The sequence below is a fragment of the Sesamum indicum genome, linkage group LG1 (assembly GCF_026168435.1).
Source record: "Sesamum indicum cultivar Baizhima isolate 11 linkage group LG1, ASM2616843v1, whole genome shotgun sequence".
NCBI classification, from domain to species: Eukaryota; Viridiplantae; Streptophyta; class Magnoliopsida; order Lamiales; family Pedaliaceae; genus Sesamum; species Sesamum indicum.
This window is the reverse complement of record NC_142657.1, coordinates 12205002-12465109: the sequence shown is the minus strand read 5'-3', so window position 1 is coordinate 12465109 and position 260108 is coordinate 12205002. Positions and strand designations below refer to the sequence as shown.

The window sequence follows — 260108 nt, the reverse complement described above, 5'->3', positions numbered from 1 at the left end:
GGTCAAATATTAAAATTTCAACCACTGAAGGTCTAAATTTTATCAATTTTAAAACTTAATAATTTTATAAAGAATGGGCTCATTATCGGATGAAAATTAATATTGAGCATATTTAACGGACTAAAAATTAATTTTTTCTATATAAAATTTTAATATAAATAATTTTTATGCATTCGAAAAATGCACAGGTCCAATGAATTTAGATAATCGTTCAAGACTTGGCCAAAGTGAATGGAAATCTTGAAGGTGGGGCCTGCAAAAAGACATTAGTACTCCAACGTCCAAGTAATATTGGATTTAAGATTGAATAAAGTGAAAAACTAAGTGAACTTAATTAAAAGTCGAGATATTATGAATAAAGTGGATAAAAAGTATAAGAATGCGTGATAATATGCTTAGAGAGAGCATAAAAGATAGCTTAAAGAGCGAGAGGGGAGTTTAAAGAGTAATAGGAGCGTGAGAAAGGTGTTCCCTGCCTAGAAGGACCAAAGCTGTATTTATAGGGGAGTGCCCCCATCAGTTGGGGATGTATCCCACTCCCAAGAATCATGCTTGAAGTTCGTTGAGATGGTTAGGATAAGGGGGCGTCCTTTATCCGCAGTTAGGGGTGCTTTAGTAGGAGTCCTTTTAGTCTAGGAATACCCCTTATCTGCAAGGAGTCCTAGCCATCAGGAGGTTCCTCCTTGTTAGGGTTAATGTGGTCCAAGCGGCTATAGACGTGTCACGTGGGAGAGTGGGTTGTCGGGCCTTTAGGATCGATTTAATGGACTTTGATTATGGTCCGCGTCGGGGGATGTCTTGGGCTATTCGTTTCTTTCCTCTTCTTTTTTTGGCTGCTTGGGTCTTTCTGGGCCAATCTATTTTTATGCATATCAATTTATAGGTATATTTAATATATATATTTTTCTAAATAATTTTTTTATATATTATAGGTATATTTTAATAGGCCTGAATTGGCTAGGTTGATTAGGAGGGGTATTTTACCCATTGTCTCTAAAAAATAAATTTAAATCGACTAGGGGCAGTGTGAGTCATTGTTAATAACATAGGGGTGATTTTTTATATTTAAATTTTTATACGGAACTTTTTAGTATTTTTCTATATCACAGGGGTCAAAAAGAATTTTATTATATTAAAAACTATACCAAACATTATCCTTTATTTCCAAATAGAACTATATATGATGAGTTGATATTACAACCCGATGCAGGCAAACATTTTTTCACATTTGTCAAAAATGAATGAGTTTGAATAACTTATACCCAATGCCTCCTCTCTTTTGCGTGGTACTTTTTTAAAATAAAATTATAAAATTTATCTAAAATAAAAATAAATAATACCTTACATAACAGGACACCCTCAATCACAACCCGCCTTACAATTACAAAATCTTTCACAAAGATTTGGTAATGGGAGAATTGTGGGTGTAGAGGAACGAATTTACTAAATTAGGGGAAGAGGACATTCTGAAAAAGGCCTGCAATGTGCATGATTCTGGATTCTGTGCGTACCAAACAAGAATGTCGTTAAAGACAACATCATTGCTTCCTTTTTCTGGACCCCCATATCATACTTTATTAATCATTTAAATTTATATATATTTCCCAAGAATCATATTTTCCACTTTTAAAATTTATATCATATCCATCTAATTAGTTCAACTATATTTGCAGTATTTTATAAAATTATATATGCAAAATGGTTCTTGAAAATTTATTGAGGTATATATATATATGTTTGGATTTATATTTAGATAAATTTAAAAATATTTTATTGGAGTTATTGGTGTTACATTAGGTTTTTAATACGATAATTAATACATAAATGTGTTAATGATATTCTTTTTAGTACAAAAAAAATATGATTTTTGGTCACGACTAATTATTATGACTAAAAGTAAAATTATGATAAATAATAATTAACTATAATTTCACAATATCTTCTACCCTTTATATCAGCAAGTGAAGTTAAAATATTAATCATATTTAAAACTCAATATATAATTTATCAATAATTAGGAATCATGTCAAATGCATTGACCCTAGCCAAGATGTACAACAAATGCTGACAACTAGTCGTGTTCAAAATTTAAATTTTATATTAATTTATTTAGTCATGATTGATAATATAAAGGATTAATTAAATTAGGTCTCTACTGAAAATAAAAAATTACACTTTTTTATAAAAAAAAAAAGGAAAATTAAAATTATATTTGTAATCCTTCGAAAATTCTTCATCTACATTTATACACTTTCCTATAGATTGCAACCAAAAAATGTTGATCTTAAAAAATTATATATAAATTTTTATTTTTACTCCTTATTCAACATTTCATATAAATATTGACAATATAATTAATTTTTCATTTATCAATACACTTTTTAGTCAATAACAATAATTTAAAAATAATATTTTATACAGTCAATACATCCTTCTGACTATATATATATATATATATATTACATTTACCTCCCTATAAGTATAAAAGTATTACCAAGGCATCTTCGTTAATAAGTATACAAAATATTAAATGAAGGGTAAAAATAGAAATATATATAATTTTTTTTTGTTAACTTCAGTATTTTCAGTCCAAACACTAATTGGACGGGGTACAATTATAAATAGAGAATTTTAGAAGGGAGTGTAAGTGTAATTTTGAAGTGTTTTGCGATAAAATATAATTTATATTTTTAGAGGAAGTTTGAGTGTAACCAACTCAAATATTATTTTTTTCATAAATATTTATGAATGAAGATTAGATTAAAAGAAAATTGTCCCACACTAATAATATATCATATAATTGATGCATGTAAGCAGCCAAATATGAAGGAGGACATAAATGTTAATGTGACATCATAATTATATGTTGTTAATGATGTGGTGTAAAAGAAGGGGCAAAGGTCATTATTAATAATTGCAAATATATATGTTGTCCTAAAATGAAACATTATGTTATATGAAAATAATAAAAGCAGTACTAATCAAGTCCTGTAATAATTTTGGCCCTAATTTTTTTTGTTCCTTTGATTTTGACAATATTAAATTTAGTTCTTTATCTTGTAATTTTACGTAAATTCAATTATTTATAACATTTTTATCCTTTTGATGATAAAGCTTAATAATCTATCCTAATGTTCTTAAAAGATCCAACATAAATTCATACCTTGTTTCAACCGTCTTCCTCCCAGATATTTCAAGTCCTCAGTTTTCAGTTCTAAAATGCAAAATGAATGGAGATGAACTAAATTTGCTCTCTTAAAAGTTGTGTAGGGGTAAAATTGTCTAGAATTGGATCAGAAGACTAAAATAATATATTTTTGAAAGTTACATAACTAAAACTAAAACGCGTAAATTTAAAGAACTAAAATTAAGAATAGATAAATTTAAAGGACTAAACAAATAATTTTCTGTTTTAGTGCATATGGGATTGGAGTGTATTAGGCCTAAACCTCCTGTTGAGTGCACTCGATAATTATATACTGATGAAAATGAGGTAGATGGGCATTTTAGTAATTTTGTAGGTAAACGTCTCGACCTTTTTTCTTTTTTTTTTTTCTTTGACATCTCCCTACTCTCGCACCATCTCAGCCTTTGAAGCCAATATCCACTTATCATTAGGGTTTTTTTTTTTTATTTAAATAAAGAAGGATCAAAATTGGTTCCCAACTTCTCCTTAGAATTTGAACAACTAACATATCTTTCACAGGAATAAGATGTCACTATTGAAAATCTCGATGTTCTTACTTCTTACTATCAAAAGTTAAGGAAGTGGTCCCTCTATTGAGGTTTTGTGTAATTATACGTAGACTTTCGATGGTTTGAAAAATTACATTTAATACGATTGTTTCTATCCATTAAATTGATAAATCCCTAAATTTATCAAAATTCACCAAATTTATTGATATTAAAAAAAATAAAATAAAAATCTGTTGTATTTACTCCTCATTAACTTATTACAAGTCAAATTTATAATCTTTTTATAATCAAATTATCATTACCGATCAAAACCTGAAAACTTAATTTCACATTTTTGTATGTACTCCCCAAGTTTCTTCGAACCAGCCCATGTGTTCATTTAGTCAGCATGATAATTTTATACTGGGTTGGTAACACTGTAATTTGAGAGTCGATTCTTCTTAATTAGACTTTATTAACATGTCAATTTATGATACAAATAAAAATATATATATTTCAATTATAAATACATGCGCACACGACACACAAAAAGACCCAAATTTCTATTTTGTTTTTTCACATAATTCATCGCGCCAACTTTTCCATGTGTCTACAATATAACGAAAAGTCATATTTCGTATAATTTACGAGAGTCGACGTCTGTTGGGTCAATTGATAGAACAATTTAGTTCTATATACTAACCCGTGATGACGATTAACGTTCAAACCATCTAAATTTCATTACAAGAGAAAAATAAATGTACTGTTCGAGATACGATTATATCTTAATTATAGCATAAAATATCGATTAATTCACAATAGTACTTAAGAAAAAAAAAATTCATTTACTCATAAATTTAACAGATTCACATTGACAGAGAAGCCGAAAACAAAACTGAAACTCAAAAAAAAAAGAAAGAAAAAAAAAACACTCGATGATGGATATAACATAGGATAGGCCGATTGAGGTGGTAATATTTCAAAACTGCGGAGAAATCAGCGAATGTTTGCTACAGTGTCTTTTCAAAGTACTCAAAGGGCAACGAGAGGATCCGACCCGAATATGTCACCAAAGTCCTGAAAGAAATCATCCGCCTGCCACTTGGATGGTCCTGACCTGATTCCCAGATCGGTGGTATTTGGCCCGATGAGCACGTCTTCGCAGCTGTCGAGGTCCAGTCCGAATATGTTGTTGTCCGACAAACCCGCTTCATCAAACAAATCGGGTACGGGTACCGGGTTTTCGAAGTCGATGAACAAATCATCACCCCGCGGGAATATGGAAACATCCGAGAAATAGTCATCGTCGTTCTCTTTTATCAAGACGCCGTCGTTGGATGGGGAGAAGATAGAACACGACTCGGCTTCGGCTTGGGAGTCGGTCGCTGAGACGAACCGGAGGACTGATTTGGGCGATGTCACATTGCTGTGCGACTCCTCGCCCGAGTTGTACCCTGAGCTTGTTTTGTTGTGCTTGACTGGTGGAGTGGAGAAGTTGGTGAGCGCGTCTGGCCCACGCAGCTGAATAGCCGCGTGGTCGTACACCATAGCAGCCTCCTCCGCCGTATCGTAGGTGCCTAGCCACAGCCGTACACGTCGCAAGGGGTCTCGAATCTCCGCCGCCCATTTGCCCCACGGCCTCTGCCGTACACCGCGGAACTTCCCCAGCTTCGCCGCATTCTTCGTTTTACCGCCACTACACTTCTTCCGCTTCAGCATGCTAACCGACGCACGGCTACCACTCTTCGCGACGCCGTTACCGTTTCCGTTATCGCTGCAGCAGGGCTGGATTCTGACCTCGTTAATAAATTTCCTGACTCTCTGTCGGCTCCCAGAAGAGCCGCCCTCTTCATCACTGGACGAGTCAGTGGCGTCAGCGTCCGTAACGGAAATCCGTACTATTCTAGTGGTCATCTCGACCGGAAAAGGAGTTTCCCCGCCGGAGATGGAATATTCCGGCCTGCCCACAACTACGGTATGGTATACTTGCTCAGTGTATTTAACTCTTTTACCAGGCAACATGGTTTCTTCGTTCTTCTTCTCGTGGGACTAGAGCGAGAGAGTGTGTGTGTGAGTGTTGTTTATGATGAGATTCGCATTGAAAGGGAGAGCGTGAAGAGGTGGAGAAAAAAGCGAGAGATTCTGTGAGAATAAAGAGAAAGAAGAGCAACGTTAAAGAGAAGTCTTCATACCAAGAAAAAAGGCAATAAAATCAGGAATTACAAGGAGGAAAGTTTGAGGAAAGTAAGACTACTAAAAAGAAGAGATATATGTCTATCTCTCTCTCGGAGTTAAAGAGAAAGAGAGCTGGAAAAAGCTTTTCGGCGGATAGTCTAATTAAGAAGAGAGGTGGTGGCAGACAACAGGCGGAGAACAGAGATAAACACCACACCACGTACATACGTACTGCCTAAAAATCACAACTCTGTGCGACCGAGAGAGAAAGCAAAAGTGGGGGAGTGGGGGAAATCAAGAAAAAGTTGAAGATGGGAAGAAAAAGGGACGGAATATGTGTACGTTGAGTCTGAGGAGAATCAAACCCATGCTCACTCAAACGTCTTCTGCAATTCCACTAAATGGGTATGAATATTTTGAATAAAACCCAGATGGAAACTGCCCGGATTCCTCTGCTTTTCTTCTTCAAGCCGAAATGAGAGTTTTGGAATGTGTGTATGTGTGTGTTTTGTATAGAGAGAGAGAGAGAGAGAGAGAGAGAGAGAGAGAGAGAGAGAAAAGGGTATAGATACTGAGTAGTGTGGCAGCGGTGGAGACGGAAATACTTGAGCTGAGGCTGGAATGGCCACTCCGCACTGGGCAGTGGGCACCGTTCAGTTTTTGAATTTCCTTTTTGGTTTTGGATATACAAATATGTATTGTATTCAATGTTTTTGTTGCTCATTTGTATTTAATTTTATATTTTGTTTCAAATTTTAAATTTCAATTTATATCTATATTTAATAAAAGATTTTACACATATAACATGCTAATTTTAATTAAATGAATTACCATGTACAATACAAATTTACATATATATACCATATACATAAAGATTACATCATAAATTTTATTTAAGTAGTTTCTTTTATACATAATGTGGAGGTATATATGAACCTAAATAGAATATGGAATAGGAATTGGAACAAAATAATTAAGAAGTGAAGTAATCCATCACGTATTATATTGAATACTTTCAAATAGTAATATTGAGACTACGTAATTTTTTGAAATAAAAATGATGAATTATTATTAATCGAAATAAATCGATTACAATCATTTCTGTCGAATATCAAAATATAACAAAGACCATTACACTAAGCATCCAACACCTATTATGCAGTAGAAACAACATCTCAAATATATGACAAATATTTCAACTTTGCCAACTAAATCAGGCCTCATTGAGACTACGTAGATAAGCTTTATTAAGTTAAACAATTAAAATAACATTTAACCACTCAACAGTGGGCTATACACTAACTTGCCTAATACAATTAATTATCATAATAACTTCTCAAATAGGAGATATGCGACATAGGATTTTTAGTGCCGACTTATCTTCTTCTGCTAGCTCACGTGAATTTTATCGTTTATGACGAATCCCTTAGTCTGTCGAGAGGGATGCTTAGCATTACAACATATTGTATTGTATTTCTGTACTCCTTCTACTTAATGAAATTTATATTTATATAAAAAAAATTAATAAACTCAAATAAAAATAAAACAATACCCATATATTTGATGGGATTTTTTTTCATAATAATAAGTTCGAATCGACGTATGGGCATTTTATTTATTTTAAAAATAATTATTTAAATATATTTTAATAGTAATTGTGTTTAGGTGAGAAAAGTAATTTCACTTTTTGGAAATGAGTTTGTCTTAATGATGTTTAATTATGACTAATACGTCGCTCAATTATCACGCGGGTAATTTTTATCGAGCCGCCGCAACTGATGGGGCCTACGATGGCGACACGTTCCAGAGATTGGGGCCCACGTCACGAGGGGTAGATTCGAGAATTGGTTTAAGCTTTAAGGTGGTTGGTTTTCCCATTAAATTTCGTCTCTCGGGTTCTGAGTCACGTGACTACCGGAGGGCGACGGTTCCGTTAATTCAGTCAGTCAAAATGACACGTCACTCTGTCTCTCTGACGCTCAGGATTTTTAACCGCACCACTTTAACGGCATGGTTAATAACCGTATCTATCTTAGCTATTCCTCACCTCTTTGGAGACAAGCCAAATAAAGAATAATTTTGTCGCCCAACAGTCCAACGGTTCTGATTTTAAGATCTCCAATTTGGGTACGTGTGTAATTGGAATTGAAAAGTTAATCATATTACTAGATATTCGATGTGGGATAATCTATAAAAATTTATTTGAGCTCGATTCGTTAATTTCACAAATTAAAATTAGATTTAATTCTTCGATTGATGAATTTTCAAAACTCAGCTCAAGCTCGATTCAATTGTTAAAATATTTAAAAATAAGATAAAATATACTCTGCCCCTAAACTATTTTTAATGTAATATTGACCCTTAAATTGACAATTGTAATACTTAATTTTTCAGTTGGATAGAAATGCCCTTCATGTCTATACAATTGTATTATTTTCAATATATTTTAGTATTTTGCATATTAATTATTATCAAATATTTTTTCAATTAATTTTTTTAATAAATAGTTAATAACTTACTATTGCAACCAAAATTAATAAAAAAAATTTATAACTTTTTTTGTGTTGTTATTGTACTCATTAATTCATTACTTAACTTTGAATTTGTAAAATATAACAAAAGTCGAACTATTTAATTCATTGATTATATTTGATATTAGAAAAAAATATTTATTTAGTTTTTGTCAACTGTTAATTATAGTCCTTTAAATTTACCCATTTTAGTTTTAGTTCGATAACTTTAAAAAAATTACTTAATTTTAGTTTTTGATCCAATCTCGGATAATTTTATCGCTACACAGCTTTTCAAGAGCAATTTTAGTCCATATATATCCATTCATTTTGTATGTTGTAGTTAATACTCATCTAGATTAGTATAAGAGTCTATATTTATTAAAAAAAATATTTGTAATTATACTTAGAGCACTAAGATGGACTATTAGCCTTTATCATCAAAAGAAAAAAAAAAAGATCATAAATTAGGTAAAAGACAAAAATCTACCCAAAATTGATAGATAAATGACTAAATCTAATACTGCCGAAAATCAGGACCAAAATGAATCCAGACCAAGGTTATTGGGCGAAATTTTTCTTTTTTTCCTTGACTTTATTATAATTAAAATATACTTTTTCCAATTAAGAAAATTTTAATTAAACTTAAAATAAAAAATTTAAAAAAAAAAAAAAGAAATTCTTTGAACTAATTATACATATATAAAATATAAGGGCAGTATTGTCCAAAAATTTATTTATAGGGGGGTAAGTATTACATTTGTTAGTTTAAGGAGGTAAATATTACATCAAGAATAGTTTGGGGGGCAAAGTGTATTTTACCCTTAAAAATATGAAATATTGGAGCTCGACTGACGCCCAATTTATTAAAGCTCATTCGAGTACTATTTAATTATTAATCAAGATTAAATAGTATTTTTCAAACTCGACAGTAATTCCAACAAATTTGAATAATAGTGTGTTCAACTTCAATCGACTCATTTGCAACCTTATGTATAAAAAAAAAAAAAAAGCTAAAAAATAATTTCTTAACAAGTGGTGGATTTTGGAATAGGGTGTAAGGTCTAAATAGGGTTATTTCTTGATAGATTTTCTGAAAAATAATTTTAAGAATATGTTAAAGCTGTCTTCACTGTAAGAAAGCACACTTGTATAGGGTAATACAATACTATTTGTAGGTTTTGACCCAATCATACAAATCCATTATATATGGCCCAATGATTGAGTGTTGACATTTCGAGTAGTCGAGTCGACTCGACCCAATAAAAAATGCACGAAGCTAGATTCTTCATGGGTTATGTTTCTTGGCTTTCGTTTGGGTAATTTGACTATTTTTATCATATCATGGTTTTACACGTACTAATCATTACATATTAATTTATATTTCATAAAAGCAGGACCTTAATTTATGACTTCTAGGGGAAGAGGAAGAACAATGAATAATTGATGAGACCTAAATGAACTGATTAAGAAAAAAGATAAAAAAAATAATAGTGATGTACATATAAATGGATTAGCTCAAAAAAGCCCAAACTATCCTAAAAAAACAAAAGAGATCGTAACAGCCTAAAGGAGTAATGGCCCAAAATGCTCCAAAGAAGCCCAGTCTGTATAGATCCCCTAAGGAGTCGGGAGGTGTCCCAAAAAAATAAATTGGTCGAAAGAAGCCTAACGACCCGCATCCTAGGAGGTCCAAATCCAAGAAGGCCTCACAGGCCTACAAGATAGCTTAGAGACTTAAAATTTCCCAATTAACTTATGATTGCCTATGAATAGAGAGCTCCTCGAGTAGGAGAAGATATTTTGTAGTTTGCACCTCGTATACTACAAACTTGAACTTAATATTATATATTTTTTACCTCCATACTACCACTTTCACTTTAATACTACAAAATTAGTTGATAGGAACTCTTTAGTTTTGTACTCAGAGTTTTACTTCAATATCAATCTCTGTATTGTACACAAAAAATAAGAAATAATATTCTCATTTTTACTCATATATACTCTTTTATTTTCCAACACTTTATTTCATTACTTTCTACTCTAAGTGGACACGAACGTTATTTTTTTTGCTCGTATCAAATAGCACTCATAATTCTGAATAATTCATTATTATATGTTACTTAATTGTTAAATATTGACATCTGTAATCATTCTCACATTCACCACCTAAACTAAACCTCGTTGACCCAAATTGTATTTTCTCGAAGTTCATTAAAATCTTATTGGCGCATGTTGGGATGGGGAGTGAAAGATTGAACCTAAATATAATCTCTAATTAGGTTTTAGGGTAAAAAATATTTTACCCCATGAAATATGATCATTTTTACAATTTGTCATGTATTACTTTTTCTTTTTTCTTCTTTGATGCTCCTTGTCGTATAAAGTGCATGATTTTTGCATCTTACCGTCTCATACCATTTTATAGGAAAGAAATTATACGCACATCATATGGTATTTTTAAGGGCAAAATTGTCACTTCCTGACGTGTGCCTCAAGTGTGTTTTGAGTGGGAAATTAAAGTCAAGAAAATGATAATTTTGCCCTTAAAAATATCATATATTGTACATGTGACTAATTTTCGGTAAAATTTTCAGCAAAAAGTGATTTGAGATTATATGATGTAAAAAATGTGTAATTAGCATGACAAAGTGCAACAATTTTATGAGTGAATGGAGAGATGCTGAAATGAAAAATTAAAATAAAAAATAAGAATTTTATGTGTAAAATATGGCAAAAGCACGAGTTAAGAGTTGTAGCGAAATAGTATGACAATTTTCAGCTTCTTGAAGGATTGTCTGTTGGGGGATGTTGTTTGTATTTATAGAGAAGGAACCTCTCGTCGCAAGAACTTTGTGGTGACCTGCATTTTCAAGAAAGAAGGCAAAAATTTGGGAATACGATCTTATCTCCTCCTTAACTTGATCAGCACGTCTTTGGTTGGAGGAGGACTCCCTCTATATGAGGCTCTACAAGGAGTCCTTCTAGGTCAAGGAGTCCAGCTTCTTGAAAACGCCTCCCTTCTTCTAGGCTGGGCTTGGAAGGTAGGTTTGAGATCCGGCAGACCTTGTACTAGGCTTCTTTCTTAAGCCGATCTTGGTGTATTGCGTTGGCATAGTGTACTGGGCTTCCCTCTTGGGCTGAGCTTCATTTACTGGGCTTTAAATCTTTTCATGGGCCAAATGAGAGGGCGAGGATGCCTTCAACCTCCTCCTTTTGCCAATATATTTTTCGAGGGGTACTCGCCAAGGCGAACCTTAAGTGTTCTTGAGCCTCTCATGACTTGGGCCTCCTAAGATGTTACGGGCTTCTCGTTTCTTTTTGGATCGTTTAGGCCGTTTTGGGTCAACCTATTTTTATGCACATCACATGTGGTTTGAAAAATTACATCTAATACTCCTGATGTTTGCTTCTATTTAACAAATAAGTCCTTTTATTAGTAAAAATTCATGAAATTTGATGATATTAACAAAAAACAGAATAAATCTTATATTTAACTCGATTGACCTATTACTGATTCATTACAAATAAAATAAATCTATTTACCCAATTGACTAATAAATATATCTATTTACTAAAAAAACAAATTTTAAAAATATTAAATGTAATTTTTTAAATAAAAAATTTATATATAATTACGTCAAATTTTGTAACTAATATTTATTTATTTGTTAGTTGGTGTGGTGCCGATTTTACCTTTACCTGCTTTTCAGTGCAGCAGAAACGTGGCAGGCAACCTTGGATTTGATGCAATTATTAATGTAGGCAGAGAGTGTTTCCTATGGTGGGCAAGTATGAAAGTCAGGATTCTGAGCCCCCCCCCCCTTCGGTCTTCCTAATTCTTCCACGAATCAATCTATGCAATACGTGTGTCGTTTCAGCATCTCTCTTTACCTTCTTCAATTACATTTTACCACGTTCACATCTCACTCCCACTTTTTTTTTGGTCCAACAAATTAAAAATAAATTTTATTTTTTATATTAAGATACTATTATTATTTAGAGTAAATTACAACGATTTTTTCTAAAATTTAATATAATTACGAATACTTCTTATTAGTCGAAAAATTACAAATACCCCATAATGTTCGATGAAATTATATAATCCTTAGATAGATATATGTAATTATCAACTTTGCTCTTATTGTATTTTTTTAAAAAAATTTAAAACTCATAAAAAAAATCGAATGGTGTAGATGAATTTTTTTAAAAAATTATCTACTTAGTCTATTAAAAAAATAAAAAAAAAATTAAAAATAAATAGAATTATATTTTTTAATTCATAAGGGCATTTTGATCATTTCATCATAAAAAAATGAATAAAAACCTAAAGATTAAGCTAATCGTTAGACGGCCGCTAAAATTAAGGAGATATTAATAATTTTTTAAATAACGAAGAGGTATTCATAATTATTCCAAACTTCATAAGAGGTCACTGTAATTTATCCTATTACTTATGAGAATTGGACAGCATATAGCTCAACTAGCCTTAGTATCAAAGGGGAAATTGAAAAATCAACTTGGATCCTTTTTTTAGGAAAACTATAAGCAAAAAAAAAAAAAAAAAAAAAAGGGCTTTAAAAGACAGGAATTGTTAGTGTACTAATAAATTTAATATTAGTTATTTTATTTTTAAATAAAAAGGAAAAAAATTAACAATATTAGTATTAATGCAAAAAAAAAATTCAATTTTTCAACTTGATTTGAGATTTCCTTTTAATTTTAAAGTATATTTATAAATACCGAGAAGTTTTTATGTGATCGTAGTTGAAGGCTGGTCATGACTTACCATATAAAAATTAATATAATTTTTTTTATTTCTATTTTGTCATTACAACTATATAAATAAATAATACGATACGTTCCGTATACATATTGAAACTTTGAAATATTTTTAAAAAATTGCAACAACTTGCCTAAATTACCCCTACCGTCCTTTTTTGAGCTGGAATGAATACTTGATTTTGAAAACAAGACCTCTTCTTTATTTATATTTATAATTAATATAAAAAGAAAAGACACTACACACTTACAAACGACAGTTATAGCACTAATTTTTTGTGAAGTAAAAAACATCATTCAACTCATCACAAGATCACTAAATTATTCAATTTTTTAAATTTTACATTAACTAATGAGTTAGTTTTATTTTATTTTATTTTTCTTTCTTTTTTTTATGAAATGTATTAGTTTATATATTTGTTCTTATTAATAATATATTTTAGTCCCCTACGTGCATATATATAATAAATATTTTTTCATATTTTACAATATATTATAAAAAATAAAATATTATTATTCGTTTTTAAAACTATATAATCAATTTTCACTTTTCTCTATCTCTTCTCAACTTACACATCTATTTTTTATCGACTTTTTCAAGTTTTATAATTATTGAATTAAGATTAAAGAAAAAATGATTTTTTATTTTTAAATTATTATTCACACACACAAATTTATAATTAATTTGGAATCTTGAATTATAAATAGTGAGCATGGAAAGGGGGCAGCAGTATTAAAAGTTGTCTGTCAGCAGATTACTATAATTAGAAGCGTCACAGTTCTGATCCACTGTTTCAGGATTCAGCATATTATTTATTTACACGCGTGATGCCTTATTTACCTAAATAATAATATTTAATAAATAATATGGTAAATTACGACACGTCTTCATAAAATTTATCATAATTACAATTATTTTTTCATTATTTAAAAATTTACAAATTAATGGTAGTCTATCAAATACTTTAAGTAATAGCCTGTTACGAGGGGTATTTATTAGACGATCGTTAACTTTAGGAGGATAATTTGTAATTTTTTTAAATAATAAAGTGGTATTTATAATTATAATAAATTTTAAAAACCCATTCAGATTTACCCTTAAAAATATTGTATTAATTTTACTAAATTATTATGGGGTTTGACTTTAATTTGGTAGTTGGATTTAGGTTTGGGAAGGGTTTAATTGTGTCTTTTATTATTAATTTGTTTTGTATATAATAAATAGTCATTTTTGAATATGTAAATATAATATTAATAACAATTATTATATTACAAATTTAAAATTCACTATAAAGAAATATGATATTAATGATAAAATATAAGTGATAAATAAAGTTGTGAGTAAAAAGTATATTAAATGATAATAATTTTGATCTTGTCGTTATATAATTATTAGTGCGAAAAATAGTGTATAAAGTTATTACTATAGATTATTAGTGACGCGTCTATTTTAACAATTGAATAATAATAAAATATAATAACATAAATTATTTATTATTGTTCGGTCGTCATTATATATGTGTCTAATTATTTATAATAACAATTTTATGCACTATTTTTTATTACTAATTTTGACTAATAACAAACTAAGTCTGAAAAACAATACACTATTAAAATTATAAAATTCCATTATTGAGATATAAATTAAATTTACCGTCACTCAATATATAATCAGTGACGATATAAAAATTGTCACTCACTTTTTTATGACATCAAATTTCTCTCTCTTTTTTTTTTATCACGATAATTTTTGACGAATTTAATATTTTATTTAATAAATAACTAATTAAATTATTATAAATAAATAATTATTAAATTATTTATTAAGTTTTACAATGATATGTGTATAAATAATTATTATTATATAAAAGGAAAAAAGTTTTTGTTTCTCTCATCCTATCATAAGGACTGACTTATATATACGGTGTATTTTACATATATACAGTAGAAAATAGGGTAAAATTACATTCGCATCCGATGAGTTTAGGCCAAAATATATTATTATATCATATTTTTTTTTTATAAAATTATGATAATACCTTTGAGGGTGTAATATTTTTTAAGGGTATTTGTGTAAATTTTATCTCTAAAGATTAAGTATAATTGTAATTGCTATTATAATCTTAAAAGGTATAATCGTAATTTTACAACACATCAAATTAAAAGCTTATTAACACATCAATATATATCTCATTTACTGTACATAACTGCAACAGGAAATAAAAACTATTCAATAATTAACTGTCGAAACTCTCAAATTCTCATAAAAGAAAAATATATAAAAACTTAACATCATTTCATGTGACTGTCGCTTATGTATAATTTAATATTTTTTTTCGACGATGGTAAATTTCATTATGTAAAGGAAAAGTGCAGAGTGTACAAATTAAATGGCAATTTAAGTAGGCTATGATATCCACCATACTCTATACAAGGCGATAGTACTAATGCTATGAGATAGTTCAACACTAAATATACGGAGTCTAAACTCATCAAGAATAATTCGAGTAAGGGACATTGTATCGTAAACCAGCTGTTGATACCTCCGTCGATTCCGTTCTTGCTAAATGTGATACACAAGGGATGCCTAAAGATTATGATAGGCAACATTGATAACATGTTTCAATACATCAATGGTCCATTCTCTAGGAGTCCAAGAGAAGCAGACCTCACGCCGCAACAGTTGAAGACACTGTCTAGCATAAGGACAACAAAAAGAACAAATGCTGGTGAGTCTCAATGGTGCCACGGGAACATAATACACACTCACCATGGAGATACCGAAGTATAATTTTATTTTTTATTCTATTTTATATATACACGTTATAAGTCATGCTTTCAAATTCAGTTACATGCGTGGAATGTTGTTATACAACATAGCAGGTGTTGTTTAGATTTCGTTTGTATAATATTGTGAGTTTATTGCCTCATTTAATGTGAATTTATTAATAAAATCGATATATTTATTAATTTATTGATATTAATTGAATATTATCAAGGGAATCTCAAAATTCATCGAGTTTCTGTTTGAGTTTGGTTTGATTACTAACTGAGTTAAGGATGAACAAACTTCTCACGACTGCGACACAATTTGTGTGGCATTGCTTTTTATAGAGTTTCAAGATTTGGAAAAGTCTTAGTAGAGAAAGGGGGACTCGAGCTTAGAAATTTCAAACTCCTCGTTTACAATTAATGCGGTACGCGTACCTACATCAAAGTTTTGATTATATCAGCAAGATTCGAGCTCGAATAATTTAATATTTTAGAATGTACTTTATTTATTTATTTTAATCGAATCGAACTCGGATGTTGTGGTTTATATCGAATTAAAAATTATATTAAAGGTTAATTTATTATGTTAAATGAATTGAGTTTTAATAAATTTTTTATCAACGAATCTGGATCCAACATTAAATAGTTTGATTTACTTTTTTTTTTTTTTTTTATCTTATATATTAGGAAATAGACACTTTATGATAAGGTTTCACGTAGAGAAAAGTGGAGCCTAAAAGGCCGTGTGTACACAGAATTGAGAACAAAGTGAATTGGACCGCTTGATGGGCCTTTGGGGCCCATTGATCCATTTGAATATTCCTTCGAGAGCAGTGCACCCTCCTTCAGCTTCATGACTTCAACGGCCTCTCATCTGCCACGTGTCCATCGGGCCTGTCAACGTGGCTCCTATATGGGAGGGAGGCTTGGAACTGGAATTACCACTTATCCTCAATTTTCACTTGTCGAACCGTTTGATCTTGTTTTTATTTTTATTTTTTATTTTTATGTATTTTTAATGGGGTGAAAATGCTATTGATTTTTAGAATTAATTACATTGATTCCCTCTAAAATTATAAAATTATATTTTTTTAAAAATAAATTTAAAAACACTTACACCCCATCGAAAAGTTATTATTTTACAGTAGACCATCTTTTGTTAGAATTTGGATGAAAAATGCTGATGTTAGCAAAAAAATTGCATAAATTTTTATTTTACCCCTTATTTAATATTTTTATATAATAATTTTGTACTTATGATCGAAAAAATATAATTATAGTAATCTCACTCCACAGACACACACACACACATACACATATATATATATATTACATTTATCCCTTTATACGTACAAACTATACATAAAAATATTAAACAAGGAGCAACAAATTTATATATTTTTCTTTGTTTGCGTTTGCATTTTCTATCCAAAACCTATTGGAAAGAGGTAAAGTGAAAATCGAGAACTTTTAGAGGTGTAAGTGTAATATCAAAAAATATTTAGGGAAAAGCATAATTTAACATTTTTAGATGGGATTTAAGTGTAATTAACCTTAACATTTATGCGAGGAATGAAAAGTATATTTAAATTATATGTTTCCAAATACATGTTTATAGGTGAAATGAGAATTTGGTTTGATTTGATTTGTTATATAAGTATTTTTTTAATATTGTATTTTAAATTTATAGTATAATATTACTTTTATTTTTGAAAAGGCCAAGATGACATGATAACATATCTCGTAATATCCCCTCATATCTAAAGAAAAGAAATTATGAAATCTCAAGAGTATATGAGAAAGTGGGGGGGAATTATTTTAAAATGCAGAAAAAAAAAAAGAAAATTAAAAATTTGAGATGTTTTGAAACTTTTTGGAAAAGTAGGTGACACCGTGGTGTCACAATTTATATTTTTTAAAAAAAAATTATGTCACTGCGGTAACAATGTTTTAAAAAAAAAAATTAATCAACCACCACGGTTCGAAATCGTGGTGACAAAATTTTTATTAAAAAAAAAATTATTTTGTTCCACGACAAATCACTGCCAACTTCTCGTTAAAATTTCGACACCATCACGGTGAGTTGTGAACCATCAAATATACCGTTCGACTTTCCTTGATGAGACGAACATTTCCCCTCAAACAATTTCAAGTTTTATCCATCGTAAATAATGAATTTTTAACACGACCATCGCACCTTTCCACCATCGATTCGCCGCCACCGGAGCTACCCACGATCACGGACCACCACCACTGGACTCGCCTCGACCTAAGAGTTCTAACAAGATCAACCTAGTTCAATTTTATTAACTATTTGTTGGTGATATGAAAAATTGAAGATTTTTCCGCCGAAAATTCGCGCTGAATCTGTTTGCTGCCATTTCTTCACCGTCAAGATGAATCACTGATTGAGATTATAGCCTTTCGAATCCTGTAGTCCAGACGATTCCAACAAGACCAGTCTTGCTCAATTTTATCAAGTATTTGTTGAGAATTAAAAATTAGAGATTTTTCTACCGAAAATTCGCTGAAACTGTTTGCCAAATTCATTTTCTTTTTTTTTGTTTGTTCAATTAAAATACATATGTTTTAAAATAGTTATAATTTTATTAAATTCTTTTTAATTATTATAAATATTCATTTTTTTTGTAAGATAATAATAGTGAGCAATTTGTTGTTAGGAAAATTTTTTACCCAAAACAAGTACGATCGAACAAAACCAATCACAGAGCAAGTGTGATTCGTCACTTTATCTTAATTATAAAACAATCAAACTACAAGTATATTGCATTTGACATATATTGATTCAAGTTTGACCAGACCTGCCTCATATTCGAATTGATAGTTTTGTCACAACCATATCTTGCTCAAGGAATCTTGAACTTAAATTATTTTTGCCTCACAAATGAGGACATCAGATCAACATAAAATTGGTGGCATGGACAAGAACAGGAACATTCAGATGAAGACATCATCAGTAACTAGAGAAAAAACATATGGTAGATGTAAGAAACATACTCTCACACTAATCTCTTTGCTCAATGCTCCACGTACATATATGTTCAACTAAAATGTAGCTATTTGATCATCAATATACCAACCAACTCTTCCTTAAACATGGGATCACCAAGGTGGTGAACATATAATTCGGCAGCGATTTCAGCACTCGGATCGAGAGGAAAAGCTGCCTCACGCACCGGGTGATGGAGGCATTGGTGTCGAGTTTTCAGACTTAGCGTCTGAATATGCCGGATTCTTGGAAAGTGACGGTCGGACATTTTCGACCATTTTAACTACTTCCGACATCTTAGGTCTCTGGTCTGGCATTCTTACCACACACGACATACCTATTTGTAACATTTCTACCAGCTCTTCCTCTATATTGGGATACCTTAGCAGCTCAACGTCAAAGACTTCTGCGGTCCACTCTTCTCGGACTACCGAATGGACCCACCGGACCAAGTGGATGACCTCATCTCCGTTAGTCATGTGGATGGGGGACTTACCGGTGAGTAGTTCTAGTAGTATCACTCCAAAGCTATAGACATCGGATGGCTGCGTTGATTTTCTTGTGTCTGTCACCTCTGGAGCCCGATAGCCAGCAGCACGAGCGATTGGCAGAGCCAATGCACTCATTACTGCCGACAGGCCAGGATCTGATACACAACCGAATTGGTGAGGATTCAGAAACACGTTCGATGATTTGACGTTTCCGTGGACTAGCTTCCCATTGTTTTCTGCGTGGACACGAGCAATGCCTCTGGCAGCGCCAATGGCTATCTTGAGTCGGGTTTCCCAGTCTAGAGGAATCGTATTTTCTCCCTGTTTACCTGCAAATTCGGACAAAAGTTGCAAGAGTGAACATATTTAGTAGTCTGCATGCAAAGTACAGAACAGCAATTTTTCACAATTTATATGCTTATTCAACCAGACAACACAAGAACAGCATTTCATCATTTGACCATAATCTTTGCAGACATTAATAATCAGAATGTGTCTTCACAACATAGAGCCCTGGTGCTAGTGATATGGATTATAGAAGTTAATGAACAAGTTGAAAACTGAACAAAGGATCGTAATGTACCATGTAACATCAACGCCAAACTGCCCTGACTGTAATAATCATAAACCATGAGCTTCTCATCCTTTGAGTAATAGTAAGCCCTCAGCTCAGTCACATTCTCATGCTTGATCCTCCCAATTACATCCATTTGTTGCTTGAAATCTCTCTTCCCAGCGGTCACATCCTTCAACCTCTTCACCACCACCATCGTCCCATCTTCCAGGATCGCCTTATACGCCGTCCCAAACGTACCTTTCCCCAACACTTCAGCAGAAGCCCTCAACAAATCCTCCAAATCAAAAGCATAGTTACATCCCTCAAAGAAAACCAACTTATTACTCGCACCTTGGCTCCGTGAGATCACCTTCCCCGGTGACATATCCCCTTTCTCAAATTCCCCACCAAGCCCGTCGACCGTCTTTCTCCTAACTAAGCAAACAAGCAACATAAAACCAAAACCAAGAATCCCAAGAACAGAACCAGCTACTACAATTCCAAGCAATGCCCTTTCACTCAGTCCCCCTACATTCTTGGTTTTCAGATTTTGTTCATGAGGGGCCAAAACAAGAGGAGAGCTAGTCACAGTGTAATCCAATAAAGAGTCACTATTACCCACAAACACTGACTTTGGGAACCTCTGAAGTGATCTAGGCACACTACCAACAAGATTATTGCCTGACAGGTTAAGCAACTGCAAGTTTGGCAAATTCAAATCAGGAATCTCACCGGAGAGTGAGTTTTCAGCAAGATTCAAAGCAGTAAGCTGATTCAAACTAGAAAATGAACTAGGAATGTGGCCATTAAACCCATTGTTTGACAGGTTAACAACACTCAAGTTCCTCCAAACAGAGAAATCCAAAGGCAATGGACCAGAGAAATTGTTGTACTGAAGATAAAGTGAGGTTAAATTCTTGAGGTTACCAAAGTCCAGTGGGAAAGTCCCATTAATGCCATTGGATCTGAGGCTCAAGATCTGCAATGCTGATAGCCTGCTCAATGTGTTCTCTGGAATGGGTCCTTGGAATCCCACCCCTGGTAGCCTTACAGATACCACTCTACTCCCATCCTCACTGCAAGAAATCCCAGTCCAGTTTCTGCACACTGGAAGCTCCTCACTCCAGTTCAAAGACCTCAAATGAGGAAGCTTGTTCACAAAATCAAGCAATGCATTCTTGTCACTTTCAAGAAGAGTTTCAGCAACACTGCCTTCTACTTGAAACATCAAGAACATGATTCCCACCAAGGTATACAAACCAAGAGATTGCAACTTCTCCATTTCAAGAATGAAAATTGCTTCTCTGTGCTCCAAGATTTTAACTTGTATTCAAAATAAAGCATGCATCTTTTTGTTTTTGAATTGGCAGAAGAGGCTGAAACAAAAAGCTGGGAGACAAAATATATAGTGTGTGTGAAGGGGAAAAAGGAGAAAGAACTGACGTAGAGAAGCAAAGCCCAAGAATGGTGTCTGGAAAAAGTAGAGTGGGATTCTGGAAAAGGGCTTAGGGAGTTTCAATAAGAGTCAGAAGCAGAAGAAGAAAGCTCTTTTTGTTCTTTAGCTTTTGGGTTCAGTGCCAATAACAATTATTATACACCCAAGAATTCAAGAACTTGATGCTGCAAAACTCTTTAAAAATCCATTTATCCCCAAAACTCTGTTCTCATTAGTAATTTTCTTTATTTGTAAAACTTTATAGTTTTCCCTTAAGATTTCTTTATTTCATTTTTCATGCTGACAGTTTATATCATCTCATATGAAATAAAAAAAGAGATTTGATTAACATATGAAGCGTTAGGTATGGATTATACACCAGATAAAGTACAGATATTGGAGAGCAGCTAGTGGAGTTCAATATCCTCGCGGTATGGAAAAGTGTAATTTTACAAATATAGTTATATACACACATTGATATAACGTTATTTCTCAAACATGAGTCTCTACTTCTTTCTTCTTGAAGAAATCCTATAAGATTCACATTGGGATGGACAAAAGCACGCTGTATAAAAACATAAACAAATCGATCTTACAATATTAGCAAGTCCTTTGAGGTTGTTAACTTCATTAATACAGACAGATTGTAATGATAAAAAGAGTAAAACTGTTGGATCAAAAGAAACACAATGGATGATAAGAAAATAGCTGTGAATTGGTTCATAACTATGGTTTCTTTTTATGTGTGATGATGATGGTTAGATGCTTACAACTGACAACACTGAAAGGAGTAGTAAATTTTTAATTTACTCTTACAGATGGAGAGGGTGATGGGCCCTTCTCCCCCAACTGGGAAAATGTGACACTTCTCAGTTCTCACTCTCATTCATTTATAACATGGATGTATCATTACTACAACCACCGGTGATACCTTGGTTTTCTCACTCTTGTATCACAGGTTCTTTTTCCCCCTTGTATGTGTATTTAATATTAACATTTCATGAGCATGGCAGCCCAGTTTTTTATTGGGATAATTACAATGTCTAATTTAGTATAATAACACATAGATTTTATATGATTTAAAAAATCATATTTAGTAGTTTTAATATTTATTTATATATAATAAATAGATTGTTTTATTAGTTAAAATTAACTTAATTTATTTATACTAGCAAAAAATTGAATGAAAATTTGTATTTATCTCGATTAACATATTAATCCTATATTTTAGGTCAAACAGATCTTCTCATACCAGAATAACCTTACAAGAGGAAAGATATACATCATTACATACATTATCATTAAAATGTATAAGGATAGTTTGATCATAAAAGTTTTTTTTTATAGATCAGTAATAAATTAATTGGGATAAATAGATTTTTAATCAACCTTTTTTTGCCTAATATTAGCAAATCGGTGATTTTTTACTAACAGGGCGGTCTATTTGTTACACAAAAATAAACATCAAGAGTACTAAATGTAATTTTTCGAACCACAAAAATTTATGTACAATTATACCATATCTCATAAAGAATAATGTATTATCCCTTTTTTTTTATTTTATCAAGAAAAGAAATGCATCATTATAAAGGCCCATGCATGTTAAAAGCATGAGAAATTATGTGTGTAAAGTTTATTTTGTTTATATATTTTTAAAAAATATTTTTATAAATAAATCGACAATATTAAATAAAGTATCTGATGTGTGTAAAAATACACATATGAAGTAAATGATGTAAGTAAAAATGCGGTGCTTGGCCCATTTGGAATTGGAAGTGGTGAAATAAATGCTAAAAGTAAAAACGGTTAAATGAGTGAAGAAGAGAGTATTATTGCTTGATTTTGCTTACAATAGAGAGATTGATATGGAATCAAAACTCTAAGTATGAAATTACAATACTCTTTTAAGCTAACATGATGGAAAAAAAGTAAAAATTATAGTGGGTAAACTCAAAGTATAAAACATATGAATGTGTGTGAATATGTCCTTCTGATCATGTGAATATGTGAATCTATGAATGTCCTTCTCCCGCTAGGGGAACTATATATTTATAGGCAACCGCAAGGTTGTTGAAGAAGGACATGAATTTGGGGAAGCATGTTGAATCCTCTCAGATTTGGTGTAGAATCCTCAGCAATTTGTTGATCCCCTTCGGATTTGAGAGGTAGCTGGAAGATCTCCCTCATATTCGAGTGACTATTGGAAGGTTGTGTATCTGTTGGGGGATAAGGATATTGTTTTCTTGGATTTTCAAGGAGGTGGTTGAGGTGATCTCTCTCAATTGGAGTCCAATCTTTTTATGTGTCCCTAAGGGGGCTGATAGTCCTTATCTGATTCTGTGTAGGGACTTCCAAAGGTCCTGTGTGGCCGTCACCTGGGTCCCTATGGGTGCCATGTGGAGGACCTTAGAGTTTACGGAATTTCAAGTCCCTAAGCATCCTTGTGGGCTTGTGAAACCTCTTGGATCAGGCTCTCTCGAACTTGGGCCAGCTGGATTTCTATTTTGTAGAGGGATTCTGTCCACATTCGTCTTCTCCCGAACTGGGCCCTCAAGGGGCACCATGGGCTTTGTAACATTTTCTTCTTTTTGGACTGTTTGAGCCTCTTTGGGTTAGCCTATTATTATGCACATTATTACCCCTCAACTCTAATAAGTGGAAATCTCTACACTTATTAGAGTAGACATCTTTAGAGGCGAGGCCCAAAGATTGAGACATTTCTTTTTCAATTTTCTGCAAAAAAATGTTAATATCATAAGCATGCTTAAAAAAAAAGAAAAAAAAAAGAGCTTACTTCGTGTTTATACGGAGCAGGGCTTTTATGTAAGTGCCTCCACATAGAAGGGCTTGTGTGCCTCCACAGAGGAGGGTTTATCAAGTGTCCCTACTTGGAGCAGGACTTCACCAGAGGAAGAATAAAATATTCGCTCGAAGAAGGGTTTAGATGCCTCTGTGGAGGAGGGCTTAGATGCTTGCATGAAACAGAGCTTACAAGTCCCCGAATAAGGACCTAAGTACTTACCAAAAGGAGGTTTGAGGTGTCTCCACGGAGGAGGGCTTATGTGCCTGTGTGGAAGATTGGGCTTTTTATGAGAGGGTATCTGTCTAGGGTCAGAGCTTTATTCTGAGAAATCTGAGAAGGAACCTGCCTGGGTGCAAGATTATATTTTGAGAAGAATGCCTACCTAGGAGTAGGACTTATTCTCTGAGGAGGATGTTTGCCCGGGGGGAGGGGGGGGGGGGGAGGGGTTAAGAAGATGTATGTCCGACGGCAGGGCTTTTGGCTAGAGGCTTGGAGAAATATCCATCGTGAAATTGCTACAAGAAGACACATGTTAATACATCGAAGGTGGTAAAAACTATGTCTCCAAGGCTACTAAATTAAAATACTAAAGATATTCCTTGAGGGAAGCTTGTATGTGAAGATTTGTTTGTTGAAGGGGGGGTGTCCTCCTGCCTGCCTAGGGGCATTCTAAGGACTCACCTCTACAGATTTAAGAAGTCGTGCTAAAGCTTATCAATGTGCGCCACCAGTCCTTGAGGGCACCTTCTCGCAGGGGAGGGTGCTATCGTTTTCTCCCCAAGGTGATGTCCCTACACATTAAAAATTCGCAGTAGGGACATCAGTATTAAGTAATAATAATGATGAGACCTTGAACAGAGGTAGTAATCATTCGTTGGAGGTCCTCCAACATGAGGGGGACCATCCTCCCGGGAGAGTCATCCGAGGAGATCTTAGCTCCAGCGTTAGTAGCTTCCATTGATTTCACGCTTTAGTTTTGTGTTTCCACAGGCGGCGCAAATTGGTGCGTGCAAAAAATGAATGTTTGGTATAAATGATGTGAGGAAAAAATGTGGTGCTTCGCCCACTTGGAGATGAAGTGGTGAATAAGTGCTAGAAGATAAAAATGGTTAAATGAGTGAAGAAGAGAATATTATTGCTTAATTTTGCATAAGATAGAGAGATCGATACGGAATCAAAGGTCTAAGTACGAAATTTGCAATTCTCCTTTAAGCTAACATGATAGCAAAAAAAAGTAAAATTTGTAGTAACATGTGTGAATGTGTCCTTCTGATTGTGTGAAGTATGGATATGTGAATCTATGAATGTCGTTATCCCGCTGAGGAAGCTCTATTTATAGATAACCATAAGGTTGTTAGAGAATGTCACGAATTTGAAGGAGCATGTTGAATCCTCCTCAGATTTGATGTAGAGTCCTCAATAGTTAGTTGATCCCCCTTGGATTTGAGAAGTAGTTGGAAGATCCCCCCAAGATTCGGGGCCTGTTGGAGTATGTTGTTTATTTGATGGGGGATAAGGATGTTGCATCCTCAGATTTCCAAGGAGGTGATGAGGAGATCTTTTCCAGTTGGAGTCCAATCTTTTTAGGGTTTATAGTACTTCTCTTTGGGGGCACCACGTGCCCATGATGGGGCTGATGGTCCTTATCCCATTCTATAAGGGGGACCTCCAAAGGTCTTGCGTGGCCACCACCTAAGTCCCCTATGAGTGCCATGTGAAGGATCTTTGAGTTTGGTTGGAAGAGTTCAAGTCCCTAAACCTCCTGGTAGACCTGTGAGGTCTCTTAGATCAGGGTTTTTCCTGACATGGGCCAACTTGACTTCTATTTTATTGGGGACGTCAGCCTGTCTCCCTAAGCCTTCTCCTAAATTGGGCTCCCTGAGAGGCACTATGGGCCTTGTATTGTATTTTATTTATTTTTTTGAGTTACTTAGGTCTCTTTGGACTAATTTATTTTTATGCATATCAGTATCGTATATTATATTATTTTATAATAAAAAAAATTCAATTTGCCTCTAAACTATTTGGAGGTTGTAACAACAGTCCATATCGATATAGTTGCCAGAATTGGATAAATATTTAATTAAATTATATACTTTTAAATAAAAATATAATCACATAAAGCTGTCAACTATGTTTTTTTTCTTTTTTTGGCAGATTTGGAGAGTTGTTGTTCTTGATCAGGAGGGATTGAGGTGAAGCACATATAAATGGATATAAAGTGTAAAGCATGTGTTAGTGTCTGGTAGATGTTAATGGGCTCAAATGATTCTATCTTGTCAATTTTGGTTCTTCTATTTTTATATTTTTGATAACTACAAAATTGGACTCTTCACTTGGACATGTATATATATATATATATATATATATATATATAGCCAATGAAATATTTTCATTTGCCAAATTACAATGTTTTTCGTTCTTCTTATTTAAGTTTGTAACATTTTTTTTAATCAAATCAATTTAAAAACCTCTAGCTAATGATGTGTTGGTATATACAACTAAAAAAAAAAGATTTAAATTGTATTATTTTTATCAGTTATATCTTTTGGCACAAAAAATAAACGTTCGATTCAATAATTGATTGTATAATTAAACATAAGTATAATATTCCCCTAATAAGTAATTAGTAAAGAGTGAAATGAAGTTATGTGAAATATATAGATACATAGGGTTCATAAAACATAATAATTGTTAATAATTAAAAAGAAAGGCTAAAGTTACTCATATAAAATTTGCTTTTCACAGTATCCAATGTCTTTGAATATAACTCAAGAAGGGGGGAAAATTTTGCTTGATTCGATTCCAATTAATCTACACAAAGGAATAGCAACAAAATCAGAGTGGCGCAGCGGAAGCGTGGTGGGCCCATAACCCACAGGTCCCAGGATCGAAACCTGGCTCTGATAAGAGAGTGGCTTCCCAAACTGATATTTCACTTTTTCTGTTTTTAACACTCAGCTACTAAGAACAAGCTGTGTTAAATTGCTGTATTTTGCGTTCTTCATTATCTGCCTGCTTCATCAATATTTGGACATAATATCTCACATACACCAACCATTTTTTTCTTAGATTTTAAGATTCTACAGACTAATTCGATGATGTTAAGGTCCCACTGGAAGCTGTATATTAATCTCTGCTTTCCGGACTGATCTGGACTCGAACAAGAATTTCAGATCGAAAAACAAAAAAGGATGTGATGATATTGCAATTATGTACTCTGCAATACATATCAATAGTATAAAACTGTTGGATTACAAATCCGTTTGGTACAGCCGACGCTACATCTCTAGAGCAGTAAACATGTGTTTTCAGTTGCGTATGCTTCTATGACATTCTTGTGGAGCGTCTCTTGAATCATGTCTACAATGTTTACTGAGTCAGCCAAAACATACCTAGCTAATATGCTGGGCACTGTAGGTCAGGTGCCTGCATTTTTCCACTGCCAGAGTTGAATCACACGGACGCACAAATGGCTCCTGTAAACACAAAATTGAAGTATAAGGTATTGAATATTCAGATGCTATATTGTAGGCAAAAGCTTCCCTACTAACTAAAAGAAAAGAAATGGATTAATGTCAGTATTAGTAAAAGCACTCATCAATGTGGAGTTGCAACTAACAAATTTCATCTCTCATCTTGCTGCTCAAACAGATTAGATTGACAGGGGATATGCTATTGTTTCCAGATGACAAGGGATAGCATAGAGAAACCATGCAAATTTCTGATGGTTGTGAATGCTATAAGATTATGCTTCTAGTCATGCCATGTCCTAATTGTGGCAAGAGGAGCACAGATGATATGGAAGCATCAATTTTTCCTGATCGTGCGGAAAAAAAGTTGAGTACCCATCTCACACAGATATTAGGAAGTCCTAGGAGACAAGATTAACACAAAATCCAGATGATGGTAAAAACACTGCTTTTCTTTTGAGTATGAAAATGAGAAAACATATATAGCTGGAATGGGGAATGGGACATCCAGCTGCATGAGTTCTATAAACTTATTTCACAGGGAAATTAGATAGTGACAAGAATATAGCGGCAACCTGACGACCAGGACGAGCAGCAAAACTTCCCTTCATCAACATGCTTCACATCAAGCCCAATGAACCATGATCCAACACTGACATCGTCATGAGCATAAGTGCGGAGGACCAATCTGCAAAATCACGAAGAGCAACAATCAAATACAAACATTTCATTGCATTATGGAAAATGAAGAGAAGAATTGATTAAAAAGACATGACGATGGTGAACATACCTGTTGATTGAAATAAACTGAGCCAATGCTTGTGAAATTGCAAATACTTCACTAGAAGCATGTTGGAAGTATCTACATAGAAAGACGGTTACTTTTGCAGTCAAGTGAGGCAGTACATTTCAACTCAATAAATAAAAGAAGAAAAGGGGAAGGTAAAGCGTGCTCCAGAGAGATTGGAATCCAGACTATGAAAGAGAACCTAGAAATTAGCATGATATCAACCTTCCACTAGAAGCTGGCAAGGCAGCTCAGCAGTTAAGCTAAGAATACCCAGGCAAATGACAGAGGACATAAAGAGGGAACTTTTAAAGACAAAATAGAAGCATATCCAATCAGGGACATATTATATGGTGCATAGTTTCTTCATCACATGATATCTTTCTCTTGCAGGTAGCAAGATGCGGCAGCCCAAAATATCTTTAACTCCAAGATGCCAAAAAAGTCGGAATCATATTTAAGACATTGGGTATCTAATCAATAATTACTCATAATAATTTAATGCTCCCCCTTGCATTGCTAGGTTTCATCATTAGGAACAACTGAAATTTTTTCTTCATTTCCCGAGTTCTATTTTCTTTAAATTCATATCTTGCCCATACAAGAAACAACTTCAAACTGGAAGTTAATCATATTTTACCCTTGTTTCTCTGACTTCAACATTAAAGTAAAGGCAAATAGGTAACACATAGGCTAATATCAATGACATGACAGCATGAATAAAATTTCTCAAGTCTCAAGCAAAAAGTAAGATGGAGTAAATAAAATAAGGAAACAAATCTATTACTTACGACTTCCCATCACCAAATTTCCACCAGTCAGGTTCATACCATTTCTGTTTCCTGCAAACCAGAAAAGATATGCATTACCATTAAAACGTTAAAGGTTCTTCTCAATCTTCCATCCCAAAGAAATGATTCAGATAAAGGTTTCAAATTAACTCACGGCTGAGAGAAAACTTCTCCCGACTTCATACATCCAATGTAAGCACGAGGCTTATCCAAATGACTTGCAAGCACAGCTCCAAGTGCATCTGCACAACAAGGAATGATCATATAAGAGAAGCAATGCCAAAACATAGCAATGCTTCAAACTCCTATTAGTTCTTGCAGCATAAAGCAAGTTGTAAAGGGGCATGATTACTGCAAGCCTGTCTCTGAGGCTTATTTGAAATTTCTACTGGCTATCATGTAACCTTAAGGTCTTTACTAAACCTCAAGAATGCTAGAACAGAAAGCTTGACATTACACATTTAGCCAAAATGAGTATATGAGCTATTGGAGAGGGAGTTGAAGTGAATTGAGGAACTTTCGAATCCACAAAAAAAGCTGCTTTGATTACAAAAGCATTTAAATACTATTTACTAGCAAAACTATTTGACTGAAAGGTTCTCTCAGGTGCCCTGTGCCAATTATTGAAATACTTGTTTCAGATTGCAAGACGCTCTAGGTGAGACCAACAACCAACTTTTACCAACAGAACATCAAAGTCATATCAAATCACAAACTCAACATATTATTTAACCCAACTTCACAACCCCATGGGTAGCCAATCAACTAACATGTTTAGCAACTGGAAACACTCGGATTTTGGGAAGACCCAATAAGGTCAGTGGTTATGAACTCATTTCCAACACCAGAACAGCCTTCCTAGACAATGTCCTGTCATGTAGAAGTCTCAAAGAGGTAATCAAGAACAAGTTATGTAGAAAATTTTCAACTTTACAATCATTGACAAAACTGTCTGACACCTAAATCATGCAATATGAATTTAATATAAAAAAGTGCCTGTATTGAAGTTACAGAAAAGCCCGCCGTAGCATAGCTACCATGTTAGAGCAAGCAATAAACAAAGATCTTCAACATTTTATATATCCAGCAAAACATACCAATATTGACATAAACATCATCATTAATCTTAACATAGAACTCAGCATCCCAGTGCTGCACGGCATGAATGAGGAACAATTTTGTCTTCTGTGGTCGCTCTTCAGGAGTCTCCATGTGATTTTCCTAACAAGGAAATGATTAAAAACTCATCAATTTTTCTATAACTTAAAGCATACAAGTACAAGCTGCATAACATGATCTTATAGACCAATAGAGCATATAACACAGTTACATGTGTGACTAATGTCTACTCTTGGATTCTCCAGGATGGTAGTATGTGTGGACGTAGATTGAGAAAGTAGACAAAAACAGCATGAAGGCGCAGACAGAGCCAGATTTATGCCCTTTGTATCTGAATGTTTAGAAACACCCAGAAAAATAAATTTTGCTAGTAAGTTGAAGTGATGTAGTCAAATGGTAAGATTAGCCTGTATGAAGAAAGCGGGGGAATGGAAATGGAAATCAAGAAAAGCATGGTAGATAAATGGCTAAAGACCTTGCTCTTCTCACAATTAAGGGGCTTTCTCTCAAGAAAAGAAATGCTTGTGTATAATGGAAGGATCTTCACCTCAAACTGTTCTCACAATGGAGAAGGGGATTGCTAGTTATAGTTAAAAACAAACGGTTAGATAAATGGAGAAGTCTGTTCACTAATTGTTTACTATCAGGGAAAGTACTTTGCCAAAGGTAGAGGGCCCAAGTGTCACCAGTCTTTCTTCATGTGATGTAAGGGATTAAAACCCGATTAAAATTAGCTATGTGAAACTCAACATACAAGAATTGTGAAGTCATTAGCCTGCCTATTTTCACTGTCAATCTCCCTGTCTGAACTGTCCCCATGATTAGCACTGCATTGATGTGTAAAATTAGTCAAACATAGAGCTCTAAGGAATTCTTCTGTCAATTTTGAGTCACCAGTATATTGACCTTCTCCCTATTACAAATCGTATTACAATGCCTTTTTCCTCCTCCAGTTTCTTGAGAGCATCACCTACATTCAGTGAATTCTGCATTAGCAATACTTGAGAAGCAACTATGCAAAGGCAAAAATAAGCATATGGAAAGCATGAGGAAGGGTGGTTTAGAGAGCCAAAAACTTGAAACTTGAAAGTTGGTATTTGTGGGTAGTGAATAGGATCAAGGCCCTTGGTACTTTTAATGTGCTCCATTTCCTTATGAGGGATTCCAGCACTCATTTTGTTATTCAGAAATCAGAAGAAAACATAATATTGGCATGGAAATGATGTTGCTTTTTGTATACCCACTTTTCATGACAGGAAATGGACAAAACTCACGGCATGTAAGAATTGCGTACCAGTAGGCATCCAGGCCTTACGAATTGCATCTCTATTGTTCTTGCGCCCAAACATTGTAATTATCCCGATGACCGCTAAAAGTTTTTTCTTTGTAGTTCCACCATTTAACGAGAGATGTTTAGACACAAAACCTTCCTGCCTAGCTTGTTCCAGATCAACATGAAGAGCAGCTAATTTCTTCTGCTGTTCTCTGACAAAAAAAGGGATTATCACTATAAGGCTAATTGATTCAACGAAATGCATATCTTCCACGTGCATGCGTGGACGCACTAATGCAGTAGATATCCAGACAAAATTTACCTGCAAGTGATGATTTTTAACGTGTCATCAACAGAAATGGAAGACTTCCCCTGATACAGAAAGAGACGAATATGAAATAAATTTGTGGGTTAAGTGTCGAATAATTAACAAAAAATAGCAACACAATTTGCGGCAGAATTCAAATTGAGGGTGGCAGTTCCCAAGTTGGCAATGAGCAGCATGTGTCAGATTGCCTAATGGCATTTTCTCTAATGTATAATATAACCACATAAAGCAGAATGGATTCATGAGCACTATTGCGGCATCCAGTAGTATGTTTGCAATACTATCAAACGTGGTTAAATTACTGTTTGGTCCTTCAATTTTGCTCTACTGATGGAAAGTGACTATCTTTCAGCACCCACAAACATATAAATGTCCATTATCGAAACCAATCTAATGTCAACCCTACAGAGTGATGTTACTAGACTTCTTTTAAGCTCTTAGCTCTCCGGATAAATTAAATAATCATAAACAAGATGAAGCTAAATGATCTTCGAACTGCACTGAGTTTGAAACTAATACGGATCAGCACATCAAACGGTAATTATCGAAATATTAAGATGCTCGACCTCAAACTGACACCAGGTTTAAGTAAAACAGTTGTTAAAATTAAAACCCACATTTTTTCCTTTCTTCCTCGCAATCATCTTTTGCCTATTTATACAGCAATGCTAAACTCTAAATCAGTTAAAAATTTTAAAAATAAAAAGAGAAGGAAATTTTATGAATCAATAGCAAATAATTTTAACCTGGCCAGTTCTCTTATCAAGCTCGTCAATCAAATAAACCCTGTTCTCCGCGTCCTGCCACAATCTACAACCAATCCGTTTATCAAAATTATATACAATGTACATATACATATGTGCTTTTCCTCCAAAAAACACAAGTTACTGCGTGAAGCAGATGAAATACACACCGGCCAGCAACATAAAGGGACGCCATGGTAGCAAACATGGACAGCATCAAGAAGGAAATCCGATTCTGGAAACTGGAAGCCGAAAACAGCCGGTGATTCGATCCCCGGCCACCCATCCGCCTTTGTACGACGTCGTACCCGCGCAGAATAGGTAAAAACGACAAAAAGATTCCCTCCGTTAGGTGAATGGAAGTGGGGATTGAGTTTGAGAGAGACTCTACAGCGAACAAAAAGCAGTATCGGAAATGATGATCCAGAATTTAATGGATAATCCACTGCTAATACTGATTAAGCTGCCATTAATTGATAATCTACTGCTTAAGCTGCCATTAATGGATTGGCTAATTCTCTTTTGGGAATAAACAGCTAAGGCGCCTTTTTTTACCGTTTGTTTCTCTTGTTGCTTTACCCTGAAATTACCAAAATCTCCTCTCTCACTCAATTCTAATTCCCCTCTCTTAGTTTCATATTTTAATTCAAATATTTATCTAATAAATTTATAAATTTTTTGGATAAAGACAAATAATCTTATATTTATCTACAGCTAAACAAAAATAAAATATTTTCTTACATGCCCAAATAAAAAATCAAATGAACCATCCAGGTATGCGCACTTATTTTGATAGCCTTTATGTTTCTGTTTTAATATACTGACTGTCACAATACGTTGTTTTATAATTTATTTTCACCATAAGTATAGAAGTTATTGCAAATATCCGAGCAAAGGAAGTGGTCCAAGTATGTCGTTGTAAGGAAACGGAAATTCCACCAAATAATCCATCCATGGAAATGAAGAACGGAGTAATTTTACGACAATATCAACTAATTTGATTTAAGATAGTAAACACACGTGAGAAATAATCATATATATGATGAAAATAAATTTCCAACCACTAAACAACTTAGAAATTAGTGCTTCGCTATTTAATCCACGTGACAATCACAAATTTAAGGTATTTATCCCCACCAATATTTAGGGGTGTGTATTTCTGCGAGTCGAAACGAATTTTTGATTAATTGAAAAGTTGATTTGGCGGTAAAACTGAAAAATTATGTTTTTAATAATATATATAACTGAAAAATTATTTTTTTAATAATATATATATATAAATAATTTTGATACTTTTTCAATTTTAAAGACATGTACCAAAATATCAAAGTTTAAAAAATAAAATGTATTGTGAAATGCAATTCAAGATTTCAAATCAAAAGAAAAGAACACAATAGCAATCCATTTATTTAATTTAAATTCAAATTTAATAGTACAAATCACAAATATACAACTACAATATTCAATATCTAAATATATAATATATTTATATTACTATATAAATATAATATAATATAAACAATAAGAAAATTCGATTTTCGATTACGACAAAAAAAACCAAAATAATAAATAAATAGAAACCAAATCGAATTTTTTGATTTTGTTCGGTTCGATCGAATTTAATCCAACTTTGAACACCTCTAACAATATCTACAACTCTTTTTTTTTTTATTTTATTTAAATTTTGGGCATAATAATTTATTTCTTTCTATTGAAATTTATGAATGATGAGTTTTGACTTTACAATAAATATTATACGCTCATTTATTTTCTAGTAGTACAAAACGCCACGTGCGAAGGCACGTGTGAATTATTATAATTATTATTATGAATGGAAGCCTACAAGTGAAGTGAAGTGAAGGAAGTTGATTACTGATTGATGAAGCCATTGCCGACAACATGACACTTGTGTCTCAATTCACCCCCAACTTTTTTGCTAGAGCAATTTTTATGTACGTATAATAAATATTATTTTATATTTTAAATATATTATGAATAAAGAATTAATACATTATATTTCTAAAAAAGAAAAAAATCAATTGTGGAATATTATTGATATAACGATAAAATCGGTGTTGCAGTGTCATAACTGTCATTTATAAAAAAAAAAGGGACTTTTTCTTTTTACATAGTATAAATTAATAATCGTTAATTAAATATTTTATTGTGATAATCTATTATAGATAATATTTGTTAGATGATCGTATATTTCAAAAGGATATTATATTTTTTAAATAACGAAAAAATTATAATTATGTTAAATTTTAATAAACTTCCTCGTGATTTTTTTATTCATTTTTGTTCTAAATAAATATATAATTATCATACATTCTAGGAATAATCTCTTTTTTTGGGTTTGGTGGGGGAGGGGGGCACTACATGACTACTTTAATTTAAAAAAATAATATCATATATGTTTAAAGTTTATAAAATATTTAAAAAAATTCAAAATATTCTGATAAAATATAATTATGCAACTACTAACCATAATTTTGTAATTAATAATTATTAAAACTTTAAAAATAATTTTTAATTTTTTGGTTTTGTATAAGCTCCTAACTTGTTAATTTCGATATTTTAGAAAGTTTTTTAAAAATGTTATAAGATGTTTTGAGAAAAATTATAAGCATATGCCCTCAAAGTTTATTTAATAAACATTTTTAACTTAGATATTTTCTAAATTTATAAATTTTATTTTTAAACCAAAAGTTCTTGAAAAGTTTTTTATTACAATAAAATAATAAAACTTGTAAAAGTGTTAGCAATGATTATAATTAAACATTAAAGAATTTATTGAAATTTTAAATAAATTAAGAATTTCTTACTTTTTTTTTCTTTCCAAAAAACTTAAAAGCACGCAATATTTTATTTTAAATTTTAAAACATTTTTTGATATTTGTGGGGGGTTTATTTTGTACTTTTTTTATTTTAGATTTGCTCTTTTTGAGCCCACAATCGCTTGTCCTGATGGCAGCGATATTGCCCTTTTCCACCAACCAATCAACCAAACACGGCGCAAAGCCCCACCCCCATCAGCAAATACGACGACGTTTCCAGCTACATAGAGATCATCGCACGCAATCATCATATAAGACAACCCCTCGGTGGTAGCTCAAGTCGCCACCCTTTCACCCCCTCGACGAGTCCGCCCATCACGAAATTACCTCTATACCCCCTCCACTTCCATCCATTCAATCAAACTTTCTATATATATGTATTATAAATTTCAAGCTTAATTTTTCTAAAAAATATTATCTTATTAAATAACCATATAAAGAAAGATTTCTAATGTTTACTTTTATAATTGTGTAAAATGAAAATTGTTTGAATTTTTTGTATTTGTTTTTAGTTTTTAATGTATTTTAAATCAAAATACATATAAATAAATATATATTTCAAAATTGGTATGGAGGATAATTTGGTCATTTTAGGAATGCCGCATGATGTTCCAGTTCGTCTTATATCTCCGGCTCCATTCTCTCTCCCTCTCAAACACTCTCTCTCTCTCAATCTTTCATTTGCGTACTTCAAGATCGTAGTTTGAGCTCTAGCAGCAATGGAGTCAGCTACGCTATCCCAGATCGGTCTAGCGGGTCTGGCGGTCATGGGCCAAAACCTAGCCCTGAACATCGCCGAGAAAGGTTTTCCGATCTCCGTCTACAACCGGACCACCTCCAAAGTCGACGAGACTCTAGATCGCGCCCACCGAGAAGGGCAGCTTCCTCTTTCCGGGCACTACACGCCTAAAGATTTCGTCCTCTCAATCAAGAAGCCCCGCTCCATCATCATCTTGGTCAAAGCCGGCGCCCCCGTCGACCAAACCATCGCCGCCCTCTCCGCCTATATGGAGCCTGGAGACACTATAATTGATGGAGGCAATGAGTGGTATGAGAACACGGAGCGCCGCATGGTCGACGCCTCAGCTAGTGGTTTGCTCTACTTGGGAATGGGGGTTTCTGGGGGGGAAGATGGGGCGAGAAATGGGCCATCTTTGATGCCTGGTGGGTCACATAGGGCTTACTTGAACATCCATAATATACTTGAGAAGGTCGCCGCTCAGGTGGATGATGGGCCTTGTGTGACTTATATTGGTGAAGGGGGTTCCGGGAATTTTGTTAAGATGGTGCATAATGGGATTGAGTATGGAGATATGCAGCTGATTTCTGAGGCGTATGATGTGCTGAAGAATGTCGGAGGATTGGGCAACGAAGAGTTAGCGGAGATTTTTGGGGAGTGGAATCGCGGGGAGCTGGAGAGCTTCTTGATTGAGATTACATCTGATATCTTTAAGGTGGAGGATGAGGAGACTGGTAATGGACATTTGGTAGATAAGATTTTGGACAAAACTGGGATGAAGGGCACTGGGAAGTGGACTGTGCAGCAGGCGGCTGAGCTGTCCATTGCTGCTCCTACAATTGCAGCTTCATTGGATTGTAGGTATATGAGTGGGTTGAAGGAAGAGAGGGAAGCGGCAGCAGAGATTTTCAAGGAGGAGGGATTGAAGGAGGACATTAATAATGTGGGGGCAGTGGATAAGAAGAGGTTGATTGATGATGTTAGGCAGGCCCTTTATGCGTCCAAAATTTGTAGTTATGCTCAAGGGATGAATCTGTTGAGGGCCAAGAGCATGGAGAAGGTATGGGGATTGAATTTGGGGGAGTTGGCCAGAATTTGGAAAGGTGGGTGCATTATTAGAGCTGTATTCTTGGACAGAATCAAGCAAGCGTACCAGAGGAATCCGGGCTTGGCCAACTTGTTGGTGGACCCAGAATTTGCTAAGGAGATGGTGCAGAGACAAGCGGCCTGGAGGAGGGTTGTGGGCTTGGCGATTCAGAAGGGTATTAGTGTTCCTGGAATGTCGGCAAGTTTGCAGTATTTTGATACCTATAGGCGAGGGAGGCTTCCAGCCAACCTTGTGCAGGCTCAGAGAGATTACTTTGGGGCACATACCTACGAGAGGATTGATCGCCCAGGATCATACCACACCGAGTGGTCCAAGCTTGCTCGGAAAGCCCGAGTATAGTTCAAATCGTTAGCCTGAGGTTTGATCTGTGTACCTCGGTTATTGATATTGTTTTTTCATGGGTTCTTGAGGCAATGAGCTCTTGAACTTGAGTTGTATCCACTAATGAGGATTTTCTTGCTCTGAAAAATATTTGTAGCCTCTGCATTGTTGTGTATGCAGCTAATAAGTGAACACATATTTCTTTTCCAATAATTTCCTTTATTTGCTGAGATGTTTAGCTACCTGATGATCTGTTTGGCAATCATGATGCTTAATTTGCTTTTTACTGCTATGTTGTGCTTTAGTTTTTGTATAGAAACAAGTTGAGGATCATATTGGCGTGATTTGACGCCTGCGGTTATTTCTGGTCTCTGTCTCTAAGGTATTTATCTATATAAGTCTAACAGTACCAATAAGAACTTTGACATGCTCCATTTTGTTTCATGAAACACACAACAGTAGTAAACATTTGGAAAACCATTAAGCTGCTGTTTCAGCTTATATTGACAATGACTGAAGGCAGGGCATGTAATAGTGTTCATCAGTGCATGCTATGTAAATCTTGATATCCTTTGGTAACTGGATGTCAGGACAAGCAAACATTGTAAGATCAGCAACACTGCAATTCTGCTGATGGGAGAAAAAGAAAATTGTACGTGAACTACTTCAAACAGTAGGTGGAATCTCATTAACAAAATATAAATGTTTTCTTGACGTTGTGATACATGTCCCTCTTATTCTACTAACTCAATTTATGCAGGCATTACTGCCGTCTTGAACTTTCGAAGACGTCACTAATTTTTGTGAAGTAAGTATTCTTCTTCTTTTTTTGGAATGGTGACTTACAATTTGGCCAGAATGACACATTAAAATGTGTCATCTCATAAATCCCTGGAAGGGCCGATTTATATGTTTAGCTCTGCCTTGGCAGTTTTCCTCTTCTCCTTGTAAGATGAAGTCACGGCTTCTTGGAGAAATTGTGTTCAGCTTCAATTAAAACACACCTGGATGCATATATACGAGCCAAAAACTTTCTAAACGTCCCAACTTCCCTCTGTGTGTGTGTATCTTGTGCACTGAAATTCTTGTTGAGTTTACATGTGGGCCACAGGTACTTCCAACATTTAAGGTTTTATGCATGTTGAAGAGTTGTTATCTGAAGAACAGACTGAGTTTTGTTAGTCACTTAAGCCCGTGGCATTTTGCTGCAATAGACGTAATATGTTTGCATACAACTATACTTCATCTGTATCCATTTCCATTTCTTGAATTTCTCTCATCCCACAAAGGTCAGCCCCAAGAATCCGACCAGAAATCTTCTTGAATGGAGAAATCTACAGTCCAGGAACGACCTTGGCTTCTGCTGTAATGCAACCTCATTCCACTTAGGAAGATTGTTGTATTAGTATTTTGTAATATAGTATTTGTATACGACGATGTCCAATATAAAAGACTATAAATTTCGAATAAATATCCAAATTGACTTAAACAACTTTATCACTAAATCAAGGGCAGATGTGTGAATAATTATAAGTAATAAATTACTTCTTCAACCACTCCAAACAAGTGCTGATTTCTTTCAAATTTGTCTACAAAATTGTTTTTAGTGTAAATTTTGCCGCTTCTAAATTTGTCCGTGTACATGATTTGAAACCCTCCATTATGCATCCCACATTTATAGAGACAGGAGCAGAAATTTATCAATAATAGGCGGTTCTTTTCTTCTCTTTTTATAAAGTGTCTCATGCTGGGTTTTGAAAGAGAGAATTCAAAGCAAAATGTACCAGTATTCCATTTAAGATGGACCGGACTGAGATTCCTTCCCTCAGAAACATCTCTAACGGAAGTAACTTTAGCCTCTTACGCTCCACCAAACTGCCGACATACAGGTTTCTGCCAGCAGATGAATATGTACACTGAAGTCCCTATAAAAGTTGTAATAACCATCCAAAAAACACTTGCCTCGACTAAATTAAACATTGGTCTAGGACTTCATAAGGAAGCTATAGACACTAGGTATTGGAGATACTCATTTCTTGATTGTTAGCTCAGCCCTCAGATGGAGAATACCATTGATGAAGTAAGGGCTATCATCAGCTATAAATGCGGTCCACGGCACGCCAAAGAGATTGCGGTAGCCGACGGCCTTCCCTCCAGTGAAAGTGTAGTTTCCTTTATACTTGCTCACAAAATCTTCCGACGGTTTTGTTCTCGATGCAAACTCATAGTCAACTGTAAAGGCTACCGAACCCTTCTCTTGCATACCCAGAAACAGCCCAAAGCAATGAAAAGAACTCTGTTGGTCCATGTTGCAATGGCCTGACAAGAAAAATCCTTGCCCACCCAAGTGAAAAGCCTGCGAGTAGACACGACCAGCAGGGAAGAGCTGTGCACACTCCTCACGCCTGAGATCAAGGTAAACTATACACTGCTGACGAGGAGATTCAAATTCAACCACCTTCACGGGTCGGTATTTGTATGCTCGCTCCACAAATCGACGGAATGAAGCGTTGGCCTCCTCTGCAACAAGAGAACGCTGTCGATATGGAGCTTCAGCCTTGAAAAATAGAGCATCAAGAACAACTTTGGAGGCTAGTTCAGGTTCAATGTCACTGCAAGTTAGGACTTTTTTCAGCTTTCTGCAGGTCATGCATGGGAAACGAACAAAACGAAGTAGGCGCGTGCTTAATATCTCTCGTCTCTCCTCCAACTTTGGGTAATGCATTCGGGCCCACTTTAGAACGAAATCATAAACAGCATCCTCTGAAGCCACCTGCAAATCATCGCTGAAAAGAACTGCCTCAATACCAGCTAAGGGCAGGTTCAACACCTCTTCCTGAAACCTGACAAATAAATGTAATAGCATTATTTAAGCAGCAAAAACTTGCAATATAACTCTAAAAAAACATTGGTCAATGTTCAGCACAAAAAGATTATCTATGAAGTCCCCCTACCACAGATGCCCCTATAACATATAAATTAAATAGCATGGGCTAGTAATCATGAAATGAATCGAAGGAACATTTCTTTATTCAGTCCTATACAATAGCAAATCAAATGTGAGTTAATTGATTCAGAAACTACATAAACAGAAAGACAACAATCTATGAAAGCACCATCCATCACAGCATCATTCTTGCAATGACACTGATAAGATTGAAGCACAAGTATTTCTTTAGAATGTTAGATGGGTGCTTACTTGCTTATATCCTTGAAGCGTGCAGCAAGGAACTGCTTTGCAGCATCTGTCAGCGGCTGAACTGTATCAGCCATTAAAATAGTTGAAGGAAGATCCAAATATAGCAAGGCCGATTCACAAGTCATCTTTAACTTGCACAGTAATCGACTGCAGTATCTCATGCATGACGCAACCTCAAATTTGTCAGCAGCCATCAACACATCCAATAAAGCTGTAGGTGTAGTTCTTGGCAAAGTATTGCTATACATAAAGTTCAGCAAATCCATCAGGGCGGCTTCCTCTGCATCAAAAGTGGGAGAACCAAACTACGCTTAGTTGAATGCATTCATTTAAACGTGCAACCATATATTGAAAGCTAAGTACCTTAAAAACAAATTTCCTCTGTCAAAAATCAAACTCGGAAATATCTTATTATTTTCCATGTTTAAGAAAGATTTAATTTATCCAAAAAACAGGGCAAGCAGAACTGTCTTACAAATGCAATGTTCTAAAAAGATCATAGTCTGAGCACCCTTGTAGAATAAATCAAATTAGGAATTTCAAAGCTCATAGGAACAAAAGAATCTCAACACTGAGCGGATTGAAATTTTAACAAAACGCTTCAGCAACAAGGATGTGTAACTAAGTTACCTGAGGCTTGGATACGTAGAGTCACGTGTCGCTGCTCTGACTCTCTCATTCCATTTGAGAACAACTAGAAGCCACATTAAACACAAATTTACGAATTTAGTACAGAGTGGGGTAAAGAAGCAAAAAATATCACATTGAACCTGACTTACCTTATAGAAAAATGGACTCTTTGCTGCCAAAATTGGAGAGCTGATGTGTATAGTCTTGACTTGGACTTCTGAGTAGTCCATGCTAGAGGATGCTTCACTGCCCTGAGCGGCTTCTTGACCTATAAGACTACCAAATTAACCTTTTCTACTACTCAAATAATTCAAATCTAATGCCATACATAAAACTCAGAAGAGGAATTGGGATAGGATATGCATTGATGCTATTCTTGTGCTATACTAAGACTCTAGATGAAGAATTATTTCATTAATGTTCTCACTTTATTTAAGGTAGGAGGATTTTAAGGAGTAAAATAAGGTTAGACCCTCAATAAGCAACTCAAAGGATTTATAAATCATACCGGACTGATTGATTGTTGTTTCTGCACCAGCAGGTGACTCCTCAACCATAGCAACAGCTTCCTCCTCTTGATTTTCATAAGTAACACCATCTTCTAAATCCGGCATATTGCAATTTAAAATCTGCTCTTCGCGTTGTTCTGCCCGTTCTGAAAAATTAAAAAACATAAACAAATTGACCACCCGCATAATTCACAAGGAAAAAATCTCCAAGCATGTGGCACGTCACACAAGGGATGGCCAAATTATCAGTTGAAGCATGGAAAAGTAAGCTTGTTTGCATAAAACAAGCACAAAATGATCCACTTTTTTTTGCATTAAATAACCTAAAAAAAGTAAGTCGGGTCACTGCCAGCCATAGAACAAAAAGACAGATAGATATTTCATGATTCAGATACCACTGATCAGTGATTCAGTTACATACTGTAAGTGGAATTATGGAACAATTAAAATAATTTTGACAAAGAATGCCGCATCAGTTTTGGTCCTTATTACTTTCAAATATAAGATGTCTGTTACTCTTCCATGAAACGGACAATAGTCGGATCAATTTGTAGAACACAAACTTCAGAGTAAATGTACCCTAGCGGGTCGAACCGAATTTGGAGGAGATCCAGGGAAAGAGTAGAAGATAGATTCTTAACGAAGACCACATAGTAGTACAAAAAACGAAAAGGAGAAGTACCAAATAATTCCATGACCCACCCAAAAAGAAAGGTGGTAGAATGTATGTCAAAATTTCCCGTAAAAATGGTAAAAGGATGTAGAAAATTGAAATTGTTTAGTTTTAATGTACATCAGACCAGAGTGCCAAATGCCTCTTAATTAAGTAATTTTTAGAAAAATGTGAGTGTCTCAGCTTATAACTAATGCATGAAAAACATGGAAATTTGGAAACTTCCCTTGACACAAGGGAATACCAACAAAATTTGTATGTCAGGAGATTTTCATCAAACACGGAATTCTGTCTATTTGAAATAATAAAAACTATTTACATGCTTGTTTGTCCTTTTGAAAGTTCAACTAAGAAAACTTCTAGAGTTCCAATTTCTCACCAGTCAGAATCCTCAGAGTATCATCCATATTTTACACAGAAAGTATGAAGGATCTCAGATCTGAACCAAATTCAAATTGTCACCTGGAGAATATCGGTGGCAGTAACACAAAATTATCTTGGCCTCCTAAGACGGTCGTCGGCGGAATACAATACAAGTTTAAGAAGTTTCATGTCAATGCTGAGAAGAGTGAGAAGAACCAAAAACAAAAAGATACACACAAGCAGCCAAGCAAAACTCATTGCAGTAGCAAAACCATACCCATTAAATGACCTAAATTCTCTTTCACCAATTATTGCAAGACGGACTCCAGCTATCGAAACACAGATATAATATAACTATTCTCAAATACAACTATTCTATCAATAGGCCGGAAAACCAAACGAGATAACTAACATTCTGACCATCAACTGACCTCCGAAATCCCAATCCCAATGCATTTAAATTCCAAAATCACCCAACAATCACATCAAATTCAACAAAGTTCACTGCGGGGAAAAAAACTCCGCAAAAACCCATACACCAGTTTCCCTTTTGTCCTCCAAATAACATACTCGTTAAGATTTCCAAATGCCTTTTAACAAAAAAATTGAAACATAAAGACTCGCAAAATTTCCAAAGAAAAGTCCAGTCGAATAGAAAATCCAAAGAACCTCCGAACCCTAGGGTCGCCCCCAAAACTCACCCATTTCACAGAATTTAAATAAAAAAAAAAAAAGAAAAACCCACCATAAACACCGAAATACCCAAAACCATCAGAATACACAAGACACCAAAGGGCATTTCAACGCAGAAAGATCACGAATTAACGCACAAGAAAAAGTATTACCATCAGCATTACTGAGCTGGTCATCGCGGCGACGCTTCCGGTTACGCGCCCAATCAGCGAGGCTGTCATCCGGGTCGGGTTTGGATCCGGTCGTGTCGGGTAAGATCTCGATCCGGAGAACCCTGTCGGAGAAATTAACGTCGTTGAAGGCGAACGCAAAGTCCGATGAGGATTCCGGCGACCCGGTGTCCGGCAAGGCGCCCGACTCCATTGACATCGTTCCAAGATCAAACAAAATCCAATTTCCTACGCCACACCAATCTTCCTATCCAAAAACCTGTCCCTTGACCTATACAAATGTATTAGAGAGATTCCGCGAGGGAGAAGACGAAAACATAGAGACGCAGACGTAAAGGAAAGGAGTTCTTGTGAAGCGAATGAATTTTGGATTGAGTTCGTGGGGGAGGGGGTTTTATCTTTTATTTATTGGGTTTTTCAAATTATTTGCGATATAGGATTTTAATTGGCGGAGGAGTAAAAATTCGCATAAATGCACTCGCTTGCTTGGGCCGTGGGTTTGCTCTTACCCCTTTTCTAATTTCTAGGGTTTCATCATTTAGATGATTTTAAAAAAAGGGTTTGGCTTTTTTTGTGAAAGAAAAGTAGGTCGACTTAAATTCGTTGCGACAGTTTCAATTAAACGAAACGTATTTTTATTTTTACTTTTTTTTGTTACAGTTAGGAATGTATGATTGATTTTGTAAGAGAAATTCAGTCTCATGTAATGAATGCGGGAAGCTGTCAAACTAAATTGAAACTACGTTAAGTTTGAGGTATTTAGAATGTGTTTGCTTGTCCGATTATTTCCATCTTCTCTTATCTGAGTAGGTTAAATATTTTTTTGTTTTCGGAAAAATATTGAGCGATAATTATATTATACTTCCTAATTTATGATTTATCTATATAAATTAGGGGGTCTAAATATAATTATTTTGAGTTTATTATCTCAAGAAAAAAAATATATCTCAAACGCATCTTCACTGCGTAACGTCTTTTACACCTCACATCAACTATCATCATTACCATTTTATCTCGCAACCAATTGTATACTTAAAAAAATTCTCATCTTACAGACAGACTTTCAATCGAATTTTCAACTGCTAGCTCCTTGTCTCCTTAGGATGTCAGCTTTAAGCTTGTTCTTCGACCAAGCTCTCGCCTCTTCTTTCAGAGTCATTTAATTACCATATTATCTAATAAAACCTGATTTTCCTAGTATGAACTCCTAGCTTCTAAGTAGCCGCCCCTTTTTCTAAATAGTGGTTGCACTTTACCATTTAGGATTTTAGAATCCCTTCGAACCTTATATGCTTCTTCCTTTGCGAAAGAAAGGAAAGCTAAGTGAACTCCGTTCGCTCAGTATGCTATCCTTCCATTTCAATTCAATTTAGCTTCTTTCGAATTGGGAAGGAATCCCCCCTCCACCTTGTACCAAGGGGATGGGTACCGCCTCCAACGTCCACAAGCCCGGTCCAAGGGGTAGGCTTGCTGTGCATTTTAGGTCGCCCTCATTAGATGCATTTTGAGGCTCCCCAACTCAGCTGCAAAATGGACTTTTTTGAGTCCATTCCATGCTCGCTATCGCTTGAGGTTCCTGTCTTTCTGAATTGGGAGAGCAAGTCTTTCTTTTTTGTTTGGTGCAGCAGAGCAATCACAAACTACAAAATTAAGTTGTGGCGCCGCCTATGTATAATATAAAGAGTCTGATGAAGAAAAAGAGCTCAATTGACTAAATGAAGGCGACAGTACTTAAATAGGAAATGTGGGGTGGGGTGGGGTGGGGTGGGGGGGGGGGCGAACGAAGAGAATACTTATGAACCAAAAGAGCGAAGTATGCTATTTCAGAATGGAAAGATGGTGTAGCTTCTTCCCAAACGACAAGCGACACGGAATGGACAGCGTACAAACAATCACAATTAGTTGTTGAGTCCATGGGCTAGAAAACTTGAAGTGCATGTTAATAAAAGAATTTACCTTTCTATCTAGTAAACTGTTTTATTTTAAAAAATACACTGAGTAAATTATTGTATTTTAAAAAATACAAAGAGGTAAATTATTTTTTTTTTGATTTGCAATATCATATGGGAGTTTGCATTTTTTTTTATTATTGAAATTGCCACTGAACCTAAATATGATGAGTTTCTATATAATAAAAAAAAATAAAATCAATGAATTACGGGTGACCTGACGCGACTTGAATAGATGGAACAAAATTTACACATCTTCAGATTTATTTATATCATCGACTTAGATGAATTGAACATCTAAAGACTGAAAAGTCATTCCATATTTTGATTGAATTTTCTATTTTCAATTGAAATTGCCAAATGTATAATACTATAATAGGAAAAAAGAATCGGTGAAGAGACTCTTGAATGTCTAATTTAAATGCTTGAATGTTAATTATATTTAAAATCGATGAATTACGGGTCTACGATGATAATTATATGTAAGTACTACTAAAAATTGAATGTTAATCATCCACTTTTAAGTGAAAAATTAATAACTATAATTTGATACTAATAATACAATCACATTTATGAAAGTAATCATCTTTGGTTTACGAAATGTATATTAATTGAAATACCCTAAATCATATTTATTCTTAAGCGGAATGATCATTTGTTTATATTTTTCTATCAGACACGTCTAAAATTAATAAAAATTATATAAAAAGTATCAATGTTATATATATATATATATATATATAAAGAATAGAACTGAGAACTTTGTTTTTATGGAAGTAGAAAATAGGAGTGTTCAAAGTTTGATTAAACTGATTGAACCGAATTTTCTGTTCAAACAAAAAACCAAACCGATTTTTTTTTTAAATTCGATTTTTGGTCCGCTTTTTTTGGCCACCATTCGGTGATTGAACCGAACCGAAAATCAAAATATTTTTTTATTAATTATATTATATTAAAATATATTATTATATATTATATTATATTTATATAATAATATTATAATATAAAATAAAGACTAAAAGGAGAAAGAAAAGAATGAAAACTGAAAATGCAGACGCAAACAGCAGGCTAGAGTAGTAGCCCAGTTTGGAATTCTCTCCCTTCTCTTTCTCCACTCTCTCCACTCTTCAGCGGCAGCCACACCCACCAGTGGCCTTCTTTCCCGCGAGGCCGCGACTTCGTTCTTCTTCTTCTTCGTTCTCAGGTAATTTTTCTTTTTCTTTGTAAGTATAAGAAATTCAAGAAATTTGACTTATAAGTTTTGCTTTGAAGGTATTTGATGAAATACATGATAGAAAATTTTTGTTTTGATTTGAAATTTTGAATTGTATTCATAAATATTTTATTCATATATATTTTATTTTTTAGATTTTGATGTTTTGGTATGTGTATTTTGGATAAAATCGAAAAATTACCAAAATTATTTATATATATTTAAAAAAATATTTTTTTTTGGTTTTTTAATTGAAAAAACCAAACCGATTTTGGTTTAAACCAAACTGAATCGAAATATTCGGTTTGGTTTTTGTTTTTAAAACTTATGAACCGAAAATTCGATTCTATTCAATTCAGTTAACCGAACTGAACACTCCTAGGAGAAAAGTTCATAAAAAAATATCTGCGCCAATTATGACGTCAAAAAGTTAGGGTTAGTTCCACATATACCTTTTTTGAAATAAAAAATTATATTTTTTTTCAAAAAAATTTTAAAACTACTTACACCTTCTCCAAGAATTCGCTATAATTGACCCCCTGTTATTAGGGCTTGAAAGAAAAATACTAACGTATACTAGAAGAAAATAGGGTATCAGAGACAAAAACTTAGAGACGGATTTTATTCTGTCTGCAGTAGAGACAAATTTTAGAGACGAAATTAATTTTTCCTTAAATTATTAACAAAGTTTAAATCAGAGACGGATTTATCCGTGAATATATTCTTCCACTCATATAATATTAGGGGAAAAATTTCCGTTGTCGGTATTACTAAATTTTAGTATCGAGACGGAAATATAGACGGATTGACATATTTTTTATTATTATTATTTTCGTTTGTGATTCTTTTCTTAATTTTGGAGATGAAAATTTTCGTCTCTAAAATTGAAATTCAGATAATTTAAAATTAAAATTGTTTTTCACTTGCTTGCCATTCTTATTTTTATATTTATCCTTAGAAAATAGGACATAAATTTAAAAATTAGTTAGTTCACAAAAATCAATAAAAAAGTTATATTTTTGAAAAAAATAACTATTATAAATAATTAATCATCCATACCCAAAAAATAATAATATATTAAAAATATGAAACTTTTAAAATTTAATATACAAAAAGATTTGTTAAAATAAATACCAATTGACCCCTTAATACGAAAAGAACCTGCGCCATCGCCATCGCCATCTTGTGCTGCTGTTACCACTTCTTCGCCCCCCATCTTATGAGAAGTCCTTTTTCCCTTGCCCCTTGTTTTCGCCTGAACCCTACCCCTTTTCAATCCGATAATTGCTTGTATTGCTCTTGTATCTTTCATATCAGTGAGGAAGTTTGTTAATTTAGATGATCACTTAGTATTAGCTTGCGCTGAGCTGAAGGCAGAAATCGTTTGCATATTCTAATTTTCTAAAAAGAAGAATAATAAATAACTGATCTCTGCATACAAAAGTACCTAGGTCCTATTCATGTTATTTATTACTAAGAGAACCTCTTCCTTGTTCATGTGATTTGGACAACAAGAGCAACAATATTTTAGGGAAAATCATTAATTTTTTTTTAGCTGTTGGTTGTTTATGACTTAGGAAGTGTTTGCGCGACCTTCACGAAAGTACTTTTCAGCTTTTGGCTCCAAAAAAGTAATTTTGAGGTATTTGGGATGCTAAATTCTACTTTTGAAACTGCTAAGAAAAGCGCTTTTAGATCAAAAGTTAGACGCACTTTGAGGGTATTTTTAGCTAATTTGGTTCTTTTATAAATAAATTCAACTTCAATTTTTACTAATTTATCCTCGTTATAATAACTCAACTTTTTAAAATTTTAATATTTAAAGTTGATATTGAAATTTTTAAATGATTTGAATAAATTAACAATAATCAAATTTGCAGTTCTATATATTAAATATTTTATAATTTTTATATTTTATTTACTATATTGTCCAATTATATTATTCATTTATCATAGAAAAGTATAAATTATGGCTATGATTAATTAATAAACTAACTTTTTTTTCATTCATGCAAGTATAATTATTGTCAATGAATGAATAATTATATTACTCAGTGAAAGCATTATTAAATTAATAATTTATTTTTCTATTAATATTCCATAAAAATTAAATATGATATACAATAAGCAAAATAAAATTATTATTTTTTATAAAAAAATAATTATTATTGACAAACAACAAATGTAAATATAATAAAAAATAATATCTTTTTAAGATATGGAGACAAAATGGTGTTTAATCAATTAAGTTTGTTTTAGAAGTGATTTGTTTTCAAACATTATCCAATTTAACTTTTGTCTGTATTTTACTTTTTTACAAATACTATCCAATTTTGATTCTGTTATAACTTTCAACTTTCTCTACAAAAATCACTTTTCTAAAAGCCAAAGTTTTCGCAAACACTCCCTTAGTCTGTGTTGTTTTTGTTGTGGCTTATTTGTGTTATTGTTGGTTGTTGGTTTGGGAGTTCAAACGTTGATATGATTTGGTTGTGCATGGATGGTATAGTGACTTAATGTTGGTCGTAGTTAGTTTGGGGAGTTCAGATATTGATATTATTTGGTTGGGTTTGGATGATACAATGACATCGATTATGTTGTTGTTGGCTGTATTATGAATATCTTTTTGGTTATTGTTTATTGTTATTGGTTTAAAAAATTCAGATTTTGTTATTGATTGAGTGTATTTGTAGGGCATAATGAGCAGGATGTAAGAGCAGGATGTTAATCTGGGTACAAAAATTCAAAAATATGTCAAACCAAAAAAATATTTCGAGATGGAAAAATTTTGGAGTTTAGAGACGGAAGCAGAGATGAAAATTAGTAAGTATTTGTAGACGAGATTAGAGATGGAAGTAACAAATAAAATTAGTTCCTTAGAGACAAAAAGTATTTCTCTTTATCAACGGAATCACAGATGGATTATCCACGAAAATGAGACGCATTGTTTTTGACCACAGAATCAGAGATGAAAATTTTCCGTGTCAAAATTAGCGACGGATTATTTCTGTCTCCAATATTTAGTCACGAGCTTTTAGCCACAAAGTGCAGCGATAGATTTTTCGTCGTTATTTATTTTCAGCAATAGATTCTTAGTTTCAGAGACAGAATTTTCCGTTTCTGATACCCTGTTTTCTTGTAGTGGACTTTAGCAAAAAATTTACGTTAATTTTTAATGATGGATTAAATCCATTATTTAATTGTTATGTAATAATTTTATACTTATAGGAGAAAAAATATAATGATGTTAATCTCACCCCATATATGTATATATAATATTTATCCTTTTATAATTACAAAAATATACATGAAATGTTAAATGAGGGGCAAAATTAAAAATTTATATAAATCTTTTTGTTAGCGTTGGCATTTTTTGTTCAAACCCTAACAAAAGGGTCTTATGTGTAAAGAAAGAACTTTCAGAAGGGGTGTAAATATAATTTCAAAACTTTTTTAAAAAAAAAGTGTAATTTCATATTTTTTAAAGAAAATTTAATTGTGATTAACCTAAAAAATTATGATCAAATGGATAATTATATTCCTGTGCCCTAGGAAAAATAAGGCAAGGCAGCTTTAATATCATTATAGTTTATGTAGCACTTTTACACTCTGTATAAAATCCATATCAACGAATTTGAGATTATATTTTATTTAACTACCATTACGGCACATCGTTCTTGCGTACATATAATAAATAATTATTTATATTTTAAAAATATATTATAAATAAAAACAAAATATATAATTAATTTAGAGATATTATTGACATAAAAAAAAGAATATGTGTGAAATTTCATATTAGTATAGACAGAAGAATTTGAGTAGGGGGTCATTGAAAATACATAAGGACATTTTTAGTAATTTAAAGACTTGATATCGCGATGTAAATAATCGCTATTTGTGAGTGACAATGAAGTTTTCTTTTAGATATACTAGCCGTTATAGCACGCCGTCCCTGCATGCATATAATAGATAATTGTTTATATTTTAAAATATATTATAAATAAGATTAAGATATATAAACCAATACATCACTTTTAAAAAATAAACAAATAAATAAAATATAACTAATTTAGGGATATTGTCGACACAAAAAAATCTTGGTATGGGGGAAAATTTCGTATTATAATACGTAGATAGTATAGATCATATAGATGAGAAGAAGAATTTGAGTAGGGATGGTTGAAAATACATAAGGATATTTTCTGTAACTTAAAAAATTGGTGTCGTGAAGTAAGTAACCCTATTTAATGAGTGAAAATGGAGTTTTCTTTTACTAGCTATTGTAGCACGCCGTTCCTGCGTGCATATATTAAATAATTTTTTATATTTTAAAATATATTAATAAATAAGAGCAAAATATGCAAATCAATACATTACATTAAAAAAAAAAGAAAAGAAAACTACTTTATTAGTTAACGTATAATTTGGAAAGTGGAATGCGTTAGTTATCTTATTAATTGAATGACATTTTTACGCTACAAAAAATTAGTGCGGCAGCGTCATTAACTGCCATTTGTGAGTATAAAGTCCCTTTTCTTTTTATATTAGTATAGATTATATTAGTATAGATTATAAATAAAAATATATATAAATGAATACATTATACTAAAAATAAAAGAAAAAGAAAGAAAAAAAACAATAAATGTAAAATTTGAAAAGTTAAATAATTTAGTTATTCTATTGGTTGAAGGGCATTTTTGACTTTATAACGGTGTCATTAACCGCAATTTGAGTGTGGGAGGCTTTTTCTTTTTTATATAGTATAGATATATAGTCTTGATAATAATTATTGTTGCACGCGGTGTTGATCAGTATATTAAAAAGATTTGTGGTATGAGGTAAAGAGGATATCTTCTTCTTTTTTTTTTTAAATAAATAATTATAATTATGGGTTTATTAAAAATATGAAAGTTTGTAAGGAAAAAAATAGGTAGAAGTAAGATGAGAGAGAGAGAAACGTGGACTAGTTGACAAGAGAAAAAGAAATTATAATTGTGAGATTATTAAAAAATATTAAAAGTAATATTTTGACCAATTCGTTTTAAGGAAATAAATGAATTAAAGAGTAAATTTGGGTATTCAAAAATTTATTTCATAAAAAGTTTTCTTTTATATAGATGAATAAAAACAAGGGATAATTGCATTTGTATCCCTGACCTATAGTCTATTTACACAAATTATTCTTGCTTTTTGAAAGATTATATCAAATTCGTCATTATTATTTACAAAACCATGCTTGCCTTGTGAAAGATTACATACACACACCTAAAAACGTCAAAATCATTACACAAACTACCTTATTTTATAGAAATTACACACATACCCTCCATAATCTTCAATATGATTACACAAACTAGTTTCGATTCTTAAAAAAAATCCACAAACAACCTTGCAAATTCGACATCATTACACAAACTATTATTGCTTTTTAAAAAATTCCAGATACACCCTTATAAATGACAATATTATTATACAAACTATCCCTGATTTTTTAATGTATGGGGTACTTTTTGTAATTACATAAAATACAAGAGTAATTTATTTAAATAAACCATAAATTAGGAGTGTAAATATTATTATCCCTAATCAATGGCCTTTTGTTTTAAATAAATTTTAAATAAATATGCTCAACATACAGCAAATTAGTAGACTAAAATAATTATAATTATTGGTCTTAAAAACAAATATGGAAAACATATTTCAAAATAGGGATAATTACACTCCTCTCTCCTGAGATTTTGTATAATTACACGTAGATATTCTGTGGTTTGAAAAATTAAATTTGGTACTCTTAAAGTTTGCTTTCGTCTAGCAAATAAGTTCATTCATTAGTCAAAATTTAGCTAATTTATTAATATTAACAAAAACATAGGATAAATAAATTCATATTTACCTTCGATTGATTTATTACTAATTTATCGCATCTCAAATAAATATTTTTATCTCCAAATTACCCCTGATACATTTTCACACGTTGATGCATGTTAAGAGGTATATCTTTTCTGTTATAAGGATAATTTAGTTAGAAAAAATTTATTTGACCTGCAATAAGTCAGTAATAAGTCAATAGAGGGTAATATAAGTTCTCATTCAAACTTATTTTTTTTTTTGTTTTTTGTTAATATCAACAAATTCAATGAATTTTGACTAATAGAGGAATCTATTTGATGGAGAGGTGCAAAACTCAGGGATAAAAAATGTAACTTTTCAAAGCCTTAAAAAATGTTTTCTTCTTCATTCTTTCACAAAAATAGTGAAGGAATAAACATAAATCAGAAAAATTCTAATAATATGATTGATTTTTTTTATTACAAATCATATTGCATAATTTATTATATTTAAAGATTAATTACAATTACACATCCTCAAGTATAATCAAATTATTCAAACATTCATAATTTTTATATAATTATAAAAATCATTCATATTAAATAAAAAACAGTAAAAAAGACAAAAAAAATAAAAATATTATTTTACCCTTATGATGACACCAAAGAATAGAGACACTCCATGTGTATAAAATAAAATAAAAAAATGTAATTCTTTTTTTTAAAAAAATATTATGCATATGGCATAAGTATATTAAATATAATCAATAATAGAATATATTATATTTTGTAATTTGAATTATGATTGTTTTTATACTTTATCATCTATTTCTTTTTCAACTTACTGAACTATATAATAATAATAATAATAATAATAATAATAATAATAATAATGAGTTCCAATTGGGAGCGCGTGAAGTACTAACGACTTGAGTTCATGCGAAATGTGTGCTTCTCATTGTATTCGGTTTGAGCCACACGCGCGTCAACTCAAGTCAATTCAAGTCCACATCTTTTGGTCACATGTGACCCCCAATAATAATTACTTCAGTCTATCATAATTATAAATATTTTTTATTATTTAAAAAAATTATAAATATTTTTAAATTAATAATTATTGAACAAATATCATCCGATAATGGACTATCACGATAGAGTATTTGTTAGATAATTATTAATATTAGTGGGTACTTACAATTTCTAAAACAAAGAGGGAGTAATTATATTTATGACAAATCTCAGTAGAACTCGTTGTAATTTACCCCAACCATAAGCATAAAAATTTGAAATGAGACAAAATCCACATGTTACCATATTTGCTGATGTTAGTAAAAAAGTAGAATGAAAATTCATATTTACCCCTAATTGACTTATTACGCACTGATTGCAATTCGAACAATTTTTTTCTAATAAAAATAACTTTATAAAAGTTTAGATATACCTTATCACATTCATTAGTGTGTGAAGATGAATAAGACTAATTTGATCAGAAAAAATTATTCGACTTATAACAGGCCAGTAATAAGTCAATCAATGTAAATATAAATTTTAATTTAACTTTTTTGCAAATGTTATCAAATTCGACGAGTTTTAACTGACAGACGGGTCTATTTGTTAAATCAAAATAAATAACTAAGTATTAGTTTTAATTTTTTAAATTATAAAAAAATTATATATAATTATACCAAATTTAAGACGAGAACAGTGTAATTATTCTCCACATGAGTTGTAGTGGGCCGTCGCTCAGCTTGGGTCATAGTAGACTAATGATATGCATGGTTTAAGGTTTAAAATTTCCTTACGTTTTCATTGAAATTATGGAAAAAAAAAATATATTATTTTTTATTTTATAAAAAAAAAAAAAATGATGGTTTCAAAATTATAAAATCACTCTATTTTTTTTGTTATGTTTATGAAAAAATCTTTGAATTTTCTAAGAATTTTTTAAATTTTTTTCTAATTTTCTAGCGGAATTTAATTATCTCATATTTTTAGCTACAAATATGTAAATTATTGATTTCATACATAAATATTTTATTTAATGAGAACCGATCTAATACTCGCATCTGCTTGGACTGCAGGAAAGCTTGAACCTCGCCTATAAGAGTTGGAAGAAGTCGTAACTAAGTAAGTACGCACGCGTACACTAATTTCATATTGTTATATGCATATGAATCAATGTAATCAATATAGTTTATAATATATAGTTAAAAAATTAAATACTATATATATAGTTTCAATAGAAACTACATTAAATAATAACTCCAAAAATATATGTGTATTGCATGAAACTAAATTATTTTAGTTGGTATAAATGATACAAAATTAAAAATAAATACGTTTGAACTAAAAAGAAAAAGATAATATTCTTAATTTTTTTTTATAATTTTATATATTTCTTTAATATTACAAGCTTTTTTTTTTCCGTAACATTTTTAATATTTATTAATTCGAAAAATGTGTTAGTGACGAAACTTCTTTTTTGGGTAAATGTAAGTTTCATTAATAAAATAAGATCGTACAGTATAACAGTGTTCAACTGGTGATTTCTCCCTCGACAGGTCAAGGGATACGCCATAATCTATATAATGCACATGAACTAACAGAACGAGATAAATTAACACTGATAATCCTCTGTCTAATATCTTCCACAATAATGGTAGCTATTATATTCGGTGGTCGCTCCGTATGCTCAAAGCGTCTCAAATTTCGTTCCCTCCAAATGTGGTAAATGCTAGTGACAAAACTTTATGACACGTATGCTAACAGACTTGATTTCTACGCGAGGCTGATGGGCCTCGTGTCTCATTAAATACACCCACAAAGTGCATTATTTGAATATATTACGCATATTTGAATGTACTTATTAAATGAAATTTTGACATTAATAAAAATAATATTTGATAAAGGTACATATGAAGAAGTGTTTTAGAAGTAAAATAGGAAAAATGTCAACTTTCATGAGAATCAATTTTTCTTTTTCTTTTTTAGAAAATGAAACCTATAATTTTACACAAACATCTTGTGGTTGTGCTAAAATTATAATTATTGAGAATAATTTAATTCAGATCATTTTGAATATCCAACAACTATATCTGTATTAAGTTCTATTATAACTGCAATTATTGTTGTATATGATTGTGGTTGCGAGGTCGAGGTTATGGGTGTTTTGACCTTCTTCTTGTAATTTGAGATTAAAAAATAACCTGAAAATATAAGATTAGAGAAGTCGGGGTTATCCGAGGGAGATTTTTCAACGCTCAAATTAACTAAGGGATCTAATCAAGCGATCTAACATAACAATAAGAGGTCAAGTTTTTTAAAAATTGGAGTGTCTCCACCAGAACTACCTCGACTTTCTTGATCTTGTGTTTTAAGTTATTCTGGAACATCGAAATGCAGAAGGAAGGTTAGACCTATAACCTCAACCACACGACCATGATCAATACATATCGAGGATTTCATAGTACTATTTTTGTTTTTTTATTTTTTATTTTTATAGAGGACAAGAGTTCACTTAGAAAAAGAAAGTTTTATTGCGGACTTTGATAAGGCAGACCGTTTCTCTTGTTGATGTTTTTGTTTTTTTTTCCCTTTTCTTTTGGATAATATAAAGTTTCGTAGTTTTGACTTCAATCACCATTATAAATCAGAATAGGCCTTAGCGATCATAAGTCGCCTTTTGTGATACTTGTGAACTAACCATCAACATAAGTAACGCATCACTAATAGAATTTAAGCAAAATTATACATTTATACCCAGTCCATGAGATAGGGGTTCAACACTTTTAGACGTTACGGGATTTTAAATGATCCTAAAATTAAAATAACTTAACAAATTTAGTCATCTACTTTGCATAATTTTTAAAATAGTCTCAAAATTAAGAAAACTCAAACACATTTAACCCGTATCCAAGTTTTCATTAAAATATAGACGGCAAAAACACGTGCAATGTGCATATTCGTTAGTTTGGTTGCTCGGACAATTGATGAAAACACACATTTCATGAGTTCTTGCTGTCTATTTCTTTTTTTAATAGAAACTTGAATATGGGACTAAATGTACTACATATTTTTAATTTTGGGACAATTTTGTAAATTTCTATAGAGTAGAGGACTAAAAATATTGAATCCCTATCCTATTGAAATAAAAGTGTAATTTTACCGATACTTTAAATAACATTGTCTTTTGACAAAAATGGTCTATTCTTACCAAGTGAGTCATGTATGTTGGCATAAGACAAACCCATCCTACTATGTTGCATAGGTTAAATGCAATTTACCTCTCCGTGTTAATAAAAAAGTGCGGAAAAAGCCTGTGAAAAAATAAAGTGCAAACCCCCTAGTCCCTACCTTTTTAAAAATAATGCAATTTACCCCCTCCTGATGCATTACATGCGCCCTTTTTATTTTTATTTTATAAAATTACATTTTACACTTATATAAAATTATTTGATCTAATATCATATAGATGAATGGTTCAGATCGCATCTATTATTTAAAATTTGTAAATACATCTTAAAACTTTAGTATATTTATATATCTTTAATTGTATATATTTATTTATATAGATATACATAATATATATCTTTAATGTCATAGCTACGTGTGGTGGAGGAAGACGAAATCCAAATCATTCGCTGGCATCTAATCGTGGCCATCCAAGTAAGGGTTCCCGATTGAGCGCTAACGACACCGTTTAGGCAGAACATAATAGAGGGATGCAGCCGCTGGGGGCGCCGCGGTGGCTGGGTTCGGATTTTGGCGGTGGTTGCAAGTTATATATAAAATTAATATCATATTTAATAAATAATAATGTATATTTATTATGCATAAAATCCAGGCCATTGATTATATTACACATCTTAGTCGTTCATTTAGGTTAGTTCATATTGGCTGTTAGATGGATAGTAAATTAAAGGGATAATACCACTCCATTTTTCTGAGATTTGAAAAATTATATCTAACTAACCTAAGGTTTGTCTCCATCTAACAAATAGGTTCATCTGTTAAAATTCATTAAATTTGTTGATATTAATAAAAAATCTGAATGAAAATTGATATCTATGCTAGGTTGACTTATTACAGATTTAATATATGTCAAACAAATTTTTCTAACTAAACTATCCTTATAATGGTGATGATATGCCTTCTCACTCATTAACATATGAAGATGTATAAAGGTAATTTGATCATAAAATACTTATTAGTTATTCAATAAATTAGTAATAAATCAATTGAAGGTAAATATGGATTTTTATCTGATTTTTTTTATTTTATCAGCAAATTTATTCAATTTTTAGTAACATGGGACTTATTTATTAGATTGAAGTAAACATCAAAGGTACTCAAGTTTAATTCTCCTAACCACATAATGTTTATATGTAATTACACTAAATCTGATGGGAGGAAGTGTAATTATCCCAAAATTAAATCTAACCGTTTAAAATTTAAGATACAAAAAAAAATATTTTAATGTTCAAAATGATAAAAATTTGCAGGAGAAGCGCGTGTAATACACCGCTACCTCCAGGGGGTATTGCATCATTTTTAAAATGACAAGGGAGGATTTTGTATTTTATTTTTTAACAGGAGCTTTTTTGCAATTTTTCTCATTAAGACGAGGAGGTAAATTACATTTAACCCATATTGTGTATAAAACTTCAAGAAGAATTAAAGGCTGATTTGAACCATTATATGACAAATATACTTCATATATAATTTTAAAAAAACGATCAATTATAATATATTTATTATATAATAAATTCGATTCGACCAAATTGAATAGAGATAAAATTGGGGTCCTTGAAAACAAGCATGTTCCTAGAAACTTACTCATCCTAAAAGGGGCAAATGTGAAAGAACAAAACTACCTTTTTCCTCCTCTTGTGGGATAAACAAGAATTTTCTTGAGAATGAAGTTCTAATCACATCACTTAATAAAGTGAAATTGTCCTTGGAATAATCACCTAATCTAATTATTAATTAATAATTATTGAACTAAACCTTTATTCGTAATTAGCAACTCAAGCTATGGTGAGGAGGAAAAGAAAGGAGAATATGAAGCTCCTCGAAAAGACTTTGTCTCCACGTTTCTCAAAATTAAGTACAAGTTGAATGCATTAAGAAATCCTTAAATATTACCAACTCTAGGCAAAATATGGGATCTTTCTCCTTTATTAACCTTGCTTTATTCACCATATAAACTCAATATATCTATTGATGTGGTTAAAATTAGTGGAATGTTTAAAATGTGAAAAGGAGTGTTGAAACTCGTGTGCCGCAAGTAGAAAATAAAGAGAATTCGTGTCGACTTACTGAATGAGCTTGGTTATTTTATTGACTTACTTGGAGTACCCCTATTGTACGAGCAGGTGATGAGAGATTTAAGGAGCAGTTACAGGAGATTGAGATTGACCCAAAATTCTTGGGATCCTTCTGTTTGTCACGTCATTTGAATCCGCATGCTAGCAAAACTAAATCCTTTTAGATTAGCCTAAAATCATGGATAGTTACTTATAATCTTTGTCCAGCCACATCCAGCTAACATGGATGTCTGTTGGCGTACTTCGAGGATGAGGTGTTATTTAACATGTCAGTTGAGGTGGATGAGCCATAAGCTTCATAATATTAAGGTTAGACTGAGTGATGTTTCATCATCAAAGCCACAAAGATTGAGTTGGTGGTCCTTTAGCCTGTTGATAATTAACGTGCCAGCATAGTTTGTGCTTGCCGGTATTAAACAATTTGAATCTGACTCCTCAACATAATTTGAATTGTATTTTGTCTTTAAACTGAAAAAGAAATAAATACCTCAAAAATTGCACATATTCAATGAGAATGATAAATAAAATCATAGAATAATTGCACTTACCATATAAATATATACCCTATCATTTTCATAATACAACTGTAATTATTTACTCTGTGATTATATAGGTCCTATTAAACCAAATTTGATCGTTTGTTTTTTTTTTCAATTTTCATTGTATTTCTATTCCATTAAAATATATATTCTACATATATAAAATTGCCCATTAACAAAAAATAAAAAATACAAATTTTATACATATGATATGTATATATTAAATAAAAATTAAAAATACAATAAAATTTGGAACAGAAAACTCAAATCCAAAATCCAACCAGAACGTTTGAGAATTATTGTTGGGAATACTTGGATATGTTAACTTATATTTACTTAGATGGATTGAATCCAATGTGAGCCGATCTTGAAATGAAAGTGAATATTGAACAGTCCACTACTCATATTATTTATATATATATAAATCTAAATTTTCATTATTTTATTATTGATTCTTAAACAGTCAAAAGTTAAGTGGTGTCCCGTCATATGCTTTGGAATTAATGATGATGAGAAAGTACGAAAAAGATGATCTTTATTTTGGGTGAAAAAATATTTACATATTAATTATTGGTAAATTTCCGACATGAGGAATTTAATGATGCATTATATATAGTATGATACCTACAACTTTAGATTGCATGGGAATAAGGCTGAGGTATATCTTAAATTGTACTTAATTCTTTTTTAATAAATTCCGCACTACCCCTTTTTTCTATTACTATAAAACCATGCAAATGGAAGCCCCAAAAGTATTTGGAGAATTTCTTTCTATTATTTTTATTTTTTGGAATATTTTGGATTCTTCTATATGTTTTTTGCTTTTGCAAACGTTAATTTAGTGATATAAAAATGTCATAAAATGATTACGTGTTTACGTTGGAGATGGCTAAGAACAATGATGGAAAAGTAACCAATGAGGCCTATTTTGATTCGCGAATCTGAGGTTTTATGATTTTAGAGATTATGGGTTCGAACTTTGTAATATTCGTAGAATGTTGTTTCTACTGCATGGTAAGTGTCATCTACTGCATTAGTAGGTGTCGGTCAGATTTATTTATTTGATATTATTAATCAGGGTATGACTGTTGTAATGGCCTTTGTTAGATATTGATCTACAGAAATGACTATAATCGATTTATTTTCATTAATAATAGTTTATCGTTCTTACTTCATAAAAGAATTAAAAGAATGTTGCAATAACTTTTGTTTTTCTTGTGAAAATAAATAGGGAAAAAAATTGTAAGCTAAACAGCAGTACAAATTGGGAGTATTACCATAAGTTTACTAAAATGAGTTAAACTGGAATAATTTTAGACAATCGAAATTGATGTATTGAGCATTCGTCATATATTAGTAACAAAATATTAAGTAATATTTATAAAACTGTCACTAAATATATATACATATACATATTAATGATGATAATTTTGATTCTATCAAAATATATTTCTCAACGACTTATTATTAGATAGAATTTTTATTTTCTATAAGTTGTCATTATATATATATATATGTACAAATGATCAATTAATGCTTATATATATTTGAATTTCCCACTCCCCTAAAAAAAATTTATTTTTATATACATATTTATTTCATTATCATTTTTTATTTCAGATTTTCGTAAAAATATATTTATATTAAATATAAAATACCAAAAAAAAATTAAAAATTACATTAAAAAGAATGACATAGTAAATTTTATTTTTCAAATTTAGATATGTACATGAATATAAATCTTAAGCAATTATAATAGTTATAATTTATAAATTAATTTAAATTGTTATTTATTTTAAATATTTTATTAATTATATTAAAACAAAAAGAAATCTAATAGTATATATGTATATCAGATAAAATAATTAATTAACTAGCTAATCATCATTAAAATAATTAATTAATTAAAAAATAATTTTTTTTACAAGAAAAAATCGGGTCGCCCTCTTTTTTCTCTCTAGGCGACGGCGACGTTGCTTGATTTGGAGGCGACGACGCTCTTTCTTCTTTTTTGACCGTTGCCCTCTTTCCTCTCTTTTTTTGGGCGACGCCGCCATCGCTAGATTGGGGGCGAGGGGTGGGGGGTGGGGATGGGGATAGGCAGTGGGGGGTGGAGTGGTGGGGGTCGGGGAGAAGGTTTTCTTTTTTCCTTTTTTAACATATATATATAATAATAATTTTTAATATAAGTTTAATTATTTATATATAATATAAATCAGTCCATGTAAGGATATAACGTTCAAACCATGAAAAAATTTGACCTCAGTTAAAAAAAGGGAGATTGAATTAAATTTTTAAAATAGAGAGGGGTGTTTTGTTTATTTCCAAATCAGAAGGGATTTTATGCAATTTTACTTTTTGAATATATGCATGACACATAATTTTACTATTTAATTTTTCTTTTGCGAAAATTGAATTGTGAAACTAAATGTTGTAAAAGAATCGAATTATGAGATTATTGTAAATCGTAAAGTGAAGGACGAAAAATTTAAACTCAATCATGTGGGACAAAAATATAATTATGTTAAGGATTAAGTTGAATAGACAATTTTAGGTTACGACAAGACATTCTCAATTTTGTAAATTAGGAGGGATGGAGAATCTGATGTGATGTTCCTCCACACACAACACAAATTCCTCTACAATTATTTAAATCAATTATTTTTCATATTATCTTATATATATATATATATATAATTTTCATATGACATAATACTTTACAAGCACTTATATGTGGAAATGGAATCGCTTCCTCATTAAGTAAATGTTTTTTGTTATTGAATTATATTATTATGACAATATGATGTCAATTCATTTCTCTTTCTTTGATATATTTATTATATGATTGGTGAAATAAAATTAATGAATAAGTGTATTATCATAGTTGGGGTTGAGTTCAGCAAAATTCAAAATTAATCACATGATGGGAAAATAGAACAAGAAAATAAAAAACAATTTTTTAAGTGGCAAAATAGAATACTATATATTAAGTATCATTTGCATTAAAATGAAATTTAAATTGTATTACTAATTAATTTTGTATAAAAATGTAAATACATTTTATGTGCTGTATTTAGGGGGAAATATTTTAAGGACTATAGTTCACGAATTACCATTTAGTTAAATCCAATTTATCCCCCGTTATATAAAATATATTAAAAAAAAACTTCTGAAAAAAAATATTAATTTTTTATCAATTTTTCACCTTTTCAATTACAAGATGATATTTATACGCCTTTTAAGAATCGTTAGATCCTGATGAATATAAAATTGATGGCTGTGATTTCATCAATAACATCTACAGTCCAAATTTGATCGTTTAAGTCTATGGTCCAAATGTTATCAATTCAATTAAAGACCAAAAGTTCATCTTATATATATTTATTGAAACATAATGATTAATATAAATTAAAAAAATATAAAAAAGGGTTGTCTATAGTTAACCTTTATAAGTTTATCGAATCCAAAATCCCCCTCAGACGCGTGTACACACACGGAAGAAATGTTCCATCATTATTTCCGAAAAAATATAAAGTGCAACAAAATAAAAAGATTATGTGGGAAGGTGTAAAAGAGAAAAGGTTGGGTGCAAAGTGCAAATAACTTTTTTTCTTTTACACTTTCCCACATAATCAACTTGATACCAAGAATTACATCGACCTCATCCATATCCTTCATTTCAAACTTATTCTTCAGAAATGACTTAATTTCTGTTATTATATCTAAATATGATCCTATTAGCAGAATGTCATCTACATATAGGCATAAAATAATAGTTTTATATCCTTTAACCTTACAATAGACACATTTATCACTTTGATTATTTATAGTGAAACCAAACGCAAGAATAGTTTTATTAAACTTTTCATCCTACTGTTTGGGTGCTTATTTAAGTCCGTATAGAGACTTAACAAGTTTACAAACTTTGTGCTCTTTATCTTGAGCTACAAATCCCTCAAGCTGATCTATGTATATTTCTTCCTCGAGTTCACCATACAAGAAGGTTGTTTTCACATCCATATGGTGAATCAGGAGACTAAACACCGAAGCAAGTGCTATGAGCACCCAGATTGCAGTTAATCGAGCTACCGAAAAATATGTATCAAAATAGTTTATTCCCTTATTTTGTTTAAAACCCTTAGCCACCAATCTGGCTTTAAATTTATCGATGGTCCCATCAATTTTTAATTTCTTCTTAAAAAGATCCACTTACACCCAATTGTAGTACACCACAGAGAAAAATCAACTAGCACCCATGTTCTATTAAAAACAATGGAGTCTATCTCACTTTTGACAGTTTCTTTCCACTGCTTAGCTTTTGAAGAAGCCATAACATCTTTGAAAGTTATCGGATCGTCCTCGATATCATAAGTGACAAAATCACTTTCGAAATTCTTGACCACACTAACTTTCTTACTTCGTTTAGGTTCATCTGACTCCTCATGATTCAGATTAATACTACTAGGATTAACCCTGCACTTGTCATCTTTTTCACATGTTCAAAAATAGAAGTGGAGGCAAGTGAATCATCAAGAGAAGCACTTGAAGGTATTCCTATTTTCATAGAAAATACATCTTCTAGAGAAATAGCATCATGAAATTCCAGTATTTAGTTGACCTTAATGCTTGGTATTTCTGATTTAATAACAAAAAATCTCAATGCATAACTTATCTCTACATAGCGCAAGAACACAAAATCAATAGTCTTAGAGCCCAATTTCTATCTTTTGTGTTTTGGGACCAATATTTTAGTTAGGCACCCCACTCAAAAGTATTTAAGGCTTGGTTTCCAACCTTTCCACAACTCGAAAGGAGTACTCGTATTGTGTTTCAAAGGGACATCGTTCAGAGTATGGCAAGTCGTATTCAAAGCATCTTCCCATAAATACTTAGGTAACCCGAAGGTTAACAGAAGACTATTAATTATATATTTAAAGGTTCTACTCTTTCGTTCAACTACTCCATTAGATGAAGGGGAATATGGAGGAGTCTTTTCGTTAATAATGCCAAAATGTTGACAAGATTTATTGAACTTACTCAACTTATATCCTCCTTCTCTATCGGACCTGAATTGTTAGTACTTGAATCGTTAGTTTTTTACTAGTTTGGATTTTTGCTTTATTTTTAAACAAAATAAATTTATCTAAAGCTTCATCTTTATTTCTAAGGAGAAAAACATAACAATAACTACTACAATCATCAATAAATGTGATAAAATAACGTTTGTCCCTAGTCAAAATTCCATTGAACTCTCAAATATCGCTGTGAACTAAATCAAGTATTTTTAAATCACTTTCTACTGATTGATAGGGTTTTCTAACTTGTTTAGCTTCTACACAAACTTGGCATTTGTGACTTTGTTCAATATTATGACTAGAAATTAAACCAAAATTCATCATTCATTTGATTGAACCTAAATTTAGATTACCTAATCTACTAAGCCACAAAGTAGAAGATTTAACATTCAAAATAACAGAATAAAAAACATCAACTTTATTGCTTTCAACTCGAACTTTAAACAAACCATCAGGCAAATAACCTTTGCCAACAAAAACAAAAAATGTTGAATTATAATTTTATTAAATTTAAATGATAATTCATAATCCTTACTAACTATTACACAACCTGCTAATTATATTTCTCCTAACAGTAAGTACATGATGAACTCTTTTCAAAGATAAAATACGCCCTAAAGGAAATTTCAAGTCCACGCTTCCGATCCCAAGTACTTCAACTATACTAGAGTTTCCCATACTTACTATCCTTCCATTGATAGCCTGACAAGTCACAAATAGAGATTTATTAGCACAAATGTGCACATTTGCTCCATTGTCAATCAACCAATCAAAAGATTCATAAATGGTCAGGAGTTCGAATTGTAGAGAAACATAACCTTCAGTTAATCCTGAGGTGCTAGCATCGCTAGACCCTCCCACAACCATATTGACAATTGTCTGCCTAGTCTTAGCTTTTAGTTGTACAGGAACATAGCCTTCAGTTACTCCTGAGGTGCTAGCATCACTAGACCCTCCCACAACCATATTGACAATTGTCTGCATAGTCTTGGTCTTTTTATTAGGACAATCCTTGGCAGTGTCCAACCTGCCCACAGTTCCATTAGGGTTTGTTTGTCTTTGGTTTCTTATTTTTGACGGTATTACCTCTATTGATGGTTTTCGAGTTCAAATTTATTTTATTCACTTTCTTATTCGCCATTATTAAATTCGCCTTAGGTTGATGCTCAACAGGCATCTTATAGGTTTGCTTTCTATGATCTTCCCCAATACTGATCACGATCATGAGATCATCCAAAGACAGTCTTCCTTTCTAATGTTTGAGCGTTATGCCAAAACTTTCCCAGGATTTGAAAAATTTTTCCACTATGGACATGACTAGAAATTTCTCAGGAACCTTCATCTCCGCATCTGACAGAGCATGCTCAAGATTAATAATCTCATGTGTTTGTACATCTACAGACCTTCCCTCGACCATCTGATACCTTATGAACTTGAAAATAAAATACTTTTTGAATCCCTACTCTTCAGTATTATATTTCTTGTCCAACTCATCCCACAAAGATTTTGCAGTGTAAGATTTAGAACAATAGACATCGAAGAGCGTATTTGATAGTGCTGAACAAAATAACTCCTTTGCCTATTTTATCTCGCTCAGTCCACTGCACGATCTCTGCAGTTTTGGGAATGATTTCAGTTGGTTCAAGTCTAGTCACCTGAATCACAATCAAAAGTCCTTTCATTATCAACCATATTTTCATTCGTTGTTGTAAGCATTTGAAAAATTGACCTGAAAACTTATTCGGGAGACCGGACAAGTCGACTTTTGGGGTTCAGAATAGCAATAGAAATAGCCTCAGACATTATAATCATAGAATAAATAATAGATTTAAACCACAAAATTCGAAATAAAACAACAATTTAATTAATTCTGTTTAAGTTCCGACAAATTCAATTTTTTAAAACCGTATAATTTCTTCAAGTTTGCTGGAAAAACTTCATAAACAGTTATAATTTCATTTTGAAATTGACAATCAAAAATATTAATAAGTTTTGAAACCAAAACATGAATACCCATGTTGGAAAAAAATAATAGGGATAGCAGTTAGATATGGTGTTTTACGATAATATTAAAAAAAACTTACAATGAGAGTTGTATCGTAACAACTCGCGGTACAATGGAAATTCGCTAATCGAATAGCAATTAATCTGTTTGTCTTGAAGAAATTATACGTTCCGTCCAAAAGCGCACCGGGTACTATGCACTCCCTTCCAACATAGGACGGTTATCGTTTGTTTCAGTATTGCAGTTATACTAACAAACATCTCGAACAACACTCAGTAGTCTTTTATTGAAACTAGAGCTCAAACCCTTTGGAATTATAGAGAGAACTCGAGAGCTAGAGAGAAGAAGAGATTCGAGTTGTAGTTGGTGTGTTGAAATGAGGAATGGTTCAACTTTTTATAGGCATGGCCATCCTCATACTTAATGCAGACATAACCACAACAATTAAGTCGAATATTTAATGTTCAAGTGAAATCACTGGAAATGACCAGTAACGGTCGGAAAACGGCTAGAAATGGCCAAGCAGTTTTAAAATTGTTGGTAAAACAATTAAATGCAATTTAAATATCATTTGACTAAAGAAAATTGTAAATTTAATTATGTCAGGATAAATTTAAATATTTCTGCTGCAAAAAGATATATCCTGAGAAATTCTCCCTAACAGCCTCGCCCGTGCTTGCATTCGAAGCCGGGTCGGGCAAGCGGAGACACGCGTGTGGGGCAACCCCATGTTCGCTCTAGTCTATAATATTTCAAACACAACTTGGAGTTAAATTTAATATAAGAAGTTTATTTTGAATATAAACTTCTAATATGGGACAATTTGAGTGTAAGACACTCATCCGTACATCCACCTTATATACACATTAATGCTCCTTTATTTCCATCATATTCCTATGTGAGATATGCACTTTTCTCAATTTTCTTCCTCTTAATCTATGAATTTTAATTCTAAATTACAACAGAGTCGACAACAACAATAGGGTGGAGTAAGGAGGCAGTGATCGAGGTGGAGGAAGGAAGGGGTGGCAACAACAGGGTGGAGTGGGGAAGGGGATGGGCGGCGATAGCAGTGTGGGGGTTGTTTAAAAAAAAAGAAGACAATATATATTATATGAATATTATATATTATATATAAAACAGTATTTAATTATAAAAATAATTCTTCTAAAAAATTATGTATATACGTATATAGTATAAAAGAATTTTAGATTTGGACCCGTTTGTTTAAATCAAGCAAATCGGACTGTTGATTTATACACATGCAATAAAATTGTATTTACAACACATGGATGACACCGCAAATTTTAGGGGCTTTTTGTTTATTTATTTTTGAAATCACACGATTTTTTTTTTAACAATATTGATAAGACGAGGGTAAATTATTATTTTTTTCAATTACAATGAAATACGCTATTCATTTATTTTTGTGCAATTTCAGGACTTTGCTCATCGAATTTCTCAAACTCGATGGAAGACAATGACGTGAATAGAACTAGAACTTTTAAAATTGCTATTTTGCTGGCAAAGCTTTTTTTTTTTTTTTTTTAACTCCCCCTACCACATAATCTGATGATATGGAAAAAAAAATTCTGAAATTGCACAAAATTAATCTATTATGAATATTTAACTTTCAGCTCTGTAATTACAATTCTTAAAATATTACCCCTCAAACATATAGGGAATAAAATGCAATTTCATCATTGCTTATGTAGCTAATCGGTAGTTAAAAGAGGTTTGGTAAGCAAAATCCCATTTTTAAAAGTTTTAATTTCATCCACATCAGCATCTTCCGACGAGTTTGAAAAATCCGGCGACGGAGTCCTGAAATTTCATAAAATAAATAAATTATGGGTATTTAACTGCCATACATAAAACTGCAATCCTGAAAATGCTATTTGCTTTAAAATACGGGCCTAAAATGTAATTTAACCAAAAAATAAAAAATAGCAAATCTTTTGAATAAAGATAAATAATTATATATTTATCTAGATATATAAAAATAATAAAAAAGATTATGTAGAAAAATAAAATTCAAAGAGGCTATCTAAATATGCGCGACTATACACGATATTAATTACTCAAATAGTCTTTACTTTTTTTATTTTCTATATATAAATACAAACACTTACAATATGATTGATATGATATACTGATCACACGACCTCACTCCGATAAGAATTTTCTTTAAACAGAGAATTTCTTTGCTTGCCTGAATTATGGGAAACTTACTAATAATGATAGAGTTAGCTACAGGAGTTGTACATCTAATTAAGCTTCTGACAGCAGAATCTTAAAACCTTTTGATTAATGCATGAATTCTGTGCTGTGTATAGCGGAGTGATTCCATGACTTTATTATCATTGGTTCTACTTTTGGAAGAGTTGAGAGAGAGAGAGAGAGAGAGAGAGAGAGAGAGAGAGAGAGAGAGAGAGAGAGAGAGAGAGAGAGAGAGAGATATGATAACTGGCAACTTAGAACTTTTCTTGGATTATTAATTCTTGCAGCTTAGTTTTTAACATTTCAAAGTCAATTAATGTAAGGATCAAGTCATGAGTTGGTGTCTGAATTTTAAAATGTTGCAAAGCAATGGGATTAATTTGGAAAGTGAAGGGAAGAATATGAATCTCTTTCTCTTTCTCTTTCTCTTTCACATTTGTTGTTAATGCAATTAATTAATATTATAGTGGCCATGATAACAATACTGTCTAAATTCCCATCTTTTCTTACACTATAAAGCTAGCAGTGCTCCATTCAAACAACTCATCATGATCAGCTCCATTTGTTTGAGGGAGGTGGTGATAAAAGAGCGACAACTAGGAATTCATCATCATGCATGAGGTCTTGAATTGGGAAGTTGTCCAAAAGGGTTTGGTATTTTCTTGCTTGTGTACTATTTTTGAAGAGAGCTTTCTTCAGTCCAGCCGTGGGGGGCAATAGGGTTCGATTTGCTGCCGGCTCATTCATCCGAATGCTAAGCAGTTAATGATTGATTCTGCTCAGTAGCTGAGTGAATGATGCGGGAGTCAAGTTGAATCCTAAGCTTCCTGTTCTTGGACTGAAGGGAGCTCCCTTTCTTGATCTGATCTCATCCATTGCTTTTGGTCTCTCTTTATATACTATACATATATCAAGATTTGATTTAAGCTCGAGAGTCACAATTATCCTTGTTTTTCTTATGTACCTAATCTCTTCGACTAAGCAAAGGTATATGTTTTCGAACTAGGTTTACTAGGTATGTGATTTTTACTGGTTTTCCACATTAATTGTGATTAATTTATTGTTGTAATTGCACAACAAAAAAAAGGAGAGATTTGGCATGGCAACGACACCCGTTCCATCTTGGAATGGTTCATGGAACACACGGGGAATGAATATTGAAAGATGATGTCAAGTGAAATATTTTTTGAAGTTACAAGTTTGGAATGGTCCAATCGTCCCAAGTTGAGTTCCAAGGAAACAGTTACTAAACCCGTTCCACATTTATCGATGGATTAAGGTGTGTCCACTTGTTCGTTAATTTCTTGTTAAGCATCTTATTAGCTTGTATATATAAATGTTTTAAGAGGACTTTTGGTTAAATTTATTTAAAACATCTTGTAAGTTTATTAGAAGAGCTTATAAAACAAACTTAAATCTTACGGTTAATTATACTTAGACCCCCCTTTAAAAATGCAAAATTACATTTTCCCTCAAAGAAATTCCAATATTAGAATTACACCCTTTCTGAAAATTCATTGTTTACACTTAATTTTACTCCTCATTTAGCACTCCAATGTAATAATTTGGTATTTATGAGGAAAAACGTGTAACTATGTTAACCTCATTCCATATATATATATATATATATATATATATATATTACATTTGTCTCCTTATAAGTACAAAAATATACATATGATTCTTAAATTAATGAGTGGTAAAATTTAAAATATTTATATAATTCTTTTGGCTAACATGAGCATTATTGTCCTAACCCTAACCCTAACGGTATATATGGTGTCGGGTTTAAATAGAGAATTTGTAGAGGGGTGTAAGAGTAATTTTTCAAAATTTCTTTGGAATCACGTCCACTACATTTTAAAACTTTGCACACCATATATATAATCTAACAGGGGAGGAGGTAAACATGACCTTATTAATTAAAGACATCCTAGTTTTGGAATTAAACTTCATAAAAACTATACATTAAAAATACAATTTTATGTGATTCCTTTCATCTTCAAGCGAACCATTCTGGCTGGAATTTCTAGTTATCCATTGATTATGTCGTTGAGCATTGTAAAACCCGTCAGGGCTTTTCACACACAACACGCACAGCGAAACCAACAATGACTTCTTCTGTTTTTCCTCACTATCGACACCAAATTAAGATACCATCAAAGAGACAGCTTATTCTTCGTGGGAATCAATTCAACAAACCTCAACTTATATAATCCCATCATGCAAATTTCCCATCACAATACCTGTTTGTTTTTCTCTTGCTCTTCTGCAACCCATCAAAATGTCTTCCCCGCCGCCGCCGCCACTGTTTGCTCTGCCGCCGAACATGGTCCCCGACGAGGCCAACCCGCCGTGGATGAGCAAGGCGGACAACGCCTGGCAACTCACCGCCGCCACACTCGTCGGCCTGCAGAGTGTGCCGGGGCTGATAATACTGTACGGCGGTGCCGTGAAGAAGAAATGGGCGGTTAACTCCGCTTTCATGGCTTTATACGCCTTTGCTTGTGTTTTGGTGTGCTGGGTTAGTTGGGGCTACAGACTGTCCTTCGGGGAAAAGTTGATTCCTATATGGGGAAAAATCGATGTCGCGCTTTCTCAGCATTATCTTTTGGAACCCGCTTTTCTTGGGAAGTTTCCAAATGCGACTATGGTGTTTTTCCAGTTCGTCTTCGCAGCCATTACCTTGATACTGATCGCCGGCGCGGTTTTGGGACGGATGAACTTTTACGCCTGGATGCTGTTTGTTCCCCTGTGGCTGACTTTCTCCTACACCATTGGAGCGTACACCATTTGGTCTACCGGTGGCTGGCTTTCAACGGCTGGAATGATAGACTACTCTGGTGGATATGTGATTCACTTGTCATCTGGTGTTGCCGGCTTCACTGCTGCATATTGGGTTCGTACTCACCTTTTCGTTTTTCAGTTTATGAGTGATTGATTACTTTTTTTTGAACTGTTAAAATCGTTTTTCAGGTGGGTCCTCGTTTGACCAAGGACAGGGAAAGGTTTCCTCCTAACAATATACTACTAATGTTGGCTGGGGCGGGGCTGCTGTGGATGGGGTGGACAGGGTTCAATGGAGGAGACCCTTATGCTGCTAGCATAGATGCATCTTTGGCTGTTATAAACACTCATGTTTGTGCTGCTACTAGTCTGTTAACTTGGCTCATACTCGACATCCTATTTTTTGGGAAGGCGTCCGTTATTGGGGCCGTTCAGGGCATGATCACCGGCCTAGTCTGCATCACACCGGCAGCAGGTAATTTCTCAAGGCTCTATATTACTAGTGTCTAAGAGTGACTCAACGTTACACTTGGTTTGTAATTATTCTATTTCCTGGCTATAGGAGTTGTGCATGGGTGGGCAGCTATCATAATGGGCATCTGCTCAGGCTCAATCCCCTGGTTCACAATGATGGTTGTGCATAAAAAGTCTGAGCTCCTCCAAAGCGTGGACGACACGATGGCCGTGTTCCACACCCATGCAGTAGCCGGCAGCCTTGGGGGTATACTCACTGGCCTCTTTGCCAACCCCAAGCTGTGCAATTTGTTCTATGGGAAGTACGGCTCGTATGTCGGCCTATTCTACGGCTTCCAAATGGGGGAATTCCACACTGGTTTCAGGCAAATAGGACTCCAGCTCATCGGCATCCTCTTTGTTATTTTGGTCAACATTGTAATGACAAGTTTGGTATGTCTCGTTGTGAAACTCATCGTGCCTCTGAGGATGACGGAGGAGGACATGGAGGTCGGAGACGAGGCAGCACATGGGGAGGAAGCTTACGCGATCTGGGGCCAAGGCGACAGGAGCGAGAACTCGCGTTTTTCAGCTTATAATGATGTGGAGGTCGGGCCGTCGGAGGGTAAGAGTCAGGTTGAGCTGACATGATAAGGTACATAGATAGCTCATCTCCAGGCAGGGATACATCTATGTTGAATTTGTCGAACCCATGATGTTGTTGGAGTTAACATTGGGAGCATATTTCTTGGGTTTTTAACTTACAAATTTCATTGTCTGAGAATTCAATGCCTAGAAAAGTAAGTGCAAATTGAGGAAACATTCCACAAATGCACATTTGAATTTGGTGATGTGAACTTGTGCTCAAGACTGCAACTAAGTCAATAAAAAGCCGCATCGTTTTCGTACCTTTGTTTCTTTTTCTTGTTCCCTTTTGAATCTCTTTTATTTTGGATTGGATCTTCTATTTTTATTTTATTTAATTATACATAGATTTCGTTTGTGCAAAATATTTTTTACATAAAATAAATGATTTTTTTTTTTTGCATTATTGCAAGTTTTTTTGTTTGTACGGCTAATACTATTATTTTTAAATAAATTATTAATTGAAAATTCAAATAAATTAAGGTCTATAACAAATTCGAACATTAACTTACTCAAGATAATAAATTCACAATAAACCTGCACTAAAATATGGAGCTTGTGCATTTAGTTATATTATTTTACTAAAAGTACTATTTTTGTATTTCAAAAAAATACTTTTTATTATTGTTTTTTATTTTTTTGAAAAATTAAATAATTTTACTTTATTTTATAAAAATTTAAAAATAACATGATTTTCTCTACCAATATAGTATTAACTAATTTAAAGTATTATTAGTATAAATATATTATGATAATATTTTAATTACCAAATACATTAAATAAAAAAAGTATATCAAATTGTTTATTATAAGTATTTAAAATCAAAAAATATTTTTTTTATGAATTTTAGAATTAAAAAAATAAAATATTTTTACTTATTTTTTTAACAATAAAAAATTGAGCATATATATAATTGCATATAATGTATCTATATATGGTGGAGGCGATGGCCAACCACCACCTCAGTGGCGACGGCAATCGTCGCCAACTCTAGGTGCCATCGACTATCTCAAATAAAAAGTGGCCACACATAACTTATGTTACTAAATATAATATTTTCACTGACAATTTATTTTTGATACTATACAACATATTTAGTGACAACTTATTTCGTATCACTAGACATTACATAGGTATTGTAACAACATTGTAATAAAAGTTTATTGTCATTAAATTTTATTAGTGACAAATTCTAATATTTTGTGATAATAAGACCGTAACTTGTCAACTTATTTTTTGTAGTGAAATTTGGCCAACTTTAAGGTGGGCCACTTCATCACTCCAAATTGTTGCAAAAGTCGATACAAAATTTTGCCACATAATGTTTCTGTCGCAATTTGCACGGAATATTTTCACGGCAATCTTGCGATGGCTGTTCGCATTTGATGGGGCAACGTTGGGTTTTCAATTTTTGTAACAGTGTTAGGTATTTTTTAGAAGATAGGTCATATTGACTAACCATATCGAACTTTGAGCCGTGTTGTGGTCCTTATTAGGCGGGCCAGTTGTGTCATTTGAAGCCGGAGTTTTGACTATTTGGTTGTTAAACATTTGAGTCTTTTGTCGGATTGTGTTAAAATTGTGTACTGTGGCTATTACGCTATTCGCTCGAGATTATGTATATAAGAACATTTGGTGAAGTAATTAATAATTAATTTTTGGCGATGTCTATTATCTTTTATAATGTTTATATATTATATTGATAAAGTAGAATGTTTTATGTTACGGGTTGAAAAGAGATTACTTATAACACGAGTTGTAATTAAATAAAGGATGAAATAGTGATAATTAAATGTAGCGAGTAGGGGGTGCTACATTGGGTGGTATCATTATATTTACTTTTGATCGCATGCTATGTCATATTTGAATTTTATAAAATGTCAGGGTCAAATTAAATATAATTGTATTTTTAAATATTAAATTTTAAAATTCTAAAACAAAAATTATTGTAAAACTAAAATTATAAAAATTTGAAACAAAATATATAGTAAAAAATTCGCAAGAGATTGTAGCAAACAAAATGGCAAAATACCATTTTTGATCTCACTTGATAGGATCACTATCACTTTTGGTTCTGGTCTTTATGGGCCCAACATTTCTTGTCCTAAAATCTTAAATTTTTAACAACCTTAGTTCTGTTTTGTTAACTTTTGACGGAAACGGCATGTGCCGTTCGTCAATGGTCAGGGTGCGAAAAAAACCGCCCTTCGGCCTTTTATGCAGCTTCTTGGAGGAAAAAAATGACGTCAACTCTCCTTCTAACCTATTTATACATGTAAAAGACCCACAACATTCTTCTCCCTATTGACAATATTACACAATATTTTCATCTTTTTTCATCACTATAGTCAAAAAATTGTCACAAACATCTCAAAATGCTTCAAATATTGAATGTTGTTGTGATGTCCATAGATTTTTGTACATAATTAAAAGACTAATTGATAATTATTAAAAAAATTTAAATTTAATTATAAATAAATTAATTATAGATTGAAATTTGAATATATTAAAGCTTGAACGGAGTAAATTGGAGCTTATAATTTTAAGATAAATTATATTAATTAAAGTATTAGGAAGTACGAAAATGATATTTTGATTGGTTCATTTACTAAATCCAATTTATATTAAAAAAATTTATGAGTTTGACTATTTAAATTAGTATTGGATTGAATATCTCATTTGACTTAAAAATGTTGTAGTCCGTTAATTAAATCACTGAATTTGTTAGATTTAATCATTACTATAGTTAATTTACTCAATTTCGTCGGGTCTATTTACAAAATGTTTAATTATATCTATTAGTGTTTAATTAAATCTATAGTAGCGAGGAATAGATAAAAAATTCATAAAAATATTTGAAAATTATATTTTAGAAATATTATAGTTATTAAAAAGTAAAATGAGACTTTTGCAGTAATTTTAATTTAGGTATGTTTAGAGAATGGTAGTTATAAAAATATGAGAGATTTGATAAAATGAATTCTTATGAACAAATTAATAAATTATATTTGACTTTTTCAAGATATTCTTTACGTCCTTCCTAATTTATTTTAATTAATATAATTTACCCTAAATATTATTAAGCTCCAATTTAATCCATTCAATTTTTAATATATTCGAAGCTCAATTTATAATTTATTTGTAATTAAATTTAAATATTCTTAATAATTATCAATTAGTCTGTCGGTTATGTACAAAAATCTGTGAACGTCACAATAGTAATTAATATATGAAGCATTTTGAAATGTTTATGACATCTTTTGGCTATAGCGATGAGAAAAGATGAAAATATTGTGTAATATTTTGTTTGTCAATAGGGAGAAGAATGTTGTGGGTTTTTTACATGTATAAATAGGCTAAAAGGAGAGTTGGCGCCATTTTTTTCTTCCAAGAAGCTATGTAAACTGTTGAAGGCCCTTTTTTTTGCACCCTAACGGTTGACTAACAACAAGTGTCTAATCACGTACCGATTTCGGCAAAAATTAATGGATCAGGAGCAAGATCGTTAAAAATTTAGGATTTTGGAACCAAATCGAGTCAGTAAAACTCGGGATAAAAAGTAATAATAGCCCTATCTAATAGGACCAAAAGTGAGCATCGAATTTTAAAGAAAATATGTTGCAAAAATCAGTGAATGGCACAATTTTAACCTAATCACACAACATATTTGAAATAGCACATGGGTATATATTTACATATGGCCCATTTATTAATATAATATAAAACAAAAATATTGCAACTATACCCCAAAATGGGGTGTAGTTGCAAATCCAAGTGCTACGACTCCCTATTTTTTGTTTTTTATTTTTATTTTTAAGTTTTGTTAATTATTATTGTACGTTAACTAATAAATATATTTTATTTGAGATATGTTTTTTTTTTCTCTTTAAAATTATATATTTGTACTATTTTCTGTTTGCTTCATACTAATCAAATGAAAAATATTCAAATAAATTGAGATAATAGACCAAACAAGAACAAATGACTAAATTAAATCCTAGACCACTGATGGGTGTCGAATCCACAAAAAATAATTCCTACGAACACTTTTGTAGATGTGTGAATAGGGTCGAATCCACAGAGATTGGTTTTAAATTAATTCCTTCAAAAACGAAAATAATTAGGGGGAGTTTTGATTGGAAGAAGAATAAAACTAAAAAGCTAATAAAATTAAAAAAGATAAATATAAGAGAAGAGTATTCCAGTTAAAGATAGGATCACACTTAATTCCACGGTTGATCATAGATGCAAAGATAACAATTATTCATGATAGATAAATTGGTTATGGCAATTGGTACGACCTAACGACCTCACCTTTCCTTACCTTGTGGATAGTCAAGGAACGTCCGTTGACTAAATCCCTAATCAGTAAACAACCTTGGGAACGTACTCAAGATTTAATTTACCGACAGCATTAAGAACTAGAAAGGCCCAATTCTAACTAATAAATTCCTACGAGGATTTATTTAAGTTAGATTGTGCATTCCCCACAACATAATCGAAAACTTCTACATAATCAATTATGTTGTGTTACCACTAGTTATCAAACTAAACAAACAATTACGGATTTGAAAGTTCAATTGGCTAGGCAAATATTCTTGACAATAAATCAGATTATTTGTAATAAAAGCACAGAGAACAACACAAATACCCATATGAATAAAAGTAGAAAGCATAAATTAGATCTCACAACCCGTTGGATTTAAGCATTCACCAAGTCTTCAACCGGAATGAGAGATTTAGCTAGACATGCTCAGGGACGAACGCATGAAAAGCAAAATAATGTAGAGAAATAAAAGAGTTCAAAAGTTATCTCTTAAAGTGAATTACATCACCTATTTATAATAACTAGATACCTAGTTCTACTAGGATTAGAAGTAGATTCTTAATTGAACTAAAAGACTTATAGAGATAAAATCCTAATCCTAGTTAAACTCTTCCTTCATCAGAGGTAGTCCAAGCAACTCCAAACTCTTGCCAAAAATTGAGTTTGAGTCTTGTTTGAATTTCCATTTTGGTGCTTTTCTTTATTTTCCAATTCTTTTGTCCTAATGCTGCAAAATAATATTTAATTAGGAGCATTTGGTCACAAAATAGGCTAAAATATTATATGAAATAAGCACAAAATGCGATCCTATCAAATATCCCCCCACTTAACCCTTTGCTCGCCCTCGATGCAAAGAAATAGAGATAAAATGGTTGAAAAAGTTCAAACTTTATGGATCGCAGACGAAAGTAACAAGCAAGAATCTAGTTGAGTGTTCAAAGAATAGTACATCATATGATAAAAGACAACTCAGCAAGCTTTAAACAAATTTTCACTAGATGATCTTCATGAAAACTAAGCATGGAAAACAAGTGGACTATGCTCTCATATCTCCCAATCTCTCGAGTATTTTTGGTTGTTGAGTGTTTCGCTCAAATGCTTGTTATGAAAATGCTTCACCATAGGCTTGATTATACACCAAAATCTCCACCACTTATAAATATGCACACACTTGAATCAAGAGGTCTTATATTTTGGTTGTAATGGGGCTTTGGATTGGGGGTAGGAAAAATAAGAAAAAATGAGGTGAAAATCTAAGGAACTAAATTAGAGCACCAAGTAATAGATGTAGGAATCCAAGCTTTTCAAAATTGATTTATCTCATACTCTTTCATGTCCCACTTTCATCGACTTGAGCTATGTCTTTCTTTCAAAGAGAGAAAATATATTTTTTTCTTCTCTTTTTTTTTCTTGCCTTCCTTTTTTTTCTTTTTCTCTTTTTTTTTGTAAGGCATTTTTTCTTCTTCTTTTTTTTATTTAAGGCATAGAACAAGATTTTCATGTGACATGTTAGCTCATAAATATCGTTTACAATAATTGAGATATCCCCCCACTTAATGTCAAAATATATACTTAGAATACATCTTTGTTTCCTTGATGCTCTACTAGTCCTTGGAAGGGCCAAACAAGGATAATAAAAAGACTATGTTTATACTTGGGATTGCATAACAAGGAATTAAGGCTTATAAGGCTCAAATGGACTTACTAAGGGGATTTGTATGTAGGTGGTCTTTTTAAGCTAAAGGGGTTTTTATCCTAGCGCCTTTATCATTTTCAAGTGTATGCATAAAGATGTGGCCTCGATATGGTTCAAAGCAAGTTCTAGAAAGACAAAATCATGAAGCATTATCTCTCGAGAAAAGAAAAATTGTAGATTTTTATGAGTGTATAGGCTCAAAATTCCTCTCTAGGTAGGTTATGTCCACCAATTTTTCACATTCAATTTTCAAATCAAATCACCATTTGCAAAAATAAGTTCTTAACTGTAAGTTGTCAGGAGTCATTAGATGCACATTCTTATCACACATTACCAAATTATTACTTGATTAGCCTAAGTCTTTGATCATAAAGCTAGTGTAAGGACAAGATAAAGTGATATTTGCTTCAACAATTATGGAAGGGGTGGCAAGCATCAATCAAAATAATTAATTCACCAAGACTCATTTTCTATCAAAGCAATCAAAACACCCTCCCCCCACTTAATTCCACATTGTCCCCAATGTGGTAAGCATGCATATTTAGGACGATAAAATAAGAGAAAGAGAGAAAGAGAGCGTCCCTTAGTGATTCGGGGGTAACTGTAGGAGCTCGAGAATTGTGAGACCTTGGATGAGAGGAAGAGTTCCTTGTGGATGTTCATACCTGCGAAAAATCGATTTTAGTGGTATAACAACATTCACAAGAAGAGAGAAATAAACAATTGAGAAAAATAAAAGGACATGGGTTGCCTCCCAAGAAGCGCCTTTCTTTAGCGTCTTTGGCTAGACGTTGTTGTGGCTCAACTCAAATGAGTTAGACACTCTAAATCCACTTCTTCTATGTAATGCACCCGGTGATGGTGTGGATTTAGGAGAACTTGGCGGTCCATGTATGACTTCTTCCTCGAACTTATTTTGTCGTGAAAGACTTTATTCTTGTAAGTTTTTGGATTCGAGGTGAGACTTTCGGTAATTGCTGTCTTAAATGCTCCTCCACCATCGAACATAGCATTTTTTTGCACCAAAGGGTCAATAAAATCAATGAGAAAAATAGAATGCACATCATTAGAATATTTCATGGCGCCACCAATTTTAAAACTCATAACCTCATTATCAAATTCCATAGAGAGAATTCCGGCATCAACATCAATTTTGGTTTTTGAGGTTTTAAGAAATGGTCTTCCTAGCAAGATGGATGTAGAATTGGGAGAAATATCCCCCCTTATATCAAGCACATAAAAATCAGCAGGAAAAACCAATTCATTAACTTGCACAAGTACATCCTCAAGAACTCCTTTGGGGTAAACTACGGAATGATCAGCAAGTTGAAGAATAACCCCCGTTTTTTTCAATGGGCCAACATTTAAAGATTCATAAATGGTAAGAGGCATAATATTGATAGAAGCACCCAAATCACACATTGCTTTTTCTATTCCAATCTTTCCAATTTTGCAAGGGATAGAAAACGTATCTGGATTATTGCATTTAGGAGGTAGTTTTTGTTGAAAAATGGCAGATACATTTTCTACCATACTTACCCTTTCATTATCTCTCAATTTGGATTTGTTGGTGCACAATTCCTTGAGAAATTTTGCATAGCGAGGTACTTGTTTAATTGCATTAAGTAGGGGAATATTTACCTCAACTTTGAGTAAAGTTTCAAGAATCTCCTTTTCCTCTTCCTCCTCTTTGGACTTGGATAATCTCTCTGGGAAGGGGGGTTTGGACATGAACACCTTGGAATTGTCCTCGCTGACTTGGTTGGATTTTTCAATTTCTTTTGGAGGAATTTCGAATGCATCCTCTGTTTTGCCCTGTTGTGCGTGCCCACGCCTAGTGCTATTTTCGAGTTGTAGCTCTTTTTCACTGCACAAGGTAATAGCACTAATATTTTGTTTAGGATTAATAATAGTTTGGGAGGGAAACTTACCTTGAGACTCCAAACGGCTAACGGAGGAGGCCAGATGGCTCATTTGAGATTCCAAATTTTGTATGCTCAAGCGAGTTTCTTGTTGGAATTGTTGGGTGCTCAAGGCGAGTGTCTTCACGATATCCTCCAAGGGCGTACCATTATTGGGATTGGTTTGAGGTGGTGGTGGTGGTGGTTGGTGTGGAACTCTTTGAAAGTTTTGAGGTTGATTGTCATACCTCAAATTTGGGTGATCTCTCCATCCAGGGTTGTAGGTATTGAAAAATGGGTCATGTCTCCTTTGTTGTTGCCCAAAAAATCCACCGACAGTGTCAGCATGTTCGGTTGATTCTTCGTGAAGTGTAGGACAAGCATCGGTGTAATGTCCCGAATATGTACATATCCCACAAGTTTTGACTTGTTGAATGCTTCCCCCTATAAATTTTTCAACAAGAGAAGTAAGTTTATCTAAACGTTCATCAATAGAAGTACTTACCTCGTTTACCCTTTGTGGGGGGTTGTCGTTTCTACTACCGAATTGTTGATTATTAGCCGCCATGGTTGTGATTAGTTTGCGTGCTTCGCTAGGAGTTTTGTCATACAAAGCACCTCCACTAGCTGCATCCACCAAGCTTCTATTTGCCTCAGACAATCCTTCATAAAAATATTGAATTAGAAGATGGTCGGGAATTTGGTGATGAGGGCAACTCTCCACCAATTGTTTGAATCTCCCCCAATACTCATAGAAACTTTCACCGGAGAATTGGCGTATTCCACTTATTTCCTTCCGGATGTTTGTAGTCCTTGAAGCGGGGAAGTAGTTCTCAAGAAATAGTTTCTTGAGCTCGTTCCAACTAACAATAGATCCCGAAGGTAAGGAGTAGAGCCAATTTTTTGCTTTATCGCCCAATGAGAATGGAAAAGCTCTTAGCTTGACTTGTTCTTCGGTGACTCCTTGAGGTCTCATGCCGGAACACACCACATGAAATTCCTTGAGGTGTTTGTGTGGGTCTTCACCTGCAATGCCACGAAAAATAGGAAGTAAGTGGATGAGACCGGATTTAAGTTCAAAATCAACATCTAAATTAGGATATTCAATGCAGAGTGGTTGTTGATTTAAGTCAAGCGAAGTCATCTCTTTGATCGTTCGTTTGGGATTTTGGGCCATGACTTCGTCTTTAGAGTTGTTAGACGTGGACACGTCTAACTCAGAGTCTGCTGCTGGTTTGGAAGAAGTAGAGGCCTCTTCCTTATGTCGCTTGGTTTCTTTTCGAAGTCTACGAGCGATTTTCTCGATCTCTGGATCAAATTCAAGTTCACCTGTACGAGAAGAACGTGACATAAAACCAAGTAACAAGAAAAAGAAATTAATTTAAAGACACCAATCCCCGGCAACGGCGCCAAAATTTGATGGGTGTCGAATCCACCAAAAATAATTCCTACGAACACTTTTGTAGATGTGTGAATAGGGTCGAATCCACAGAGATTGGTTTTAAATTAATTCCTTCAAAAACAAAAATAATTAGGGGGAGTTTTGATTAGAAGAAGAATAAAACTAAAAAGCTAATAAAATTAGAAAAGATAAATATAAGAGAAGAGTATTCCAGTTAAAGATAGGATCACACTTAATTCCACGGTTGATCATAGATGCAAAGATAACAATTATTCATGATAGATAAATTGGTTATGGCAATTGGTACGACCTAACGACCTCACCTTTCCTTACCTTGTGGATAGTCAAGGAACGTCCGTTGACTAAATCCCTAATCAGTAAACAACCTTGGGAACGTACTCAAGATTTAATTTACCGACAGCATTAAGAACTAGAAATGCCCAATTCTAACCAATAAATTCCTACGAGGATTTATTTAAGTTAGATTGTGCATTCCCCACAACATAATCGAAAACTTCTACATAATCAATTATGTTGTGTTACCACTAGTTATCAAACTAAACAAACAATTACGGATTTGAAAGTTCAATTGGCTAGGCAAATATTCTTGACAATAAATCAGATTATTTGTAATAAAAGCACAGAGAACAACACAAATACCAATATGAATAAAAGTAGAAAGCATAAATTAGATCTCACAACCCGTTGGATTTAAGCATTCACCAAGTCTTCAACCGGAATGAGAGATTTAGCTAGACATGCTCAGGGACGAACGCATGAAAAGCAAAATAATGTAGAGAAATAAAAGAGTTCAAAAGTTATCTCTTAAAGTGAATTACATCACCTATTTATAATAGCTAGATACCTAGTTCTACTAGGATTAGAAGTAGATTCTTAATTGAACTAAAAGACTTATAGAGATAAAATCCTAATCCTAGTTAAACTCTTCCTTCATCAGAGGTAGTCCAAGCAACTCCAAACTCTTGCCAAAAATTGAGTTTGAGTCTTGTTTGAATTTCCATTTTGGTGCTTTTCTTCATTTTCCAATTCTTTTGTCCTAATGCTGCAAAATAATATTTAATTAGGAGCATTTGGTCACAAAATAGGCTAAAATATTATATGAAATAAGCACAAAATGCGATCCTATCAACCACGTTAAGGGTATATTTCGAAATATTTATTAAATTGTCACACATCAATGAGTAATAGTACAAGATATGATCCCTTAAAATTCTTTACCTCAATAGAATATTCGATTATGATGATTAAGAACAGAACAAATCAACAGAATCGGTGATCTAAGCAAAAAGAAGACCTTGACGACAATGGCAACGATGCATTTGTGAATGATAAACATTATTAAAATATATAATGATTTCTAAGTTTATAATATTTAAATTCTTATATTTTTTTATGTATGTGTTATTTGTAATTTTATTAGTTGTTAAAAATTAATGAAATAATTAATATATTTTTATTAGTATTTTTATCATTGAAACATTATATAAGAAATTCATAATATAATACAATTAGAAATTATAATTAGTAAGTAATACATAAATATGATTATAATTAGTATATTATATTATTAAATATAACATAAATATATATATAGAGTAGTGTTGCGGATCAATTAAAATTCTGGGTTTGAATTGGTCCATGATTTTACGTTCCTCTACTCGTTGGGGTGGATGGTAAACTACCAAATTTTTAATGAGATTGACTGACCCCATATATGGGTAAGACAACAAATTCACATTCAATCACAATAAAATCAAGCTCTATCACATCAAAATAAATGTGCCAAAATGGGTTTGTAGACGTTAAAATAATAAAGTCAATACTTAAATAGATTCTTCTTATTTGTACGTAATTTTTAATTTTATTAGTTATTAAAAATTAATTATAAAAATTAATATATTTTAATTATTAAATAAAAAATTCAAAATATTATACTTAAAAATAATAACTACTCATTAATTAATATATATATTATTATAAAAATATAAATATAAATTAACAAAAATAAATAAGTGTGCCAAATCCTTAGTTTGAACACATTTTCTTATATATTATTTTAATGAATAGCTCATTTACATATATCCCTTCGGAAAAAGGGACTAAGGATAAGGTACTGAGAAAGCAGCTCTCCCTCTCCTCCTCCTCCCTCCCCATCAAACAGCTTACACAGATTTGCAAGCAGTTGCTGATCTTTAGCCTTCCCTCTTCATATCTTTCTCATTCAAGATTCAGGTTTCTCTCTCTCTCTCTCTCTCTCTCTCTCTCTCTCTCTCACTTCCCCCCCTCTCCATGTATATATATATATATATGTAGACACACACATTATTAGAAATGGGATGGGCAAGCCCTCTTTATATCTTTTTCATTCAAGAATTCATTTTTTCTATCTCTCTCTGTATGTATATACGTACAGATGTAGATACAGAATGGTGTGTAGTATCAGAAAGCTGCTATCTTTACCAAGAACACGCACTATCCAGATTATAAAAAAAAAAGAGTACGCGTAGACATCGTAAGAATTTGATGGGGGGAATAGAGGGCACCACAGTCATTAATTTGGAGGGGCAAATGACTGTTTTGATATTGGTGGTGTTGGAATTGCAAATCAAGAATAAGATAAGAAAACTGGGTGTACGGCTGTGGCAGGAAGCATGAAGAGACAACGCAGGTTTATAAAGGATAAAGACAAGGAGTACGATCTCAAAGTATTTTAATGTTGTATATTATTTGTATTTAGTTGGGGTCCCTACAAAATTTATACATTTAGCTTAAAAAGAAAATCTTTTCTTTTTCTTGTTTCCTTTTTGTCCTGATTTTGATCTTTTAATAATAGTTCTACAAACTTCATTTGATTTATTTCCCATGTTTTTTGTTTCTTTTCTTTTTGTTTTTTTTGTTTAAGATTATTCATTGTTTCTAAGGAAATCTTGTTTTACTCATCGCCTTCAACAAAGTGAACATGAGATTAAGAGGGGTTTGGCTAAGCTTTTTTAAAATATCTTATAAGATGTTTTATACGATGATAAGATGTTGGTTCTTATTTTAAAAATATGTTCTTAAAGTGATTGGATAAAATAAAATGTTAGAACTTATAAGATATGAAAATATTTTATAAGATGTTAAGGTGTTTGACATAATAAGATTTTTAACGGGCAAATGCCCAAAATGGACATGATACTATTAGAATCAAATAAATGGTTATTTATTGACATATTTTTTTTTAAAAAAATTTACACTTACTTTTATGGATAGTACACAATAGTTTAATTCCAAATAAAAAATTAATAGATAATCTTTTTACAATAACAAAAAAATGACGAGTTATTATCTAATTTTTTGAATAAAAATAATATATATATATATAATTGATATATCTTTTGGTAATGCAATAGTTATTTCTAGTCGTATAATTTATAATATCTTAAATTTATATTTTTCAATAAATATAATATCAGCACCAATCTTATTTTTATTTAATTATAATAATTTATTATTAAATAATGAAGTATTTTCTCTTTTTCGAGTGTTAGAAAACGTACATAGCAAATTAAAATTCTTTTAAGTCCTGGAGAGAGAAAGTGTGTGTGTGAGAGAGAGAGAGAGAGAGTGTGTATGAGAATGGTGATATTTTTGTATTATAACATATTAATTTTATATAGTTTATATGATGCTATAAAAAAGTTAGGAAAGTTAATGTTTTTTAAAGAGTTTATAAGATCCAACACATCTTATAAGCTTTTCTAAAAAATTGCCAAACAAATATTTAGAGTTTATAAGCTCTCAAGTATCTTATAATATGTTTCGAGAAGCTTATAAATTTATCCAAACACCTTCTAAGTAAATTAACTGGTTAGGAAGTGAATTTTTCAGTATTTAGTTTGTTGGAAATGACAGGTTCTTGAAGTTGGATTTAGTGGGATAAGGACTGCCTCTTTTGGTGATCTGTGTTTGACCCTTTTTAATTCTTTAATTTTCTTGTTTGTCTTTCATTATTATGTTTGAACAGGAAGTGTGATGTGCTTCAGCTTTTTCATCACTTTTCTGATTGATCTGATTTCTTTTCATACAAAATTATAGAGAAAAATGCAATTTATCCCCATATGATATGAAAAATAAATAAAAAATCCTCTGTGGAATTTGCTATTTTTTTTTTCTCATTTCACATATCACAGGGGTGAATGTATTTAACCCCCGAATTGTATAAGTTATAGGTTTGCTGTTTCAGAATAAGTGATAGTTGAGTTTGTTTGATCAAGAAGCTTTTATGATGAGAAAAGCAAGCTTTATACTGTGATTCAGTGTTTGTTTTTCTTGTATTACATTCTCGGACGCAGAAGAATTTATCTGTATGGTTTCTAGGGACTGCTCAATAGATGTGCCTGGCATGATCCTGATTATAAAATATGATAAGCAAAGGCATGATTGATAGAGTTTGGATTTGAAAGTTACATGGAATTTTTCTGAACAGGGGAACTTTCGAGCTTTTTTAGTTGGCAAATGCCTGTGAGAAAGATAGAATTAAGATGGTTTAGTTTGAATACTGCATCAAACATATCATTTAGTCTTATCAAGGGAGATTGATTTCTTGCTATATTAGTATCAATTTGATTGATGTTCAACGTCCGTAACATGCAGGTGTTGAGTTGAGATTGGCTGTTTCTTGTTTCTTTGGGGGTACTAAGGAGAAGGTACTAAGAAGGCAGCTCGTCCTCTCCTTCTCCATCCCCATTAAACACGCACACAAAAGAAGAGACAGAAGTACATGGAAAGCATCATTACCGGGAGAATCACAGGGCTGGAGATGTTGGAAATAGGGCCTTGTAAAGATGGCTACGAGATGGGATTCTTGATAGGACAGAGATTCTCCAGACAGATAAACAGCAGGCTGTCTAAAGACCTCATTCTGCGAAACCAGCTCCTCCCCTTTGCTCGCTCACCCCGCTCACACACCCTCCTCAAATCTCTATCTGAAAACAACAAGAGAAGGTATCCCAACTACTGGGATGAGCTCCAAGGAACTGCCCAAGGCAGCGATGTCCCGTTTCTCGAGGTATTAAGTAACTTGATGGTTAGAGCAGAACGGTAATAATGAAAATAATGGTCTGGTTTTATTGCTGGATTGTCGAAACTGATTCAATATTATATTTTGACCTAGCTGGCACTGTTTATAGAGTAATTTACTCCTGGACGGAAGAGTAATTTACTCCTGGACCACGTAAATATTCGTGCATCCTTGTATTTGATCTTGTTTCTCACGTATTTGCAATCTGTCGTGTAATTTCCTGACATTTGCTGGTGTAGTAGTACTGCTGAAATGGAGGTCGACGTTTTGCAGATAATGCTACTGAATTTCAGGAAAGAGATACTTCCATTCATTCCCAAGGCAGAACAGAGTTCAAGCATTGATACTAATGATGATTGTTCGGACATTCTTGTGGTTAGTGACTCCATGGCTGTTGCAGCCCACAACGAGGATGCAAATGTTGCCCTGGTTGGCCATACGTAAGTTGTCTGCATAATATGCATCTCAGTTCTGGTTGTCCAAGAATGAAAGGATCAGGCGCAAGTATTTTAAATGACTCCCTATTTAACATAATAGAATTATCCATACAAGTTGAGACAAATTTGCAATCCATAACTGCTAATACATTGATCCAACCACAGCATTAAATTAGTCAGTTCAGACGAATTGACATGTTCTTTTTTATTTGTATACATATTGTGAATGTAGTTATCTGATTAAGAGAAACCTGCCAAATGGATCATCCTTCACTGCCTACACATATGCAGGGGAGCTACCGAGCTGTGCGTTTGGGTTCAATAGTCATGGACTGGTATTTGCTCATATGTCTTGAGAGGTTAAAGATGCTTGATTCTTGCATGATTCTAGTACTTAGTACGTGCTAGACGGGTACAGTCAGTTATTACACTTACGTTTGGAGGTGATTGTAATTAGCCTAGATTCCTGCAGGCATTCACGCTGAACTCAGTTCCACCGTCTAAGCATGAGATCGATGCTGGAGCCATAGGAAGGAACTTTATCTGCCGGGACTTGCTTGAAGCACAAAGCATCGATGATGCCTTAACTGTAAGTGTAGTTTCATATATATTGAGAATCGGACTACAGTAACAATACCTTATTCTGATAGAACCTGTTGTGTTGGCTGCAGAGGATTCATTCGTCGGAAGCTTCTGTAGGACACAGCTACAACCTTATCGACACTAAAACAAGGAGGATTTTGAACGTGGAAACGGCGTCAAGAAACCGTTGTTCGGTTCATGAAGTAGGGGCGGAGCCGTTCTTCCACGCCAACATGTACCTTCATCTTGGAGTTCAGCAGGCAGGTTTGCATGTCCTGTTTTTCTGATTAGAACTGAAAACTCGTGTCTGAACAAGACAGACAGGTTAAGGTTTTCTTTTGGTAATGTCTGGAAGTTTGGGTTGTGTAGGAAAGAGATGAGAATTCATTGAGTAGACAGAAGAGAGCTGTTGTGCTGCCTAAGGCATCAAGAAAGGACTTTCTGTTGCTACTTGGGGACAGAAACGACAGCAAATATCCTATTTACATGGGAGGTATGTAAACTTCAGTCTGATCTTCTCTTACCATTTCATGTCCAATATTAGTGTCACACCAACGACCGATTTACATATTCGGATGCGTATAATACACACAGGGGTGCGACATTAGTGTATGACATAAATGCTTGATAAAAAGATCCTTAGCCTATAAAATCAGACGTTGCAATAATCTCTCCACTTCGAGATGTTTGTTTCGTAATGTTTGGTTTTATTTTTGGGTTGTTATGGAAAAAAAGGACTCAAAAATCATTTAAAACATAACACAGAGTAAAAACAATTCAAAATCCCCATTGATCTTGCTCGCGATATGCGACCTCGAGTGATGATCTCCATCTTGACCACGTGCTCTCCTAAGATCTAGTGATTGGGTCCTGAGGATGAAACACAAACGTGAAGCTCGTCGGGTCGTTCTTGACAACAACCTTCCGACGCTCAAGTTATTGGAGTTTGAGGTAAAAATATGCGATCTAGGGAATGTAGGTAAAAAATGCTAAAAGACAAGTTACCTCTAAAACGGTGCGTCGGGGTATTTATTGGGCCCATATTTTTTTTCTGTTGTTTGTGCCACGAGTCAATATCTGAATAGCGGGCGTCCTCGATCGGACGACTATTCTTGCGTACTAAGGTCTTCAGTCATAAAACGGATGCGGATGACGGGTGGCCCAACCCGTTTTTCTTGGCGCGCAGATCTACTCCTTGTGATGACTAAAATACCCTTCATTAAGAGCATTTTCGATATTTCAGATTAAAATTGGGTTTTCCCTCACTCACTATCAAAAACTCGTAAAACAAAAATAAAATGTCGACTACCTAATTAATATGTAAAAACGCCTATTATACAAACATGATTCGTATTTATAGTGACCTTCGACCGCTCGAAAAAAAATACGAAACATACTTACATTCATTTGTAATAATTTTTGAACCATGAATGTGTGTGTGTTTGTGGATGTTTCAGGTCCATTACTGTACACACTATGCACAGTTGTTGTGAACTTAGACGAGAAAACGTTGTCAATCATCGAAGGGGACCCCACGGACACGCAGCCCTCCTTCGTGTTCTCAATGTCCTGATCTGATATGCATCATGGGATTGGAGGAGGCTTCATTCTTGTTTCTTTCCATTATCAAGGTATTCATTCGAATTCCATCAATACATAAATATAATTATTAATTTATTGTAATAATTATTTATATTTGATATTAATAATGAACATATATTAATTACTAATAATTTAAATTTTTGATGTAATTATAACCTTTTTTTAAAGGTAATTATATCGATTTTCACACTTTAAAAGAAAAGGCAAAAGATTAATACAACTCATCATGAAATAAGTTTTTAAATGAGATATATAGCGGAAAAATAACTGAAAATTACAGTGGAGAAAAAATCTCTTGTGATTAGCTAAAAAGCAGTTCATTTAATTAAAAGAAACATATATAAATACGTACATTGTTTTATTTAATATATAGAAAAGAAAATATTAGTTAAAATATGTAAAGCACAAAAACATATATTCTTTTTTCTGGTGATTAAGGAATAGATTAAAAGTAATTAACTAATATGATTATATAAGTAATTAGATAAACTAATAAATTCATAAAATAATAAGAAAGCAAAGAGAAAATTGCATTCATAAATTAAAGCATATATAGGGATGAAAGTCAAATTAAAAATCCAATAACAATTTTAGAAGAACTATTAATTACAAATATATCAAATAAATCCTAAAGTAAGAAAAAATAAATAAAAATGCTCAAAATAGCATATATATATCCAAATTAAATAAATTAGGCCCAATATCACTTCGCAATTGACATCGCCAAATTAAAGATCAACACTCTTCTCGTTAAGCAATTCATAAACCAAAAAACCCCATATCGAATTTAGTGGTCAAGATCGAACATTGTTATATTCATAACATGTCTTAAATCTTCATCCAGAAGTTTAGTGAAGTTATATATATATATATATATATATATATATTATAAATTTTGTATTAATCTTCATATGAATAAAATTTAATTTTTTGCTATAATAAGCCAATTTATAGATTCTGACCAATACATAAAGTGCTGACACAATTATTACTGACGGGTTCGTGAGGGTACATACTAACACTATTTTCATATTTTATACTAGCAGTAGATGCGGTATAAATTCAAATTACCCCTGAAATATTAAAAAATAGTGCAAAAAAAAAAAAAAAACCTAAAGAATTAGGGAGAAAGAGTTTCCCCAACCTTTTAATAAATAAGCATATTACCCCTCCTCAACCTGGGTACTATAGTTCGCTCTTTCATTTTTACGATTGGTTTAGCTATTTTGATTTGTAAATAGTCATTTTTACCAGTAATTACTAAATAAAAAAAGAGAAAGTGATAATATTTTTCAACTTTTATATTCAGTAATTAAGGGTAAATGCGACCAATTACAGACCGAAATAACTAAATCAATCGCAAAATGAATGAGTGAACTACACTGCCCAATGGAGAGGGGTAAGATGTTTCTTTATTAAAATTACCCTTTCTTTTTGAGAGGGGGGTTGTCATTTTTTAATATTTCAAGGGGTAATTTATATTTATCCCCAGTAGACACACAAGGTTCTTACGAGCCTAAATTTTTTAAAAATAAATCAAAACAAGCACAAAAATATTCTAATTGTAAACAAAATGATACATCGTATACATGTATTGACTACCTATGAATTGTCTTTTTTCCCTTTGCCGATCGAGGAGGTGGGGGAGGGGTTATTGACTACCTATGAATTGTCTTTTTTCCCTTTGCCGATCGAGGAGGTGGGGGAGGGGTTTCGAAATGTGAGGTGGTATTGGTTTTGAAGAGAGAAGGAAGGGAGAGTTTGAAGATGTTACGATTATTGTTTTTTTTTTTCTCCTTAATTTAAGAAGGATCAGTGCTGATTTTTCAACTGCTCTTGCCAATATGCCACCCTATCCTGTCAGGATTATTGGGGGATTGAAGATATGTGATGTGGTAAAAACAATAATTTCGGAGTTTTAAAATTGGTACGACAACTATCCTAATATGCAAAATTCTATTTTTGTTCTCCAATAAATTAATTTTTCAATAAAAAAGGAATAAACATATTATAAAAAATAAAAAGCAATTTATGTAAAAATCACATAATAACTTTTATGTTAGACACAACATAATGTGTCCTTTTATGATGGTTAAATGCAATTTACCTCCTGTGATATGCAAATGAGCAAATACTTCTTTTTAAAAAAATCCTCCCGTGTTACAGAAAATGAAGTAAATTATCCCTTATTAATGGTTTACATATGAAATAATTTGCTATTTTATTTTTTGTAAGGAATTTTTTGCTCATTTCTCGTATCACGGGGTAAATTGCATTTTTCCCTTTTTATAATTAGTAAGGATAAAAAAGAAAATGAGCCATTGCATTTAAAAAAAAAAAAAAAGAAAGAAAAGAATTACATGTTGCTTGATATTGAAAAGTCAACCATATATATATATATATAAAAGCTGCATTATGTCTGTTTCTGCTAAAATGTCAACTTAAGTTGGAATCACGTAACCACTACATTTTGACATTCTTAAGCTACCAATTAAATATTTATTTTTATGTAAGAATTATAGGGTATATATGATGATTGGGAAATTATAATTTAGACCGAATTTGGTTCAATTATAATTTTTTAAAAATTAATTAATTATATACTAAATATATTATATTTATTATATAATTAATTTGATTTCAACAAGTTGATTGCATGCCTCAAATCATCGTGTCTCCACTTATTTCCATGACATGGTCGGCTGTTTTGTCGATCGGTCCCAGATTAAAATGTGCTAATGGACTCGTAGCCTCATTTTTTTTTTCATAATTAATGTATGTTATATATTTATTATGTATATATATTTTACATATGAAATATTCATTAACTGTATAAATAGTATGGATTTTATGCTATATATATTGATATTGAATTAAATACAAATTTCATCTTCTATTTTACTGTATTTGATGTTTTATTTCTTTATTCTTTTAAGATAGCAAATAGATCATGTTACGTTTTTTTTTAACTTTTTGTGAATTTGATCCTTTAGACTTTGAAAATTGCAAATATTGCCCGAAAAAAATATATGCCCTGTTGATCAATTCACGAATTTGGTCCTCTAGTCTTTGGAGTGGACACATGCTTTTTTTAGTTTAGAATCTTTGTTCTGATTGATCAATTTAATGGACCAAAATTATAAAAAATTAAAAATTATAGGACATATTTGCTATTCTATAAATATAAAGTAGTAAAACATCAATATATATATATATATATATATATATATATAAAGGACCAAAACCTTTGCTTTCATGCTGGCATAAATTGACCAATGGGAACAAAAGTCTCAAATAGAAAAATCATACATGTTTTTTTTTTTTCTGACAATATCTGTAAACTCCGACAATTAAAGGACTAAACTCACGAAAAAAATGAAAAGTTAGATGACTTATTTGCCATTTAAGAAAAACAAAGGACTAAAATGCCAAATACAAAAAGTACAAAACAAAAATTGCATTCAAGCCTATTAATACTGGTATATGTTTCACATCAATTGGACCAAATAAGTTGTAAAACTTAAGGGAAATAACATTTTTCGTTCTATAACTTAGGGCTTTTTTACTTTTGATCTCATTGATTACGAAATTCTCACTTTGGTCCCGTAATATTAAAAAAGTAGCACTTTTGATCCATGACACATTTCTGTTGGATGTTTAACGGAAAAGGCCACGTGACATTAAGTGCAAGGGACCAAAAGTGCTACTTTTTTTAAAGTTATGGGACCAAAATGGTGAGAATATAGTAATATATGGGACAAAAAGTGTAAAGGATCTGACGGTCATGTGTTATTTTATGTTGAAATATTTAACGAAAATGTATCATGGAATCAAAAATACTATTTTTTAGAAGTTACGGAATCAAAAGTGAGATCTCATATTCAATGAGACCAAAAGTAAAAAGATACTAAATTATGGGACAAAAAATACTATTTCTCCTAAAACTTATATTAAATACTAAAGTCTTAACAGCAAAATGAAAAATATTTCGTATCATGGGACATTAATTACGTTACGTGCTGCAACATTCCGACGCCCTCGTCTAAGGGTCTGACAATGTTATCCTATCCCTAATAAAATGCCCTGAAGATTAAGCTACACAAGTGATACCCCTTCCCACCAAAAAATGCTAAACATGACTTGAAATTGCAATCTCCTTATTAAAAAATTCAGGTTATTTAATAATTGAGACCTATATACTTAGGGCATAAGTTATATAATATTCTTCCAACGATTAAGGAAGAAGTACATGCACTTTGGTGTATTTTCATCAAATATCATCTGTAATTTTTTATCAATTAGTTGTCGATCCGGTAATAAGTGGGTTGAATTCTAAGACAAGTTCATGTTACTGATCAAGATTCAAAATCTTAAAGTGATGGGTGTTGAATCCATCAAAAATATTTTATTACTAAAATTTGTGAAAGTAGTGAGTAAGGTCGAATCTACATATATTGGTTTTCAATTAATTCCTTCAAATAAAAATAAAAATAAAATATGGGCAGATTTTGTTTAAAGTCTAAGTCCAGAAAATAAAAAAAAGAAATAAATATGAGAAGAAAAATTTCTTAAGTAAAAACAGGATCATGCTCAATTGCTCAGTTGATTATAAATACAAAAATAACAATTATTCATGATAGATAAATTGACTATGGTCACTGATATGACCTATCAACTTCAGATTTCCTTACTTTGTTGATAGTCAAGGAACGTCCATTGACTAAATCCCTAATCAATAAACAACTTTGGGAATATTTTTAAGATTTAATTTACCAACAACATTAAGAATTAGAAAGGCCCAATTCTAACCAATAAATTCCTAGGATGATTTATGTAAGTTAAATTGTGCATTTCCCACAATATAATCGAAAACTACAACATAATCAATTATGCTGCGTTACCACTAGTTATTGAAATAAACAAATAATTACAGATTTGCGAGTTCAATTGACTAAGCAAATATTCTTGCCAATGAATAACGGTACTTATCATTCATAAATCAGATTATTATAATAAAAGTATAGAGAACAATACAAATACCCATATGAATGAGAGTAGAAAGCACAAGTTAGATTGTAATATTGGAATCAAGCATTCACCAAATCTTTAACTAGAAATAAAAGACTACCCTAGCATGCTAATGAGAGAACAAATAAAAGGAGAAGAGAAAATATTATAGAAAAACACAGAGAATATCCCTAAAGATGGGAGATCAAAAGACGTCTATATGGTGAATTACATCACATATAAATACTAAGTAGTTGCCTAATCCTATTAGAACTAAAAAAAAGGTAAATTTCTAATAAAACTAAAGTCTTAAAGAAGTAAAATTATTATCCTGAAGAGATTGTTCCAACAAATGTAGTTTCCAATCGGTCAAAGGTGTCCCAATTCGTCTCAAATCTTCTCAAATTTTGTTTCTTTGACTTTCCTTTTTCAATCGCATTTCTGTAGGTTCCGGTGGGGGCACGCGTAACTCATCCTTCTAATCTATCAAGTGTTGATTTTTTGGCTTCTTTCTTCCTTTTTCATTTCATCAATCCATTATGGATTAATGTTGCAATATGACAATTGATTAGGAGCATTTCATGCAAAAGACAACAAAATATCACTCAAATTTAACACAAAATGTACTCTTATCAAATATCCCCACACTTAATCCTCTGCTCGTCCTCGATGTAAAGAACTAATGATCAAAAGGGTTCACAAATTTCGTTCCAAGCTTCATAAGATCGTAGATGAAAGTACCCAAGCGAAAATTCAGTTAGATGTTTAAAGAATGATATACCACATGGTAAGAGACAACTCAACAAACTTCAAACAAGTTTTCACAAGATGATTTTCATAAAAAAACTAAGCATGAAAAGTCAGAATGACTATTCTCTCATATCTCCCAATCTCTCAAGTGTTTTGGCTAAGTATTTCGCTCAAATGTTCTCTATGAAAATACTTCACCATAGGCTTGATTATACACCAAAATCTTCGTCACTTATAGATATGCATACAGTTGAATCAACAGGTCTTAGATTTTGGTTATAATGGAGCTTTGATTTAGGGGTAAGAATTTTTGGAAAAGATGAGGTAAAAATCCAAGTAAATTGAAATAGAGCACCAAGTAATAGATGTAAGAATGCAAGCTTCAAAAATTTATTCAACTAATGCTCTAATTTTACGTCCCACTTTTTATGACTTGACTGTCTTGCTTTAGAGAGAATACACTTTTTCTTCTTTTCTTCTTTTTTAAGGTAATTTTTTCTTTTCTTCATGGTTTTCTCTCTTTCTTTGTTCATTTTCCCATGAGGCATAGAACGAGATTATCATATGATATATTAGCTTATAAACTTTCTTAATATAAAATATAATCAAAATAGGTGAGACATCCCCACACTTAATGTCAAAATCCATACTTATAATACATCCATGTTCCTTAGTACTCTACTAGTCCTTGGAAGGGCCAAGTAGGGGGTAACTGGGTTCTCACGATGTCATTTAATAAACATAGAAGGGATATTAGGCACCGATCAACAAAAATTCCTGCAGTCAAACACTAGCAATATAGCAAGATTTATCCCTACCAAAGCTTAAAACACACATTGTCCTCAATGCGAAAATGAGAGACAATTTCATCATCAAGCACAAAAGTTTGAGAAAAATAAGAGAAACTTCCCTGAGTGTGTTTTGAATTAATGTATCCTCAAGTGCACAATAGGTGTGATGAGTTGAGGTGGGTATCTTCTTCTTTGAATTGCTGCAAAAGAGAAAAGAGACTAATGCAAGAACGGAATATTTTTGGATTTTTTCTATTTGTAAAACATAAGTAAAAAGAAAAAAAAATAGAAAAAAGAAAAAAGAACGTATGAGTGTGTGTGGATGTGTTTGGACTGAGTTAGGTGATTGAGTTACGCGTGGACACGCCTAACTCAAGGTGATGGATTTTCCTTGTTGACACATTAAATCGCGAGTTTAGGCATTTACACGCCTAACTGCAGATGACAAATCTGCATTTGGGCAGATTAGAGTGTTGAATTAGGCGTAGGCACACCTAACTGAACGACTGTTTGTATTAGTAATGTCACAACACTCACGAGAAACAAGATGAGAAGAAAAGAAAAAATATAGAGAATGGGTTGCCTCCCAAGAAGCGCCTTTTTTTAATGTATTTCGCTAGACGTTATTGTGCCTCAATTTAAATAAGTTGGACACTCTAAATCCACTTCTTTTATATAATGCACCCGATGATGGTGTGGATTTAGGAGAACTCTGGGTCCATGGATGACTTATTTCTCGAACTTATTTTGTCATGAAAGACTTTATTCCTATAAGTTCTTGGACTCGGGGTGAGATTTTTGTTGATTGTCATCTTAAATGCTCACCCACTATCGAACACAGCATTTTCTCACCTCAAATGATCAATGAAATCCATAAGAAAAATAAAATGCATATTATTAGAATTTTATGGGACACCACCATGCTAAAACTCATAACCTCATTATCAAATTTCATAAAAGAGAACTCCGACATCAACATCAATTTTGGTCTTAGAGGTTTTAAGGAATGGACTTCCTAGCAAGATGGATGTGGAATTGAGAGAATTATCCCCCGTCATATCAAACACATAAAAATCAGCAGGAAAAACCAATTCATTAACTTGCACAAATACATCCTCAAGAACTCCTTCAGGATAAACCACGGAGAGATCAACAAGTTGAATCACGATCCCGGTTTCTTTCAATGAGCCAACATTCAAAAACTCATAAATAGTAAGAGGCATAATATTGACTGAAGCACCAAAATTACACATGGCTTTTTCTATTCCAATCTACCCAATTTTGCAAGGGATAGAAAATATAATCGGATCTTTGCACTTATGAGGTAGTTTTCTTTAAAGAATGACGGATACATTTTCTCCCATAATTATCCTTTCATTACTTCTTAATTCGGATTTGTGGTGCACAACTCCTTGAAAGACTTTGTATAGTGAGGTATATGTTTAATTGCATTAAGCAAGGAAAGATTTATCTCAACTTTGCATAAAGTTTCAAGGATCTCCTTCTCCTCTTCCTTCTTTTTGGACTTACCAAATCTCTCCAGTAAGGGAGGTTTGAGCACAAACACCTTGGGAGTGTCATTGCTAATTTGGTTGGATTTTTCAGCTTGTTCTAGAGGAATTTTGAGTTAATGCTCTGTTTTGCCCTATTCTGAGTGACCACGCTTAACCGAATTTTTATCCTCTGTTTTGCCCTGTTGCGCGTGCCCACGCCTAGTGCTATTCTTGGGTTGCAACTCTTTTCCACTGCACAAGGCAATAACACTAACATTTTGCTTAGACTTAACAATAGTTTTGGAGGGTAACTTACCTTGGGACTCCAACCGACTGAATGATGATGCCAATTGACTCATTTGAGACACCATATTTTGAATACTTGCGCGAGTCTCTTGTTGGAATTTATGTGTGGTAGTGGCGAGTGTTTTCATGATATACTCGAGAGACATAAATGAATTGGAGTTGGATTGAGAAGGTGACCAAATTTGAGGTTGGGAATTGTAGCTAAGTTTGGGGTGATCTCTCCACGGATTGTACATGTTGCAATATGGATCATATCTCCTTTGTGATGATCCAAAAAATCCTCCTACGGTATTGACATGCATGATGGGTTCTTCTTGAAGCATAGGACAAGTATCGGTAAAGTGACCCGAAGAGGTACACATGTCACAAGTTTTAACTTGTTGAGTACTTCCTATAATAAGTCGCTCCACTAGAGAGGTAAATTTATCTAGACGTTCATCAATTGAAGTGTTTACTTCATTAAATCCCCTGATCTATGGTTTATTTACACAAGTCACCCTTGTCTTTTGCATAATTATAGAAATTACCCTTGACAGCCAAAAAATAAGGGTAATTTATGTAATGATGCTTAACATTTTTAAGGGGTGTGTATGTAATTCTTCTAATAGTAAAGAGTGGTTTGTGTAAGTGATAATCATATTTTAGTGGATGTAGTGTAATTATCTAAGAGATAGGAATGATTTGTGTAAATAGACTATAAATCAAGGTGTGTAAATGTAATTATCTCTTTATTTTATAATAATATATATATATATATATATATATATTTGCAACTATGAGTTACGTGTGACATATGGATTCACATTTATTATGAGATGAGATATATGGATAAGTCAACTCTCATAAAACACGGGAAAAAAACGAGTACGTCGCTTTGATTTTTCCTACGTTTTTTTAGTTCAATTACATGAAAAGGGAAGTCAAAAGGACAATGAATAACATCTTCTTTTTTTTAAAAAATAAAATCTATTATCCAAAAGAAAATAAATGTTATATTCTTTTTTTTTTTTTGTTTGGTATGAGAAATTTAGAAATAATTATAACTATAGCCTTGATCTATAATCTATTTTATACAAATCATCCACTAGAAACATCAGCATTATTTCTTTCTATTTTTTAAAAAGTTACATATTCACTCTTCAAAAACGTCAACAACATTACAAAAACTACCTCTGCTTTTTTGCTATTAAAGAAGATTTCTGTAATTATCACAAAAGACGGAAATAATTTATATAAATAGATTATAGATCAGGTGTGTAATATAATCATCACATTTTATTAATTGACCTTTTTCTCATCATTTTGAACTAGAAAATAAACAGGTTAATATTAAAATAATTTAAATTATTCAAAAAATAAGAATAAACCTAAAAGCTTATTAATAAAAGTATAAAAATGAAGTATTTTTAGATTCCAATATATGAAAAGAAATTGAGTCTATTTTTATAGGTGAATTATGTATATAGGTAATATATTAAATATAAACATAAAATGATTTTTTTTGGGTCATTTTAGCCTTATAATTATATTTTTCACATTAATTTTGGCCAGAAACAAAATTGACTTCGGAAGGAGTTTCTATAATTTTACTTTCAGTCTATTTGTTCTTCCTAACCAAATATTTTTCTTATACATCCGTTTTTAATTCTATTTTTTTTATATATTTATTTTTCGCTTGAACCAAACAAATTGTTAATAAAATTGAGGGAATTTAATTATAATAACTTCTTATTAAAAAAATAATTAAAAGAAGGATTATAAGTAATGACCAATTAATGATGTATAATAAGTTGAGATTGTGCCAAAATTTTATCCAATTAAAATCTATATATTTGGATTTATCCCCTTATATATAATTCTATCCGAAATATCCCATTTACTCTTATTTCTAAAGTTTATTCCCAAAACATACGGGTAAAAAATGTAATTTATCTGATGTGATGATAGGAAAAGAGTAAAAAAAAAAAAAAAAACCTTGAGAAAAAAAATAGTAAAATATTCCCTATACTTTGAAAAATAAAGCAAACAATCCTTCGTAGTGCTTGATTTTTTGCTCATTTTTTATATCACATGAAAATAAATTGCGCGCGTTTAACCGCAAACATACTAACGAATTGGCATATTTTTTAGGAAAAAATGTAATTTTAGTCATGTAACTTATGGGGGAAGCATTTTTGGTCCAGATGCATGAATTGATTTTCGCAATTTAGTCATGTAACTTAAAAAATTTGGAATTCTCATCATTTCTGGCCAATTTGGGTGGAATATTACATGTGACTTGCACATGGCTCAATTAAATTGCAATTTTAGTCTGTAATTTAGGGGTCGTCGCCAGTTTTAGTTCTATAACTTGAGAGAGTTGGCATTTTTGGTCTTGCATGAATTTATTTACAGGACCAAAATTGCAAGTAAATTGCAATTTCCAGCCAAATTGGCTGGAAAAAAGACTAAAATTACCAAAATTATGGAGTTACAAGACTAAATTGCGAAAATTAATTCGTACAAGACTAAAAATGCGATCACTCCTAAATTACAGGACTAAAATTATAATTTTCCCTATTTTTTACATGGTATTGATATTAACTCATAGTTAATTCATCGTAGGGCTTTTTGTAATATATTGAGACAATTTATCACATGATTGGTTCACGTGAATCAACGTTATAAATAATTTGACTTAAAAAATATATATACTTCATTTACTAAAATTGCTAATTAAATGAATTATGAGCTGAAAAAACCTCGAATTTTATTAAGAATTCAGATTATTATCTTTTATTACGATCAAGTGTTGAATTTATCCCAATTGGTACAAAATTTGGAACTTTCGTTTTTCTTTTTCTTTTTCTTTTTTTTACTAAATCCATTACGATTAAATCATTAAATCTCAGTTCCAAACAAATACAATAATCAATGTATAAGTATTTAACATTAAATATTTATAATTAATCAACAAAAATTATTAAAATAAAAATAATAACTATTACTAAAGAAGAACAATGATTACATATTGATAGAATTTAAACCTTGATCAGAAAAATACACTAAATCAACAAAAGGATCGAAATACCTTAAAAAAAATGAGAAAAATGTCTTAACATTGAAAAGATTCCGCGTGTTTTTGGTTGGATTGGGTCGCACTTGATCCCATGACCCAACAACTGTCCTACTAATACGTGACCCGTATGAATTTTGACGCATAAAGACCTATACATACTTAAAGGGCCCATTTGACAAATACACATTTATTATTGAGAGATCGCACTATGTAATCACTTTACTGCGATCCCTTATAACCTCAAACCCTAATTTGACTTGAGTTTCGGAGGGTTTTAATTAGTTAAGGCCACCTCAGCTGACCTAATCAGTTGTATGTGCAGACCAACCGTCAGTAGTTCAACTCATAATACTCGTAAGACTGATATTCCAGATCTTTGCCAAATCAGCTCTAAATCGTAAAGAACTTCGATCCAAATCAAATTTACAATCTTATAATTATGTGATCGTAATATCGTCAATTACGTTTGTCCATGTTATAAAAATATGAATGCAATATACATAAATACCTTGACCAAAAATCTTGGGTGGTGCATGGACCGAGGAAGGTTCATTGTCACCCAAAAGGCGAAATTTGCGTATGTGGAGAGGATTATAGATCACGGACGTGTAAGCGTAGCCAGAAATGAAGGGATCACAGGCAAATTATGAACTCTTCAACGTACGACTCCACTCCCCTTTTTGAAGCCTTTTCCATGTGAAGGTCGGCTAGTAGGCACTTACACTCTCCATGTATGTATAAAATGACAATTATACATATATAATAACATTAACATATACATGTATATATGATCAAGTTAGTCCGATCTATATCACTTTTTGAATAGTAGAAAATAGACCTGAAATTGAACCGAATACTTCTGAGATGCTGAGGCCGTCCCAACAAAAACACTCCAACAATAAAAAATTAGTAAAGGTCCTCATTAAAGTCATATAACAATTACACGAAAGTAAGAGTAAACATTTAAAATTGTACTGGAGTTTCTTTAGACGTACACTATTTACAAGTTGCGCCTAATATATAATTTACAGCAGACGCTCCAGGATAGTATCATGTAACCCTCATCCTGCGGCCCTCAATTAGACTATTGGGACAGTCAGTACTGTTGGTGCTCCAAGATTGTTCCACGTAACCCTCATCGCATGGCTCTCAATTCAGACTATTGGGACGGACGGGCCAATCTGACCCAGCTTTTGGTACTTTGAAAAAGCAAATTTTGATCAAAACCACATTTGCTCAATGGATACAATTAGCTCATGGTAAACTTGTATGGGTTTCATGTACTTTTATCTTCAACGAGCAACCCGACTTTCAATGCAGCTCGAAGCATCCGGCCAGTTGATTAAATGTTGTTAATGAAAATACATATTCATTATTCTTCACAATAGATCATGGAGACTTTTTGGTTCATCATGCTATTACTTTGGGTTTATATATAACTGCATTGATCTTAATAAAAGATGCTTTAGATGCACGCTGTTCCAAGTTAGAATTTCATTCGACGGCCCAGGATGTGATATTTTTGTATTATCACCACATAGAAGAGCTTTCGAATTTTTTCTTCTTCTTTTATACATTTAGAGAAGATCGAATCGAAGATTAATAAGTTTCAAACTTTTTATTGCATATCCGACTATTATTTTATTTTGATATTTTTGCTTGAGCTGTACGATATTAAAGTTTCATATACAGGTCTGATTGTCCTCGTCAATACACACTTGATTGTCTATTATTGATCCTTGTACTTAGCATTATCTGCAATTGTGTAGGAAAACGGATCGAAGACTCCAACTACTAAAAAACTCTAAGCAGCACTTCCCAAATATCACTGAAGCTGCATTGTGATGTCCGGTTCGAAGTTGACAATATGGAGACAACATTGATGTCAAATAATAACTTTATTATATAAATATATATGAATACATACATATATTTGGACATTTCATTTTAAAGTTAGTGTTATATTTTTTTACTTTGTCTCATGCATACGTTGCATCTAAAGTTATTATTATTTATAAATTTGAATAATATTTTATACATGTAATCCATCGTGACGTGTATAAATAAAATGAGCAAAATATATAATGCAATATTTAGTCATGGAATTTTTTGATCTAGTTGCAATGATAGAGTTTTCTAGACTATTGATATATGTGCTTTTTTTCGTATTTCTAATATATATAATGACATTTTAAATTAAAAATTTTCCTTAAAATGGTAAAATTCCAATGTTTTTTCAAAACTGCTTAGGAACTATATTTATTTACAATATTTTTATTTATTAATTACAATAAATTTGTTTATATTCCTTTAAATCCCTAACTCTTAAAAAACTTTAAAATTTTGAATTTTTTTATTTCCTATTGTCGTGCTCTTTACCAAAGATTAGGTTAGCATTATCCACAAGAAAGCTACTTCATTTTGTTTATATTTTGTTATTAAGTGAAGGCACTCTTTTGATGTCCCATATTTATTGTTATCTATATATAGTTTTTAGTTTTTAATACTATTTTACGTTATGTTCGGAATAATTATATTTTTCTATTCGAAGATTTGGTGTAATTATACGTAAACTCCACATGGTTTGATAAATTACATCTAATTCTTATAATGTTTGCTTTCGTCTGATAAATTAGTTCCCGGTTGGTCAAAATTCACGAATTGTTGGTAGTAACAAAACAAACTGAATGAAAATTGATATCTACTCTCAATCAACTTATTACTGACTTATTGTAGGTCAAACATTTTTTTCCGCACTAAACTACCCTTATAATAGTAGATATATACCTCCCCATATACATTAATACGTGAAAACGTATTAGGGTAATTTGACCATGAAAAAATTGTTTAACATGCAATAAGTCAGTAATAAGTCAATAGGGATAAATATATTTTTTTTATTTTTTTATTAATATCAGCAAATCTGATTAATTTGACTGATGGAAAGACTTATTTGTTCGATCGAAACAAACTTCAGGGGTGCTAAACGTAATTTTTCAAACCAAAAGATTTAAATATAATTACATCAAACTTTAGGAAAGGGGAATATAATTATCTTTAATTTTTAGAAAATTGTAATTTGGATAGAGTTGGATCGGATTGAAATCAACTATATAAATAATATACGACACTATGTTAATCGATTGTATTGTTTGTATAATACACTTGATATATTATTAATTTGGTTCAACCAGACATAATTTAAGTAAAACTTTTCTTTAATTTTCTAAGCTTTTTGTTGTGCACATTCATTCGAGTGTAACACACATTAGTATTAGTAATTGAAAATTGCTATATTTCAGATGAATTTATAGAAAAAAAAAAAAAAAAAAAAAAAAAGCAAAAGATTCTAATACCTGCAAGTAATTTTGAGTTTGATACAAGGGTATTACTGGAAGAAGAGATTTCCCAGAGTGTATAAATATGTAGATGGAGAAGAGCCCGGCAATCTGAATCAAGAACTGCTGAGCTCTCTCTCTCTCTCTCTCTCTCCATTCCGTCTGTTGTTTCTCAATCTGCCCAACAACTGCTATTTGTTTCTGCGCTCTCTCACTGACTTCTCCCACAACAACAAGACATAATTAGCTGCTTACAGAGCTTTGCAAGAAGTTGCTGATCATGGGCAATCCCTCTTGACACCTCTCTCATTCAAGAATTCAGGTCTCTCTCTCTCTCTTTCTCTCTCTGTCTGTGTATATATATAAATACACACACACGTGATGATGCTATCAGAAATGTGATGGACAAGCCCTCTTTATATCTTTCTCATTCAAGAATCCATTTTTTCTATCTCTCTGTAACGTATATACTTACAGATATAGATACAAAATGGTAAGTAGTATCAGAAAGCTGGTATCTTTACCAACAACACGTACTATCCGGGTTAGAAAAAAAAGTACGTAGACGGCGTAGGAATTTGATGGGGAAGTAGAGGGCATCACAGTCATAAAATTTGGAGGGGCAATGACTGTTTTGACATTGTGGTGTGTTGGAATTGCGAAGCAAGAATAAGAAACTCGGTGTATGGCGGTGGCAGGAAGCATGAAGAGACAACGCAGATTTATGAAGGAAAAAGACAAGGAGTACTATCTCAAAGTATTTTAATTTTGTATAGTATTTATATTGAACTGGGTCCCTACAAAATTTAGTGATTTAGCCAAAAAAGAAAAATTCTGTTCTTTTTCTTGTTTCTTTTTTCTCCTGATTTTGATCTTTTGACAATAGTTTTACAAAGTTCATTTGGTTTATTTCCCATGATTTTCCTCATCTTTTTTTTTTTTTTTGTAAGATTATTCTTTGTTTCTAACGCAATCTTGCTTTCTTCATCGCCTTCAACAAAGAGAATATGAGATTAAGTTAATTAACTGGTTAGGAAGTGAATTTTTCAGTATTTAGTTTGTTGGAATGACAGGTTCTTGAAGTTGGATTTAGTGGGATAAGGACTGCCTCTTTTCATGATCTGTGTTTGACCCTTTTTAGTTCTTTCATTTTCTTGTTTGTCTTTCATTATTATGTTTGAACAGGAAGGGTGATGTGCTTCAGCTTTTTCATCACTTTTCTGATTGAACTGATTCTTGTCGTTCCAAATTGTATAAGCGATAGGTTTGATGTTTCAGAATAAGTTGTAGTTGACTTTGTTTGATCAAGAATTTTTATGATGAGACAAGCAAGCTTTACTTTGATTTAGTGCCTGGTTTCTTATATTACATTCTTGTAGCTTTCGAACGCAGACGAATTTTCTGTATGGTTCCTTGCGGACTGCTCAATAGATGTGCCTGGCATTATCCTGATTGTAAAATATGATAAGTGAAGACATGACTGATAGTTTTTATTTAAAATTATATGGAATTTTTCTGACCTGAGGGACTTTCTCGCTTTTTTAATTGGCAAATGCTGTCATAAGGATAGAATTAAGATAGTTTTGTTTGATCGTGCATCAGATAACATGTAGTCTTATCAAGGGAGATCGATTTCTTGTTATATTAGTATCAATTTGATTAATGTACAAAACGACTGTAACATGCAGGTCTTGAATTGAGATTGGACATTTCTTGTTTCTTTGGGGTGGTTTTGCCGCAAAATGGCTTCTGATGCAACAGCCAAATGCCAACCGCCCATGAAGGCTACCTCGAATGGGGTCTTCCAAGAGGATGATCCTCTCCATTTTGCACTTCCTCTTGTGATTGTACAGATATGCCTTGTGGTGGTTCTCACTCGAGTGCTCGCTTACCTTCTCAGGCCATTGAGACAGCCACGCGTCATTGCTGAGATTATTGTGCGTTCCCCTTTACGTACTTTTCTTGCTTTCTTTCAGTACAACCGTCATTCATTGAGCTCAGAATGCTGTGATTGCAAACAATGGAAAGACTACTGGAAATGCCACTTCATAATTTTATATAAGCCACAGTTGATTGCTATGAGATTCCAATAAATTCGAGTTCCTGACTCTGGTTTATGCAGGGAGGAGTTCTGCTTGGTCCATCAGCTTTAGGTCGCAACCAGAAGTATCTTGATGCTATTTTTCCACCCCGAAGCCTTACCGTTTTAGACACCCTTGCCAACCTTGGTCTCCTATTCTTTCTATTCCTGGTTGGCCTTGAGCTAGATCCAAAGGGTCTTCGTCGGACCGGGAAAAAAGCATTAAGCATTGCTCTTGGAGGAATTGGTCTTCCATTTGCTTTAGGAGTTGGGACTTCATTTCTGCTCAGAGCAACTATCTCCAAAGGCGTGAATCAGGGTCCATTTCTGGTGTTCATGGGAGTGGCCCTCTCTATCACTGCCTTTCCTGTCTTGGCTCGTATACTGGCTGAGCTTAAGCTTTTGACTACAGACGTTGGTAGAATGGCCATGTCTGCAGCTGCAGTCAATGACGTGGCTGCATGGATTCTACTTGCTCTGGCTATTGCCCTATCCGGCACCGGAGGTTCTGCCATTGTTTCCTTGTGGGTCTTCTTGTGCGGGTTTGGTTTCATAGTGTTGTGCATATTTGTTTGCCCTCCTATTTTCAGATGGATTGCGCGACGATGCCCTCGGGGTGAGCCGGTGGATGAGATATATATATGTGCTACATTGGTTGCCGTCTTGGCTGCTGGTTTTGTCACAGATACCATTGGAATTCATGCACTTTTTGGGGCCTTTGTTCTCGGCGTTCTTGTCCCTAAGGAGGGAGCGTTTGCTGAAGCTCTTGTGGAGAAAGTCGAGGACCTTGTATCTGGTCTATTTCTTCCTTTATACTTCGTGTCGAGCGGATTGAAGACAAACGTCGCCACCATCCAAGGGGCTCAGTCATGGGGTCTTCTTGTTTTGGTCATATTTACAGCCTGTTCTGGGAAGATAGTTGGCACGATTTTGGTCTCTATCTGCTGCAAGGTTCCTTTCAAAGAGGCACTAACCTTGGGTTTCCTGATGAACACTAAAGGTTTAGTGGAGCTTATTGTTCTTAACATTGGGAAAGACCGAGGGGTAAACTGATTACTGCTCAAAACTATGTAACTAGTATTTGCTAGGTGTTCTTCATCTGACATATTTCTCTTTTGATTTTATAGGTTCTGAATGATCAAACATTTGCTATCATGGTTTTGATGGCTCTATTCACGACGTTTATAACGACACCTGTTGTCATGGCCATATATAAGCCGGCTCAAATGGCGAAAATGGAATACAAACACAGAACTATTCATAGGAAGGAAGCTGATACTCAACTCAGAATGTTGACATGTTTCCACAGCACAACACATATTCCCACATTGATCAATCTCATGGAGGCTTCACGTGGACGGGGAAAGAGGGGGGGACTCCGAGTCTATGCAATGCACCTGATGGAGCTATCGGAGAGATCATCCGCAATTCTGATGGTCCACAAGGCGAGAAACAACGGGCTGCCATTTTGGAGTAAAGGGCAAAACTCTGATGCAAATCAAATCGTCGTTGCTTTTGAGGCGTTCCAGCACCTCAGCCAAGTGTCAATTCGACCGACAACGGCCATCTCACCGATATCTAGCATGCATGAGGACATCTGCACAAGTGCAGATAGGAAGAGGGTTGCAATGATAATTCTTCCGTATCATAAGCATCAGAGGCTCGATGGACACTTGGAGACAACACGAGCTGATTTAAGGTATGTGAACCGGAGGGTTCTTGAGCACTCCCCGTGTTCGGTTGGTATCCTAGTCGATCGAGGCTTAGGAGGGAAATCTCACATATCAGCAAGCAACGTTGACTATACCGTCACAGCCCTCTTCTTTGGGGGCCACGACGATCGTGAAGCTCTGTCCTATGGTGCACTCATGGCCGAGCACACTGGCATTAATTTGAATGCTGTTCGTTTCGTAGTGGACACAAAGGTAGTCGGAGAGAGCGTCCAATTAGAAATAAAGGACCAATACGGTCCTGAAGTTACATCAGATGAAGAATTCCTCGCAGAGTTCAAGCAGAAAGTATCACAGGACGGTTCGATCAAATACGATGAGATTGTCGTAAGCAACGCTGCAGAAACAGTTGATGTGATACGCAAATACAACCGTTGCAATCTCTTTGTCATTGGAAGAATGCCGGAGGGTCAACTAGTAGCAGCGCTTAACAAGAAGACCGAGTGTCCCGAACTGGGACCGGTCGGCAACTTGCTGATTTCCCTGGAGTTCAAAACCACAGCATCGGTGCTGGTGGTGCAGCAGTACCGCAGCCAGCTGACCGGAGATTCACTGGCTTCTCTGAAGGATGAGTGCACAACGGAGGAAGAGTACGATTCGCAGTGATTTGGTTTTGTATGAATGTTGAGAGGCGATGATAGTGTACAGAAATGTAGATTTTCTGTGAATAATCTTTCCTGATCTAAGTCCTGCCATGTAATTGTAAAGCTGGAAATTAGGCAACATTGTCACAATGTTTCAGTTTCTTGCAGTTGTAATGGACTATGCTGTTTCTTGTACAAATCAGAAGATAAGATTGTTTCTTTTCATGCATGATTTTCATGTCTCAATCTGTTACAGAAACCACAACACAGATGTATGTAATCTCTCATCTCAGTACTAAAACAGAGGAACCTTTGTAACTTATGATGAGGTACTAAGTTCTTTTCTCACTTATTTGACTCATTTTTTACTAAGCACATGTTGCTACATCATTCATTGCGCCTTAATCAAGGACAAATTAACCCTTGCAAAAGCAACCTCTTATGTTGTCTTAGGCATGATAGAAAATTTTAGCCCAAATTGAATTTGGTCAGTCACGTGTAAGTAAATTACATATTAAGTAAATTGCAGTTATCGTTACATAGTAATGATTTAAGAGAAATGATCAATTGTACAATGAAAACAATAACAATTAATATGTAATTGACTTAGACATGTGAGTATTATTCATAATGTCTTAATCTAGTGGTTAAGATTAAGATTTTATGAACAAATTTAAGGTCATGGATTTGAGTTACACCGCAGGTATTTGTCTCACTTTATATGAGTTTATTGTAATTTGAGGCGGCGCAGGAGACAGTAGAGGGTGACGGAATATAGAAAAGAGGGAAAGAGAGAGATTCTAATAGGCTTGATTTCTTATTAAAATAAAAATTTTATTTTGTATCGAGCTGAAATCTAAGTTTTATAAATAAAGACTTTGCAATACGGGCTTTTGATTGGGTTTCAACAATTTGAATATGAAATTCTTCTAAATAATTAATTAATTTTATTAAATTATTTTATATATATAATATAAAAAATATATTTCCCCCATATCATACCCATGTTAGGTTGGTACAAATTTATTTTGGCCCATGACCAATACTTTAGAGTAAGTACAAATGAACAAATTTTAACCTGCTCCAGAAAAGCCCAATGAAACTTCAAATGGCCCTAAATTAATTATGGATCACTCGTATTCATTAGTTTATATCCTCTTTTCATATTTTCCTTATATTGTATATTAATCATACAATAAACATAATTAATTACTTAATTATTGTGATAAATATTTAAATTGAATTCAAACTAAATGAAAATGTCCCTCATATTTTAAACACAAATACTATACTATTATTATAGAAGAGAACGTTGTCATGCTATACCGACTTTTAAATATTTAAATTTATCCTTTAATTTAATTTTTCTTTTCAATGAAATTTTATTATAGAAGTAGTTTCGATATTTTTGAATAATCCCATATTCATAATATATTTTTTCTCTCACCTCAATTCCATGTTCCTTATCTTTTTTCCTCTTTTCACAAATATTTTTTTGTCTCTTCATCTAAATTATAGTTCTTCTTAAATATACTTGCAAGGATCGCATGCAAAGAAGGGTAGTCGCTATGTATGGAGTGTTGAATATCAAGATGTGGTTGAGGTAAGCTGGGAAAAAGCAGTTCCTCTTTTCTTTAAATTGGATTTTCTATATATTACAAATCTTTATTGAAAATTTGTGGCCCATGACCCAATTGAAAAGGCCCAGCCCACAGTACCCAAACCCACACACTTGGATGGCTTAGCCTACTCCATCTCTCCGATCCATTTATTGGCCCAGTCCACTCTCTCCACTCGTCCCACTTAACTGACCCCATTTCACATAAATTAAAAGTGTCTCTCTCTCCCTTTGTTGGATGAATGAAATCTCTAATCCTAATTTTTCCGTCTCCTCGTCTCTCCCGCCCTCCTCCGTTCTTCTCTCTCACCCCAATAAATGGCTTTCCTCTATTTAAACCACTTTCGGTGGCTTTCTGAATATGAGAAAAGAACAGAAAATCTTCTTCTTCTCTTGTTCCGATTAAAAGTAATATGTGAACTTAATTTCTTAGTGAAAAGTCCTGAGTGGTTTTAAGTTGGGTCCATGTGACTGAGCCTTGGTGGTTGTTTGAGTGACTGAGCTTTAATGGCGTATTGTGAGTGTAAAAGTAATCATTGTGTGTGGTTGTCGGCCTCAGTGGTTGTGGGATACCCATATCGAATCTGGCCCCTGAGCCATTTACCTCCTTTTTGCTCTTGCCTTTCATTTACTCTATTATTAAATGTAAATATCTGATCTATTAATATTTATTGTTGAAATATGAATTTGTAATATTAAAGGGTTTTTGTAACCCACGATTCATTGTAATAGTTGATTAGGATTTATTATTTGTGCTCACCATTGAGGGTTTTGCATTTGTTGTTGTTAACTTTGTATTCTATTAACATGAATGGTTAAAACTTGCAATCTTTTGGTGGTAAATTTGATTTCTCTATTTAGCAACAAAAGATGAAAAGTATTTTAATTCAACAAATAGTTTTGAAAGTCATTGATGACAAATATCCTAAAAATGTCTCTAAGGAGAAAAGATTAGAAAATATTGTTCTATAATTCTGAATCTATTTTAAAAAAAATTGAAAAACAAGATTCAGCAAAAAGATTTTTGGAATAAGTTAGAGAAATTATATATTGAAACTTCCAAACCTACTAAATTGTTTTTAACTTAAAAAAAAATCAAATACAAACTAGATTTGTCTTAAAATATTGAGGAAAAATTTGATTATTTTACAAAATTGATCCAAGATATTAAGTTAACTGGAGATAAAAACATTAATAATTATATATATTTTGCTATTGTTCTTTTAAATGTTATCTCTCAAGCATACAGTGATGTTAAAGCTACTATAAAATATGGTAGGGATAATGTAAATTTAGACACTATAAAATTGGACTTTAAAACTAATATAGCTAACCAAGTCCAAAATAAAGTAAATCATGCTAGGGTAAGAACCAAGAATAGAAATTCTGAAAATAAATATAGGAAGAGAAGTCATAGTAGGTCAAAATCTAGAACTAGGAATGAAAAATCTTGGGATAGAAGATGTTATAATTATGGAGAAAAAAGACATTTTATCAAATACTATAGAAAAGCCTAAAAGAGATGATAAAAATAATGAAGATGCAAATATGATCACTGAAGAAAATTATGAAGAAGTATATATGGTTTGTTAATTTCTTCTCTCTCACTACCATAAATGGTTTCCCTCTATTTAAACCACTTTCAGTGGCTTTCTGAGTATGAGAACAAAACAAGAAATCTTCTTCTTTTGCTTCGATTAAAAATTTTATGTGAACTTAGTTCCTTAGTGAAAAGTCCTGAGTAGTCTTGAGTTAGATCTATTCTGACTGAGCTTGGTGGCGTGTTTTTGGTGTAAAAGCAACTGGTCTGTGTGGTTGCCAGTTTTGGTGTCTGTGAGCTACCCCTACCAGATCTGACCCCTTAGCCATTTACCTCCTTTCTGTCTTGTCTTTCATTTATAATACCTGATATGTTAATATTTGTTGCTGAATATTGGTTTGTAATATTAAAAAATTTTCGTAACTCACAATTTGTTGTAATAGTTTATTATTTAAGCTCATCATTGAGGGTTTTTTACCAACAATCTTCTATTCCATTTTACATATACACGTCATGTATATAAAAATTAATTAAATCAATTTTATTATAAAAAACTTTTATATACACAATATGTACATATAAAAGGAAATAGAAAATGCATCCCTATTTCTTGACACTTGTTAAGACAAAAACAAATGAGATAAAGACCAATCAAATTATTGCTGCCTCTCTTCCCTAATGATTCCAGGGCTATTGAGACCATCAAGCAGGACAAGAGCACGCACGTAACCTCGGCCATTTTCTTGTCTGAATCGTTGTCTCTTTCTAACAATATCCATGACTCATCCGAAACCCTAATCGCATCTTCATGAATTGTCACTACTTCACTTATTCCTTGCAAGAACACAGACATACTGCCATCACCCGACCAAAGTATATATGTTGATCTCTCTCAATATTACAAGTAAATAAACCAACTCTAGTACCACATAATGAGCAATCTTGTTCAGAAATCGTGTTTCACCATCCTCTTCTTTCTCCTCATGATCATCTCCATCTCCACCCACGCCAAGAAACTCAGCCCAGACAAACCCTGCAAGAGACTCGTGCTCTACTACCACGACATCTTATTCAACGGCACCGATCTGGCGAACGCCACATCCGCCAAGATCACCAACGACTCCGCCCTCGGCTCCCACTTCGGCATGATGGTGGTCTTCGACGACCCGGTGACGGCAGACCGCCGGTTACATTCGCCCCCCGTCGCGCGAGCTCAAGGGTTCTATTTCTACGACAAGAAAGACGCTTACAATGCCTGGTTTGCTTACACTTTGGTGTTCAACTCCAGTGAGTACAAGGGGACTTTGAATATCATGGGCGCTGACCCTCTGCTGGAGAAGACCCGCGACCTGTCGGTCGTCGGCGGCACCGGCGACTTCTTCATGGCGAGGGGGATCGCGACTTTCCGGACTGATGAGGCGCAGGGGGATTACTATTTTCGGTTGGAGATGGATATCAAGTTGTTTGAGTGTTATAATTAAGTAGTGACGGAGGGTTTTTTTTTATTAGAAATGAGTAATGTTTAAGGACATGATATTATGTAATAGTATGTATACCATATATTGTTGAATTTTATATTTTCAATATGTATGCTAAAGTATGTAAACAATAAGTATGTATTAAAATAATTTACGTATATGAAAACATTCAACAATATATATCATAAATTTATAATTAATTTAAAATTTCAAAATAATATTTTTTTATGTATTAAGATGTTGCTTAGTTGTTGTTTTTGTTTTAATTTTTAATTTTTATTATTTACAAAATATATAAATGAGTAATACAGAAAAATTTGATTCAATTCATTTTTTCATTCATTTAATATAGCAAATATAGGAATGATATACCAAAATTATTCTATTTCTACAGTTATTTCATTCATAAGCTTATTCCATTTCCCTCAATTTCATTCTGATATATCAATCATAGCCTAAATGTTATATAGCAAATCAATATTATCAATCACAATCAAATAAATTAATATAAAATTTTAAATTTTGACTAACAACATTTATAATGATTTTAATTATAATTAAATATTTGACATAATTATTAGACAAAGCATATATCATAGTTTTTACCTTGGACTAATATTATGCAAGCCCCACTTGCTCAAACAAGGATAGTGTGTTACAATGTTGTGATATATTACTATTGAATATTATTTTTAGATCATAATTAACCATGACAAAAGTTATATTAGTACATTGTTTGCTTGCAAGTTGTTTTTTTTTTTTTTTTAGAAAAATTGCAATTTACATTTCACAACTTATTCTTTTTGAGTTCTTATCATTTAGTTTTAGCATTTACCATATTTAGTCTCATAATATAACAAAAATTTATAATTTTAGTTCTAACTACAAGTTTCTTTAAATATTTAACAGGACACATGCAAATTACGTGCTTCGTCTGTTAAATCAATGGTCCATTATTTAATAGAGCACGTGGGTCGGGCTGGCTCGGTCTAGGACTGGATTGATCCAATAAAAAAATACCTACGAACGAAGAGAAGGATTATTTAGTAAAATTATAAAAAATATTTTTTTCTTCTCAATCTGTTTTTCTTGTACCAAATAAGTGGAAGTATTTAAGATTTACTTCCCTTTTCGATTATATCAAAACTTGAAACAAAACTATAATCCTTCCCGTCTCCCTCCCCCTCTCCTTTTCATTTTTTTTTTTCTCTCACTTGAACCAAACAAACCCTAAATTATGTAGCTTTAATTACTCTTTTTGTTGAGTTATAAATTTTTGTTTGATTTAATTTAAAATAACCAAAAATTCAATTAATTATTTAAAAGATACCTTAATTTTATAAAAATAAAATAAAAATAAAGATTGAGGCTAATTCGTACCTTAATTGGGCTAGTCCATGGCTTGAGCTTGAGTTTAAAAATGGATTCAATTAGAGCCTATTTAAAGATCCATGACTAATCATGAATAATAATGGATTAGTCGAGGACTGGGCTTTTCGAACTAATCTATATCGATTTTGGACCAACTCAATTCATTGTGCGCCTTTGATTATAATTAAATTCCTAAGTAAGAATTAATACATTGTAGCACTTTGCTATTAGGGTTATATCTTCCCTAAACGTCATACTTATAGTAACCATGTGTTTATATTTATAAATATGTACATAGTCATCTAATCAATATGCACACGTAACCCCAACGTCATAATAGGCATAATCAACCCACAACATTATATATATATACATATATACATGTCAAACACCACGAGGTGATCCATCACAAGTAACCCCCACGGTTTACATTCTCTTTATACAAACAAAATGTGATTTGTACTCTAACTGACAAAGAGGAGAAAACAGTGCATTGGCCCGACCTACCTGAATATAGCGTTTAGACCTAGCCTTCAACAGGCAGACACCTCAAGATCTATTCTTGAAAAAAATATCAGTAAAGGAGTGAGTCTGTCACTCAATAAGTAAATAATCAGCCATATCTACATATATATATCAAATATAGTGTCAAACAAGATAAGTAGGATACATGCATAGAATATAGTTAGTTTAATTCTAACATAATCAGTTTCATTACACCACATAGCTAACTCGCAATAAAACAACCAATTAAACTCCCTTCTTTTTTAGTTTGCTTACCAGAAGGTGATATCGTATTTTTCCCATCAACTCAATCTCATCATTATACAAGTTAAGTGAATCCCCTTGACAGCCGGCTCATCAATCTCATTTCGCATCATAGCTATTTCAATTCCCATCATAACTCTTTTATTTCGCATCATAACTCTTTTCATATCACATCTTTTTCATATTGCATCATAACTCTTTTCATTTCATTTCTTTCTTATATCGCATCATAGCTCTTTTTATTTCATTTCGCCTTACAGGCTTTTCAATACATCAAGGGGAATTCACACCACCATTATATTCAATTTCCACCACTCCCTCACTTCCACATATCACCATTCTAATAAGCAACTAGTAACGTAAAACCATTGTTAAGTGGATATTAGACAAATCCTATCAACTATTACAAAGCTTTGGAGTATGAAACTCCTTAATATATACAATCAATATTACAGAAATATTGAAAGAATGATAATGCAAAGGAAGAAAACACAAATAAAGAGAAACAAATAATGTTTAGAAATTGGCTCAGAATTTGCCAGATTCAACACAGGGTAACTCGGTCACACAGTAGTACCGTACCCAACACCGACCCACGGTAGCACTACGAACTTGAGAAACCGACCACAAAGAGCTTCGATCACTCAGATCTATGTATCACTCGATCACAAAGACCTATCTCAAGAATCTCAAAGTCTCACAAAAAGAATGCTCAAGAATGTTTCTCTCAGTTTTCAACCGTATGTGAGAAGGGGGAAAGAATCCCTATAAATAGGATCGAGAAGGTAGCAGAGAAGGAAAGCCATGGGCTTTCCTCATGCCATTAACTTGGCAAAGGAAACGCACAATTTCTGCTGGTGAAAATCTTGGAAAAGATTTCATGGAGATTGCAGAGAGAAAGAGAGAGAGGCAGTTGGCGCAATGAGAGAGGAAGAAGAAAGAATGAAGAATAGATTAAGCTAGGGTTAGAATATAAGTGAGTGAAGTTGGGTCGGGTCATACCGGGTCGTGGGCTGCCAACTGGGTCGGGTTGTAGGCTTCAAAAATTGGACCATTAGATAAAGTCATTTGGGTCATCAAAATATAACACACTCCACCTTAGACCAAGACTTTTATTTAAAGCAACATGGTCTGGAGTAAGTTGGATCTGGCATTATCATCACTGCCTTCGGGCCCGCTCCGTTGTACCTGCAGAAAATTCGAGCCTTACCTGCAGAAGAATTAGTCAGGAGCCAAATTCAAAATTTTTAAACAATTGATAAATTTCTCAACAAGGAGACACATTGTACCCACATCAGCTGGGTTTTCTTCAGTCCGTACCTTTTCCAATTTAATAACCTCTTTGCTCACAATATCACGAATAAAATAAAATCTCACATCAATATGTTTTGTCCTATCATGAAAAACAGGGTTTTTGTGAAGTTGAATAGAGGATTGACTGTCAGAAAAAACAATAAGCCTTTTTTAGAAAACCAATTTCTTTAATAAGGCCCTCGAGCCAAATTGCTTCTTTGAAAGCTTCGGTAGTAGCAATGTATTCGACCTCAGTAGTAAACAGTGCAACAATGTGTTGTAGTTGGGATTCCAACTTATGCATGATCCACACAAAGTGAAAATATAAGAGGTAGTGGATTTCCTACTATCTTTTTCATTAGCATAATTGGAATCAACATAACCAACAAGATTAATAGAGTCAGAAAATTTGGAGAAATTTATACCAATGCTGTCAGAACCACGAAGGTACCTTAAAAGCCATTTTAAAACCTCCCAATGAGGAGGTCCTGGATTGGACATGTACCTGCTAAGACAACTTATTGCATATGCAATGTCGGGTCTCGTGCATACCATGAGAAATATTATAGATTCAATGACATTGGAATAAGGAACCTTACCATTTTCTCTTTTTTCAGAAGAAGTTTTTGGACATTGATCTTTGCACAGTTGAAAATGAGCAACTAATGGCACAGAGGTGGGTTTAGAATTTTCCACAGAGAACTTTTTCAAAATGGAGTGAATGTAGGACTTTTGATTTAAAAGAATGAAAAATCTTTTTCTATTTCTACAAATATCCATGCCAAGAATTTTTTTTTGCATCACCAATGTTTTTTATTTCAAAATTTTTGGAAAGATCTTTTTGTAATGATTCAACGAGTTTAATACTAGAGCTAGCAATGAGCATGTCATCAACATATAACACAATAAAAATAGGCACATCATCCAAAAATTTGAAATAGAGACAATGGTCATAATCACTTCTTTTAAAATTAAGGGAAAATATAAACGTATCAAACTTTTTGTTCCATTGTCTTAGTGACCGTTTCAACCCATATAAGGATTTCTTTAATAGGCAAATATGATTAGGTTTAATTTTTATCAATAAAACCAACAGGTTGTCGCATATAAATGCATTCATCAAAATCACCATGCAAGAAAGCAGTTTTGACATCCATTTGTTTCAACTCCCAATCAAAATGAGCAGCAAGAGCAAGGATAATATGCACTATAGTATATTTAACAACTGGAAAAAAAAAATCTCGTTATAATCTATTCCTTCTTTTTGAGTGAACCCTTTGGCCACTAATCTACTTTGTATTTTAAGGGGTTTTCTTGTTTGATTTTAAAGATCCATTTGCAATCCAATAAGGAACAATCTTTTGGTTTAGGCACTAGATCCCAAGTATGGTTATCCTTTAAGGACTTCATCTCCTCATTCATGACACTAAGCCATTCTTTAGACTTAAGAGCTTTGTCTACGTTCGAAGGTTCAGAATTTTCGATGTTGAGTGCTACTTGGAAATCGATTAGCCTAGAAGGGATCCTTCGTTCTTTTTGCCCCTATCTCGTGCTAGTTGGTAATTTTCTAAGGGATTTTCTATAGGTTCTTCTATGTTTTGTTCATCATTATTCTCTTCTATAATTTCTTCCTCTTCTTGGTTATTCTCCACCTTATTAAAGGTTATGTCTTTTTGTTCTAATTCGGGTTTAGAAAGACAAGGCATCTCATTCTCATTAAAAGTCACATCTCTACTAATAATGACTTTAAACCGAGGTTGGCTACGAACCCACAACCTATACCCTTTAACCCTATCATGATAATCAATAAAAACACATTTCATAGAACGAGGTTCAAGTTTATCAGAATTCTGATGAACAAAAGCAGAGCAACCAAAGGTACGTAAGAGAGAAATATCAAGTTTCTTACCACTCCAAACAGTTTCAGAAGATTTACCCAATAATGGCACAGAAGGAGACAAATTAATCAAATAAGCAGCAGTTAAAACTGTTTCACCCCGAAACGATTTTTGTAAACCAGAACTGATCAGCAAACATCTCACTTTCTCAAGTAAAGTACGGTTCATGCGTTCAGCAACACCATTTTGTTGTGGGGGGTAGGGATTGGTCCTGTGCCTTTTAATCCCAAATTTATCACAAAGATCATCAAAGTTTTTATTGCAAAACTCAAGACCGTTCAGTACGTAGGGATTTAAACCTTTTTCCAGTTTGGTTTTCAACAAAAATTTTCCATTTCTCAAATTTCTCGAAAACCTCATATTTGTGTTTTAGTAAGAAAATAAACACCTTTCTGGAAAAATTATCAACAATGGATAGAAAATAACGATTTTCACCATGGGTGGGTTCTTTAGAAGGTCCCCATACATCAGCATGAATGTAATCTAATATGTAAGATGACATAGAGGGGTTGGGGGAGGGTGAAGCAGGGAAATGCACACGATATTCTTTTCCCATAACACATTCATCACAGAATTGCAATTTGTCAACCTTATCACACAATGCCTTCTTTGTTCAGAAATTCAAGTCCTTTTTGGCTGATATGCCCAAAATATTTGTGCCATAGAAATATTTTATCATGCACATACACATATGCAGGCATAGAATCATAATTAACTGAACATAAATACAAATTGCGTTTCTTTTCTGCTTTAAAAACAACAAGAAAACCTTTCATGATTTTTATGATGCCCTTACCCCACCTACAGTCTAAACCTTCATCTTCCAATGCAGCACATGAAATGAGATTATGACTAAGTTCAGGAACATATCTAACATTTTTAAGAGTCATTCTGTAACCATCATTGAAATTCAAAGAAATATCACTAATGCCTTTAATCTCACACCCTTTTTCATTTGCCATGGAAACAAAACCAGAATTATCAAGTTTGAGGCTTGAAAAAATGTTTTTAGAAGGACTTATATGAAAAGTGCAACCAGAATCAACAAGCCATTCATACATGCTCATAGAGTGCACAGAATTCACATCAGAAACAACAAATAATTCACCAGTTTCATCACCAACATTATTCACTCTTTCTTTTTCAACAGCATTGTTATCTCTATTATCCCTCCTTGGTTTTTTGCAATCTTTAATATAATGACCTTTCATGCCACAGTTATAACACCTTCTCTCTCTGGTTTTATCATTTCTATGTGAGTTATCCCTAGTTCTGGATTTACTCCTATTGTTTTTTCTATTACGGCTTTTGCTTCTACTGTTGTGTCTATAGCTAGAATTCCTAAATTTAGACCTTCCTCTCACAGAATTAACCTCATGTTGGTTATTACTAGGTCTATCTTTTTACTTTTAAGGCCATTTACAACAGTATCAAGATTTACACTATCTCTACCGTATTTGATAGCAGCTTTCACATCATAATAAGTATCAGGTATAGCATTCAAAAGTACAATAGGGGAATACTCATCAATATTCTTATCACCAGTCAATTTAATATCTTGAACCAATTTAGTGAAATCATCCAAGTTCTCATCAATGTTTTTAGACAAATCAAGCTTTGTATCTAAAAAATTTCTCAAGCAAAAACAGTTTACTCGGCAAAGAAGTTTCAGTATAAAGCTCTTCTAACTTTTCCCATAAATCTCTTGCACAATTTTATTTACCAACCTTTCTTAAAACATTATCAGATAGATTAAGAATAATAGAAGAATAGGCATATTCATTGTTTTCCAAAAGTTTTTCTTCAGAAATAGTATCAATGTATCTACCATCTATTGCTTTAAAAACTTTTTGCTGAATTAAAATACCCTTCATCTTTTGCTGCCAAATTGAAAAATCACCCTTTCCATCAAAAGGTTGCAAATTGTATACGGCCATTAAAAATATTTCTTTAGAAAAGATTAAAACAGGTTTTTCAAAATAACATTTCAAAGAGCATTTTTGCAGCGGAATTAGGCAAACAGATAATCACAGGTCTTAGGAACAAAAAACAAATAATTCACACAGATCATAGGGATTATAAAAACCAGAGTACGGATATAGGGATAGATAAGTCACAGTTTTGAGTTCACTAAGAACAAACGATGTGCACAGTAATATCTATTTAACAGAGTAACAGATAAGTTTAGAGAATATATGTCACAGTTTTACAGTCCACTAAGAAAATATAACTAAAACGGCAAAGACAGTTTAAGGATAGTACAGTTTAAGAAAAACAGAGGTATGATAGAGAGATGGTTGCAAACACAACATGATCAACAATTAGAATGCCAAAGCCTCTCCAGCCTAACACCCAGTCCAGATACCCGACAACCTCAGGGATCCGACCAGGAGGGTCATCAAGGGGATAAGCACCTCAGTTAAAGATCAAGATATAAAATAACAGAAAAATAAATCGCAGTAAGTAAAAAAGGAGGGGTTTAGAGGGTTACCGTCACTGAGAGCTTTCGGATCAGAGATGGCTCTGATACCACTGTTAAGTGGATATCAAACAAATCCTATAAAACTATTACAAAGCTTTGGAGTACGAAAATCCTTAATATATACAATCAATATTACAGAAATATTGAAAGAATTATGTAAAGGAAGAAAACACAAATAAAGAGAAACAAACACTGTTTAGAAATCGGCTCAGAATCTGCCAGATCCACACAGGGTAACTCAGTCACACAGTAGTACTTTACCCAACACCGACCCACGGTAACACTACGAACTTGAGAAACCGACCACAAAGAGCTTCGATCACTCAAATCTATGTATCACTCGGTCACAAAGACCTATCTCAAGAATCTCAAAGTCTCACAAAAATAATGCTCAAGAATGTTTCTCTCAATTTTCAACCGTATGTGAGAAGGGGGAAAGAACCCCTATAAATAGGGCCGAGAAGATAGCAGAGAAGAAAAGCCATGGTGGCTTTCCTTATGCCATTAACTTGGCAAAGGAAACCCACCATTTCTGCCGGTGAAAATCTTGGAAGAGATTTCATGGAGATTGCAGAGAGAAAGAGAGAGCAGCAGTCAGCACAATTGGAGAGGAAGAAAAGAGAATGAAGAATAGATTAAGCTAGGGTTAGGATATAAGTGAGTGAAGTTGGGTCGGGTCATACCTGGCCGTGGGCTGCCAACTGGGTCGGGTTGTGGGCTTCAAAAATTTGGCCATTAAATAAAGTCATTTGGGCCATCAAAATATAACAACCATATATCAATATACTCTCATTTCAGATACTCACAACACATCATACAACAAACATAATATTTCAACGTATTTACTCATTTCACGTACACAATATCGTTAATCAAATTAAACCATTCATAACTCGTATAGTTTCAAATAAATCAACGTCAGCATGAACCATAAATTTATATAGCAGTAATACCCCAAATAAAGGGGACATATATAGATAATATTAATTATTTACTTACCTCGACCTTACAACGCTTTTATCTACTATATTGATAATTGCCAGTCTTTTTTTTTTGGTAAAGGTAATTTTTATTAAGTAAAAAGAGTACAATACTACAGTACAACTTGCTTAATCTAAGCGGTTTCCTCGATAGACCAAGGAATCCGCCATAAGCGGTAAAGCACAAGTGCTAATAGCAGTAGGTAATTCTACACTAAGAATCCTCTGCTGCACATCTCGAACCATCAGCGCACCCACAGTGCGTGTATCTCTATGTACTCCATCAAATCATCTAATGTCGCGCTCACGCCAGATATGGTACACACATGAGACCAAAAGAGCACGGTAGGCCGTAGAAACATAGTGTTTACCTCTCCATCTGCGAGCAACCCATAAGATGTCAATAGCCCAAGCTCGGTTCGGCCAATCGAACCGAAGTGTGCGTCGAATCACCCTCAAGCAGCCACACGAATAAGTGCAACGAAAAAAAAGATGATCATGAGTCTAATCAGCACCATCAGAACAAAGTACGCAGGAACTATTAAGATGAGCCAACCAAGGCCTATCCATAGTAGAGAGTCTGCCAAGGATCGCCAGCCATAACAGCTATGAATTGTCAATCTTTTCAACTTATCCCTGTATCCTATAATGAGTTATAGCACATATAATTAATATACCGAGAATATCATAATTTCTTTTAAATAGAATATTAAATATTATTCGCACAATTTTTAATAATTCTTTAATATTCTATTTCTATCAAAATATAAATCTTCGTTTTGGTTCTTCGTAATAACTAGACACTTTAGACTTCATAAAAATATTTATAATTTATCAAGTAATTCATAGGAATTCATTTAACCAAACCCCATTTATATTCATAACTATCATTTTTAATAACATCCCTAAATTAGGTTATCATTAAAAACCTCATTTTTCCTCTTTTATAATATAATATTCTTAAATATAATTTTCAGAATATTTTTATGAATTTTCAATCAATTTCTCGCTATTATTTAATTAAATAATAATACATAGAATTGCATATTTGATTAATAATTCCGATGGAATTGTATAAATTAGTTATCGTAATATTCAAATCTAATAAATTTAATAATCTAATTAACTAACGATATCATTTTTATATCCGATTTGATATTTAATTCGACACTTTTAAATAGTCAAACTCGTAAAATATTTCAATTAAATAGTACATCGATTAATATAAATTATATTTAATAAATGAACTAATCAAATAAAATAATTATATAAATTAATATGAATTTTTCAAATTTAAACATTACCTACAGTCGCGAATTTTCGTAGTGTGTGTTTAAGGTGTGAGTGTGTGTGAGGAATTGGTAATTGTGTGTGTAATAATTTAGGATGCATTTATATATTAGTAGGTAGGTGAGGGGGTGGGTGATGGCCCACCCCAATTTCATTTCCTTCCTTCCTTTTTTCTTTTTTTTTCTTTTTTTATTTAATTTAATTTTTTTCTTAAAATATTCATTACGTCATTCCTAAATTTTTAATGAATATAAGTTATCCCCAAATATTATAATGAACTCCAATTTAATCCGTTCAAATTTTATTATATTCCAATTATGACCTATAATTTATTTATTAATTAACTAAGTTTCATAAGAATTTATCAATTAATCCTACAATTATGTATTATAATTTTTGGGGCGTCACATACATACCCTATTTAATATCTAAATTAATTTATTACAAGTATCATTATATATGATATGTATATAATTGATTATTTTTTAAAATTATACACTACTTATATAATAAATATATTTATATTTATCATATAATTAACTTAAATTTAATTAAAATATATAATTAAATTGGGCTTGATTGAACCTTATTCAAATTAAAAATGTATTTTTTTGTTTTATGGTTTTTTGGGAATGGCACTCTTGATCTATTTTTATTATAATTATATAATTGAAGATAATAATTTTTTAAATAAATATATTTATTTCAATTTCTACTTAAATCAAGGGGTCGACTCTAATATCATTTGTGACACCCCTGGCTCGCGAGCCTGTTGAAGGCAGAATTGCCTCCAAACCCATTCGAGCGCATTCTGAAATTTAATTATTAACAACTCATGGAAAAGCATTCAGTTGATGCACTGGTGTTTTTTGCTCAATACTTATATATTATTTATCTTATTAGTTCATAATACATGTGAGACATGGTATTGCACATAGTACCAGAAAATCTGTAGCCATTATTGTCGCAATAAAAATGAAAATTTTGTAGCAATTATATTTTAATGCCATAGCTACGAAAATTATATAGCAGTTTTTTTCACCAAAATTCCATAACAGTGTCAGTACTATAGAAAAAAAATAAATTATGTAGCTATATTCATTACTATAACGACAGAACATTCATAGTCATTTTTGTTCCACTGCAAATGAGACTTCGTAGCAAGTTTTATTTTCAGAACGATAGTTCCGTAGTTCACTTTTTAAATAAAATACTCTATAATTTTTATTTTTAAAAATTATTCCCTACGCAAAACTTTGTAGCTAATTTGTTGCACTAGCAATGGAGGTTAGCAACAGGAGTGTAAGCAAAAAAAAATCAACATACACTTTGTTGCAATATTTGTAGCCATTTCATTGTCTACGTACCTGATTTTTATTGAATATTTTTAATACATAATTTGCTACAAAATATTCATTGTTAGTCCCCTGGAGTTTGGCATAATCACGAATATCCCCATGTTGTTTAAAAGATTACAAATAACCTCCTGATGTTTGATGAAATTATGTAATCTTTGGATGGAGGTATGAAATTATCAACTTTGCCCTTACTATATTTTTTTATTTTTAAAAAAAATATAAAAAAATCCAAGGGGATGGATGAAAAATTTTAAAAATTATAAAAAAAAAAAAATTATCCACTTAGTCCATAAATTTTTCTTTAAAAAATAAATAAAATTATAATTTTTCTACAAGGGAATTTTGGTCAGTTCACTATAAAAATGGATGAAAATCTAACAGATTGGGCTACTTGTTAGACACCCGTTAAAATCAAGGTGGTATTGATAATTTTTCAAACAATAAGGAGTATTCATAATTATGTCAAACCTCAAGAGAGGTCGTTGTAATTTATCATAATTTTTATACACAATTTGGCATGGAATATTCATTGTTAGTACATCTCATTAGCTACGGAATTAATTTTGTTGCAATATTATTTGTATTGTATGCCTTGTTTTCTTGTAGTGACTTACTATTAATGTAGAGTAACATCGTCGCACGTTGATGAGATTCGAATTCATAACATTAAATCACGGGGCCTCAATTTCACCAATTGAACTAGGCTTAATTAACGTACAACTAATTGATTAGGTGGTAGTGTTGTTGATTTGTTCCCATTATTATTCTATAAAAATACTAGGGACATTTAATAAGTTAATTAGTAGTTTGTGAATCATTCAGCACTCAATCTGACCCTCGTGTATATAGATAATTCGTAGAGTACAAGCCAACCTGCCAAACCAAAACTTCTATGTATACATAATTATTTAATTTTATTTTCTATAACTTTACAAGTAACTGAAATCTTTCTTTCTCATAGTACGATAAGCAGTCACATGTATGACCAACAAAATTGCTCGACACCGACCACCCTAGCAACAACAAACATGATGCCTTTTTCTTCGTTTTTTTAATAGGTTGGATTTATTACATTATTCAATATTTATAAATTTAAATTTTGGTACAATGCATCAATAAAGACATTTAAATGAGACAAAAAAACAACAAATTATTATAGAAAATAGATATATATATACACCCACATTTATATGACCCGAATTCGAAACCTACCTTTCATATTAAGTAATTGTACCAACTTTGTCCAATACCCTCACACAAAAACCTCTATATATACGTTGAGTTGACATTGCCTCCGAACTCCTCTTACCCCTTCTCCTCCCCCCTCCCCTTACCTGCTGCCTTCACGACTATCTTGCATACCGGAATGGCAATGAAAACCCTAACTTTAGCCATCATATTCTTCCTCCTCCTCCTAGACTGCTCCACCGCACGCAAGCCAAAAGCCCTACGTCACCGGCGCCCATGCAAGAGGTTGGTGTTCTACTTCCACGACATACTTTACAACGGTTATAACGCCAAGAACTCAACGTCTGCCATAGTGGGAGCACCGACATGGGGCAACACCACAAAATTGACAAGTAACAACCATTTTGGAGACATGGTCATTTTCGACGACCCCATAACGTTAGACAACAATCTCCACTCGCCTCGAGTTGGGCGGGCTCAGGGTTTCTATATCTACGACAAGAAAGAAACGTTCACCTCATGGATAGCGATGTCGTTCGTGTTCAACTCCACTCAACACAAGGGTACTATAAATTTCGTCGGGGCCGATCCGATACTGTCCAAGACTAGGGACATTTCGGTGATTGGCGGGACCGGTGATTTCCACATGAGCAGAGGGGTGGCTACTATCGCGACGGATTCCTATGAGGGCGAGGTCTACTTCAGGCTTCGTTGTGATATTAAGCTCTATGAATGCTGGTAAAAATATTGAAAGATGATGAATTAAGTCAAAATATGCATGGGTTCTATATATTGTTTGTCATCCTCTCTTCTCTTATTTACATAAAATTCCTATTGTAAGAGAATTGAGGATTCTGTTTTTCCTAACTTGCTTTGGTTTGTTTAAAATGTACGACGAAACATCAATTTGTAATAAAAGATCTGATTTGTAATAGCCATGAAAAATAAAACAATGTGATAAGGTATTGTATGAATTTTTCTGTTAAACAATAATTGTATGGCAAAAGCTTTGTTACTTAAGGGATGTCTGCAATAGCTCATATTTCTGTGGTGGGAATAAATTGTAAGTTAAGTAGCAGTAATAGTTTGTAGCATTTAAAAACAAAAGTTGAGAGGAAAAAAATTGCAGTCGCAGCGTTCGGAAAAACAGTTTAATATTTATAATTTTATCAATAAACTGAAGAAGTTAAATTGCTTATAACTTTCGATTTAAATTAAATTAACTTACAAAATTCAAAAGTAAAAGTTGTAAAATAAAAACAATCTTTTTAACTTATGTTTCAGCAAAACGATTATTTTAAACTCTTGTAAGCACCCCTTGAATTCATTGATTAGATTTTCTATTACAATTTATGTTAAATCTCCTATTTTATTTCACATATGCACGTCGCATGTGATGTGTACATAAACTACGTCATATTTAATTTTTTAAAAAAAAAATATACACATAGTAAGTATATATAAAATAAAATAATCAATGCAATAGTAATTACAATAAAATATTAGATTTAAAATTTATCTCCTACGATATTAAAAATGAGCAAATACCCCCTATGAAAAATAAATAGGAATTTACCCTCCCTCCCCCCTCATATTTTTTAAAGTGAAGCAATTTACCTCTTTAGACATGAAGATAAATTGTTTCATTTTAAAAATCACAGAGGATTAAATTGTTGCATTTAAAAAACACAAAAGGGTAAATTACTAATTACTTTTTTTTATAAATAATAATTTGCTCATTTACAATATTACAAAAATTACTTGCATCTTTTTCCATAAAAGAAACCAATCCGATTAATTACAAAGGCAGAGTTCTCCACCACTACATCAAGAGTCATTTTTGGACCGTTGCCAAAATTGACCCATACGTGTTTGGAATTAGGAGTTCTGGCTGGTTTAGAACCAACAAAACTACTCAAGATTAGGGCAAACTTCATCATCTCCTCTATTTCTATCTTATTTATACTTTTATAATAATCGGAGATCGATGGTTTTGGTACTATGGTTTGACATACTTTTTTTTTTCAATTTTAATTTGGAATAATTACACTTCTCTCCTCTGAAATTCAATATAATTACACGTAAATCTTTTGTGGTTTGAAAAATTACATTTAATACGCCTAAGATTTACTTTTGTCTAATAAATAAGTCCCCTCCGTTAGTCAAAATTCACTGAACTTGATGATATTAACAAAAAAATGATCCCGATTGATTCATTGAAAATCAAATAAATTTTTTTATAACCAAATTATCCTTATTTATCTTCACCTTTAATGCATGTAAAGACGTGTATATCTTCATTGTTATAAGGATAGTTTAGTCACAAAAGATTTGTTTAACCTATAACAAATCTGTAATAAATCAATCGAGAGTAAGTAAAAAATTTTATTCACTTTTTCTTATTACTGTCAGTAAATTTAGTGAATTTTTATTCACAAATGAATCTATTTGTTTAACGAAAACAAACCTCAAATTATCAAATGTAATTTTATAAGTCACAAAAAATTTATATATAATTATATCGAATCTCATTAGAGGAGAATGTAATTATCCTTATAAGTCACAAAAAATTTATATATAATTATACCGAATCTCATTAGAGGAGAATGTAATTATCCTTATAAGTCACAAAAAATTTATATATAATTATACCGAATCTCATTAGAGGAGAATGTAATTATCCTTTTAATTTTCTCTATCTATGTTGCCTTTATAATTTGCTTTTATCTCTACTCGACCATATACTTCTCGTTACATAATTTTGTTCGTCTCTCTAATACTTTATTTCAAATATTATATTATTATTTATTGAAAACTCAAATAAATACGTACCATAAAAGTCTTGGTAAAATATTTGATTATAAAATATAAATATTTTGCTCACTAGTTGAGTGTACCAACTATTGTTTTTCTTTTAATTCATAATTACATATTACATCAATATTAATTTAATTAATAAACTCACTGTATAATAGTAAGACAAACACCAAACGTCTGGTAAAATTTGAACCCATTATTTTAAATTTATTCATAAAATCTCAACCTTAATCATTAGACTAAAACGTTATTGATTGTACCAACCACCATTAATTAGTACGAAACCATAAAACACCAGCCATTAAGGCATAATTTTAAGGGATAATTATATTCTTCTCTCCTAATATTTGATATAATTACACGTAAATTCTATGTGGTTTGAAAAATTACAACTAGCACCCCTAAATTTTTCTTTCGTCTAACAAATAAGTCTAACTAACTGAATTTGCTAGCATTAACAAAAATATTGAATGAAAATTGATATTTACCCACGATTGATTTATTACTAACTTATTGCATGTTAAATAATTTATTTCCAACTAAACTACTCGTATAACGGTGAAAATATACATTTTCGCATGCATTAATGCGTGAAGATGATGTATGAGGCTAATTTGATAATAAAAATATTCATTTAACGTGCAATAAATAATAATAAGTTAATTGGAGATAAATATATTTTTTTTATTTTTTCGTTAATATCTATAAATTCGTTGAATTTTGATTCATGAAATAACTTATTTTGTTATAAGGAAGCAAACCTCTCGTGAGGGAGGAGGGCAATTTCCCAAATCATATTTATGTTTAATTTTATTTCCTTGAAAAATATATTAATACTAAACATATTTTTCATTTATTTTTATAAAAATTGAATCATTAAATATTATTCTCTCCAAAAATAAAACTCATTTTCTTCAAATCATCCAAAATTTACCCAAATGCAATTCCAAAAATTGGGCACCACATTTCCCAAATTTACATTTTTCACCAACCGTTCTTACGTACCCTCTACCCCTTTTTTACGTAGCGGAGCGCGCGAAGCCCTAGCTCGATCGCTCTCTCTCTCTCTCTCTCTCTCAGAGTTATTGGTGTAAGTCCATGTATCCATGTGTGAAAATCTGTTTGTTGATGGGTTTAATTATTGATCGAATCCAAAAGGTAAAATTTATCCAATCTGGCAAGTCAATGATCTTTCAACGAGTGATTTGGCTATTGGGATTCTTTTATTTCTTTTCTTTTTTCTTTTAATTGTTAACTGATTCTGAAGGTTTTCTTCTGATGTTAGCACTGAAATTTGCTTTGGCTATGTGGTTTCTTGGTTTGCTGAAGGTTTTGTTTTTTCCTAGCTGAATTTCTATCTATCTTTTCTGTGGCTTCTTAATTTAGCTCAAAAGATTAATGCTTTCTGAAATTTACTTATTTTAGAATTTTCTTCTAATGTATGTCTCAATCACGCTTTTTTCTTATTCATGAGTTGTGTGGATGAAATTCGTGCGTTGCGTTTTCTCTTGTCTTTGTATGATCTCAGGTGTTTCCAGAAAATATCAGCTCAAATAGTTGCGAAATTATTTTGATCCCAAAGATCAGCTGAAGAACGCTAAACTCTGTTATTACATATAATTTAGTTTTATAGAGAGATGAGGTCTGATCTCTATCTTAGTTGATAAAGGAAACGGGAAATTGAATGGAAACTTCCTATGTTTTTCATTTTTCCTTGTTGCTTTTTAGTTTACCAAATTTGACTGAATCCTCATTCTTAATGTGGTACTCGTTTTTACTGGGTATCTTTTTTCCAGTCTAAGTTGATTGTGGGAGGGTATGTTCGTGTATTGTTTAAGTTGTATGTTTGTGAATTACAAAAGCATCGGCTGTTTAGATTTTTGTCAAAGTGTTTGCTTTTATCAGAAAGATATTTGTTCATATATTCTTGGAGAATCACTGTAGCAGAATGACCTACTGAATAAGTGATTCATACTGATGTACTTAAGTTTACACATACAAAATGGAAACTATCATACACTGGAAGTTTTTGGAACAAATCTCTGGGCTACTGTGAATCTCCGATTGTTTTGGTAATGACCATTGAGGAAGAACATTTGGAAAGTGAAAAGTGGTCTCTAGTTAAGATTGAGGTAACATATTGAATCATGAATTATGTCCTTAACAGTGCCGCCTGAATGTGGTGATTCCAACCATTTTTCAGCTAAGAACAAGGTCATATATTCATCACTACCTTCACCAAAGCTAGTTTACTTTCGAGAGGACACACTCGCTTAAGTTTGTGTGGTATCGCTTAAGTTTGTGTGCAATTATACCACATTTTTTAAGCTCTATCATTAAGTGTTTTGTGAGGGGAGTCAAAGAATTTTGCATCATTGAGTGGTTGACATTGAAATAAAATCAGGTTCTTTGAAACTTGCCAATCTCAGTGTACAATCTCCATAAAAACTGTCTTGGTTGCATTCATGTTTTGTAAGTTATAGCTAATGTAATTCTGTTGAACAGGATGACCTACACTCAGATTCTTAAAGAAGGACTGGATTTTGTCTAAATTCATCTTGTGTTTCTGCGGTTGGCTGTGCCACTGTTAGACTGTCCTTTACAAGCAATGGATCGGCGTGACACTTCTGGGTTTGTGAGCGGGGGTAGGGTATACGGTTTCAGAGACATTTAACCCTAGTTTTGTAGATAGTTTCTTTAAACCCGGAAGGCAGGTGGACTGTCTTTAGCAACTGAATGTTGGTTCAGATAAGAGCGCTGCCGTCTCTAGCAATTGATCATGGATGCCAGATTCCACAATGTGGGTTTTGCTGCTAACCCTAAATCTAATGCATTCAAGAATCTGTGCAATTCCATCCAAATAGGAGCAGCTGGAGCTGAAGTTGTGTACTGTGCAGACACAACGTTGCGACTTGATTCGCCTGGTTTTGTAACCCCTTTCATATCTGCTCCAAAAGGAATCAAACGGAAGTGGAGTTCTAGAGATGGGCCCATGGATCTACAAGTTGGATCTTCGCTAGGTCTCTGCCTTGGCCATTCATCAAGCTCATCAGACAGTAAGGGGAGTTCAACAACTGCATGCACCTCAATGTCGTCAACCAAGGAAAGTGAAGAAGAGTCCTCAATGGATCTAGAACTGGACTTTTCTCTTCATCTTGGTGGTGATAAATCATCAGGTTCAGAGAAATTGGCCTGCTCTAATTTGAAATCACTGGATGTGTTACCTAAGGTTGATCTACAATTGAGCCTTTCCAGTGGACCTACTGCATCTGATATCACAACTGTCAGTCTAAGCTCCACTGAACGAAAAAATGTTACTGAGGTGGTTGCTGGTGAGGGAGCTGGGAAAACAGATGAAGGATTAACAGGAAGTACCTTTTCTCCATGGCTGAATGAACAGAACGTGGAAAACATTTACTTTCTCAACCAGTGGCAAATCAAGCCAGCACTAGGCCTCTGCTCAAGTGTAATAAGACCACCAAAAAGCTCAGTCACCTGTACTTCCGGGATAACACAACCACAACAGCAACACACTAGCAGCACTCAACAATGTCAGTTTCAGGGATGTGTGAAGGGAGCAAGAGGTGCTTCTGGTTTTTGTATTGCTCATGGTGGTGGCCACAGGTGTCAGCGTCCTGGCTGCCAAAGAGGTGCCGAAGGCCAAATGGCATCCTGCAAAGCTCATGGCGGTGGTCTACAATGTGAAATTTTAGGATGTACAAAGAGTGCTGAAGGACGAACAGAGTTCTGTATTGCCCATGGTGGTGGCCGATGGTGCAATCATGAGGGTTGCACCCGCACTGCCAGGGGAAAATCCGGTTTGTGCATTCGGCGTGGTGGTGGCAAGTGGTGCCAGAAAGAGAACTGCACAAAGAGTGCAGAAGGAGCTTCTGGTCTTTGCATCTCACATGGTGGTGGTCGCCGATGCCAGTATCCTGAATGCAACAAAGGGGCTCAAGGAAGCACAGCATTCTGCAAGGCTCATGGTGGTGGCAAGCGTTGCACATATCTAGGGTGCAATAAAGGTGCAGAAGGAAGCACCCTCTTCTGCAAAGGCCATGGGGGAGGTAAAAGGTGTTTCTTCCAAGGAGGTGGGATTTGCCCCAAAAGTGTCCACGGAGGAACCCTGTTTTGTATGGCACATGGTGGGGGCGGAAGATGTGCTGTTCAAGAGTGTACAAAGAGTGCCAGGGGACGTACTGACTTTTGTGTTCATCATGGTGGGGGCAAGAGATGCAAAATTGAAGGGTGTGGAAAAAGTGCTCAGGGCAGCAATGATTTTTGCAAGGCCCATGGTGGAGGAAAGAGATGCTCTTGGGGTCCGCCTGGTCCTGAACTTGGTGAAGGTGATGACCCTTGCAACTCTTTCCCTAGGAGTAAAACTGCACTATGTGCCTATCATGGTGGCCTGGTTCAGGATAAAAGGGTTCATGGTGGTGCAACTATGGGAACTGTTGTCCAGGACTTGAAAGTCAAACAATCTGCTGAGTTGAAACAGATCTCCACTATTGAAGATATGAGTGTTGACCTCACGATGATAGAGAACAATGCTCTTAGTTCTACCAGTAGTTGGAATTATTTCAGTCTGCAGCATGCTAATTCGCCTGTTGGAAGCAACCCAGCGTTGAGTCCTTTCCCTGAAGGAAGGGTGCATGGAGGAAATCTCATGGCAATGCTTGGAGGCAGTTCTGAACTCAACTTTTAGTATCAGCAGAGAAATGATTGACCCATCTTAACTGAGAAATCTTTCATGATACATCAATCCCGGATGTGAGGTTGATCTTCTTGATTCCTATTTTCTCTTTGCAGCATATTATTAGGGCTGTGTTCTCAATAGAAGAACTTCTCTCTAATTCGTTTGACGCGGTTGGAACTTTGGCACAAGTGTGGTAAATAACCAATCTTATAGGAACTGTTTGAGTGTGGTTTTTTTGTGTGAATAGTTTTATTTCTTTGGCTACGGTAGGGCCAAAAAGATACTGTATTGTGAAAAATAGCCTTTGAGTGTATCATACTATTGAAGCTTCTTTATTTGTTTTTGGTAATTGTTTATTCTTAATATTTTGAATCTTTCTATTCTGATTTGACACCATTTTTTGTGCCTCAAAGTATTATGATTTTATTATGCAAAAAATATAAGAAAGATGTTTGAGATCAGCTTTACATTTTACTACCTTTTGCACCTCTAGAACCAATATTATTGTATTATACATTATAGACAGAAAAATTGTGTTCCAATTGGGAGAGCAACATGTGCAGATTTTGCCATCTCTTCTTGAAATGTGATTGTAAGGTAAGGTTGTATGGTGCCTGAACACCAAGACAGAATAGCACACATTTAGCTTTGTATTTCTGGTAACTTAGTTAACAATAGGTGAAAAGTCAGCCAACATAGATTTCCAAGTCCAATACATCTTCATTGCCATGAGTTCACAATGTTTGAGACATTACAAATAAAAAAATAAAGTCCATCACGCAGCGTTTGTAGTCCAACGGTTAGGATAATTGCCTTCCAAGCAATAGACCCGGGTTCGACTCCCGGCAAACGCATCTTCTTTTTCCCATTTTCCTAATTTTGTTTGTCAGTGCAATTTTTGTTTTATTATAGGAAATTAGAGTGAAGGCTGAAGCCTATGCATTCAGACCACTATGCTCATCACATAAGTGTGCTAAAAATGAGGATTGTTGTGAGGTAATGGGGACAGAGGACGGATCTTGTGAATGTAGTAAGAAGGTTAATGGCGTCCAAAGAGTTATGGAAGAGGGCTGAGGAGTTCAGCCTTGCGTGCTTTTTGTTTTTGTTCTTGCTTTTCAATTTTCCTTATTTTTCATGGGATTTTTTGTTTTTGTATTACGGCTTCTGTGAGAAATAAAAAATATATTTATATTAGTATCTTTTTTTTAATAACTTTTTTCTAACAAAACTCGTGATAGAATGAAAATGTGTCTGAATTGGTATTTTTAATGACAACTTTTCATATGAAATGACGGAATAGAATAAAAAATGTATATGGATTAAATGCTTTGTATGAAAAGAAATCGCAAATCCAAGGAATGAATAATAATGAAGAACTTCCATGCATTAACAAGAAACCAATTTATCAGAAATTACAAGTTTAGATGTACATTCTAGCATAGACAATACGCATTCGTTAGGTAAGAACAAGACACTCAGATCTGCTCTATTCATAAAACAGAATATTTCGTCCCATAAGAAGCTTTATGGAAGCTTGTAAGTTTAGTTACATGTATTGGCTGAATAACTATCTGAATTCAGCTGCTGTAATGTAATAATCTCATCTTATAGCTACCAAGTAAGGATCCAACAAAAAGATCATGGAAGAATAGGCAGCTCAACTTTGGTGAACGACAAAAAACTGACCCGCCCATGCTCGACAATACAGAACTTTAAAGGACTTCCACCACAGCGTGTCTCAAGGTCCTCGATCTCTTGTCTGGATGGTGGGTGGCCACTACATAAGATGCCATTGCATCATGTGAGTATGTCTATCATATAAGTTTGCCTCAGGTCTTATCAAAAGCACATCAAAATGAATGGGTTGCAAAAGGCAAATGTAGCAGTTCATAAAGCTGAAGTCACCAGTAAGAATGCCAACTATATAGAAAATTGCTTGTTTGTATTTTGAGATTCTCAACGTGAGAAGCGAAGACACTATGAGGAATGTCGGCAAGGTAAGGAATGTTCTCATATGCAAAATCAAAGATTCTAAGTGAAAGAGCGACATAAAGTTGGTCTGAATATGAAATAAGTAACTGTAGTTTTGGACACACATACCTGGTGAGGCAGAGCACAAAAGATGGAGTGCCCGGACAAGACTTTCTAAACTTGCTATTAGGAGGATAAACATCAAAGACTGGTCTGGTTTCACCAAAATGCAAGTTACCAAACATCTCTGTGATGAAACTGTTGTCTATTGACCCCCCACCCCTACTACTTTCATATTCCGACATACCTTCCTGAGCGTTCATTTTCATCTTAACACTCTTAATAGACCAAGGAACGCCACAGCGACCAACTATGTAACCAAGAAACTTCAGGTGCCGATAGACCTCAAAAGACTCCCAAGAGCATCCATGCCTATTCTTGTCTTCTGCTAACTTTCCATATATATCACTCAACAGAATGGGAGTATCATCGCTATTCAATATATTCAGTGCACCAATTTCACCCAAATACCTACAACACAAAGCTTAAATATCATTCCCTAAATATAGTTAGTGTGCATGATGACAATCCCCATCTCTAAATAGCAGAAAGTGTTGGTATCAATAACTCAATTGGAATCAACTGCTTTTCTGCATGCAAAACATACACGACTTTGCCACTAAACAATTGCAACTATTGGAATTAAAAGATTGAAAGTTCACAAAATCACAATAGTAGATAAAAGAGTACAATGGGTCAAATCATCTAAACCAACGATTGATACAGTTTTGACCCTCCCCCATCTCCAACCCCACATGTGAACAAGCTTAGACGCTTGTGCCTGTTTATGAGAATCAGCACTTATTACAAAATCAGAGGAGCTACAAAAATTCAAAACTTATGCACGATTTACGCTGTGTCTGTATATATGCACACAGTCGGTATTTCAATCACAGTTGAATCAAAATGCAGTCCATTTTGACAGTCATTACATGGTCAGGGAGCGTCAGTTTCTGATATGGGTTGTTAGTAAATAAACATATCTAAATTCAGCATCGTTACCAACAGTCGTCTAAATACTCGTTGCTTTTGCAACTTTTCAAATTATGGGAGCTTCACCATATGTTACTTGCTTCTTTAGGATGATGATAACTATAAATTACCCCAACAACAATATAATTTATAAGAACATAAAAATAGGATCGCAAAAGAAAAAATATGAGAGAGTTGGATCACATACAAAGTTTCTTCAATTGAGCAGTACGTCTTTCCATCACGAACTATCCCAGTTGTGGTCCACATTTTACCCTTTTTCTCCAACACCTCAGCCATTCCCAACTCCTCGATCCACCGTGCCTTTGATGCCTCTTTCCTTAGTAAATATCAATGTTTACAATCAGTCCAAGAATCACTACCAGAATTTTTTTTTCCAACCAAATAATAAATCTGCTTTTTCGAGAATACCTAAACTGCAATTTGGGTATAATATCACCAGATGCATAGAAAAGTTCATCATCAACTGAGTCCTCAACACAACACTCAGACTCACTGTCACAATCATATGTCTCTTCACCAAAACTCAAGCTCTCCATGGCATCAGCATCACCTTCCATTGTTTCAGATTACATGGAATTCCAAAACCCTGCAAATCAAATCAACAAACCTAGATCAACTGGACGTAAACAAAACATCATTAAGAAAAAACACAGATAAAAAAACTTGGCATTTGTTCAAGTTCTCGAGTTCGAAGAAACTGACCGATCGTAGAGACGGTGGACGGCGGCGATGTACAAGGGATGGTGGAGGTTTCCCGCGAGGAATTTAATTTGATAAAAAATTAAAGAAAACGCCGCCGAAAACTACACTTAACAAAACGATTCTGCCAATAAAAGCTTTAAAAAGAGAAAATGAAGAGAGAAGAAGCGTACATTGTAATAAAAAGTAAAATGAAAAACAAGCAGCGTTTGTAGTCCAACGGTTAGGATAATTGCCTTCCAAGTAATAGACCCGGGTTCGACTCCCGGCAAACGCACTTCCTTCCAATATTCTTTTATTTGTTTCTAAGTTTGTGTGTCAGTGCAATTTTTATTTTATTTCAGCAATTTTTATAATATTATGGGTTAAATACATTTTATCCCTCAATTAGGATATGTCTTAATTCATATTACGAAAACTAGTAAATAAATCAAAATCGATGCATATGCATAATTTAAATTAATAAGTGCGGCACATTTTATATATGTATATTTTTGTTGTATAATATTTTGAATAATTTTTTTAATTATATTATTTATTTTTTATATAATTAAAATTACTTAATATATATATATATATATATGTAAATGAATGTGAAGAAAAAAAAAACTACCAAAAGATAGACATAAAAAATCATGATGAGTGGGCAGTTAAAAATAATTATTTAATTTTAAAAAAATATTGATATACCAATAAATTAAAAATACCATTACAATGCATGATTTTTTTTTAATTATATATAGTATCGATATAACTAACCAAAACTTGACAAAGTAAAATAGTTTCAAAAAATTATTGATTGAAAATTAAATTTTAAAGAACAAAATTATTGACTGAAAATTAAATTTTAAATTATTGAGGGTATTTTAATTTACGTATATTTTTTTTATTCAATTATAGTTACTATAGTCCCTTCCACTTAATTAAATAAGTGTTTCCTAACTAAATATTTGGATAAAATTATATTTTTAGCATTATATTCATATATATATTTATATGTATAACTTACATAAAAGTATTTTGAGCATATTATATTGCTTACTTATTGGATAATTTCATTTACACCTTCTTATTTATATATGATCTATTTACACAAATTATTAATATTTTTTGCGTGATTATAAAAATCACCTCTAGCAGCAGAAAAATAGGGATGGTTCGTGTAATGATGTTGATGTTTTTGAGGATGTATGCGTAAATTTTTCAAAAAATATGGGTGATTTGTATAAATAATATCAACGTTTAATTCTGATGTGTATATATTGAAATTTTGAGAAATCCAAAAAAGTTGAAGCTTTTCCTTTTAGTAACTTAATTTTAGATTCAAGAATCAAAATTAACTTTTCATGTGCAATATGTGCTTTATTTTTTTTCCAATAAACCATAGTTTACTTGGTTTACTGTGATAATAGTTATTGTTTATTTATATATATATATATTTGATATTAGTAATTGACGTATATTAATTATTGATAATTGAATTCATAATATAATTATAATTAATTTACTAAAAAATACTATAACATGTGATATTTGTTATACTAATACTAGAAAAAAATATAATTTACTGTATCTAAAAAAAAAAAAAAACTGTGCACAAATACAAACCAAAACTTCGCAACGGCTATTAACCGTTGTTTCTATAAGTATGGCAAAACATTAGCCATGCCTAAAACCATGACAAATGTTTTGGCTATGACAAAAAATCATGGCGAATATTGATTAATTGTAGTAAGAATTTTAAGTTTTTGCTTTTGTTTTATTTAACCGTGGTTAATAGTATTTATTTACCATAATTTTTAAGCCGTGGTCTATTACAGTACAGCGAAAATTTAATTTTTTTTCCCCCAATTTAACAAGAAATTTAAAGTTGAATTTATGGTGCAAAATACTAAAAAAAGTAATGCTGGACTGTCAAATTATTGACCCAATGAAGAAAGTCTTATTATATTGATAAATTTAGGAATAAATGAAATATATCATGTTATTGTAAAATTTAATTTAATTATAAAATATTGGGAATTAGGTACCATGTGATGTTAAATGCAAATTGTGTTGACTAATTTTTTTTTTAATTTCATGATGATTCTCATTTCTCAATGCCACTAGTTGTTAATTAATCTTAATTGTAGTAGTTAGTATGCCATATCAACATACTCAATATTCAGTGCCAATATTAAAATTATTATTAAGGGATAATTATACTCTCCGATCCTGAGATTTTGTATAATCATATGTTGGCTTTCTGTAGTTTGGAAAATTACATCTAGCATCCCTGAAATTCGCTTTCGTCTAACAAATAAGACCTTCGTTATGCAAAATTCACCAGATATGCTTATATTAACAAACAAAAATTGAAAAAATATATATATTTACCCTTGATTGACTTATTACTGATTTATTGCAGGTCCCGTAAATCTTTTTATAACCAAATTACCTTCACATGTCTTCACGCATTATGCTTGTGAGGAAGTATATTTTCACTGTTGTAAGGATAGTTTAGTTGGAAAAGGAATTGTTTGATGTGCTATAAGTCAGTAATAAGTCAATTGAAGGTAGCTACCAATTTTCATTTAGTTTTTTTTATTAATATCAATAAATTCAGTGAATTTTAACTAGCGGATGGACTTATTTGTTAGACGAAAGCAAACTCCAAAAGAGCTAAATGTAATTTGTCAAACCACTTATTAGAAATTACTGAATCTGATTCGAAATTATTTATATTTAAAGAACTTAATCAAACCCAGAGTCTGAATACTATAGAATTTACCCTCACTTAACACAAATAATATTAGTAAGAATTTTTATATCATAATTTTGAATTTTTTCTCACTAATATTTTTATTTTACTTCATTCTATGTATCACAAATGTTGATCTTCTTGCACAATCCCTTGAAGTTTACAATAAAAATGTAGGGCAAATTTCGCGATTTATAAAATTATAAATATTTTCTATTATTTGAAAAATTGTAAACACTCCTTATTCAAATGTTCGTTTAATGAATTTATTTCATTAAAATTTTCATTCAATTTTTATGCTTATCAAAATACATACCCTTAGAATAATGAATTATAGTATATCTTTTGAAATTTATTAAATAATTTTATGAATTAATTTCGTTCTATAAATTATTTACTTATCCACTATTTAGGGATTACATATTATTTTTTATTTATAGAAATATTTATAACTTTTTAAATAATAAAAAAATATTTTTAATTATATTAAATTTTATGAGAGATAATTATAATTTTTGCTAAAAAGTATATGATGAGAATCTAATTAACAGGAATATATGAATCAGTACAACACTAGTAACTACTAAACAGTGTCTTAAGCCTAAATAATTATATATATATGTATATATGTTGTCCTTCACAAGTCTTCATCACACAGAATAAAAACCCCAAAGCCCAAGGTCAATACAGTCATTTCATCTCAATGCATTCAGACAATATGTCTGTGTTGTGCGTATAATAAAATCTGCATCGTCGTCTTCAACAATTTGACTTAGCAGTCGTAACATAAAAATCCACCCAAAGAATGGGTAACTGCAGCAGCGGCTATATCTCCCATCCCCCACCAACCACCACCACTTCGCCGCCCTCTCAGCCCAACGCCGGAGCGGACCCCACCATCACTGTCCTCCCAGCTGATGCGCCGCCTCCTCCCCGCCGCCCCCTCCTCACAGGTACCGGCCGCGTCCTCGGCCGCCCCATGTCCGATGTCCACTCCGCCTACATTTTTGGGCGAGAACTCGGTCGGGGTCAGTTTGGGGTTACCCATCTCGTGACCCACCGCGCCACGCGCCAGACCTTCGCGTGCAAGTCAATCGCCACCCGCAAGCTGGTCACGCCCGACGACGTCGCCGACGTCCGCCGCGAGGTGCAGATTATGCACCACCTCACGGGCCACCGCAACATCGTGGAGCTCAAGGAAGTGTTTGAAGATCGGCATAATGTGCATTTGGTGATGGAACTGTGTGCCGGCGGCGAGCTCTTTGATCGGATTATTGCAAAGGGGCACTACTCGGAGCGCGCGGCGGCGGGGTTGTGCCGGCAGATTGTGACGGTGGTGCATGCGTGTCACTCGATGGGGGTTATGCATAGGGATTTGAAGCCCGAGAATTTCTTGTTTTTGAGTACTGATGAGGATTCACCACTCAAGGCCACTGATTTCGGATTGTCTGTGTTTTTCAAACCGGGTAATCTTTGTGGGTTCGGATCAGTTCATCTAACGGAAATCCTTATGTTTCTTGTCGGATTAGCGTGAAAGTCATTTAATGGAATTAAATGAAATATATGATGTTAGGAGTTTGGACATTCAGAATACTAGAATTATGTCTGTTTTATATTATTTTTTATCATTCTTGTCTGTCTGATTTCATAATCCCAATGATTCTTGTTCTTGTTTGAAATGCAATAATTTAAGCATTCTTGTTTGCTCATCCTTGTGAAATTAGTCAAGTATTTTCCTACTGCCTTGTCTACAATTGTTATTGCATAATGTGAAAGCTCTACACATTTGACATGGTTTGTGGGGGTATGCTTTTGTAAGGAGGAGATCTCTATGCCTTGCTCTGTTTTTTGTTAGACATTCTGGGCGAAACATAGCAAAATCTCACAACTGAAATATGTTTGTCTACACTCACAGATAACATATGATTTCAGGAGAAGTATTCAGAGATCTTGTTGGTAGCGCATACTACGTGGCTCCTGAAGTATTGCGTCGGAATTATGGTGCCGAAGCTGATATTTGGAGTGCTGGAGTAATACTGTATATCTTACTCAGCGGTGTCCCACCCTTCTGGGGAGGTAAGTCTTCATCTAGTCATAAAGAGGAAACCAACCGTCCCAAAGGAGAAAAAGAGGGTTAGAACTTTGTGCACTGGGTGTATGATTGATTGTCACTAATCCTTTATTTCTAAAGAATAAGTATGTGTCAATCATCTAACCAGCCCCGTTTACTATATTTACTTAGGCCGTTTGGGTTGAGTTATTAAACCCAAACAGTAATTAGTACCAAACTCTCGCGTTAAAAACGGGCCTCCATAACGCAACACCTTATATGGGTGCACTAGGCTGCTTATACAACCTAATAATAGAAAATAAGAGGGGCCCTAGTGTATATAGCATCTACAAGACCGGAGACATAGTAGTCAAAGGAGGTTATTGAGTGAGCATACTACTTAGCTTGGGTTCAATTTGATTTTGCCACTTTCATAAAACAATTAGGATCAGTAAACTAAGAGGGTATTTGGCTAAATATTTTTAAAAGAATCCTATGAACTCTTAGATCTTATACGATGTTTTTAAAGTTAAATAAAGATGTTAGATCTTATTTTAAGAATAACTTTTGAGTTTTTTGGATGAAACAAGATCCTAAAGCTTGTAAGAAGCTAGCAATGAGAATTTGGAATTGATATGACTAAAATTGAAGGAGTTTATTGAGATTTTAAAAAATAATAAGTTAGAAACTACTAAACTTTTATCTAGAAGAGCTTTTGAGCTCCTAATGTCTTATTTTTTAATCCTTTTTGAAAAAGATTAACAAACACTCAATAACATATTATAAGCTTTCAAACATGTTATAAAACTTGTAACCTCCCAAACACCCTCTGACACTTCTATATCAGCAACTAGATGGCAATGTTAGAGAGCAATTGGGAAATTTCTTACCGGACCAGGTTTCACCGAACCAAGCTAATCACAGAGCAAGTATGGTATACTTGCCATGTGATTAATCACTCTCCCTGAAGTATACACCAGTTGCACTACAAATGTATTGCACTTGTCATATAATTGGTTTACGTCTGCCAAATCCGGTCTGAGTTAGAATTTTCCAAGCAGTTGATTGATGAAATGGCGCAAAAAGACATCCAACAAGTTTAGTGATCCAAAATCAAATAATGATGCGCTTACACTCTTTTATTTTCTCTTAATTCCAGAAAATGAGCAAGGCATATTTGATGCCGTTTTGCGGGGGCACCTCGATTTCGTCTCTGATCCTTGGCCATCGATATCGAGCAGCGCCAAAGATCTTGTAAAGAAGATGCTTCAATCCGACCCTAAGGATCGGCTCACTGCAGTTGAAGTCTTAAGTAAGTTTTGCCTCTTCAGCAATAATATAATATAAGAAAACATGAAATGATGAACATCCGTTTTTTTTTTCCTTTCATTCACACCTTTGGTACTTGTATTGTATAATGATGTCCAAATTTTTTAATATGCAGACCATCCATGGATGAGAGAAGATGGGGATGCATCCGATAAGCCTCTTGACATTGCTGTCTTAACAAGAATGAAGCAGTTCCGTGCAATGAACAAGCTCAAGAAAGTAGCTCTTAAGGTCAGAATTACCCTTCTTATCCTGCAGTGTGATTTTCTGGCTTCCTTCCATTACACTGTTTTGAAGAGAAGGGCAAAGAAAGGAATTTTAAACCTTTGTGGGGTTGTACAGGTGATTGCAGAAAATCTGTCTGAAGAAGAAATCATAGGCTTGAAGGAGATGTTCAAGTCCATGGATACAGACAACAGCGGTACCATTACATTTGAAGAATTAAAAGCTGGTCTACCGAAGCTTGGTACCAGGCTGTCTGAATCAGAAGTGAGACAGTTAATGGAAGCGGTACGATCTCTCATTTTCGGGATAATTGCGACGTTGGTCTTTAGACAAAGCCACTTATGCAGTTTTGGTTCACAAACAATTTGAGGTTGTAGTTTTGGTCCTCAAACTATTGTTTTTTTTGGCGTTTTTAGTCTTTTCATTAATAAAACCGTTAAATTTGATGGAAGTTTCATTTCAAGGGGAAAAAACAACCATTTTCCTTCCATTTTGTGGTATTTTTCAAGTTTTAGCGCAATGCACCAATTTTCTCTATCTTTCTTCAAGAGGGAAAAACCAAAAAAATGAATTTAAGCAACAAATTTTCTATATCATCTTAACTTTAACTTTTCTTTATATATTTTGTCTTTCTTTATAAATTTATCTAATCTATGGATAAAATAAATATGATAAAACCAATATTTTGATTACACATATGTTGCAGGTGTTGCATTATATCCAAAATAGGTTATTGACAATTTTTACTTAAGCTTATAGAGAAAATTTGTTGTTAAATTCATTTGTTTGGTTTTCGCTCTTGAAGCTTGAAGAAAAAAATGGGAGAAATGGGTGCATTGGACCAAAACTTGAAACATACCCTAAATTGGGATGAAAACGGCTATTTTTTCCCCTTGAAATGAAACTTCAGTTAACTTTAATGGTTTTAATAACGGAATGACTTAAACGCCATAAAAACAACAGTTTGAGGACCAAAACTGCATAAATGGTTTTGTTTGAGCACCAAAATTGTATCTATCCCTCATTTTCTTTTGGTCACATTCCTCGGTTTTGGTTTAGGTTATTACTGTTTAGTCTACTGTGGTATGAAGGTGAGTTGAAGTCATGCCTGAACCTTAACATCGTATTATATGCCTTTAGTAGCTGTTCTTGTGTCAAAGTGAAACATGTTGTCTTGCCTGCCATTTTGTTGTATACAACCTTTATGTACGTTTTAATCTGAATGACACGGTTGGAAGAATCTCGGCAATCCCGTCTGATTTGAAGATCATGCATCATATTCACACTTGATGTTCTTTAAGGTTGTGTTTGAACTGGAGGATTTTGGTTCTGATGAATGTAGTTCGAGTTTTACTTGTGGAGTTATGGAACTAGCATTCGATGTTTCATCTTGGTAATAACGAGAAATAACAAAACATAATATTGAAATTAATCTTGACAAATTTTATATGGTTGTATCCTGGAAGTCAGCGTCTTGATGAGAATCAACGTTAAAAGTCTGCCTCCAATGGGATGGAATAGAGAACACAAACACTCCCTTCGTTTAGAATTCTCTGTTGGTGTAGCTTCAATTATGTAACATGTTTCTTTTGGCCGAATTTTGACTGTGTTACTTATTCCAGGCTGACGTGGATGGAAACGGAACAATTGATTACATTGAATTTATTACAGCCACAATGCACATGAACCGTGTCGAAAGAGAAGACCATCTGTACAAAGCTTTTGAATATTTTGACAAGGACAAGAGCGGGTACAACTCGGTTCTTTCTCTTACATTTTCCTCCGCATGGACATCTTCTGCTTCTTTCTAATGTTGCCTCTACTGTAGGTACATCACAATGGAAGAACTAGAGCATGCCTTGAAGGAATACAACATGGGCGATGCTAAAACGATAAAGGAAATCCTCGCAGAAGTAGACACCGACCATGTAAGAACACCTTCTCCCGTTAGACCTTTCTCTGTAACTAATCCAACTCTTTCTGTCAGACCTTTTCACATGTTTCTTCTGCCATAATGTGTTGCTTATAGTGTCTTAATGTGTTGTATGGCAGGATGGTAAGATAAACTACGACGAGTTTGTGGCAATGATGAGGAAAGGCAACCCAGATATCGGCACCAATAGACGGCGAAAATAGAACGGAAATAATACCATCGTGGCAGCGTTCCTCGGACAGATGGCTGCGCATGTTTCCTTGTGTCTATCTATGGCTGCAGTTTTGGACAGAGATGGATTATGTTCCTGGTTCAGCTACCTCATACATCGTACAGTTTTTCGCCTTCTTGTCGATATCTTGTCAACTCAATTGATTATGGTTGAGGTTGAATGCCATGCAGGCTATGTTTTTCATGCTTATTACCACATTAACTGCTCTAAATTACACATACGGATTGTTCAACTATTTTCTTCAATGAGAAGTTCTGCGCTGCTTTTTGTGAATACACCCAAAAAAAAGAAAAAAGATAAAGAGTTTTGATTTTCTATGTATTTCATGACTATCCAGATTTCTAACATTCATTTTAGAGTTGTAATAATGAGGACAAAGAAGACAAACAATTCAAAAAACTCCGACAATCATGTACGTATATTTTGGTTACATTACAAAATTATGTACTAGGAATAACTACACTTCCCTTCTCTATTTGTGTAATTACATATAGATCTTCAGTTATTTGGAGAATTACATTCAGTGTTATTGAGATTTTGCTTTTTTCTAATAAATAAGTCCCTTCATTAATAAAAATTTATTGAATTAATTAATATTAATAAAAAAATTGAATAAAAATGTATATTTTCCACGTATTACTAATTTATTACAAATCAAACAATTTTTGTGGGGTTAAACTACATTTACAACAGTGATCATATACTTTCTCACATGCAGTAACATGTGAAGACATATAGGGTAATTTAGTCATAAAAAAAATTTATTTAACATGTAATAAATCAGTATTAAGTCAATTGAAAATAATTATAAATCTTTTCCTTGTCAATGCCAAATTATTTTATCAGAGGGATTTTTGTTACCTTTCATATTGTAGGGAGTAATATATTTAAACCTTAATTGTATGTAATAAAAAGTTGGGTAAAATGTATAAATCCTTTTCTTTTTCTCATATTTGAACGTACTGCATGTAGAATAGATATGTTGATGTTTCGGCTTGACAAATTCCTTCAGTGTTTTTATGCCAAGAGAAATATGTTTTCAAGGTGGAAACTGTTTTTTTTTTTTGATATTTTTCGTAAAAACTTCATAGGATTTTTAGCAATATTTAGAGCAAACTGTAAACTTTTATTTTTTTTAAAATTAATCAATTAATGAGTAAAATTGAATTTAATTTATTCAATTTTTATGCCGAGTGTTCATAAATTGTATTAATTGAAGTGATGATAGGATCTGCTTATTGGATAATTATAATTCTTCATATATTTCAATTTTTTGTTCAGAATTTGATATAGAAATATACTTTAAATTATTTATATAATTAAAAGAAAATTTAAGCAGCCAAGCCCATCATATAATGATACCTGTTATTCTTTGTGATCAAAGGAAAAAATTCATGCTTTTTCATAGGTCAGCCGGTAGCTTCCTCTTTGACTAAGGTGTCCCCATTCAAGCAGCCAAAATTACTGGTTTAAACCACCTCTCAACATATTTTACAAGATTGACCAAAATAAATATTTTAATCACATGAAATTAAGTTTTGATATACATATTTGTGTTGTAATTTTTATATTAAACTCCTTATATTAAGTTCAAATTCAAATTTGTATTTGAATTGTTATGAGAATAGAGTGAATATGAGGATGCCCCACATGGGCACCACCCGCCAACCCCGCCTCGGCTCAGGGCGTTTGGGTGAATGTCTCGGGATATTCTTCTTGCAGCAAGAACATTTGAATTTATTTTAACAGTTGAAAGATCTGTTTTAAATCAAACAATTTTTTTATAATCAAATTTGATTTTCTTTAAAGCTTCAGATTTGAGGTTTAATGCTTGAAATTGAAATCTTATTTTCAGCTGCTGTTTTAATTGGTCAATGGCAGTTTTTGGTTGCTTCATTTTGAAATTAAAATACCATTGTTGATGCATTAAGTGGAGAGGTTGGCCATGTCTATAAGAGGCTAGTCATTCCTCATTGTTTGACACACCAACACCTCTCAACTCTTCCTCTAGCTCTCTCTCTCTGCACTACTGATATGAGACGTATATTTTATTTAAGGCAAGCAGTGAATTTTGCTATTTGGTTAAATTTATGATTTTTATTGGATTGGGAATTTCAACGAGATAATTTTCGTTGTAAGTTTACTATTTAATTTTCCTGTCGTAAATAGCATTTCTAACTTGATATATTATTTGTTACAACGTTGCTGTTATTACTTTTATTTTTTAATCCAATTGTTATATTTCAAAATGTTGTTGCATTACACAAATCTAAAACATTTTCGATAATCTTGAAGAAAATATCCAGGTTTTGATAAATTGAATTTTTGATGGAACGTCTTAAACAATTTTGTAAACACTATTATGAGAACTCATTTTTTTTTAAAAAAAAATTATTTGAGCACTATTTTCAGTTTCCAAAATATTAACAATGACCGAGCATATTTCTGTTGTAATTCCGATTACACCAAAAGTCGACTTAACTGGTTTGCCAGATAAGTTTTTAGGCCAGTTTTTCAAACGATGGTAACAACGAATAAAAATTTGGTTAACGATGAAAGGACTTTTAACAGTGATTCAGGTGACCAAACCTGAACCTACGGATATCAATCCCAGAATTGCTGAGATAACGCAATGGATAGAGATGGATCAAATAAGTTGAGGAGCAATTTTATTAGCTCTGTCAAATATGCTCTTTGACTTCTATTATTCTGATTCTTATACTGCTAAGTTTTTGTGGAATGAGTTGGACCGAAATAATATTGAAGAGCAAGGGCTCGAAAAGTATTCTATTTCCAAATTCATGTGGTATCAAATGGTTGAAGATAGATCTGTAGCTGAACAGACTCATGAGACCTTGAGCATGTTTTGGCTGATGTTGATATGAAACTTTCTAAGTTTTAGGTCATGTCCATAGTGGACAAATTTCTCAAATCATAGGAAAGTTTTGGCATGACACTCAAACATCAGAAAGGGAGACTGTCTCTGGATGATCTTATGATAGCTATCAGCATTGAAGAAGAGTATAGAAATCAGACTCATAAGATGTCGGTTGAGCATCAACCCAAGGCCAATTCAATAGTGAAAAAGCAGAAAGTGAATAAAGTTAGATCGAACTCAAAAACCATCAATAAAGGCAAGATCATAAAAAATAAAAAATCAAAAGCAAATAAACCATGCTGGAACTGCGGCCAGGTTGGACACTAGGCCAAACTTTGTCCTAATAAAAAGGCCAAGACTGGGCAGACAGCTGTCAACATGGTTGTGGGAGGTTCTAGCGGTGTTAGCACCTCAGGAGCAACTGAAGGGTATGTATCTGTACAATTCGAGCTCTTGACAATTTATGAACCTTGTGGTTGGTTGATTGACACTAGACGAATGTGCACGTTTTTGCTAATATATCTCGTTTTGCGTTTTATCAGGCCATTAGTAGAAGGACAGTAAGCATGGGGAACTCCAGTACTGCTGAAGTACTTGGAATAGGAAGCGTAGACTTGAAGTTCCTTCGGGCCGCATCCTATCATTGAAAAGAATTCATCATGTTCCCACTGTTAGAAGGAACATTATTAGTGGTTCTATAATATTTAGTGAGGAATATGATCTAGCTTTTACATTCAATAAAGTTGTAATTCAGCAATTTGGTATTTTTGTTGGTAAATATTATTTAGACGATGACTTGTTCAAAGTTCGAGTTGAGAATAATAATAAAACTAATGTTTCTCATTCTATTGTATTGAATGTTGAATCATCTACTCAGTGGCGTAGTAGGTTAGGTCATTTTAAATTTCAATTCAATCAAACGAATGATAAATTTAAATTTAATTCCTGTCAAAATATTGAACGAAGTCATAAATGCCAAGTTTGTGTAGAAGCTAAACAAATTAGGAAAGCCCATTAGTCAGTTAAAGCGATTCAGAAATACTTGATTTAGTTCATACAGATATTTGTGAGTTCAATGGGGTTCTGACCAGGGACCACAAACGTTATTTTATCACTTTTATATATAATTGCAGTAAATACAGTTATATTTTTCTCATGAAAAATAAGGATGAAGCCTAAGAAAAAATTATTTTGTTTAAAACTGAAGTAGAAACCCAAACTGGTAAGAAGCTTAAACGGTTAAGGTCTGATAGAGGAGAAGAGTATGAGTCGAGTAAGTTCAATGAATATTTTCAAACTTTTGACATTATTCATGGAGTTGTTAAACGAAAGAATAGAACTTTCAAAAATATGACTAACAGTCTCCTACTAACCTCCAGATTATCGAAATGTGGGAGAGGCTTTGAATACGACTTGTTATATTCTAAATAGAATCCCTCTGAAACACAATACAAGTACTCCTTTCGTGTTGTGGAAAGATAGAAAATGAAGCCTCAAATACTTTCAAGTGTGGGGATGCCTAGCAAAAATACTGGTCCCAGAACACAAAAGAAAAAAGTTGGGGCTTAAGACTGTTGATGTTGTGTTCTTGGGTTATGTGGAAATAAGTTATGCATTGAGAATTTTTCAGAAATTATAGGCATTAAGGTCAATACAATAGTCGTGATGCTATCTTCCTATATTATGTATTTTCTATGAAAATAGGAATACCTTCAAGTGTTTCACTTGATGATTCACTTGCCTCCACATCTATTATTGAACATGTGAAAAAGTTGTCAAATGTAGGTGTTAACCCTAGTAGCACTAGTCCGAATCTTGAGGAGTCAGATGAAACTAGACGGAGTAAGAGAACTATGGTTGTCAAGGATTTTGAAAGTGACTTTGTCACTTACAATATCGAGGATGATCTAGTAACTTTCAAAGATGCTATGATTTCTTTAGAAGCTAAGCAGTGGAAAGAAGCTGTCAAAAGTGATATGGATTCCATTGTTTCTAACGGAACATGGGAACTGGTCAATCTCCCTCCGGGGTGTACTACTATTGGGTATAAGTTGATTTTCGAGAAAAATCTGAAACCTTATGGGACCATAAATAAATTTAAAGTCGGATTGGTAGCTAAGGGTTTTAAACAAAAGGAGGGAATAAAATATTTCGATACCTATTCTCCTGTAGCTCGGTTGATAACAATCCGAGGGTTTATAGCACTTGCTTCAGTATATAGTTTCCTGATCCACCAGATGGATGTGAAAACAATCTTCTTGTATGGTGAACTCGAGGAGAAAATATACATGGATCAACCTGAGAGATTTGTAGCTCATGGTCATGAGCGAGAAGTTTGTAAACTTGTCAAGTCGCTCTGTGGACTAAAACAAGCACCCGAACACTGGCATAGGAAGTTTGATAAAACTATTCTTAGGTTCGACTTCACATAAATGAGAATGATAAGTGTATTTACTGTAAAGTTAAAGGAGATAAAATAATTATTTTATGCCTGTAGATAGTGATATTTTAATAGGATCATGTTTAGATATTATTATTGAAACCAAGTTATTTTTAAAAAATAAGTTTAAAATGAAGGATATAAGTGAGACAGATGTAATTCTTGGCATTATGTTGATTTGTTCAACTGATGGGATAACCATTTCTCAATCTTACTATATTGAGAAGATGATTAGAAAATTTAGTTATCAAAATAGTAGAATTGCTAAGACACCTTATAATTCTTCTATAGCTCTATTTAAAAATGAAAGTGGTGTTCCGGTTGCACAACTAGGGTATTCCCAAATTATTGAGAGTTTGCAGTTTCTGGCAAATGGCATGAGGCTAGATATTTTTATTCTGTCTCAGAGCTGGCTAGATACACTAGTTGTCCCGACAGAACCCATTGGAATGCTTTGGATAGGGTACTAAGGTACTTGAAAGGCATGGCGTCACTAGTCATACATTATGGTTGATTCCTGCTATTCTTGAGGGATATGGTGATGCTAATTGGATAGCCAAAAACTCCGGTTCTAATGGGTGTTCAGGATATGTTTTTACCTTAGGTGGGAGAGCAATCTCTTGAAAGTCTGCAAAACAGAGTTTGATAATCCGGTCTACTTTTGAAGTCGAGTTATGTGCGTTGGATAAGATTGATACCAAGGCGGAATGACTATTTGGGTTATTATCACAACTTCCCATTGTAAGCCAGCTTCTTCCACCTATTGTTGTATATTGTGATAGTCATACCACAATTGCAAAGGTGACGAATTGTAAATACAACCAAAAGACCAAAAGATACGTCCAAGTTAGACTGAAGTCTATAAGGCATTAGTGTTAGACAAAGTAATGACATGGACTTCGTGGGAATAAAGGACAATGTAGCTGATCTTTTAACGAAAAGATTAGATCTGTCACAAGTATATAAATCCAGATTGAGGATGGGACTGAAAACCCATTAGTGATGTATCTACGATGACAACCTAACCTTTTAAGTGGAGATCCCACAAAGAAGGTTCAATGTGGTATTAACAAGTTGTAGAGTCTGTCAGAATACCAAAATAGACTGATACTCTGTATCTGGAGTCTGTCCCCTATAATTCTGAAAGGTGCTAGTACCGCAAGTATAGTAAGAGTTTAACTCTGAATGGGTTCAAGTCTTTTAGACGAGATGCAAGTAGTGCATCCCTGGAACGCCCAACTAAGTGAATGCAATTGTTTAGCGACAAGTAAGGAAATGGGTTATGCTTGAGAGCATTCATGAACAAGATCAGAACATATGGCCTAAATGTCAACCCTAAAGATCAACACAAAGCCGGTGGCTTGTTGCAACTGACAGACACTGTCACACCCATAAGCTCAAATTAAAGGCTTCGTTCCACTTGACCTAGTGATAACTGACGTTAGATAACTTAGACAATAGTTTAAACCGAAAGGTATCATTGTTGAAAACAAGTCACAGAAACTTGAGTTCAAATGGATTTGTGGGGGATTGTTGTAATTTTTATAAAATTATATGAAGAAATCCATACATTAGGTTGAGAAAATGAGAAAGAGTGATTTGTCCCACATAGGGAAATGATAGGAAAAATGAAGGATTTGACAAGTATATAAGGGGTTGTGGGAGTAAGTGTATACACTCATATTTCTCTATCCCACATAGAAAATTTATTGGTATAATAAACTCATTATATTAAGTTCAAGTCTAAATTTGTATTTAAAGTGTTATGGAGACTTCCCCTCGGCCCGACCCCAAGCCCATTTAAGTCAATTGGTTTTTTAAAATCAATTTTGATTTTGTTTGAAGCTTCAATTCAGGTTAATTAAAATGCCATTATGTTGCTGCATTAAGTAGAGAGGTTGGCCATGCCTATTAAAAAGCTAGCCATTCCTCATTGTTTGACACACCAACACCTCTCAACTCTTCCTCTAGCTCTCTCTCTCTCGGCCTATCTTCTCCAGGTTTTGAGCTTAGTTTCATTAGCAAGCTTCTGAGTATTTGTTCGTAGTGTTTTTCGGTATAGCGCTAAATCAAAAACTCCAACCGTCTTATTCTAAGAGAAATTACTTTGTACCTGGTTCACTACTGATATGATATGGTTAAATTCTGTGATACAATTCTCGTTGTAAGTTTACTATTTAATTTTTCTGTCATAAATGGCATTTTTAATCGTGATATATTATTTGTTCCAAACGTGGTTTTTATTGCTTCTTCTTCTTCTTCTTTTTAATTCGATTGTTATATTTCAAAACGTTGTTTCATTACACGAAATTGAAATTTTTTCAACTATTTGTTTGGTCCCTCGTAATATTCAAGCAAGTTAACATGTTATATAATATGATATTTATATTACATCCCTATTTTTATGATATTTTGCAATATTTCATCGATATCCCAATCCTACAAGTAAACACAATCTATCATGCGTAGTCCGTTGTTTGGTTCATGTAATAAGACTCTGTGATAAAACAAGAGTTCGATCTACCAAACTATGGTATGTGTGATTATGGATCCCACCTCCAAAGTGATCCATAATCCCACCCATCTTGCTGTGTGTGATTAATTTGTTAAGGAGACCAAAATGTCCTCCCATCTTTTACTACAAAACAAAAGCTTGAAGTAGGTATAAATTGATCAATATCCAATCTTTTAATATTGCATTTTATTTTGTATAATTAGTATTGTAATTTGCATGATCAATTATTAATTTGTAACAACTTAACCTAACAGTTGGATGACAATCCAATAATAATCCAAGATTTGATTGAAAAGAAGAACAAAATGCTTGTTGTCCCATAGTGAAAAATAAGCGTGTTGTGTGCTTTGGTAAAGTTTATTGGAGTTAGACATAACTCTAACTTGTCCCACATTAAAAGTTTATGTAAATATGAACTCCTTATATTAAATCTAAAGTTTATTGGAGTTTGAAGTGTTATTAAAAACTAGAATGAACATGGGGAACCCCCATAATAGGCCTACTGTCGGTTCCCTCCTCTATCTGGCTAGATACCTGAAACGTCTAGGGGGAGGGGGTTATTGTTAGTTATTGGTTGGTGTTTGTGGCTCTGGTTTATCGGTTCCCTCCTCTATCTGGCTAGATACCTGAAACGTCTAGGGGGAGGGGGTTATTGTTAGTTATTGGTTGGTGTTTGTGGCTTTGGTTTAATGGCTGGGAGCCCTATACATATGGCAGATCCAAGCATATTTCTTAACCCTTCATACACTTCAGCAGAGCACAAGAAAACAGTTGTTCTCTTCTCTTCAAGTTTTTGGATTTACTTAGGTTTTCCGACAAACTAAGTCTCGTTTTGAGGAGATTTTTTGACTTAGTGCAAAGTCGGAAAAACTGTACCTAAAAAGTGGCATATTATCCGATGAATAATTCATACAGACTGTCTAATTTCTTCAAGCAAAAAAAAGTTAGTTATGTGATTCAATTTGTACTAGAACAAGAATTGTAATGATACGATCCTTATCCAAATAAATTTCTATTTTAATTTTGTAAACAATATATCTAATTGTATTTTGTGATTTGTATTCCAACATTGTTTGCTTGTGAACTGATTTCAAAATATTGCTCAACTATGTTATTTATGATTTTTTCACAATGTATCCCTATTGTTTTCAACAATTATTTCTTATTGGTGTGTTAATAATAGTAAGCCTACAAATGCAAAAAGAAAACCCATTGATCGTACCAATTTTTAATTGTTCTATATTACCCTTTCATTCATTTTATTCTTTCAAATTTTTTTTGTCCATAATAGTAATTTTATATTTTTTAATTATTAAAAAAAATTCTCTTAACCCACTACTCCATTTTTCTATCTCACGTTCTCTATATTTTTTGACTTCACATACTTTCATAATTTTAATGGACCCTAATATAATTAATTTTTTCTTTCTTATATTCTACATATTTATTTTTTTCTTACAAACTTCATATTTTGTAATGAACCCATAATTATAATTTATTTTTTCTTTCTTATTTCACTTCACATTTCTTTTCTTCCACATATTTTTTTATTTTTCATCTGCTCACTATATTTTGTGTATTTTTGTAATTCTTTATATGCACGACCACTAGTAAATTTAAAAAGAAAAAATAAGAAAAAGAGAAAAATACTGCAGTAGGAAATCACCTGTCTTTTTCCCAAACAAAACCACTCCCCCCCCCCCCCCTCTGTCTCCTCAACTGTCAATGCAGCGTCAAACTTGAACAACAGAAAATGCTCGCGCAACTGCAAAATTGAAATAAAAAACTAGGGTTTTGTTGTGCAAAATGCACAAAGCCCATGATTTCAGTCACTCCATCTACCCCTAAATTTGGGGCTCTTAATCACCGGCCTATTGTTGGTCTGATGCTCGGCTCAAATTGCATTCACCGTCTGCCTCATCGCCCTATCCTTCCAACTTCAACCCCTGGATTTAGGGCTTCGAAATTCACCTCAGCATCACCTTTTCCTTCTGCTTTAAGTTTTCGCGTCATCGATGCTCATCACAGGTTCTCAAGCAAGGTGAATATTTTCAGAAAAATAGTCCAGTCTTTTCTTGTATATTCTTTGAAATGTTTTGTATGTAGTTATGTGCGAATGATTTCAACCGATTATTGCTGTGAGATGGAAAAAAACAGTAATAAATGAAGTGGGTTTTGTTTAATTATATGGGTTTACTTATTTATGTGTGAAATTTGTCATTTGCTTGGTTTTATGCACTTGTGAAACCATTGTGCTTTTTCGGTGAATTGTTGAAACACTTGTAATTTGAATTGGGATGAATTTGTCTTACGTGTTTTTGTAGTAGTAAACTGATGATAGCCGTTAAAATCCATCTCGATCACATACATATCAAAAATACATGTGCATGCTCAATGCTTATTTATGAACTTATGTTTCTCTTATTGATATTAGCTCTAGAAATTTATTGACTGATATTATTTGCCTTTACTAGCATCACCATCGATGGAGCTCTTATCTGTTTGTTCTGTTTCTTGATTGTCAGATTGGTAAAAAATATGAGTATGCTCTATACTGCTCTTTGTTCACTAATTCATATGTCAATGCTGATGAGACTGTTTAATCTTGTTCTTGTGGATTCTCATATCTATGTGGCTAAATCGACCACACAATCACCCAACCTTTTAGGGCCCCAACAAAGAAAATAGGAATAAGTTACATTATGAATTTTTCTAATATTTTCACCTTTTGGCAATAAGGACCCAAAAAAATTGATAGGATTTGTATTTTACTTGTTAGCCATAAGGATCCAATTTTTTTCTATCACAAACTATGGTCTGCATCTTGTTCAAATTAGATATCCTTGATAAACTTTTGTTTGGGTTTTTGATTGCTAAAAGACCAAAGGTCTGGGTTGATAATTGAACTGGATCGCTTTCTCGGGTTGTCAGCATTACAATAGGAATATTTCTGTTGGATATGGGGGTTGCATTCTGGGTTTGATGGGTTTCATAAGGCTTTCTAATGCAGGGAAAGAAATTATGATTAGTCCTGAGTATGCCTGCGAAGAATTTTTGCATGGAGGACTGACAGACAGATAACAAAACTGATTGCTTTTCTCTCAGATGAATTATTCTACATACCAATGTCTATTCGCAAATAAAATTATTCTGTTGAATGCTAAGGGTTTGCACATGTATGTGTATAACTAAAGACTTCTAGTAGGATAAGGAACAAAGAATGGGACACTTATGAAGGAAATGATTAGTACCAAATGCTAAAGCTAAATTTTTAGATTGAGTAGAACTACGAATAGAATTTACATCAGTCTAAATATGAAAATTATTACTTGCAAACAAATTACTACATATATGAAAACAAACAGAATTATATCAGCTGCTGAACTTAATTAAAAATTGAAAAAAAAAATTGATTTAGGGGCTCTAAACTCAAAAGATTATCATGTTCAGTTTCATGTTGACAATTCCTGTTGACAGAAAATGATTCTCTTGCCAGAGATCATAACTTCAATATCTGGAATGATGATCGCCGTGAATATGCTTCACTTTCTTTAATCGGAGAGGATAAATTCTTGGTTCCAAATGAACATAATCTGCTATTCTGCTAATGAGTGGAAGTGACGAATCTGTATAAATAGTATCACAGGGTTCTCGTAGATATTTAGACTGACTTCTGTTCTATTTTTGTTGTAGAAGTGGAAAATCTCTTGCTTTCGGCATGAAGAACTTCCATCTGGCAGTCCGAAATCGAGGTCGGCCGAGGAAATTCTGCATGAGTTAGATAAGGTAGAAATCAAACCGAATGTTGAAAGAAGAAACTGGGCTACGAGTCTTAGAGAGGTAATAATGCCTTAACTTTGTTTGGTTCTTGAAGTTTGGATTGTGATGATTAAGGATTGGCAGCATGTACTTGCATTGTTCTGATGTGACTGTGGACATAGTTACTTGCACATTTGAATAATCCTTTTTCATTGTATAAAGGATACAAACACAGCTCAAATGGAGTTGTTTTCTGGGACAAGCTTCTACTTTATTAGAAGTTTGTTTGTAGGAACTTACATGGTCAAGTTTCTGTTGCTTAGAAGATAGTACTGGTGCATGGATGAATTATGGAAGTGTCACTGTGTCTAGTTGTTGAAAGTAGTTTAAGCACCATTATTGTAATTTTCCCTACTAATTGTGTGAAAAAATGGAATGGATTCTTTAATTGAGAAAAAAAAAACAAACCAAGGAATTGGAAGAGATATTATGAAATGTTACAGCATTAAAGCGAAGTTGCATGCTAAAACTTGGAGGCTATTTATATGTTCTAATGAATACATGTGAACCAGCATGTAGATACATATCTCTCATCGGTGGTGCTTGTAGATACATTACATTCACACCCAAAAAAGAAGAGTAACAGTTTCCAGACGTTGACGCTACATTCAATTTTACATGTGAAGTTGATCATAGAAGAATACGTCGATTTACTATCAACTTTCCTATATCGTCCAATTCTTGATATAAATGGCAAAGATTGGTCCAACGAAATTGGTGGAATACCAATGTGCTGTTGTTTACTGAGCAATTTGCTCTTAAATCATGTCATGCGAGTCTTTGATCCAATTTTTCTTTCTAAATTTCCGATTCGCTCGATATTTATATGAAGCATTCCTGCCGATTACTAAAGAAGAGTCATTCTCCATTGAGCATCTGCTGTCTTTTTTAAAAGAAATTTCTTTTCAAGATTCAGTAAAACTTGGCTTAATAGAAAAGGGTGAAACGCTATTACCGATACTCTACTTGCTCAGTAAAAGTACGGTGCATCAACAAACATCAAAATATAGAATGTATAAGTTGGGTCATGGTATTTCTTTTCCAGGTTCTAGATACATTTTTTGGAGAAATTGGGAAGCCATGGACTGTACCATGGACTGCGGAGACCATACTACAGGTAAAGGTCCATTTCCTTTTATGATGAAGCAAAGCTGAGTTTAAAAAACCAGTTTCTCCTGGAGTTTGTGATTGTGTCATCTTCAGGAAATGCTATCATCCTATTCTCTATCCGTTGCTTGGCTAATTTGGAGGGTGCATAAGATTATATTCTCTACCTGATTAGTAGTATGTATCGACATAATGTTACATATTTTTCCCTTTGAGGTCTCCTGAACTGTTATGAACATGCATACTTTGTAGGCAACTGTTTGTTGCATATTGGAAAAGTCTGTAGCATGTTCTATTGCTTCATCTCTGTTTTTCTCAAGGCAACTCATTGCCATAAACAACATATCATCCCTCATGAGATAAGTTACTTTTGAAGGTGATTCTTGTTTGTTTGATAATCTGTTTCACTTTTTTATATTCTTTTAGACACAACAGTCTCAAAGAATATTGCTTCTTAATTACTTTTGAAACACTGGGGCTACTATTTCACTGCGATGTAATTACTCCTGATTCTTCAGATTTTTTCCATAACTGTGAGTTCCTATGGCTATAAATAACTGAAATAATATTGTTCTGTAAATGAAAAGCTATAACAGGCTCTGCATGGTTTATATGTATCAATCTGAAGCTATGGACATTGACTCGTCTGTGGTCGTCACCATTGAAAAACACAACATTGTTGAATGCCATGAAATTTACCGTACCGTCCTTTAGACTGATTCAACTGACGAAAAAATGGTGTTGATGATTTTTATCATTTGTGAAAAATTATGGTAATTTAGGTTACCCTTCTATGGATTATATCATTCTGGTTTGTCGGCTCATGGATGATCCCATTTGGAGCCCATACTCTTGGCATCAGCAAGGACTCACTAACTTTTAGAGGGCAGGCTCTGTTCAGCCTTCTCACAGATGTAACTGAAGGCCTTGCAGGAATTTTGATTCTTCATTGCTGTTTGTCTCGATTCCGTCCCCTTCCATCAGAATGGTTTAGATTTAGTCTAAGAGGGAAGTGGATCTTTGATGTTTTTCTCGGGTGCTTGATGTTTCCACTGGTCAACCGCCTCTCACAGTTCAACCTCAACCTCTTACCTGTTCTACAATCAACTCCTTTCACTCTCTCCAGCGTAGAGCAGTCGATAATGGCACGTGATCCAATTGCAATGGCACTTTATGCTTTAGTACTTGTAGTATGTGCTCCTTTGTGGGAGGAAATAGTCTTCCGAGGTTTCCTTCTGCCGTCTTTGACTAAATACATGCCCGTCTGGTGCTCGGTCTTAGTCAGTTCAGTTGCCTTTGCTTTGGCGCATTTTAATGTACAGAGGATGTTACCACTGATTCTTCTTGGGGTTGTGATGGGGGTATCGTGTGCAAGGTCAAGGAACCTATTGCCATCGATGCTCCTGCACAGCCTGTGGAACGGCTTCGTATTCTTGGATTTAATGAGATGAAATTCTTTTTTCTTGTTAAGAGCATTAGTAGTAAACTGGAAACACAGAGATTTACAGAGACTGCAATATATTGGTTGTAATATTGAATTAGATTGTGCAAATTGTAAATCAGTTGAAGCTGTAGACAGTGTCTTATCCAAACGTAAGGCAGTGACTGCATTTTGTATAAATTTAGCCTACGGACAGAATGTCTTTAGTAATGGGAATAGCATTGTGTGTTGGTCACTTCTCCTTGCATGATTTAGTATAATCTGACTCGTTTCTTGTTGTTTTCTAGTTCTCCGAAGAACAACTAAAAATGTATTGAATGTTTGTCCATGTCACTACAAAATACATATATCTTAATTTATTTTTATATAAACCAACCAAAAAAAAAAATATGGATTTTTAGAACATCTAAAAGTTTTAATTATATATGTATCTATATATCTATATTATTTATTAAGGCGAGAAAATAGATAAGATATGCATTGGCTAAATATCAAAAAAGATTTCTTGATGTAAATTCAAAGTTATTATTTTATAAAATCTGATCATTTACTCATTTTTATCTATTTTTATTTCATTCAATTAAAAAATTAAATTAACATTGACCGTGCTTCAATTATTAGTACTATTTATTAAGCCTCAACCCCATAATTAACTTTATTTTTATAATATTGATGAACTAAAATACCCTCAAATATATATATATATATATAAACACTTAACAATATAACTATCTCTTAATAAATTAATTTGTTCTATCTATTATATTCTACGCAGTAGCCACACTGGCATGTATTAGGTGCGCGTATATAATTAGATGGATATGACATAGTTTAAAAACAAAATTAATATTGATTTAAGTGAATCAAGTGATTACAAGAGTGAAAGTGAAAAGATATATATATATATATATATATATATATATTCATAATTAAAAGATGATATCAACTATTTAAAATAAATGAGTAATTATATTGATCAAATATTTAAGGATAATAGCCGTTGTGGTATGTTGTTTTTATATACATATGACAAATATTTTTTTATATTTTAAAGTATTTACACTATACTATTACAAAAAAATTAACTCTATTAACATACAAACTTTTGAATATTCAAATTAATTAAATCCATCCCTTCAAAAAAATTTGATTACAATAGTGATTTCAATATTTTTTTTATTAAACGTACATTCACAACTTATTTTTTCTCTCTTACGATACTCCACTTTTGTTTCTTCTCATATTTTATTTTCTCATCCTCTTACCATATTTGTTTCTTTTTGACAAATATCTTTCTTCTTTTCATCTCACCCTATGATTCTTTTTTAATATACTTGTATGGATCATGTGCGGTGGAGGCTAGTATTACAAATAAAAATAAAATATATAAATCAACACATCACGTTTCAAAAGAAAAAAAAAAAAACTTAAAAGTATTACCTACACAACAAAAAAATTGCTATGGTAGTGTCACAAAGTGACTTTTGTGAGTGAAGAGTTCTTTTCATGAAAAATTACACCGCCCTCCCCTGAGGTTTGATTGATATTAATAAAAAGACTTGATACCCCCTAAAATTATTGGGCCAAGCCAATAAGCTAAGTATAAGAGCCCAACTGGCTCATCAACAGGATGGATAAGAATCCATCAGCAGGACAAACAACGTCCACCAGTAGGGAACCAAGACTCACAGGTTTATCTGCTACTTTACTGAACTGGTAAGGCCAAGAAATAAGTTCATTTAAGCTAAACACGTTATCATACAGCTGGAAAGACTCGTCATATAACTTGCCAATATATTTGTTCACGTCCCCCTAGAATATTTCAAGGCGGTTCTAGGTAAATCAAGCATAAATGAGCTGAAAAATTTATGAGTAACTAATTTTCGGGAAAATAGGCAGGTCTGACAAGATTTTATCTAGCTCATGTATTTGAGTCAACACTTATCCAAATCACCAACAGTTTGTTGCGTATGATAACCAATTCAAATAGCTTTTCAATGGCTCATGGAACTCGGTATTTGACTTCGTATCTAACTCTATACATGCCTATAAATAGAGGTCTTGTGCAAATTTTTGGTAACATCAAATAACATCACAATCATCCTCAAACTTTCTCTTTTTTGCACTATTCTCTCTCGATTTTTAGCATATTTCAAGCCTATATTTTGCACTCCATGAATATTTATCTCTCACATCATATTTCACCATTATTCTCACTTTATTTCAAGTTTTTGCTTTTATTTTTTCTTAAACCGTTATCGACTTAAGTATCAGAGTGCTAACCTCTGTTTTGCAGGGCTAGTCTATCGATAATCTTAGGATTTTCTTGAAGATCCTTTGACCCTTGTGGTGTTACCAAATTTCTGATACGCATCAAAACTAAATAAAAATCATTATATCTTTTGATCGACTTTTTACTGACTTACTGCAGGTTAAATTTTTTTTTTTTTTCTGATTAAACTAGATATATATCCCACATGAATTAACGTGTGAAGATGTATAGGAGTAGTTTGATCGATAAAAAATTTATTTGACTTGCAATAAGTTATAAATAAGCCAATCAAGGGTAAATATGAAGTTTTATCCAATTTTTGGGTCAATATCAACGAATTCAGTGAATTTTAACTAGCGGACGAACTTATTTATTTGACGAAAGAAAACCTTAGGGATTCCAGATATAATTTTTGAAATAACATGAGATGTACATATAATTACACCAAATTCAAGAAAAGAATGCTATAATTATTTATTTTTTTTATATTAGTATAGATATAGATGTAGGTTTAAAATTAATGTATTTTAATCAATTTCGACATATATTTAAATCTTTTATTTATTTAATTAGATAAATACAATTTAAACTACAGTATACATATGTATTTAAAACAGTGGTGTGTGTATATTGTAAGATAAGATATATTGCAGACTTGAAGTATACGGTAGAGAGATTTGGAAATGGAAAGTTGTGGGAGAGAGAGAGTAGGGTGCGGATCTACTGACGGTATTGTGTGCTCCCAAATTACGATGTTCCATCCAACACTTTCCCAAAAATAGAGATACTTCTGTCCGAACTCCCAAACTGCAATGTTTCTAAGAGATAAGGGGCATACTCGTCATTTATCATACCCCAGGGGTACTTCAGGTAATTTCTATCTCTGCCATCTTATACCTGATTGGTTGTGCTTCTCGGCGCACCAGACCGCATTATTTTGATGCATACCCCCTCGCGAATCCGACGACGCCAGTGTTTTGCCCCACGCCAATCCTAGCCGTCTATTTCCCACGCGAGGCGCAGTTAAGATGGGGCCCACGTCCTCCTCTTCTTTTAAACTCTCAGGCCTGATATAGCGGGAAGGAACCGCCTCTATGATGCTCTGCAAAGAACTAACCGCCCTCCACCGCCACCACCGCCGCCACTTTAACGATTCCGCCACCGGGGCCGCCGTCTGAATCAATAAAAGAACGCTTCGCTCTCATTTTGTTTTTCCTTTTCCTTTTTGTGTTCGTTTCCTATCGCCTGGTTTTGAAAAATAAGGAGTTAATTTAATTCAATAAGTAAGAATATATATAAGTTGGTAATCCTTTAGAGTTTTACCCATATAGTTATTGGAAAGTTTTGCGGCTTTCAGATCAGATATTGTTTCGCGTGTTTTTCATTTTTAGCCTGTTTCTAAATTTGTGCATGCTCCATAACAAAGAGGCAGACGGGATTTCCTGGTTGGTTGTAATTTATTCGTTGAAATCTTTTGGAGAGTGTGCGAGTGTTGATAAGAAATGGAGTCGAAGCATATGTTGATGTCGGCATTGGGTGTGGGCATAGGAGTAGGAGTTGGCCTTGGGTTGGCGTCTGGCCAAACGGTCGGAAAATGGGCTGGCGCTTCTATACCGAGCGGCGTTTCGCCGCAGACTATGGAACAGGAGATGTTAAGTCTCATCGTCAATGGAAGGGACACCAATGCCACCTTCGATCAGTTCCCCTACTATCTGAGGTAAATTTATGGGGGAGAGAATTCCTTCTCCAGTAGTAGTAAAGTACTGTGCCTTCTGCAGAACATACTTAAACAATCATGAGCACGTTTCACGTTAATTTTTTTTCTCGACCTGTGTACCTCAGCTCGTTTATTTCATTGTTGGTTTGCAGGAATAGAAATCAAATAATTCTGATAAGTTTGTCGATTATTCCAAAATTGTTGTAGAACTTCTAATAACTTTCTTACATCATGTCAGAAACAAAATGCTGAAAGAGTATCTCAAATAATTAGCTAGCCAGTGTTGCATATTCTGTTGTCTACTTAAAAGTATCATCTGCTGATTCTTTGCATATGTGTTTATTCCACATGATTATGTATGAGCATGGCCTGCTTGGTCATGAAGTATCATAGAAGTCCAGTGTTTTGCTTTCTAGCAGTATGCAGGTTTCCTTGACCAAGCTGTTAGTTGAATGGTTAAGCTACCTGAAGCAGCTTCTGCGATTTTGACTTTGATGACTATTTGATTGGATCTGCAGCAAAAAGATTAATATGTAGTGCAATGTAACAATTTTATATATTTTATGTAAAACAATGGAATTTCTTAATGTTGTACTCTTTGGGTTGTTATCATGAAAGATGTGGTTTCTTATTTTGCATTCTAATACTGGATCTATCTAACTGTTGGTTGAACATGTTGTCTTTCCTGTTACAGGGTTAATTACCAAACGATGAATAACTTTCCTTATTCAAAGAAAAGAATAAAGTTGTAGAGTGTTTATGCTGATGCCTTTTTTCTACATCTAAATGACAGTGAACAGACAAGGGTCTTGTTAACAAGTGCTGCTTTTGTCCATTTGAAGAAAGCTGATTTCAGTAAGCATACACGGAATCTATCCCCTGCAAGTCGAACAATTTTGCTCTCTGGTCCCACGGGTAAGTTGCTTAGGTTGCTCATTTTGATATGTTTGTCTGGTTTGCATTGGGTTTTCTCTTTTCTGTGCATAATATGAGCTGTATGTGATTGTTCTGTTTCTTGTTTTCCAGAAATGTATCAGCAAATGCTCGCCAAGGCTTTAGCTCATTATTTTGAAGCCAAGTTGTTATTGCTAGATGTAACAGATTTTTCTTTGAAGGTGATTCCAGATGTAATTTCATTATTCCTGCCGACTTGCTAAAGCAGGGGATTGTTTTACATATACTTATTCTACTAAGTCTTTGAGTGGTTGGTTTTAAACAGATTCAGAGCAAGTATGGGTGTCCCAAAGAAACTGTAAGTTCACCAGCTATTATTACCATTGCCCGCGCAATGTGCAATTCACAAAGTGAGCAAATATTTGTGGTATTTTGTTATGATGCTGACATATCTTTATTAGTGTTTTAAAAGGTCCATATCTGAAACAACATTGAGCCGAATGTCTGGGTTACTAGGATCGTTTTCAATGCTTCAGCCTAAGGACGAAATTAAAGGTATGAATTGATGAATGATTATCGTTTGGCTCGAGCACATAATTGAATCTAATCTTTAACTTTGTCTTCATCATGTTAATATTCAAAATTTATGAAATTAAGCTGTTCTCATTATTTTAGTCTTTTGAATGTTTCACTTCGAAATGACTATTCTACTACACAACATAGAAGTCCGGATGCAAGAAATGGTAGTTCTGCATCAGCCTAGATAGTAGGTTATTTTCATCTGATTTATAATGACAATTCTTGGTTAAGGAAAGTATTGTTCACCAATTAGCTTATGAATCTAGTCATCTGACCAAGTATTCTACATGGAATTAGGATTTGATAGGTAGCAGATGCACGTCTATGGTAGACAATATATCGTCGTGTTGTAGCTGGCTACTCACTCTTCAAATGCCCTTGAATCGGTCAGAGGAACCTCCAGTGTCTTTTAGAAAGACTATGGCGATCGTTTATGAATTCTTGTTGATGACTTGGTTTTATTTTATGTGGAATAAGTATGTTGCATATGCAGCAAATACTTTACTAGAAGGATGTATCTTGTACTGTCACTGACTACCAAGGAGTTCATATGTCCCTATATTGGTTAGGGTGCTGTCCGCGGAAAATTCCATTATATTTATTATGATATGTCAAAGGAGTGGGAAATTATGATTCTGTAGAGCACGGCAATGGAATTACTCCATCGTACATGGCTAAATTATTTACAATCGAAAACCTTTTCTTTATCTTGCGACAGAAACATCTTTTTCTCTGTTTCTTTTTTTTTCATGTCTGTGCCTGTTTCAAGTGCAAGTAAACATGGTGATAGATTCTGTTTATCTAGTATTTCATAATGGGTCCTGTTCCAGCATCTGTTTGTTTAAAGTTAATATGTTTGTCTCTTGGGAATAATTATCTACGTCTGGTAAGCATGTGGTCAACTGGTTACAAGTCCTAGTTTAATATGATCCAGATTCTTGGTATATTAGCCCTTATGTAGTTCTGGATAAAAGAGTACCTAGAAGCTATTGCTGGACAAAGTAGAGCATGCTTTGCTGCTTTCATGTTGCTTATAACCCCCCCCCCCCCAAAACCCCCCGGTCTTTTGGTGGATGCCCTATGGTTATAGTTCTTCCATTGTTCACATATGCTTATCTTCTATTGTAGGTACGTTACGTAGGCAAAGCAGTGGAATTGATCTTATATCAAGGTGTGTGATGGAATTTCTCTACATATCTGCTTGTTGGTTGTTAGTAGCTTTATATATGTTGCAATTACGGCATGCTTCAATATTTGCAGTGGGCAGGAAGGCTCTAATCCTGCAAAACTGCGGAGAAATGCATCTGCAGCAAACATCAATAATCTTGCTTCAATGAGTACACCTGCAACTTCAGGTTTTTGAATCAAAGTGAACTTAATTGAACTTGGTTCTTTGCGTTTGTATATCCACTAGTTGCATACACACTTCTTTTGTGTATTTATGCATCCCAAGTAGGGCAATTATTAGCGTTAAACTTGAGATACTTCTAAAAAATCAGGATATGGATATACAATTCTAGAAGAAAGAATTGTATGTGATATTTAATTTCATTTAATAAGCATCAATAGAAAGTTATCAAACTTATGGAAAGGTACATAGTATATATGTATTTTAGATATAAGATGATGTGGAAGGTTTTTCAAGGAAGTTTCTAGGCAGACCTTATTTACATATCCGATCAGATTAAGGTACATGCCATTTTTATTAGGATTTTTAAGTGATTACTTCTGTTATGCTAAAAGAAATTGATCGCTGGAAACCGAGAACCAAGTTGTAAGGTATTTTAACTCTATTTCAACTATAAGACGAACCCAAAGACAATTAGAGATTTTGTCAAGCATGCACATTTAAGAAACCATAAGCGTTTTTTTGCACATAGTCATGACAGCATCCAACTATGGCATTTCTTGATTCAGTTAAGAGTTAAGGAGGATCACTTAATATTATTCTTATGTGGATGTTTTTTCTCCAATTAATAGAACTTCATTTTTGCGATGCTACTTACCGCTTGATGTTAAAATAATTAAGCTCGAAGAAAGTTTTAAGTTGTGTTGTGCTATCCCCATCTTTACATGGGCAATCGCCAAAATCAAGCTTGGAAGAATAAGAGTTATGCAGTTTGAAATCTGCTTCTTGCTGGTTGCTGTGTTGTTTCATAAGACAGTTTCCTGCTGGCTTTCTTTTTTCCTTTTCCCCTTTCTTAATCTTAGATCTCAACTTTTCAGCTCCAGTTATGCGCACAAGCAGCTGGTGTTTTGATGATAAGCTTTTTATACAGACACTTTACAAGGTATAGATTCATTGATGTATCCTGCTATTGACTTTTGAAGATTCTCTCTTGACGGTTTTAGTATCGATGATAACAGGTTCTTGACAAAGTAGCAAAAATCAGTCCAATTATACTTTATCTTAGGGACGTCGATAAGCTCCTCTGCAGATCTGAGAGAGTGTATATCATGTTCCAGAAAATGTTGAAGAGATTGTCCGGATCCGTACTGATCCTTGGTTCAAGGATTGTTGACCCTGAAAATGATTACAGACTAGTAGATGAGAAGATTTCTTCTGTATTCCCTTATAACATTGAAATAAGACCCCCAGATGATGACAAACATCTTGTTAGCTGGAAGTCTCAGCTGGAAGAGGATATGAAAATGATTCAATATCAGGATAACAGAAATCATATAATTGAGGTACTTGCTGCTAATGACCTTGATTGCGATGATCTTGGTTCAATCTGTTTGGCAGATACAATTGTTCTTAGCAACTACATAGAAGAAATTGTGGTATCAGCTATCTCCTACCATCTGACGAATACAAAGGAACCTGACTACAGAAATGGGAAGCTTGTGATATCATCTGCGAGGTGGGTTTATGCCCCCTAATTATGTTGTATCATAAAGGTCTATCCTATAAAAATATGCTGACTTATTCCCTTGTTCGAATTAGCTTGTCCCATGGGTTGAGTATATTTCAGGAAGGTAAATCTTCTGGAAAGGACACCTTAAAACTTGAAGCCCGAGCTGAAATGCCGAAGGTAGGTTTTTCTGAATTTAAACACTACATATATAGATAGAACACATTGATGAGATCATATGACATAACTAATAGGGAACACTAGACGGAGATGCTGTGAGGTCAAGGCCTGAAGGAAAACCCGAAACCACTGGATCTGAAAGCAAGAGCGAAGATTCCACAGCTTCAAAAACAACTGTAAGTAATCATATGCGATTCCAATTTCCTAATGGGGCTTTTCTTGGAGCTGCTAATGGTGTTGCAAGTTATCTTTTTGTTTGCATCACTCTGCGACTTTCCATTACCTTCTTGTTTTCTCTGTTCATAAAGCGCGCTCTCTTTTTTAATTGCATCAGGATATCCCTCCAGACAATGAATTTGAAAAGCGTATACGGCCAGAAGTCATACCAGCAAACGAAATTGGTGTCACATTTGCAGATATAGGTGCCTTGGATGAGATTAAGGAATCTCTTCAAGAACTAGTGATGCTACCGCTTAGAAGACCAGACCTTTTTGAAGGTGGCCTTTTGAAACCATGCAGAGGAATACTGCTTTTTGGGCCTCCTGGTACCGGGAAGACTATGCTGGCCAAGGCTATAGCTAATGAAGCAGGAGCGAGCTTCATTAATGTTTCAATGTCTACTGTTACTTCTAAGTGGTTTGGTGAAGATGAGAAGAATGTGCGTGCCTTGTTCACTCTAGCAGCTAAGGTCGCCCCTACCATAATATTTGTGGATGAAGTCGATAGCATGCTTGGGCAGCGGAATAGAGCTGGCGAGCATGAGGCCATGCGGAAGATAAAGAATGAATTCATGACTCATTGGGACGGGCTACTCTCGAAACCTGGTGAAAGAATACTGGTTCTTGCAGCAACAAATAGGCCGTTTGATCTTGATGAAGCAATAATCAGGCGCTTTGAGAGAAGGTAACTCACGACTTATTTCAGTATGAAGTTAGGCACAAGCAATTTGGCTCAGTTAGAGGAAATGGCTCAGGTTGCTATTTCAGTTAGTCCCAGTTTTGAGCTTTTCTTCAACATGTCGAGTACTGTGTAAATGTTTGACGATGGTGTTTTAAGACTATGTCCATTTCAGTGCCAGCTTTCTTGCATTACATTTTGGTACTTTCAGATGAATAATGACCAGTATTCTCATTTGATTAATACAGAATAATGGTTGGCTTACCATCTGTGGAGAACAGAGAGAAGATCTTAAGGACGCTAGTGTCCAAAGAGAAAGTTGAAGAATTAGATTTCATGGAGCTCGCAGCACTGACGGAAGGGTATAGTGGAAGCGATTTAAAGGTTTCTCTTATTCTCTCAACTTTTTTATATAGTTGAATTACGTCATCTCGGTGCTGACAGAGTATTTATGAATAGAACTTGTGCATAACTGCTGCTTACCGGCCAGTTCGAGAGTTAATACAGCAAGAGAGACTAAAAGATCAAGTAAATATTATTCTTATTGTAAAGTTTTTTTTTAAAACACATTTCACAATTTCATGTGAACTTTGTCCAATTTATGCCCTCTTTTTTGCCAGGAAAAGAAGCACAAAGCAAAGGAAGGGCAGGAGTCTAAAGACGATTCAGATAAGAAGGAAAGGGTAATCACTATCAGGCCATTGAACATGGAAGATTTTAAGGAAGCCAAAAAGCAGGTGACAATTATTTTGTTTTTGCCCTTACCAAATTGGGTAGTAAGCTCTTTAAATTAAAATCATCAATTGGTGCTTAATAAGGTTTATTCTGGGGTTACAACCAAATGAATCTCTATTGCACTAGCCATCATACTCTCATGATGGTATTATTGACAACGGCCATCATCAACTTTATGTCTATGTTGTCAGAATGTCCAGCCTTTAGTGATGTGCTGAACTTTAAAACATCTTTGATAATTTCCCGCAACACTCGACCAATGAAACACAACTGTGTGATAAAATAAAAATTTTACGATGTTTTTGTTTGTTTTTCAAGGATTTTGAATTATTATTAACATGACATCGGCTTCTCTATGCGCTTGAATATCATCTGAGTTTTGCACCTCCCAAACCAAATGGGCAGTTGAGTTGTGATGAAGTTCGTTGATATGCTCTAATGGTGTTTAACGTTATTAAGCTGGGCTTCAAATATATTGGAACAGGTTGCAGCTAGCTTTGCTGCTGAAGGTTCCATAATGGGTGAGTTAAAGCAATGGAATGACCTATATGGGGAAGGTGGTTCAAGGAAGAAGGAACAACTATCTTACTTCTTGTAGATGTGAGCAAGAGGATGACCAAGCATCTAAACATGGAATTCAGCCGCTCCTGGATGTTTCTACTAATTTATGATATGATATTAGGTTACATGAAGCTAGGAAATCTGTTGTCAGGGTCGAGAACTTGTTTAGTGAGGTTAAGTAATTGTGTTGTGTGAGAGTAGAAGTGTGATATTCGCTACTTATTGAGTACCACTCTTACTAGCTACTTGGATGATATAAGCAAAATTGCATTTACTATTCGGATTGTTGTATTGCATCTACTAGTCTGCTGATTGCCGACTTTTTTCAGATTGTTGTATTGCATTTGCTATTCTGCTCATTCCCAACGTTTGCAACCTGAGCCTGGAACTCAGAATCTGTTGCTGTTGGTTGAGATTATGTTCTTGATGTGTTTCCTGTAATATGGTTGACTATATTTTGTCCTTTCAGTTCTTATGTCCCCCACTGGATGAAGTTTGAGTTTATGACAAATGGTGGCAGCAAGAAAAAATGGTCGGATCTTCTTGGAGATGTGAAGGCGGATCATTTAAGAACACAGTATGGTCCAAGATGGTCAATTCTCATCCTAGCTCCAACTGCTTTTCATAGTTTTCAGCCTTTTCCAATGGACCAATAACAACATAGGTGGAGAACTCAAACAAGATTCAGTCGCGACATCTACAAGATCTCATCCCAACATAAGGTATCAGTGCTCCAGAGAAGACGATGGGAGCAACAAGGCAAACCTTAGGTAAAACAAAAACCCTGTTCACATACACAAGCATAAGCTCATTAATGCACTGATACAATCGTATACATGATAGACAATATCATTTAGGATTCTTGGTGGTCCTCAGAGAGTGCGTCAGACATAGTATGCTACCATAACAGAACTAAACTTTATAACATATCGTCATATGACAGTGGTCCAAGTAACATATCTCTAAGATGGTGATTCATAAAGAATGTGCTCATTCCCTCTTTTTATCTTTCAATGGTCCTCTTGGAATCTTGCTCAAGACTCTAGCATCAAATACCACATACTGTTTCTTGACTTCTGCCATTGCCTTCTCAGCGAAAGAGTCCACCTGATCTTCATACTTCTCATAAAAGAGAGGAACAGTGAAGAGCAGCACTGTAACTGTTTGTAAATGATGACATCTGTATTAGAACTCAGCCTGCAATGAAACATAAGTAGTTTAATAGCGTATTTGAATTTCACGTTACTTGTATAGAGCAGTGTCAGGAAGTCGCAGCAACCACCGACCACTGACAGGATCCACAAGCCAGCAACCACCTGCATGCAAAAGGCAAATTACAGAATGCAAAACTACTATGATGAGAAAGCTTTCCAGTTGATAGTAAAGGCCCAACCCTATTCAATAAGAGGAAAGATTCCACAAGAAATGTAGTTTCTTTGTTATCAATTACGATGTACATAACAATCGGTAAATATAGTGTGTGGCATCTATAAGTTGAAGGAATAATATATCTCCAATCAGCTACAAATTATTCCAAAAACTTAACTACAGCTACCGCAAAAACGAATCCGATCCTCATCAAAAGGTTTGAGTTATGCAACTATAAAAGAAGTTATGGCTGATAATAGAAAACATCAAAACTACTTACGGAGAGGAACTTTTTCAGATCCCTTCCTGAAGCAATGTCCCTCAGAACTGCAAATCCGTGATTGATCTCAACCCTCAAAGCAGAGGCAAACTTCAATGCAGGCTCTTCCGGAATACTTACTTCCGGAATGCGTGGAGGAGATCTACCAAGAAAGGTAAAGGGACGGCAAACAAGTAAATGACTTTCAAATACTTGAAACTCAGAAAAGCATCAGGAAGAACATGATCGGCAGCTTACTTGTTAATGAAGGTCATGATGCTTGACCACAAGAATAGAAGAGCCAGGCCAACGATCAACCCATGACAGACCAATGTGAGCAAATGGTACTCAAGAACATCAAACAAAACCCAGATAGCAGTAGCTCCACCTAGCACTCCTGCTGAAAGTTTCTTGTCTCTCCACAGAAAGATATCGGCAGCTGATCATCCACAGGTTGTAAGTATACACATCCAAAAATGAAAATACAAGTTTCCTTTGTGCTGATAAGATTGTATTATTGATCTTCCCATATATTAACTTTATGTTTTGTATATAAAGATAAACAAAAAATACACACTTGCATCCGGTAAGGCAGAAAGACTGCTTAACCTTTATCATTAGGCAAACAAAAGCTACATCAATGATCTACAACAGCAAAAACTGAGCTTTAACAACAAAGATTTCGCATGCCAGAAAGACAACCGAATCAATAACGCTAGCTTGATTCAGCAACCCAGACTTGTAAAGCTTGATCCAAATCCTAGAAATACATGTATAGGAACACAAAATCACAAGACCAAAAGAAAAAGAAAAAGAAAAATCAAAGAATAAGTGACGGAATTAACTTCAGAGTATCAAGAGAGCTCCAGTTCACCGTATCAGACTACAAAATAACTAAATTAGAAAAGAAATCCTATAACGAATACGCCCTTCAGAAAATATATATATATATCTAATTTATATAGAATACAGGAGACAGTTTTCCAGTTTCTAGGATAATGGATAGCACAACATCGCGGAAATTAAACAATAAAAAAAGGGAGAGTTTTTAACGTTGAATCCCAGAAAGAACTGAAATTAAAATAAAATAATATTTTCAAGAATGCCATAAAAGGAGTAGATTTCTTGATAGAACCACAGCGTTACACAGACCGGAAAAGGCAAGTTAGGATTTCGAGTATAGTTCATATCCCCAAGATGAAAAAAGAATTTCGAAAATCGGAAGTTTCGGGAGATGGAATTCCCAGCCCCCAGAACACAGAAAACAGAAACAGAGAAGAGAGTGATGCTTCAGTTAAACACGCAAAATTCCGTAATTAAAAAAAAAAAAAAACCCACAACAAATTTAATAATAAAAACACAAATAATAGAATTTCACAGAGTTTCATATTTTCAGTATTAAGTTAAAAAAAAAAAAAAACTGAAACTTTGATCAGGGTTTATTTTCTTCTCCTTTAAATCTTTGAACGTACGCTTGCCACCGCCGAGGACCCTGTGAACGGGCTTCTCCCTTCCGAAGAGACGGTAGACCTTCGCCTTCAACGACGATGTCTTATCATCATCAGAATCCGACGAGGAGGAGGAGGATGAAGAGTCATGGCCGTGGACTTTGTCGGCGATCTTCTCGATCAAAGACTCGTCCTTCTTCTCCTCTTCCTTGTGATGTTCGTCCATCCCAGATTACAACCTTACAATACAGACACAGTATATACAGACGCAAGTTCCCAACTGCGCGTAGAGTGCAGTAGACTCAGAGAGAAGGAGAGAAGGAGAGAAGGAGAGAGATGAATCTTGAATTGTGTTGGAAACAAGATTCTGTGTATGCAATCTTTTCCCCACTCCTTAACTAATAAATGAAGAGAGGAGAGGGCGTCGGACTCGGGAGGCCAAAACCTCAATCTGGACCGTCCATTTTTGTGGTCCTGGTTTAAATGTCTAGGATTTTGCCGATTGTTCCTTTATTTTATTTATTTTTTTCCTTGTAGATAATAAATTTTTATTGTTGTAGTTGATATATATAAATAAAGTAGTTGGAGCGTTTTACATTTGCTTATTTTTAAATTTTTAATTCTATAAAAGTATTATTTTTTCAAAGTAATTCTAAAATCAGTTTCTGCCTTTCTATTATTTTCTAACAATTGATTTTCAAGTCAAAGACTGTAAAAACTCACTGAATTGATCGATATTAACAAAAAAAATTAAAAATAAAATTAAATAAAAATTAATATTTGTCCTTAATTGATTTATTGTAGGTCAAATATTTTTTTTTCGTCTAAACAACCTTTATAATTGTGAAAATATACCTCTCTGCATGCACTAATATATGAAGACGTATGAGGGTAATTTAGTCATAAAAAAATTATTTGACATGCAATAAATTAGTAATAAGTCAATCAAAGGTAAATGTAGATATTTTTTTTTTGTTAATATTAGTAAATCTGATGATTTTGATTAATGGAAAGACTTAATTGTTAGACGGAAGCAAGCTTTAGGGGTGTTAGATGTAATCTTCAAACTATACGAAATCTATGTGTTATTACACCAAATCATAGAAGAAAAAATGGAACTATCGCTATGTTTTAAGCATCCGATTCAAGAAAAAGCTTACAAGCCTTGAATCGCAATTTTAAGAGAATAATCATAATCTTCATTCTTAAAAATTGTAACCTTTTGATTTAAGTTTAGGGTAAATTATATTTTGTCATTCGAACTATACTTGTTTTTACATTTTGTCATCAAAAAATTTTTTGTGTCAATTTACCATCTCAACTTTGCGAAATTTGCACTTTGCATATATGATTGTCTTTTTATTAATTTTTCTGGTGGAAAAACATCAATTGTTGTGCATATGTAAAAAATATCACATTGTATAACCTTTAAGTATCACATGTGCGCTACATGTGATTTTTTTTAACAAAAAAGATTATCGAGAAATAGTTATAAATCACAAAGTGCAAAATTTCATAAAGTTTGAGATGGTAAGTTGACACAAAAAATAATTAAATGTCAAAATATAAAAACGATTATAATTTGAATGACAAAATGTAATTAACCCTTAAATTGGTGACAAATTCATATATCCATATTGTATCTAGTCTTGTAACTATTTTTATAGGCTCAAAACTTGTTTGAACAATGGCATCAAAATCTTAACCCTGCTCTTATTATCATTAATCTTTTTTTAATATTTTCAGTCTAACCATCTTTCTACGCCTTGTTATTTTTTGCAAACACTTCCAATGTTACAAATAAAATATAAATATTTTCATCATTTCATATACAATTTATGAAATCACTGTCATATTTCTTAAGGTAAATTATATTAACACCCCTGAAGTTAAGTTAAATTATACAAATACTTTCTATATTTTATTAAATTACAGTTACACCTCTTGAGGGGTGTTCATATAATATTTTTCAAGGAGTGTTTGTGTAAGTTTTGCATTTGAATAGGGGGTGTAATTGTAATTTTGTAAAAAGTAATGAATGTTTGTATATTTTGACCTAACCTCAAGAAATGTCAACCTAATTTATCCTTACTCAAATAGGGGCCATTTTAGTTATTATTTCTAAAAAAATAGACTCAAATTGACCAGGGGGCGGTATGATTATTTATTCATAACATAGGGGTCATTTTTTATATTAAAAATTTCATAAGGGTATTTTTTATATTTTATTATATTACAGGGGGTTAAAATGGATTTAACCCGATAGAGAACTGATAATCATAGTTTATAATTACTATTATTTTTATAAATAATCAACATATATAAAGGAGTTTAACCTCAATCTTGTAAAATAACTTTCTTTTCTTTTTCTTTTTTAAAGAATTGCATGTGTTTAGACAGGATTTAGTAAGAACCCCTACCAATATTTATACTACATTATTAAGTGAGAGTATCATTTTCATCTATTTTCTTTATTAAATATTATTTCATTAATTTCCCCCTCTTTTCATACCAATCAAATTATCAATTCTTCTCAATTTTCACTAATTCTAATAATAAAAATCAATTTTTTATTTTTTATTTTTTATTTATTTGTGCACGTTTATTTTAGTATGCCACGACATAACATTTTTCATAACTGCACTCATATGGACTGTAGAACAAAGGCCCATTAGAAAAAGAGCTAGTAGGAGGTGAAGTTTTCTAGCCCAATTGAGAAGAAGCCCAAATAGGCCCAGTTCATGACATGCCCTGGATGCTTGCCACGTGGTGGGAGCCATAGATTGGGGAATTTGATATAAATGATATTCTCTCGATATTCCTTTTCAATATATCTACATTTGCCCCCTTCTAATTTGATTATCGTCAGAAACAATTCCGACACCTCCGTCTTCTTTGTCGGTCCATTCAAATGAACGTTGTTGAGCTATAGCACCCCCACTATTTTTTTGATTTAGCTATTTCTTTAATGTATTTAATATAGTATTGAATTCATTTATGTGGAAGCCAAAAGTTCAACTCCATATATAGCAAATGCAATATTTATTATTATTATTATTTTTTTTTCTAGACTTGTAAAGATCTAATCCTGAAATTTGAAAATAATGAATTTTAGGTCATAGAGACTTATTATTATGATTATTTTAATCGAAAACTATGAATTATTATTAATTAAAATAAATTAATTATAATTATTTTTGTCAAATATTAATATCTAATAAAGATAATTTATAATATAATTACATCTAAACAACACTTACTATACAAAATAACAACATCGGCCTCGTTTACTTGTTATTGGGCAATTATAATAATTGTCTATAAATATTCACTTAAAGTAAAATAAATATTCAAAATATTTTATAAAACTTGAACCCACAGTTTCAAGCTTATTCATGAGATGTATACAGACCAATATAGGGCAAAAGGCAATTTTCGTCCCACAACTATAGGCCATTTTCGTTTTAGTCCCGTAAGTTTCTAGGGTTTCAATTTGGTCCCGTAAAACTGAAAAATTCGCAATTTCAGTCCAAATTTGGCCGGAAAAATTTGTGGGTCGCCGGAAAAAGTCACATGCGATGCATGTGACTTTTAAAATTGGGGATTCGATCCTGATTGGCTGGAGAAGTTGATGTGGCACATATGTGGCGCATACGTGGAAATTAAAAAAAAAAAATTGACTCATCTCAAAAGAATGGCAAAGGCGGAAGACGACTTTTGTCGGATCTTTGCACAGAGGTGATCAAAATTGATGGGACTGGTCTCAAAAGATTCGCCAGAACGAGAGGCGTTCAACGATGGTCTTTCGAGCCGGTGGTTCGTTCAGACGAAGGAGAAAACGCCGACGGAAGGTGCAGTCGTGGCGGACGACAACTGAGATCTTCAAAACGATGGATCTTTGCACCTAGTTGATGAAAATGGATGAGACTGGTCCCATTAGAACCGCAGTGAGGAGACGAATCCAATGGTACCAATATGCAATCGTGGGTCGTCCTGTGGCCGGCGAATCGACGAGAATAATCCACGGCGGTCAATTTCAAAGCCCAGTCACTGTCGTGGTCGGATCGCAAAATTGGTTGAGGGGTTTTGTTCTCCTTACTATGGGTAATTGAATGGTATATGTGGTGGCTAGAAATTCCAAGTAACGGCGGCGGAATTGAAGAGAGAAGGTGGCGGCGAATGGCGGGGATTTCACAACTTTGATTTCCCATCAGTTTTTTTTTTTTAATTTCCACGTATGCGCCACATATGCGCCACATCAGCTTCTCCAGCCAATCAGAATCAAGCCCCCAATTTTAAAAGTCACATGCGATGCATGTGACTTTTTCCGGCGACCCACAAATTTTTCCGGCCAAATTTGGACTGAAATTGCAAATTTTTCAGTTTTACGGGACCAAATTGAAACCCTAGAAACTTACGGGACTAAAACGAAAATGGCCTATAGCTGTGGGACGAAAATTGTCTTTTACCCGACCAATATATTTCATGTATGGGTTTAATGAAGATTGTGTAGCAGTTAGGAAGGCCTCACCGTTCCAGAGATGGCTACGGACACTGAAACTGCGGCATCACATGACTATTCTGCCGTCGCACAGACAATCGTGTTATAACCCAAAGCCTAGTCGCATTCTCTTTTTTCTTGTGATGGTTATGTGTCCCTCGCTTTCACGCTTTTTTTTGTTTTTTGGCTACCACGCTTTCACGCTTTCAAGTGGCAGCGGGAGTTATTAAAACATGTTCAGAGTAATAAGAGAATTTGGATGGATTGAATTAAAAGGCCACGGACGAGTCGAGTCGGCTCGCAAAATTCATGGCAATTACGAGCCTGACTCGAGCTTGTGTTTGCGAGTCCGAGTCGAGCCTGCTCTAGCCCGAGGCCAAAATACTCTTTCTAAAGGCTCGGTAGCTTTTTTTAAATTTTTATATATATTTAACTCATATATTATAATTATTAAGTAGTATCACATATTTTAAAATTAGCTAATGACAAAATATGATATTTTTATTTATATATCTAACCCATATACAAAAATAAGCTTAATCAACAAGTTAGTAAGTTCATTATTACTACTATATATTTTTTTTATTTTTTTTATTATTTATTAAATTATCTAATAGTTGAAGAAAATTAGAAATATGTTTTTGGTAAAAATAATTTGGACTTGTCAATCTGACATAATAAATAAAAATTATAAAATATTTTTATTTTAATTATAAAAATAAAAAAAGAAAAAGAACCCCGGAGCTCAAGCCAAAATATTTTGAGCTTGTCGTGGTTGAGCTCGAGCCAGTCGAGCTCGGCTTGTTCACACCCCTAAATTGAATCGTGCCAATCCCCTATCGAAACAAAAAAAAAAAAAAAAAAGGTTAAATTCCAATGACCTCTCATGAGGTTCGGTATAATTACGAATACCTTCTTGTTATTTTAAAAATTATAAATATCCCATAATATTAGATCAAATTATGTAACTCTTGGATGGAAGTATTAAATTGTCAACTTTACCCTTACTGCAATTGTTTTTATTTTTATTTTTTTTTAAATTTTAAAAAAATTGAACGGAATGGATGAAAAAATTAAAAAAAATACAATTAGTTCATAAAAAATCATTTTTTTCAAAATAAAAAAATTATAATTCTTAATCCAAAAGACCGTTTTGGTTAATTCACCACAAAAAATGGATAAAAACTTAACAGATTTGGCAAATTGTTAGACGATTGTTAAAATTAAGAAGCATTGGTAATTTTTCAAACAAAATAAGGGTATTCGTACTTATGCCAAATCAAAATGGCCAAAAGAAAAAAAATCATAGTTTGAGAACCAAAAATATATAAATGATTATGTTTGAAGATCAGAATCGTAATTATCCCATTTAAGACGTGTTTGCAATATTTTCTTCTTGTATATTAAATAATAATAAAAGTTGAAAATGTATAAAAATAAAATTATACAATGGATAAAAGGTGGAATTTGAGTTTTGGGAGAAAATAATTTAATACTCATAATTTTATCAATAATATATAAAAGTAGAAATTAGTAGACAAGTGCTCATAATTTTTTATTTTTGTCCCATTTAATTTAAAATAAATTTAAAAATAAATTATAAATAAAAAAAAAATAGAAGTGTTTTTAGGTAATTTTGAATGATAAGGTAATAAGTATTTATTTTAATGCAGACACCTCCTTCATCATCAACTCACACAGCTACAAATAGGCTTCGCCAAAACCTCCCCAACGCTTCACCCTCCATCTACCACCGTTTCCACTTCAACTCCACAGAACTCTCTCTCTCTCTCTCTCTCTCTCTCTCTCCATTATAATTGCTATACTGGCGCTGCCAACTATGGAAGCCTTCACTTTACTCAAATACTGGCGTACCACCGGCGGTACTGGTGGAGGCACTACCGCCCTCTTCACCGGAGACTCCACTTTCACTACACGCACCACTACCAACACTATTGTCGCCCCCATCGCGAATAACAGCCCATACTCCGACGACGGAGAAGACGGGCCATATTTTGACCTTGAATTTTCACTGGCCGACGACACCCAAGAACCGGCAGGAGAAGCCGTAGAAAACGAGGATCAAACGTCGGAAAATGCAGAAGCTGAAAGTGTGTCCGGCGCTGAGGAGTTATTATCAGAGAACAAAAACGATGAAGAAGAGGAAGAAGCAGAGCTGAAATTTGCTCTCACAAGCGATGAAAGAGCGGATCAGGTTGCCACGCTTTCTCCTTCAGATGGGCTCTTCCATTTAGTTCCCATCCGTCCTTCAAGCGTTAATTTGAGTGGTTTGGACGAAAGCTGCAAATTCCCTGTTTCTTTACTCAAATCAGCAACCAAGATCCGGGTTCTGTTGCTGAAGCTCAAGAAATCAAAATCTGGAAATGGGTTTCTTGAAAAAGCTGAGAAATCCAAGAAACGTGAGGTTAATGGGCAAGTTTCGGCTCTTGATGAGAGAGAAAATCAGGGCAAAGACAGTGATGATAAGATGCTTACAGTTAAGTTTAAGGTTGACGAGTTTAAGGGACCGCTTGTTTCGCTGTTTGCAAGAGACAATAGCTCGAGAGCTGCTTCAGATGAGAGAAATCTGACAAAGGAAGTGGCGAAGTACTTGAAAGTGCTGAAGCCTTTGTACAGTATTCGTGTTTCAAATCTCTACTTTGAGAAGATGAAGTTTTCCGGGCAGGTGAGCTTTCGAGGAGGAGGTCCCGCGGCGGAGAAAGGGTGTCATCAGATGCCGGAAGCGGCGACGCTGAGCAATGTCAAGACTCATCAGAAGCAAGGGAGTAACAATCTCCAGACAGGGCTGAAAGTTGTGCGTAAGCACTTAGGCAAAAGCCGGTCAACTTCCGCCGCGGTGGCGGTGTCCCCGTCGGGAAGGATGTCGTCCAACCGCCACGACGCGGAGGATGGGATTCAAGGCGCTATTCTGCATTGCAAGAGATCATTCAATGCTTCCAGGGGTATAATTCTAATGCATATATTTTACTTATAATCATCCTCACGATTTCTTGGAAACAATTATGGATTAATTAGTTAATAATTTCATTAATTATTTTTGTTCATTGTGAATTTTCAGATGGCGAGTCTGCTATGTTGTGTCGGTCAGCGAGCGATCCATCGTACGACAAGTCTGTAGTAATCTCAGCAGCGGAAGTTGAAGGGACTAAGGTTTAGGCAGGGTTTTACTTTTAATTCTTGTAACATGTAAATATATGTCAAATGGAAAAATTAAGAGCAGCTGAAAGTGCTAAAATATTCGCCCTATCAACATTTCAGTCTATGAAAACGAGGTTATATGTACTCTTCAAATTTCCTCGTCACTATCTTTATATTTACGACGCACAGCATGTTAATATCGTGTCGTATAAAATGAAAAAAATAAAGCTGACATATAAATCTAGACTTAAAATTATGATCAAAATAAATAATACACCGCACGAAATAAAATAAAACAATTAATATACGCCACATCATTATTATTAAATATGTATAACTGAACAATAATTATTATTACAATCGACAAATAATTATTATTACAGTCCCAATTTCATAATTAATAGATTATGGGTTACAACTTCATCAGCCAAGCGCACAAATGTTTTACTATAGTTGGAAATGCTTTTTATTAATTCTTGAATTTACTTTTGTTGTACTATTGATTCTATGAATTCCAGTTATAATAAATAAATTTACTTGAGAAAAAAAAAAAAAAAGTGTGATATTTTTACTGTTGAACCCATATTTGTAGGCAGCGGAGTGGGTAAAAGTGGAGACAGAATCCTCAGACAACAGTGAAGTAACAGCTTTCCTGTTGTTTTCTTTACCACTGTCATAATTTTATGAAAGGAAGATATTATGAACAATAAAGTCTGGACATCAATAAAAGATTGGGAGAAGGTTTGTTTGGTAAATGAGAATAAAAAAACAGAGAATTTCAAATGTTTGCATTACCTGGAAAACACTACTGTCTGACTTCAATTTATTATGTATTGCTGCAGTAGACCGTTGAGGAGTTGTTTTTCTGTAATTTTGTATAATCATACATGGCCTTAATAAAAGAGTTATTATTATTGTTAAATGTTTAGATACGTGTTCACGTCAATTACAAATGAAAAGTTTAAATAACTTACACTTGATAGCCGTTTTTCTCCTGATGATGAGACGTCATTTCAAGACAAATTCATTTTAATTATTTCCCAAATTTTTCCGTCTCACTCATTTTAATTCGGGATTTAAATGAAATTCAGTTTTAAAAACGAGCCAAACAATAATAATAAAAAAAAGAATAGCAGTTGCATGCAAAATATAAAATTTTAATTAATCATATGCATTATGCATAGTTGTCAAGAATGTGTGCAGCGGATCAGACGGGATTACAAAGTAATTAATTAATTAATTATACTTAAAAGGTTGGGGTGTCATAAGATGAACCACATCTTTATGTCCGAAGGGTTTCAGAAAATATTATTAAACTGTACCTAAGTTTGATAACAATGATATCTTGATGATTTCCATATCAAACATATGCATCATTACCTATTCCTCTACCAATATTTTTATTTAATTACTTCAACCTAAAAGAAAACTGAAAAATTATTTTTTTGTCTTCCTGTAGATTAATTTTGATGCAATCACTGCAAAAAAATAAATTATACCCGATATTATAACAATAGCAGGTTAAATTAATTATGGTAAATCAATACTATTCGCCACAAAAAATTAAATTTTGACCAGAAAAAAGAATAGCAATTTATCGCTCTGGGAGGTAAATTGCTTCGTTTTAAAAAATACAGGGTGCTAAATTACTGCATTTTAAAAAATATAAGGGATAAATTGCTATTTTTTCTTCATAAAGCGATAATTTGCTCATTTGCAGTATCATAGGGGGGTTTGCTTGCATTTCTCTTTGTTTTAAACTATAACAAAAATATTTACTATGATTATAGTTTTTAACTGTGACTAATATTTTAATTTCAACCCGTAATTAATATTTATTATATTTTTATACTTTTAACCATAACAATTTTATCATTACCAAAAGCGATAAATAGTGATCCAAATAGTTCTAGTAATAGGAGTCCTCATGGTACTGATATAAAATTAAGACATATATATGTTATGAGATTTTGGAATTATAATATAAATATTCGAAATATTCCAAACATAAATGATTGAATAATTTATGAATAAAATTATTTTTTTCTGGGTATATATAAAATTTCGTCTTTATTCTAATTGATTTTTGAGCATTTTTTTTTATTTCCCAGTGATTAAACTTTATTCCCCAATTAAAATAAATAAATTCATTTTTTTATATGATGCCTAATTATTTCTTAATTATGTACGTGTACGTATAAGTATATAGCAGGAAAGTGATTATTTGAGTTTTAGATATTCTAGTTAAGTATTAATTTGAAGTGGGAATATTTAATGTTACCTAACAATTAATAATTAACAACTACATGTAAGAATCTTAATTGTCTAAAGCTAAAATGAGTAGTTAAAATAATGAAGGGGGCATGTGAAATGATTTGCCAGTTTGGTCCTCCAAATCTTTACATATTATTTTTTTTATTGATATCTCTAAAAAGTGTTTTTTTTAATAAATTAAGAGGGGGTTTGGGTAATTAAGCTTATCTGAATATCTTATAAGTTGTTATATCTTATAAAATCTTTTAAGAGTTTAAAAAATATTAAATTTAATTCTATAAAAAAGCCTTTAAAGAGATTGGATAAAAAAAATTAAATATTAATTAGAGTTTATACGATGTTAGAGTATTCGACATAATAAATTCTTGATTTATAATAATGATTGAAAAGACCATCACACTATTAAAATTTAAAACATAATATAATAGATATTTTTGCTCTGAGGAAAAAAAACGTCAATTATATGAAAGGTAAAACTAAAATACTAATAAAATTATGAGAGTGTTTTTGTCTATTGGATATTAAGATTAAAGAGCTTAAAAGATTTTATAAAAGAAATAGGCTGAGCTTACTCTCTTTTTTTTCTTAAATATCTTATTTTAAAATCTTATAAGCTCTTGATAAAATACTTACCGAACATTTTTGATGACTTAGCTTTATTAAGTTCTAAAACGTCTTATAAAATAGGTTATATGTTATATTTGGTCCTTTAAGTTTTAATTTAAAATTACTTTAGCATCCCTAAACTTTAATTTTTACTTCAGTTTGGTTTGTCTGACCATTTTTTGATGAAAATGTGGCCAGAGTTTGGCTTTTTAGAGGATAAAATGGTCAATTTAAGTTTAATTTTATCACTTTAGTCTCTTAAATTTATTAAATTATCAAATTAGTCCTTTTTAGAAAGAAAATAATTTTTTATATTTTTATATGGTGGATATGATGTAATTATCTTGTATGAAAAATAAAAATTTTGAACTCTTGTGAAGATAATAATAAACCTTGCTTAACCTAAAATAAAATAGTATCTTTTTGTTTTTTATTTTCAAAAGTGACAAAAAAATCAAAATTATGAATAAAGTTTATAAAACTTATCTAATTTGAAAATATAATTAAAAAGTCTAAGTCATTTATTTAATATTAGGAGTTAAAGATAAGTCTAATAAAATTAAATCTTAATAATATTTATTAAATTAATAGCTATGATTTTGAAGAAAAAGTTGACTGAATGTACTTTTAACTAGACTATTTTGTGGATTTTATATATATATATATAAAATTCATTTCAAGAGGTTTCTTAAACTGAATTATATATATACATATATATATATATATATATGAAAATCTACCAAAGAATCTAATTAAAAAGTATAATCTATCAATATTTTGTTCGAAACCCAAATATTTAATAAATATTGTTAAGGCATTGATTTTAAGAGGTTTCTTAAAATTAATTATATATATGTATGTATGAAATATATCAAATAATCTAGTTAAAAAGTATAAGGGATAATTACATTTACACCCCCTCATCTATTGTCTTTTTACACAAACTACTACTGTTTTTTGAAAAATTACAGAAACCACCCCTGATAATTTTTAAAATTAAAAATGCCCATGTTGACTAGTTCAACCTTTAAAACACTTTTTCGAGGATAAAAATGCCCTTAGGGGTGTTTATGCAATTATCAAATGATAGAAAGGGTGTCAAAGTAATGTTTATGAATATGAGTAATATGACCCATATATTTTTTTTATTATTTATACCAATTTTTAATTTAAATATAAATTATTATATGAACTTTTTTTTTTATTGAATTTCTATATAAAATTACAGTTTTTATAGACAACTACAAGGTTGTTGGAGAATGTCACAAATTTGGGAGAGCATGAACTCAAAGTTGTTGAAGAATGCTAAGTCCCCCTCAAATTTGGAGCATAGTCCCCAATGGATGGCTAATCCTCCTCAAATTTGAGGAGTAGCTAGAGGGTCCCCCTATTCGAGGGACTGTTGCAGCTGTTTTGTATTCGGGAAATAAGGATGTTGCCTTTTTAATTTTTTAGAGAGGTGGTTAAGGAAATCTCTCCCAACTAGAATCCAAGTCTATTAAAGTTATTGTACTTCTCCTTGAGGGCGCCATGTGTCCCTAAGGGGGCTACTGGTCATTCGATTTTGTCAGAAGTACCTGCTAAGGTCCTTCGTAGCTGCCAACTAGGTTCCCCATGGGTGCCATGTGCAGGACTTTTGAGTTTGGCTGAGGACTTTAAGTCGTTGAGCCTCCTTGTGGGCCTATGACGCCTTCTTAGATTCGAGTTTTCTCGAATTTAGGCTGGTTGGACTCTATTTTTTAGTGATGTCTGCCTGTCCCACTGGGCCTCTCCTGAATTGGGCCCTCTGGGGGTTATTATGGCTGTCTAGACCTTTTTGGACAATATATTTTTATACACATCAATTGGGATAAAGAATACTAATTAATCAGTGTTAGACAATGACCATTAGCCGTTATTTCCACAGGTGACGCAACAAAATATTTTTTCCATATCCAAAATAGTGAAGTTGATTAACCGTGATTAAATCTTAAGTTTTTGTATTTGTTTTATACAACTATGCATGGTAGATAGTATTAATTTATCATAATTTTTAAGCGAAAGTCATTTATAATAATAATCTATTTTTTTGAATAGATATTGTTTTAAATTAAAATAAAATTACTTTAAGAAGCTTTTCTTGCAATCCCAATGGCCGGCTACTTGCATTCACATTGATTATGCAGTTTCATTCTTACAAGCCATGACGAGGTCAGTTGTGTTTGTCTTAATTGGAAAAATATTCTAACCGGGTTTGCAAGGCTTTGAATGCTAACTCTAAACTTTGTTTACTGACTTCTTTTCTGGATTTGTATGCAAATTTAACTTTGAATATTATTGGGTTAAATTGCATTAAACTAAATAGAATACTAATGATAATTTAAAATAGAAAATGGGACTAACCACCGACTTAGCTTAATTAAAAACATTTTTCTTACATCACAATTGAGAAAAACATGTTTTTATTTTATTTGTTTTACAATAAAAATAAATAAATAAATCAGATTCAACTCGTAACATCCCACCACTAACATACATACTATTCTTTTTGTAAAAGCTCTCCATATAATACCCCGACTAAAAAAACCTAACCACAAGAAATGTTTTATTCATTATTTAACTAAGACCGCGTCTGATTTGATGGGCAGATTTAAAAAAAGAATTTTAAATGATTCCATTTAAAAAGACTTTGTTCAACGAAACATAGTTCAAATTTTGAAATCTTTTTAAATTTAGAATTATCCAAATAAATATAAATTTGTTATTAAGAATTTAAAATTCATAATTTCAAATTCTTCAATCCAAATACAACGTAAGGCAATTACTTAATTGCTCAACTTAATTATTATAGCCACATCAACTCGATATAAGTCTGTCACTGTTCGTTCGTAAGATATTTATATAAAGCGATTAACTTTATGCTTTCAAAAAATTCAAACTCGTGAAATTCAAGTAAACGAGCGCTTGCCCGATTGTCGTGGCGGGCAATTCCAATTTCATTATTTTTATGCCAAATTTTCTTTGTAATCTTTGTAGGCTTTGTCTTCACGTCACCTGAATGGGGTCGCCTTGGAATATTTCAGGAGAATAATCAACCATTATGTGCTACCTTTCCAATTTCTAATTATATATAATAGTTCCCTTCCGTTCCAAAATATTACGTCTGTGCGACTTATGAATTTTAAATTATTTATAATAAAATATTATAAATAGCCAATACTATTTTTTTTTATTTAATTTTCGAAATACAAATACTCATTTTTCAAATTCTTTTTAATGCAAAAATAACACATGAACAAAATGTTTTTTACATCAAGAAAATGGCATCACGCGATGCATCTCAAAAACAAACAATGAGGGAAATATAAATATATATGAACACAATATTAAAAATTATTAATAAATTAAGGATAGGATCATGAATATCTCATCACTTGCACCTCAACTCCTGCACAGCATTTGTAGACAAGTTAACAGTCATGCTACAATTCATCTCAGCCGACTTCTTCCTCTTGATCACCTTCATCAACTCCACCTTACCCCTCATGGCCGTGTCGACGCTCAAAGCCAACGCTCCCGAATTTGTACCCGAAACATTAGTCAAATCCGCGATGACATAAATCTTCTTAGTAGACCGTGCCCTGGCCCGTGAGTCAGGGATCACGAACTGCCCGACGACGTTGTCCCCTGCCCTGATGGTAGCTATGCTACCATCGTAGTTGTAACGTCCAAAGTTGGTGTTCTTGATCAAAACACGTGCGGTGAACCTAACGTTCCCGTTCCCATCGTTGGTCACGGCCACGTCCCCTAGCCGGACCTTGGGGCTCTTGACACGCATAACGGTGAGGGCGAAGACGAGGATGATTATGGTTTGGAAGACGGCGAAGGCGGCAATGTAGGCGAAGCATTTCATACGCTTCTTCTTCTTGATTTGCTCGGCGGATTGGTAATTGTTGCCGTATTCTTCATCACTTCTTGGTACTATTGAGGCTGGTGCTAGGGGGTACCCTTGCGCTTGCTGCTGGTACTTTTCTGCCATAAGTCCTCTTTGTTGGGGGAGCTGTAAAGTATTTGAGTGGAGAAATTGAGATATTTGAGGGATGGGAGAGTTGGTGTATATATAGTTTTGATGTGTGAGGGGAAATTGGCTAATGAAGTGAGCTTCGTGGAAAATAGGAGTGATTTGAAAAATGGGGCAAAAGGGGAGAGAATATGTACGTGGAATAACGCGTGTAATTGTTTGAAATTTTGGGCTTCTAGAGGGACATCATTGTTCTTGGTGTTTTACCTCTTCACATTAGGACAAGAAGAGTACGGACACAACGGTCGTTTTATAATATACAATGAATAGAAGCTTCTGTCTAACTAAGTTTGTGTGAAAGCTGATGTGAATTGTGCCCGTGACTCCGTCTTTCCCCCTTTTTTCTATTTTTATTTTTTTAAAAGTTAATTATATTTAAATCTCTTTTAAAAATATAAAATTACAATTTTTCTCTTATAAGTACAAAAATATAAATAAAAAAAATTGATATAATTTTTTTTTGTTGATGTCGTCCAAACTGTTGGATGTTACCCACGAATATACAGTTTTCACATCGAATACTCTGACATCGGTTAAGATAATCGAAACCATAACCATAATTTGATCGAAAGTAATGCGTTCTGATGAATTAAATTAAAAATTGTTGACGGAGTCTCCCAATACGTTGAAAGGGAGAGTATCATAGTTAATTTATTTCATATGAACAAACCCTTGAATTGTTGGGAACTAGGAATATTCAAATAAAAATAAAAAAAAAGGGCTGTTGATAAATGTATAGTAAAAACTCAATACTGACACTAAAATTGTAACAATTATTTGCAAAAATATTTTGGGGTGAATTACAATGGGTTTTTTTGAGATATGATATAATTACAAATACCTTATTTTTGTTTGAAAAATTATTAGTACCTCCTGATCTTAACAGCCGTCTAACAATTAGCCCAATTCGGTAGTCTCCTTTAGGTCTTCATTTATTTTTTGTGGTGAAGTGATCAAAATGTCCTTGTGAATTATGAAATATAATTTTATCTATTTTTCAAATCTTTTGAAACTTTTTTATGGACTAAGTGGATATATTTGTTTTTATAAATTTTTAAAATTTTTCATCCACCCCGTCCGATTTTTTTACTATATTTTTTTTGACAAAGGTTGACAAATTACATAATTTAATCAAACATCAGAAAGTATTTGTAATTTTCAAACAATGAGAAAATATTTATAATTATGTCAAATCTCCGAGAAGCTAGTATAATTTACCCTAAATTTGATTGCCATTTAATTAATCATTACTATATATTTATCACTAATTATTGTCACTACATAAAAATTAATGTCGTTTTAATGTTTTCGATAGTACAATTTTTTACATCACTACAGAAAATTTTATCATTTATTTCTTGCAGTGTTCCGAATAAAAATAGTCTACATAGTTTATGGACAAATAGCTATATATATATATACATATATATATACTTTTATTTCCCCTCAAATTCATATATATACAAACACGTAAATACATATGTATGTTATACACACACAGAGTGTGTGTGTGTGTGTGTGAAAGTCCTTGCCCTGGTCTCTAAGTCAATGCAATATTTCATTTCGAGATTTGTTTGCTTGATAAATAGATTCATTGTAATCAGTCAATTTTAGTTTGATTAAATAAATTTTATTTTATTATAAAAAATTTGAGTAAATTCAACTCCAGTATATTTAATTTTCTTGTATAAAGTTATGTACACATACGAAATTGTATACATATAAAATGTTACATATATAAAGTGCATATATGAATTAAAAATATATACGGAATATATATAATACTATTTAGTAGAAAATATTATCGCATCAACTAACGTTACAAAAAAAATTGAGTTTTCGCTACACTATAAATGACCACCACTTAAAAATCATGGTAAATCAATATTATATTAACCACCGTTAAATAAAATTGAAACAAAAAGTTAAATTTTTACCACGATTAATCAATATTCGATATAATTTGTAGTCATAGGCAAAATATTTATCATGATTTTAGCCATGGCTAACGTTTTGGTGAAACAACGACTAATGGCCGTTGAGAAGTCGTGATTAATTTTTATTTGCCATAAATTTTTTCTTTTAACTATAATAATTAATCGTAAAAAAAAATCATATTTTTTCTGATGCAATATAGCTATCAATATCTAATTATATATAGTAATGATCTGATTTCACAACCAATATATAAAACGAATCAACAAATAATACGAACAATATTGAAACCAATACATCCAAAATCAAAATCAACCAATACGTATGATGATCACTAATTGCACTTCAAATCCTCCACCTGTCGAGTGGCCAAATTGATACTCCAATCACACTTCATTTCTCCAGACTTGTTCCTCTTTATAACCTTCATTAGGTGCACCTTCCCGCTGACCTTCCCTCTGCTGCTCAGCCTCAAAACTCCAGAGTTCATGTCATTTCCCGACAGCCCCTCCGAGCTTACATCCACCGAGATATTAAACTTCTTGGTTTTTCTAGCGCTGGCACGCCCCCGCGGAACGACCATTTCTCCAACTTGTACGCCGTTGTACAAGATGGAAAGCGTGCTGTTCTGGTACTTGAAATGTCCGAAGTTGGTGTTCTTTATGGTGACCTGGGCCAGCAGCCTCATGTTGATGGAAGTGGTGTTGTTGTTGTTGTTGGAGCTGAAGCTTTCGATCGCCATGGCGTTGAATCTGACCTTAGGGCTTCTGACTTTCATGACGGTGAGAGCAAACACCAGAATGATTGCAGTCTGAAAAACGACGAATGCTGCAACGTAGGCTAAGCATTTCTTGTTGTTCCGTTTTCCTTCTCCCTTAGACATGGCTGATGGAAATGCTACCTCGGATCGATGTATATGAAATTTGATGTGAATGTATTGGTGGAGACAGAGATATTGAAGAATGAGTGAGTTTGAGGTGAAGGGCTGTCTGTGTTTGTGTACACATATATAGGGAAAAGATTAAGGTGGTCAGAATTGAAAACGAAGTGGTTACATTTGGAAAGAAGAAAGCGTGTCGGGAGGACTTTTGACAATGGTATAATTAAGAAGGTTCCAATGCGTCGTATATTACTGAGTCGCTTCTATTTCACTTGTCTTGAGGCAACCGCCATAATCAACCCCCTTCTTCACAATTTAAGAATGTCTACCCAATAAATTGAATTAGGGTTAATTACATTTCCTCTTTTAAAATTTAGTATAATTATATGTACGTTTTTTAAATTTGCTTTTATCTAACCAATAAGTCCGTTCATTAATCAAGTTCACCAATTTTGTTGATATTAATACCTGTGAGGAGGTATATTTTCATATTATAAGGGTAGTTTAGACAGAAAAAATACTTGACATACAATAAATCAGTAATAATTCAATCGATGGTAAATAATAATTAATATCATCAAATTTGGTGGATTTTGCTTAACGGGGGACTTATTTGTTAAATGGAAGCAAATTTCAGGTACTAAATGTAATTTCCTAAACTACAAAAAATTTACGTGTAATTACACTAACCACATGAAAGAGGAGTATAATTATCCCTAATAACTATTGGGCTTCTGCTGCAAAATCTAATTACAGTTGAATGTAGTAAAAGACAGCAATTTTCGTTCCTCAACTACTTTATATTTTATGTTTGTATATATATATATATATCAGGTTTTATCGTTCAAAAAATAGTATGAAAACTTTTAACAATCTCTGTTCGTGTTCATATTATAGTCTGAACTTGGAAAAAAATAATTAACCCGACAACTTCCTCAATTTTATGAAGTTATATCACAGATTAATTAGATTGATATTATAATAAAGATATAAGAGAATATAAATGTTATTTCGACACATATTTATTGGAGAAATACCTACTTTTTAATATTTATTTAGATTATGAATGCTTCCTTCTTTATGATATTAATAAGGGATAATATTTTTTATTAGTAATCTTTATTTGGAAATAAATTAATATAAATAAATGATGTAATTCAAGATATTATGCGCTATCTTTTATTCTTTGAGTTTATACAAAATTCTTCTTGTTTCTTTTATGTATTTCCTTGTTATTATGCTCGACTAATTTCTTTAATTCCAATTAAACATATAGTGAATGCTTGACTCCTATATATTATGAGATCTAATTATGTCTTCTACTTTAATTCAGTTACATATTTGTGTTTATGTTCTCGAGGCTCCTGCTATAAATAATTTGATTTTTGAACGAAAAGACCAATTATTTTGTCTAGCCAATTATATTTTTTAAATTTATAATTGTTTGAATAGTCTAATAACTAGTGACAACATAACATAGTTCATTATGTCGTAGTACCGATTATATTGTAGGAAATGCACAATCTATTTTAAATGAATCCTTTTAATTAGTATATATTACATTTTAATATTTAAATTATAACATATGTCCCTTCATTTTCCTCCATTGTTGAGGTTAGTGGTGTTAGTAGATGTTTTTTGCCACAATATTATAGCCACTAACTAGCCATTTATCCCCACTATCTCTTATAACTCATCACATTATTCTCCACATTCACATTAAATTAGTGGATGATTTCTACACCTATATATAAAAGGGGGCATCATCTACTTGTTTTGATCCACACATATGCATATATTTTACGTGCAATTATCCTATAAGAGATAATTATATTAGTTGTAGGAAAGTGTTCTTTTGGTGGAGCTTTGGACTCTACTACTTGTACAAAGTGATCGAGTTAGACTCATACGATATATTCGTATTGTTGTATCCTAGAAGGGACAAGTCAATAGTGATACATTTGGACTAGGTGATAATATTTTGCTGCAGTGTGCTTGCATCTTCTTAAAGTGAGCGAGATATCCGCGCCTCAGCCTGAAAATTTATTTTTTATTTTTCAACTTTAATTGTTATTCTCCAATAACTAAAGGAGATTCTTATGACTATAGTTGAAAAATCAATGGATGTCAATGTGGGAGATCTCAACAAGCCCTTTAGCTTCAATGGTACTCATTTCAAGACATGGAAGGGTAAAGTAATTCTTTACCTAAGCCTTCTCAAGGGGCAAAATGTTTTTTTAGTCACATAAGACTACGGCCGACTCTGTTTTGGTACCATAACTTTGACAGGTGTATTTTTAGTCTCATGAGACCCAAAATCATGCTTTTTTAGTCCCAAAAAGTCATGTGCGTTGCATATAGTTGTTAACTACCATTTAGTTCCACTAGTTTCTATTAACTATTCCTTCAGGAGGGAAAAATGCAAGTGAGGCAGTAAAAATGGAGGAAAAATAGACTGACAATCAATTTTTTTCCCCCGTTTATTCTATTTCTCTATTTCGCTCAGACGGAAACCAAAAATAAAAACAAAAATTAACTGCAATTGAGTCAAAAGTGCCAACTTCATTGATATTTAGAATTATAATTCATACAAAAGTTGTGGCAAAACAAGTATCTTTCTTACTTCACAAAAAGGCAACATATTCATGACAAAAGTCACATCCTACACAAAAACAATTGCCCTGCTTTGTCTACTTTTTTCTCTTCCCCTCATCCTTGGGTTGTTCAGATTGCATTGCAGTGCTCAAGTTTATCAATGTAACATATTTTTTACCATCCTTCATAAGGATTGTTCCACTTGAATAAGGCACATTAGGACTTGTGCATGCTAGAGACTTAGATGCAAAATAAAAATTGCATATGATGCAAAATTACTTGAAAAACGTGTACCTGTTATGGGATTAGATACAAAATCTGGAGGATGACCAAGCACAAGTGGTGGTGCCCTAGTACTCACTCTTGGATGCATAAATGGTGGTGCATGTGTAGGAACACTAGGTGGTTTAGGATTGACATCATGGAAATACATGGTTGATGCCACAGGTTCTTTTAAAAAAATATTATAATCGCATTAGACAATGGAAAATAATACATCAAAACTAAGATAAAAAAATTCCGAAACTGCACATGGTGAGTGATGGCAACAGACTCACTTGATCCACCACCCTTTAACGAATTTTCAAAACTGAATTTTTCACATTTGATCCCCCACCCTTTAACATTAAAAAACAGTGGCTAAGTTATTTAATTTAAAAAGTGCTGCAAATAGTTTCTAAATTTGAAATAGTGGCTACTAAGTTATTAACCTGTACAACTACAGCTTCATCTGCATCATCATTCAAAATTGCTCTTTTCACCGCCTTTCTCTCCTGTAAAAACAGGAGTTTTTCATTCAGATTGAGACAAAAAAATGAGTTTAGTTGTTGTAAAAATTGAATACTTAATAACTTACAGGCATATCATATTTAGTTTGGGTCACATCCTCTGGTTGGCGAAGTGGGGGACACTCTTCATTCATAAGAATTTTCCCTTGTTGGTTCTGAGCATTTTCAGGTTGTGAGGTAATAGGGGGTTGTTCAACCTCATCATCTTGAGGGAATTCTTCAACAAATTCCTTCTATTTTCAACCTGGAGATGCACCTATGTTGCAAATTGTGGTATGTTATATAATACCGCATACTTTATTTTAAAATTTTTTTTACAACACAGCATTCATTGTTTTTCTACATTCTTAAATACCCTCGAAGCTTTATGTCAATCTAGACCACTAAATATTGAAGGATATAGTCAATTGGTGGACAGATTCGAACATGGTTACATATCATCAAGGAAGCCATAATTCATCCCCCACAATAAATTGTATTTTTTAAATTAATACAATTTTAATATTATAATTATTAGAATTTTAATATGTTGTTAAAAATATAATAAATTTATAAAAAAATAAACCAAAAAAATAAATAAATAAAAGGGAGTCATGGTTGAAGTCGTGGATCGCATCCACGACAGCAAGTCGTGGTTGAAGTCATGGATCGCATCCACAACAGCAAGTCGTGGACGCGATCCACGACATGGCCCTTTTTTAAAATATATATATTTTTTTCATGTCGAGTCGCGGATGGACATATTTTTGCTATAATATTTATATAAAATTATATTTCAGACTGTTGATACTTGGGGATGAGACAACTACTTAGTATATTAGCAAATTAACATTAATTAATTTTAATGAACAGTATCAAAATTTCTTTATTATAGTATGACCATGTTCAAATTTCTTCACCTATGGGAATTATAATAATAAAAAGTATTATGGAGTACTGTAATCAAGCTTAATTTATAAGTAATGCCAATTAGATGGAGTATTAAGATAATTGAGTCAAAGAAGAAGCAACTATATATATATATATATATATATATTAATTGTTGCATGGTAGTACATGCTTTAACATGTATACATTCTTTATTGTATTTGTTAAGCAACCAACGTAATTGTTCCTCATTTTGGTTGATGCAGAATTGGTCAACATTCTTTTTTGGTGCAGTTCTTGAAATTTTAAGTGCATATTTTTGGTTTTTAAAAATAAGCCATTTTTCGAGTTTTCTTATTTATTTATTTATTTTTATAATTTTTAATTCACAACATATTAATTAAGTGGCAATGCTGGTCCAATTTACTTGAAAATTTTAATATCGATCAACATAAAATTAGTAGAAATTCTATATTATATCTTCTATCAAGAATTTTTTATCACATATTTTAGTGTCGGCATGCCAACGGGTGATTGATATTTGACCCTTTTTGAGAAATATTATTAGATTAAATGGTAATTTGAAAGTGAGATCCATACTACTATACTAGTCATGCATTGTGTTGTGTAACCAAGATGTGATCGATACACTAGAAAAAAATTATTATTGGCTACAATATTTGTAATTATGGCTAAAAATCATGATAAATGGCTACTATCAACGATGGTTAAATAAAATCAAAATAAAAAAACTAGTTTTTCCACTATGAAAATTTTATTTGCCACGGTCAAAACATTTGCCATGAAAAGTCATGGAAAATGTTTTACCCATCCCTAGCAAAAACCACACTTAACAACCGTTGCGTGGTCATAGTAATAACTATTTGGTACGGCTATTTGTTATTAATCATGGCAATTAACCGTAATTAAGTACAATAATTCTTCTAATGATAGAAAATCTTTCAGCCTACTAATAAAACGAAAGATTCTAACCCATATCGAGTTTGTCTTAATTACTCAATCAATTATATGATAAGTGCAATACACTATTTATGTAATTGATGTACGATATACAAAGAGTGATCAATCATATGGCAAATATATTATATTTGCTCTATGATTGATTTAACTCAATTAAACTTGATTAATTTGAATAAGAATTTTTGAATTGCAGCACTTGCAACTTCTCTTGCATTCAAGCCCTGTGTTGCTTAAATGATATTCTACAGAAATAAAAGGAGTTCTATGCATCAATGTAGACTTACAACGTTGTAATCCAATATAAATTCACGACAAGAGGAATTCCAATACATAGAACGAATCAAAAAATAACATGAACACTGTTGAAACCAATTAATCAAACAGGCAAAATGAACATAAACAATTCTGACAACCTAATTAACCCCAAAAACAACACGATGAAGATCGCGATTAAATGCACTTCAAATCCTCGAACTGTCGGGTGGCCAAATTGATGCTCCAATCACACTTCATTTCTCCAGACTTGTTCCTCTTTATTACCTTAATCAGGTGCACTTTCCCGCTCACCTTCCCTCTGCTGCTCAGCCTCAAAACTCCCGAATTCATGTCATTTCCCACCCTATCCCTCATCCCCGACAGGTCCACCGAGAAGTTAAACTTCTTGGTTTTTCTGGCGCCGGCACGTCCCCGTGGAACGACAGCTTCGCCAACTTTTATGCCGTTGTACAAGAAGGAAAGCGTGCTGTTTTCGTACTTGAAATCTCCGAAGTTGTTGTTCTTTATGGTAACCTGGGCCAGCATACTCATGTTGAACGAAGTGGAGTTGTTGGTGGTGGAGCTGAAGCTCTCCAACTCCATGGCGTTGATTCTAACCTTAGGGCTTCTGACTTTCATAACTATGAGGACAAACAGCAGAATGATTGCAGTTTGAAAAACGACGAACGCTGCGACGTAGGCTAAGCATTTCTTGCTGCTCCGTCTTCCTTCACCCGTAGACATGGCTGCACTGCTACCTCGGATCGGTGTCTGAGTATATGTGTATGCGTTGGTGGTGAAAGAGACGAAGAATGAGTGATCAATTTGAGGTGACGATGGTTGTCTAAGTGCTGTGTGTATATATATAAAGAGAAAAATGGAGTTTTTCAGACAAAAGACACAAAAATTCAAAAAATTCTCGTCGTACATTTATAATATGATTAGTCTTTTTTTTTAAATTATATATCAATCATACCTCTCAAGTATATTGTACTATCACATGTTGATTCAAATCCAATTAAACTCAGTCTGAATTCAAATTTTTCGAACAAGTGGTAAGAGTAGAGAGATTGAGTGTAAAATATTGAGGTAGGTATAATTAAGAAGGTTCTTCAACTCCAATATTGTTTGACTTGGGTCCACCACTTCCAGGCAACATCCTCACAAGTTTAAAAAATGTGTGTAATGAACTGGATCAGTACAATCGTTTCACGTTCTTCTCGAAGATCTTATTTTTTATGTAGAAGATCCCAGATATTATTTCGAGGTTGCCACTTTTTTTGTAATAAAAGATTCAACTTGCATTTTATATATAATTAATGAGAAAAATTGTAATTCAGAGGGTAGTATTTTTATTTTACATGAATCGATTAGGTCATGTACAAATTGTATGCCACTTAATTAGACCATCTACGAGTTACCTATAATTTTCTGTTTAAATTGATCGAAAAATAATTAATATTATCAAAATTTTAAAGTTATGTACAAATTAAATTGTCAATTCGTGCAAAATTAAGAATATTACTTTTAAGTACTTACTGGACTAAAATTGCACGTGTTGGTGATAGGTAATGATGTAGCAAGAAATTAGTAAGAACAAATGGTTTAACTACTCTCTTCTTGATTTATTATAGCTAGAGAGAGCTATATACCCTCTTACATCGAATCTGACTCGAATATTGAAGAGTTACTTATAGAGAATATTTCAACACTTCTAATGATTGTTCATATTGTATGCTAACACTATAAAAAAAAAATACAATACTTAATCATAGTTAATTATTATAGTTAAAAATAAATAGCCATAACAAATAGTAATTGATCGCGGCCATGCAACGATTGTTGGCCGTGGTATCTGCGAGGGTGGCTAAAACATTTACCATGACAAATATTTTTACCTTTTACCATAGCTCTTAGCCATGGCAAATAACTTTTTTTTGATAAAAAATCTATGTTTATTCATCAATTTTATTTAATCAGGGTCAATATAAATTATTTACCATGATTTTTTAGCCCATAGCTATTAAAATTATAGCCAATAATCATTTTCTTCTAATGTAATTTTACTACAAAAAACATAAATAGTTATATATTATAAATGATTGAGCTTTAAAAATCATAATAAATCAATACTCTCATCACAATCAAACAAAGTCAATGTAATGCACAACAACTAATAGTTTTTACCATAATTTTTAGGGTAAAATACACTTTCCCCCTTAAACTATTCGTCATGTATCATTTACCCCCCTAAACTAACAAATATAACACTTACCCCCTTTATTGGATAAAAATGTCACTCATGCCTTGAACAGTTGTAATATTTTCAATATATTTTAGTATTTTGTACATTAAATCATCATCAAATTATGTTTTAATTATTTTTTTAATAAGTGATAAAATTATCTTAAAAGTGGTGTATAAATTAATATATATAGATATATAGTATATATACAATAAATATAGTATAACTAATAACTTATATATGCTTCTTAAAAGAATTTGACAAATATATATAAAAGTACACTTAACCAAAAGTTAAACATTTTTACAAGAAAAATGAATAAATATATTTTATCATAGTTTTTAAAGAAAATATGTTAAAAACCGATATTTAATATTCAGTTTTATCTAAAAGAATAGGTTGTTAATAACTTAATCTTATTACCAAATTAATAGAATTTTGTTCATGATTTTTTTTTTTTGTATTTATTGTACTCATAATGTAATTAACATTGAGTCCGTAAAAAAAAAATCGAACTATTTAACTTACTAATTATATTTTACTTTATTATAAATAAAAGATATTTTTTTCATTTAAGAAAATTTTAATTAAACTTAACTGTAAAGTTACTAAAAAAATTATTTGAACTAAATATATATATATATATACAATATTAGGATAATACTGTCTAAAAATTGGACTGTGGGGATAAATATTAGATTTGTTAATTTAGGAGGGTAATTGTTACATGACGAATAATTCACGGGGTAAAGTGTATTTTACCCTAATTTGTAACTATGACTAATATTTTAAGTTTATTTACACAACAACAACTAATAATTTAATTAATTAATATTTATTATAATTTTTTACTTTTAATTATAATAATTAACTACGACAGCAAGTCAGGTATCTTCTAGCTAGTGCATTAAGCATGAGTTGACTTCATAGCTCCATCACAGTTTTGGAGTTACATCACATATAGAATATTAAATAGGCATGTGAACGTAATTTCTCAAATAATTGATAAGACTTGGACATGATGATATATATTTTCAAGAATTTACTCTTTGCATATCAACCTCCCTTCATATAAATATATATATATATGTATATTATATTTTTTTCTTATAAGTATAAATTTATATACAAAAATATTAAATAAAAGGTAAAAATAAAAATTTATATAACGATTTTTTGCTAATGTCAGTATTTTTTCATCCTAACCTGATATCGAAGGGGTTAGGTATATAAACAGAAAACTTTCAGAAAGAGTGTAAATAAAATTTCAAAACTTTTTTTGAAAAATTTAATTACGCATTTTTAAAGAGGATATTAGTATAATTAATTTTTAATAACAACAATTAGTATATGTGTAGCGGTGAGGGGACAAAATGCGTTTTTTAGTCCTATAAAATAAGGGCAAAATTTGTTTTGGTACCACAATTATGGCATGTATTGCTAGTCCCATAAAATTTATAATCACGTATTTTTAGTCCCAAAAAGTCATATGCATTGGAGTTTGGGACTAAAAAGTCCCAAAATTATATTTTGGTTTTGAGACTAAAAAGACATTATTTAAGATTAAAAAATCTCAAAATCGTATTTTTTTTAAACTAAAAAGACGTGATTTTAAATTTTGTGGGATTAAAATAATATTTTAATTAATGGTAAAGTAGGTTCACTTCTAGAAGGCCTAACGATCAATATGGTGAGAAAAAGTCGACATTTTTGACGCGTTGTGTGTAGACTATACCTTCAGTTCTTTCCTAAATATATATATATATATATAGAGAGAGAGAGAGAGAGAGTTGAAATCAAAATTGTGGAAAAATGAAAATGAGACAGCCATTTCGGACTTGGGAATGCCATCTATTACATCTCATCATGCACATTAATCAATTAATTAATTAATTAATTATGTTAATTTCTATTATATGGCACGACAACGTTTTTGATTTCTTCACCTAGAGAATAATTGTAATGATATGTATTATGGAGTTCGATAATCGAGTTCAATTTTAAATTAATTATTGCCAATTGGATGGATATGATCAGTCAAATAATTGTAGCAATCGAGAAGAATGTGTTGTGTGCGTGCTATTAAGATATGTAAAGTCTTCGCTTCATTACACCTATATTAATTCTTCCCATACAATATAGGGATAATTACTCGGCCCTCTCATCAGGTTTGATGTAATTATACGTATAGATTTTTTGTAGTTCGAAAAATTAAATTTAATATTTCTGTCTTTTATTTCCGTCCAACAAATATATTCATCCGTTAGTCAAAATTCACTTAATTTACTAATATTAGCTAAAATAATTAAACAATTAAAAATACATATTTACCCTGATTAATTGACTTATTGCAGGTTAAATAATTTTTTTCTGATAAACTATCCTTGTACATCTTCACACGCACTAATGCATGTGATCAGGAGGTACTTCTTTAACCTTATAAGAGTAGTTTAATCCAAAAAAAAAAAATCTTTGACTTACGATAAGCCACTAGTCGACAATCAATTTCAAGTAAACATGAATTTTTATTTACTTTTTCTAAGTGAACTTAGCCAATTCCGTATATTTTTACTAATTGAAAAATCTATTTATTGCATAAAAACAAACATCAGGAACATTATGTGTTACCTCCAAATCATAGGTGATTACGTGTAATTACACAAAAATTTAAAAAACGAAGTGAAATTATCCCTATAATCATGGTTTATATAATTAATAAGGAATGTCTTTGCAGAGTTTTTATTATTATTATTATTATTATTATTATTATTATTATTATTATTATTATTTAAATTTAGAAACAATGGTCAGAAGATTTTATCAAAGATCCTCTACATTTATAAAAAGAATGGGAAAAATATACATCTTGGCTACATTATTTGTTCATTATTATGTTCTAATTTGTCAACTATGAAGAAATCAATTGGGAAATTCTTGTTCCCGACATGCATCTTTACGAGGAATTAATCATAGTAATACGTACTACCTTTTTATATAGAGATTAATAATTCAGACAATAATGAATTAGTTTATTCTGTTCTTGATTTAACTACATCTTAAATAGGTTATTTTTTTAAAAACTTTTCATAATATACTTTTTGTCCGTTTAATTAATTCAATTACTTTATAACTTGATCCTGATGCATTTTGAACTTAATATGTATGGATTCATCGTAATTATTGAATTATTTTAGCATTTGTAGCTCAGAAAATTGAACCGTGGGAGAAAATTTATAAATAGTTGCTCTCGATACTGCATGCAGATATATTTTGGCAACCTCTAGCATCTTTTACTACCTTCATTTATTTTTTTCTTACAACCTGCCTGATTTAAGGATCGAAGGGCTATAACCAGGATCTTTCTGATATGGTTATAGTCTAATTTGTAGGGTTACAGCTGCGAGAATCGAGTCATATTTTGCTTATTGAGGTTAATTTTCATCTGACGGTGTTCACTTTAAAACCCGATTTTGATACAACATCATCATATGAAATCCGTAGTATCATTAGGTCGACTCTCAATAACTTGTAGGGTACCAGTAAAATTATCAGAAAATCTCTTTCTTAGTGATTTTTCAGACGTTTCTCGTTAAAAACAATTTTAGACGATAGAGTGCAAGAATAGTTATTATTTTGGCAACATACGTAAAAATAGAGAATTGGGAAGAGTATTATTTTAGTATGCTAAATATGTTAAAATTTAATTTTAATTCGATAACTATATCTATTTATATTTAGGTCCAGTAACTTATGAAATTGCTTACTTTTAGTCATGGCAGATTTTCGGACAATTTTACCCCTATGCAACTTTTGAAATGCAGTTTTAGTTCATATGCACTTATAGGGGTAAAATTGTCCGAAAATTTGCCAGATGCTAAAAGTAAGCAATTTCGTAAGTTACTGGACCTAAATATAAATAGATATAGTTATCGAATTAAAATTAAAGTTAAACATATTTAGCGGACTAAAATAATACTCTTCCCTTGAGAATTTCATAAAAGAAACAATTGGTTTTCTTACTCTCCGACAACTGTAACTTTAGAATAAATAGTTTTTTAGTACTTTTTCCTCATTTTAATATTGTATATATTACATTTACAACCCTAATAAATATCAAATATTAGCAACAATGTTGAGGAACAAAAGGCTTCCGTCTTTATTCATATGGAGGTTGGGTCAAACCAAGCCCAAATGGCCCACTATTGCAATTAAGAAAAGCTCAAATGGCCCACTATTACTATTTAGAAAAACTCAAATGGCCCAGTATTGCTATTAAGAAAAGCCCAAAATCTTAATTGTGCACTAAAATCTGCCCAATGGCCTAATCATTATGAGGAAAAGCCCATAATAGATAAAACTTGGGAATGGTACCAAGTAGTGCAGGATCTAACTTGCAAAACTAGTTTAGATTTTCCATTTTCTATAAATCAATATATTTCTTTTTAAAATTAAAATTATTATTTATAAATACATAATAAATTATTTTGTTAAAAATATATTAAATAAAAACTTAATAATTTTAACTAAATTAAATATAGGGATAATTAACACTCCCCTCCCCTAAAGTCTGGTGTAATTATACGTAGAATCCTGTGGTTTGAAAAATTACATTACTATTCTTGAGGTTTGTTTCGATCTAACAAATAAGTCTTTTCGTTAGTCAAAATTCATTAAATTTGTTGATATGAACAAGTAAAACTTAATGAAAATTGATATTTACCCTTCATTGACTGATTACTGACTTGTTGCAGGTCAAATAATTTTTTCCAAATTAAACTGTCCTTGTAATGGTGAAGATACACCTCCTCATATACATTAACACATGAAGACGTATGAGGGTAATTTGGCCAAAAGATTTATTTGATTTGCAATACGTCAGTATTAAGTCAATCAGTGGTTAATAGAGATTTTTTTCTAATTTCTTTTGTTAATATTAGCAAATTTTATGAATTTTGATTAATAAAGGGACTTATTTATTAGACAAAAGCAGACGTCATGAGTGTTAAATGTAATTTTTCAAACCACAGAAATTTATGTATAACTACACCAAACCCGCATAAGAAAGGAGTGTAATTATCCCTTAAATATATCTATAAATATTATGCCAAACAATAAACGATTATTATATACAAGACAGAGACACCCACCCAAACCCAAACCCAAACCCAAACCCGACCACGCTAATGAAACCTTCAAATCCATACCCGATTATTTAACTTGAATGAAAATTGAAGACAAGTTCGAAGGCGTCACTCTCTATCCACCTCATTTGTCATCCCTAATACAGCCATTGTGTCACCAAGAAGGTGGGCAAGAATTGCAAGAACATTACATCCACATCCAAAGGCAGAAACAGAAGCACGTGGTTGTGTTGATGGATGCTGTTGTCTTTCTTTCTTGTCCTAAATGGGGTAAGGGAAATAAAGCTAACTAAATATGGATAACCTACTTTAATTATACCCTTACATGCCCATATCCCTCCAACATTTGCACAAACCCTTAGCCTTTCAGCATTCTAATTTGTCTTCTTTTTAGAGTCTTGATTTGACACTACTTACCATATCACAAGATGATGTATGAATAGGATATATCATTTCATCTTTGGTATCCTAATTGCCTTTTTTTGGTATTTTATGTTTTCGATTCGTCGGTTTTGATATTCAATATTTTTATTTTTCATCGCTGTTAGTACTCATCATTGGATCGATCGTAAAATTTAACTGTCAATCCCGATTTGAAAATAAAAAGAGACGGAATTTCCTCAATAAAAATGCATGTTCGACTGCCTTAGTGTTCACTATACAAGAGAGAATTGAAAGAAGGAAACTGGGGGCAAACTTAGCGAAAAACGAGATGAATGAAGAGAAATCAATCTTCATCTTTCTCAAATTCGAGCATCGGTTCGTGTAGTGAGAATATTTAAGTGGAGAAAATGTATTGTGTGTGCAATCGAACTACCATTGAATACTTCTTGGAGCATAATAAATTCAGAGGAGAAGGTTCTAGATATATTTATGATGATAAATAGAAATGTTAGGTATCAAAATCGACGAGTTGGGAACATGGGATACCAAAATTGAATTAATAGCATAGTTAGGGTATCAAAAGTGAAATTACCCCCAGTAGGAATTATATAGGAAAAAGAAAAGGTAAACTACAATAAGCTACTCTAAGGTTTAACATAATTACGAATAATTTCTTATTGTTTAGAATATTACAAATACCTTTGGTGTTTGACGAGATTATATAATTTTTGGATGGAGGTTGAAACCGTCAATTTTATCCTTACTTTATCTTTTCTTCTTTAAAAAAAAATATAAACAAATTGGTCTAGGATGTAAAATAGCCCGTCCACTTAATTCATAAATTTTTTTGCATAAAATCATTAAAAACAAGGGCATTTTGGTTAGTTGACCATAAAAAATGAATGAAAACTAATGAATTGACTTAATTATTAGACGACGTTAAAATTATAATAAAATTAATAATTTTTTATATAATAAAAATATTTATAATTATATCAAAACTTAAAGAAACCCGTTGCAATTTAACCAAAAAGAAAAGATTTTTTGCCTTTTCTTTTTATTTTTTTTAATTCTTACCCGAAATTATGTGTGTGCAACATGTTCCACGTCGCCATTATACTATTAAAAGCAAAATTTGCTTTTGTGGCTTCCAAGTCCAACTGCCCATCTGCTACTGCTGCGTGTAACAATTTGACTGCAAGCCTCCATTTTCTTTTTTCTTTTTTCTTTTTTTTTTTTTGGCTTGTTGTGGTCCAAATTTGACCATGCATGAGACTGTTTATTGCATCATACGTGTTATTCTTAGACTTTCCAGAAACTCTAATTTCCATTAGGTTCAATAAAATCGAAATAATCATATAATTAATTGGCTTCAATATATTTTTTATAATATAATTTTGACGCTCTGACATTTTATCTTTTTAGAATTGTAAAATAGTTCTATAATCGATGTCAAATTTTATAAATATTATCGGAATAAATTATCGTTATAATGAAAAATATGGGTAACCTGTAGTCGGCACATACAGATCATGTAGATTATTCCATATTTTTGTGCAGATTTTCTAACCTTGTAATATAGAAAAGTCTCTCCCTATATATAGATTGCGATTAATTCACATTAACTCAAATGTTGATTTTTATTTCTCGAAACTATAGCCAAATAATTGTCCCATTATGCTACTATACAAAAGGTTCATAATCAAATTAAGTCTGATCGAACCAAACTAATCACTAAACAACTGTGATACACTTGTCACCAACCACGCGACAAGTATATTATATATATTATATAATTAGCTCAAATTCAACCAAACTCGATCTGAATTAAAATATCTGGTACTACTTTGTCCTATTTTCCTATCATTTTCCTTTGTCCCAGTCAACATATACAAAAGCAGATGTTCTCCTCTTCACTAGGCTAATGAATTTTTGACTTGAATAAACAAATAGTGAGATTATTTTCTTGGACTTCACCTCAACTTCTTGTCCTGTCAAGATTTGGTTTCATTTTTTGTCTGAATGCTATATTAACACGTGGCACTTTCTCCCAGAGTTTGCACCTGTATTTACTTAATTAATGATGATTTGATTGATAATTAATCTCCATAATCTCTGATTAATCTTACACACTCAGACAGAGATGGCCTCTACTTTAATTTTATGCATGCAATTTAGGTATGGTTTCCAAATCTTTGACAATTAGTTATGATCAATGGGCACATGTTTTCTTGTACTACTATGGCCCATCCTTAATTGCTGAAATTATTGCCTTATACTATGTTTAACGTTGGACTGATTTACCTCACACACGCCAGGTCAGTACAAACTACCAAATGGATTATAAGTTGTTTTTACGAAAAATAATATTTTTTGTCCCGTAATTTAGGGTTTTTTCACTTTTGGTCAAATTGGTTATGGTATTTCTCACTTTTAATCCCATAATTTTTAGAAAGTAGAATTTTTGTCCCATGACATTATTTCGTTTGATATTTTAACAGAAAATGGTACGTGGGTGTTAGGACCTGTACGCTTTTAGTCCAATTGATTACGAGATTCTCACTTTTAGCCTCATAACTTGCAAAAAGTAATACTTTTTTGGTCCCGAACACTTAACGGCACATGGCATTTTTCATTAATTATCTAACGAAAAAATGTCATGGGACTAAAAGTGATACTTTTGGGAAAAAAAAACTACAGGACCAAAAGTGAGAATCATGTAAACAGCCAGACCAAATGCGTAATGATCCTAAATTACAGGACCAAAAACACTATTTCGCTATTGATTTTTACGTAATTATGTTTAACAATTGAGTGGTTTACCTCAAGCCAGATCAGTTTATAAAAGAGAGATTTTTTTACTGTAATAAACGGATTATATCATGCTATGTCTGCATAATATCTCCTCTTACAGTTAGGTAGGAAAAGTTCAAAACAAACGTTGTAAGATAACGGAAACAGATAGGTCCACATCCTTTGGTTATAAATATGTAAAATAAGAGCTAGATCTAATGTTACTTGATCAAAGGGTAGTCATAGCAAAATGCTTCTCTTCTTGAAATCTACATCAAGAACAGTCCACCATTGTCATGAGGAAGAAGGAGTTCAGTACAACAAGTACAGTAGGGGTGATGAAGAAGCATGTGTTTCCCTCACAGTTTGGACAAAATCACTAGTTTTCAGCTGTAAGGGCTTCACTGTGATTGGCCCTGATGGCAGCTTAGTCTATAGAGTAGATAATTACACCGGCCGCCCCGATCAAACCCTGCTCATGGATGGCTCAGGAAATCCCATTTTCACTATCTGTCGTCGCAAGGTATGTATAGAAAGAGAGACAGAGAGAGAGGAACACCTTAAGACATAGATGTTAGGGTCTTGTTTCATTTGGAATCTCAGCATTGTAAGAAAACAGGGTATAAAAGATGAAAAATTAGAGACGTAGTTTCTGATTTTGACAAAAAAGAGACGGATTTAGAGACAGAAAGTAATTTTCTCATAATTATGCTCATTTCTTACAATTTATAACTTTGATTTGGTTTTTGGTTGTGATAAGCAGAAGCTGGGGCTAGTAGACAACCACTGGCAAGTCTATGAAGGAGAAATGGGCAACAACAACATCAACTCATCATCAAAGAAACCTATGTTTTGTGTGAGGAAGAACACAAGCATCATGAGAAGAAAACCTAGTGTTCTTGCATATGTTTCTGGTGGGATGTTGTCCGAAAGGGGACACACCTACACGATAGAAGGGTCGTACGTGCATCGATCGTGCAAGATTTTGGACACGACGAAAAGGGTTGTGGCTGAGATCAAGAAGAAAGAGGCCTTACCAGGAGGCGTGTCTTTTGGACTAGAAGTGTTTGATTTAATAGTTAAGCCTGGAATTGAATCAAGATTTGCCATGGCTATTGTAATATTACTGGATCGGATGTTTTCCTGAATCTTCATCTCCATTCCTTTTAATCTCTGGTTGTTTATTTTGTGCCGGTAGATTTTCGCTTTGATCTTCTCATCATAATGTGTTTAAAGAGTTAAATAGAGTAAATTGATGAACATATGAACAGGCTAATGAGAAATTTCAACTCAACGCCTAGCTAGTTCAGAATAAACAGTGGTACTTCATTGTTTACTACATTAACATTTCGGATGAGTTACATTAACACCTCCTGAGATTAGACTAAAATACACAACTACTCCCTATCTTTTACAAAATTACAGTTACACCTCCTGAAATATAATCTTTTTAAGGGTGCTTGTTCAAGCTTTGTCTTTAAATAGGGATGTAGCTGCAATTACAACTATAACATCATGGGGTGTATTTTATAGTAATTTGCAAAAGACATGAAGTATTTGTATACTTTTAGCCTAATCTTGGGGATTGTCAATGTGTTTATCCTAACACATAGTAAATACTTCAAATTATTTCATCAACATCATTCATCCACCAACCCTATTTTAATTTTATCAAAGTCGAGCATTTTTATTCGAAAAATTTTGTAATTTTGTATATTACAAGTTAAAAAGGTAGCACAACTCGAAAAGAGAAAAAAAAAATCACTAATTTAAAGCATTGATGAAAGATAAAACTATTTCATGTGTTTTTACATGTATAGAAGGGTAAGGATGAATGTGTCACTTCGCCATGAACAGGTGGGGTTGTAACACAATCATTTTCGTCACGAGTCTGCAAAGAGTCTCCGTTTTGCTGGCGAGATTGTTGGGATATTGAACATTGCAGCAGCAGGTATAAAGCAGGAGCTGGAAACATAAGTTGAAGTGCAGCCAATGTACTATAGACTCTTTAGCAAAAACGTTTTTGTATTTTAGATCGAGTTGCTGCTGCCCTTCAATAAGTTGTAGCGTTTTCTTACTGTATTGTTTTAGCAGTGCGTTAGTTAGTTAGCTAATTGGGTATTTAATTAGTTTGTTTCTTAACTGATGTACTTGAGTTCTATTTAAGATAGCTTGTACTTTGCAGCCGATTTAATATGTAAGATTTGGTTTGTTTTACACTGTTCTTCTTCAACAAACAAGTTCATATCCATGGCGTCTCCGCTCACATGCTCCCTTCTACAGAGAGTGAATCGACTGTCATTGTGTCTTCTTAACATCGCGCTCTGACCTTTTATTATGGCGAAACATTTAAGCTAGTGATAAAACCACAAGAACCACTCCACTCCACATTCTCATCAACTACACAAATCACAACTTGAGTAATGTCATGTTGACAGAAATTGACAGAACTGGACCAACTTGCACCGCGTGTATTTAGTGTCGCGGAAACTTGTACATCAGCATATATATCTGTGGCCCATGTGCATCTTCTTCTGCCTCTTTGTCACATAAAAACTCGTTCCAGTACTAGATTTCTTTGCTCGATCCATGTGCATTTGCGGACGACAGATAATTGTCTATTTTGCTGTCTAAAAAATACAACACATAAAGTGCAGTATGGCCCTCAATCCTTTTCTGAGCATGCTCACTTTGAGGTATGATTGATTACTCAGTCTCAGGGTGAGTAGACCTTATGATCAAGGTAAACTATTATATGTTTTGACCTTCCGTTGTTACAATAGAAATTCTTGTCTAAACATTAAGGGAAGAGGGTCAAGCGTAAACACAAATTTATAGGAGGATGTGTAAGCATAATATCAAAATTTCTTTGGGGGAAAATATAATTTTGCATTTTAGAGGAGGTGTAAGTGTAATTAATCCAAAATTCTATTTGTAAACTATGATTGTAGAGAAGTGGCAGAGTAATCATCCAAAATCTAGGGACTTTAATGAAATATGTTCAAAAGTCGAAATGTTTGGTAACTACTCCTGTCATCCAACGTACCGAGTAAAATGTATTGGTGCCAACATGCTGAGTGCTAACCCTCCAAAATCATGCTCGCTTGTATGCAGTATGGGCGAGTTGGAAAGAGGCAGTCGTTACAGAGAACAGAGTGAAAGGAAGTGTTCCATTTCCCAAACAATGCTCTACAACAACGAAAGACGACGTAGTGTTCTGGTGCACAATCGACACCATCCATCTTACAAAGTAATGGTACAACATTGAGAGTCGGCTCTCAAGGGCCGACATGAAATGTTACAACACGACTCTTTACATGTGACACTATATACAAATCTAACAGTTGTACATGATTTGGCACTAACACCACAATAAACTAACAGGACATGAGCAAAGAAATGTGGGTCTGTTTCTGGTAGACGATTCCGACTAACCTTCCAGGCAAACTCCACTTCACTGGGACGGCTTCCTGAACTTCTGTTGACTACTACTAGGCCTGTCTGTGCCCCTTGGTGGTTTCATCATACACGATTTCTTTACAAGGTTAATACCATAATTGTTTGTACCTGCATTTGAGTCCCTAAATAGCTTCCTCGGCGGGGATTTGACTGGCCAGTGCAAGGGTCCTTTCTTCACGGGCTCAGCATGAACAATGTAAGTTTGTTTCACATCTGTCGAGAGCCTGAGCTTCTTCGAGGGAGACCCATCATTGCCAACTTTTAAAGGAATGGTAGATCTCACAGTTGATTTAGGTTCATCAAATAATTTATCAGATCTCTCAACTGATTTCAGCTTGCTAGCTTTCATCGCCATCTGGCATGGCTTTTTCAGCAACTTAAACGTTGGACAGGGATTTTGCTTCAAGGACTGTGCAGCCATGTCTAAGAGTGTTTTGGCAGCAGCACATGTCTGAGAGTAATCTGGTATTGAGAATACACAATATAAGGAGAGGACAAATGAGATTCATATAAGTCAGTGAAGGAATCTAAATCTAAATTTGCTGATCATAGCCACAGCATGGGAGCAGCAATGTGTCATGATGCATAGGATATTAGAGTAAAACGCAAGATGAGCGAACGCTTGAGATACCCAATAAATATGTTTGGTAGCAAGTTACAAGGTAATCTAGCCCAATGCAAGGCAAAAAGCCAAACAAATAAACATGAAGACACAAATTAATTATACCAAGAAGCACATTATCAAGTCAACTCATGAATAGTATTTGACATCATATCTAGCCTAGCCATATGGTCTTCAATTCTTTTCTGTGCTTTTAGATAGATATTTTACATTTATTGCAAGCACTCGGGGTTAATACTAGGGAAAGCCGGAAAGGAAGGCAAGAAGAAGAGGGGAGCGCCCTCAGCCCAATCATCCTTGCACTTGCCTAAATACACGATGCTCTGAAATGTCTATCTGCTCAAAGTAAACCATATGTACAAATTTTTATTGGTAATACATAAGCTTCTGTTTTATTGAAAAGTAGACAGTTTCTAAATGCATAAAACAGTACACCAAAAAATCAGTACCGCTTGCAAGAAACTGCATGCCACAATAGTGGCAGGCTTTGAAATCTACGCCCGACGCGCCAAATAAGCACTCGAGTACGTATACAACTAAAACTCCAAAAAAATTGATGTAATTAGGGAATAGCAAATCTGATTTTATGCATATACCATCTTCCTGCAGCTAGTAAATTTATCCAACAAACTTGTCTATGATAAAACTAGTAGGAAAATAAATACAGAATTAGAAGCAAAAGTAGACAATCTGATAGACTTGCCTGCAGGAACACTTGAAGTTGAGCATGCACCAGATGCTGATAAAACACGTTCAGCTGGAGCAACTTCATTTTCTCGATCCTCAGACAAAAGATTCGTTGAAGGAACTAAACTTTGGTCAAATGTCAGTGTTTCAAAGTCTGCAAGTAAATTAGCAGAACCTTTCTGCAGTAAGGTAGAATTTTTAACTTTCACCCATCTACCTTGGCATATTGTTCGACTTGTGGATAACTTACCCGCATCTGAACCCACCTTATTATGCCCAGAAAAAGAATGAGACCAAGGAAAAGGCGGCAGGCCAGTTCGCTGAGAAACAGGTTTGCCCACCCGAGGATCAGTACTTTTTGATGATGTAGGTTTGCTCGCATCAGACAGTAATAAATCCAAATCCTTTGGTGGAGGAAGTGCAAGACGCTCAAAAACGTCTTTTGGTTGATACAGTGGGGAATCAACATTAGATATTTGGATCTTGACATCAGAGTCTTGAACCTTTAAAATGGAACTACAGTCAACACACTGTTCCAACAATTCAAAAATAATTTAAATGCATATTTCACAAGTATAAATCCAATCTTAAGCATATTAAGGGATGTAAGAATAAACAAAATACATTTCACGTAACACAGATTCTGTGCATACAGAATTTAAAAGGGGGCCCCATCCATACATCTGAACTTAGTAACTAATGAAGTCAAAACAATTTTGCCGAATTAGTAAAACGAATTAAATGGTGAAGACAGCAAACAAATCAGAGTACCCATTTACCATTTATAACAATGACCAAGTACATGGTCATATAAGTATATAATTCTATTGTCTTGCATACTAGAGTTCTTTTTATTAAATCATTTCTGGATAATCATAGCATCAAAAGTTTCAACACATCAAATCGAGACAAACCTTGTCAGAGAGTGCCAGATCTGCAGCGCAATTATCTCCTTTGTCATCATCAGTTTGGCCTAGTGCAGAATTAACAGTAACCAAGCTGGTTGAACCCTTTTGGGTGCAAATAGTATCAACTTCAGCACAATTTTGGGCCTGTAAGACCTTTTGAGCTTGAAGAACAGAGCACGCCTTCCTAACTGACTCCAAAATAATATTGTTTGACTTTGGGGCTTTTTCCCCTTTGTCTTCAGCAATACTAGGACTGCTATAACTTCCATGCAGTAGCTCATCTAAAGACAGCTCGTTGACATATTTTGTGATGTCAGAAGAATCAGGTTTTATACCATGTATTCCTGAACAATTAATATTGTCATATTAGCATTCTCATAAGAAAGGCATAAACAGAATACATTCTAGAGAAGTGATTAAGGATAATCCTTTTGTTATGCCCATCTATGCTTTATGCCAACAAAAATGAGGAGAACTATTGTTCTGCACATGCACATGCACATTCTATCAAATACTGAGACCACCAATAGCTAAAAGGATTAGATCCCTAGACCACAAATAAAGGTAAAGGATCAGTGTTAACAAAAGAGAAATCTCAGGCAGCCCACAGCTGTGGAGCATGTATCAAACTCTTTCTCGTTTTGAGGATAGATGGAATTCCATTTTTTAAAATGGATGAGACATTCCTAAACATCAGGAAAAAGAAATGTAAAAACAACCATGCCCAGAATCCACTCAGACTAGGGTATAGAAACAGCCCACCAACTGACCAAAGGAAAGAACTATACAGATTACAGACAATAAATAGACATTTAGGAAAATATTAAAATGATGCCCAATTCGACCCTCCCTCTGCAACTTTTACACCATGAGGAACAGCCATCCCTCCGTACCTTGATAAATTTCGGCTGCTTCCACACCACCAATGCCCAAAGGTGTGTTTAACAAATCGCTCATATAAACATTTTCCAAACATCTTAAATAATCTCACGAAATATTCCTACATGTGTGCAAAACCAAAAAAAAAAAAGGAGGATGCAGCTCCTTCGCTTCCAACTCAGCACTTCTTTAGATGTCATTAGTGGTAATTCTTTAAGGAATCAAGGTTTTCAATATGCCTTTAGCTTCTAAAGCAATTCTAGTTTGCAAATAAAATAGTTGGAAGCAAATATTGACTGAAAAATCAGCTCTGCGTATACCACATAAGAAAGAAAACAATGGGATCCTATAGTTTAAGAAAAATAGAATGATCGAGTACCAAAGAAAATCCAGCTAGATTTCCAAATCACCCATTTTCCTCCCATATTATTAAGAATGCAAGAAAAACAGAAAATCCAAATAATGGATTTGTTAAGACTATAATAGAAGATCAGCGGAGTGTTAATAGAAGACGAGACCTTCATAGGCAACAGGATACCCGATAAAACTAAGGTAAAAAATACTGCACACTGTAAACCTAGTTCCCAATCACTGTTTATGGTACTTCGGGGAGTTGAGGGAAGGAGATTTTTCTTCTTTGTAAGAATTACATCCAAACCATTACAAAAGCTAAATCCATCCATGTCACATTAGGAATTTGTCTAATCAGAACGAGACCAGTAAGCCCCTTCAAGGCAGACATTAAAACGAAAAGGAAGAAGAATCTTTTGCAGTTCAGGAAAAAAGTGAATTATTGAATTAACCATATCTTCTTTGGTCCGTGCATTAGCAGGATCATATGTGGCTATTGATCCTCAATAGATGTGTATCTTTCATTGCTGCTTGTAGAATAATTCTTTAAAATCAGATAAAAGATCTTGGTGGTGGCTCTAACAATCCTCTCTGTGGTTAATTTTATATTACTGAAGCAGTTGGCTTAAAAGCTATCTTCTCTTCTCTTTCTGGTTTTCCGTTTTCCTTATCTATTATTGCTTTCCAAAGTGAGTAGTGCTGAGGGTGTGCAGCACAAGGGGTCTATCCATAAAGCAAGATTAGCTCAACTTGGCATCTTGATAAAAATACTGTTAATATTCTAAGTTGACAACAGAATACGAATCTTCTGAAACTCATGTAGATACAGTGTTGAAACTTATTCGCATTCTGAATAAGACAAAAGGGGGGTATAGCATTGCAGCTAATTGTTTGATGGTAGCTAGTTTATTTCAATTTGTCCCACTGAGCTTCTTCAACAACACAGCACTCAGATTATATGAGACAGCATAAAGAAATTTATATGAATCTAGACCCTGTTAGAAATCCTTCAACCACATCTGACACAGATAAATATTAAATACAGGTATGAAAAAAGGGAAAAGAAAACGTTTCATACCATAAAAGTTATTTCCTCCTGTAGCGGAATTAAAGCCAATCAAGCCATTCTTCAGAGAGAATGAATCGCATCTATTCTTGTGTTTAACTTTACTATTTCTTTTATCCCCACGTCTGCTAGTCGAACTGTTCTTTTGCTTAAACAGTTGATTTTTCTCTATAACAAAAATAGAGAAGAAGCATCACAAATGCAGCTTTAAGATATTTAGTGGAAACTCAAAAACACAGTAATAAAAGTAAAAGCGGCTGAAAGCCAATAACTACACTACAGATAGAAACTTATGACACTCTGAGAAGATAAGGAACCAAGTGCAAGAGGCACCCAGCAAAGCGGATTCTCCCCAGAATGAATACAAAAACTCTATTCATGAAGTTCAAATACACTTATTAATCTTCTCAAACTTATGAGTAGCATGATTGAGTTGCTATGCACTTTCTCATTAGCAGACTTGCTACAAATTGCAAGCAAAGAAGGTGTAATATTATCCATCTGTTGCTTTATTGCGAAAACAAGTATTTTCCCACTTACTGAAAGCTGAATAATTATCTTTTTTATATGAAGGACAGTAACAAATCTATCATTATCAAAAGAGCATTGCCTTCAGTCTGACTAAGCACACAACCATAGAGGCAACGAATGAAATAACATCCAACGTTAACATGACGACAAATTTTAGGAGAAAAAGAACACACCAAGTGAAGAACGTAAAGTAGTTGTGATGCTCAATCTGCAAATGTGCCTTTCAGATACATGTATCAAAATTAAAGAAGAAAAACAAATGAAAATGGATTAAGTATGTTCTATCACAAGAACAATTGGACATGTTGTACCTGAAAGACTGCAGCTTGCTGAAGATGAAGCAAGCTCGGGAGAAATCCCATTTATATTAGGTAATCCAGGTTTAGGTTTAGAAACTTCCATCTGTGATAACCCTGATCTCTTAGTGCACCCACTACTATTTCTTACTATTTTACCAGACTTCTGCAATACAAGTTTAGCGTCTAGATCTAGAGTTGAAGGATGAAAAGCCGTGTTCCCTGAAACACGGTCATTAGTTGCATCATTGTCATGCAAGCTGGAGGGTTTGCAGACCTCTACACAAGGTTCAGAATCCGGAATGTTACGCCAAAAAGCTGGTTCAGACAAATTAACAGAGCGAATGTCATCTGAACAATCACATTTAGAGCCAGCATTAGTTGAGAAGTATATATAGAAACTTGGGATGAGTTTGAATAATTTACGCCTTTGTTACATGAAGAACGCGAAACAAAATTTTAAAGGCATGACATTTTTTGTTTCTCAAGGAATCCATGAAGTCAAACGTAATAAATGCAAAAGAGAAAATGAACAAGAAAGGAACTTGATTGACCTTCAGATAGCCACCCAGGTCATGTTTTAATGTACTCTAGGATTACAAGGTATATTTGGCATTAAATCAAAATCATGAAGAGTGAATAATCTTTACAATAAGGAATGAAAAGGATGAATATTCTAAAAGTAAGGGGACACACATACTAAAAAGAGCATGTTTTTTTTTTCTGAACACCGTGTAGAACCACTAACAAATAGCATGCCAAAGATTACTCGTATCTTCTGTTTCACCGCAACAAAGTAACCAAATACTACTTTATAGTGACAAAAGTACGGATCAAACCCATTAGGAAACTCTCCAATCACTTTCCACCAATCACAACTCTTAGAACAACCAATTAATGACAGATTTTACAGCCCAATTCGAACATTTAACAAGATTTAGCTTGGTTATTAGAATCCACAGCTCAGCATCTGGTTCTAAGTACCTGCACCTCCGACAAATTAACAATTGAACTACAAAAAAGTCCATTTTTTTGTTAAGGAAGCATAAATTAAAGATTATAAAATAATTAGCATGCCAAAAGATTGAAAACAAACCGTACACTTCGCAAAACACGGGGAAAAACTATTTAGTTCTGAACGTATATAAACACACACCGGAAGCAATAATCAAATACTTCAAAAAAATTGTAATCATGTCAAGCTCACCTTTTAAACCTCCAGAGCTACATGCGCCCTCCGTATGGCACCGAACTTCCCCCACCACGACAACACCACTCCCACCGCTGCCGAAACCCTCGGCTGACCGCATGAGCCTCCCCACCTCAACCGCCGCCGGAGCAGCTACCTCCACCGCCGCTTCCATTCACCTCTAGAAACACCACTTCACCAAAACCCCAAATGAACTCAGCAATATTTTCATCTGAATAACAATAGTCACGAACAGAATGATATCTCGACGAACTTGTCAAATTTGAGTTGAATTTACACGATTGAGGGGGGAGCGGAGGATTAATGACGCAAAAGATCGGGAATTGAGCGAGTGGAGGGATGACTCGAAGGGCGAAATGGATTCAGGTGGGGGTAGCATGTTGCGGCTGAGGAGAGAGAAAGAGAGTCTAGGGCACGAAATTGAGGGGAGAGAAGAAGAAGGTATTTATAGTTTTCGGGAAAAGTAGAAAAATGGAGGGGATATTCAAGTGCGGTTGGTGTCACCGTGATCCTCCTGTACCTGAATATTTTACTCCACTTTTTCAGAACCTTCATTTTATTAGATTGATTTCTTCTCTCTCAATACCAAAAACTTCTCAAGGGTACGATTGCTTGTAATTTCATTTCATCTCGTTTTTACCATAAAATTTGAGATGAATGAATTTGATTGAGAGGAAACTCTTTGTAATATATATTTTTTTATTTCGATTTTGAAAATTACAAAAAAAAAATTATAGGAGTTCGATTGTTCAAGTTCAGAGCGTTCCAGTTTGAACCACATAGTTTGTTTGTCTGTCAATAAACTGGATTTTTTATGTAGGCCAACTTTTAGTATGTAATTGGATGTGATGTAAAAATGTGATAATTTTTTTTTTTTTTTTTTTGTGGCTAAAGCCGACTATGCCTGAGCGGACTCCTACCTATTTACTAAAATTTCAAGACCCCAAATAAAGATTTGTACAAGCACACGGAGATGTTTAAGAGTGTTACTCCCTTACAATCATTTAAAACAGGAGTTAGAAAAGATTTTGAAAACTGATGAAGGAGGCAAGTTGTCCTTGAATCTCTGTTGGCTCTAAGAATGTCGATTGCCGCTGTCGCATGCAAGATTTGCTAAGAGATCAATATCCTTGTTCCCCTCCCGATAAATGCATGTGCACGCACCTCTAATCATCGTATCTCAATTTTAATGTAATAATGATAGTTGACGTGATATGTTATTCTTATTTTTTGTTAGTTACAACTGCACTCAAATCGTCTGAAAATCATGTAAACGTTCTTTTAGTTTTGGTTTCGAAAGTGACAATTTGGCAGATTAATTTGTAAAATCGTCAATGATATTCGACTTGAAAATAGCATACAAAAATCGAGACTGCATCATAGTTTCCTTTACTAAAAACTGTCCTCGTGACAGGATAACTAGATCGGTTTTTATAAGTATAAAATAGAATATTAATCAGATACAATAAATATATTTATTTTTTATAAAGTTAATTTAGTTCATCTATATGTATATATTGGGATAAATTACAATGAATTCACTTGAAATTTATTATAATTATAAATACTTCCTCATTTTTTAAAAAATTATAAATATGCCTCTGAATATACAAATACCTTAACAAACACCCCTTGTGAATGCTTGTCGTATAGGGTATTTGTTGCGGTATTTATAATTTTATGTGAGTATTTGTAATTTGCCAAACATCGAGAGAGTATTTATAATTATGATGAATCTTAGGTGAGCCCGTTGTAATTTATCCAATATATTGAACACATTTTTCTTAGGTGAGTCCGTTGTAATTTATCAAATAATATAGTACTAGTGGATGAAACACACTCGATACGTGTACAAATAAGAACGAATATGATTCAATATTTGATTTAGGTAATTTGGGCATTATTATTTAAGAGGAATGATAAGTAAAATTCTAATTTTAATAATCTCGACATGGAAATAAGGGAGATTAAGGAATTCGTGGTCTATATTTGAATTGAAGGATTTGAAATCCAACAAATTGTTTAAATTTGTTTAGATAATTTTAAATTCACAAAAAAAATCAAAATTATTATCTCTAAATTTGAATTATATTTTACTAAATATTAATGAATTTTAAATTCTTATAATATGAAAATTGTAAAATAATTTTTTGATATCCCGCACAGATACAAAAACCATCAATCCAAATGAACCCTTAAGGAGTTGTATATTTGACATACCAAATTAGTTATTTCAAGAGGTTGAGCTCTTATTAAATAGTATAATAATAATAATAATAATAATAATAATAATAATAATGATAAACTTCCTCCGAAAATTTTTTATTATACATAACATCATTTCGTTAGGTTCTATACGAAAAATACTGATTTTAACAAAAGAATTTACTTAAGTTTTAATTTTGTTTCTTATTTAATATTTTTAAATTTATAAGGGGATAAATGTGAAATATATATAAGGAGTGAGTTAATATTATCACATATTTTTTCTTTATAAATACGAAATTATTATATGAGAGTGTTAAATTAAAAATTTATATATTTTTTTCTAAGAGTCAACATACTTCGTTCAAACCATAATGAAATGGATCATGTGTAACAGTGAATTTTTAGAGGAAGTGTAGGTACAATTCAAAAACTTTTTTCAGAAAAAAGTGTAATTTCATATTCCCTGATAAGGTCTAAGCGTAATAAAGCTTATAAATGACAACCAATCCTTTAATTTATTTTTATAAAAATATTATATTAATTTATATTTAAAAAGTATGAGTCAGAAATTTTATTTTCTTTCATATAATAAAATAATATAATAAAAACTAAAATTATAGACACAGCACCCACGTGGATAGTAGTAAATAAAAGCAGGACGTAGTGTAGTACGATTTTAAACCCTTCCCCGGAAAAAGGGAGGGGAGAAGAAGGAAGAAGCGGGTGTTGCCTTAGACCGACTTATTGCAAATTATCAGGTTTTAAATTTTGTTATGGAGTGTAATTTATTGTGTTTATAACGTACGTGGCGATAAACGAGAATGGCTGGGACGGCGGTGACACCGGCTCCGGCGACCGGGGTATCATTGGATGCCGGAGTTGGTGGCAGCGGTGGAGGTGAGGCCCCGAGCAATGGATTGAAACCCTCGGACTTGAACGCTTTCCGAATTTCCGCGGTGATTGATCGTTTGTCACTTCACGTCCACAGCCACCAGAAGAACGACGCCGTAGAGTTCTTAAACCTCTGCCTCTCCCTCGCCAGGTCGGAGACGAATTTTCGTTTAATTAATGTTTTGTGTTGTGTGCTGTGGTGATTGAAGTTATGGGAATGACTAACTTGATGCCATCCATCAAACTCTCTCATTTTGTGACGAGTCCGTGAAAATCTATTTCTCTATGCGCATATCTGTAGTGTATGGTTGTATTGGTAGTGTTGAATGTACATGCTTTGTGTTTCTATAGTTTTTTATGGAGTATGAGGTCTTTGTACTGGGTGTTGTTGGGATAGCAGTTACTTGAGTTACAAACTGTTAGCTATATGGTAATGGCGATTAGTTTTAGCTATATGCATATGCATACACTTAGCAAATGGTTCTCATTCATGTTTTGTCTATTCGATCCTGTATGACACTACTAAAGTTGCCTGTGTCTTCTTTAACATGCTCTATTCAAGATTTTTGGGTCAAGGTTTTGTACAAGTTTTTACTAGAATTTATGTCCTTTCCCCCCAAATTATTGTGGTAAATTTAGTGGAGTGATGATCTTCCTAGTGTAAAGTGGGCTATGGTGTAGTTGCAACACCTTGCGTCAGTAGATTGCACATTTAAAGGGAAGTCTATTTTGAGTTTTTCCTACTTTTTTCAAGTTACTGAATATACATGAATCTTTTTCTCTAGCAGTAGATCTACATAGATCCATGTTATTTATCAAGGCAGCCAAAGTAGCATATGATTTTTTTTAATTGCCACCATTCTTTTGCTTTTACAAATTAACTTGCCTTTACTATCAGGTCAGATGTCCTGGCTGGTGCTCTGAAACGGCAATAAATTATTATCATTTTCCCAATTAGTTGTATATGTGCCCCATATTTCCTTAGTGTTACTATGCTGGCATATGTTAGTCTGCTTGTTGCATTTCTTGTTTTTGTAGACCATTCTAGAGCAATATCTAACCGTCGTCTTTAGTTACTATCAATGACATTGACTCTCTAATTTTTGATAACTTTGCAGAACGTGTGTTCTTTTCATGTCTTTGGCAAGTAGATTCCTCCATTATCCATCTCTACTCCTGACACCTACTTCCCATTCATAGCAGTTCAGAATTTCTTTATGCTTGTCATCTGTTGGTTTAATCCCTTTCCATTTACCCCTTCCCTCCTCCAAATTTCCCTCCTGTTGCTTCCGTGCCAGAGTTATTTTCCTCACAGTTACTTATTTATTTCTAATTCCATTATGAGGGGTGCGCTCTACCACTAGGCTAATAGTCTATCGTGCGGACTTTCAATTGGGGGCCCCATTTAATTAATGGATAAACCTATATTTCTTTAGTAGCAGTGCCAGAGAAGGAAGATTCTGTCGGAAGACAGTAAATACTTTTTTATCCGTCTTACCAGCGCTTAGATAGAACAAAAAGATAGTATTTAAGTCTCAATTTCCCTGTATGCCCTAGAGAAAACCATCCTCTAGAGATCGTGCATGGTTTAGCTGCTACTCTGTCGTGGGTGATTACTTTCTGAGCGGTTCCGGAGATGACTTCAGAACTTTATCAATTTTGCCTTGCACTTGCCAGGTTTTTCCTTTGATAAATTTATTTTTGGTTCTGGGGTGATGTATAAACATGAAGATATCATTTAATTGTAATGAGCATACGCAAGTTGGTTACTTCCATTAGAATGTGTTGCGTGCTTTGTCTATTGCGTCCTTGATGTTGCAAGTAGAATTAGATCTGAAATCATTACATTCTTTCTGGAAATTAAAGAGGCGGGGAATACGTCGGTCATTTTTCTTTGTACTTATGCTAGAGAAAAAGATAATTGTTTTCATGGCAGAGGTTGAGGACAATGTAATGAAGCCTGCTTCGCTGTAGATTCAGTAATGTTGTGTAATTTATGATTCTAGGGTACTTTGCCTTATCTGATAGGATTTTTTGGTAGTATTCTATTCTTTGGTAAAGTGATTTGTCTTCGATTTTGATTCATGAATGCTTTGATGTGTCATTAAGTTGTAATATGAGGGTTTTGGTAGCCAATTCATTCTATTAGAAATTATTGCCATAAGCTCCAGGCTAGTCTACACTTGGCCGCCGCCGGTGTGCGGGTGGGGGTGGGGTGGGGGGCTTACAAATTCCCAATCTCGTTGGGGGTGAGAAAGCGAATCGACAAGTTGAGGTTTATAACCTACTTTTTCTATTTTATTTTAGTTGGGGAAGTGTGGGAAGGAGGTTACAATTAAATTTCAATTTGATTTGGCAATACATTGTATCTTGTCCAGAGAGCTAATTGACAAACAAAAGGGTCTGGATTATCTTCCTTTCCTGTGTAGTTGATATGAATGCTGCAAAATACGCATATTGCCTTTTGTTTGTTTCTGACTTTAATTAGTGAGATGGATTTAGGTCTATAGCATTTGCACACATCTACTAATTTAAGAAGTTATTTTATACATAAGTTGGCCTTAAATCTATCTTGTTTATTGGGCTAGAACTAAGGGAAATCAAAACTTTAGATCTTACTGCCCTCTTTGTTTCTGGATGTGTTCACGATCTTACTCCTTACAAGCATACATTACTAATGATCTTACGCTTCTAGGTTGAGCTACCTTCTATTCAACTGCCCACTTCTTGTGAATGACACATTTATGATTTTTTACAAAGAGTCTATGCACCGCCATCATCATATTGTTTGCAGACCTTGTGGTTGTTTCGCTCCAGAAGTTACCAATTAAATGCGATTCCCCACAAATGGTTTATAGTTGTACGTCTGAAGAGCCACATGTATTTTTCGTTAGGATGTATAATGTGATGGTAGCCAAAAGCTATGTTATCGTTCAATTTATTGGGTAACCGAATCTTGTGAATTAGGTCATTGGTGATTCAGTGTAATCATGCTGATATTCAGTGTGCTTCCATATACTTATGGTCTTAGTAAAGAGTTTTTCCCTTTTTTCTCTTATTTTAAGTAAAGCATGATTCATAAGGAACTCTGAATATTATTTTTGATCAACAGAATGAATGTTTTTGCCTGGATATGTTTGTTGATTTACCTGTATCTTTTTTTCTGTGTGATGCAGAGGTATTGATTTTGCCATTGCAAACCATGACGTTCCACACAGATCTCAAGAGTTGCCTTCACTTATAAAGCTGGTGATGATTTTATATAACAATTGTTTGATTTTTTCAGAGATATGTATTAGCAGTTCGAGACATAACTGATTGGATGCTAAACGAAATGCCTCCAAAAATCTTAGGTTTTCACTTTTGGGCATAAAAGTTTCTCATATTTTATTTTCTTGGGGATTCTGTGTTTGCATCTTGGAGAAAATAATGCTTACAACAGAATGGGGGAGAATCATTTTGACTATTCTTGAAGATCAACAAGTGGACATAGGACAAATATAGATATGTATTACATGCTCCTAGTGCATGTACTTGTGACCATTTCTTCATTAACTTGTATACTCTTATGTTTGTGAATGGAAATTGTACTTGTTATACTTTTCCAAAGAAATTAAAAAAGGGAACTGTTGGAACTTAAGTGGAATTCTTCTAATAATGACTACAGAAATTGACCTGGATGCAGTGGCTCTTTAAGTATCTTCCCTCTAAAGAGTTGAGGAAAAAGGCAAGCAAAATATTACAATATGAAGCTTGATAGCCAACTTTTTCAAACATGATTAGTTTTCTGTTTCAAAAAATTGATTTGAGCTTTTTAAGTCATTTTTAAATCCATCAGAATTGATGCAGACATATTACTGCTTTGCTCATGGGAATCTCCCTAACAAATTAGTTAGTACCAGTGGAGCTGCATCGGACACGAGCTTATTCTTTTATCAGTCCTTGCCTAATTATAGTCCTCTCTGCATTGTCCATGATGCCATTTACTTTATCTTTGCCATATCATGGAAAATGTGGTAAGTGATGCATCACTTGTTTTTATAGTTAATTAGTCATCACAGTCTGGCTATACTTTCTTCACTAAATTGTCTGACTGTCTGATCTTGTTGTTTACTCCAAGATTATTGTATGTATTTGCTCGTTTTTTTTTTATTTTATGTATTTGCTGTTGTTGTATGTCTAATCATTTTTTCTTCACATTTCAGAGTCATTTTTTGATAGTTATGGCCCTTGATGTGCTACCCTTAAGCTCCTTTCATGTGTTAATAAACTGATGATCTGAAGCCATTTGTCATTCTCCTTTGGTAACTTTTACGTTGCTAGGTCTGCCAGAATAAAAATGATACCCTCCTGCAAGCAGCTATTATGGTCCTGATGATTTCTGTTAAGGTAATCTTTTGGTGTTGTACTAATTCTGTGCTTCAGTTCAGTGTTTTGACACAGTCTCTAAAGAGATGCATGCTATGTGACAATGCATTGTTTGTATCATTTATGGATCCTGGTGTTCGGACATGTTAAGAGGTGATTGCTCCATTTATCTGAAAGCTAGTTGTTGAGGGCGATTAGGGAGGAGTGGTAATGCTATCCACTTTTCCAAGTATGCATGTCTGTAGTCCCAACTATGTGCTGCCAATGGTTAGCTTTTTTGATTTCGAAACAACTGCGCAGAAAGTATCTGGTGGGGTTTTGTCCTATTTGGACCTATCTAGTTCACTTCTTTAGGAAGGACCAAGAGAACATTTATGAGGATAAACTTGTTCATTTTTCATTTTCTACCACTGGATTAGATACCTATGTACTCTGTCTTTGTGGAGGTACTGATATTAGGGGGCTTGTGATGTAATGCGCATGGCTTTCTTAATTTTCCAACATGGTACTTCTGTTTCTTAACTGTGAATTGCTTTTGTAGAGTGCTTGTCAAAGTGGTTGGTTTTCTGATACAGATTCTAAAGAGCTAAGCGATCTGGCAAACGAGGTGGACTGACAATTTATTTATTTTTTTATACTTATAAATTCTTCTCATTTTTGATTGGGTATGTAATTCAAGCTTTGACCTTTACAGATTGCGAGTAACTATGGTAGGGTGTCAAATGTTAACACTGAACCAAGCTTTTCTCTTTCTGCTATCTCAACAATCATATCAAGGTATGCTACACTTATGGTATTGTCTGCTGATACTAATGTTCCAATTTATGACGTCATGTGATTGGGCTGTAAAGGTTCACCATTATGTGATGCCTGCCAATTGGAACTGCTTCTACAGCAGTCAAGGGAACCACTAACTTGTGAGCTCCTAATTAAGCTTTGTGTTAGTGAGGATTTCCACTTCCTTGTCATCTTGAACTTGGAGGGTTGCTCTGTTTGATTTTTGCTGTAAGACCATGACGACACTTTGAGTTTGCTAGTAAAGAGAAGGCATGGATACAGGCCAACTTATAGAAACTCAGGATTAAGGCCTTAATCATAGATAATTCCATGTATGTGAATCTGTTGCCTACTCCTCAATGTTATCTTTGCTTGATTAATCTGTTGGATCATGGGTTTAATTAATTGTTGTTGCCTGACCGATATTTTAAGTAAAAGTTGTACAATTGAGTTAAGTTGGCTAGTTGTTTATTTGATACTTGGTCTTGTTTTGTAACTGTGAGAGAGAAAATAGTCATGCCACAGTTTTATTTGTAACTAGCAATCCGGCACACTTGATGCCAAGTGCAAAATTAAAAATGAAAAGCAATATATGTGTGTTCGGTTGTAGTGATGTGTTTGTGATAGAGTATTAAGTCAAGTGTTTTTCATGATAATAGAATGAATAGATAACATTATATACAAATATTTAAAGAAAAGAAAAATGAAAAATCTATAGAAGTTAGATGTGGGTTGTTACTATATTCTAAGTTAAATTACATTTATAGGCCTATGGGATATATTTGAGAAAAGCAGAATAAGTGTATTATGTACATCTGCTAATGCATATAAAGTTTAGAGCTTAATTAAAGTATAGATTTATGTGCTCAAAGGCATCAGGTGTTGGGCGTTATTACTGTATTTTGCTAATTGTGTGTTGAACCTCTGTTATGTTGTATATTCTCAGTAACTACTAGAGAGAACTATTATGAGTTCTCAAGGTAATGTAGTCTACACCATGTTCTGATGTTTAGTTCTTTGGTTTCTACACCTTGTTTTTCTGATTTCCTGCATAAGATTTGGACCTATTTCAATTCAAAGCCTTATTGTTTATCTTGCAACTGAGAGGAAATGGCTGTATGTGTGCAGATTCTACCCGAAGTTGAAAATGGGTCATATCTTTGTCTTTTTGGAAGTCAAGGTGGTTATTTTGCCTTCCTTTCTTCTACCCGAGTCTTGATCTGATGTTTTTCTGCTGATGGTACTGGGGCATTTTGTTCATTGTAGCCTGGATACGAAGCCTATGTGAGTGACTTCCAGATTTCAAAGAATTTGAAGTCTTCTCCAGGAGATAAAATAGTAAGCATAGCAACTCATCGATCCTTTTCAATTTCGTTTTTAAGGGGCCTGTGATTTTGACAACCACCCACCTTGTCTGTATGATTTGCAACTGAGGTTGTTCTGCTGAATCTCATTGCCTTTCACATCTTCCTAGAATTAGTTGGGACCTCTCAGTGGAAGAACTAGTGGCACAACATTTGTGAATTTATTTTTAGATATAACCTGTGATTACAGATGGTTCAAATGTTGGTTATTATCTTGAATTACTTCTGATGAATAGTTAATATTAATTCATCATCACTGTCTTTAACTGTTATTATAATATAGTATGACTGTTTGCTATTTTTCAACCTTGGCGCTGCCAACAAGAGTTATTTGGATAAGGTTGTGACCCAGAACTACTGATAACAATTCAGCAGTTTACCTACATTCTCATGAAAAACCTGCATGGTTGGTTATTATGATAACTTGTGACCACATGGCCAAGTATTTTTAGGTTACTTCTATCATTTGTTGGTTTTTGATGGGCAACTAATAGCTGGGCCCAATTGTTCAAGGTATATTGAACTTTGAGGTGGCCTTGAAGCAACACCAAGTGAAACAAGTTTGAATCGTTATTCTGGTAATCTTCAATAGTTCAATGTAGTTAGAGATAAAAGCGCCAATCATCTGGTATGTGTGTCTGAATAAATATAGTGCTATCGTGTGGAACTATCTAAGAGCTCATATGTTCATAGGTTAGATACTGCATCTTGAGTGATTTATTCCTTCAACCTTAAGCCATAGCTAAAGTGGGTGACTTTTTGTCTGAAGCTGAATTATTGGAAGTGGTATCAAAGTACTTGTGATGGTAGCTTGTATTGGGGTTGCAGTGGCTTTTTCCATGGGTTGGTTTTGTATCATCTCACATTGGTTCTGGAGACAAATCAAAGTGGCCTGAGAGAGGGTATAATGGATTCCTTGAACTACTTTGGTTTATTTTTGTAAATTAAGATGAATGTAGTAGTTGCCAATGTAACCATGGGTTCCTGCTTGTGCACCCTAAGGAGGGCTTGGACTGTGATGACATGGTAATAGAGTTGATGACGGAAGTGCAAATTCAAGAAAATAATGGTGGATGTGGAGTCTAGCTGATTTAAATGATGACTGTAGTACAACTGAATCAATTTTTTGTTTGAGATACCACTGCTAGTGAGGAGAGTGTATGACATGAAGAATGACCTATTCTGTTAATCCCAAGTTAGATTTGCAACCACCCAACCAACTCAATAAGCACCATCTTGTGTACCCAAATTTGAGGCCTGACATCAGTTCATAGCATTCATGCAGCCTTTATATGCTTTATCCATAAAGCATCAAGATTCAAATTAGTTTATTACTTACTCTGCTTTATTAGAATGTGTCTTAAAGGTACGGATGCATAAACAAGTGCCCTATGTTTGGTTTCATTTTTGGGCATTTCTCGAGACAAGAGAAAACACACCCAATGTTTGTTTTTTTTGTTTTTTACACCTTATCTGTGTACTTTTTTGTTTTTCAACTTTCTATATATATAATATATATATACACACACTCATATGTATAAATATAATATAAAAGACATTTGACAATGAATAGTGATTTTTGTCTAAAAAAAAAATACAACATTTATAACACAAATCCAAACATACCATGTATCTCCGACCCACACTTATTTATATCTATTTTTCTCTGTATCTCCAAAACACCAAAACACAACACTCCAGAAACAAAACCAAACACTATGGTGGTGTTTTGGTAAAAGATGGATGGTTTAGTTTTGGTCCTTGGGTGGATTGACCAAAACCTTTGCCTGTTCTGTAGTCCATGTCCTTGGTCGAACTTGCTGTGGAATGAGGATGTGGTGGATCATTTACACTCTAGGATTGGTCCTGTTGTCATCTACCTGAAAGCCATGGATTGTTTTTTATTTCCCAGCAATGCGTGGGGTCCTTAGTTAACTGATCTCACTAGTTAGATATGCATAAATAGAATGACAAATTCATTACATCTGGTCTACAGCTTGATTCTCTGTATAGGTTGTAGTGAGTGGATAAGCGACTTCAAGTTGTGAACATAATGCCGGTTTAATGACTAATAAGAGAGTGCACTCCCCCCTCCAAACGAGTCTGATTGTTTCTAATCCTCTGAAATATTAGGTTTTCTGTATCACTTTCATTCATGCGTTGATTATTGTTTGGATTTTCAGTATATGTAGTATACCTACCTACAGCTCGTATTTACTTTAAGTTCATGGAAATGATTTGTTCATCTAATCATTCCTTTTGGCTGCAGAGGTTATTTGTTGTCCAAACGGATTGTATTGAGACATCCTCCTGCCTCATTAGTCCTCCAAAAGTGAAGTAAGATATTTACCCCAACTGAAAAGGAAACATCTTTCCTTGCAACGGTTCATGAATTTTGTTATGCTTGCTTTGCAGCTTTCTCTTGAATGGAAAGGGAGTGGAGAAGAGGAATAATCTTTTCATGGTTTGTTGCAGATCAAAAGACATGTCATTTTGTTTTAGGTAATTGTTTGCTTTGAGGTTTTACTTGCATCAGTTTTTTGCCTCTTGTAGGATACAGGACCACAAGTTCCAACAGTCGTGACACATTTTCTGAAATATGGGTCAAATCTTCTTCAAGCTGTGGGTGAATTTAATGGTATTCTTGAGCCAAATTTCCTTCTCTGATATGTCTGGTTTTGATTTGGACATAAGGTGCTTACTTTCAACATTGATACTTTTGAAGGAAATTACATTATAGCAGTTGCTTTCATGAGTGAGATGTCAAACCCTGATAGCAATATCCTCCAAGATTATGAGCAGCAAGCCCCTGCCGTTGTCGATTCAGGTGCCCCTCAAAAAACTTATTTCTCTGGACAATGTTTTGATAAAAGGAATATTGAGTTACTGCTGGATTAAGTGATGTTTGTTTGCTAACTTCTTTTCTTTTTGGCACTATATGTAGATTCCGAAGTAATTGTGGGGCCATCACGGATATCACTAAATTGTCCTATTAGGTAATTCTTCATAACTCAAACTGATTTTTTGTGTTTTTTCCTCGTCATGCCTGCTCTAATTCCATAGAGACAAGCTTTATGATTTGCTTTTGAAAATCCTACCCCCAGTGTTTTGCTGCATTATGATGCTGCAAATATGAACTGATATGTGGGAGTGCCTGTTACGACACTCATGTCTGGAGTTCAGTTACTTTGAGTTATCAGTTCAATTCCTCACCTTATGTCTGCCATCTTGCTTGGGTGTCTTTTGACAGTTCCCTTGTATATATTAATATGAATTTGAGGGTGATCATTCTTGCATCTTAATTCAAGGTGCACGTTTATGCTGCTGATTTAATTATAATCATTGTTAATCTTGACAGCTTCAGGCGTATCAAGACTCCTGTCAAAGGCCATTCATGCAAGCATATTCAGGTAAGTGCAAGCATTACATAGTTGAATAGAGTTGCACATATAAAGTATGAAAACAGTTGATACTGCTTTTAATGTTATTTAGTACGTCATGGTAGAAGTAAAAGTAAGATTTTCGTCTAAGGAAATTTTGTTTCCTCGGTTATTTGATTTATTCTTGACAGTGGTCTAACTAGCTATTCTGGTCATAGACATATTCAGCTGGGTTCCAGTTTGACTGCTTGCTGATTTTATCTACAAAGTTTCATTCTATTAACAAGTTTTAACCATTGAGCCTGTTTGTATTGTATTTTTGAACAAGATGTGAATGCGAACAGGAGTAGAATGCAACTAGGGGTCATGAGATGTGATAATCCAACTTACTAATTACTTCAAATAAGTAAATTCTGAGACTTCTTGGTGAAACCCATTAAGAAGAAATCCACATTTGTGCAGTTTTCTAATCTCATACTTCTGGTGAACTTTCATTACTTGTTGGCTTAGTGTGTCCTCTTTCATTCTAATCTGTTGACATGCTTTTCAGTGTTTTGATTTTGACAACTATGTGGACATAAATTCAAGACGACCTTCCTGGCGCTGCCCCCACTGTAATCAGCATGTCTGTTTCACTGATATTCGCGTGGACCAGCAAATGGTTAAGGCAAGTAGCTCATTTGCATTGACAGTGAATTTTGTCATGCGCATATGTCAATATATATATATATTAGTCTCCTTATGGTTAGTTTTATTCAGTATTTATACACTTGTATAGAAATTTGTATAGACATAAAACATATTACATTCACTTAATTTAGTAAATAAAATAGGCACACAACTAATGCAATAGACATGTATATATCTTAGAAAAATGTAGATGTGAGATTTCAGGTTACCCCATGAAGAAGAAAAGGAAATAAAAGAACCAAAACGAGAGGAAATTACTGTTGCACTGTGAGAAGATGGTATTGTTAAAAAAATTATGTTGTGCATGAAATAAGTTACCTTGTAATTACTATTCCTGCTAAAAATCCGTTTCTTTTCATACTGAAAATAAGTCAAAAAACTTCTGTCATCATGATGACACTATAAAACAACTTGAAATTTACACTAAAGCAAGAAATTTCCATATTATAAATTTAAATAATAGCCATTCACTAGTCACAAATATGAACATTAATCAATAATTAATAGATGAATGGAAAAGAATGAAGTTACTTTCAAATTCAACTACCATTCCTCAATCAATTTAAGAATTTTATGACATTTTATTACATTCTTTGGTTGAAAAATAAATAGCAATGGGTGTGACCTTACCTTTGCTGTACGTGATAATAAGGAGAGACTGGGGCAGAGAGAGTCCAATTGGTGAGAGAAAAAGAAGGATCTTTGGGTAGAAACATGAGGTCAAAAAGTTTTGTGCACAATGGAGCCAATTTTTTAATTATAAGAACAGTTATAGGAGCTCAATGGGCATGTAGACATGAATATGTGGATTTGGTGGGGAATGTGAATGCCGAGTTTTCCCTTTTATATGTGTTATATGTGCTTGTACTGATAAGTATGTAAATGATATGGGAGCTATGATTTATATATGCATTCATATTACATAAATACAAACACCTATATGTAAGCTCCATGGCCATCAGGGTCACTGGCTATGGACCACTGTTGTACATTAATGATATCATATATACTGAACGGTCTTGGATTTTTCTCAGATCTTGAAAGAGGCTGGGCCCAATGTCTCCACCATAGTTGTCTCCTCGGATGGGTCATGGAATGCTGTCATGGAAGACGATACCGTACAGAATCCAGATGATGAGACCTTTAATACAGGAGAGGATGAGTTTTCACAACCTAGGGATGTCCTGGATCTAACGCAGACTGATGATGCAATATATGCTATTTCAGCTTGCGAACCTGAAGACAGAAAACATTTTTCAGATGCTGATCTTCAATTTATGGATCAGACTGAAGCAATCAACCCTCATATAGCCAACACAAACGATGTCAATCAAAGTAGCACTCATGTTGCAAATGACTTCAGGTCCGGAATCTACACGCCAACCATTGGGCTGGGGCTGCCATCAAATTTTCGACCCAATCCAGATATTGCTGGTTGTCCTGTGTCCATTTCAGCTATAAGGCATCCCTTCACTTCTCCAAGTCAAGAAGTTGAGGCTTTCCGTGGTAATGCTCTAGTTACAGCCTCCACATCACAAACTGCAACTTCTTTGCCAAATACATCCCAATTGCAGCAGTACCAATTTGGAAATCCGTCTATCACCGATGAGTATGGAAGGTTTCCATCAGTACCCAGGCATGTTTCAAGAACACCAATTGCAGTTCAGGCCCTTCCTGCTCAGCCTCCAACTTCTGTCCAACAAAGTTCTAGAAATAGTGTCAATGCTTTAACCCAGAATGGTCTGTCAGCAGCTTCACCAGTCTCACCCTCTGTACCAAACAGCTCCACGCCATTTCGTGCAAATCCACATGAGGTGTCACAGATGTCTGCATCTCCATTGGTTCAGCGTCCCAGTGTACAGGTAAACTAGTCCTCTTTCCCAGTTGAATAGTGTTTTGTTCCTTGGTTTTCTGCATTGTTTCCTGAATTTGCATACTTTGATCATGCACCATATCATTATCACTTGTGATTCTATGATAGAGGTTTCTTCCCTGGTACATATATTTCTGTTGTTTCTGTCATTATTCATCATGGATTCTCAGCGTCTCTTTTGGAATCCGGGCAGCAAAATCGTCCATTCCTGTCTGCTCGACCACCTCATCAGAATGCTGGTTCCCAGAACCTGAATCAGATCCCAAATGCATATAGAGTTTCAAATGAACACCACAGTTCAAGTCAGCAGATGGTCAAGCCCAGGGTGCCTCATCCAAGGAGTCGATCACCAGGCCTGAACCAATCATCTATGCAGTCTTCTGGCAGCTTATTGCATTCCCAACAAACTCATTTGATTGCGGCTGCAAACAGAACTGTGCAGATGGCTATTGGTGAACCGGGAATTTCCCCCTCAAGTTCAAGGAAATCTGATGGACGTAGTATTCTATCACTGGGAAACCAAATGGGCAATATCGGAGTTACATCATCACCAGTCACAAGGATTGATACTTATGATCCCTCTGAGGTGAATTGGCGGCCAGCAGGCCGGATGCGTGGAGCCCTCTCTGGCCAGGCTTATACTGATGCGTTGAACCAGTTCATTATTCGGCCCAGTCAGCAAGCTCAAGCTGCCAGACCAGTCCCAAATTTGACCTCACTCCCAACTAATGTGCAATCACATTTGCAAGCCGTTGTGGCTGGTGAAGCTGTCCAGGTTACTCCAGCACAAAATCATCCTTCTGCAGGACCAGCTAGCAGCCCAGTCATTCCAGAAACATTGCCTGATGGCACGTCTGCGAACAATTGAGTCATGGAGTTGAGGGGAGCCAGCTGGTGAGCTATTTATAGAAAAATTGAGGTATTGTGTGTATGTGTGTGTGTGACGAAAAAGGAACTACAGCGCAATGGGTTTTCTATAATTACTTGTGTGAAATTTTTTAGCTATTTCTTGAACGGCTGGTTTTGTGCATAAACTGAGAATGCTTTTATCTTTCTTTGTTGTGTGCGCATTTAGAACTAGCAACTACAGGTCAATGATGTATTTTTAATTGTACTGTAAAAAATTTGGAAGATGTTTGTATGAAATGTATTGTTGCTGGATTCTGTTTGTGCGATTTTACTTGCATAACATGTTTATATTTGAAATAACTGTGGCTGCATCACATTGCTGACTATTAGATAATTTCATTTATCATCTTTTACTTCCTCCTTACAAAATTCTCCATATCAATGGGGAATAATGTCGTGGGAATGAGGCCTGCCTTTCTCAGCTGTCCGACCCGAAAAATAGGGTTAAAAGTATGGATTACACCGCCCTCCGCGGTTTACACTGTTTTCATGTAATTAGAAAATTATATTTAATGTTTTTTAGTTTTATTTTCGTCTATATTCGTTGGTCGAAATTTATAAACTTTATTGATATCAATAAAAAAATTAAATGGAAGTTTATATGTACATCTGACTGATATATTGCAAATTAAATAGATCTCTTTTGACCAAATTAACCTTATAAAGGTGAACATGTACCTTCTTGCATGCTAATGTGTGTGAAGATTTATAAAAAAAATTAATATTTATCCTCTACTGATATATTGTAAGTTAAATAAATCTTTTATCACTAAATTATTCTTATAAATCTTCATGTGCATGTGGAGAGGTACATATTCACTTTATATATATATTTTTAGTATAAAAAAATTTGTTTGACATACAATAAGTGTGTATATCAATCAGAGTGAATATAGATTTTCATTCATTTTTATTTTGATGTGTGAATTTACTAATTGATAAATCTATTTGTTAGAAGTAAAAAGACGATAAAAATATCGTAATTTTTCAAACCACACAATTAACACTTTACATTTACAAATAAATCTGATATGACTATTTCCCCCCCAAAGCATCACTTACTTTGGATGATTTAATAGCTAATCATCTCTTATTTTACATTTACTTTGTTAAGAGCCGGACCGTGACTTTTGGTTTAAACCCAATTATCTTCATTAATTTATCCAATGCGTATTTACCCTTGTTTTGTAATAACTTCTCTCAACTAACCAACACTGCCCCTCAACCTCCACTCAACACTTTAATTGTGGTATGTTGCAATTAGGATAACATTCACACTTCCTAAAATTCAACTTCATTATATAAAAACTGTTTTTTTTAATAAAATTATAAATACACTTACTCGAGTGTTGAATATTGTCTCTAAATGACAATTGGAGTTAGAGTAACTTCGTAAATTACAACGGGTGTTAATGTAATTAGACAAATCTAATTAAGTGTTGATGTAGTTTATCCAAAGGGTATGTTTGTATGGAATGATTTAGATTCCAGAAAATGGATTTAGAAGAAGGATTTCGTATTAAATGAATTTAAAATCAAAATATAATTCAAAATAGGATTAAAAATTGAAAATTCTTTGCAGTACTGAATTATCTAAAGAAATTTGATGAATTTGTTACTATGAATTCTAAATCTTTTGTTTCAAATTCATCGATCTAAATACCATATAAGGATATATCTATCCATGGATAGAGTATTATGTGGATCAAGAAAAAGGAATAGGGTTTAATCCATTTTACTATGTGATATTGCAAATGGACAAACTACTTTTCATATAAAAAAAGTAGTTAAATTGCATTATTTTAAAAAATACAGGAGATAAAATTCTATTTTTTTTCCATAAAGAAGTAATTTATTCATTTGCAATATTATAGGAGAGTTGCTTGCATTTTTACATATATATATATATAATACAAATGCTGTTGTTTTTCTTTTTTTTTTTTAAATCATCTTAATTTGAGTTTTGATTTTCTATCTTTTTTTGGTATTCCCACGTGTAATATTGTCTTGTTTAATACATAACAAAAATTCACTGGGTGAATACCGTAACCTTCAAATTTATTGTCTATTAAAAAATAAAAATAATCTTGTTCAAATAATTTCGAAATTAACATATGATCCGTAATATGCACAATAATGATAAGCAATTTCTTGAATCTACAAACATACCCTTGGATTGACACTTTCTTCTCGCCCTCATGGATTGCTACCAGAGCTATCCACCCAAATTCACATGCCCTAAACCCCTAAAAATTGAGTTTTTTGGGAGAGGTTTAATATGAGAACACACATAGTATGAATTGTATTTTGTTGTATTCATAGGAACACCTATTTATAGGTGTGTACAAAAGGAGTCTTGATCCCACATAAATTTGGGAGACTACAAACACTGTATTAAAAGATGTCTCGTCAAGAGAAATCCTTCCAACCAGAATTTTGGGATACTACAAAACTCTACGAAATATGAATGTATCTATAATACTTATCATATGACATTTTTCTTCCCTTTTTCTTTTTTCCTATTTAAGTCCAATTCAATTAAAAATAAATTAATCGGACTTAGTGGACTAGACCTATCAAGGACCTGGGGGTAACTATCACGATTCATGGGATGTATAAGATGGGCTAAAATCTTATAATAAGTGTGACGAATTTCAAGTTAGGGAAATTTACCCCATATTTATCCATTTCGATAGTTCCATTCAATCAAATATACACATACCTAACTTTTGATGATTAAAAATTGAAAATGACATCAAAAGTAACTAAAAGTAAACTTACAATCTTCTGTACAAATAAAGTTCTATCCAAATGTTCAAGATTGAATTTTATAAATACCGAATATTTGTTTAAATCAAAATACATTTATTTATATTAGTCTGCTTTTATAATAACATGGCGTGATTTTTTTTTTATAATTAAATGATTATAAATGGATATTAAATTCAATATCGATTACAAACATACAATCTCCGCAAAGAGAATCATCAAAAAGCCGTGCAATCAAGAAAGAATTTTTTTTATGCAAATTAGATTTGATCGAATTAAATTAGTTATAGAGTAAGTGTAATGTATTTACAATATGATTTGTTATTTTTCTAAATTGTAAATTAGTTATAGGATAGATAGATGTATCCATATTATTGATTTAGATTCCAAAAAACTTTGAATCAAAATTTCCTTTCAAGAATACGCAATTAAAATACACATCAAAAGATGGGCACAAGAATTAATTGCAATTGGCAAATATTATCTGGCAGTAAAAACTCCAAAGCTTCCTTCATAAATTGGAATGCTTTTGCCCATAACACTTGCCCACAAGGCCAATCGCCACCTATCTGTCATTGCAACTCCACCGCAACCCCCCTTGTGTGTGTGTGTGTGTTTATATATAGTGGGCTCTGCAAATTTCTTGAAAATATTGGTGTTTGCTCTCTGAATTCTTCTCAATTCCCGTTGTTTTGATTTTCTTGATGATTCAATGCTCGGGAGTTGGCCTTCCTTCGACCCTCACAACTTCAGCCAGTTCAAGCCCAATGATCCTGCCAATCCTTCGGTATGCACTCTGTTTTCTCCATCAAGGTTTCTGCTTTTGTGGATTTTTATGCGCCCATTTGGATTTTTGCAAGATTTCTTGCAGAATTCTGCTTTGTTGGTATGAGTTTTTGTTTTTGCTGTTGTTTTTCGTCTTCTGACTTTTGGGCTATGAATTTCGGGTCCCCTTTGGTATTAGGGCATGTGGGTTTGTTGATGTGTTCACAATGACATGAAGTTGTGGTTTCTAGAAATGGGTATTCTTTTTATTTTCTTGGCTAAAGAGGCTGAAAATTTGTGTGTGTGAATTATTAATGAGTGAATAAAGTCTTGTTTAGGGTGATCTTGGCTTCCTTGTCTTGATTTATAGTCCTAGCTGATTGCACATTGCATATGCATGATTTTGGTTCAAATGCATTTGGTAATTGAGCAAAACATCATGGGTGGTTGGAACTCTGGCTGCACTTTTTGCTGTCTAGTTTGAACTAGTTGACAATGTTGTATGGTTCCGTGTCGTGAATTCCATGTGGTAGACGATCCAACCGGAATACATAACAGGTCTTTCTGTTTTGTGGGAAATGGCGGAACCGTCATTTGTCTGTTGTGTCAGGTATTGACAAGTGTAAATATATAACAGCTTGTTTTGGATATATGGGAGTTGAGAGAGTGTTGGTTGTTGAATGAAATTTCATTCGGTGACAATTGAACATGACACACTTGTTCGATAAGTTGAGAATTAGTGGTAAAAAGGATTTACATACTTCCGCTGGTGTTTCATGGGAATAGCTTTTAAGATAACTTCATTATGCTATTTTGTCAAATATAGCATATAGGAAAGATATCTTCCCTTTTCCCGGGATTAAATGCAGAAGACGTGGTGTGCTGTATATGCATTCTTATTCCATCACCACATTTCTATGTTCTCGTGTTTGTTTGAGATATAGCTTTCCTTTTGGGCTGTGTGAACAACATCATTACCTCATATTATTACGTTATTCTGACATATCTGAATTAGAGGGCTTAGAAAGTGAAAGAATTACTGAAATCACTGGCAGACACTGGTCAAGATGCTCAAGAAATTCAACCTAAGAATTTAAAACTCCTCTAGCTTTGCTTAGTTGGAATGTCAATGCTCTGAAATTGGGTTTTCCTGCATCATTTTCTGCCAAATCTTAGCTTACACATTTTAGATGTTTATGCAGCTAACTTTCATGCATACCTCATACTGAACTACACAGTCCTGATATCCAGGTTGAGCCTTAACTTTGATAGGTAGAATAATAAGTGAACGAAACGCAATTACATGGTGACCCACCAGTGAGGCTTCATTTGAAAGGAGTTCAGATATGCTAAATTCAACTAAATCTCACTTGAAGATAAATAGCAAACATTTGGTACAAAAGAGTTGCTAATTTTAAACGTTTTGCTTCTGGTTAGCTCGTGGACTTCATTGTCTGTTCTACATGAAGTGAAGTATTAGAGTTCTGGAGGAAATGAAACTTCACTGAATTAGCTTCAGAAGAACAATATTATTCCATAGAGGGAGAAAATGATTGCATATTTAATGATCATAGTTGAATTCGTACAGAATCCGATCATTTGAAGTTAAAGTTCAGAAGACAAAACTTGGATGTATTCCGGTATCGTGAGAATGCGGGTTAACCTACATTTTCTTCTTGATTAAACTTGTTTGGATGCCGCAGTGTGTGTTCATGTTTTGCTGAACTTCTTCTTGTTAGTATATTTTATGGTTAAGCTTTTTATGATGGTTAGAGTTTGGGATTCTGCACCTTCGTGAAAAATTGAAACACAGTACAGATTTTTCTTGGCCACAGAGATTGCAGCTGCAACTCCCACTAAATTTTATCTAAATTGTTTCTTTCAATATTATTGAGTTTGTTATAGCAATGCTTTCACTTGTTTATTTCAGGAGCTAATAGATCTGCTGTTTTTGGCAATTTTTTCACTACCTTATTCTATTAGTTGCATGGATCATCTGTTTGTCTTGTGAATTTGTTAGAAACTTATTGTTTACTGTCTCATATTCTGCAAACCACCTTGCTTATTGTCTCCAGAAAATGACGCCTGTTACGTATCGGCCTACTCATGACCGCACCCTCCCACCACCTGATCAGGGTAATGTGAATGATTTCTGTTTCTTCATGTCATCTATGTAAATCTAATCTGCCGTTTCCTGATTTTGTGTCGTGTATAAGATCTTTGTATGGTTTTTCCTCTGCTAGCTATTATTTGATGAATCACTCGGAGATCTTTCCTAGACTAGAAATATACTCTTCAGCACTGATATCATTATTGTAATTAATAGCCATAACTTCTGGAAGAACTTATGTTTGATCTAAAACAATAAAGACGAAGATAGTAGAAATATAAATATTCCGGAATAAAAACTACGTTGATAGTTTCTTGCACGACTGAATTGGGGCTAGCCCCTTTTCATTACACATCAGGCAAATGCATGCAACATCGAAAAACAAGAACCAATTGTGAATCCCTCAATATACGTTCAAATATTTCCTCATTTAATCTTTTATCTCATTTGTCACTTCTCAGTTATAGCTCCTGAAGCCAAAAACATTCTTTTGAGACACTTTTATCAACCGGCCGAAGAGAAGGTTAGCATTATTCATACTTCTATCCGGCATCTTTAGAATACTTGTCTCTCGAGAAGACGTCTGCCCGTTGCATTTACTGACTCATTTCTACTTGTACAGCTGAGAAGCAAGAGAGCCCCTTGCGATAATCCGTCACCAGAGAGGGCATCGAAGCTTCCCAGGCCGTCTGCTTCTGATAACTCCATCTGAGGTTTATAAAACTTGTGAATACTGTTCTCCATGTAGATGCTAGTATAGAGTATGTGTGTTTACTGAAAACTCATGGGCAAGGTTCGTTGGTACTCGTTTGTTGTGAACTTAAGGGGGTGTTTATTTTTAAGCACATATATAAATAAAAATTGGTAAATTGCGTTGTTAGCATCTTCCTCTGTGATGAATGGCGTTCGTTCTTAATTTGGATATAACTTATACTCTATATTTGCCTCTTGATATTTTTGTTGTTTTTGGTAATCTTGTTATGATACACGCTTCTATTCGGGTTGATTCTTTTGTTTCAAATAATTTTCGTACATGTGGCGTGCATACGTCATTTCGGTACTAGGTTCTTGTTTTCCCCTTTGCTGGGATCTGAATATGAATTTTGAATCCCGTCGACTGTTCTGGGTAGATTCGTGCAGAGATATGTTTTGCTTGTTTGTGACAATTCAGGATGGCTCAATTACTAAAGATGGACTATTTTATGTCAGATGGTTGTGTGTTCGATTCCATTTTTGTCGATGTGAGGTTATATGGTCGTGTGTTCGATTCATTTTTGCCGATGTGAGGTTATATGGTTGTGTGTTCGATTTCATTTTTGTCGATGTGAGGTTATATGGTCGTGTGTTCGATTCCATTTTTGTCGATGTGAGGTTATATGGTCGTGTGTTCGATTCCATTTTTGTCGATGTATTTTTGTCGATGTGAGGCGTCGCAACTTTCCTCACAATTCAGCAACAATAAGATACAATTACTTTTTAGAGTAAATTACAATCACTTTTTACGAGAGTTGATATAACTATAAATAATTTTTTGTTTGAGAAATTGTAAGTGATTCTCTGATTTTATGTTCGTTTATCAACGAGACTATTCCATTAGCTTTCGTTAGGGTTCATTCCAATTTTTGTATTGAATTAATTAAAATGTCATTTTGTATTATAAATAAAATTTTATGAAATACTTTATAAACTAATATTTCCTATAAAATGTTTATTTTACCCATTTTCAATTATTTTTATATTGTTTTCTAATTTGTTTTTTCAATTTTGAAAAAGTTCCAGCCACAATAAAATAAGAATACCCACTTCATCGTTTAGGGACAATACAATTATTTTTTTATCTAAAAATAATATTTATAATTCTTCAAATAATAATAAAGTATTCATAATCATACCGAACTTTAAAAAAATAACTATAATTTGTTTTATTTTTGTGTTGCATTGGTGATTCCTACCACACTTTTTACGTGCTATATAACCAAGTGGTGCATTTTTTTAATTTTAATTTTAATTTTGATTATTAAACTGTATATGTATTTTAGACTCTTAAAGGTTTCATATCATAAAATTGAATTTGATATCATTATTAAATATAATTAATTGATACGAAATCAAACACCATATATATAATTAATTTCTTAAAATTAGTCAATTGGACTCTGTAACGTCACCAATTTGAACTTTAAAACTTTGAATCACAATTTTATTTAAATATTTAAATTATTTAATATTTAATCTTTTTGACACATCCATTCACGTGTAGAAGGTACTGTTTTTTGTCAAATTTTATGAACAATATTTTTTTCTTTTTTTATAAATAAATTATCTTAAAATTTGAACTCAAATTTTTTATTTGATTTATATTATTCAAACTTACTTTAATATTAAAAAAATATTTAATATTTAAAATTTCTAACATAAACTAGTCACCATGAACTACAGCATTCAAAGTACATAGTACACCATTAAGAAAAGGAAAAAGAAATGGGAAATATTTGTATAGAAAAGTGTAAAATTGCTGCAAAGTCAGCTTTGAAACAAACACTAAAATTATTAATTGCACTTATACCCCTCTAAAAGTATAAAATTATGTATTTTTTTAAAAAAGATTTAGAATTATATTTACTCTCTTTTTGAAAATTCACCATTTACATCTAATTTTATTTTTTGGATAAAAATAGCGGTATTAGCAAAAAATTACATAAATTTTTTTAATTTTACTCCACATCAACATCCTTATATAATAATTGTATACTTATAGGGAAAAAAATACAATAATGTTAACCTCACTCCATTTATATATATATATATATATATTATATTTATCCCTTTTTAAGGATATAAATATACATGATATGTTACATAAGAGGAAAAATTAAGAATTTATGTAATTATTTTTACTAACGATAATCGAAATTCTAATAGAAAGGAGTCATGTGCAAACGGAGAATTTTCTATGGGGTGTTAGTGTAAATTTAAAATTTTTGTTTGAGAAAAATATAATTTTATATTTTTATAGGGGGTTAAGTGTAATTAACCCAAACTAAAATTCAAATTTATAAATCTTGTTATGGTCAAATAATAATAATGTAATAACGCCACGTGGCTCCCCAACATAAATCAAAATATTCAACCCCGTGCTGCACGAGCCTCTCAAACTTCCCATTTTTAACCGTCTGTCTGACCCAGCTGGTACAACCGCACGCGCCACCGCACGCGCCCACACACCCACACCCACGCCCGCCAAGAATTCATCACTATGGCTATGGCTAACTCGCTCTGCTACGCCGGCCCCTTTCCCGTTAAAACCCCTTCAAAACAATCCCCAGGGCAACTGCGCGGAGCGTGCGTCGTAAGGCGCTCGCTTCCCTATTTGAAATTCACCGCGAGGCCCGCGTCCTTGTCTCCGCCGGCTTTGGTGGTTGCCGCCGCCAGCACAGTGGAAGCCGAGCCGCAGGCAAAATCTCCGACTCCCCCGAAAGTTCTGCCTTTCCGCGTGGGCCACGGCTTCGATCTTCACCGGCTGGAGCCGGGGTATCCCCTCATCATCGGCGGTATTAATATTCCTCATGATCGAGGCTGCGAAGCTCACTCCGATGGTAATTGATGTCTCTGAATATTTACTTATACACATATATGGTCAAATTATTGTTATTATATGATTTTCTTGCTTCTCACTGCGATTTAATCTCCATTTCTGACATAATTTCGATTTGAATTTTATTTACTATGATAGTCCGTTCTTTCTTGCTTCCGATGCATTTCAAATTTCCGCCGTAATTTCTTTCTTTGTCGGAGTTCATTTTGTCCCTGTAATTTTCTGTTGGACTTGGGAGGAAAATTTGAGCAAAACTATATTTAGAAAAAAAGAAAAGTGAAGTATAATATATTATTCAAAAAATTCTTATCCAAATTAAATCAGTATTGAAGAGTATATTTCTCCCAATTTCTTTTCTCCGTTATATCCAATAAACATAATCTAAGTAGAATTCCTGCAACTACTGAAGATTACATCAAAACCTGTATAGCTATGTGTTTGTCAGAAGTTTCATTGCAGTTCACTTTGTATTAGGCTTTTTTGCACTAAATCCCAACTAATATAACTTGTCTATTATATAGTTTGATGCCGAATTTATTTCAATTTTTTTGCCATATTCAATAATACAAAGCACTGGATGTAGCATGAATTTTTAACCATATTAAGGTTATATTTGGATGGAAGGATTTGAATTTGATGGAGAGCTTTATGAAAGGGAATTCAAATGACTTTGTATCAAAAGAATTTGAAATTTATCAAGAATCCAGAACATAGTTCAAAATAAGAAGCGTAGGATTTGAAATATCTTCTAGTATGAAATTATCAAGCAAATTCAAGGATTTGTTAAGAGGGATTTGAAATCCCTACCTTCAATCATGGCGTTTTCTTTGATGCATGCACATACCAGTAGCTGGTAAAGTTTTGTCGTTGAGAAAGATACGGTTATGTGATTTGTAGGCGATGTGTTGCTACACTGTGTGGTCGATGCAATACTGGGGGCACTAGGGCTTCCGGATATTGGGCAGATATTTCCGGACACAGATCCTAAATGGAAAGGCGCGGCATCTTCTGTTTTCATGAAGGAGGCGGTGAGTGTTCCGCTCGTTTCTTTATATACGTTAGTTGGGATGCCATTAGTCGATTTACCTTCAAGCTGCAATTATGCTTTCTGCATGTAATTCTTGGTTTTGCTGATTCTGCATATACTACTGTGTAGATCAAGATAATACTGTAGAAAGTTCATCTCTCTCCCTCTAAAAGGAATTTGCACAGAATGTTCAACGTTTACTCGTCGTGAATATGTGATTCCTACATAAGTTTTTTCATTTAAGCTTCTGCTACAAACAAAAATCCTCGTTGATACAGTTGGCAGTTGCCTTATGGCCTTAAAATGCTTAATTCTTAAAACATATGTTGATCAATATGAGTTAGGATTGGGTCTCTGGTTCAATGATGTATTCTGCTTACGTTATGCAAATTACGTGTGTGAAGCAGCTCCTGGCTAACAACGATAGCCATCTCTTCACAGACTGTCATATGCAAACCATTTTCGACATGTACTTGGAAACTAATCAATTCGTTACTTTCGGGTAAACGAGCATTGAACTGAAATTCACAGCAAAAGTGCAGTTGATAACGTTGAACAGGAAATGCCTATGTAATTATACTGTCGTCATGTGTTTTGATGTGGTACATTTTAGGTTCGGCTGATGCATGAGGCCGGTTACGAGCTTGGGAATTTGGATTCGACTCTGATACTCCAACGACCGAAGTTGAGCCCTCACAAGGAGGCCATCAGGGCCAACTTATGCGAGCTGCTTGGCGCCGATCCCTCGGTTGTGAACCTCAAGGCCAAAACTCATGAGAAGGTTGACAGTCTTGGTGAGAACAGGAGTATTGCAGCACACACAGTTGTTCTTCTTGTGAGGAAGTGATTTTCATGGCAAAAACAGAAAATGTGTTTGGACCATTACTGAATTTTTCCTCATTTCTGGATTATTACCAATCTGCTGAAATTTGGGCTAAATCCCTCTAAAATGCTTTTTCTTTTTAAATAATTCATGTTTCCATAATTTTCTGGCAAATAATTTCTTTTTTTTTTTTGTTCTTTCCTTTTTGTCTTTCTGGTAATTGGTGGGCATATTCTAACATCAAAGTGCGATTGACACGTGTCCCGTTTTAAAATAAATAAAGAATTTAATTATATTTTTTGTCCTATAATTATATTCATTTGTCACTTCGATCTTGTAACTTATTTGGATTGTAAAATAATCCTTCAACCTTTTGAATTTCATTGTTTTAGGGTGAAACTAATCGAAATGTACAAAGTAACCCGAAATTATTATACTTTCCCGCCAATATTGAAAATTTCGGGCAATTTTATTTTAGAATTGCGAAATTAGAAAAAAAAAGGTGAAGAGCTATTTTGTAAACCTAACAAGTTAACGAACTAAAATATTAAAAGAAATATAATTACATGACTAAAAATGTTAAATCATCAAAAATTATAATTAAATTAATCTGTAACTGAAATTAAAAAGTAGGTTACTATAACATGCACATAAGTGTCAATCGGGTGATATCAATATCAAATAAGGTAAGTTGCAATCAGGTTCCTGAATTCAACGTAACTATGAATATCCTCTTACTCTTTAAAGAAATATTAATGCCCTTAATATTTGATGAAATTATGTAATTTTTTGAATGAAATCTTATTGTCATTTAAAAAGAAAAACGAATGGTAAGAAAATTGGAAGAGGTGGATGGAAGAATTGTAAACAAGAATCCCAACTTAGTCCATAAAATATTTTGATTTTTTTTAAAAATAACTTTAGTTATAATTTATAGTTCATAAGGCTATTTTGGTCAGTTCATCATAAACAATAGATAAAAACATAACAAACACTAACAAATTGGTTAATTATTAAACGACCGTTAAATTTAAGGGGTGTTGATAATTTTTGAAATAACGAAAGATATTTATAATTATGTCAAATTTTAAAAAAAATATTATAATTTACTCTATAAAAAATATCAACGTGGAATAGAAGATTATTTAATCTGTATTATTATAAAAGAAAATCTTTTAGCGTACTAATTTATGCATATCCAAATTTACCCTTCATTTCATTTATTCCTTTTAAAAAATATTGGTCAATTAGTAATTTTATAATTATATATATTTTTTTCTTAATTAACTACCCACTACTTAATATTTCTCTCACCTTACTTCTTCACATTTATTATAATTTATAGTTATAATTTATTCTTTTCATATTTTTTTTCTATCATCTCACATAAATTTTTTGGTATGCTCGCGGAAACCACGTGCAATGATAACTAGTTTAAATATTGAAAAACTTTTATCGGATTTGCTCGTCAATGATTTTGTGGGTATTATTAAAATCTTTGCAATAGTTTTTTTTTTTTTTTTGGTGGGAATAAATTGCAAGACTGTTGTAAGTTAGTCCATAGTGAAACTTGTTTTTTTCTAAAAGAAAAATTGAAAGTGAAAAAAAGTTTGAGTTAGAATGTTAGAGAAAAACAATTTAATATTTAATCAATAAGTTGTAAAAGTTGATAAGAGCTGCTCGATTTTTAGCTTAAATAAATTTAATCTTATCAAATTATGTCTGAGTGAACCAAACCAATCACATAACAAATGTGATACACTTATAATTTGATTAATTACTTTACTAAAACTATATACTAATTAAAAAATATATTACGCTAGCTATATATAATCGATTTATGACTCACCAATTCCAATCTTTGTTACAATTTCTCCTTAATTTAAATAATTTAAAAGTAAAAATTATAAAATAAAGTTTATTTTCAAAGCTCATAAATATTTAATTTAAATAATTGCAATGGGTCATGAGTTGACTTTTGGGTTGGAAAGTCATAAATATTCTTCTAATTAATAATGGATATGGATGCCAGCAAACATCTCTTTTTTCTTCTCTTCTTGACAGCAGATACACATAACCTCGGATGTACGCTGCCAACCTAACCGTGTCTGCCTATCTTTTTTTAGTTAGAAATCCTAATTATATTGTTATCTTAATATATAAACATATATTAGATAAATTATATACTGTCGTTCGATATATGTTTGTTTTTATTGGTTATTGAATTCTTTTTTATATTAATTTACAATCTTAATTTTGTGAAATTTACACTTTGTCACATATGACCATCTGTCTGTTGATTAATTCTGTGGGAAAAACATCACATACTGTGCATATGTAAAAACTATAACATTAAATAACCCTTAAATATCATATATACACGACATGTGGTGGTTTTTCAATAAAAAATTTGATTGAAAAACAGTTATAAATAGCAAAGTGCAAAATTTCGTAAAGTTAAGATGGTAAGTTGATTCAAAAAAACGTTTAGATGCCAAAAGTGTAAAAATGATCATAGTTCAGATGATAAAATATAATTAATCATTTTTTATCTTTATTTATTTATTTGAAATTTGCGTGAAAAATTACCATTATGTTTGGTTTTGTTTTTAACTTGTTTTGGTGTGGTTTGTGGAGATAGAGAGAGAAAAAAAAAGATAAATAGGTGTTAGTTAGAGATAGTGTATATGTTTGGATTTGTTTTTGGAGATAATATAAAATAAGTATATTATGTTGATGTTGGTTAGTGGGAGACAAAAAGTACTGTTCATTGTCAAATCATGTCTCTTTTATATATATGTATGAATATATGTATATAATTTATTTAATTGTGAGTGGATTAAAATAAATAGTATTTTCTAATTATTTTTGTATGGAAATGAAAAAATATAATTTATATAAATACACTTTTATAAATAATTAAATACACTCTAGTAATCCATTAATAATATTTTTGTTAGACGTTCTATGCAAGGTGATAAATTTAAATATATTATTGAAATAATGTATTATACGAATTAACCGCAGAATTTTCTAATTATTCTAATGATGTAGAAAAAAATATTACATACAAAATATTAAATGGTTAAAATGAATATATTTATATTTAAAAATCAAATACAAACCTTTAACATGTAAATCAACCCTCCAATGCATCCTTCATTTTTTATAATTTTGAAGATCCATAAAATTCAGTATTAAGTAATTAAAATTTATAACTACATATTGCAATGGTTCGAAAAATATATTTTGGATCAATACGGAGTAGTGTTCAATTAAACTACGACAATCAGTTCACATCAGTCATTGAATGATAAAAGACGCACAAAATTATGTTCCCGTTAACTTTTTAATTAATATATGACAACAAGTGACTGGTTCATATATTCTACAGCAACACCACTATGAATTAAGGACCGTCACGTCACCATGGTGGAATTCCTTGTGGTCGCCATGAGCGTGCTGTACTGTCTCCCTCACTATGAGAATGGCCTCCATGGTCGGATTGCACGCCAAAGCGACGAATGTAATCTGTCCATGATCCAATCTCGCCAACTCCAGAACTCATGTCTAGACTTCGACGTGGCGCTAATGAAATATTGCGCGCCAATCGTGGGCCACCATCCCCACGAGCTACCTATTCCACTACATCCCAACTGACAATATGGGTATGCGTTTGGTTCATTGCTGCAGTAGATCCCGAGATGATAATGGGGGCATCTTCGCCACCTCTCACACAACTACGCGGTGCATTACTACTCTGGCTATACCCCCCGTCACTACGCACCTCTGTTGGACCAAGCGGCAGTCTAATTGGGCCCCATATCTCGAGCATGTTGGGGTAATGAGGCTCTGGATACTGGTAGTATCGTCTAGCCAACGGGTAGATCTACAACAGGTTCATATTGACAACCATGAATTGAAAAATAAATATTAATTTGAAAATGGCAGTTGTTAGGTTGCAATGATTGAATTAAAGTGATAGCATGTCATACCCATGTCGTATGTGGTCGTAGCTCGTGGGGAAAATCCATACAAAATGTTTCAACGTCATAATAACTCCCTGGTATCTGAGTGATTTCGTGGAACTGACGAAAACGCTCCTTCAATTCATAAAATTTCTGACGAACCTGATCTAGTGTGTAATGATACCCAAAATGCCATCGTAATGCATGAACCCACTGAGACATGTGTGCCTCCGCACGATGATCATCTCTCATGGGGACCCGGGTGTTGTCGTCAATGATCATCCACATTAAGCGTTGCTCAACGTTTAATGTCCAATGCTCCTCATGTGAGCCAGCCCGCTCCAAGTATTTGCGATATGCCATCCCTGCAAAATAGATACTCATACGATTGTGAAAAATAATGTTAACAAGAATAATTATGTAAGAAACGTGTTGGTTTGGTTTATGCTCAGGTTTGCAACATCTAATCTAAGATAATAAAATATAAAACATGTATACATCGAGCTGATACCATAATTAAACTCTTACGAACATCTAAATTATATGTTGAACACATTTAAAGGTAGTACACTGAGCCGAATGTAACGACCCTAACCAATTTTGATTCATAATCCTCATTTGGTACTTGTTACACGCTAGTCAAAAGTTGCACATTAACATTACATCCGGATGTAATTACTTTATGTTTATCAATGCCTACGTTGGATTATAAGATGCCCACATCTGCATCGCTATGTTATCATGGAATATGCGTTGTGCTTCTAATTCAGTCACGGTAGGATGTCCTCTATGGTAAAATACATCCATATCAGGAGGAATTTCATCTTCTGGTTCGTTGAAAATGATGTCATCATGACTGAACCTACGGATGAAGTTGTGAAGTGTACAACAAGCGATAACTAAATCCACTTGGTGTTGAAGAAGGTAGCTCGGCATCCGCCACTGCAATATTGAAAATTGCTTTTTCAGTACTCCAAAGCATCGCTTAATTACATTTCGCAAAACGAGAATGGGCATGGTTAAATAGGTCCTGTGGGGTATAGTATCGCCGACCATGGCCCCTATACTCGGCTAGGTGGTATCTAGTACCTCGGTAAGGCACAAGAAAACATTGGTAGTTTGTAAATCCAACATCCACTAGATAGTACTTGCCTACAGTACTTCATAAATCAACATCAGAATTGATAATATAAGAATTGCTAGTCTCCCTTTAATGGTGTATAATGGAATTGTGTTAACCGGTTTACTCACCATTTGGAGGAAAAGGGAAAGTTAGGTCCTGTGATATAGCATGGTTCAAGACACGGGCATCAGCTGCACTCCATTCCCACCCAGCATACACATACGTAAAATTCATATTAAAGTCACAGATAGCCAAAATGTTCTGTGCTAGTCGCCCTTTACGAGATCGATATCGATTCTGATCTATTTGCGGGACCCATGCAGGGACCAATGTACCGTCCATCGCTCCGACACAATCCTATGATTTGTTGAAAAAAATGTGAAAGTATGACCAGAGATTAGTTATATGGATGAATTGCCAAGTAAAGAGTTAACAATGCAAGGCGAACTCTAGTAGACCCATGATGATACAACTTATACCTTAAAGTATGGGTAGAAATTTGGATTCCTAGCCACCCTTGGATGAGTGTCTGTAAAATTGGGGCGAGTGATTAGTTCGGGTGCCATAGCGCACAAAGCGGAAAGCACCCGGTAGAATCTACGGTGAATAGTCTCAAGTGAGTGTTGGAATCGCTCCATATTGTCGCGTTGTCATTTATGCATGTCAACCGTTTGCATGAAGAGTGCAACCTCCTCAATGGAGCTCACTCTCGAGGTCTGACCATGAGGCAGCAATCCCTAGAAGTTAACGCATCAACTAATGCATTGAAGCATGCTTTTGTCATGCGAATATTATCGTAAAACCTGCCAGTGTGTGGGGTTGTCATTATCTCGGCTACCCATCCTTCGCCTTGCAGTGCACTAGTGTTACGAGGTACAGTCTCTCTAAACAACTCCGGGCATATCAAATTTTTAAACGCATAAAACTCTTTAGGGATAGCAGATTCGTTGCTGCCTGGAGTCCCGGGTGTATCCGGGCTGTCACTGGAGGAATTTGTGTACTCAGCAGCTCTATCACTCGCACTCGCCATGGTTCTGCAATTGAAATTTTAAAAAATAACGACAATATGGGATCTCGAGTTGAGATAATAAGCATCAACAATCATAATAAACTGACGAATAATTTAAAGTAACAGAGTAGGGATGTTCAGCCCCATGACGATTACAACAACACACCAATTAAGGACAACATGGCCGTCCGAGATGTCAACATACCAATTAAATACAAATACCTATTTAACCCATGATCGTCCGAGATGACAAGCATGCGTTATTTTTCCAATGAATACAACCAACGCAATTTGTTCTCATCATCTAAACGGAGGAAGATCGTTCAAGTGCTATGACTATGAAAACGCTCTAATGCTGTGGTGAAGATTATATCAGGCAGATCCTTAAACTTTGTCAACTCATCTTGCAATGCTCGATAGCCTCCGTAGCTTTCTGGCTGGTTCTGTCAATCTTTTCCTGCAGTGACTCTTGCAACTTGTCCAGTGTCTCACACTTCTTGTTGTGCAATTCGCTCATCCCGCGCCTTGTTGGGCGCTTGCTACTAGATGGTGATGTAAAGCTTTGTGCCCCCTGAGTAGGAAAGTATCCACCAAGAGTCGGCATCGACTGTGTGTCGGAGAATGCTGTATCTTCATAGTCCTCCTGCGAACGGCGACTGCCTGAATTCTCACCTGTCATATGATGATCGTCCCCGATAGATACGGTCTAGGTTGCTCGGGTTGGTTGTGCGCAGGACCGTGCAATGCCTCCCGTTGCGGTGTTCCTTGCGAACATTTGGGTGCACAGGTCAAAGTGTGGTATTCCATGTTCAACTATTTTTTTATACTCGGAATTTTCCTACATTAGGCAGTTATTAGGCAATTTATGTACGTCGCAAACGTGGAATGTTTCTTTACTAGAGGTCAAACAAGATGTTAGGTGTGGTACGTATTATATGTAAATTTAAGATAGAAAAAGTTAATACCCGATAAAGCTCCTCCAAACGTCCAAACTCATCTGTAATAGTGTTCCGATCATAGTCCACCCCCACCCAGTTCCCCTGTTCACAAGGTCATTCAACAAGCGCCATGCACGACCGCATCCTGTTCAGCTTACCCTTGAGTTGTTCCGGGGCAGAGTTTGGGCTGAATGCCGAATTCATCCTATCGGTTATACGAGCCCAGACAGAGGGTGAAAAATTTGATGACTGCAGGCAGTGGCTTACAAACTCTTTGTGCATAAATTCGATGAAAATTCGTTCCATATATTGGGTCCAATGAATTTTCTCTACACGAGACGTATGCGAAGAACCTATGTCGTCCGACCGATGCATCTTTGCAACGAGGCGAAAAAAATTAATATTTTTTTAATTTTAATCATATCAATTCAAATTGTTATTCCTAACAATTTTTAGGTTGTAGAATCATATTAATTCAAATTTATTATCTGATTCATGATATCAGAATTTGTTTTATATGCTTATTTTTTAAAATTCAATCATGATAAATCTATGTAAACAGTTTTAATATTTAATGAGGAAATAAAAAATAATACATAACAATTTTACTAGCCAAAATATATTAATATGAATCTTGAATTGATCTCACATAAATATGCTTTACTTAAATAATTGATCATATTTTGATAAAAAATCATCCTTCAGACATTGATTTCTAGCAATTCATTGAAAGAAGATACTTGTCCATTTTATAAATGTTTAAAACATCATATAAGATAATGTTAAGTATATGATAAATAAATATATATATATATATATATATATATTCTTTTTAAAAGAAGTCCTTATAACCTAAAAAGATATGCGATAATATTTGCTTATATAATTTTACACAAATAATTTAAGAATTTAGTTTTAAAATAAATTTTCATTTATTATAAACTTTAAAAAATAATTTATAAGAATTTTTAAATATAATTAGGCACAATCTCTAAATTTTACTGGCTATGGAAAGTTAAATTGTTAAATTACCATTTAACAATTGGTCTCATATTTAAAATGAGGAGGTTAATGAGTGTCAGTAATTAATTAGCAAATAAGACTGAGCATGCCTTTTGTACTTATACTAAAAGAGATTGTCCCCTGCACGTGGGCCGGCCTTGTTGTCTATATTTTCGATCCTCCAAGTAAAATAAATAAAAAATTTACTTACTTTTCTTGATAACAAAAAAGAAATTCAAAAAGAAAAAATCCAATAACTAGATACATGTGTATATTATCTTTTCAAAAGTTGGTCTATATAAAAATTATAAATTAAAAATTTATAAAAAAACCATACAGGTAGGATGAAAAAGAATTCAAAATTGTAAAATAAATAATTCACTTAGTTCATACAAAACAAGGCCTAAATCAAGAATGCTTGTTTACTATAAAAGAAAAAACAACAGATGTACATGTAATGCGAACTTCCAAATCAGTTCTAGCAACCTCATTGTGTAAATACTCAAGGAAACCAAGTTAAAGATCTTCAATTACCAAATTAATCATTCCAAACAGATCTTCAATTTCCAGGTGGGTGAGATTAGAACACAAATCACCTATACATCAATGAGTGTCAATCATAGTGCCTAGGGGAAATGAATTACGAAAGGCCCTAAATGGATAAAGTATGGGTGATTCCTGGTGCTATAAACAACTGGAAAATAGAAAAGATGGAATGAAAAAAAGCTATCCTTCACCCCCTCTGTGGGGACCTAAAGCTGAGACTGAAATCCTGCTCAATAACATGCAAAACATTCATTCAGCAGTACCTAAAGTGGGCCTTCTCTAAACTCCCCCGAAAAGCATCACAAAAGGAACTTCACTCCTCATATACAGTGCCAAGAATACAGTTCAAGTAATGAAACTATAAAAATGCTGACCTTATAATAATAGAACCTAAATCAAGGAGCCCAAATGAGGTATCGAAACTGTATAAAGGGCGTCGAAAGGAAGTCACAAAAAGCAATCAATTTACAAGAGACCACCAAAAGAGACATTGGATACACATATGTATGAATTAATCCAACATAAACAAAATCCACAAACGATTTGAAGGCAAAATGACATCATATTTACAACAAAAGCTTGCTATATCAATTCTAAAACATAAACTCCTCTACAACATAGACAAAGTCTAACCAAATTGCAGACAAAGCCATATCGTAGAAGCAAATTACATCTCAATATTATGATACCCGATTGAATCCATACACAGACAACAAATATCCACAAAGCTAAAGTTCATATACATACCTTAATCACAAAAAGTAGTAAAGGACAATGTTAGATGGATGACAAAACTCCACCACCAACGAAAATCTCCAACGAAATAAGCGTGTAAACAACTACGACGCAATGCTTTACTCTAAGCAAAGTAACCAAATTGACTACTCATACAATGTTTGCGAATGAGAGGAAAGAATGAAAGTGAAAAATTCATCTAAAGTTACATAAATATATAGAGGAAGGAGTACACTCTCCACCATTATTGTTTCACGGGCGAAACAGTGAAATATTTTGAAAGTATTAATGTATTCATGTATGAATACAGTATACAAGCACTGTTGTATTTGACAGTATGGTAAAAATTAATAATAAAAAAAGCTGATAATATGTCGGTAAAAAGTCAGAAACGAACCAAAAGAGCACATGCTCGGTTGCAGCAATAATAATGGTGATACAGTTCATTCAATAATTTAATTGAAGCCATTTCAATAAATTACAGAAAAAAAAAAATTAAAACCATATTCACTCGAAAATACATAGAAAATCACCCAACCTTTGTGACATCACCATCAACTGCGAAGAAATCTGGCGGTGAAATGATCGACATTTTGGTAAAAAGCTCAATCTCGCCGTACAGTTGTCGAAACTTGATGGGTGAGGGTCCGTTGGCCTCGACGGAGGATGGGCAGACGAATGGTGGTGGTTCACGGGTGTAAGGCATTCAAACGACTGCAAATCGACGCTTGAATGTACAAGGTGGTTCAATATACTACACATTAAAAAGATGGATGAAAATTGAATGGAAACATACCGGAATGTTCGTCTTGAGAAGGGGAGTTGACGGGCATACATCTCGGCCGGTGGGTCATCGAAACGACGATGATGGAGTCGAAATCAGAGGTGGAGAGAAGATGTTCTTTTGCCGTAGGAAGTCGTTCTTTTGCCTGAATGTTTTGTAATTTAGTTGCAGAATTAGAGTGGGCCATATTTGCAAAATAAAGTAAAACAGTTTAAAACATGGCAGAAAACAGCAAGACAAAAAGATCCAAACATGTAAAATGTTTGGCCCATTTTTGAGATGGGCCAAAAACAAAAACAAAAATAGTGTACAATTTTACCCGGCACCAAATTAGCTCTAAGCGCGTGTATCCACGCAAGAAAAATATTCTCCACTGATTCGCCAGAATGTGTAAAAAGTGGCAAAGTGCTAAAGAAGTAAAGATTGGGTGATCAAGTGTTAAAAGAAAAAACGGGTTAAGAGTTTTCAAAGTGCAAAACCTCTCATACGTTGGGGTGTCTATTGTTAGCCCTTTTAATAATTATCATAATAAGTATATCAAGTATTAACATTTTTTTCTATATTTTTTAATCAAAACATCTAACATATTAATTACCATCAATTACTATTAAAGTAAATGCATAAAATGTTAAAGCGTATAAAATCTTTTTTTTTCTCGATAAATATAAATTTCATATATAAGTAAAAGAAGTACAATTGTACAATACAATCAAAATGCATAGGCCTGATTAGTATTAAGCCAACGTATCCTCCATAATCTATACTGCTATCTTAGTAATAGAGAAAGATAAATCAACACTAAATATTCTTTGTCTAATCTCCTAAATAAAAATGCGGGCTATAGAAGTATGTGAGTGTTCTTCTTGTTGAAATCATCTCTTGTTACGTTCTTGCCATATGTGGTAGACAAATGATGCTAATAACGCCCGATATGCCGCATTGCTTTCCCCTCCATTTCTTCGACACTCACACAATGTCTACCTCTTAGTCACTGTTAGGCCATGTGAACTGTAAGTGCAGCCGAATGAAGTTGATGCATTGGCGTGAAAATCGACAATTGAAAAAAAGGTGAGAGTGTGTTTCAAGTTGTCTGTCAATGCAGAGAACACATGCCCCATCAAGGTGATTAAGGCATGGTTTGTCCAGCGTTGACAATCTCCCCAAGATTCCTAACCAAACTATGAATGAGTTCCGAGGGATCTTGAAGGGTCCCAAGAGTAGTCAACACCAACCTACCTTGGGGCTTGGTGGATTAAATAGCTTAAAGCTGTAGTATTAGTGAACATCCCTTCATCCAATCTCCAAGTGATCCTATCGCTTCCACCATATATAGTGGTAAAGAGTGTAGAATCTCCAAGTAATCCACATTAGTGATTAACAGCCAGTTCCACTCTCCTGCTAAAATGACCTTGTGGAGCTTGTTCTCCAAATTAGGATGTGTAAGCTGCAGGCAGGAAGGGAAACGATGAATAAGAGGACCAAGTAGATGACAAAGGATCCCGCCATAGGAAAAATATTTCCCCATCTCCAATATGATACTCAACATGAGGTAGCAAAATCGTGCTTAATCGAAGTATTTTACGCCAACCCCAAGACCCCGTGCGAGTGCTAGCCGTCCAAACCGACTTGTCCTGAAGTCTAAAATGATGAATCTAAGACACCCAAATGGATGACTCCCGACCTTGGATAATATTCCATTAATGTCTACTCATAAGAGCATAATTGTGTAATATAATGTCTCGAACCTTGGCCCCCTTCATCATATGGTAAACAGACTTGTTTCCAAGCCAGTTTACGGTATCCATCTCCAGAAGAGCCCTTCCATATAAAGCTCGCAGCTTCTTCTCAACCTCACAAAGGACTCCTTTAGGCAAAATGAAAGCCATTGCCCAATAGATATTTAAAGCCATGAAGATCGATTTAATAAGTTGCATTGGCGCAGCAAAAATGAGTTGAAACTCTCCCAACCTTGAAATGTTTATCTATCTTCATAAACAAGGGCTTGCAATCCAAAATGATAAGTCAAGAAGAAATCAGTGACAAACCCAAGTACCTCAACGGCAAGTAACTCTCTTGGAACCCTAAAACATTAAGGAGACTATCACCATGAACATGGACTGATTTAGAGAGAATCAGTTGAGATCTCCCAGATTCGCGTGTAAATCAAATAATGAAGCAAACATCTCGAGTCCTCATTGAAATAGACGAATTGAGGACTCCTCTACCTTGCAAAAAAGAAAGAGATCATCAGTAAATAGCTGAAATAAGCCTAGTTCATGACAACGCCAATTTATTTAAAATTCGAGTCCTGCTCAATCAATTATTGTATGCTAAGTACCTCCATTACAGGACAAAAAGGTAAGGGGACATAGGATCCTCTTGATGAAGGTCCCAATCTCCCTTGCAGAAACTATCATTATGTTTGGATTAATATTTTGAATGTTTTTGTTTAGGTGCTTTGGGGATAGAGAGAGAAAAATAGAGATAAGTAAGTATGTGTTTTGAGATAGATGGTATGTTTGGATTTGTGTTTTGATATGATATAAAATAAGTGGTGTAGGTTTGATGTTGGCATTTTGGGAGACAGGAGTTACTGTTTATTATCAAATCATGTCTTTTAATATATATATATATTTAGTAATATATATGTGTATGTATATAGTATTTTGTTTGTTAGTGAAATATAATATATATATATTTATGTTAAGTAATTTTTTTGTATTGAGGAATTTATTTTTACATTTTAAATAATAATTATAATTTGAATGCATAATGAAATACATTATAGTATTGTCTCCAAAATGATTTTGTTAGATTTTATCTTTGTAATGAAAAAACATAATATATAAAATTTAAATAAAAAATTTAGAATTAAGTATGTATTATTGGTATATTGTCCTCAAATTTCAAATTTCTCAAATATTTCATTGAAATAGGAAAAATTATGAGTACAAAAGATTTAAATGGTCTAAGTTGAAAAAAATTATAATCAAGAGTTAAATGCACTATATAACATGTTGAAAATACATTCATTAGACTTTTATATGTGAACTGATAAATTTTAACAGATAATTGAAGTAATAAAAATACGAATTAGGTATATAGTACTAATATATTGTCAGTAGTGTACCCAACTGCTACAATATTTCCATTAGGTAGAAAAGTTTTACATATTTTAACTAAGTAGCATTGATAGTAAATATCTTTAATATCAATGGTTTCATAAGTTAATAATTATGTTTTAGTAGTAATTATTAATTACATTTCACATATATTATATATTAAATAATATATAATACATATAATACAAATAATTTTAAAAAAACAATTAAATCTCATTTGCTTTGGTGTTGAATAGATTTGTTTATATTAAATCGGTGCGTTGAAAATGATTTCATTGGCGTTTATATTCGTAGTGAAAATATTTACTTGATAAATCGAACAATAAACACTTTGCATTACGCATGCAGTAATGATATATTGCCCAATTTTTTTGAAAATTTTACAAATATTTCGTCATGTAAAGAACGATGTATTGAGTAAAAAATACTTAAATAGTTAAAGGTCAGTAAATTAGTATCGATTAGTTAAAAATAGAATAGAGGGAATATTTTTACTTGTACCATATAAAGCTGTCAATTTCTAGGGAATTGTTCAAATCTTAAAACACATCAGCACAACATATAAGAAACGAATGCGTTTAACAATGACAAAATGCTCGAGTAGTTGTTCTATTTTTACTAATTAAATTAACATTTGACTTAGAATTTTCATATTCGGCCATTGTATTTCTAAGGACCGTCACGCCGCCGTGGTGGGAGTCCTTGTGGTCGGCGTGAGCGCGCTGTGCTGTCTCCCTCACTGTACGACTGGGCACCTCGATCAGACTGCACGCCAAATCGACGAATGTAATCAGTCCACGATCCAATCTCCCCCACTTTCGATCCCAGGTCCAGACTGCATCGTGCGGCTAATGGGATATTATGTGGCAGCAGTGGGCCAACATCGCCATGAGCTACATGTTCCACTGCATCCCAACTGACAATGTGTATGCGTCTGCTCCGATGGGGCAGTAGAATCTGATATGACAATTGTGCATTCTCGCCTCCTCTCACCGGAATACGCACGGTGTTACTGCTCTCGCTGTTTGGTGCATCGTACTGGGCCTCAGCAGGAACATCCGGAAACGTGATTGGGCCTCAACTGTTACATCTCATAGACCAACCTAAACCAGCAAGATAAAGAAGGAAAAGAGAAACAAAGCTGTCTGAAAGCACAAATCATATGAATGTAGCTCACAGAAACAAGGAATAATTAGCAACTTAGCATGGTAATTCACTACAAGTGTCATCCCTAGTAAAAGACACATTATATCACTTGAATTGGTGTAGATAAACTACCAGTAAAGATGAAAGATAAGGATGGTCCAGACAAGATTGAATTAAACAATACAACTACAAAAGTACAAATTACCACATATCTGTCTTTACAGAACCAACTCCAGAATACATTCTAACAAATAAAGAACCTAAAAATCCACAAGATATGCAAGTTTCATGAGACAGCTTTAGCTTACATAACCACAACACGAACTCCACCTCACCGCTTGGTGAGAGATAGCAAACAACATAAAATCAGAATTATTAAAATAAAAACATGCAAGAGTGTCTAGCCAATTAGACTTCAAACATTGCGTTAAAGGGATTAACAAGTACCTTTTTCAATCAATGTAGGAATATGATGGTTCAAAAGTAGAACACCGACGAAAAGTGGAATGCAAGCTACCGTTCTCCGAGTGCAACATTATATTCGGATACGTACTCAATAAC

The 260108-nt window shown here is 33.4% G+C and overlaps 26 protein-coding genes, 1 long non-coding RNA gene and 2 other non-coding genes across 38 annotated transcripts; 18 read left to right on the top strand and 11 right to left on the bottom strand.

Moving 5' to 3' along the window:
• Nucleotides 1-4500: 4500 nt before the first annotated feature.
• Nucleotides 4501-6512, bottom strand: LOC105158500 (ethylene-responsive transcription factor CRF2-like). Its single transcript, XM_011075286.3, has one exon. The coding sequence runs from the start codon at nt 5695-5697 to the stop codon at nt 4708-4710; it is 990 nt and encodes a 329-aa protein (XP_011073588.1). The 5' UTR covers nt 5698-6512; the 3' UTR covers nt 4501-4707.
• Nucleotides 6513-18918: 12406 nt separating this feature from the next.
• LOC105158489 (putative inactive receptor kinase At4g23740) lies at nt 18919-21683 on the bottom strand. The gene is made up of 2 exons (XM_011075276.3): nt 19999-21683; nt 18919-19744 (listed from the first exon to the last, which is right to left on the bottom strand). The coding sequence occupies exons 1-2, from the start codon at nt 21251-21253 to the stop codon at nt 19104-19106; spliced, it is 1896 nt and encodes a 631-aa protein (XP_011073578.1). The 5' UTR covers nt 21254-21683; the 3' UTR covers nt 18919-19103.
• A 5696-nt stretch (nt 21684-27379) lies between these two features.
• LOC105158478 (hydroxyproline O-galactosyltransferase HPGT1) lies at nt 27380-33235 on the bottom strand. Its single transcript, XM_011075266.3, has 12 exons — nt 32894-33235; nt 32727-32790; nt 31975-32024; nt 31674-31864; nt 31286-31349; nt 31134-31206; nt 30358-30481; nt 29415-29502; nt 29261-29311; nt 28473-28544; nt 28258-28370; nt 27380-27688 (listed from the first exon to the last, which is right to left on the bottom strand). Exons 1-12 carry the CDS (start codon nt 33007-33009, stop codon nt 27666-27668), a joined length of 1029 nt encoding a protein of 342 aa, XP_011073568.1. The 5' UTR covers nt 33010-33235; the 3' UTR covers nt 27380-27665.
• Nucleotides 33236-36199: 2964 nt separating this feature from the next.
• Nucleotides 36200-37958, top strand: LOC105158468 (6-phosphogluconate dehydrogenase, decarboxylating 3, chloroplastic-like). Its single transcript, XM_011075254.3, has one exon. The coding sequence runs from the start codon at nt 36280-36282 to the stop codon at nt 37744-37746; it is 1467 nt and encodes a 488-aa protein (XP_011073556.1). The 5' UTR covers nt 36200-36279; the 3' UTR covers nt 37747-37958.
• A 1537-nt stretch (nt 37959-39495) lies between these two features.
• On the bottom strand, nt 39496-44393 carry LOC105158466 (BTB/POZ domain-containing protein POB1). Its single transcript, XM_011075240.3, has 6 exons — nt 43948-44393; nt 42066-42212; nt 41707-41825; nt 41558-41621; nt 40928-41207; nt 39496-40571 (listed from the first exon to the last, which is right to left on the bottom strand). Exons 1-6 carry the CDS (start codon nt 44162-44164, stop codon nt 39758-39760), a joined length of 1641 nt encoding a protein of 546 aa, XP_011073542.1. The 5' UTR covers nt 44165-44393; the 3' UTR covers nt 39496-39757.
• Nucleotides 44394-46956: 2563 nt separating this feature from the next.
• Nucleotides 46957-50383, top strand: LOC148789468 (uncharacterized). The gene is made up of 2 exons (XR_016067297.1): nt 46957-47118; nt 49821-50383. It is a non-coding gene; the product is annotated as an uncharacterized LOC148789468 (long non-coding RNA).
• A 20844-nt stretch (nt 50384-71227) lies between these two features.
• LOC105158457 (ammonium transporter 2 member 5-like) lies at nt 71228-73271 on the top strand. The gene is made up of 3 exons (XM_011075226.3): nt 71228-72022; nt 72100-72385; nt 72473-73271. The coding sequence occupies exons 1-3, from the start codon at nt 71408-71410 to the stop codon at nt 73012-73014; spliced, it is 1443 nt and encodes a 480-aa protein (XP_011073528.1). The 5' UTR covers nt 71228-71407; the 3' UTR covers nt 73015-73271.
• Nucleotides 73272-79832: 6561 nt separating this feature from the next.
• LOC148789467 (uncharacterized) lies at nt 79833-82283 on the bottom strand. Its single transcript, XM_088883146.1, has one exon. The coding sequence runs from the start codon at nt 82281-82283 to the stop codon at nt 79833-79835; it is 2451 nt and encodes an 816-aa protein (XP_088739272.1).
• Nucleotides 82284-84428: 2145 nt separating this feature from the next.
• LOC105159018 (uncharacterized) lies at nt 84429-95509 on the top strand. Of its 4 annotated transcripts, XR_016066742.1 has the most exons (9): nt 84429-84587; nt 86991-87405; nt 87691-87857; nt 88087-88189; nt 88327-88443; nt 88526-88696; nt 88806-88929; nt 89894-90067; nt 95493-95509. XR_016066742.1 is itself a non-coding variant. In XM_088883496.1 (8 exons), the coding sequence occupies exons 2-8, from the start codon at nt 87118-87120 to the stop codon at nt 90007-90009; spliced, it is 1086 nt and encodes a 361-aa protein (XP_088739622.1). In that variant the 5' UTR covers nt 84429-84587; nt 86991-87117; the 3' UTR covers nt 90010-90187. The 4 variants fall into 4 exon arrangements, 3 of the variants coding, with proteins under 3 accessions (XP_088739622.1, XP_088739625.1, XP_088739626.1); XM_088883496.1 differs by lacking the exon at nt 95493-95509 and having other exon boundaries at nt 89894-90187; XM_088883499.1 differs by lacking the exons at nt 84429-84587; nt 95493-95509 and adding an exon at nt 84713-85047 and having other exon boundaries at nt 89894-90187.
• A 9367-nt stretch (nt 95510-104876) lies between these two features.
• On the top strand, nt 104877-109404 carry LOC105158446 (cation/H(+) antiporter 18). Of its 4 annotated transcripts, none has more exons than XM_011075214.3 (4): nt 104877-105103; nt 106470-106718; nt 106904-107905; nt 107989-109404. In XM_011075214.3, exons 2-4 carry the CDS (start codon nt 106524-106526, stop codon nt 109195-109197), a joined length of 2406 nt encoding a protein of 801 aa, XP_011073516.1. In that variant the 5' UTR covers nt 104877-105103; nt 106470-106523; the 3' UTR covers nt 109198-109404. The 4 variants fall into 4 exon arrangements, with proteins under 4 accessions (XP_011073516.1, XP_088733806.1, XP_088733782.1 ...); XM_088877680.1 differs by lacking the exon at nt 104877-105103 and adding an exon at nt 105148-105538; XM_088877656.1 differs by lacking the exon at nt 104877-105103 and adding an exon at nt 105563-105810.
• Nucleotides 109405-113048: 3644 nt separating this feature from the next.
• On the top strand, nt 113049-113922 carry LOC105158437 (dirigent protein 5-like). Its single transcript, XM_011075205.3, has one exon. The coding sequence runs from the start codon at nt 113266-113268 to the stop codon at nt 113812-113814; it is 549 nt and encodes a 182-aa protein (XP_011073507.1). The 5' UTR covers nt 113049-113265; the 3' UTR covers nt 113815-113922.
• A 12610-nt stretch (nt 113923-126532) lies between these two features.
• LOC105158429 (dirigent protein-like) lies at nt 126533-127459 on the top strand. The gene has a single exon (XM_011075192.3). It carries the CDS (start codon nt 126618-126620, stop codon nt 127179-127181), a length of 564 nt encoding a protein of 187 aa, XP_011073494.1. The 5' UTR covers nt 126533-126617; the 3' UTR covers nt 127182-127459.
• A 2729-nt stretch (nt 127460-130188) lies between these two features.
• On the top strand, nt 130189-134301 carry LOC105158420 (uncharacterized). Of its 2 annotated transcripts, none has more exons than XM_088880802.1 (2): nt 130189-130346; nt 131762-134301. In XM_088880802.1, exon 2 carries the CDS (start codon nt 132036-132038, stop codon nt 133959-133961), a length of 1926 nt encoding a protein of 641 aa, XP_088736928.1. In that variant the 5' UTR covers nt 130189-130346; nt 131762-132035; the 3' UTR covers nt 133962-134301. The 2 variants fall into 2 exon arrangements, with proteins under 2 accessions (XP_088736928.1, XP_011073481.3); XM_011075179.3 differs by having other exon boundaries at nt 130205-130414.
• A 433-nt stretch (nt 134302-134734) lies between these two features.
• On the top strand, nt 134735-134806 carry TRNAG-UCC (transfer RNA glycine (anticodon UCC)). Its single transcript has one exon. It is a non-coding gene; the product is annotated as a tRNA-Gly (tRNA).
• Nucleotides 134807-135311: 505 nt separating this feature from the next.
• Nucleotides 135312-137807, bottom strand: LOC105158405 (uncharacterized). 2 transcript variants are annotated; one of them, XM_011075159.3, is made up of 5 exons: nt 137682-137807; nt 137388-137565; nt 137164-137295; nt 136053-136454; nt 135312-135729 (listed from the first exon to the last, which is right to left on the bottom strand). In XM_011075159.3, exons 2-5 carry the CDS (start codon nt 137534-137536, stop codon nt 135591-135593), a joined length of 822 nt encoding a protein of 273 aa, XP_011073461.1. In that variant the 5' UTR covers nt 137537-137565; nt 137682-137807; the 3' UTR covers nt 135312-135590. The 2 variants fall into 2 exon arrangements, with proteins under 2 accessions (XP_011073461.1, XP_088736938.1); XM_088880812.1 differs by having other exon boundaries at nt 137164-137290.
• A 76-nt stretch (nt 137808-137883) lies between these two features.
• Nucleotides 137884-137955, top strand: TRNAG-UCC (transfer RNA glycine (anticodon UCC)). Its single transcript has one exon. It is a non-coding gene; the product is annotated as a tRNA-Gly (tRNA).
• A 3210-nt stretch (nt 137956-141165) lies between these two features.
• Nucleotides 141166-146462, top strand: LOC105158395 (calcium-dependent protein kinase 1). Its single transcript, XM_011075149.3, has 8 exons — nt 141166-141884; nt 142351-142494; nt 143628-143780; nt 143913-144028; nt 144140-144307; nt 145645-145772; nt 145851-145950; nt 146075-146462. The coding sequence occupies exons 1-8, from the start codon at nt 141224-141226 to the stop codon at nt 146156-146158; spliced, it is 1554 nt and encodes a 517-aa protein (XP_011073451.2). The 5' UTR covers nt 141166-141223; the 3' UTR covers nt 146159-146462.
• A 9258-nt stretch (nt 146463-155720) lies between these two features.
• LOC105158386 (uncharacterized) lies at nt 155721-160622 on the top strand. Its single transcript, XM_011075137.3, has 4 exons — nt 155721-156061; nt 157714-157860; nt 158885-158956; nt 159729-160622. Exons 1-4 carry the CDS (start codon nt 155840-155842, stop codon nt 160395-160397), a joined length of 1110 nt encoding a protein of 369 aa, XP_011073439.1. The 5' UTR covers nt 155721-155839; the 3' UTR covers nt 160398-160622.
• Nucleotides 160623-163648: 3026 nt separating this feature from the next.
• DAA1 (P-loop containing nucleoside triphosphate hydrolases superfamily protein) lies at nt 163649-171405 on the top strand. The gene is made up of 16 exons (XM_011075124.3): nt 163649-164376; nt 165170-165291; nt 165403-165491; nt 165596-165628; nt 165732-165825; nt 166978-167020; nt 167110-167204; nt 168076-168140; nt 168217-168713; nt 168797-168884; nt 168959-169060; nt 169219-169787; nt 170030-170165; nt 170241-170309; nt 170402-170518; nt 171001-171405. The coding sequence occupies exons 1-16, from the start codon at nt 164162-164164 to the stop codon at nt 171112-171114; spliced, it is 2448 nt and encodes an 815-aa protein (XP_011073426.1). The 5' UTR covers nt 163649-164161; the 3' UTR covers nt 171115-171405.
• Nucleotides 171406-171848: 443 nt separating this feature from the next.
• On the bottom strand, nt 171849-174505 carry LOC105158363 (reticulon-like protein B2). Its single transcript, XM_011075105.3, has 5 exons — nt 174177-174505; nt 172963-173143; nt 172726-172867; nt 172324-172393; nt 171849-172237 (listed from the first exon to the last, which is right to left on the bottom strand). Exons 1-5 carry the CDS (start codon nt 174376-174378, stop codon nt 172068-172070), a joined length of 765 nt encoding a protein of 254 aa, XP_011073407.2. The 5' UTR covers nt 174379-174505; the 3' UTR covers nt 171849-172067.
• Nucleotides 174506-180355: 5850 nt separating this feature from the next.
• On the top strand, nt 180356-181965 carry LOC105158357 (putative membrane-associated kinase regulator 2). Its single transcript, XM_011075091.3, has 2 exons — nt 180356-181616; nt 181733-181965. Exons 1-2 carry the CDS (start codon nt 180494-180496, stop codon nt 181828-181830), a joined length of 1221 nt encoding a protein of 406 aa, XP_011073393.2. The 5' UTR covers nt 180356-180493; the 3' UTR covers nt 181831-181965.
• Nucleotides 181966-187963: 5998 nt separating this feature from the next.
• Nucleotides 187964-188777, bottom strand: LOC105158347 (late embryogenesis abundant protein At1g64065). The gene has a single exon (XM_011075079.3). It carries the CDS (start codon nt 188708-188710, stop codon nt 188102-188104), a length of 609 nt encoding a protein of 202 aa, XP_011073381.2. The 5' UTR covers nt 188711-188777; the 3' UTR covers nt 187964-188101.
• A 2109-nt stretch (nt 188778-190886) lies between these two features.
• On the bottom strand, nt 190887-191674 carry LOC105159008 (late embryogenesis abundant protein At1g64065-like). Its single transcript, XM_011075941.3, has one exon. The coding sequence runs from the start codon at nt 191568-191570 to the stop codon at nt 191022-191024; it is 549 nt and encodes a 182-aa protein (XP_011074243.2). The 5' UTR covers nt 191571-191674; the 3' UTR covers nt 190887-191021.
• Nucleotides 191675-197073: 5399 nt separating this feature from the next.
• On the bottom strand, nt 197074-197956 carry LOC105158998 (late embryogenesis abundant protein At1g64065). The gene has a single exon (XM_011075932.3). It carries the CDS (start codon nt 197795-197797, stop codon nt 197249-197251), a length of 549 nt encoding a protein of 182 aa, XP_011074234.2. The 5' UTR covers nt 197798-197956; the 3' UTR covers nt 197074-197248.
• A 9868-nt stretch (nt 197957-207824) lies between these two features.
• Nucleotides 207825-208786, top strand: LOC105158987 (protein LURP-one-related 8). Its single transcript, XM_011075922.3, has 2 exons — nt 207825-208139; nt 208380-208786. The coding sequence occupies exons 1-2, from the start codon at nt 207867-207869 to the stop codon at nt 208761-208763; spliced, it is 657 nt and encodes a 218-aa protein (XP_011074224.1). The 5' UTR covers nt 207825-207866; the 3' UTR covers nt 208764-208786.
• A 1983-nt stretch (nt 208787-210769) lies between these two features.
• LOC105158310 (uncharacterized) lies at nt 210770-218064 on the bottom strand. Its single transcript, XM_011075027.3, has 6 exons — nt 217623-218064; nt 216431-216766; nt 215601-215756; nt 213299-213636; nt 212401-212914; nt 210770-211537 (listed from the first exon to the last, which is right to left on the bottom strand). The coding sequence occupies exons 1-6, from the start codon at nt 217777-217779 to the stop codon at nt 211071-211073; spliced, it is 1968 nt and encodes a 655-aa protein (XP_011073329.2). The 5' UTR covers nt 217780-218064; the 3' UTR covers nt 210770-211070.
• Nucleotides 218065-220497: 2433 nt separating this feature from the next.
• On the top strand, nt 220498-234340 carry LOC105158296 (RING/U-box superfamily protein). Of its 2 annotated transcripts, none has more exons than XM_011075008.3 (16): nt 220498-220875; nt 223901-223973; nt 225048-225113; nt 225634-225699; nt 225787-225869; nt 226998-227049; nt 227136-227207; nt 229503-229570; nt 229649-229697; nt 229787-229871; nt 229959-230060; nt 230178-230229; nt 230592-230643; nt 231164-231280; nt 232338-233165; nt 233370-234340. In XM_011075008.3, the coding sequence occupies exons 1-16, from the start codon at nt 220655-220657 to the stop codon at nt 234042-234044; spliced, it is 2661 nt and encodes an 886-aa protein (XP_011073310.2). In that variant the 5' UTR covers nt 220498-220654; the 3' UTR covers nt 234045-234340. The 2 variants fall into 2 exon arrangements, with proteins under 2 accessions (XP_011073310.2, XP_088737321.1); XM_088881195.1 differs by lacking the exon at nt 220498-220875 and adding an exon at nt 222272-222401.
• A 3042-nt stretch (nt 234341-237382) lies between these two features.
• Nucleotides 237383-240612, top strand: LOC105158292 (DET1 complexing ubiquitin ligase). The gene is made up of 4 exons (XM_011074995.3): nt 237383-237641; nt 239695-239755; nt 240191-240252; nt 240352-240612. The coding sequence occupies exons 1-4, from the start codon at nt 237567-237569 to the stop codon at nt 240439-240441; spliced, it is 288 nt and encodes a 95-aa protein (XP_011073297.1). The 5' UTR covers nt 237383-237566; the 3' UTR covers nt 240442-240612.
• A 2247-nt stretch (nt 240613-242859) lies between these two features.
• LOC105158281 (2-C-methyl-D-erythritol 2,4-cyclodiphosphate synthase, chloroplastic) lies at nt 242860-245336 on the top strand. The gene is made up of 3 exons (XM_011074983.3): nt 242860-243325; nt 244222-244352; nt 244965-245336. Exons 1-3 carry the CDS (start codon nt 242986-242988, stop codon nt 245196-245198), a joined length of 705 nt encoding a protein of 234 aa, XP_011073285.2. The 5' UTR covers nt 242860-242985; the 3' UTR covers nt 245199-245336.
• Nucleotides 245337-260108: the final 14772 nt, after the last annotated feature.

Coding starts and splice junctions, on each gene's coding strand:
- LOC105158500 (XM_011075286.3), bottom strand. CDS start 5,697: ATGTTGCCTGGTAAAAGAGTTAAATACACTGAGCAAGTATACCATACC.
- LOC105158489 (XM_011075276.3), bottom strand. CDS start 21,253: ATGGAGAAGTTGCAATCTCTTGGTTTGTATACCTTGGTGGGAATCATG. Junction 19,745..19,998: donor TTTGGCGTTGATGTTACATG/GTACATTACGAT, acceptor CCGAATTTGCAG/GTAAACAGGGAGAAAATACG.
- LOC105158478 (XM_011075266.3), bottom strand. CDS start 33,009: ATGGGTGGCCGGGGATCGAATCACCGGCTGTTTTCGGCTTCCAGTTTC. Junction 32,025..32,726: donor TTGATAAGAGAACTGGCCAG/GTTAAAATTATT, acceptor TTTCTGTATCAG/GGGAAGTCTTCCATTTCTGT. Junction 31,865..31,974: donor TTAAAAATCATCACTTGCAG/GTAAATTTTGTC, acceptor TTTTTTTGTCAG/AGAACAGCAGAAGAAATTAG.
- LOC105158468 (XM_011075254.3), top strand. CDS start 36,280: ATGGAGTCAGCTACGCTATCCCAGATCGGTCTAGCGGGTCTGGCGGTC.
- LOC105158466 (XM_011075240.3), bottom strand. CDS start 44,164: ATGTCAATGGAGTCGGGCGCCTTGCCGGACACCGGGTCGCCGGAATCC. Junction 41,826..42,065: donor AACAACAATCAATCAGTCCG/GTATGATTTATA, acceptor GTAGTCTTATAG/GTCAAGAAGCCGCTCAGGGC. Junction 41,208..41,557: donor TCTACGTATCCAAGCCTCAG/GTAACTTAGTTA, acceptor CTTTTGATGCAG/AGGAAGCCGCCCTGATGGAT.
- LOC105158457 (XM_011075226.3), top strand. CDS start 71,408: ATGTCTTCCCCGCCGCCGCCGCCACTGTTTGCTCTGCCGCCGAACATG. Junction 72,023..72,099: donor GCTTCACTGCTGCATATTGG/GTTCGTACTCAC, acceptor ATCGTTTTTCAG/GTGGGTCCTCGTTTGACCAA. Junction 72,386..72,472: donor CTGCATCACACCGGCAGCAG/GTAATTTCTCAA, acceptor TCCTGGCTATAG/GAGTTGTGCATGGGTGGGCA.
- LOC148789467 (XM_088883146.1), bottom strand. CDS start 82,283: ATGTCACGTTCTTCTCGTACAGGTGAACTTGAATTTGATCCAGAGATC.
- LOC105159018 (XM_088883496.1), top strand. CDS start 87,118: ATGGAAAGCATCATTACCGGGAGAATCACAGGGCTGGAGATGTTGGAA. Junction 87,858..88,086: donor GTTGCCCTGGTTGGCCATAC/GTAAGTTGTCTG, acceptor TTGTGAATGTAG/TTATCTGATTAAGAGAAACC. Junction 88,190..88,326: donor GGTTCAATAGTCATGGACTG/GTATTTGCTCAT, acceptor AGATTCCTGCAG/GCATTCACGCTGAACTCAGT.
- LOC105158446 (XM_011075214.3), top strand. CDS start 106,524: ATGGCTTCTGATGCAACAGCCAAATGCCAACCGCCCATGAAGGCTACC. Junction 106,719..106,903: donor GCGTCATTGCTGAGATTATT/GTGCGTTCCCCT, acceptor TGGTTTATGCAG/GGAGGAGTTCTGCTTGGTCC. Junction 107,906..107,988: donor ACATTGGGAAAGACCGAGGG/GTAAACTGATTA, acceptor TTGATTTTATAG/GTTCTGAATGATCAAACATT.
- LOC105158437 (XM_011075205.3), top strand. CDS start 113,266: ATGAGCAATCTTGTTCAGAAATCGTGTTTCACCATCCTCTTCTTTCTC.
- LOC105158429 (XM_011075192.3), top strand. CDS start 126,618: ATGGCAATGAAAACCCTAACTTTAGCCATCATATTCTTCCTCCTCCTC.
- LOC105158420 (XM_088880802.1), top strand. CDS start 132,036: ATGGATGCCAGATTCCACAATGTGGGTTTTGCTGCTAACCCTAAATCT.
- LOC105158405 (XM_011075159.3), bottom strand. CDS start 137,536: ATGGAAGGTGATGCTGATGCCATGGAGAGCTTGAGTTTTGGTGAAGAG. Junction 137,296..137,387: donor ATACCCAAATTGCAGTTTAG/GTATTCTCGAAA, acceptor ATATTTACTAAG/GAAAGAGGCATCAAAGGCAC. Junction 136,455..137,163: donor TGCTCAATTGAAGAAACTTT/GTATGTGATCCA, acceptor TTTGTGTTGTAG/GTATTTGGGTGAAATTGGTG.
- LOC105158395 (XM_011075149.3), top strand. CDS start 141,224: ATGGGTAACTGCAGCAGCGGCTATATCTCCCATCCCCCACCAACCACC. Junction 141,885..142,350: donor GTCTGTGTTTTTCAAACCGG/GTAATCTTTGTG, acceptor ATATGATTTCAG/GAGAAGTATTCAGAGATCTT. Junction 142,495..143,627: donor TGTCCCACCCTTCTGGGGAG/GTAAGTCTTCAT, acceptor TCTTAATTCCAG/AAAATGAGCAAGGCATATTT.
- LOC105158386 (XM_011075137.3), top strand. CDS start 155,840: ATGATTTCAGTCACTCCATCTACCCCTAAATTTGGGGCTCTTAATCAC. Junction 156,062..157,713: donor ATCACAGGTTCTCAAGCAAG/GTGAATATTTTC, acceptor TTTTTGTTGTAG/AAGTGGAAAATCTCTTGCTT. Junction 158,957..159,728: donor CTGCGGAGACCATACTACAG/GTAAAGGTCCAT, acceptor ATGGTAATTTAG/GTTACCCTTCTATGGATTAT.
- DAA1 (XM_011075124.3), top strand. CDS start 164,162: ATGGAGTCGAAGCATATGTTGATGTCGGCATTGGGTGTGGGCATAGGA. Junction 168,885..168,958: donor CCCGAGCTGAAATGCCGAAG/GTAGGTTTTTCT, acceptor CATAACTAATAG/GGAACACTAGACGGAGATGC. Junction 170,519..171,000: donor TTAAGGAAGCCAAAAAGCAG/GTGACAATTATT, acceptor ATATTGGAACAG/GTTGCAGCTAGCTTTGCTGC.
- LOC105158363 (XM_011075105.3), bottom strand. CDS start 174,378: ATGGACGAACATCACAAGGAAGAGGAGAAGAAGGACGAGTCTTTGATC. Junction 173,144..174,176: donor GGTCCTCGGCGGTGGCAAGC/GTACGTTCAAAG, acceptor GTGGATGATCAG/CTGCCGATATCTTTCTGTGG. Junction 172,238..172,323: donor CCTGACACTGCTCTATACAA/GTAACGTGAAAT, acceptor ATTTACAAACAG/TTACAGTGCTGCTCTTCACT.
- LOC105158357 (XM_011075091.3), top strand. CDS start 180,494: ATGGAAGCCTTCACTTTACTCAAATACTGGCGTACCACCGGCGGTACT. Junction 181,617..181,732: donor ATCATTCAATGCTTCCAGGG/GTATAATTCTAA, acceptor GTGAATTTTCAG/ATGGCGAGTCTGCTATGTTG.
- LOC105158347 (XM_011075079.3), bottom strand. CDS start 188,710: ATGGCAGAAAAGTACCAGCAGCAAGCGCAAGGGTACCCCCTAGCACCA.
- LOC105159008 (XM_011075941.3), bottom strand. CDS start 191,570: ATGTCTAAGGGAGAAGGAAAACGGAACAACAAGAAATGCTTAGCCTAC.
- LOC105158998 (XM_011075932.3), bottom strand. CDS start 197,797: ATGTCTACGGGTGAAGGAAGACGGAGCAGCAAGAAATGCTTAGCCTAC.
- LOC105158987 (XM_011075922.3), top strand. CDS start 207,867: ATGCTTCTCTTCTTGAAATCTACATCAAGAACAGTCCACCATTGTCAT. Junction 208,140..208,379: donor TCACTATCTGTCGTCGCAAG/GTATGTATAGAA, acceptor TGTGATAAGCAG/AAGCTGGGGCTAGTAGACAA.
- LOC105158310 (XM_011075027.3), bottom strand. CDS start 217,779: ATGGAAGCGGCGGTGGAGGTAGCTGCTCCGGCGGCGGTTGAGGTGGGG. Junction 216,767..217,622: donor TAGCTCTGGAGGTTTAAAAG/GTGAGCTTGACA, acceptor GTGATTGTTCAG/ATGACATTCGCTCTGTTAAT. Junction 212,915..213,298: donor ATCTGGCACTCTCTGACAAG/GTTTGTCTCGAT, acceptor TTGTTGGAACAG/TGTGTTGACTGTAGTTCCAT.
- LOC105158296 (XM_011075008.3), top strand. CDS start 220,655: ATGGCTGGGACGGCGGTGACACCGGCTCCGGCGACCGGGGTATCATTG. Junction 225,114..225,633: donor TCCTGATGATTTCTGTTAAG/GTAATCTTTTGG, acceptor TTGCTTTTGTAG/AGTGCTTGTCAAAGTGGTTG. Junction 229,872..229,958: donor AGCTGTGGGTGAATTTAATG/GTATTCTTGAGC, acceptor ATACTTTTGAAG/GAAATTACATTATAGCAGTT.
- LOC105158292 (XM_011074995.3), top strand. CDS start 237,567: ATGCTCGGGAGTTGGCCTTCCTTCGACCCTCACAACTTCAGCCAGTTC. Junction 237,642..239,694: donor ATGATCCTGCCAATCCTTCG/GTATGCACTCTG, acceptor TATTGTCTCCAG/AAAATGACGCCTGTTACGTA. Junction 239,756..240,190: donor CCTCCCACCACCTGATCAGG/GTAATGTGAATG, acceptor GTCACTTCTCAG/TTATAGCTCCTGAAGCCAAA.
- LOC105158281 (XM_011074983.3), top strand. CDS start 242,986: ATGGCTATGGCTAACTCGCTCTGCTACGCCGGCCCCTTTCCCGTTAAA. Junction 243,326..244,221: donor CTGCGAAGCTCACTCCGATG/GTAATTGATGTC, acceptor TGTGATTTGTAG/GCGATGTGTTGCTACACTGT. Junction 244,353..244,964: donor CTGTTTTCATGAAGGAGGCG/GTGAGTGTTCCG, acceptor GGTACATTTTAG/GTTCGGCTGATGCATGAGGC.